The 288,358-nt window shown below is 40.1% G+C and overlaps 1 protein-coding gene across 1 annotated transcript; it reads left to right on the forward strand.

Annotated features, from left to right (window-relative positions):
- Window positions 1-9,873: 9,873 nt before the first annotated feature.
- LOC149174020 (uncharacterized) lies at window positions 9,874-188,781 on the forward strand. The gene is made up of 6 exons (XM_089419139.1): window positions 9,874-10,156; window positions 92,777-92,888; window positions 186,198-186,783; window positions 187,381-187,764; window positions 187,848-188,107; window positions 188,224-188,781. Exons 1-6 carry the CDS (start codon window positions 10,084-10,086, stop codon window positions 188,474-188,476), a joined length of 1,668 nt encoding a protein of 555 aa, XP_089275265.1. The 5' UTR covers window positions 9,874-10,083; the 3' UTR covers window positions 188,477-188,781.
- Window positions 188,782-288,358: the final 99,577 nt, after the last annotated feature.

Genomic DNA, 288,358 nt, shown 5'->3' on the forward strand with positions numbered 1-288,358 from the left:
TTTGTGTGTGCGTGAATAATCAGAGCAAGAGAAAGCCGAAGTTCAGGCAGAGGCAGGAGAACAGGAGTGAAGCATAAGCTCAGCAGGCTTGGGAGCAGAGAACTACAAAAATACATTTTATAACAGTTGATCATAAAGGGTTGGAGCCCGCGAGGTTGGAGCCTCAAATTGAAAGGATTGGAATCCTTGGGAGTTGGTGCTCCTAAGTCTAGGACTGTTGCCTTGGCAAAATAAAGTTGGTGCTCTGGAGGTTGGAGCCTCACAAAAGTCCAAGTTGGTGCTTGGCAACTGATTGCAACCATTTATATATTGTATCTATTTCATTGCACTGTTTGTGTTAATAAAAGCATTTATTCCAGCTATCTATTTCTGTGTTCCATATATAAATGTTTTGGTGATAAAAAGAACAATTAAAAAGAAACACTCATTCACCCCCCCCTCAGTATTTCCAACAGAAGGTTGTCCTATGGTGGCCAACATTATTTAAGGATGCTAAAGTGTATGCTAAGAATTGTGATATTTTTCAAATAGTTGGTTGACCATCTCAGTGGGACGAGGTCCCTTTACATCCAGTCAGAACACTTGAAGCATTTGAAAAGTGGGCAGTTGATTTTGTAGGACCTATTAACCCACCTGCGCGACACTCACATGCTAGGTACATCATCACCGCAACTGATTATCTAATGCGTTGGGTTGAAGTTGCTCCTGTTAAAGCTTTTAACAAAATCCTGAAAAATGGTCCTACTAACTTTTTCTTTGCGAATAGGGATGAGTGGATTCCAGCAACATTATAGGCCTATGTTATATATATATATATATATATATATATATATATATATATATATAATGATAATTGTAATGTTGATTAATTAATTTGTGATTAGTATAAAAGAGGCATGTCTCTATGGACATGACAGTTTGTGAAGAGGAACCTTCCTAGGTATATAAGCAAGGTTTCACCCTCATTTGTAATCATCTCATATCTTATATAATATATATTTTGTTCTATCATGGATATTTATATATTTCAAATCCTTTGAAGTAGTTTGTTGTGTTTTGAATAGTGTTTGTTACATTGGTATCAAAGATGTTCAATCCTCCCACCGCTCAACCGTTACACAAAGAACCAGTTTGATATGTCCTTTGACCGTCAACTTTCCATAAACCTTGTTATCATGTAACTAAAGCATTTCGCTCAAAAGTTTGGAGCTTCTCCATTTCACCAAATTTTTCATTTAAGCGCTTGGCCATTAAAAAAATTGCATTATATATATATATATATAGAAAAATATATATATAAAATGAGAGAATATATTTGAAGAAGAAATAAATTATTATAAAATTAAAAGATAAAAATCCAAAAAAACTAGGGAAAAAGGTAAAAATAAATAAATAAGGGAGAGTATATATATGAGAAAAAAAATTACAGAGAAAAAAAATGTATATATATAAATATATTTAAAAAAATAAAAAATAAAATAAAATATATATAAATATAATTTTTTTTTTTTTCCTTTGAGCCGTCCAACTGCGGACTTGCCGCTGGATAGACTCCACATACAGCAGTGTCCCCGCTGCACTTGCTTCATGCCACTGGCCTCTGCTTTTCGTTCAACCGCCTCAACCTCCATCGCTTCATTTTTCATGTTTGCCATTGCACCCTCTTCCAGCAGCGCCCTCACACACAGTCCTTACACAGCTGCCACCTCAGTACCACTCAATGCTCACTCCATAAACTTTCACATTGCAGATGTTTCTATCGCACAGTACAACCTTTAATTAGAAAACTCAGTTATTGCAAAACATCAGCCGCTTGAGTATCAAGGCATAGAGACGGACTTTTTTTTCGCAGAAACTAATAATCCATACATAGTAAGATTACCACTCCAGCAAATAATTATGACTGACAATCTGCAGGTCTTCAAATAAATCAACCACTTGATCAATAAATAGTGTTCTCGTGCAATCATAAACCGTGGTAATCCCAACGAATATTTACATTCGTGAAAACGTTGTGAAGAATCACACCCTTTTGTGGTAATATATTACGATGAAAATTAATGAAAACAAAGAGTAATGCACGAGAACTATCAACTATTCAAATTCAATTTGATACTAACAGTGAAAAAAAATCAATTTGATACTATATAAGAATATATAGTAATTAAATTATCCCATCTCACCTTCAACGTTATAAAAAAATTTATTTGAAGTAAGAAGAGGTATCACAAAGAATATATTTTGAAAGGCTCATATAAGAAAAAGGGGATAATATTTTATTTTAATTTAACCCAGTTTAAGAAAAACATTTTAAAAAATTCAAGTCCTAAAATTATTAAAAAAATGAGAGAATATATATAAGTACAAAGTGCTTATAGTTTTTATGGAAGTTAAAAAACAATAAACTTAAAAAAAATTAAAAGTATCTAATATTCGAGATCAAGAAGGGACTCTAATTCGAAAATAAATACAAAAATTATGGATTACATACATAATTTTGCATTTTGGATTAGATGTCCATTTTATTGAACATAATATGAGTATTTATCGATTTTTAAATATCACACAATATTTTGTCCAACATGTAGGAAATTGTTTGCTTTGGAAAAATATCAAGGTAATCCATATATACAAATTAAAATATTAAAAGAAGATTAGTGTTACAAAGCATCAATGGAAAATAACGAAGAACTTTTGCGTCTAAAGGAACATAGTAAAAAACTATTGACAAAGTCGAAAAATATCAAAAATGCAAAGAAAAAAAGTAGAAGAAGAAAAAGAATGTCTTGAGAAGAAATTCAACAAGAATTTATAAAAAAATGGAAGAAGAAAATTTGCGCTTAAAAACCCTTAATCAAAGGTTAAGAGAACAAATCAAATATTTAAACATGAAAAGCTTGAACATCAAAAAAATTGGGAATAAGGATGATGAGTCAAAAACTGAAGAACTCTTGCATCTCATAAATCACAATCAAAGTCTACTCACTCAAATTAAGAAACTTAAAAATGATAAGAAATCATTAAAGAACAATTTTGAAGAACTTAACGCATAAGAAGCATCAAAATCTTTAGATGTAACAGTGTGGGTTGAAGAAAAAGGAAAGAACTCCAATCTAGTCAATTTCTCAACTCAAGAAAAAGACAAGTCAGTTGAAGAAAATACACACTTAGATGTTGCAGTTCAGACGATGGAAATTCCAAGTGAAGATTTTGTAACCAACTCAACAACCTCATTATTCAAAGTAAATCATAAAATTGCCACACATTTGATAAGGGAAAGTCAAACCAAAAGAATTTCTTATCAACATCTGAATCACAGGAGTAGACAATTGAATCATATCTATATCACTAAGAACATAAACTACAAACTTATGTTCCAAATAATACTGAAATGTACACAATTCAGTTCAGTGATAACAATTTATCACAAGTTTATGGCAACCGAAAGATTCCACAAAACAATGATTTAGGCTGGTCAAGTCCCTTCTCAGTTCGACAATTTTATCTATCGCTCAAGGGATCCTATCATCTTCTATCATCACAGATGACAAATCGAAGAATTCCAAACTATGTGAATAGATTACAAAGACAAAGAACATATGATGCAGCTTATCCATAATAAGCTTTGAGGACAAAGCTTTTTGAAGAGGAATGCACTGTTATGAATATATATATATATATATATATATATATATATATATATATATATATATAAAATTGTAATAATGATTAATTAATCAATGAGTAGTATAGAAGAGATATGTCTTTAAGGACATGACCGTTTGTGAAGAGTTGCCTACCTAGGCATATAAGCAGACCCTCGCCCTCATTTGGAATAATCTCATTTCTTATATACATTTTATTATATAATATATTTTTGTCCTATCATGGATGTTTATATATTTAAAATCTCCTGAAGTAGTTTGTTGTGTATACAAACGTTATTCGTTACAGCTTGTCGCACTACAGCTAATCATTTTCACAGGTACACATTATTTCAACTTGTTGATAGACACGGAACAGTGGTTCCAACTGAGTTTATAGTCCCTATTACTACTCAAACTAGCAGGGCTCTTAAAGAGGGATCCTATAGGGCTACTACTAGGTCAAGGGAAATAATTGAGCCATGGCCCACTGTCACCTTAACTAAGGGTTCCTACTCTTTAGGGACTTTCACCGATGAGAGGAGACTCGGTATAAGAGGAATCAAAATAATGGATGTGTCAATGAGAGGATAAAGGGTGATTCCCAATGACTATTCGTAAGATAGACTTAATTGTGTGGCTTTCTTTCTTGGAAAGCAAGGTGATGGGCTCTTTATAAAGGGCTAAGAGGATTCTCGAGGCTAGGGTTTGGGAATGTATCTTGTAAAGATGATTCCTAGGCCTAGAAATCCTTATGGAGACTTGGTCTTTATGTGATCTTTCCGGATTTGGAGCTATAAAGTTGTAGGACCACACAGGACCAAGTGGACCCAAAATTAGGCCAAGAGTATGGAGTTGATCAACCAAGGAGGGGATTGACCTAATTAGGGAAGAGAAGAAGATCAAAAGACATATTTTCTTTTGATATTTGGATGCAACGATCCTGTTAGGCCCCTATACTACTAGTGTAACCCCTTATTGTTATTAGTACAACCCACTTATTATATTGATGTACCCATGTAGTGCCCATATTGTTACCATTGTTCCCCATAGAATCCCACTAGTAGTATAGGGGCCTAACATATCCTAATTAGGTCACTAACCCAAAATCAACATAGGGCAAGAAATGGTCTTCTGGCTAGGGCTTGTTATATCTCAGGATTCCACCGTTAGAATTGCTTGAAATTTGGAGAACCTCTTGAGAAAACTACAACGCAGTAGTGGACCAGTTTTCAAGGGTTTTGGATGGCTACAAATGATTTCACATGATGTTATAGGTGACCTTCTCAAGTTAAGCCTAGAAATTGGAAAAGTAGAGAAAAGAGAGGTAAATTTGACCACCAAAGGGATACGAGCATCTGTGCCTTATTGCATGGGCTTAATGGAGTCAAGATACACATAGATCATGAAATTCCGTGAGGTAAGGAGCCCTAATTAACCTTTTCTATATTGAAGAATGTAACTAGGTTCGGTCTTCGTAATTGTATTTCAGTCATAATGAAATGTATTTATCAAAAGAAAGAAAAATCTTTATTATTGTTATTATGACTTATTAAAGCATGGGTTTCATGCTTGGGTCATCATGTTTTATGTAAATTCCTCGTTGAAGACTTTTAGGCTTTATATTAAGTCATTAGAGTCATTGTCCATTTAATGGAACCCTTCTTGGGATTTTGAATCATGTAAAACGAATTATTATTGAGTCAAATATGTCATTTGTCACCTCCACACTAAGTCTGCCCGTACCTGATCATGTTGGCTTACATAAGGGTAATTTGACCCACATAAAAGGGTTTATATGTAGTTCAGTTCGATTCATTTGGTGCATACATCTCACAAGTTCGATATACATGCAGAAGAAGTAGAAAAAACGTGGAACCTTAAGAGAAGAAGGAGAATTGTTGGGAAGGATAAATTCGAAGTTTTGGGCTATCTCTCTCTCTCTCATTCGTACGAAGTTACTGGGTTACTACTGGGGTCAAATATCTGTTGTTGTAGAGATCGAAGTTCTGCTAGAAGGGTCGAAGTTTTTGTTGCTGCTACTAGGTCGAATTTTTTGTTGCTACTAGGTCAAAGTGTTGCTTCTAAGTCAAAGCGGTGCTTCAAGATCGAAGTTCAGTTGCTGCTGCCAGTTGTCGCTGTAAGGTTGAAGTTCTAGGTTAAGGTTGTTACTAGAAGGTTATCATCTGCAGAAGAAGGGAAGGGCTGACTTGGTGATTAGAGGAAGTCTGTGTCTAGTTCAAGAGTCTTATATTATCTCAGGAAATTATGGGAGGAAGAATTGTTGACTAGATTTTCCCCTAGATAGGGGTTTTTTGTTGGCTATCTGCCTACATCTGGTGTCTTTGATCTTTGTGTTATGGTTTTTGTAATTTCTTGATGAACTAAATTAAAATAAGAACATAAGAAAATTAATAAGAATATCACAAGTAATTATCAACATTAAGAAAAAGTGGCTTTCAGTTGGATACCAAGTACTACTTTATGATAGTAAATATCTCAAACATCTAGGTAAATTACAAATGCATTGGCTTGGACCATTTTATGTTGCGGAGACTAGAGATTCTAGAGCCGTCAAGCTTGCTCAATTAGATTGTATCCTTTTACCTGGTTGGGTTAATGGTGCACGCTTGAAACCTTACTATGGCTCATAAACTTATTTTAATTTTGATTTCTCTCTGAAAAGGGAGTACTAGTTAGGTTTAGAGTTAAGTTAGTTGCATCAGTTTTAATGAGAGTTTGTTTCTTTATTTGGTTTTGTGTCTAGTTACATTAATAATTTAGTCTAGTTTTAGGTACGACCCACCACAACTATTTATGGTTGGGAGGTGTCACTGTGTCCATCCTGTCAAATTGTCAGTCATAAGTATACATATTTTCCGTCATTATGTCTCTTGTTTCCCATAACAGTCGTTTAATTAATTTAGCAATATTTTCCATCATTTTGTATATACTTTAGTTATCATTTCAGCCCTGTTAGTCCACGATTTAAATTTTATGGTCAAGTTGAGAGATTTTATTGGTATTTGTGTGGATATTTGGATTTACACTGATTTGGTTAGTACTGCATTTATTGGGTAATGGTCGATCCTTTCTCAATTTTTTGTGTTCTATATAACCCTAGCCACTTGTCATTTGGTTATCACTGTGCTTGTGTATTCTTAGAGACTTCCACCCTGGCTCCTGCATCTTTTACGTCTGCATCTCTGCCTTGTTGTCAACCTCTAGTCCATCTTGTTTACGCCTGTCAATCATTTTCAATGGGTTGTCCTACTAAACTTGTAGTCCCTTTATTCCCTTTTGATTTTCGTATTCACACTATCAATGATATCTTAGGTAAATATGAGAAAGCCTCCCTAGTCGATAATGATTTTTTTTTGTTCTTTTCCCTACACTTAGGTCTGATGACTTAATGCATCTAAATTCGCGACCAATTCCCAGAGCTTCTCACAAGATCAAAATGGAATTTCATCCCCTGAACAAACGTCCCTATAGGACCTGCCTATATTTGGCACTATCGGTGAGGTTATGTGCTGCAAAAATATTTTAATCAACAAACTTCATGGGGTTTCATTATGGCTAGATAGGGAATACTCGATTCATATTGATGATATTTATAGCCTCACAGGGTTATCACCCTATGGATCTGATGTCTCTAAGGCCTTCTAGAGTGTTTCTAAGTGCAACAAGACGACATGAGACAATAATTATATCAAAAGTGTGGTATCCAACGCAAGGGGCATGTAGCAATGATTGATTTGATAAATAATGAGCAGATCAAATTTGTCTGCTATAACATTGCAGGTAAACTTATGCATCTTACACTAAAGGCGAATGCTCATTGGATGCCATTTCTATTGCAGAAGCTTGCATCAAGGGTGAACAACTAAATTGGTCCATTTTTTGTTGAACAAGCTCTTTAAGGGGTGAGAAGATGTTTACAAGTGTGCTACTATTTTATTTTTGGCTACTTGGTTATCCCATTAGCAATGAAGAAGTGGTGCACTCCAGAAGGTAGAGACCCTGCTGAAGTAGAAAATGGTGAACCCTTAGCTTATGCATACGCTCCTTGGATAATTGTCACAAACTTAGTTAATAAGGAAGTTAATAAACAAGCATTTAAGAAATGGTATAACAAGATGGTCCAGGTTACATGTGATGTTTCCAGGGTGCCAATCCCTTTGCTAGACAAATATGCTTTCCAGATGTGGTTCAGTATCAGACACACCAACTCATATTTCCAACCCCATATTGTGAATCTGGTAACCTTTTCTATGAGGAAATTGCCTTTTTACCTTAATGAAACTACATTCCAAATAGAAGTAATTTCATGGCAAGGGGTTCAAGCCATGCAAAAGGATGGAGAATGCATCTATTCTTTTGATGGTATGTGGTCGCACGATTCTGGGGATGACACTCCATCATCCTACAAGAAACACTCAGTGGATTTTGAACAAGAGCTTCAGCCACTGATGAAGAAGGTTCAAGAGCGCATCTCTTTCATCTACAATATCATGTCTGAGGTAGTTCCATCTTTCATTCCACTACCTTTTTTTATGTTGTTGTCCCTATTTTTATTTATTTCCCCACCATTTCAGAAATCCTCCCTATTTTCACTAACCAAACTAGATTTTTCAATTAATTGCACCATCAAAATCCAAAGCCTCAGTCTTCTGGCCTAATTAATATTATTAGCGAAGGTGCTCCCGATACTCATGAATCTGTTCAAATCACTGAGGAGCAACAACCCACATCAACCCCTCATTCTCATTATTCTTTGCCCAAAACTACTTCCTCAAAAGCAACTATTTCCGACCACCCTGATCCTAATACCACACTTGGAGATACTAGCAATATGGAGATTGAGTTTATTATTGTGAATCCTATTATTTCACCTTAAGCTTTCGGCCTAATACAAACTTGGGTGGCAGAAGTTATAACACCACCAACTTCGTCCTCTGTTGCCCCTCCACCAGAAACTACTTCAATGTTCTCTATAGGCCAAGTTGCTACATTTGTTAAGGATCATGAAACTTGTCGTGGAGTTATCTCTTTAGTTACCCAAAAATAAGGTATCATTCCCTTGCTACCTATGCCAGATCTTACCAAGCTTCGTATGGATATTTAGAAGGAATATAGCCAGAACAAGGAGTCCTCAACCCAAGGTCATTCAAAGAAGTCAACTGCTAGCAGACAACCTTTGCAGGCTCGCTTTCAACCATCAAACACTCTTTCCACTAATGATCTCCAAAACTGGTCATCATCACATTTATTTCAATTCATTAGAGCTTTGCCACTTTGTTAGAATATTGTCTCACTCTTGTCGACTCCAAATTTCATGAACTTTCCACCACCTTCCAACAACAACAACAACAACAACAACTTTCTTTGGTCACGACTGAGCGAGATCAATTATGGAATGCCAAAGAGTAGTTGGAGAAGCAAGTTACAGATTTAGGATCTAGATTTTAGAAAATGTGGCCCACAATCGCTAAATTTGTGCCAAAGCCTCTAGAGGATTTTTCTATGTGTTCCCCTGTTGAATGTTGTGAGCGCTCATTGGATGTGGAATTTAATTTTGCATCCAAGGAGTACCCATGTTGCATACTTTCGATGGACCCTACTACACGAAAAATGTGAAATATTTGGAAAAACGTGATTGCAATATGTTTTTTCATGTATTTCACATTTTTTGTGTAGTAGGGTCCATCGAAAGTATGCAAAAAATGTGAAATACATGAAAAAAAACATATTGCAAGCACGTTTTTTCATATATTTCACATTTTTCGTGTAGTAGGGTCCATCAAAAATATGCAAAATAAGTACTCCTTGAATACAAAATTAAATTTCACATCTTATTAAATCCCTAATTAATAAAATTACATTAATAAAAGATTTAAAAAATACCCTTTCATTAATAAATAAAAAGAATACCAAATCATTTCTCAAATCCCTAATTTGTGAGATTAGAGGACAATAAAATATTTTAAAAAGCCCCTCTTTTTTTTTTTTTTCGCCCAAACCACAAACAATTTCCCAAACCCTTGATTAGTGAGATTAAAAGATGACGGGGACTTTAAAAAGCCTCTTTTTTGGGATAGATAAAGAGAAAACCCAATCATTTTTCAAGCTAGGGTAGAGGAAGACAATGGAAGATTTTAGAAAGGCATTTTTACCACAATCAAAAGCTTTGAGAGCGACGAGTTAGTGTGGGAAGCGTAAACTCTCACAGGAAGGAAACGTTAAAAGCCTTAAAGCCTTTTAATTAACCACAACCAAAAGCTTTGAGAGCGATGAGTTATTGTGGGAAGCGTAAACTCAAACAGGAAGGAAACGTTAAACCCTTAAACCCTTTAATATCAAGGGAACGTTAAGCTCTGGCTAATGCTTCACATTGTTTGTAGTCGTGGAGCTGGGATTCAGCTCTGACCAAAACATTATGCACGCTCTCCGTCACAGTTCGTCCCAGTTTGCCAGTTCCTTTAATTTTCATTCATCATGTACACTGGTTGGTAAGCAACGCATTTTTTTCCTCCAATTATTGTGGTGACTAGATTTTGAATGGTACCAATGTATTTGATGGCGAGTTTTCTGACATTTTGATAAACCAATGATCAGTAAAGTCGAGAGATTATTGTGGCTATTGCATCCATTCCTGTTATTTTTCCTTTTTTGACAGTAGGGAACTAAATTTGTATCACTGACGATGAATTCAGGATGGGCCATCCTAACACGTAGGTATTAACTGCGTGCTGTGTTGCAAAAAAAAAACAAACAACAGCCTTCATCTTCCCTACTGTATATAACAAGTGACTGTTTGATCTGTAATCCATTACTGGGCAATTCCAATAGACGGATCTCCAGGACAGATATTATGAGAATTTGCTGGTGTGCTATGAAAATAATGCTGCTGTTACCCATTCACATAGCCAGAAATTCATATTTTTATATACTTGCCATTTTTACTGTTAAAAGTGTCTTCAGCAGTGGAAAACTGGACAAGCATGGACCATAAATAAAAACAGCAGAACACTGTGCCTCTGCTATTACCCCTTTTCTTACATTCAGTAGTCCAATATCCATGCTCTCACAGTATGGAACAGTCCTATTTCTTGAATCGACTCTATTTTCTCTCTACAACCCACATTTGTCGTTCTTAGAATCCCTCCGTGCTGGAATCCCCATTCCAAGAAACCTCCAACTGCCTTCAACGGTTACAGCTTCATGAAATATTCGGATTCCCCTGCTGCTGGTGGGTTGTTAAAATTGGCAACTAGGGCCAAATTCCACTTTGAGCAGGTCTTTTGAAGAAGATAATTATGGCATTAAATTCCTCTTTCGAGAGGACCAAAATCAACCTAAAGATCGTTGAATTTGGATAAGGAGAAATGGGTTTTTGAATTTATGACCACTCATATGTAAATTATCAAGGTCGGCGTCACCTCTATGTAGGCTCATAAAGCTCAAACGTCATGTCTTTTGACCCTCTCCAATTTGTATATATAGAGGTGCCTTCCCACCTCATTTGGTCACATCCAAAGTCTCCAATGTATGTCTGAGGTAGCCGTGCTCTAGGAGGACAAAGGATTGTCCTGTTTTTGGCTTCTACCTATGCAACTAGGCCGAGATGCTTCAGATAGGGTAGCCGCTGATCTTAAGGAGAAATCTGGTCTCTTTGTATGGGAAAATTCATCATTACAGGTCTCATTTCAAGAGCAGAAAGGAAGGCCGAATTTGTGGGTTGGCTTGTGGACAATGAGAGGCAGAATCTCCCTCCTAGTAAGGCCGCATTGCAGATCTGTTTCTTCAGAAAGGGCCGCAGGCATTCACCATCATAAAGAGGCTGAGATTCATATCAAGGGTTCTGTCAAACCAGTGAAGGGCACCATAATATTGGCCAAGGTAAGCCACAGTTGAGATGAGGGGTGTTGCAACAGTTAAGTGGGACAGCAGTTTCAAGAAGCCCTAACCAGACCTCGCTTCAGGAAGGTACCATATGATCACTGTGACAAAATGCCTAAATTACAACATAGTGATTAGGCCATCTACTTGTCTAGGGCAGTGACATTGGATCTCCTTGCTGGCAAGTCATTATGACTCTAAAGTATTGTACTCTCCCTCTGCTGAACATTTGATATTGGTAATAAGAAGAATTGTTGAAGGGTTTTCCCTGGCTTGAGCCATATTATCATGTCCTTGTCTTGGCTTGTCTTCTGCATTTGTTGTGTATGTTCTTTCTTCAGTTACTGTCAATATGATAATGATTCTAGTGATTGCTAATGAATTATGAATGGGCTAATATGGAATATTGAAGTAACTGTCATAAGCAAAGAACATGTTAATCTAAAATTAACATGGTAAGCCCAAGCAAAAAGAGATAAAAAGTCAGGTTTGTTTGCATAAAGACAGGAAGAAAATCAAGGGAAGTCAAGAAATCTGGACCGAGCTCCTAGATGAAGAAGCTTGCAAACCCTAATCACAGTGACTACTCTGCAGTTTTGTGGATCAAGAATGAAGATTTTTTAAAGATCAAATAATACCCTGTTTTAGAAGACTGAGGGGCTAGTTCTAGAGCCCAAAGATGACTGAATATCCTGGTAAGAAGAGCGCAGTTTTGTGCACCAAAAATAAATAAATAAATAAATAAATATATATATCTATATATATATATATATATATATATATATATGTTTTTTTTTTTCGAGGTTCGGATTGAGGTAGCTCAGAGGACTTGATTCACTTCAAGGGTAATGTCAGACTTCTTCATCAAGGGTTTTGAGCTGCAACTTTATCTTGTTCCCTTGGATGTTAGGTTTATCTGGGCATTTCGTAAGCAAGTCTGATCCTTAAATAAAACCTTGTGGGAGCTTTGTGCACAAATATATATATATATATATATATATATATATATAATTTTTTTTTCGAGGTTCGGATTGAGGTAGCTCAGAGGACTTGATTCACTTCAAGGGTAATCTCATACTTCTTCATCGAAGGTATTTCTTCATCAAGGGTTTTGAGTTGCAACTATATCTTGTTCTCCTGGATGTTAGGTTTATCTGGGCATTTTGTAAGCAATTCTGATCCTTAAATATAACCCTGTGGCAGTTTCGTGCACAATATATATATATATCTATATATATATATATATATATATATATATATATATAATCCTTTCACTTCGGTGGGAGAAGTATGCTCAGGGAAGAGGAAGCCCAAGTGGCTTCAAGATACCTTGCGCGAGGCCACATCATTTGTTGGGCCAAAGAGATAGGTTAGAGAGAGTAAACCACCTGAGCGATTCTGTAGTTACATGGCATTGGTAACAAGCATTGTTGACTCCGAGCCTTCTAGTTATGAGGAGGCAGCCAACCAGCAGATCTGGAGAGAGGCCATGATGGAGGAGTATTATTCTATTATGAAGAACGATGTTTTGAAGGTAGTGCCGAGGCCTGAAGGTAAATTAGTTCTTACTTCTCGATGGCTCTACAAGATAAAGCATGCTGCAAATGGCAGTATCGAGAAGTTCAAAGCTCGATTTTTTGGCAAGAGGGTTCTCACAGGTAGAGGGAGTTGACTATGAGGAGACCGTCGCTCTCGTAGCTCGATATACATATATTCGCTCCATTATATCGATTGCAACAGAGATGGGTTGGAAGATCTACCAGATGGATGTGAAGACCACATTTCTCAATGGCTTCATTCAGGAGGAGGTTTATATTGAGCAGCCGCAGGGATTTGAGGTGCATGGGAAGGAGTCCCATGTATGCAGATTGAAAAAGGCACTCTATGGCCTGAAGCAAGCTCCCAGAGCTTGGTACTCGAGGATTGATACATACTTGCAGCTGTTGGGTTTCACAAAGAGTGAGGCTAATCCGAACCTATACTTCATTGTGGTGGGTGAGGAGCCTCTCATTCTGGTGTTGTATGTTGATGACTTGATCATCACTGGTGCAAAGAGACTCATTGAGGGTTGCAAGAGAGATCTTGCTTCATAGTTTGAGATGAAGGATATCTGCTTGATGCATTATTTTCTGGGATTGGAGGTGTGGTAGGAGGGGCATTTCTTCCTGGGACAAGGGAAGTACGTTGTGGCTATTCTTAGCAGATTTTACATGGAGGACTGCAAACCCATGTCTACACCTATGATCACAAACTGGAAGAAGCTTCACGCTTCTGATTCTGAGTTGGTGGATCCTACTCTATACAAACATCTGATTGGTTGTTTGATGTATTTGGTCAACACTCAACCAAATATATGTTTTGCAGTTAACACTATGAGTCAGTTCATGTGTGAGCCCAGGAGAGTGCACTAGGTGGCTGCACAACACATTCTTTATTACTTGCAGGGACTATGGATTTTGGTCTGGATTATAGACAGGGTTATGGAGTGAGACTGGTAGGGTACACGGATTCAGATTGGGTAGGTTGTGCTTCAGATAGGAAGAGTACTTCCAGGTGCTGTTTTGGGTTGGGTTCGGCAGTTATGTCATGGATCAGCCGGAAACAACAGTCATTTGCATTGAGCTCAGCTGAGGTAGAGTATATGGCTGCCAATTTGGCTAGTTGTGAGGCCATATGGCTTCGCAAGATGTTGTTTGGTCTATTTGGTCAGGGATTGAGACCCTAAAACTCACGGAGAATCCAGTCTTTCATGACAAGTCAAAGCATATTGAGATCAAGTATTACTTCATTAGAGACTATGTCCAAAAGGGAGATGTCAAGCTTGAGTACATTTCCACAAATGAGCAGGTAGCAGACATTTTCACAAAAGCCTTACCACGAGGCAAGCATGTCTACTTCAGAGACAAGATGAGAGTGGTGAGGAACACTTTCCTTGGTAAGAGGGAGTGTTAGAATTTGGGTACCAGAGCAAAAGTGGTTCCCTGAGGCTTTGATCTTTGGCTTAGGGAAAAGTGTCCAAATTTATTCTTTTACTTTTCTCCTAAAGTGACTTTATAAGTGCTAAAGTTAATTTAATTTAAAAGTGACTTTATAAGTGGTAAAGTTACATTCTAATGTAAAGGTGACTTTGTTAAAAGCCAATGAAGAATTAGAAAGTGAAAAAGTGAGTATGGAAATAAAAGGCTAAGTGGGTCTTTATTTAAGTGGGTGAGTTAAAAAAATAGAAAGTGAGAATTAAATGCACATTTATTCTCATCTCTAGATCTAAATGAATCTTAGCCATTAGATCTTAGGGTAACCCAAAAGGTCATTTAGAGAATAAAAGGAGAAGAGAAGAGGAAAAGATTAATTCATTCTTTCATGAGCATTTGAGAGAAAGAGAAGAGGGAGCAAGGAGAAAATTTCTGAGCAGTGAGGAAGTGAAGGAGAGCAACAAGAAGACATTTCAACAACTCTGGGCAGCAACATTTACTGGCACGCATCCCAAGGAAAAATCATACAGTAGGAGACAGGCACAAAAATTGAGGAAGAGGGACAACAGAAAGGGCACGAATTTTGAGGCCATCGTATTGTTAAAATCCGTACGGTCTGTACAACAAGTTTTTGGCACATTTTTCGAGGCAGGCCGTAAAGCATTTAATGCTGTTTTATTGCTGTAAAAATTTCTGCTTTGGCTGTTTGTTGATTGGCACGATTTTCGAGGTGGAGTTCAACCACGGAAATCGAGATAAGTTGTAATTTGTGGTTGCTGGAATTTTTACTGTGTATTTCAGTTTCTCTGTAAAAGTATTTTCAGAAATAAAGAAGAGCTCTCAAGCTAGTTTTCCCCAAGAGTTGTAGGGGGTTTTTCCAGGGCCACATTGACCAAAAATCACTATGTTATTTCCTGTGTGTGGCTGTCATAATTTTGATATGTTTTATTTTTTGCAATTTCAGCAGTTGTGAAATCTCTAAATTTGTGTTTTCAGAAAATTATTGTCATTTCTAGATTTTTATCATGCTTGGATTTAAAACTAAATGCATGGAGTGATAAGGAAAACTGATAACCGAAGTGGGGGTTGAAATTTCTTCATTACGTTCATGTTATACATTGAGAAACAGTTTTTGGTGTGTCCTTATAAGGGAAAGATGATCACATTTCGAGACATGACAATGAAGGAAAAATCGATAATGTCCTCATTATAAGACTTTAAAGATATTACGAAATTAATACCTCAAAGGAATCAAAACTCAATATTGGAGAAGCAAAAAGAGCTTGAGGAGGCCATATCCAATAAAAACAACAAAAATTCTCGTTTAAAAGATCATATCCAGGAACTTCCTGCACATGTCAAAAAGTGTAAAAGTAAGAAGCACAAGTTAGAACATGAAAAAGAAAAGTTTGACAAGAAATTCAACGAAATTTTATCAGAGAAAGAAGAGAAAAAATTATGCTTAAAAGACCTTAACAAAAAATTATTAGAACAAATCAAATGTTTAAAAAACGAGAAACTTGAATGCCAAAATAAAGTTGACTCAGAAAATGAGGAATGCTTACGTCTCAAAAGTCATAACCAAAATCTGCTCAAATAGATTAAAAAACTTAAGGATGATAAGAAATCATTGACGAATAGGCTCGAAGAAATTGTCGCAAGGGAAGCATTAAAATCACTAGATCTAGTAGTTCAAGTTGGGAAAGAAGAAACAAACATCGATTCCACTAATCTCACAGTTCAAGGAAATCCAAATCCTATTGAAGTGAAGACGTATTCAGATGTTGCAGTAAATCAGAATCTAGCCACACACATGGTAAGCGAAACCAAAGGAACCCTTTATCTACATCCAAATCACAAGAATAAACATCTCAATCAACCTACGAATCCATAACACTCAGAACATAATGTCATAAACAACAAACTTATGTGTCGAAGAACACTAAAGTGTGCACTACTCAGTCCAGTGATAACAATTTATCACGAGTCTCCAGTAATCAAAAGATTTCACAAAAGGTTAATTTAGGATGGTCAGATCTTTCCTCCGTGCGACAATTTTATATGTCATTCTAAGGATCATATCAACTTATATTGAAAAAGATGACAGTCCCGAGATGAGAAGACATTTGTAGCAGAAAAAGAGATCAAGTCCTTTCATCAACAAGCTTTTTGAAGGGGAAGGCAATGTTGTGAATATAATTTATGTAAAAATAATAATAAAAATAGATAATAAATAATAATCATATTATTATGTAATTAAATAATAATTAGTTAAACAAAGAGGCATGTCTCTACAGACATGCCTATTTGTGAAAGGGTACTTACCTGACTATATATACAAGACCTTCATTCTCATTGTAATCATCCTACATCATTCTTCATACATTTTATATATAATAATATTTGTATCCTCAATGGATATTTTCATATTCTAAGTCTTCTGGAGTATTTAACTTGAAAGACAAACTTTGTTTGCTCCAAATTCACACTCCTTAAACCTAGCCCTTAAATCCTCATCCCCTTCTCCTAGAAAGCCTTGTATCTTGCTTAAGAAGCAAGCAAGTCCCATTCTTGAGACTCCCCTACGAAAGGATCCCCGAGATCACTTCACATCCATCTTAGTTGATCTATCCTTCATAAGTGATTCTCTGTATGTTGAGTCTCCTCCCACCGGTGAAAGTCCGTAAAGAGTAGGAAGCTTTAGCTGTGGTGACAATGGGCTTTAGTTTCGTTGTTGCTCTTGACCTAGCAAGTGCCCTTCTAGGACCCTCTGCTAGTTTGAGCAGTAACGGGCCTCATTACCATGGACTTCCAGGAGCTATATATGAGCTTCAAATAGAATGAACACACTCATACGCTCCAAGGGCTCCACGTAGGTGCTCCTACTATCATTAGCTTGCATAGAATGGGGAAGCTTTTAAAAAAGGGACACCATGGGGTAGTTGATCAATTCAATGCAATCCAGGCCATTGAATCAAGCCCTGCTAACATTCATCCAAACCGACCAAATCTGCAAAAGGTGTTGAGTCACCACCAACATGTGTTTGGAAAACCCAAGGAGCTACCCCCTTCCCGGGGTGAGCATGATCAATATTCGAATGCTTGTTATCCCACAATGACAAAGGAAATTTTCTATTCTTTAATATAGTAATGGGTTATCCCTTTGATTTCAGTTAGTCGACCACCAAATGTCCACCCCTATAGGTATCCATTCGCACAAAAGAAGGAGGCATTATTCATCCCAACACCAATCCTTATTCGTCCCCAGTGGTCGTGGCCTTAAAGAAAGATAGGAAGTGACACATGTGTCTGTGAAAATTCGAGAAGTCCCGAATCACTACTGCAGCAACTGATATTACTTCTCCTACTTGTTAATCCATGCAAGTTATTTATTGTGTTCTACTGTAAATATTGAAGTAAATACAACTGCAGCCTTCACAACTTTAAATAATATGCGGAAACAAGAATCTGAGCAAGAAAGAAATAACACACACAAGTGACACCGTTATTTTTGGACCAATGTCCCCGGAAAAACCTAATGTGGGAAAACCGGTGCAACAATTGAGGGTTTGTATTATTATGCAGTAGTTTTTGAATACAATCTTTGGATGCCTTACTGGCTATCCAATACAGAGAATCTGACTGATAGAGAGATGAGTGAGATATACTTCACACTATCACTGGTGATCCAGTACTGATCCAGCCACTGAATGGCTACCCCCTAGCTGCCTTTGTGCAGTTTCTGCGTAATCATTGTGCTGCTTTGCGCAATCCTTCTGGGGATTCGATTTGTTGCCTACGCAACACATCGATCACCCTCCTCCTCTTCAGCGCTAGGCTCTTTCGATCTGCTCTCTTGCTTCACCTGCCCTCTGATACCATGTGAAAATTCGAGAAGCCACTAATCACTACTGTAGCAACTGATATTACTTTTCTTACTTGTTAATCCATGCAAGTTATTTACTGTGTTCTACTGTAAATATCGAAGTAAATACAACTGCAGCCTTCACAACTTTAAATAATATGCGGAAACAAGTGAGCAAGAAAGAAATAACAAACACAAGTGACACCATTATTTTTGGACCAATGTCCTCGGAAAAACCCAATGTGGGAAAGCCGATGCAGCGACTGAGGGTTTGCATTATTATGTCGTAGTTTCCTAATACAATCTTTGGATGCCTTACTGGCTATCAAATAAAGAGAATCTGACTGACAGAGAGATAAGTGAGATAACTTCACACTATCACTGGCAATCCAGTACTGATCTAGCCACTGAATGGCTAGCCCCTAGCTACCTCTGCGCAATTTCTACACAATCACTGCGATGCTTTGCGTCACAACTTCTGGGAACTACGTCACTCCTTCAGGCTAATCGATTTGCCTCTGGAACTTCAACTTTTTGCCCTTCTGGTCTCACACCCCGACTTTTGGCTCTGGAACTCGATTCTCCAACAAATTTTGGATCTCCTCTCAGGCTCTGCGTTGCCTCAGCGTGGCCCTACGCTACCCAGTGTGGCTCTGTGCTACCTCTTCTGGATCTCTCTCTGCCTCCTCTGCAATGTATCCCCGAATCAGGAAATCTTCCTCCGGAAACTATCCCTGCCCCTCACTGCAAGAAATCACCTCTATCACTTCTCTGGTAACTGCTGCACTGCACTCTTAAGAAATCGATCTCTTCATCTCTTACTCGATGTGGTTTCCAAATGCCCATCAAGCCTCTTCTTATAATCTTCTCGTTGAGTAACCAACGGCCCAGATTAGATTCTAATCAATGGCTTAGATCCTTTTGGCTTGATCCTCGTCTTCTTCTAGAAGTTTCACTCTCAGTTCCCTCAACAAGCTCACCATGAAGGATATGTTTCCTATTCTATTAGTCGATGATCTCCTTGATGAACTCCATGGCGCCCAATTCTTTACTAAGTTGGCTCCATTCAGGCTTTCACCAATTTAGAATGAAAGTACTAGACATTCCCAAGACAACTTTCAAAACCCATGAAGGTCACTACGAATTTTTGGTTATGCCTTTTGGTCTTTGTAATGCCCCGTCCACCTTTTAAAGTCTCATGAATAACCTTCTCAAGTCATATCTCAAAAAATTTTGTTATGGTCTTTTTTGATGATATACTCATCTACAACAAAACATGGGAAATACATCTTCAACATGTTGACCAGGTATTGCAACTTTTGAAGGATAATAAATTATTTGTCAAATTGTCCAAGTGTTCTTTTGGAATGGAAGAGGTGGAGTACTTGGGACACATTGTGGGCCGTGAAGGAGTACGGGTGGATCCAAAAAAGATTCAGGCAATGCAAGATTGGTCACAACCTCGAAGCGTGAAAAGTTTGCGGGGATTTTTGGGCTTCACAGAATACTATCACAAATTTGTCAGAAATTATAGACGCATTGCCAGACCCTTGACGAATATTCTCTAGAAAATGAAGCAGCTGAACAAACCTTCCTGGATCTCAAACAAGCCATGTGTTCCACCCTGGTTTTGGCCCTCCCAGATTTTACAAAACCCTTTGTGATCGAATGTGATGCCTCAGGGACCGACATTGGAGCAGTCTTAATGCAAGAAGGTTGACCAATAACCTTCACAAGCCAACAATTAAGTGGCAAGAATTTGGGTCAATCTACTTATGAGAAAGAAATGATGGCCATCCTACATGCAATAGACACTTGGTGACCATACTTGCTTGGACGACGTTTCTAGATTCGAACTAACCATCATAGTTTGAAGTATTTTTTGGAGCAACGCTTATCCTCTTTGCAACAAAATAAATGGCTTACCAAAATGTTGGGCTATGACTATGAGATAATCTATAAGAAGGGTCGAGACAATGTTGTGGCTGATGCCTTGTCATGAAAATTTGAGGAGGACGACACCCTCTTATCCCTATCCTTGCCCATACCATCTTGGATTGAGGAAGCACACACCGAATGGTTTCATCCATCTCTTTCCTAGATTATCCAAATGTTACAAGCGGATCCTAACTCCCCAATGGGTTACACTTGGTAGGATCGTGCGGTTCTCTCCCCTAATTCCACTCTCAACATCATACACAACATTCTCTTGTTTGTTGGAGCCCTGAGCAGTAATACAAAGAAAAAATCAAGAAAAGGCAAAGGAAAAATAAAGAAGGGTGGAAAAACAAAGGTCGGGGTAACTCATGTATCCACGATTGCTCCCTCCTACATCTGTACACCCAATATGTGGACATCCCTCATCATTGCCACCCTTGAAACCATGGCATTTGGCCTTGAGACCATTCATCATCATTCACATGACATTGTTGGAAATACTGAGAGGGGGGTGAATCAATATTTCTTTTCAATTGTTACTAGTTAGATCTTTTATGAATAGAACTCAAAATGAAGAATGATAGAATAAATAATTTTATTAATCGGAGATATTGAGTACAACAATAATGTAAGGCTCCAACCCTAGATGAAGACACCAATCGTCAGTTTCCCAAGCTCCAACCTATATAATGCCCAACACCGACTTGGACTTCCCAAGGCTCCAACCTTGTCAATTTGAGGCACCAACCTCTTGGGCTCCAACCCTCAACTTCAATTCGTCAGGATAAGCTTGATGATTCTTCACAACTCCCAATATCTTCTTCAATGATCTTTGTCAACCTCTTCAACAATGTCTTCTCCAAATCACTTCATCAATGACAACCTTGTCTTCTTAGAAGGTGTCACCATTGCTCTTCATATCACCCAAACAAATATCTCCAAAGTCACCTCATCATTGCTTCAACGCATCATCGTCTCCAATAATATCTCCAAGACCTTCAAGATGTCTTCAATAGGCAGCCCAAGTTTTGCACCTGCTCTAAGCCTCTTCAAGGGCTTCTTCAAGAACTCTCCAAGGTGTTGATTTTGGGGTAGCATTGGATGTGCTCTAGCTCTGAAATTTTATGGAGGGGCTAGAACACATGAGATCTCCAAAAGCCAGAAATCGTTTGGAGAAATTCCACCTGGATTGTGTGTTATTAAAATAATTAATATTTTTAATGGTGTTCCTAAGTCTAAACTTAGGAAAATAAAAATATTAATGGGTATTAATAAAAATATGGGTGAGAAGCTTCTAAGAGGTGAGGATCAAGTCTGTTTTAATCTTAGTTGTTGATTAGGGACTTAATCTCGGCCATTGATTCATCAACAGGAAAAGTATAAGAGGAGGCTTGAGGGTCAGTTGGAGATACACCGAGTGATCAAATCAGTTTGATTTTTCTGGGGTGTGGTTTGCTGAGAAAATTGAACTAGTGATCTGAGTTGCAGTGAGAGGGGCAGAAGCAAAGATTTGGATTAGAAAGGAGTTCCGAGCCAAAGAGTACCAGGCAGAGAGGCAACAGTAGCATCAGAGAGGTAGCGCAGAGGCCTACGCAACCCAGGAAGGGGCTCACGCAGTGCTGACGTAGGCCAAGAGGGTCTCTTGTAGTGGCAGTGTAGGATATTCGTCAAAAGTTCGAGATTTTGCTGGAGAAGTGAGGTTCTGAGCTGGGAGGGCTGAACAACAGTCTTCCTCTAGCAAATCGATCCAACAGAAGGGGTGACACAGTCTCCTAGAGGCAAGACGCTGGCCCAAGCAGTGATTGCACTGGGATTTCACAGTGTTTGCTGGAGTCTGGCCACTTAGTGGATCAGTTGTGACTTGGAGAATGAGGTAAACCCTCGTATATATTTCTTGCTGCCATGATTTCTCTAAAAGGTTAGCCGGTGTGAGAGGCAACCTGTTGTACTTAGATTCTGCTTGCTTAATAATACAAACACTCTATCTGCTGCAACGGTTTTCCCGTGTTGGGTTTTTCCGGGGACGCATTGTCCAAAAATAACGGTGTCCCTTGTCTGTTTGTCTCATCTATTGTTTTAGTTTATGATCTGTATGTTAGTGTAGTCTGTAGTAGTGTTTCTCATCACTGTTTATAAATTAAATAACTTGTTGAATGAAATAACAAGCAGGAGATGATAAACCAGTAACTGGAGTAGGATTTCTGTGTCTAGGTTCAAATTTTTTCACACAAGGGAGTCTTCACAATGCTTCAACAACAAGATATTTTAAATGCTATTACTGTAATCTGAGTTTCTTCAAAGTAACAGGTTCGAGCCTTCTTTCAAGATGACTGTCTTGAGTTAACTCTAAAGGATGTCTATCTGAGCCCTCCACAATCGTCACTGTTAATCTGAGTTTCTCAAATTGTTTACTGGTCCGGGGTTTGCACAAGTCCGAGCTCTCTATTTGCTGTAGTATAGTACGAGCTCCCAACAAACACAGGTTAGTACAAGTGCGATTGTAGGTGTGTCTCTCCAAAATGAGATTGTTTTTCAAGCGTATTACAACACTGTGTAGCAATAGGTACGAGGTGAGCTCCAAAACTGTGCCTCCAAGAGACTTGATCATTGTCCAACCTTAAGTCTGATGTGTATAAGCAAGGTCTGAGCCAAAACAGTGCAACTGTCCACTCACCGAGCTGTAGGTGAGGACTGGTCCGAGGTTATACCCCTGAGGCTGATCACCGAGGCTTAATTCTTCATTGTTCCTTCACAAATCAAAGTACCGAGCTGTAATATGCAATCAGAGCTTTACAACAAGTGTATACTTCAGATCTGTCTGAGTTCTGCTGCCCGTAGCTTAAGCTTGCCGAGTATGCCTGTGGTTCTGTGCAAGAAATCCGACCCCTTAACACAAGATTGTCCTCAAAAGAATTTGCCCAAAATAATATTTTCCTGCTCCTCGGCGCTTCTAAGTTCACGAGTTGTGAACTGTGTATTTATCTCTGTGATGGATGACCGAGATGGATACAATAAATGGAGTATTTTACTTGTGTTTATATGAGTTTCGCCAATAAACGAAAAAACACGTTCATTAGAGGAGAGGCCGACTTGTGCATGAGGTGGCACATTGAAAATATATTAAATCACTGTCGGAAGGGGTCTTTGTTAATAATCAACCAAATATAACATAGTTTCATTGTTACGGAAACCATATTATAATAGCAAGATAGGAGGGGCCATAGCTTTTAATCAAACGAATACATTTAAACAATGCAAAACCATATTATAATGGATACCAGGAGGTCCCACATGCCACATCATCCCTTTACTCCCGTACATTGGGACCACATGGATATTGGGGATTTTTAGGTTGTGCACATGCCAAAGTTCCAATAAAGTGGCAGATGCAGTTTAATAATTAAATTGTTAACTTAAATCAAGTTGGGTCCGCATATCGGAAGTCCATATCGCATATCGGAGATTGAAGTTCGGAGTCGGAGATCGGAGTTAGAGATTGGAGATCGGAGATCGGGGTCGGAGATCGGAGATCGAAGTCGGAGATCGGGGTCGGAGATCGGAGATCGAAGTCGGAGATTTTGAGTGGTGACACACAATAAAACCCTGATATGATAAGGTTTCGATAGGGTTTTATTATATGTGTTGTGATATATTTTCATTTTAAAAGGTTTTCAAAGTTTATTACTCTGATAATATTCAAAGGCCCGATTTAACTTTGGTTTTCTTCCAAAATATCGTTTCTCTTTGCTCCTCCGATATCACTATTCTTCACTCCTTCGATACTTCTTTTCGTTCTTTTCTTGGGCTCCGAAACTCTAATATCACTACTTTTTCCTTTTGGCTCTTTCTCTTGGGCATATGCGGTCTTCTCTTGGATCTGCTCCTCCTTGGCTTGTCTTGGCTCCTGCTCTTGGCTTTCGATGGCTTTCCTTTGGCTCCCGATGGCTTCTCTTTGAAATGCTTCTCGCTCTTCTCTTTGGTACTGCTCCTCTTGCTCCTTGGGACTGCTCCTTGGGTCCAACACTTCTTGGGATTTTGTTTGTATATATATATATATATATTTGGTGCTTATGTTATATTCAATCCATATGGCCATCAATGACAACACTGACATCTCAACAGACACCTATCAAATGAAGAATGTACCAGGGAATTCTTTTCCCCATAGGGGCTGGGAACACCTAATAGGGTTGTTTAGTAGCCACTCCTACCTAGGGAGGTAACACTATTACGAGCTTGAAGCCCCAAATTTGGAAGGGAAGTCCATTATGAAGTCTCAATCATGCCCTTGCTAAGCAAACTTGGTTCACTTAGATGCACTAATGAATTATTGTACCTGGTGGTGAGGATGTGCATTGGACATTATACGTAACTGGTAGGTGGTTTCGTCATGGGCTGGGCAACTTAATTGGGGCCCATGTCCACCAGAGGATAGGGAGGTAACACTATTATGAGCTTGAAGCCCCAAATTTGGAAGGGAAGTCCATTATGAAGTCTCAATCATGCCCTTGCTAAGCAAACTTGGTTCACTTAGATGCACTAATGAATTATTGTACCTGGTGGTGAGGATGTGCATTGGACATTATACATAATTGGTAGGTGGTTTCGTCATGGGCTAGGCAACTTAATTGGGGCCCATGTCCACCAGAGGATCATATTGACACCTGAGGGGATGCGTTGAGAGCCGTGGGATTCCCCATCATGCATAGAATCATTTCACACCATGGGTAGCCTCAACACCTTCAACAATTTGTTTACTGCCCACATTATTCATGAGATGATGCACTTGGACCAATGTGCCCAGCTGGCATACCATATGGAGTGGTAGCTGATCCGAGGCCCAAAGGAGGTTTTTCTCTCCCTTGAGACATGGAAGGGCAAGCACTATCATTAGAGCCCTTATTTGGAGCATCATATAGACTATTCTATCATCAGGAGACCCATGGGATCAACATTTGTGCCCCAAACCCACTTTGGGACCTCATCATGGTTTGGGGCCCCACATGATGACTTGCATGGAGAATTAGGGGCAAACCCCTAGTTTGTGATTTATGGAGCCCTCTCTCACATCTTTGCACCAAAAGGACTCAACGTGGCCCTCCAACGACCCTGCACCAATATGATGTCATCAACTCAGCTACCATTTGGATGGCTAATTCTTAATTTGTAAAAGCTACTTGGTCAACTTGTGACCAAGGCATGTATCTTGTTCAATATTATAATATTTTGGTGGCCAGTAGGCTAAATTCAATTTAGGAGGACTCATATAAATATAACTTAGGTTCATTCGTGAGAGATCATCATCACTTGGATTGGATCTCTTGAGAAGAACTCACACTTGTTTCTTTGGCTGTTGGAGAATCTTTTGGAATGCATTTTGACATTTGGAGCTTATTCACATTTCTTCTTTGGAGCTAATTCACATTTCTTCTTTGGAGCTATTTCTTGGATCTTGGATGGATATATTGCATGTCATCTTGTAAGTGCTTAATGTTGATGGAATTTTCTCTTGAATTTGTCTAATGTATGGAATCGCTGCTTCTAGAATGTGCTAATTGTGCCCTAATTGTTGAAAATTAATTTTGAAAGGCTTTCTAGTTGAATATTGCATATGTTATTCAATGTATGGCATGTAATGAATGTTCCTAGTGGAGGAAATTCTTGAACTCTCCATGAAATTCCATTATCTTTGAAGTGGGTAAATGCTTAAACGTGGTACCTAGGGCATCATTTTTAAGCCTCCTTAGAGACGATTTAGCTCATCTTGAACATCCTAAGACTCCATATGCCCAAAGGACAAGGCACTAATCCAAGTCCTTGGTGGTCATCTCTACTTTTCATCCATAATTTTTCCTCTTAAAATTCAGTCCTTTAAGGCTAGGGCGAAAATCTAGGGCTTGCAGCGAAATTTTTAGGGAGGAGACTTTTTGGGAATTCGAGAGCCTAAACATCAAGCTTAGGGTCTAGGCTACCTATGCTCCAAGTTTGGTGGGCATCCACTCAAGTTTCATCCATAAAATCTCTTGCCCTAGGTGTTGCTCCAAGAGGGAAACCCTAGTTTCTTCTCCCTCAACTTGAGGACTTCCTTGAAGGTTGTATGAGCTTAGTACTTGTTGAAGTATATCATAAGAAGCCTTTTCTCTCGGGCCTTGACCTTGTGAATACCTATTACCATCGAAAAACCTCAAAACCCTAGGTCTTGTGCCTTCTTTTCTAGGGCTTTTCTTAGAGAGTGATTTGCTTCTTTGAAGCCTTGTACCTTTATTGAGCCTCTCTTTTGAATGAGCTCTAGCTCCATCACCTTGTACCTTCAACCCTAAAATATCTATTATAGGTGATCATAATCATACTGGGACTCCTCCCATTAGTGAAAATTTGTAAAAAGCAGGGGACCTTGGCTGTGGTGACAATGGGCCATTGTCCCATTGTTAGCACTTAGTCTAGCTTTTGTCCTATAGGCTTTCTTTCTCTAGGGCTTGCTAGATTTTGTGGTAACAATGATCTTTGCAAATAACTTCTTTCTTGCATATTCTATTAGGTCTCTATTCCCTTCAACTGTCATATCATGTAAATCAACCAACACAACTTCACTGGTCATAGATATTTGCATAAGTTACTGCTAGCGTACAAAGCTAAGAGTATATGAAGATCTTTGCAAAAATCTAGTCACAACCAAGGACTGATCTCTGCAATGAATTCTTAATGCATCCAAGTATAAACAATGCGTTCATCACAATCCTCTGCTCTACAATTAATGACGTGCCTTCATATTCATAAACACTAAACCATACTCTCCATGCTCTCCTGAGCCATAGACATAACAATATACATATCGCCAAAAACCTTCATAACTAGTAGCATACAAAACCATGGCATCAATCAATCATCATCCAATTAGATTCAGTCATATAGGAAAACAAGCTCAGTTAAAGACCCTTGCAAGATGGACACCTATCAACAGTCATTAGATTCACAAGGAAACTCTGTTACATAAGCTTCTCTTCATCAAGGTTCTGCATACACACTATTCTGCAATTCTATCTCATAAGGTTCTGCATGCATAACAAGGCATTGATCTGTCAAGACTCTGTCACTTTGCAAACACACTAATCTTTGCATAATATATTGATCTTTGCAATTAATCAATTAGCTTCTGCAGAAATAGACTGCAGAAGTATCTGTAGCAAATGCTGCCATAAGCCTCAGTCACAAAATCAAAGATATGTTCAACATTTACTAAAGAGAACACTGTTATGTATGGTGCACAAATACTAAAGATATCTCCAACAAATTTCAAATGGTGCTTATAGAATAAAAGGAACCTTTAGTAATTAATGTAAGAAGCCTTTACTAGTTTGAATATATGGTGTGTATCTGAGTTGAATAATCAAACTTACTTTGGACCGATGTAGATTTAGATTTGACCCCTGCGCATCATTAGACAGTGCACTTACCGTATCATCAAACCATTAGACAATAGACTTTGAGATCGCTTAATCTTTGCTCACTGGTGCAAATACCTGTTCCAGGACAGAGCACACCAAGCTCATCGAATGCATACTGAGCTGATCAAATTCGTTTCTCTTTTCCTTGTCAATACCACAGGCAAATCCATGGGATTTGTTGCTGGTATTATTGTCCACATCAATTGCAACCTTGCGTGCACAAATTCCATGGGAAAATCATTTGTTTGCCTGTGATTTTTAATTTTTTTCAGCTACAAGAATCTTCATGAGGAAGACACTGGCTCCTAGAGAAGATCTTTGTTAGGACAATATGGGCATCCCAACAAAGACAACAACATCTTCGCACTGTTCACAACTGCTTCCTAGAGAAGATACCATAACACTTGCAAAATCATATCCTCTCAGCCTAGAATTCTGCCACACTCTTCCTCATACTCTGCAACACCTGTACAAGCATCTGTATCCTTTGCAACACTTCAACAAACCTTTGCAGGCATCATCATCATCATAAGACATTATCTAACCAAACCTCTGCCTCTTTCTGCAACTGTACTGCAAGCCACCAAATGATCTAGGTTGAGATAGTGTGATGAGATCATAGTGCAAGTTGACATAAAGGTCAACACATTAGGCCATAATGCCTACGAATTCTGTTGAAATTCTGAAGTTCTATGCTGCAACAATTACTTATTCCAAACTTTCTTCTGCAATATTAGTTAAACAATTGTAGATAGAACATGCACCATATAAACCATATGAAAAATAGAAGACAACCAAGAACACAAGGAGACACAGGATTTAGGTCCAATGACTAGTGCAAAACCCACAAGGGGAAAACCCAACCAAATTCTTCTTCTATTAGAAATTAAATGCTCAGCAGAGATACATAATACAATGAGAAAAAAAATTTCACCTAAATCTGAAGAAGATCTTTGATAGCTATAGCTGATGCAGACACTGAATTATTTTGGCTGATCCTCTCTCTCTCTCTCACATATTTCTTCTCTAGTCCCTCTAACTCTCTCTTTCTCAAGTTCGTACTCTCCTTTCACAATGCACAAGTGAGTAATAGAGAGGATATGAGGCACAAATATATAGGAAGAGTAAGGAGGTCAAATTCATAAAGGAGTAACTCCCATGCCTTGAAGAGGAGTTATATATGCCAAAATAGGAGTGTAACTTATGCCATAAAGGAGGTATGCTTGCATTAGTAAGTCATGCCATCAAGAGGGAGTACGCATGCCCTAGTAACTTATGCCATCAAGAGGGAGTACACATGCCTTAGAAATTTGAGCAATTAAGCAGAAGTGTAACATATGCGTTAAAGAGGTGTAAGAGGAATCTTTTTATGAGGAGTCATTAAGTGTGTAAGAGAGAGTAAGAGGCGTGTAAGAGCATTAAAGAGAGAGAGGAAGAGAGAGCAACGTATCATTGAATGAGATAGTTCGATTTGCCATCAAGGAGAGGGAGATGTGAAGTGTCATGATTGAGTGCCAAGTAGGAGAGGGTGACATGGAATTAAATGGAAAATAATAATAATAATATTATAGTATCATACAGATAATAATAATATTAAATATATATATTGATGATTAAATACAAAATTAAACAATTGAGATTGATTAAGAATAAGTTAATGGATTTTCCATCATATATATATGATTACCAATTGAAACAAGGTGACTTACTAATTTTGGAAAGTCATAGTTGCAATGATAGACATGACTTTCTATTTTTAGAAAGTCACTCAAGAATAGTCAGAAATGAAATTTTATTCAAGGAAATTCATCCCTTAGCTGCGAATTTTCAACAACTTCTTCCTTTTTGTCTCTTGACATAAGCCTTGATTCCTCTTGAGCACAAGATGTCCATAGTTGTTCAAATGTTTTCTTCCAATTGCATAGCTTGCATTGTTCTAGAACACATTCTCTAATTGCTTGAATTTGGTCTCTTATTTGAGAAATCTTCACAAAGTATGAAGCCACGGTGTTGTCATTTGTCATCATTATATGGCGAATCTCATTCTTCAAACTCCTGGATTGACCAACATTCTTGATACTGTACAAATTAGTTAGGGCATTGTACATCTTGGAAGTATCATGCTTTGCAATTTATTGGAGTAGATGATCTCTAATGGAGTCTACTATAAGACTCATGGCAGTGATGTCATCCTCCTTAAACTTCTCTTTCCTTGCAACATCTGTTGGTTCTACAACCTTCCTTGTTACAATATCAAAACCTTGTTCTTGGCAAGAATAAGATCAATTCTAAGTTTCTAGGCTCCGAAGTTTGAGGCTCCTTCCAACTTGTTCTTTGATTTCATAGAAGAAGCCATGGATGCAAATCAACAAGAAGGACTGCAATAAAGTGATCTTCTAGGGTTTCTTCAAAGGTGATCTCAACATTCCTTTTTTCACCAAAGCTCTGATACCATGTTGATTTTCTTAGTGCAAGATAGACTAACACAATATTTCTGAGAAACTGATAATTACTTTTGATTTTGTTCTTTTTTTAGATTATTCCAATATATCATTCAACAATTATACTTCAGAAATTCAACCATAAACAATAGTAAAACAATAGAAATCACAATGCACAAAGAGAAGACAAGATTTACCCTGGGAAAACCCACCAAAGGGAAAAACTCAACAACCTTTTCAATAGAGAAATTATTCTGTCCAACAAGAGACACACTTAGACCTATGGTCAAACCTGGTCAACCCCTCCAAGTCAAGCCTCCCAATTTGATCCAAAATTTCGCACTACTTGACCTTGCCCAAAATTTCAGCCCTCCTACAATTGCTAGTTGCTCCAGAATTTCGGCCTCTACAATTGCCCATAATTTCCCCCCTTTGCAACAAAACTGCCCAGAAATTCTGTGAACCAGAAGAGAGAATCTATGCACACTTATGAGCTTAAGAGAGAGAGAGAGAAAGAGATGCAATTTGTCTTCTTCTTTGTCCTTCTTGTCCTTCGCTTGCTTGCCCAAAAATGCTTATGAGATGAGATGTGAATTAGAGGAAGAATGAGGTCGAGTTGCCTTTACATAGTGATCTGCCTTGGCGAAAGGTGTGTCTTTTCCTTGGGCCGACTTTACTTGGAGGGAGGCTGACTTGACAACATTTGGAGCCAAAAGTCACATTTCAAAAATTCAAATTTTCTTCTTTTAAATGTCGCAATGGGACTTTGACTCAAAATATTTTTTTTCTTTTGACTCTAATATGCTTTGCAATAATAAATACAAGTACATCAAGTGACCAAATATACATTATGAAGACCGACCATAGTTACAATTTCAACATCATTATTTGGGCCGACTTGTCTTCTTGGGCCAACTTGGTGCCCCAAAAAATAAATTTTATGTTAATTTCTTAGGCAGACTTGGAGACATCTTTTGTATGCGGGAATACCTCCCGATGCTACTGTTAAAATTGGCAACTATGGCCAAACTCCATGTGGGTCTACTTATTCATGGTAGCTGATATTTTTCTTGGATTCCTCTCGTCGAGAGGTGTAGGATTGATCTAAAGATCCTCTGATTCCGACATGTATTCATGGAGATATGAATGTATTTGTGTTATGGGACAATTCGTCAAGGTTGGCCAGCAACCAAATTGCCCCCACTTGTGCTCAACGTTTTAGTATAAAAGAGGTGGCTTGCTAGTCATTTGGACACACACTCTTCTTGTGATCTCTTCCTCTCCACTTGTATTTGGGTTTTGGTGGGAGGAGAGATCCTAAGAGAATACACTGCCCTAAGAGGAGCTGCCCTAGATGCTGCCATGGGAAAGAAGGATCTACGCAGCCCTAAGAAGAAGATGCCCTAGCTCTACGCTGTCATGGAGAAGACATGCCCTAGATCTAGATGCAGTCAAGGGAGAGAAGGCTCTACGTTGCCCTAATATGGTAGAAGCCTAATGCTGTCATGGAGGACAACCCTTATGGTGGAGTCTAAGAAAGGTTCTACGCTGTCCTAAATGAGACCTTTCTACACAGCAACAAGAAGCCCTATAACACTGTCAAGAAGGTGAAGGATGATTCCATTACACAGCAAGGAGAGGCCTATATGCTAAGAGACCTAACGCTGTCCTAAACACAGTCTCCTAGCCGCAACACTTAAGGTTGCCCTAGGCTGCAATCCATGAGGGTATATACGTAACAAGAAGGGACACTTATACACAGCAAAGGAAGCTACTTTAACGCAGGCAAGGAGGCACCCTTATCTAAGCCCTAAAGGAGATCTAACTACAGCTATACCTCAGCCCTAATACGCTGTCCTAGGCCACATTCATTAAGGGTTTGAATGCAGCAAGGGGAGGCCTTTTAGCAAGCCCTAACTGCAGTGCTAACAAGTGTTTTATGCTGCTGTTCTAAAGCCCTTATCACAGGTCCAACAATGATACTAATCCGTTGTCCTAAGAAGACTAGCCGCAGGTCTAAAAGGGAGTGTTAGACTCAGTTTAGTAGCCCTATACACAGCTGCAAGGAGGCCTAGAAGAGGCCCTAATCTCAGTCTTATAGAAGCCCTAATTCACTGTGCAAAGAAGCCTAGCAACAATAGTTAAAGACTGCTGTTCTAAGGCATGAATTAGGTATGTTTGAGAGCAACTATCTCTACATTAGAGGACTGAAGGAGAAGTTGTTTGTTTGGACCTGTTGAAGGAGTCTGCTACTATGGCCTAGTTGCTCTGCTAGGTTGCAAACCATAGCAAGTAGCTAAGGCTGTCCCATGACAGTATTGCAGTGTGCAACATATAGGTGACAGTGAGGATGGGTGCAACATGGTGCAGCAAAGTGATGATGGGCATGGATGTATAGCAGCAGCAGGATGTATTGCAGCAACGTGATGATGATGGGTGCTGCAACATGATGATGGTATATTGCAGTAAGCATAAGTGCAATGAGGGGTACAACACAGTGCAACATGAAGGATGAAGTATAATGATGATGAAGAGCAACGTGATGGGTTTAGCATACTGATGAGAGCAGCTAAGTGATTGGGTGCAGCACAATGACAGGTGTAGCATGATGATGAGGTGCAACACAATGATGGGTGCAACATGGTGATGGAGTCACCTTGTAGGATTAGTTGAAGCAGTATGTCTTCATCGGAGTTCAGATTAACTACCTCATGTGTTATCTTCATAAAGAAGATCTCTGTTCTTATTTTGATAAATCAAAATGTTGACTTCTGATGTATATGTACTATCTCTCTCTTCGCTAAACTATTGAAGTAAATTTGCTCTCAGCATAGAACATACCTAAAATTAACAACGGCACAAAATATCAACAATATCTACTACCTAAATCATGCAAATTAGGTGCCCAGTAGTGGTCTCTTTCTGACACACAAGCAACAAGCAACCTCCAAGAAGTCCAATGGGCTCCAAACGTGCATGTGCAACTGTAAAACCTTCAGAAGATGGGTTCATAACCCCAAAATTCTGTAGCATCATCCAAGGAGGGGCTTTTCAAGACACACACAACCTTCAAACTCTCTCTCCAAATCTAGCAATATGGATTCCAAAGATGCCTTCCAAGTTAATTCATGTCTACATTGCAAGTGAGAGTCCACCAGATATGCAAAATACCTAATGTCATAACGAAACTCTATAGCCATCCATTCAATGCTCCATGGAACCTTCATGTGCCCAGGAACTATAAAAGTAAATAGCCAACACACTAGAGTTGCCAATAGAAATCCAGGTAGGGGGTCGATTTACACCCAGCTTTAGACTGAAGTTGGTCCAATACTTAAAAGACCTATACCACAGGTCTACCTAGGTCATGATCTGTAAGCAAGTTTTTAATAAAAGTTTTACGTTGGCTCACATAAAATATTCATAAAGGCACCAATATATAGGAATATGTATAACAACCCACTCTCTTAAAATCACCATATGTGCTTTGAAATCGAACCCTGAGGCATCTGTGGACATTTCTTCTTAAAACAATCATTCAAACTAGTGTTGATAATAGCGGTATCGACAAAATATTAATGAGTCCTAAAAACATATTTTCGGCAATATCAACGAAAATATTGGCAAAATATCGGAAAATATCTGTAAACATAAAAACTGCATAATATATTATTTTTTTTCAAAATTTTAAAGATATAAAGCAACGACAACATGAAATAAACACATTGGCACATAAATATGAAGAAAACACTGATATATATATATATATATATATATATATATATATAGAAGTAGTGGATGTCAAATAAAATTGTTACATGAAAGGTGATACAAAATCCTATTGATCCCTGATAATTGTCCAATCAAGGACTCAAATGTGGAGAACCAATACAAAATAACATCACATATATAAAAGTATCTCATCATCATGAGTTATATGTAGCAAAACAAACAAAATTAGTAGCTAGCTATCTGAGATCAGTACCCTCTCCTGTTGAAGTTTCTATGTCTACTTTGTTAGAAACCCTCCATGCACTTTATCTAATTTATTCCTACCTACTTGTTATTTTACTTAACAAGTTATTTACAATGTAAATACTGAAAATAAACACTAATGCATGCTCAACATATTACAGATCAACAACTATAGGAAATAGAACCAGTCACACCATATGACACCATTATTTTTGGACCAATGTCCCCGGAAAAACCCAATGTGGGAAAACCGGTGCAGCTATTTGATGGTTTTCTTATTAAGCAATATAAGAGTACAATCTGGGTGCCGAAACTGGCCTACCCAATAGAGAATTTCCTTGGCAGTAATACCTCTCAGTTTGAGACAAATCTCCTGGCTGAAACCCCAGATAATCCTTCTAGCAGCTCCTCAACACCAATCTGCCCTAGAAACCCTAACGTCAACCTCTTCTGGACTGTGTCAGCCCCTCTCTGCTCAGCGCTGGCCCTACATCACCCCGGATGGTTCTGTGTCAGCCTTAGGAGACCCTGCGTCAGCCCTCTGGCCCTCTGCGTTAGCAACACTGGCCTCTCTGAGGCTCTGCGCAGCTCCTGGCTGCCTTTGCGGGGCCCTGCGTGAGCCCTGGCTAGCTTTGCGTCACACTCCCTGGCTACTGCGCTGCTCTCCCGACACTATCTCTGCCTCTCTGTCTCTCTATACTCAATGCCCCTCAGCTGCAACTCTCGATCACTAATTCTATCTCTCTTAGCAAACCCCGCTCTAGAGAATAGAATGACTGATCACTTTGGTGTATTCTCCAAGTGACCCTCAAGCCTCCTCTTATACTTTTTCTGTTGACATATCAACGACCGAGATTAAGTCTCTAATCAACGGCTAAGATTAGATCTGGCTTGGTCCATGTCTTTTGGACCATTTTGACACAGTTTCATATTAATACACATTAATATTTTATTTTCCCTACGTTTAGACTTAGGGATAACATTAAAAATATTAATTATTTTAATATCTCCTGAACTGTTTAAAATCTGCCCAAACCCTTTCTGGGTATTGGAGATCTCATGTGCCCTAACCTCTCCACCAAATTTCGTGGCTAGAGCACATCCGATGCTACCCCAAATTAACACTCCCTCTTAGTGAGGACTGTGCTCACTGAGTATTACTCTGATCATTTGGCATCGGTCCCTGTGCTGATGCTAGGCCTGCTGCCCACCATCCTCTACACTGTTGTATCCTTTACTGCTGCCCATGGTTTTGCCACTGCCACTACTGCATCTGTACGACAACTCCCACTACATCTGTGCTGCTGCTGGTCCTTTTTCCAGCACTGCATCCGTGTTGCTGTTGGTTCTTTTTCCCAGCATTGCATCCGCATTGCACCTCCTCTCTTCATGTTGCATCGTGCTGCCCACTGCTGCACTGCAACTCAGTGACTGAGAAGTAAGTAATTGATCTCCCCATCTGACCTCCCTGTTGGGCTAGAGACACCCACTGATGCTGAAGCTCCCTTTGCTGCTGAAAAGTGCTCCCTCTTTGACCTCTGCGCTGCTGCAACAACTCCCTGCATCTCGCACCATTGCACATCTCTCTGTGCCATCGTGCACTGGTGCAACACTCCTCTGCCACTCACACTGCTGTAGCCTGCTAGCCTCGCGCTGTCTTGGGACTCCTGCACTGTAGCTCTCTCTACCGCTCCATCCGCATCCATCTCTACCTGACTCAACCAGTCCTGCTACTCCTCTTCGGGCTCCCGTAGCAAGGTCTAATCCAAGAGGTTGGGTACCTCGAGGATCCTGCCCCTCATTGCCTATAGTCCCCTTAACTACAACTTGATGTCTCCCCACTTCCGCTCAAGTGGTGCGTGTGCACTCATGGCACATAGAACAGATAGGATCCTAGCCTTCCAGACCACAAAGTTGAACGCTTTGTCTAGCTTGTCCTGATCCCTCAGCCCATTCTCGACCATCTCTCTGCTCTTCTCTGTAGACTCCTTCGAGTCTCTCTACTTCCTGCCTGGAAGTTCTCTGTTCGACTCCTGCTGAGTCTCTCTACTTTCGTTTGGAAGTTCTCTGTTTGACTCCTGCTGAGTCTCTCTACTTCCCATCTGGAAGTTCTATGTTCAACTCCTGTTGAGTCTCTCTACTTCCCGCCTGGAAGTTCTCTGTTTGACTCCTGCTAAGTCTCTCTACTTCCTGTCTAGAAGTTCACTTCTGGACTCCCTTTGAGTCCCGATTTTCCTCCTGGAAATCCTTCTGCCGATGTTGAGATGCCCCCTACTCTGATCGTCTGTGCAACTGCACCACTGATCCGGATTTCTCGGCTAGAAACCCTCGGTAGCAACTCCCTCCTCCTTGGCCTTGCTCTGTCAATTACTGTTCTGACTACAGTACCTCACCAGCTCCACTCTACAATATTTCCACAACCTGAAGGTGAGAGCTCCTAGGCTTTGTGCAATCCTGACACTAGCAACCCAACCTCCTTAGCCAACTGCGTCAGCGCTCCTAGCTTCTGCGTGGCTTTGCGTGAGGCTCCCTTTGCCTTCCTTAGCCTTTGCGCTGCCTCTTCCTGGCTCACCCTTGATGACGCAGGCACTGCGTCACCCTTCCCTTGTTGCTGATCTGCTAGAAATAGCTTCCATCACCTCGGGACAACTATTTTCTGCTGCTATTGCTTTGTGCTGCTGATGTCCTTAGTCCTCCTGTGATTTGCAATCACTCTCTGATACTATGTTGAAGTTTCTAAGTCTACTTTGTTAGAAACCCTCCATGCACTTTCTCTGATTTATTCCTACCTACTCGTTATTTTACTTAACAAGTTATTTACAATGTAAACACTGAAAATAAACACTAGTGCATGCTCAACATATTACAAATCAACAATTACAGGAAACAGAAACAATCACACCATATGACACCATTATTTTTGGACCAATGTCCCCGGGAAAACCCAATGTGGGAAAACTAGTGCAGTGATCTGATGGTTTTCTTATTAAGCAATATCAGAGTACAATCTGGGTGTCGAAATTGGCCTACCCAATAGAGAATTTCCTTGGCAGTAATACCTCTCTGTTTGAGACAAATTTCCTCGCTGAAACCCCGGATAATCCTTTCAGCAGCTCCTCAACACCAATCTGCCCTAGAAACCCCAACGTCAGCATCTTCTGGATTGCGTCAGCCCCTCTCTGCCTAGTGCTGGCCCTACGTCACCCCGGATGGGTTTGCGTCAGCCCTCTGGCTCCCTGCGTCAGCAATGTTCTCTGACCTCTCTGCTTCTATGTCTCTGCTGTACTCATGTCTCTCTGTACTCAATGCCCCTCAGCTGCAACTCCTGATCACTAATTCTATCTCTCTTAGCAAACCCCGCTCTAGAGAATAGAATGACTAATCACTCTGGTGTATTCTCCAAGTGACCCTCAAGCCTCCTCCTATACTTTTCCTGTTGACATATCAACGGCTAAGATTAAGTCCCTAATCAACGACTAAGATTAGGTCTGGCTTGATCCATGTCTTTTGGACCATTCTGACACAGTTTCATATTAATACACATTAATATTTTATTTTCCCTACGTTTAGACTTAGGGACTCCATTAAAAATATTAATTATTTTAATATCTCCTGAACTGTTTAGAATCTTCCCAAACCCTTTCTGGGTATTGGAGATCTCATGCGCCCTAGCCTCTCCACCAAATTTCATGGCTACAACACATCTGATGCTACCCCAAATCAATATCTCCCCCTTTTGCAGGAAAACATGATGGGCTATTTTCTAAGCCTACCCCTAGCAATAGAAGGTCTTGGCCTTGCACCTAATGTCAAATGATGACTATTGGGTATGGAGCTATGCTCTCCTATATCTGTAGCAAGTGGTGCTATCACTGACACTCCCACATGCTCCTCCTCCTACTCCTCCTACTGCTGATGTTGCTCATCCCCTGAGTCCTCTCTTGCTGCCCTTGTACTAATGGTTCCTCCTCTAACCATGTAGTTGACTCCTCCATGATTGGAACCTCAGAGTCCACCCTTCACTTAGGCAATACATTGATATTGTCTAAGGAAATGGCATCCACATCCAATGGTTTCTCTATTTGCTTCACTCGTAGTCAGAGACTGTGATGCACATACACCAAGTCACTGAGTCGTGAGAACTCCAACTTGTAAGAGTGGCATAAAAAAATTAATGAGTCTTGACATTTGAGGGTCATAAATTAGTAAATGACAATAATTGTAATTGCTTGAAGGCTGAAGCTCAAAGTTATAACTTCTTGTGCTTCTTGGAGTATATTTTCTCAAATACACTCCAATTGCGCTCACACCCTAAAGAGCTACAGGTCTGACTCAGGATTCTGATGGCCAATTTCTGCAAATTTGGTGCCCTTGCACCATAGCTTCGCCACCAAACATCTACAACAAAATAAAGAAAACTCAAAAGTTAAAAACTTAAAACATAATTAAACTTTCAAATAAAACATAATTGAATTTAAAAAATCTAGAATTATAAATTAGTAAATTGAAAATTTTAATGAGTCACGACTTGTCAGTTAGGTGGCATGAAGAGGGGTTTCACGAATAACATTTTCAAAGCCCAATAGGCCATCACCATCTTGATACATTTGCATCTCGCAATTGATTTTGCTGTGAAGCTCAGGATTAGGTACCATCCTATGAATACAAGTATGGAGCCCTTCCATCAACTTGCCATCAAAATTAAAGCCGCATTTGTATGAAAATGCAGTGTTGAGGAACAATGCTGTTGCATGAATGGGTCGATGAAGCATCCCTGTCCACCGACTATTAATCGCATCCCATAACATCATTTGTCTATTAAACCCAACGAAACCCTTGTCTGCATAATCAACACGAATGGTCTCCTTGGCCTTATCCATGGCCTCATACAAATAAGCCATTGCAGGCTCATCCCCATCTGCCAATCTCAAAACTTTTACTAAAGGTTCACTAGCTGAGCACACTTCTTCTACTCGCCAAAATGTGTCAATGTACACCATTTTTGCAATGGCTCTCCCATCCTATCTCCTGCTGTATTTACTATCACGCCACTCATTAGAAAAAAACATTTGCTTCAACTCAAATTGGCATCGAAGCAAAGAATGAAGAGTAATAAAGTTGGTGGCAAAATGTGTGATTGCAGTGCTGAAGGAAGTGTAACTAGGTTTGGTCTTCATAAATATACTTTTGATATTTGTACTTATTCAACAAAAGAATATTATTTTTATAATATATGACAATGAGTTTCTTGCTCATTGAAGTAGGTCTAGCATATGTCAAAGTGCTATAAGTGAGTGAAATAGTCAAGAGAAAATATTGAAGGCCTTAAGGGCAGGTTACACCATGTATAAATATATATTAAAGTCAAAGGGAAAACCTCGAAGAAAAGTCACCCCTATGCAATGGCACCTTCAAGAAGCTCCTTCAAGCATGCTACACCACCATGGAAACTATCCGAAGTCTGCTCAACAAATCAGCCACCAAACTGCCCTCAAAGTCGGCCTACAATTAAGAGGACAAGTCAGCCTTCAAGCAGTGAATCAAGTCGGCCTAAATGGAGGGACAATCCTCTATTTATAGAGGCTGTCCACTCCAAATAGAACACACTACTCAAGCTCTGAAATCCGCAAGGGAAAGAAGACAAGGAGGAATGAAGGAAGCTGAGGTAAAGGGTCTACAAGGTGCAGCGAAGAAAGAAGAAGGGACAACGAAGGTAAAGGACTGTTTCTAGGGCTAGAAACAGTCACACGTGCGAGGAAGAGGAGGAGAAATCTGTGGGTATGACAGCAGGGACAAACAGTCCATAGTTTTGTGTTGTTTGGGTTTGACACTAGACTCACAAGGTCTCTCAAGACAAGCGAAGGAGCCCCTCTCTAGCGAAGGAAGAAAGACCCTAATACACTAAGGGTACTCTCCACACGTGCGAGAAACTAGGCCAACAGAATAGCAGAACAATGATACACTCAAGAAGGATCTCGGTTGAAGTTGAAGTATACTTGAACTAGGGATAGAAGAGGAACATCTGATCTAGAAGACTCAATCAAAGAAGGTCTATCTCTAGACAAGATTCATAGTAAGAGAACGAAGTGCCGGAAGAAGGATGTTAATTTTAGATAACAATGGTATGTTCTATGCTTATGCTTAAGAGCAATTTACTTCAATTTCTTTATTAGCCCAATATCAATATCTAGTTTAGCAATCACATCAGCATGATAGTAAAATGTAGATAGAACATAAATATAAATAGTAGAAGACAAGCCAAGACAAGAGGACACAAGATGTGGCACCAGCCAGGGACAAACCCCAATGTGGGGAAACCCTTGATCAATTCTTCTTATATTCTTCAATAGTTTAGCAGAGAGAGATAGTACAAATTTACAAATCTGATAATTTATGACAGCAGCAGAAAAGCCCTAACCAGAAAAGTCAACGCTGGTCAAACATGGCAGAATTCTTCCTCTAAGCAGCTCGGTCAAACCTAGTCAACTTCGACCTCCAACAGTGAACCCAAACAGTGCAAAATAGTCTGAAAAAGTCTAGTCAAATACTGGTCAACAAAAGTCAAACTGCGACAAGATCTAGTGATCTGAAAATCACCCTACGAGCGACCTCAGTTAAGATTTATTAAACAAAAGGTATTACAGACTCATGTGTTGGTGTGTGTTCTGTGTTATTGAAACAACGGATCGATCAGATTGCCAATACACAGACATTTTGAATGGAAAGACAACAGAGAAATATAGTAAGCAACACAAAGACACAAACAATTTTAATAAGGAGTTCACCCTATTCTCCAGGGCTATGTCTCCGGTCCAGCTTCAGTGGTGGCCTTATTTTATTATGTCTTTGAGCAGAGAAATTACAATACAGGGACTCAATATGAGTTCTCCTGAAGCAGATTTTGCTTGGTAGGGTGGTTCTTGGATTCCCCCAAGCCACTTGGAGTAAACAGACTCTTGTTCTTCCTACCAGCGCTGTGACCCTCGATCTACAATGGAAAGAACCAACTGTGATGCTCAATCCGGATGGATTCCTCTATGGGAAGGCTTGATACTTCAAGCTCTTTGGTGCTCGATGCTGCCTATGGTCAGCTTGGCGCTCTGTCTCCTCTGCTTGGCTTTACTGCTCTCTGTGTTCAATCCTCCTCTCAGGGTTCACTGTTCATTGTCTCTCTTGGTCGCTGGGACTCTTCGATCTGAATCTCTCTTTTGATCTCCCTGTTCACTGTCTCTGTTCATGGCTTTAGCCATTTGACCTCCGTGCCTGTTCGTTTCCTCTCCTGCCTGCGTCGATTCGCCTGTCGCCTGTGTGCTTGGAATTCCCGGTTTGGCTTCAGCATAACGCTCAGGAAGTAGCCACGTGTCTCTATTGGAACTGCGCTAGCCCACTCGTCGATTCGTTGCTTTCTCCACCATGGCAGTCAACGGATTCCAGATCCCCTTAAATCGCGGCTTAATCCCCTGTCAATTCCGCTCTGTCTATCGGGCGCAATCTCAGCCATCCGATCTGGGCTCCTCCAGATCCAACGTCATTCGCGTCGGGCGCGGTTGACTTGCTCGACCAATAACGCGCGATCGCGGCGGTTTTTTCTCTCACCTCCGCTGCCACACGTCGATCATTGAGGGTGCTCGCTTTGTTTTCTCCAAAACCTCTTATCGTTCAAGGGCACCCCGGGTAAAACTATCGGTTTCCAGGTCGTGGGTCCCACCTTCGTACGATGGCGCTTTTTTCGCTTTTCCGCCCACGGTCCTCTGGCTCCCAACGTGACCGAGTGCTTAAGCCCTACCATTTCAGCCCTGTTTGCCCAGCAACGCACTTCGAAAATCAACGCCTTTTCCCGATCCGGGGCTCCCAGGGGCTATTTTGACCTCTTACGCAATCTCCATGGGCCTCAGTCAGCGTGCTTTGACCGAGGTCCTCGTCGTTCCACGTCAGCTGCCATGGCCACTGGTTCAGGGTGTTTTTGATTGCTGTTTTGGATTCTTCAAGGATTTGTTCGACCTGTTTTAGTCACGGTTTTATGACAGTCGTTTATGGATCCGATTCGGATCATCTAGGGTAGTGAATGCTGGTCAAATTAAATCACCTCGATTTCAGTGCCCAGATCTGTGAACTGCCAAGGAGAAGGTCCTCACCCAAATCTGTAGCCAGGAGGAGGCCAACGCAACCCCTGAAATACGGTCAACGTTGGTCAACTCAGTCAAACAGAAACATCCTCCTTTCCTTCTCACGTATGAGAGACAACTGCCAGATTTGCGTACCCAATCAAGTGAGAAGAGAGAGATGAGTGAAGATGAGATGATGATAAAATGACTTAAGGCTCCTCTTTTTATATGCAATGTAGAGGATGAGTTGGGGTTTTGAATGCATGTTTTGTTCGCTAGCCGACCTTGACAATTTGTCAATAATACAAATAAATTCATATCTTCATTTTTACATATCGGAATGTTGAAATTTGGTACCGGAGGACAGGTGGTTCCCTTAGGCTTTGATCTTTGGCCTAGGGAAAAGTGTCCAAAAGAATTTAATTTTTCTCCTAAAGTGTCTTTATAATTCTATGAATTAAAAAATAAAAAGTGAGATTTAAATGAGCATTAATCTCAGCCTTAGATCTCAATTTATTTCAACCATTGGATTTAGGAACACCCAAAAGTCACTTGGATCACCCAAAAGTCACTTGGGGTTAGATTAAAGGAGGAAAAGGAGGAAAATGTCATTCATTCTTTCATGAGCAGATTGAGAGAAGGAGAGCAAGAGAGCAAGGGAGATTTCTGGAGTAGCTGCGGAGTTTCAGCAGAGCGGAGTTTCAGCAGCGGAGTTTCAGCAACGCGAGTTTCAGCAGAGTGGAGTTTCAATAACGGAGTTTCAGCAAGTCTGTGGGGTTTCAGCAAGGCAGAGTTTCAGCAAGGTGGAGTTTCAGCAAGGCTGAGTTTCAACAAGGCTGAGTTTCAGCAAGGCTGAGATAAGTTGTAAAAGTTTGCTTGCTGATTTTTGCTGAATATTTCTCTTACTGTAAAAAGGCATTTTCCAGAAATAAAGAAGAGCTCTCAAACTGGTTTTCCCCAAGAGTTGTAGGGGTTTTTCCAGGGTCACATTGACCAAAAATCTCAGTGTTTAAATGTGTTTTAATGGCTGTTTATTAATGCTGATTTTTATTTCTGCAATTTGCAGCATTCTGTAAAATTTCCAGAATTTGTGTTTTCAGCAAATTTATTTTTTCCAGCTTGTTAAATGTATGGTTATGGGAAAGGGCATTTAACTATATAGGAGAAATAAGGAGAAACTGAAAACCGGGGTGGGAAATGAGAAATTTCTACATGGTATCAGAGCTTGAGTGCTGAAGGACAGTTTGGGACAGCAAAAGGAAAAATTACAGTTGCTGATTTTTCACTCAGAAAATTCCAGCAAGTTGATTTTTTCATAAACAATAGTTTTATCTTTACTACAACAGTGCTATTTTTCAGTTTTAGGACAGCAGGATGTAATTGGGATTGAGGGTGGAGGATAGGCTGGATGGGCATACAAATTACAGCGTTTGGAAGGAGAGAAATGCAGAGTATCTTTGAGGAGGCAGAAGTCTGGGATATCATGGTGCATACCACACAGAACCCTGTTGTTGTGCCTATTGATGCTACTCAGTTGACAGCTTATAATAAAAAGAACAACAAGGGTAAGAGGCTGATTCTAGACGGAAACAAAGACCATTGCATTCCTCATGTGAGAGGAAAGAGCAATGCCCATGAGATGTGGACAACATTGTCCAATCTCTACCAGAGTACCAATGAGAACCGGAAGATGGTCCTAAAGGAGAAGCTGAAGAACATTAAGATGGGTAATGATAGTGCAGCTGGATATCTCACAAAGATTACTAATGTGAGAGATGAGTTGGCAGCGATTGGAGAGACCATTCCATCCACTGAGTTGGTGCGGATTGCAGTGAATGGCCTCCCCCGTTCATGGTTGAGCTTTGCTGATGGGGTTTGTGCACGTGAGATCCTTCCCACATGGGAGAGGTTTTGGGATGATTGCATTCAGACAGAGATCAGGAAAGGTCAGCTTGGGGCAACCAAGCCAGTTGAGCAGGATGAGGATGTAGCACTGGTGGCAGGAAGCAAGAAAGGCAAAGGGAAGAAGCAGGCTTCCACAAGCAGTGGTGGGGGCAAAGGCAAAGGTAAAGGTAAACAGGGGAACACACAAAAGGACTATTCCAAGGTGAAGTGTTGGAATTGTCAAAAGATGGGACACTATGCAGTTGTGTGTCCAGAGAAGAAGAAGAAGAAGGGGAAGAACCAGGACGTGGCAGATTTAGCAGAGATTGAGGACTTTGCAGGTCGTTTTGACTGGGAGTTTGCGTTCACTACGTGTGAGTCCTCTAGTGCAGGATCACCTGCCACGCAGGTTCAGAGGGAGCATGCTTTTCCCTCGATTAGCGGAGCATCTACAGGTATCTGGTATGTGGACAGTGGGGCTTCACGTCACATGACATGAGTCCGTGAGTACTTCTCAGAGCTTTCAGAGAGTGGCACTGATATAGAGGTAGTACTCTGTGATGACAAAGTTGTTAGAGCAGTCGGGGTGGGGACACTGACATTTCAGAGGGAGTCCAAACCTCCCTTGAAAGTGTCAGATGTTCTTTATGTGCCAGGGATGAGGAAGAACCTCATATCCGTCTCAGCTTTGGAGGACAGAGGATATGAGGTACTGTTCAGGGGAGGACAGGTGTTGATGTATCCCAGGGGCACTCCAACTGATTCAGCTAGAGTGATAGGTGTACGCCATGCAAAGGTGTACAAGTTTGCATTCCAGTCCCTTTTGGCATTGAGCAGTAGTACCGACAACAGAGCTAGCAGTTCTGAGCTGTGTAAGATTTGGCACCGCAGGATGGGACATATGTATCATGGAGCCTTGAGGACATTGCGGGAGATCACTACAGGTGTGCCAGATTTCAGTAATGATCACTTTGATACTTGCAGAGGTTGTGCGATGGGCAAGTTTGCCAAATCCCCTTTTCCCAGCAGTGACAGCAGAGCGACTGGGATACTTGATTTGATTCATTCTGATGTGAGCGGTCGGATGTCTCATGTTTCCTTGAGTGGATATGAGTACTATGTTTTATTCATTGATGATCACTCCAGGAGGACCTGGATTTATTTTTTGAAGACCAAGAGTGAGGTCTTCAAGCGGTTTCAGGAGTTTAGAGCTCTTGTGGAGACACAGACAGGTCGGAAGATCAAGTCCCTGAGGTTGGACAATGGAGGAGAGTACACCCTTGGAGAGTTTGTTGACTATTGTGCGGAGGCAGGCATTAGGAGGGAGTTCACTGTTCCTTACAACCCCCAGCATAACGGGGTTGCAGAGAGGAAGAACAGATCCATCATAGGGGCTGCCAAAGCCATGTTACATGATTAGGGGTTGCCATTGTTCTTGTGGGCAGAGGCCTGCAACACAGCTGTTTACTTGCAGAACAGGAGTCCGCATCGTGCCTTGGGGCACATGACTCCGGAGGAGGCTTTCTCTGGGAAGAAGCCTGATATTGGTCATCTTCATATCTTTGGATGCATTACATACTCCTATATATCCAAGGAGAAGAGAACCAAACTAGAGCCCACCGCAGAGAAGGGTATTTTTGTGGGCTACAGTGAGACCTCAAAGGCCTTTCCGATTTACATTCCTGCACAGAGGAGAGTTGTTGTCAGACAGGATGTGAAGTTCGAGGAGGACAGGGCCTTTAGGAGGTCACGGGAGTTAGAGTATCTGGATCAGCCAGACCCTCAGCAGCAGTTGAGTCAGTCGCAGGGATCCAGTGGGCAGGGATCAGGAGGATCAGGAGGTACATCTATGAGGATGTCAGGTCCGTCAGTGAGCAGTGGCTCACTGAGCCAGAGGGGTGGTGCTCCGGGCAGCATGCAGAGCAGTTCACTAGGGAGTCCACTGATGGACAGTTCACACGGTACCTCAGCTTCTACAGGTTCAGGTGCAGGCAGGAGGACAACAAACAGACAGTCAGGAGTTCAGGCTCCTGATGATGATGAGGAGGAGTTTCATTCTCCGGTGGGAGAAGTGCGCTCAGGGAAGAGGAAGCCCAAGTGGCTTCAGGACACCTTGAGAGATGCCTCATCTGTTGTTGAGCCGAAGAGGCCGCTCAGAGAGAGTAGACCACCTGAGAGGTTTTGTAGCTATATGGCGATGGTTACCAACATCCTTCACTCTGAGCCTTCTAGCTATGAGGAGGCAACTAGCCAGCAGGTCTGGAGAGAGGCCATGCAGGAGGAGTATTCTTCTATCATGAAGAATGATGTTTGGAAGGTGGTGCTGAGGCCTGAGGGCAAATCCGTGGTTACTTCCAGATGGCTTTACAAGGTAAAGCATGCTGCAGATGGCAACATTGAGAAATTCAAAGCAAGGTTTGTGGCTAGAGGGTTCTCCCAGGTAGAGGGAGTTGATTATGAGGAGACCTTCGCTCCCGTGGCTCGATATACTTCGATCCGCTCCATTATATCGATAGCAGCAGAGATGGGTTGGAAGATCCACCAGATGGATGTGAAGACTGCATTTCTCAATGGCTTCATACAGGAGGAGGTGTACATTGAGCAGCCACAGGGCTTTGAGGTGCATGGGAAGGAGTCCCATGTGTGCAGACTGAAGAAGGCCCTTTTGTGGCCTGAAGCAAGCTCCCAGAGCTTGGTACTCCAGGATAGATACATATTTGCAGGGGATGGGTTTCACAAAGAGTGAGGCAGATCCGAACCTTTACTTTATTGTGATTGGTGAGGAGCCTCTCATTCTGGTGCTGTATGTGGATGACTTGGTCATTACAGGTGCAGAGAGACTCATAGAGCACTGCAAGAGAGATCTTGCGACGGAGTTTGAGATGAAGGACATCGGCTTGATGCATTACTTTTTGGGCTTGGAGGTGTGGCAGGAGGAGGGGTATTTCTTCTTAGGGCAAGGAAGTATATTGTGGACATCCTTAGTAGATTCCACATGGAGGATTGTAGACCCATGTCAACACCGATGATCACCAACTGGAAGAAGCTTCATGCTTCGGATTCCGAGTTGGTGGATCCCACATTGTACAGGCAGCTGATTGGTTCCTTGATGTATTTGGTCAACACTAGACCAGATATTTGTTTTGCAGTCAACACGATGAGTCAGTTTATGTGTGAGCCTAGGAAGGTTCACTGGGTGGCTGCAAAACACATTTTGCGGTACTTGCAGGGGACAGTGGATTATGGTCTGGACTACAGGCAGGGAGATGGAGTGAGATTGGCAGGATACACTGATTGGGCAGGTTGTGCTTCTGATGCGAAGAGCACTTCAGGGCGCTGTTTTGGGTTGGGTTCAACAGTAGTGTCATGGTTCAGTCGGAAGCAGCAGTCAGTAGCACTGAGTTCAGCAGAAGCAGAGTATATGGCAGCCAGTCTAGCTAGTTGTGAGGCTATCTGGCTTCGCAAGATGTTGTTTGGCTTATTTGGTCAGCCGTTAAGACCTTCAGTGATTTACTGTGATAATCAGAGTTGCATTAAACTCACGGAGAATCCAGTATTTCATGACAGGTCAAAGCATATCGGGATCAGATATCATTTCATCAGAGACTATGTTCAGAAGGGAGCTGTGAAGCTTGAGTATATTTCCACTGATGAGCAGGTTGCAGATATTCTTACCAAAGCCTTACCACGGGGCAAGCATGTCTACTTCAGAGACAAGATGGGTGTGGTGAGGAACACCTTTCTCGGTAAGAGGGAGTGGTGAAATTTGGTACCGGAGGACAGGTGGTTCCCTTAGGCTTTGATCTTTGGCCTAGGGAAAAGTGTCCAAAAGAATTTAATTTTTCTCCTAAAGTGACTTTATAATTTTATAAAGTTAAATCTAATTTAAAAGTGACTTTAAGTGATAAAGTTACTAAGTCTAATTTTAAAGTGACTTTTATAAAGTCAATGAAAAATTAGAAAGGAAAAGTGACTTTGGAAATAAATGACTAAGTGGGTCTTTATTAAAGTGGGGTGAATTAAAAAATGAAAAGTGAGATTTGAATGAACATTTAATCTCAGCCTTAGATCTCAATCTATTTCAGCCATTGGATTTAGGGATCACCCAAAAGTCACTTGGGGTTAGATTAAAGGCGGAAAAGGAGGAAAAGGTCATTCATTCTTTCATGAGCAGATTGGGAGAAGGAGAGCAAGAGAGCAAGGGAGATTTCTGAACAGGGAGGAGAAGGAGACAACAGCTTGGCACACATTCCAAGACAGCAGTTGAGCAGATTTGTACAGCTGATTCAGCACACAGTGAAAGGCAGATTTTGGCACGATTTTCGAGAGTGGTTTGCACAAAAATCGAGGAGCAGTTTGCTGATTTTTCTGCACGCAAAACGAGGGTCATATAATGCATTTATTGCAGGCCGTACAATGCATTTATTGCAGTCCGTACAACGCATTTAATGCTGTACAACAGCATTTAATGCTGAAAGTGGGCACGAAAATCGAGGAGGTCGTACAACATTTATTGTTGTCCTGTTTGCTGTAATTTCCAGTTTGCTGTGAGGCATGGGAAAAGAGATAAGTTGTAAATTTGCTTGCTGATTTTTTGCTGAATATTTCTCACTGTGAAAAAGACATTTTTAGAAATAAAGAAGAGCTCTCGAACTGGTTTTCCCCAAGAGTTGTAGGGGGTTTTTCCAGGGTCAAGTTGACCAAAAATCTCAGTGTTTAAATGTGTTTTAATGGTTGTTTATTATTGCTGATTTTTATTTCTGCAATTTCCAGCATTCTGTAAAATTTCCAGAATTTGTGTTTTCAACAATATTTATTTTTTTCAGCTTGTTAAATGTATGGTTATGGGAAAGGGCATTTAACTACATGGGAGAAATAAGGTGAAACTGAAAACCGGGGTGGGAAAACAGAAATTTCTACACAGCAGAGCGGAGTTTCAGCAGGGCGGAGTTTCAGCAGGGCGGAGTTTCAGCAAGGCTGAGTTTCAGCAAGTCTGTACAGCGGAGTTTCAGCAGGGCAGAGTTTCAGCAAGGCTGAGTTTCAGCAAGGCTGAGATAAGTTGTAAAAGTTTGCTTGCGGATTTTTGCTGAATATTTCTCTTACTGTAAAAAGGCATTTTCCAGAAATAAAGAAGAGCTCTCAAACTGGTTTTCCCCAAGAGTTGTAGGGGGTTTTTCCAGGGTCACATTGACCAAAATTCTCATTGTTTAAATGGCTGTTTATTAATGCTGATTTTTATTTATGCAATTTCCAGCATTATGTAAAATTTCTTGAATTTGTGTTTTCAACAAATTTATTTTTTCCAGCTTGTTAAATGTATGTTTATGGGAAAGGGCATTTAACTATATGGGAGAAATAAGGAGAAACTGAAAACCGAGGTGGGAAATGAGAAATTTCTACACAGAATCGGATGATCTTTAGATCAATCCTACACCTCTCAAAGAGAGGAATCCAAGAAGAATATCAACTGCCATAAATAAGATGACCCATGTGGAGTTTGGCTCTAGTTGCCAATTTTAACAAAGGAGGACGCAGTGTCGAAGAACAAAGTGCCAGAAGAAGTGTCGGGGAATAGGGTGCAGAAAGAAGGAAGGACTTGACTTGTGCTTGGAGGATACTCTTGTCAGGGGTCTAGGGTTTGGCATTAATCAATAGAAGCTCCAATAAAAGAAATTCACTAAAGGGTTTTCCTCTCAAGAGAAGAGAGCTTTTGGCCCTGGCAGAGAGCCAAATCTTGTGTTCTTGTTCTTATGTTTTTGGTGGCAGTTTGAAGAAGTACACATACATGCATTAATAATAATAAGAAGAAGATTAAGCTAACAAGAAAAGTAAAAAGACTCCACAAATTGTTATCAAGTAATGAAGAATCATACTACACTACTTTGCCCTAGATTCTTCAACATGGTATCAGAGCGAAGGTGACACATCAAGGAAAGGGCAACTCAAAAACACTCATCAAGAAGAAGCATCAAGCCTAGAAGTCTCAATCACTTCAAGGACAAGAAGGGTATACAATCCATCATTCATCAAGGAGGTCTACAAAGCTAGAAGAAGAGCCTTACATAAAGGCACCTACAAAGAAGAGCAGATTGAAGCAGAACCTACATCAAGCTACAAGTCATCAAGCAAATCTCATCATCAAGCAAGTCCACTAGGAGAAGGCAACTTGAAGAACATCAAGATCCAGGGAAGACAAGCCATCAAGCCTTCAAGAAGGAAGCAAATCCGTTACGTCTCAAAATTTATCAAGTAAGTACATTTCCCCTTTTGAATATACATCAATGTCTTTTTGCAAGGAAAGCAATAAATTGGTAGGTGCCAATAACTTTCTTGCATGGAAGAAGAGGATTGATCTACTTCTCAAGGAGAATGAACTCCTAGAACATGTCAAAGGGAATATCACTATCCCTGTTAAGGAACAGATTCAAGCCTTAGCCAAGTACAATAAGGATGAGACAAGAGCTCAAAGGATTCTGATAGAATCAATGAAAGACTCTCTCATTCCCTATATCTCCAAATTTGAGACATCGAAAGAAATTTATGATAAGCTAGTAGAGCTATTCTCGATATCCACAACTAGAGAAGTAATATCTCTGAGGAATGAATTGTACAAGATGAAGATAACAAATGAAGGAATAGCTCCCTACTTGATGAAAATTTCTGAAATGAGAGATCAACTTCAAGAGCTTGGGGAAGTCATGTCTGACAGAGAGATGACCACTGTAGTACTCGATGCTCTACCTGAGGGGTGGGGAAACTTCACATCAAGCATATATGCCAAGAAGGAAGCAACCACTCTCAGTGAAATGTGGTCTCTATACAGAACAAAGGAAACCAGACTTGAGGCAAAAGAAGATGTGGGATCAAAGGAGTAAGCATTTGCTATCATGGTCAAGAGAAAGGGTAAATTTGGCAAATTTGGTCCACGAAGAACAAACAACAAAAACATGTCCAAGATCCAATGCTTTGGATGCTAAGAATATGGACATTACAAAAGGAATTGGCCTAAGCTTAAGAAAGACAACAACATCAAAAGAAAGAGGGAAGAAGCTCACATAACTCAAGAGGTGAAAGAAGAAGGAAAGAAGCAAAAGAAGGAAGATCCTCCGGATCTCTACTATGACTAGGTCAAACTATTTACTTCTAGACTTCTTTCAAAGTTTTGGGTAGTATAGGAGCATGTAAGAATAAGATTAATATTGCATGGCTAAAAAACATCCTCTAGAATATAGAAGCATGATGTACATAGAGTTCTAGATACTCATGAAGATGTAGCATTTATCATAATAACAAAAATACACGAGTAGAAATATCCTCTAAAATATATGAGCATGGTAGATATAGCTCCAAATATTCATGAAGAAGAAGCATACCTAGTATAGGACCTCATCTTAATGGCAGAAGTGTCCTCAGACACATAATTTTATTAATAAAAAAAACAATTACATATTTGATTTTGCAAGAGTTTACACCCGAACATCCAAACACTGTTGTAATGAGCTATTTATAAGCTCCATGTCCTAACTACCTCTATTATGGATCACTTATTAAATAACAAGTGTCCATTTACAATAAATGCTAGTCAAAACAACTAGCTAACAAATCTCCTAAAATAGAGCCTAAGATACGACACATTTGGAGAGTCATATCTTGTTACAACAATATACTAATTCTAAATGTCTCCATTAAATAATTAAACATTCTAGAATAATAATTATTAATTTAATATCTTAAATGAATAACTATTTTATTCCTACTTTATAATCTATGATAATATTTTATTTTTGGATCATCTAACATTCCCCCCAATGATCCAAAGATACATTACAACAGATATCAAGTTCATCCTTGAACTTAGTAAATTTTATTCTGCCAAGCGGTTTCGTGAAAATGTCGGAGATCTGATCTTTGGACGGACAATAAACTGGCTTGAGGACATCTTTGGCAATGAGAGATCTGATATGATGATACTTGGTGTCCACATGCTTTGTCTTTGAATGAAAAACTGGGTTCTTGGCAAGTTTGATGGCTGACTAGCTGTCAATGAATAATGATATAGCTTATGCCTGAGAAATGCCCAAGTCCTGCGAAATTCTACGCAACCAAACAATTTCACATGCTGCTTTCCATTCTGAAATGTACTCTGCTTCTGCTGAAGAAGTGGCCACTATAGCTTGTTTCTTACAACTCCAGGATACTGCTGCTGATCCCATGTTTATTAAATAACCTAATGTTGATGCTCGATCATCAATACTTCCATCAAAGTCGGCATCAGAATATCCACCAAGTACAAAGTTTTTAGTCTTTGTGTAAAGAAGACCAAAATCTTTTGTTCCTTGGATATATTGAAGAACTCTTTTGGCTGCATTCCAGTCGCTGTCTCGTGGTTCCTGCATAAAACGTGAAAGAGTACTGATTGCATAAGATAGATCAGGACGAGTATTTGTCAAATAAATCAAGCTGCCAATCAACTGTCTGTAAGTTGTACTGTCCACCTTTCCCCCTTTCAAATTTTGAAAGTTTCAAGTTTTGCTCCATGGGGGTGAGAACGGGGTTGCAATCCTGCATGCCAATCGCTGAAGAACCTCGGCTGCATCCTTACTCTGAGAAATGAAAATATGATGTGGATGTTGGAAGACTTCAACTCCAAGATAGTAGTGAAGTAATCCCAAATCTGTCATCTTAAAACCTGCATGTAACTCCTTTTTCCCCTATGCAATATGATCATCATGGTTGCTAGTAATGATCAAATCATCTACATACATAACAAGAATTACCAGATATTTTTCTTGTTGTCGCACATACAAAGTATCATCAGATTCACTTCGTTGAAAACCAACTTTCTTAAGGTATTCATCCATCTTTGCATACCAAGCTTGGGGAGCTTGTTTTAATCCATATAAAGCCTTGATCAATTTGCAGACTTTATGTTCTTGTCCTTCAATTTCAAAACCTGGCGGTTGTGTCATATCTCCTGTAAATCCCCGTTGAGAAAAGCACTTTTCACATCCATTTGATGAACTTTCCATCCTTTCTGAGCGGCCAATGCAAGTGTTAATTGGATGGTGTTCCATTTAGCTGTAGGAGCAAAAGTTTCCTCATAATCAATGCCTTCTTGCTGCGCAAAACCTTTTGCGACAAGTCGTGCTTTATACTTTTCAAGTTCTCCCTTTTGATTATACTTAATTCTGTAAACCCATTTGCATCCTATGGGTTTAACATTTGATGGACAATCAACAAGTTTCCAAGTGTTGTTATCAATTACTGCTTGATATTCTTCAACCATAGCCTGTTGCCATTCTTTATGTTTTATTGCTTCTTTGTATGTGGAAGGTTCAGTAAAATCATTTGCTATCAAGGCAAAATTGCCTTCACTTCTATGTGCCCTTCTGGTGCCTGTTTTATTCTGCTCATCAGGCTTTACATCTTTCAAAAGTTGAACTGCCCATTTCAGTAGTTGGTGCTCACTTGTTTGCGATTCTGAAAAGTGTCCATCATTATAAAGAGGATTAATATAAACTGATGTTCGTCGTTCGGGTGAAGAGTCTGGAGAATCACTGTTAGAAGAACTGCTGCTGCTTGGAGATGTGGATGAACTGCTAGAAGACCTAGATGATGTTGTTGATGTAGATGGATTGGATGACTCATCTTCAGAGGAAGGAAAATCAAGTTCATACCAATTTGGTGAAGTTGGTTGACTTTGCATTTTTCCTTTTCTTTTACTGCCCTTAGTTTCTAACTTGTGAAGAAGACTTTCGATTTCTTCAACACTCTTACTTTCTGTTTCATCAAAGATTACATCCTTGCTCACAATAAATTTTCCATTGGTCAAAAGACGGTACCCTTTCTTCTCATCAGAATAGCCAATCATTGTGCACTTTAAACTTCTTGAGTCAAGCTTAGTTTGTTTTTCTTTCAGAGCTAAGGCATAACATACTGATCCAAAAACTCTATAGATGTTTAACGCGAGGTTTGAAACCAAACCAAGCTTCATAAGGTGTGATTCCGTCTAAAGAAGCAGTTGGAGATCTATTTCTTAAGTAGACAACTGTATGTATTGCTTTCGCCCAATATGTTGGACTGAACCTCTTGAAAGTTAACATGGATCTCGCCATTCCTAACAAGGTGCGATTCATTCTTTCAACTACTCCATTTTGCTGTGGAGTGTAAACATTAGTAAGATGTCGTCTTATGCCATTTTCACTGCAATAAGTTTTGAATTCATTTGAAGTGAATTCTCCCCCATTATCTGTCCTGAGAGTACCTATCTTTTCTTTGACTTCATTTTCAACAAGTTGGCGAAAATTTTTAAACTTCTCAAATGCTTCTGACTTGTTCTTCAAGAAGTAAACCCAAGTCATTCTGCTGAAATCATCAATGAATAGTAAGAAATATTTGCAACCACCAAATGAAGTTTGTAGTGGTCCACAAACATCACTGTGAACTAGTTGTAGCTGCCTGTTTGCATGCCATGAACTTGTTGGAAAACTTTCTCGACTTTGTTTGCCATAAATGCAAGCTTCACATTTTGAATTTTCCTTTTTGAAAGTGGGAAGTCCTTTAACCATTCCCTGTTTCTGCAATTGAGAAAGACTCTCAAAATTTAAATGTCCATATCTTACATGCCATAGTCTCACAGGTGAAATACCTGTAGTCACTGCCCTTGCAAAATCAGAATGCCTTGGAATACCTGTCCCTTTCATCCTTAACAGTTTTCCATCTTCATAACCTATCATGACAGTTTTCAAGCTCTGTTTGACTGAATTAATCTTGACTAAACCATCTTCCATAATCACGTGATGCCCTACTTGTCGAATCGTGACTAAAGAGAGCAATTTTTTCTTAAAAGTTGGTACATACCATACATTGGAAATCATTTTTTCTCCAAATCCAGGGAGAAAAACTTTAACTTCTCCTTTTCCATAAGGAGTATGTTTTGTATCATCTGCATGAAAAATGGAATTAAGTTGGTAATCTTGAAAATTCCAAAAAAAATCACGTCGACAAGTCATGTGCTGAGTTGCTCTTGAATCCAAGATCCACGCATCTTCATAGTCACTTCTAAGATGAGATAAAAAATGTGATGCTGGCGAGGAAGTAAAAGCATATTCTGAGTTATCATCATCTTGATCATTTGCAAATTGCGTTGAGTGTTGCTGAAACTTGGGAATTTGATTAAGAGATGTTCGACAATCTTTAGCATAATGGCCAACTTTGTTACATCTTCGACACACAATTTGACTTAAGTCTCTTCCTCTTCCTGAAGATTGTCCTCTGCCTCTGCTTTGACTTCTATTTTGAGGTTGTCCTCTACCTTGATTATTATTTCCTTGTCCTTGAAAATTGCCTCTTCCTTGGTTGTTTCCTCTACCTTGAAAATTACTCCTTCCTGAACTGTTGCCTCTATTAAAGTTGTTTCCTCTGCTTTGGCTTCGACCTTGACTTTGTACATTATGTGCTGCTTGATTTTGATTGAAATTTTTTCTGCCTCTGCCTCGAGAACTGTCTGCTGATGATTTACTAGTGCTGGCCTTTGTGAAAAAAACATCTTCACCAACTTTCTTCTTCTTCCCAAAGGTTTTGTCATGTTGGGTCAACATTTCACAGAGCTCATCAAACTTTAGTTTCTCTAATTTCCCAGTTAATTGTAGAGCCTCCAAAAAATGCGTGTAGGAAGAAGGAAGTCCAACAATTACAATTGTTACCATAAAACTATCATCTATTGCTGGAAAACCAACATTAATGATTTCTTGCCTAATATTGTTAAGCTTGAGATATATTCAAGAACATCACCTCCTTCAGTTAATTTTTGTTGCAACAATTTTAATTGTAGATCAACTTTCTTTGATTCAGGCTGAGTATCAAAGAGGTCTTTAAAAGTTTTCAAAGCAGACCACGCATCTGTAGCATTTTCTATATGGACATACATTTCATCATTGACAGAAGATTTAATAACAGCTAAGGCTTTGGCATTCTTAACTTCCCATTTTGCTAGTGTAGTTGCATCTGAGGGTTTATTTGGCTTAATATCTCCATCACATATACCCTGCCATAATTCATTGTAAATGAGAGTGCTTTCGATGAGTCAGGGCCATGTTTTATAAGATTTTGTGCTTTCAAGTTTGTCTGAATCAGAAAACAAATTAATCAACTTCGACATTGTAGCGTTGAAGCTTCGCACCAAGAACAAAAAAAAATGTCAAGATGGGCAACACAACACGCAACACACTACGCAAAAAAAACGATCTATCGGGGCTTGGCCTTGACCCTCATATAGTCGTTGAAACAGGAGAAAAATGGTTGAGCTTTGCACTTGGCTCTAGTCAATTTCTAAAAAAATTACAAGGTAACTTTCAAAATTTGACTTTTACAATGATGCTCTTGCAAAACTTGGTAAAAAAAAAGTTACCCCCCCTCAAAGTAAAATTACTTTGAGTTAAACTTATCCCTTTCAAAAAATTACAATTGAAATCCCCTTATTACTCCAAAATACAATATTTCTTATTTCTCCACAAAATTCACAAAATTACAAACAACGAAAAAAATCCTTATCACTCCATTAACATTACAAAATTAAAAAATATTTCTTATTTCTTTGCTCCTTCAAGCTTCAATTCAGCTATAAATTTTCAAATAAAAAACTCTTTAAGAGGTTGAATTTTTTGTTTCAGGCTATCCCCCACGCTGGCTGCTAGCTAGCTCAGGCTAGCTTCTTGCTAGCTTAGGTTGGCTTCTACTGGCTTCTTGCTGGCAGGCTTCTTGCTAACATTTTGAATGACTCCGACAGCATCCTTCAATAAGGTTTCAGGTGAACTGGGTCCATGGCATGTAGGAGAAGGCCACCTTCCATCAAGTTCGTATAATTTTCATTGACACAAGTTAAGCAAACAAAACGCAGATCCACATTAACGCGCAGATCAGGAGCAATAGTATGACCTGCACTTACTGCAATCAAAGCTCAAATCGAAGTTAAAATCCAAGGTGAGGAAAAATTGATTGAAACAAATTGATTTAAGCACATTATAAGCTTGCAAATCCAACGACCAAGCTTGTCTCTATCTACTCCACGCTGTCCTAAAAAAAACACCCATAGAACTGGCCTAAGACTTCAAGTTTGGGGCACAACAGCTTGGAAAAGACGCGGTGCAATCTGTACTTGTTCAGAAAGTCAGCTGCATACAAAGCAACTTGTCCACATTTCCAATCCTTTGAAGAGAATAAAATACAGTTCTGAAAATGGTATCATTTTAACAATTCCGTGACAGCAAAATAAGGACTTTCTACATGTCGCAACTCCAAATACAAATATAATGGATAAATCTCCTAGTTTATTTATGAGAATACCGTAAGCATGAGAATACCGTAAGCAGAAGCTGTATGGTTCATGCATGGCGAGCTCCGACAAAACCTTTCTATTCAGCTGGATGTTCTTGGGGCGCTTTTAGAGATCCCCATAGCGGATCTGAAGCCCTTTCCGGGCGGTATAAAGGCCCTCCCCAGGTCCGTAGTGGGAGTCAGATTATCCACTAACGTCCCTCTGTCACCCAAAGCTCCGATGGCTCCCAGCAGAGTGAAGAGAATAAAGAGGAGCAGCAGAGGCTCTGCCTCGTATATAGGAATTCCCTTCCCTGTTATCGCTTCTCCCAGCAGCGACGCCTGTGAACTTCTAAACAAGTTTGTAGATAATACATAGTTCACTACGCGTTTTTCAAAGAAAATCCATATTTTTACAACTCAAAATACAACACAAAGTACGGGGTGTACTCTGAGAATTGTGGGAGACATAGTTAGCATTTGGAGAATATATTCAGAAGGGAAAAAGCAAGACAAATTGTCTTACTGTTGTTTTGCCGTATTGAAAGCCAATGCCACAATCATGGCAGAAGTTGGAGTGGAGAAAATAATAGAAATTAGAGACACAACATTTTGATAATAATACAAAAAAAATTGATTTACAGATTTAAAAATCTAAAATCGATAAAATAATAAACTTTCTTTTCTTTTGAACAAAAACTAGACAATTTCCATACCAATCATTCGCTGAACAATTCAATGGAGTTTTCCAAAAACTCGTAGAGTTGGAATCTCCTCGTCACATCCACTGCAAACATTACTGGAGCTCTGATACCACAATAATGGTAGAAGTGTCCTCAGACACGTAATTTTATTAATAAAAAAAAACAATTACATATTTGATTTTGCAAGAGTTTACACTCGAACATCCAAACACTCTTGCAATGAGCTATTTATAAGCTCCATGTCCTAACTACCTCTAATTATGGATCACTTATTAAATAACAAGTGTCCATTTACAATAAATGCTATTCAAAACAACTAGCTAACAAATCTCCTAAAATAGAGCCTAAGATACGACACATTTGGAGAGTCATATCTTGTTACAACAATATACTAATTCTAAATGTCTCCATTAAATAATTAAACATTCTAGAATAATAATTATTAATTTAATATCTTAAATTAATAATTATTTTATTCCTACTTTATAATCTATGATAATATTTTATTTTTGGATCATCTAACACATCCACGATGAAAGAAAAATTGATCATGATTAAGAATCTTAGAAGACCTCCATCATCAAAGAAAAAGAAACTTTTGCAAGGCAAGGATCTTTAAGCTCCTATGATGAAATCTTCAAAAGAAGGTTCATGACCAAGGCAAATGTCTCATTGGGAATCCCATTCATGGGATTCAAGAAAAGGATGATATGCAAGCAAGCTAAGATGAAGCAAGAAGGGCCACACCAAAGGATGATCAAAGGAGAATCAAGATGAGGTATGTATGCATCAAAGTTTAGTCATGTTGTCATTTGTATATTATTGAGTCATGGGAATAGTTCTATAACATGATCAAGTATGAAAGAATCTCTTTCACCAAGGACATGATCGAAGGCATGTACTACAATGCAATGAAGGTCAACAAAAGAATATGCTCACATAAGGAGCATAAGATTGCTGACTAAGAAGCAAGAAGAAATGCTGACAAGTTTAGGAAGCAAGCAATGAAGGAATGCTCTCACAGGAAGTATTAGATGGTTGACTTATCTATCTGAGAAGAAGCAAATGAAGAAAGAGATCAAACTTGTGGAAGAACACCATGATCACTGAGAATCACTGTATGACAAGATACTTTGAAGATATCTCCTGAAAGAAGGTAGGACAACTCTGATAAAGGAAGAAAGGACCCTTGACACCTATGAAGGCCTTGGAGATATAAAAGATTCAGATAACTAATTCTACTCTACGAAGATGTCGTGATGAAGAAACCATCCAACAAAAAGCAATGTTGAAGCAATATCAGGAGGAAGTCATGATGGGCTACTAGGTCGAAGCATGTAAACAAGCAAGTACAACAAAGCTTCCATGAGAAGAATATTCCGAAGCATGGAAAAGATGACAAAGGAGTAGCCAAGATGAAAAGAAAACCTGATGTATGACATGAAAGCCACTTTCCTCGAAGGATGCAATGACACGACAAACTAGGAAGGAAAGTGATCGATGGATGGTGCCCTACCTAAAAGAAGTTCGAACAAAGACTTCATGACATCAAGAAAGGAAGGAGATCAAGCAGCTGAAGGACCCACAAAGAAGAAGCTGATGATGAAAGAAAGAGTCCCCAGTTAAGAGGGAGCTCTGACAAGTCCCTGATCAAGAGGGAATTTTGGATCACCCCTGATTACAAAGGAGTGACATTTATGTTTTCCATTTCATGGGTCATGCACTAGACCAGGACTAATAGCCGTAAGTCTAGATGAAGGCCATGAATGGAAATGTAGACACAAGATAGACATTACATTCTTGTCTTCAATTGGGAAGAAAAATTGGGAGGATTGGGTAATCATCTGGCATCCGATGCTCTTTGAGGATGTGTAGGGCATCCAAGACAAGAGTAGGCAAGAGGACCAGGTGGGTATGTACCTTAAGAGACAATGATGAAGGTGTCTTTAAATCATTGTTCTCGCCAGCATTGTAGCTCATGGTCTCGTAAAGAGATGGAGCTGTTAGTCAAGGCCCTTCACTATGACAATGTTGATGGATATGATGTTGTAACAAATGGATTGCTAAACCGGTTTCTCTTATGTGAATTCTTCAAGATTGATAATAGCCAAACACCTTGTAATGTTGTATGAATGCCTCCCTAGTTAAGAGGGAGTGTTGAAGGAAGTGTAACTAGGTTGGGTCTTCATAAATGTACTTTTGATATTTTTACTTATTCAAGAAAAGGAATATTATTTTTATAATATATGACAATGAGTTTCTTGCTCATTGAAGTAGGTCTAGCACATGCCAAAGTGCTATAGGTGAGTCAAATAGTCAAGAGAAAACATTGAAGGCCTTAAGGGCAGGTTACACCATGTATAAATATATATTAAAGTCAAAGGGCAAACCTCCAAGCAAAGTGAAGTCTACTCCTATGCAATGTCACCTTCAAGGAGCTCCTTCAAGCATGCTACACCACCATGGAAACTATCTGAAGTTTTCTCAACAAATCAGCCACCAAACTGCCCTCAAAGTCGACCTACAATTAAGAGGACAAGTCAGCCTACAAGCAATCAAACAAGTTGGCCTAAATGGAGGGACAATCCTCTATTTATAGAGGTTGTCCACTCCAAATAGAACGCACTACTCAAGCTTTGAAATCCGCGAGGGAAATAAGACAAGGAGGAATGAAGGAAGCCGAGGTAAGGGGTCTACAAGGTGCAACTGGGAAAGAAGAAGGGATAGCGAAGGTAAAGGACTGTTTATAGGGCTAGAAACAGTCACACGTGCGAGGAAGAGGAGGAGAAATCTGCTGGTATGACAACATGGACTAACAATCTATAATTTTGTGTTGTTTGGGTTTGACACTAGACTCACAAGCTCTCTCAAGACAAGCGAAGGAACCCCTCTCTCTAGCGAAGGAAGAAAGACCCTAATACACTAAGGGTACTCTCCACACATGTGAGAAACTAGGGCAGCAGAATAGCAGAACAATCATACACTCAAGTAGGATCTCGGTTGAAGTTGAAGTATACTTGAACTAGGGATAGAAGAGGAACATCTCATCTAGAAGACTCAATCAGAGGTCTATCTCTAGACAAGATTCATAGTAAGAGAACGAAGTGCCGGAAGGAGGACAAAGTGCTAGAAGAAGTGTTGGGGAATAGGGTGCAGAAAGAAGGAAGGTCTTGACTTGTGCTTGGAGGATACTCTTGTCAAGGGTCTAGGGTTTGGCATTAATCAATAGAAGCTTCAATAAGAGAAATTCACTAAAGGGTTTTCCTCTTGAGAGAAGAGAGGATTTGGCCCTGTCAGAGAGCCAATATCTTGTGTTCTTGTTCTTATGTTTTTGGTAGCAGTTTGATGAAGTACACACACATGCATTAATATAAAGAAGAAGAAGATTAAGCTAACAAGAAAAGTAAAAAGACTACACAAATTGTTATCAAGTAACGAAGAATCACACTAAACTACTTTGCCCTAGATTTTTCAACATGCAGGATGTTGCAACTCCCTGTTTTTGGTGTATCTCCTCATGAGGCTAAGAACAAAAGCATGGCTATATATAAACTTGGGGATGCTCCTAGCCATATCAATCACCTTCTTAATGAAGTAGAGTTTCCTTATATCCTCAAGCAACAAATCGATTCAATGTGCTACACATGGAGTCTAGAACAATGTGAGGTGCCTGTCCATAAGCATCTTGCTGACAACCACATAATTAGCTGCATTATCTGTTATGACTTGCACCACATTTTTCGCACCAATCTCCTAGACGAACCCATCTAACAGCTAACATATCAATGCTGCATCTTTTATGTGTTGATGCATCCACTAATTTAATAAACATGGTACCTTTAGGACAATGTACCAAGAAATTTAGAAGGGTGCTACCCTTCCTATCTGTCCAACCATCAGACATCATTGTGCATCCAAACACCTCCCATGTCTACTTTAGCTCCGCCAATCTAGAGTTGATGTCCTACCTTTTAGCTTCAAGGATTGGCCCCTGCAACTCCTCATATGTTGCACTTTTGTACCCTAGGCTCACAATAACAATAGCATCACACATTTGCTGTTAAAATTGGTTGTTTTTGGTGGTGTTGAGAGGGTAAGTCACTCTAGAAAAGACATCTCCCCATAACTACTCTCTGCTTCTTGCTTCTTTTTTTTAACAACTGACTTTATGGAAGGTTGTGCTCCACGTCCAGTTCGTGGAACAAAAAATGATGACCTCCCACTTCTAGTAACATTCCCAGGTGACATTGTCCCTGTGGAGCCCCTCCTACTACCCTCGGGCTCAATCTCAGAAGTAGATATCCCTGAAGATTTGCTTGCACGTTCAACCTTGTTTCTTTCTGCCTCTACTTTCTTTCAATCTTTTTCATCAATTGCTTCAAGTGCAACTCTTATAAGCTCAGCACTAGAATTTTGACAAAGTGCAACATCATATCCACGAAGTCTAGCCAGATGGTATTTCAATCACATAACCCCTCTTGTCATCTTGTTCGCACACAATTTGCATGTGAGATATGCCCGATTTGTCCCACGATCAGGTTCCCCATACTGCCAAAATGGGTCCTGTTACCGTTCAAACTAGCAAGGGTCAAATGCTAGACTAAGGGCAACAAATGGATACTTAGCCCATTGTCACCTTAGCTAAGGCTCCCTACTATTGACGAACTTTCACCGATGGGAGGAGACTCGATATATATGGAATCACAAATGAAGGATAAATCAACAAGTGCATACACAGTGACCCAAATAATCCCTTTCCAGAAGAGGTTCAAGAATCGAGCTTGCTTTCTTTGTAAGCAAGGTACAATATCTTCTAGGAGTAGGATTTGGGGATTTGAGGGTTAGGTTTATGGGATATGACTTGTGAAAGAGTTTTCCAATCCCTAAATCCTTACTGAAATTGGTATCCCAGATGGTTCTTGAAGAATTATCTTTTCAAAGGAATGGGATCCCATGGGACCAAGTGGACTTAGCCTAGGTCAACAAGCAAGGATTTAGCAACCAATGATGTTCTTGACTCAGACAAGGAGGGGGAAAGGATCAAAGAAGGAATTTTCACTTAAAGATGTTGAATTTATACTATGGGGCACTAGCCTTGGGGATACTAGGGCAAAGTTTGATCTCAAAGCTAGGGCTTGGATTTTCTCACAACTCTATCGTCGAAATGGCTTCAAAATTGGAGGATGCCTTGAGGACCCACCATCATAGGAGAGGCTAGGAGAGTGAACTTTTTGGAGGGCTACTTTGCTGGTAAAATGATGCCCTATGTGAACCAACTTGGCTAGACCTAGGTAAAGGTGGAAAGGAGTTGGTTTTGGGGTGATCACCTCTTGGTAGATCAGTGCCTTAGTCTTGGGAGAATGGAGTATATGATAAATATGAATGAGGACCTTGTTTCTTAGTCAAGGAGGCCTTAACACTGCCTCGCTAACCTTCTAGGGCAAAGGGAAGCAACTTTAGAACTTTTATACTTCGACTTGCAAAAGGTGATGGCTTATCAAGATGAATTCATTGATAGAATTATCCCTAGGAAATTTCATTCAAATTACATGGTCCATACATAAAGAGATGCTATATAGAGACAAAATCCCACAATTTAAGTAGTAGATGCATGCAACAATTATCCCTAAAAAATAGCGAAAATCCCAATCCAATGTATATGACAAAGTAAAGCAAGAATAACATTAAAAGTGTGTACTAACATGTAATAGAATATATCCAACCTTCCACACAATTGGTTATTGAACCCCGACATCGATATCTATTCATATCGTAGGTGCCCAATTCCGTATGAATTGATACATTTCAAAAATGAAAGAGAAGGATAAGATATTTCATCGACCTAGCACTCACATAATCTATACGACCTATCTAGCATATATCATAGAATAAATATGATCCAATAGTAGGTGAACTGACTATATTGGGATTGTAGCTTAATTGGTTAGAGTACCACCCTGTCAAGACAGAAGTTGTGGGTTCGAGTCCCGTCAGTCCCGATCCAATAGTAAGTGAACTTTACTGTATTGGGATTGTAGTTCAATTTGACAATAGAGAAGCTCTAAGATAAAATAAACCAAATCCAAACATCAAAATTCATCCATAAAGCTCCAATTCATCCTCCAAGAAAAAGTGCGAAATTCTCAAGAGAGTGAAGAGATCCAATCCAAAGTGATGATGAGCAAATGAACTCATCTCACTTGTATTTATACACTAATGAGGAGTTCGAATTGGTCTCCTAGGCCTAGATAAGCCCCAAAATAAAATAATGTGGTAATAACTAACTTTTGGTGTCAAACCCACCAAAATAGCTCACAAATGAAATAATAAGCCTCTTATGAGGTCAAATGATAAATAATACATGTCGTAGGGCCCTCCAAGAGGCTTGATGAGGTCCATAGGTGCCATAATGAAGAATAGGACCCTCAAAAGTGATGGATAATGGGCTGGCCCCTTGTTCTCCAAACAATAAACTTGTGGTGCTCCAAGTGGGTGTGGGGGCACAATAATAACCTCATGGGTCTCCAAATGAGTCGAAGATGCCTATAGATCATCTGTAGGGGCTCCGATGATGGTGTGGGTGATGCCATATCATCCTACAGGTCCTGGGTCAACTGCCAAGTGCATGGTATATTTGTGGCGCTAGTTGGGCAAAGGTGAACTAGATGCATCTCCCCCATCCAATAGATGGATCTCGAGCCAATATCTGAACATCTCTGGGGATCCATGGAGTGCTTTCTACTGCTGTGGAGGCCCATGGCTATCAACACACACCCTACATGTGCCAATGTAGCCCTCTGGAGGGTTAGGACTGTGAAAATTTCTGAATCTAACAAATCAGAAATCCTACTGCAGCGAAAATGATTTGCATTACCTACTTGTGTTCATCATTTTAACAAATTATTTTTAGAATTATTCAGAAAATATTAATGCAAATACACTACAACCTACACCAATATACATATCAGATGAAGTACTGAAAAATAAATGAGATAACCACACAAAGGACACACTTATTTTTGGGCTAAACATCACCGAAAAGACCCAATGCGGGAAAACCAGTGCAATAGATATGAGGGTTTTATTATTAAGCAGATTTCTGAATACAACTAGGGTGCCAAATCCGGCTCACCCAACAGAGAATAAACCCGACAGAAGTACCTCTATCCGGAGACAGATAGTTTGTCGGATCCAACCACTGGATGAACAAGCCCCACAGGTGACTGCACTGTCCCTAGTGCTGTGCAGCGATGGCTGCTCCCAGCTCTGTGCTGAAACTGCGTCACCTCCTCTAGGAACTGCGTCACCCTCCCAGTGAGCCTTCCTAGCTCAGAAATTGATTTGCTGAACTGATACCTGATCTGCCTCACAGAAACTCCAGCGCTGCCTCTAAGTGACTGCGCTAGCCCTCCAACCTCTATGTCACCCTCCTGGAGCTGCGCTGTCTCTTCCTGGTGCTGTTATGCCTCTCTGTACTAGAAGCTTACTCTAAAATTCTCAGCAAACCATGTCCCAAAATTTCTATCTAGTTCAAGTGCTGCTCTCTCTGTGTGTGTTCTCCAACTGACCCCAAGCCTTCCTTTATACTTTTCCCGTTGAGAAATCAATGGTTGTGATCTAATCTCTAATCAACGACTAAGATTAAATTAGACTTGATCCTCGTCTCCTAGAAGCTTCTCACCCATATTTTCATTAATATCCATTAATATTTTAATTTTCCTAAGTTTAGACTTAGGAACCCCAATAAAAATATTAATTATTTTAATAAAATACAATTTGGATGGAATTTCACCAAACGATTTATGGGTCTTGGAGATCTCGTGTTCTAGCTCCTCCACAAAATTTTGGAGCTAGAGCACATCCGATGCTACCCAAAAATCAAAAAGGTGTTGGAAATGCTGAGGGGGGTGAATCAATATTCCTTTTCAATTGTTACTTTTACCAGTTAAATCAATTATATTTAGAACACAAAATGAGCAATAGGAATAAATGCTTTTATTAATATAATCTTTATAATGAATCAAGTACAATATATAGGGCTCCAACCCTTGATGAAGACACCGATCTTCAATTCCCCAGGCTCCAACCTGTTGCCAAGCACCAACTTGGTCTTTTGTGAGGCTCCAACCTCTAGGGCACCGACCCTATCTTCTCAAGGCACCGACCTTGCGTTTAGAGGCTCCAACCCCTAGGGCACCAACCCTTCTCTGGTACAGGCTCCGACTTGGTTTCTTGAGGACACCGATCCTCTAGGGCTCCAACCCTATCTTTCAAGGCACCTACCTTGTTTGTTCGAGGCTCCAACCTTCAGGGTACCAACCCTCTGGGCTCCAACCCATTGCTATTGTTAAACACATACATGGCAGAAACAGAATATTAAATATAAGCATGAGAGTATTTCTATTATTAACAAATGATATACATTTATAGTACATGCATATGACCTTTGGTTTCGTATTCCAAGGTCTCTTGGACTTCCTTAGACTATTTAGCTTCCATACCAACCCTTAGAGGATTAGGTGTCCAACATTCCCCCCCTTAATCCGAAGGGTTATGTATGAGTCCAAGAAGAGAGCTTTAATACAAAACGTGCAAAAATGCATGGCAGCACTAGGATAAATGTGCTCTCTGAAATGTTGGTATAAAGGGCGGTGGTTTAAGGATGACCACCAACACTGGAACACTTAGTGCAGTTCCTAGAACTCTTCCAACTCTGGCATGAAGCTGAGGTCTTCTGCTAGAGGAAGTGCTCCTGATGTTTTGAAGAGGGAAACCTTCAACCATGAAAGGGAGGTCTCACCCTGCATAAAAGGGAGAACCTCAACCTGAAAAGGGAGGTCTCAACCTGTGATGGTTTAAGGATTACCAACAACTCTGGAATGCTTAATGCAATTCCTGGAACTCTTCCAAAACTGGCAAGAAGCTGAAGTCTTCTGCTAGAGGAAGTGTCTCCAATTCTTTGAAGATGCATCACCAACTGAAGGCATGCTCAAGGGCATATTTGTCTCTGGCTACAACTCTGAATCTGGTATGGCAGGTTGTGGCTCAGGCTCACTTGATGTGGCTTTGAAGCTTGTAGATGACCATCATTTCCCCCCTGTTAGATACAAGGTGAGATGATGGAGAAAATTCAATTGCAAGACTGTTCAATACTCTAGAACAAGTTCTGACATATGACTAGAATATTTTCTTGGCTGTTGATGCCCATTGCCAAGAAGCGATCCATCCAAGATGAATCTTTGTTCTTGCGGGAGGTTTGTTTCTGAAGCATATGTTTGAAGAATGACTGGTTTTATGATAGTGTTTACATGGATGAAGATCCAAACAATGATCTTTCACATGGCCAACTCAGTCACAATGTTGGCATTTAACAACTTGTTGTTGCTGTGGAAGAGGAGCAGAATCTGAAACAACTGAAGGTGGACTGTCATGAAGGAATCCAACACTCTGACACTGAATGGGCTTTGAGTAATCTGGAATAAGAAATGAAACCTCCTTACCATATCCAAGACCTGTTCTGTGCTTGTTGTGGACAAGCTTTTCCCAAGGTTTGATGACCGACTTGGGAAGTGCACACTGAACTTCTGCATCTGCATGTACAATTGCTGCTTCATTGGGTACTAAATCTGAATGAACTTCAACAATATTGACTTGCTGTTTATGGGAATCTGTTTCAATCTTCTGAACAGAAGCAGGTTTAGAATGATGACTCCATTGCTGTAATTCTTCCTGCTGTAGTTGAGATTCAAGCTGCAAAAAATCAATTTTCTCTTGTGCATTTTGCAGATAAATTTTAATATCAGAAAGTGTATCAGATCTAATTTTTACCATTCCATCAACAGTGGAATGAATTAGGATATTTAACAACTATAATGTATCATCAATTCTAGCCATTGTCTCAGCGAAGAAATTGATCCGGATTTAAACAGGAATGCAACAAATTACAGAGATAACCATAACACAAAGATGTAGCGGAAATAATACTTCATTTCATTAATGTAAAATACTGAAATATGCTTACAAACATAAATGGAAATAAACCAGCTAGGGCGATGGTAGCTTATCTCTGAGAAGAGATGTGGCGGCTACATGCCTCTGAACTGCCTTACAATGAGGCTCAAGGGCCTTTTTATTATTGAACAATAAGAGCAAACCCGAAACAACCAAAGCCCTAACCCGAGGAGATGTAACACCAAGAGTTTATGGGCCCCGTTGGAGTGAGTTAGACAGCCAACTTCCCGGGGTTGTGACTTGGTCATATTATCTCCATTTGACGCGCATGATAACCTGTTGGAAAGATCTCTCCGAGGACTATGACGGAAAAGATGATTTTAAACAGAAAATTGCTAGCAGTAGATTTCCAAAAAAACATCGTTTAGGGCCTCAAAACGGCTCTGGAAGTTTAGGACCTGAAAAATTGCTAAAAATAGTAAACTATGCTACAATTAAGGAAACTGAAAAATTGAAAGAAGCAATGGTGGGGGTCCAAGTGGAATTGGCGGGTGGCCACCAATATCCACCTGGATCATTCCTCCCCCCTTGGGAAGCAATGGTCCCCATTGCGTTGAGTTCCTCCATGAGATGGGGAAACTTCTGCTGAACTTGGTCCCTGGTGAGCCACTTGCCCTAGTGAAGGAGTTGGCCTGCTTTGACAACTCGATACAGTTGGATATTCTGCTGGCGAGTGTGCTTGATATGTGTGTCCATGATCCAATCAATTGTAGCTTGTTCCATGCAATCTGGATTTAACTTTGTGGGTGTGCGCTATTTTGCAATGTCGGATGTGTCTAGTAATGGTGGAAAGTATGGCCGAAGGCGGTCCAAATTGAACACTGGGTGCAAGCCAAGGAATGGGGAAATGCTGAGCTCAAATGCATTGTCTCCCACAGCCTTGGTAATGGTGTAAGGACCATATCGGAGTGGTATGAGTTTCCGATAGGCTCCGGTAAGGCGTTCCTTTTGCAAATGCAACCAGACTTTGTTGCCTACTTGAAACTTGTGTGGCACCCGATATTGATCATGTTGCTGCGTGTACTTGGCATTTGATTTCTCCAGAATGTCATGGACCTGCTGGCGAATATGTTGGATGTGCTCAATGAAGCTGTTTGCCTTATTTGTTTCGGACTAGACATGAGCGGACTCTGCTTGAGTAGCTGCAAATGGCATGGCCACATCAATGGGACATAGTGGCTGGAATCCAAAGCCCAACTGAAAAGGGCTGTGGCCAGTCGAGCTGCGGAGAGCCCGGTTGTAGCTGTGCTGAACATAGGGGAGGCTCTCATCCCATGTGCGTGGATGCTTTGAGTTGTACATGTGCAGAATGTGTACGATCGTCCTGTTGACAACCTCCGTCTGGCCATCAGTTTGAGGATGGAAGGCTGTGGACTTAGTGAGTTTGGTGTCCAACATCGACCAGAGACTGGACCAAAATGTATTGAGAACCTGTTGTCTCGATCTGAGATGATAGACTGTGGGATCCCAAAGTGTACCCACATTCGTTCAAAGAAGAGTTTAGCAGTGGCTTCGACTGTGATATTCTTCTTGCAGGCAGCCATAATGGCCATCTTCGAGAACCTGTTGATGACCACAAAAACACAGTCGTTTCTATGCTTAGTGGAAGGAAGGCCTGACATGTAATCCATGGAGATGGATTCCCAAGGTTGACGAGGGGTAGGCAGCGGGGTATAGAGGCCTTGCTTCTTGATGGTCGGTTTGGCAATGGCGCATGCAGTGCATGATCTGATGTACTTCCCGACATCCTGTTGAAGATTCAGCCAACAGAAATACTTCTGCAATACTGCCACTGTTTTCTCGACCCTGAAATGCCCAGCAGCTCGACTGTAGTGTGCTTCCCAAATCATCTTGGCATGCTTGCTTGAAGGAAAACACAAAGGTGACCCAGGTGGCATAACAGGGCATCTTGGAGGTGAAAATCTGGAACACGCTGACCCTCCAAGAGTGTCTGGTATGTGTGGCCGAATTCAGGGTCGCTTTTGTAGAGAAGTGGCCAATCAGAAGTCTCGTGCCCACAAGAGTTGAGCACGGTGGTTAACGCCATGATCGGTGGTCGACTGAGGCAATCTACAACATTATTGGTGCTGCCCTTCTTATACTTGATATTCAAATGGCACTGTTGCAGGTATGTGGACCACTTCTGATGGCGATCATTTTGCAATTTCCCTTGGGTCTGTATGAACTGCAGGGGTCGGTAGTCTGTGTGGATGACCGTTTCCTTCCCCAAAATGTAATGCTTCCATTGTCGGCAGGCCTGCACAATGGAATACATCTCTTTGTCATAAGTGGGATACTTCCGGACTGTGTCTGAAAGTGTCCCACTGTGATATGCCACTAGATGCCCGTGTTGAGTAAGGACTGCCCCAATAGCATAGTCAGAGGCATTTGTCTCGACCTCAAATGGTTGTTGCAAGTCTGGTAATGCGAGCACTGGTGCCGAGCAGAGGCGATCTTTCAACTCTGTGAATGCCTTATATTGAGATTCAAACCAAAAGAATTTTGCTTTCGCTCCTTCCTTGGTGACTTGACTCAAAGGCTAAGTGATATGAGAACATCCCAACACAAACCTGCGGTAGAAGTTGGCAAGACCTAGAAAGCTGCAGAGCTCTGTCAGAGTGGTTGGAGATGGCCAATCCCGAATAACTTGGATCTTGGCTGGATCCACATGCACCCCCTGTTCATCAATAATGTATTCCAGATACTGAACTTGTGTCATGCGAAAAGTGCATTTGTCCAAATTGGCACATAACTTGTGTTGCCACAGTGTTTGGACTCTTGGAGAACCTATGGATGTGGTGGAGGTGCTCTTCCCAACTCTGGCTGAAGATCAGGATGTCATCCAAGTATACCACTACAAATGAGTTGGTGAATGGCCGCAAGATGTCATCCATTAGCCTCATTAAGGTTGCAGGAGAATTCGTCAATCCGAAAGGCATAACCAACCATTCGAAAAGCCCCTCCTTGGCTTTGAAGGTAGTCTTCCACACATCAGAGGGTTCGATTGGTACCTGGTGATATACTGACTTCAAATCAATCTTGCTGAAATATTTTGCCCCCTTCAGTTGGTCCAGGAGGTCATTAATCCGTGGGATCGGGTACCTATTACGGACAATGATCTTGTTCAGCGCCCGATAGTTAATACAGAGTCTCCAAGTCCCATCCTTCTTCTGTACCAACACGATCGGGCTCCCACAGGGCGATGAACTCAGACGGATGTGACCTTTCTGCAGCAGCTCCTGAATTTGCCTCTTGATTTCATCGTTCTCCAGAACGAAGCGCCGATAGATTGGTCCATTGGGCAGCGGCGCACCTGGGGTTAGATCAATGGAGTGCTTGACTTGACAGTGTAGAGGAACCCCTGCGGGGGAGGTGAAGATGTCCTCGTACTCCTCCATGACCTTGTCCATCTGTAGTTGTCATGCGGAGGGGCCCTGTCTGGAGGTTGTGGCCACCGTCTTCTTCTTTCCTTGAGGGTGTATCATCAGGAAAACAAATTTCCTGGTTTTGGAAATGAGCTTACTGCATTGTTTTGTAGTAACCAAAGAGATGGCGGTAGGCAGTGCTATCTCCGGTATCCTGTACAACTTATTTCCCAAAGTAACAATAATAGCACGGGGCCTTGATTCATACACAACATGTCGCTTCCACAAGTATGGTTGTCCTAATAATATATCACAAACTTCAAGGGGAGCAATGTCACACAATACCTCATCCGTGAAGGGCTTGATGTTGTATGGAAGGCGACATTGCTAGCTCACACGAAGATCCTGTCCTTGGTGAAGCCATCCGATGGTGTATGGTTGTGGATGTGTTGTTGTCAGTAAGCCCAACCGCTTCACGACCTCTGCCGAAATGAGGTTCTTTTGGCTCCCATTGTCGACAATGAACTATAGTGGGGAGCCCTTTACCCACATCTGGGAGTGGAAGAGACGCTCCTCCTCCTTTGGATCTTCGGGTTCCTCCTTCTGGATCTTCGTGGTGGCAACGGTGGCGTTGGGCTTTGCATCGATAATCTGCTTCCCTTTGTCATTCCCCTTGTCGGGTTCTGACTCAGAGTCGGAACATGCATCTGATTTTGAAACCTTTAGCTCGGCCACCAGTGATTGCTTGGCCCGACACTCACTTGTGTTGTGAGTGAAGCTCTTATGGAACTCACACCACTTTCTCGTGTCCTTTTTCGGCTTCGCAGCGCTGTTCTTTGCTTGCAGCTTTGGCGGGTTGTCTTGGGCCGCCCCGCCTTGGCTTTGTCCTTTGTTCTGCGGCTTGGGGGCACCCTCTCCTTTCTTTGGATTTGCAGATCCAAAGTCTCGCTTCTTCTGTTTAAACTTTTGCTCGACCTTGACGGCATATCGGTATGCCGTGCCGAGCGAGGAGATGTTCAGGAATTCTATTTCTTCCTGGATGTATTTGTGCAGGCAACCGTGGTATTTGAGTACCAAATGTTGCTCCGAATCCTTGATACCCAACTTTGTGCGAAGGGTATGGAAAATATTGGTAAACTTCGGCATGTCTTGGTCCCTTCCCTGCCGCAGCGTGGTCCACTTTATGTATTGATCCTAATAGCTTCCGACAGGGTAGTACTGCTCCTTGATGGTATCCCGGAATGAATTCCAAGTGGGTGTGGCTGAAAATAGTGAGTCCGTACTTTCATCCTCCTGCTCGTAGTAGGTTTCCCACCAGTCCTTGACGTGGGGGGCTGCTTTGAGAAGAGCGAAAATAATCTTTTCCTGACTGGAAAAGTCATGAACAAAAAAATAACCCTCTAGCAGATTTAACCATTTATCGACAAAATATGCGTCTATCTGACCCTCGAATATGGGGATTTCAAAATTAACTTGTACCTTAAACGGTGTGGCGTTTTCAGAGTAGCTGTTGGAAGCCGATTCGTCACCCTTGGGTAGCCGCTGAAGGCTCTGGGCAAAGCTGTCCATCATTGCGTTCCTTTGTCGCTCGAGGGCTTCTTCGAGCAAGATTTTGATAGGATCTCCTGCCCCCTTGTCTTTCTTTTCATCCGCCATGGGAGGCCATCGGGATTTGCGAGGCTGGTCTTGCAAAGGTTCGACCAGTTCAAGCCCTAACTCCTTGTATCCCGACCTCGTTGGGGACATGCAAAGAAAAACACAGGAAAAAAGCAGTCCGCTTTGATACCACTGATTCGGATTTAAATAGGAATGCAACAAATTACAGAGATAATCATAACACAAAGATGCAGCGGCAATAATACTTCATTTCATTAATGTAAAACACTGAAATATGCTTACAAACAAAAATGGAAATAAACCAGCTAGGGGGATGGTAGCTTATCTCTGAGATGAGATGTGGCGGCTACATGCTTTTGAACTGCCTTACAATGAGGCTCAAGGGCCTTTTTATTATTGAACAATAAGAACAAACCCTCAACAACCAAAACGCTAACCTGAGGAGATGTAACACGAAGAGTTTATGGGGCCCGTTGGGGTGAGATGGACAACCAAGTTCCCGGGGTTGTGACTTGGTCATATTATCTCTGTTTGACGCGCATTATAACCCGTTGGAAAGATCTCTCCGAGGACTACAACAAAAAGATGATTTTAGGCAAAAAATCGCTGGTGGTACATTTCTAAAAAAACGTCGTTTAGGGCCTCAAAACGGCTCCGGAAGTTTAGGACCCGAAAAACTGCTAAAAATAGTAAACTGTGCTACAATTAAGGAAACTGAAAAACTGAAAGAAGCAATGGTGGGGGTCCAAGCGGAATTGGCGGGTGGCCACCAATATCCACCTGGATCAGAAATGAAGGCTCAACAATCCTAGTGGAGACTGTAGCAAGGCTAGACAAACCACAGTGGGCTGCTTCTTAGGTACAAAGTCTAAGACTAGAATCAGAAAATTAGCAAAATCATTTGCATCTTGTTCAGGAGATTATATTTTTCTTCAAGGACTTTGTTCAATGGCCAAAACTGTAGCCGCCAAATATGTCTTAGATTACTATGCTTGTTGAAAAAGTCACGAGAATACCGTCCACCTGTTCAGGGAGTGCATGCCGTAGCCTTTATGGTGGAGTTGTAAAATAGATGATGGGAAAGGAAACCGATGGAAGTGACAGCGTTGCTATTCAGCTTGCAACTAAGAAATATTGGGAGGATCTTGTCATTTTGATTGCTGTGGTACGTCAGAGGGAAACAAGCAGCACAGCTGGCATGAGTCAACAGCACAATCGGGTCGTATCTTTGCACATTATCGTAGAGCTCAAACAGTGGAACAACGAGCAGGTTCAGAATGCAACCAATGTGGCGGTGAAATGTGGTTGTATGCAACTTTGCAAGGTAGATAGTTGAAAGAAGAAATTCGTTTGACTTGTATGACTGGAATTCAAATAAAATTTAATCCTCTTTGATAACATATCGGGTCATAACAGGTCCGTTAACCCACACACATGTTCATGTGCGATTATCGTCCGATCAATCAACCAATGAATGGTCTTGATGGCCGGAACTCAACGAGGTTTTAATCCTATTGTATAAAACCTTATCGCGTCCATTTCTAACGTTAACCTGCGCGCACTTTCGGAAGCGATATGCGTCCAATCACCCATTAAACAAACGGTCCGATCACTCTGACTGTTAAACTCTTTTTAATAACCACATCGCGTTCGTTTAAAATGTTAACCTGCTTGCATGTTCTGACGCGATATGCATCAATCTCCTCTGATCGGACGATCACCGCTTCCTCGTGATTTCCGTCAATTTTAGCAGTCTGCCAAATTTCTTTCTCATCCACCACTTTTACCTTGACTTCAGTCTGCACTCTGCGGCCACAATACTCCTCTAGGCAGGTGATATTGACGGGGCAAAGGCTGTCTTTGATGCTGCTGTAGAGTGGTGGAGCAGAACGCTATTGGGACTCAAATGCGTGGGCGTGAAGATATGTGGATTCAAACTCAATAGTTGTAAAACATTTTGTCATTACTATCCGCCATGATTATAATACCCATATCCAAAATGACACTCAGATGCTTTCCACAACAGAGAATGCTTTCAGCGGGAGACAAATCAACATACAAAGCAACTTTTGACAATGATACAGCGTAAGCTGCACATACCCACAGTATACATATAAAATGCATATCATATACATGTCCCAGGAATTTTGAAATTCCACACTTAGTAAAACCTTCACAACTCAAGGTTTAATGCTCCTTCAATAAACTCTATGCCGAAACGTTTGATTTAACTATCCAAAGTCTGGACCTTTATAAACCTTTGAGCGGAACCTTATATATCTTTCATAATCTTTGGTTAATTCTTATTACCTGCGCATATTAACCATACCATGGATTTTAGACTTTGGTTAAAACTCAACTTAAACCATAATACATTAATCCTGCTTATTTCCCATATAATAGAAATATTTCATAAACCACACTTAAACCTTACCTTTCTTCCATTCCACAAACCTTTGCACATATATCGATGCTTTCCTTAGCGCATTAAATCTTCGCCGTCGATCTCATTCCTCAATCTGATGGTTATCGTGCAATAACTCGCGCCAACTAGCCTAAGCCAATCTCCACTGTTTATTTCTCCTACCTCAATCCAATGGTGATCGCGTAATCTTGCGTGAAATCTTGCATGATGCATAACAAGTCGAGAGCGCGCGAGAAAAGTGGTTTTCTCTTTCCATCGTGTGCTACGTGTCAACCTCTCAGGTTAATCGCGTGAAATTGTAGAATACCATTTACAACTTTTAGGGCGCGCAAGATACTGCTTATTGCCTACGAAGACCGCTCCATTATTCTGCACGTTTTCCACCCTTCTGTCGACACGTGCCTTGATGTGATCCGTCCATTTCTTAACTTAATCTCCTGTGATAAGATCTTCGTCGCTCATCTTCCATTAACCCTGTCCATTGATCTGACTGATCCAACGGTTACTGTGCACTGTCGCCTGATTCGCTGGACCTCGAGCTGGAAGGATTTCCAGCCTCCAGCAAAGTATCAATTCCGCCTGTTCAGCTTCCTGGCCCGCTTAAGGGTTTCGGTCTTGGCTTCGAGCTTCTTGGGAAGTCACCTGTGGACGAGAAAGTCGCAGTCCATAGATCCTCTAATGTGGTAGCAGGGGCAACGTTCATATAACTGGACGGTGTATATACTAATATGATTCAAGGCAACCACAGTCACTGTGTACAGTCGTGGTGTACATGCCAACACAATTTCACTGACAAGGAGGAGGTATTATGGTGCGGAGTTAGGAGTGTTAACTGTGCGGAAGGAGAGGCGTAACCAAGAAACATTCATGGTAATGCAGTATTTTGAACATAGTAATACCGCATGACAATCACTCCATGTCAAGTAACACAGTGCTCATCCAAAACGCAGTCAACACATTACCATTCAACGCAGAATACCATTCAATGCAGAATATGTATCGAATATGTATGGCTGCAATACATACTTACTTCACTCATGGCACTCACCACGGTCATCTTAGTCTTCCATGCAACACAAACTTTAAAGGTCATTCGATTTTCTATCAAACGCTGAGCATTTAGGTGCAGAGTCTAGGCGGGTGCGTTTTTGCTATTTGAGGCAGTGGATAGAGAACCCAACACAAATCTAGCTAAGAGAGGTTAGTCGGACAGTGTAAAGAATGAAATAGGCATGCACACAATAATAGCAATTCTATCCGCAGGAATGCAGAACTAACATGCACAGAGAGGCCACAACGCAAGTGGCTCAAATTGGAGTAGGGCAGGAGTACGCCCGCTCTGATACCATGTTAAACACATACATGGAAAAAACAAAATATTAAAGATAAGCATGAGAGTATTTCTATTATTAACAAATGATATACATTTATAGTACATTCATATGACCTTTGGTTTTGTATTCCAAGGTCTCTTGGACTTCCTTAGACTATTCAGCTTCCACACCAACTCTTAGAGGATTAGGTGTCCAACAACTATACTTTGTCTAGATATGTTTTATAGTAATTCATGGCTCCCAAAATCTTCTTCACTGAGTTCTATCAATCTACAGCTGCACTGTAGTCTCCATGCTACATCATTAATGACAACCTTGTCTCATAGAAGGTATCACCATTGCTCTTCATTATACCCAAGCAAAATCTCCAAGTCACATAATGTTGACTAATACATCATGGTCTTCAATAGTCTCCACACAACTTCAATGTGTCTTCAATGAACAACACTAAGCTCTGCACAAAGATAACTCTCTGTTTCAACCCTCTGTCCTAACTGTTGCAGTAACTGCTTTGGGAGTGAGGCTTGAGGATTAACTGCTTCAGAGGAGTGACTGTTGCGGCTACAGGTTGTGTATTCAATTAAAACGACCTTGTCTATGTAGTCTTTTTAACAGATCGCGGGCTACACTTCTACGAATTCATTCTAGGTCCGATCCTTTCAATGAATAACCCAGTCAACAGAATGCTCGACCTTTGGCTTCCTTCTTCTTCCGCTAGACCTTCGGCTTCCTTCTATGCTCGCTCGATCTTCGACTTCCTCTTTCGCTCGCTCAACCTTCGACTTTTCTTTCTTCTGTTCCTTCACGTTCACGAGTTGTGAACTGTCCTTCGTCTCAGTGATAGATGCCCAAGCTCAATTCACTTCTCGAGGTGGAGCATTTAACTTATATATTTAGAATATCATCAATACCCAAAAGACATGTTCATTGGAGGAGAGGCCGACTTGTGTATGGGGTCGCACATTACAAATATATCATAAACCTGTTTATTTATGAACATTCATATTATAATAGATGTATAGTGGTCCCACATGCCACGTCACTGCTTAAATCGCAATCGCAACTTCATAAAACTTTCGCAATCACAACCCTTTGGCTTCACAATATAACATTGCCGATGCCCCTATTTCCGACGGAGCGGATGCGATGTGATATTAAACGGTTGTTAATAAATCTGTTGGGTCCACAATTCTATCACAATCGATGGTTTATGAATCTCATCAATACCCAAAATACATGTTCATTGGAGGAGCAGCCGACTTGTGTATGGGGTCGCACATTACAAATATATCATAAACCTGTTTATTTACGAACATTCATATTATAATAGATGTCTGGCGGTCCCACATGCCACGTCACTGCTTAAATCGCAATTGCAGCTTCATAAAACTCCCGCAATCACAACCCTTTGGCTTCACGATATACATTGCTGATGCCCCTATTTCTGACAGAGCGGATGCGATGTGATATTAAATAGTTGTTATAAATCCATCGGGTCCACAATTCTATAGCAATCGGCGGTTTGCCATTGTGACATCTCTTCAAGACTTGCAATATGCGACGGATGCGATATTTATTTAGGATGTATTATAATGGTGTAGTGGGTCCGCAATACTATCGCAATCGGGGTTTCGACGTGATAAGGCTTTAAAGCTTGCAATGCAGTGGATGCGATATTTCAATAGAGATGTTACCATAAAATGATCGGGTCCGCAATACATATCGCAATCGGGGGTTTTGAGCAGTGGCATATAATAGAACCGCTAATAAAGCCGTCGATATGTTTTCTCCGATGCGTTGTGGACTTTAAAGAGTTTCCATGGCTTATTACTCGGATGTTCCTTAGCTCTTTCAATATCTTAACTCCTCTGATACTCCGCAATACTCCTCTGATATGTTAGCTCCTTCGATATGTTAACTCCTCCGATATTTCATGCAATATCTCCGATATGGCTCTTACTCTTGAGCATATGCGATATTTCAATAAAAACAGATTATAACAGACTCTTACTCTTGGCTTGGCTTTCCTATGGCTTCTCTGTGATTTCCGATGGCTACTCTTTGATGGCTTTCCTCCTTGGCTTCTTGCTCCTGTTACTTCACGGATCTGCTTCTCCTTGGCTTTCCTCCTTGGGTCTACTGCTTCTATTCTGTCTGTATATATATATATTTTAATCCATATGTTGTATTCTGTCCTTGGGTCCTCCTTGGGGAACATTATGATCACAAGAATTTGCCATCTCAAACACTGCCATATTGACATTAATGGCAACCTTGATTAACACAAGGACCCCGTGTAGGGAAACCAAACCCAAGATGGAGACCACCTGCAATCCTGCATAAGATCCAATGCGTCCCCTAGCCTTCCAGTACAATGAAGCATCAAAATTGATAGCTTGTTGACTTAATGTAAAAATACACAAGAGGTATTTTGTAATAATAATTTATTATATATAAAAATGTATGAGTGATGATTGTTACAATGAGGACCCACATATATATACCTAAGCAGGTGTCCTTTCGTGACTGGGCATGTCTTTTTAGACATGCCTTTTCACTTAACTTAATGACTATTTAACCTAATCAATATTTGATTATTTAATATTTACATTCATTTTATTTATTTACTTGTTATGAATTATATTCATAACATAACCCCTTTCTTCAGAAGCTTTGCCCTCAAAGCTTTAATGTTGTCGATTTTCTTCAGTTAGTGTTTGTCACTCGATATTTTCTTCACTTAGTGTCTCGTCATGTACAATCTGTAATATTCCCTTGGATTTTTTATTTTATTTTATTTTTCAATATATATATATATATATATTTATTTTATTTTTTAATATTTTTTTCTTTCAATTTTTTTTTAATAATTACTTAAATTAAATTAATTTAATCATATAAATTGTCTATTATATATATAGTTAAACCATAGTATGAACCATTTGTATATAGTCTCGATTCTATTGACATTTGACTCTAGGAACACGTCGCTTGACCGTAGCCCAGAAGAAACGGTGTTATAACGCAGGTCCGTAACACCGATATGAACCGACACCGGCAACGAACGACTCCCGGAACCTTCATAGCGGTTGACCAAAGCCATAAGCGATAAGCACAGAGCTGACGAGGTGGACGACGACTTGTTGGGACAGGCGAGTACAATGCGTGGATTTAGCCAGTAATTCAAAGTATTTCTGAATAACGGAATGTGCGGTTCAGGGGGATGAATAGCATAGTGCTCCCACCCGCGAGACTGGAAAACCCTAATTGCTCGCCACTAATTCTCAGTCAAAATGCCATCCTTGGTGATCTGATATGACCATATACTAAAAACTGATGTAGAATTGATAAGCCATCTAAGAATTGAATGTTAACTGAAAGTGCGAAAATAGAGGAAAATCGCTGGAGCAGAACACTTTATGACTGCTGATAAACCATAAGAAAGATGCAAAACAAAGGTATAAACAGCGAAAACACAGTTATACCAGACAACAATATTGATTACGGAGTTCGTCCCTGATGGACTACGTCTCCGGGTCCGCTTTCAAGATGGGCGACCGTTTTTATTAGGAATGAGAAGAAGAAGTCGATTACACAGTGATTTGGATAGACTGAACTTGCACACAGGCAATTCTGACCTCTGTCATCAGATAGCTCTTTGAACCAGCTTTCCAATGCCGCTTACGGTTTCCAAATCCGACTCTGGATGCTCCCGAAACACTAAAAACAAAATCGCCTCTATCCCTCCAGAACTTGCATACAAAAGCTGAAAACCACTCTCTTGTTCTTCATGGACAAAAATCTGCCTTTTAAAGGCCTCTGGATACATAAAAACCTCCTCTGACTGCATTCGAGGTGAATTGGCTGACTTTTGGGGTTGAATTGGTTGATTTAAGCCACCTTAGGGCTTAGTCATGGTCATGGAATTAATTGAAAACCAATTTACAACAAAAAAACCCAAAAATACTTTGGTGAACCCCCAAAACCGCAAGTGGTTAGCCTAACTGAGCGGAGGTGCTAACGGTCCATGTGACTAGCGCTGTTTTCCGTGGTTTAAGTGCCGGCGCTTCCGCTGTCAGCTTAGAACTGGCGGTTTAACTGCAACTGTTCACATGTTGATGTTGCGGTTTGTAAACATTCCGCGGTCAGCGGTAAGTTCTGTGGTTATGAAGACCCCGACAGCCAACAACACAGCATTCACATGGCACAATTATCTGATGCGGTTATGAGCTGGTGGTTAGGCGTTGCTTAAGTTTTATTTGCAATGTATTTTGTAAACTCCGACAGTTTATAATACCGTGGTCACATTTCCTTCGCCGCGGTCAACAGGTCCGGTGGTTAGGATTGTGATTTTAATTGTATTTGCATTGTTTTTACATTAAACATAGGCTGAGAGCATAGGTTAGGTTTGAGCATTAGGTTTAGGACTTAGGTAATGTGGTTGTCAACGTATTTTAATACATAGATGTAATGTATTAAGGTTGACACTTAGGTTAGGATTATGGTTTGTAGATCTAGGCTTAGATCATAGGTTTTGACATATGGTTTAGCATAGATTAGGGTTTAGTGCTTAGGCAAGAATGCATTAGGATTCTTAGGGTAAACAAATGATGAATAGATAGCTTAGGAGTTAGGGTTTAGGTCTAGGCTTAGGTAAATAGTTTCTTTTAACTTTTCAAGACCCATGTCGGCTCTGCAAAGCGACATCGGTGAAACTGAAGCCTTTACCAGACGATCGACCCTTGTACATCCTTGTGGTCTCGTGCGACATTCGTCAACATTGCATGACGACGACCATCACATCTTTGTAACTGACACTGGTGGCGATGATGATAAGACTATGTCGTCGACCAGGTACTTTAACTTTGAATCCTTTTACACAATCAACTATATCAATCATAAATCCTACAAAGTCGAACGACAAAACACATGTTGTCAACCAAACCCTAGCAGAACTGTCGATGACATAAGTCAACAACCAAGTACAACACCACATCCACTGAATGCCATGAAACCATAACATTACCTGAACAACCTGATCATAACCAACACTGTCAATCTATCGAAGCTGAATTGAAGCGACGACGACACTGAACAACACTTGAACACCTGTGCAATTGAATTGACGGATCCTCCTGGATCATTCCTCTCCACTTGAAAGCTTTTGGACCACAAAAGTTTGACTAATTAAATAGTCGATGAGGGTAGAACTCCCTTTCTTTCCATCTTGACCTGACGATGTACCAATACATTCGATCAATCACCTGCAAGTGATGACCCTAATGATGCTGACCATGATACCTTTTGATTTGGTGACCTGTTTCTTCCATCTGCAGTATGAACAACTTGCGACGATGGGCAAACAACTTATTATCAACATGGCAATTGAATTCTTTCCACGAAGAATCATGAGTTAGTGATTCAAAAACATCTTTGAAAACAATATTTGTAGAACTTTATTCAATACATCTGATGGGTATTAACAATCTACTTTCTGGAATAACTGAAATATTCAAAGACTCCTTTGATTTTGACTTCATATCAATTACTTGACTTGATTTACTTTCCTGTTGACTGATTACTAAGTGAACTTGCTGCCCATAACTCATCCAGCTGTGATGTAAAGACTGCTGCAACTTAGTTTGACTTTGAAAGTATCTAAGTAATTGTTGATTTACTTGAATCACTATTTCTTCGTCTATTAACTGATATTTCCACTGACTTACACTTTCACTTAATGCATTAGTTTTCAAACCATGATAAGGAAACTTTAGATCTGCTTTTGAAAATGCTTTGTCATGAAAACTTATAAACTTCCTCTCCACTTGAAAAGAGGCTTCATTACTTTTTAAAGCATGAAATGATGATGCAATACCAAAGAAATGCAACACTGACTTTCCCCAATACTGACTTGCACCCCTGAAACTGAAAATAAACATACCATCTGAAACAAGTCTCTGATTAGACTCACATGTACCATTCCTTGCAATAAACCGCTGATGGTGATAGCTTCTAGAATTCAATTGAATGAATGAATTGAGATTCATTCCGTCTTTAAGAAGATGTTCATAGGACATTAAATGTATCTCATGTTGCTTATCCTGTTTATGAATAAGATTTCTTGGAAAAGAATTAACCATCTTGACCAATTGATTTATAAACTGAATATCGCATCTCGAACAATCATCTTTATGTTGTTTCTTAATAAACATGAGTACATATTTACTTGAACTTATTAACTGCTTAACTTGATTTGTAACAATTAAATCCAAGTTTGATTTGACTTAATGTGCCCTAACAATAAATTGAACTCCTTCTTTCTTTAGGTGATATTTATGTTCTCTTCTGTAAAACACTGCATCTCTATCATAAAGATGAGGACTTCCTAAGACAACTCTACATATGTCTACTGGGACCACATCTAACTCCACTTTATCAATGTACTTAGATGTAATTGCAAATTTTAACAGACACTGCTTTGCGACATGTATCCGAGTTGATTTATTAATCCAACCTAATGGGTGTAGTCTTGGATGATTCTGTGTCTCCAATCCCAATTGATTAACTATATGTTCAGATATTAAATTTGCCTCCGATCCAGTGTCAATCTTTGTATGCTTAGAAGTTATCCTTATGTGGAAGAGTTTAACTCGTTTATCCTCATGTGGAGAATTTATGTTTGAAGAAGATACAATAGTTTTTGAACTTGAACCATTATCAGAAGTTTTACCTGTCGTAACCATGGCGGTTATCCTCCTTTCATCACCTGAATCTGAACCTAGATCTTGCTGGACCGCTGCAATGGCCTTCTTTTCATCCTTCACCTTAAGGAACTTTTTGGGCTTAAGTTCTGGATGAAGTTTTCAGCGCTTCGATTCATCATGACCGATTCTCTGGCAATGAGAACAAGTCGGTCTTTCCTTCTGAACGATCGCTGATTTCTTTCTCTTTGAAATGTTCTTCACCTTACTGTCACTGGAATCTCTGGTCTCCAACTCTTTGGATGACTGAGATGAAGACTTGAATGGTCTGCCAACTGATTCAATATGTATGGCCTGAACACACACCTCGTCAAAATCATCAGGATTAAACATCAATAAAGTATGCTGCAAATATGAATGTAAATTGCCGATGTATTTTAACGAAGTTTCACGTGTATCCAATGAAATACCAAGCGCCAATGCTTTCTTTTTGAACTCCTGAGTAAACTCCTGAACACTCTGCCCTTTACCTTGCCTCAGATGCTGCCAATCAATAACAGCTTGTTGCATGTATCCTAAAGGATAGAATTGTTTCGTAAGAGCTTTCAAAAACTTAGACCATGAAGAGATGACTTTTCCTTTACGCTTTACATCTAACTGAGTTTTGCTTTCCCACCAGATTAAAGCTGTTCCCCCCATTCTAAGTGTAGCTAACTGAATTTTAGTTTTATCTCTAGAAATGTTCTGAATGCGACAATACACTTCTAACTGCTTTATCCAATTATCTAGCTTTTCAAGATTCATTTCGCCATCATAAACAGGTAACTCAAATTTAACATCAAGTTTCAAAAGAGATGATTTCTTAGGTTTCTTTTCCATTTCAGATTCTGCACTGGAAGAAGAAGAAGAAGAAGAGGATGATGGAGATGATGGAGGTGAAGGAGGTTTATCAGCCTTGCCTTTACCTTTGTCCTTCTTCGATGCCTTTGAAGAAGAAGCATCTCTCGCCTTCTTGTCTTCGTACAATTCTCCCAACATCTGCTGCATGGTTAAGAATGCCTGCTGAAACTGTTCCTCACTCATCTTAGTCTTAGTGTTTTCACTTGCATCAGGTCCTGACATGGTCGATTTCTGAACAACTCGTCGCTTTCCAATCTCTGGATCGATCTGCTCAAGGATTCCTTCTCCTCGTTGCGACTTAGACCTGGTTAACATTCAATGGCACATTCTACAAATGAAACCTGCTCTGATACCAAATTATATGATCTGATATGACCATATACTAAAAACTGATGTAGAATTGATTAGCCATCTAAGAATTGAATGTTAACTGAAAGTGCGAAAATCGAGGAAAACAGCTAGAGCAAAACACTTTACCACAACTAATAAACCATAAGAAAGATGCAAAACAGAGGTATAAACAACGAAAACACAGTTATAACAGACAACAATATTGATTATAGAGTTCGTCCCTGATGGACTACGTCTCCGGGTTCGCTTTCAAAATGGGCGATTGTTTTTATTAGGAATGAGAAGAAGAAGTCAACTACACAGTGATTTGGACAGACTGAACTTGCACATAGGCAATTTTGACCTCTGTCATCAGATAACTCTCTGAATCAACTTTCCAACACCGCTTATGGTTTCCAAATCCGACTTCGGATGCTCCCAAAACACTAAAAACAAAATCACCTCTATCCCTCCACAACCTGCATACAAAAGCTGAAAACCACTCTCTTGTTCTTCATGGACAAAAATCTGCCTTTTAAAGGCCTTTGGATACATAAAAACCTTCTCTAATTGCATTCGAGGTGAATTGGCTGACTTCTGGGGTTGAATTGGTTGATTTAAGCCACCTCAAGGCTTAGTCATGGTCATGGAATTAATTGAAAACCAATTTACAACAAAAAAACCCAAAAATACTTTGGTGAACCCCCGAAACTGCAAGTGGTTAGCCTAACCGAGCGGAGGTGCTAACGGTCCATGTGAGTGGCGCTGTTTTCCGCGGTTTAAGTGCCGGCGGTTCCGCTGTCGGTTTAGAACTGGCGGTTTAATTGCAACTGTTCACATGTTGATGTTGCGGTTTGTAAACACTGCGCGGTAAGCGATAAGTTCTGTGGTTATGAAGACCCCGATAGCCAACAACATAGCGTTCACATGGCACAGTTATCCTATGCGGTTATGAGCTGGCGGTTAGGTGTTGTTTAAGTTTTATTTGCAATGTATTTTGTAAACTTCGACGGTTTATAATACTGTGGTCACATGTCCTCTGCCGCTGTCAACAGGCCCAACGGTTAGGACTGTGATTTTAATTGTATTTGCATTGTTTTTACATTAAACATAGGCTAAGAGCATAGGTTAGGTTTGAGCATTAGGTTCAGGACTTAGGTAATGTGGTTGCCAATGTATTTTAATGCATAGATGTAATGTATTAGGGTTGACACTTAGGTTAGGATTATGGTTTGTAGATCTAGGCTTAGATCATAGGTTTTGACATATGGTTTAGCATAGATTAGGGTTTAGTGCTTAGGCAAGAATGCATTAGGATTCTTAGGGTAAACAAATGATGAATAGATAGCTTAGGAGTTAGGGTTTAGGTCTAGGCTTAGGTAAATAGTTTCTTTTAATTTTCAAAGACCCATGTCGGCTCTGCAAAGCGACATCGGTGAAACTGAAGCCTTTACCAGACGATCGACCCTTGTACATCCTTGTGGTCTCGTGCGACATTTGTCAACATTGCACAACGACGACCATCACATCTTTGTAACTGATACTGGTGGCAATGACGATAAGACTATGTCATCGACCAGGTACTTTAACTTTGAATCCTTTTACACAATCAATTATATCAATCATAAATCCTGCAAAGTCGAACGACAAAACACATTTCGTCGACCAAACCTTGGCGGAACTGTCAATGACATAAGTCGACAGCCAGGTACAACACCACATCCACTGAACGACATGAAACCATAACATTACTTTAACACCCTGATCATAACCAACACTGTCGATCTGTCGAAGCTAAACTGAAGCGACGACGACACTGAATGACACTTGAACACCTGTGCAATTGAATTGGCGGATCCTCCTGGATCACCTGGGAATAAGTAACGCAACATGAAGGGGAAGTGTCACATGCCTGTACTCATAGATATCGTCGTAGTATTTCTTAGAATACTCAATTTCAGGCAATTTTCCGGACTTTTCAGGCATTTTTTCGGCTTTCTCAGAGTCCTCAATTTCAGGCATTATTTTGGCCTTCTCAGAATGCTCAATTTCAGGGATTTTTTTGGCATTCAACACATCTCGTAAATCAATATATGCATCATTCAAGAGGTATTTGTATCGAACTTCATAAAAGATATTTGGCCGATTAATTAGTGTTTGAAGTATTGATGGTTGATGCAAACACAATGACGTTATTATATCCTCTTGCACCTTTCTAGCAGCTGTGGCTGTTAGTGCTAATATTGGCACACCCGGAAGGCAACTTCTCAGGATTGACAATTTGCGGTCACTGGATCTGAAATCATGGCCCCATGATGAAATACAGTGTGCTTTATCTATCGCAATGAGATTTAACAAGCCCCGTGAGTGAACTTTTTTTAATTTTGTCATAAACCCATTACTAAATGTAATGTTTTGTGGATCCTCTTGACTATAACCTTCAAAGCAGGGTTTTAAAACGCCAAATGTCTGTTTAAATGTATCTGGTGCAAGGTTTAATCCATGACTCCATGCTTTCCTCAATAGCCCACCAAATGATGTTGCTAACTCGCCTTTATATCCAAGAGGATTATCATGATTTATATGTTCTTGATAATCTCCAAAAAAAACATGACTAGCTCAGGTGTGTGGAGCACACATTGAAGATAACTGTTCATATAACAAGTATTACCAAGGTTTTGAAGTCCTTTTAATCCCACAAAACTACCCAATTCCATGGGTGAACAACTTGGTTTAGCCCGGTGTGCATAAATGCGTGCCCTTTGAGGTGTTGCTGGCAATATGGCAGTGTCATTTTCTTGCACTACAGATGCATATGACCTGCAACGTTTTCAACTGTTATAAGAAGACATTCCACCAACTTCCAGCATAATTTTTTTACCCATCTCTATTTAACCATTTTCCTGCTGAAGCCTATCAAGACTTTCGTCTCCAATTCTATCCATATCTTCATCTTCATTCCCTGCCATTTTCTGAAATGGAACTCCTAAGCAAAACACGTTGAGACATAACATAGCTAAAATCACAACATTTTTCCCTTTTAAAAACCTCAACAATATGAATCTTAACACTGCCCTAGATGATCAAACTCTTAGGATCTGCTTTGTTTTTGGAAATAAGCTTAGAAAAACCCATTGATCCAGCAATTGGTTTGCAGGTGCTTGAGTCTTCAATCAAATCCAATTTATCTACAATGCAATGCGGCTTACAAATTCTACCCTTAACAGATCTCCCATCAATACCTTCAATATCCACATCTCGCGTTTGAATTGCATGTGGGCCAAGTTTAGAATCAGACTTTTGTTGTTGTTGTATGACAACCAACATTTTTCCATTGGAGGTCCATGGGATTTCAAGGGACTTTGTAAGCTCATTCTGATTCGAATGAGAAACAAGATAAGCTACTTCTTTTTTTCATATTCCCAATTGGATTCGGATTTTGAGTGGTCTTCTTCTCTATTTTTCATATACCCACTTTGACTATCCTTCTCAGCACAATCGTTGTTGAGATTATTTTTGTTTTCATAGTTATCTCTGTTTTTAGGATCATCTTCATTCTCATCATACTCTGTATTTGACATAACGTATTCTTCAAAATTTTCCATATTCATATCATCACCTTCATTTGGATCCTTATCTTGATCTATATTAGCTTCATCGGAATCATCCTCTTGATCATTTCCTGCAACATCTTCCTCGTTGTTATGATATTGTTCGTCTTCTTGTTTCTCTAGATATTCCTCATCCACATCATCAATGTGCTCATTATCATTAGAATCATCATCTTGATCTGTATCATTTTCATATTCATCATTATCAACATTTTGATCAAATTCTTCTTCTTTTTCTTCTTCCACATTTTCCTCTTCCTCATCTTCCTTATTATCGATTTCCTTTCGACATGTTTTAACTTCTGCAAATGATTTTTCTAAATGCTGAAATGCTTCTTGAATTTTACTAAACAGCTCAACGCATTTAGGACGTGAACGTAATGGCACATTGTGCGATGAACAACATTCAAAGACCCGCATGATTATATTGTGCGCCATGGCTGGCTCTGATACCACTGAAGCATCAAAACTGATAGCTTGTTGACTTAATGTAAAAATACACAAGAGGTATTTTGTAATAATAATTTATTATATATAAAAATGTATGAGTGATGATTGTTACAATGAGGACCCACATATATATACCTAAGCAGGTGTCCTTTTGTGACTAGGCATGTCTTTTTAGACCTGCCTTTTCACTTAACTTAATGACCATTTAACCTAATCAATATTTGATTATTTAATATTTACATTCATTTTATTTATTTACTTGTTATGAATTATCTACTGCTTCTATTCTGTCTGTATTTATATGTATTTTAATCCATATGTTGTATTCAGTCCTTGGTCCTCCTTGGGGAACATTATGATCACAAGAATTTTCCATCACAAACACTGCCATATTGACATTAATGACAACCTTGATTAACACAAGGACCCCGTGTAGGGAAACCAAACCAAGATGGAGACCACCTGCAATCCTGCATAAGATCCAATGCGTCCCCTAGCCTTCCAGTACAACTAGTCATCAAAGAAATAGAGTAAAAGAGCTTACAAACCATGGACCACAGGTGGGGACTTCATAATGGCCTGCCTTTCCATAATGGGCTTTGGCATGTGCTAATGTCTCCAAACTCCAAATGGGGTTAACCAAGTATTCTATTAGGTGGTTTCTACTTCTAAAGGGGATAATATGTCCAAGGTACATCCTTTAAAAGGTGGTGGTATGTGATAAAGAGGTGAATGGAGTAGGGGATGAGAAGGGGCAACCCTGGGCCACATGATGGGGTGTAAGGGTAGCTAATAAAGCGAAGCCCACACTTGGGTATATAATGTATAGGAGGGAGCAATCGTGGTGCATGAGGTGCCCCGACCTTGATTTTTCCACCCTTCTTTATATGCCTTTTGCATTTTCATGATTTTCTTTAATTAACTGCTCAGGGCTCAAGGGGTAAGAGCATGATGGGTGAGATGTAGCAGTGGATACCCCTTTTAAGGTAGGGCGGTTCATTGACCACCAGGGGTTGGGATAATCATGGGTTCCTATATGATGAAGGAGGCTCATAAACCTGTAGGAACTAGGGTGATCATGATGATGGGGTAGAGCTCATGTATTGACTTTTGCTCACGTGGTAAATGTGTTTGTCTCAACCATCTTTTGCATTTTGTGGTATATTTTCCTGTTGAATGTGGCCAATTATGCTTTTACTTTTCTTTTTCGCTACATCAACCTCTGGGGCATCATTCCAGGCCTGACCTAAGGTGTGGGCAAGGGGAAGGGGAGAACTAGCCCTATGTGGACCCAGTGGAGGAATGTGGACCCAGGTGGGAGAAATGATGAATGGGGTAATATGAGTGTAAAGGGGGTAATATATGCAGATGAGGGAGCGGTACCACGCAACCAAAATCAGGGTTTCCCGTAAAATACCATCCTTAATGCCAAATGGTCAGTAAAAGAGATCCCACGAGACTAGAATCCATGGTTAATATCCAAAAGGGGTCTAGGGGACAAGAGCACAGACCTAACCCATTCTTTCCGCCAAATCCCCCCAATAATCCATGCCAATAAGTGTCCATGACAAGCAAACTACAATACTCAATTACCAAATGACAAGGCATACCTTTAGGTTTGGGGGGCCCACCTTCAAACATACGATCATGGCAGATGGGTGAGAGATCACATGGCTGGCTGAGGTGGCGGAGAAATGGCACAATGAGCTAGTTGGTGGCTGCAAGGGGCTGCCCGCTGAGGACCATGTTGGAAATTTTTTTTCTCCTAAGGATATCACCCACAAAATGGTGGGTAATAGATCCAAGGGCTTTGGCATATTTGTAGTGGATTACTGGACAACGTCAAAATTCAAACCTGGGGCACCAAAAAGACAAAAGAATGACATTAAACCCCCATATACAAAAAATAACAGCCACCTCATTTAAAAAAATCAATTTTTTGCTACATTACTTGCAATGAAAAATTGCAATAAGAGGGTGCATAAGAAAGTTGGAAAAAAAATGAAGCTTGCTGTCTAAATATGGAGAAAACCCTTGCATTGGTTCTTGGGCATGAAAATCATAGCAAATGACAAAAAACAAAGAAGCAAAAATGTTGGTAGGGAAAGAGGCAAGCAAGCCTAAGCTTAAATCTATGAAAAAGATCATTAACATAGTGGTTTTTAAAAACCTGTTAATGGAAGAAACAAAGTTTGTCTCACTGATCTTGAATCTTTGATCCACAAAAAAAATTTGGTTGGTGATGATAATGGCTGTTTGATCCTCAATCCCTCCTTGAAAATCACCACAAAGCTCTTCCTCTTCCTTCACCAAGACCAACAAAGCAAAATGACCAATTAAAACTCAAAAAATTGCTTTTGTGGCCGTGGCCCGCGCGCCCGGCGATATTTTCCATCGTTGTGCAATATTTTTCCGAAATTTCGGTGATATATCGGAAATATCGCGATATTTTCAAAGTTGAAAATATTCCGATATTTACATGGCGATATATCATTTTAAGGAAAATCATACGATATTCACGATATTTCGTGAAATATCGGCGATATTATCAACGCTGATTCAAACTGCAACCACTGCCAATACATCTCAGGTAGCAATCATGACAAAGCTTCGGATAGCTGGAGAATGTGCCCATGATACTGCTCAGACTTTAGCTGATGATCCATACATGATTATGGGCTGAATAGCACACCATGAAATGATACCTGATACTCACTGGAAATGACCTTTATAGGTCTGAAATTTGGGTTGCGCAAAATCCTCCTATAGTAATGAATACAATGGAATTCCTTACTGCAGCATTAGCATACCTCTGATTTACTTGTGCTTGAATTGTCAACTAAGGTCTCCTGAGATGCATATGCATGGTAACAATTTCAGACATTCATTCTCACTACTGTAAAGCAATCTTGTCATCCACAAGGTTCAGAATAGGACGTCCCTGATTATTGATCACTTGATTAGATCCCTTCGATGCTTAAATGAGGAATCTGATTGGTATGGCAATACAGTAGCCTAACTAAGAAATATGTCATATATCAGATTTCTCTTGCTGCGTGATGGATTACAGATGGCTATGGTTGCCAACTCTTGAATTACTGAAGACCACTTTTGAAGAGAACCATGGGCTGATAAATCAGAAGGTCGACCAATCTTTCCCACAGAGAGTGCTCTCAATGTGCTCTTTCCACCAGCTTGCATCCCTACACAAGCTGGTCGATAGCAATACTACACTGAGTTACCCTGGTTCATGCTTTGCTTCTCTAGTTATGGTGACAAATATTCCCTTTAAAGATGCCAGTTTCAACGTTGTCAGTAGCACTGTTGTCATACATGCTGATATGGTATCATTTTCTGAGTTGTCCACTTAAACTCCAAACTTATTACATATTACAGCAAATCATATTTATGACTGAATATGGCTGCAAAATTTCCCTCGACAGAAACCAATGACATGGCTTCATACACTGAGAGCAATCTTCTACTCTCAGATGTTATACCTTGACCACCATTCTCTTGCAAACAACAGCTTCAAGACCCCTTCATGGTTACCCTACAGGCTACACCTGGGTGGGTAAGAGGTCCAAAATAGAGATATGAAATGTGTTTTATTTCTTGCATTACTCTACATTGTTATAGAGGAAGCATTTGCCTATGCCATTCTACATGATATTTCTTAACTAGTTTTGATTAACATGTCTTGTTATCTAATGTATGTGATTGTAGTTGAACTTATTTTTTGTTGTTGATGAGCATCGGTAATGGCCCTTGAAATCTGTGGGTAATGCTGTACTTTATAAAATCTTGTTTTGACAATTTCACACAAACCTCATGCTTCTTCAGATTTAGTCCGGAAAGGGAGCAAAGGAGCTTATAATAGAAAGTTCATTACAGGAGTTGCAACTGCAAATGTACATGTAGATTCCAGCGAGCTTAAAGAATCATCCGACCCCAAGTAATATGAGCTTTTTCCTGGTTTAATATTTTCTTTCATTCCTATATATATCCTTTTGTCTTCTTGCAGCATCAACATCATTCTTCAACTATATTTCTTGAAATTTCAGTTTTTGAAATATTAGATTATTCGGAATAATTCACGTCTAACATGCTTTTCTAAATGGAAATTGTTAATTATAATCCTTGCTTGAAATTGAAAGCGTGTATACTTGTGAAATTTAACTTGTACATTATTAACATAACATGATATGAAGGTAAAAGTTAAAACAACCTAATTGGCCTCATCTGCTATTGACAATAGAGACCATTTTGAATTGACGTTTACAAAATATTGAAATTCATTTCCATTTGAATTGTGCTTTACAAATATGTTTGGGCATGGGAGCTGACTTTGAGGGCAATCAGAGACCCTGAAATTTTTGCCTTGTTATAAACTCAGGATTTTTGGCATTTTGGTGCTATTTTTGGAGACCCCATATCGTGTATAGCATAAGAGTCAAATTTCAAACCATTTTGTGAAGTTTGGTTTTGTGCTTAATTTTACAAGGTTTTGACCATATATTCTAGAAGGTTCTTGGTTGGGCATGTTATTGCAAAATCTAACAGGCTTAGTGCAAAGCCTCACTAGGCAACCTAGGTCTTATGGCAACAAGAGATCGGCCACCATTGTCACCCCAGTGGCTTCTCTCCAGATGTTTAATGGTGAATTTAATCCTACGAGGGAGGATTCCCTATAATGATTATTAGAAAAATATTCAACTAAGGAGGGCTCAATGGTGGTATAAGGTCTAATCAGGGAAAGGTACTGGCAGAGTCTAGAAAGGCTAAGATAAGAGTTGCCCAAAGTTCAAGTACACTTTCTTAAGACCTATGTAATTTAGAAGAGAGACGCTATAAGTTATTCGGGGTACATGGTAACATATAGCAGCTTTAGAAGATAGCTTATCAAGCATGGACTGACAAAGGAACAATGCTATCCAGGAGGTAGACTAGGTTTATGTTGAGAAATGTAACTATGCTCGGTCTTCATAATTGTTATTGTATTTATATCATTATATATTTATTGTAAAAGTGAAAAAGAGAAAAAGAAAATTATTTTTGAAGCATGGGTTTCATGCTCCTTTTATTTGTCAATTAGGTCAAGCATGTTCTTCATGCTCCTAGGGTTTATTGAGTCAATAAAGTCCTTGTCATATGTTTACGAACCTTATGGGCATATTGTATCAGGAAAGAAGTATTAAATTTGATTTTAAAGTATTCTTTTTAGACTCCCAAGACCAAGTCGGCCCTACCAGTGAAGTTGGCATAGAAGAGGCCCATTCGACCCTTGAAGAAGGTATAAATAGGAAGAGACTTTGACCTATTTGGTCACCAATGAGAAGCAAGTTTGATCTGCACCAAAATTAGAAGAAAAATACAAGCGAAGGCAAGAAGGAAGGAAGAGAACTCAGGCGAAGGAGAGAAAGATTGTTTTTTGACCTAATTCAGTGCACATGTGAGATTTTCTAGGGGTTTTGTTGTTGCTATAGACCAAAATTGTAGGCCGAGGGTTGCAAGAATGAAGTCATAAGCCGAGACCTTGAAAGTTGCAGAAGAAAGACACTTTGACTTTCGTTGACTTGGATAGACTTTGACTCTTTTGGAGGAGATACTTTGGAGGGTTGACTTGGTGCTTGGTGGAAGTTCTTGGTCTTGTTTTGGGGTCTTGGATGTCTCATTTTTGACTTGGTTCTATATAGAGAAGAGTTTGATTGGGTTTTCCCCTAGGAGAGAGGGGTTTTGCCTTGGCTGAGAGCCTATATCTTGTGTCTTTTGTTCTTGTGATCTTCATACATTTTTGAATTGGTAATTGCTTGATGAAAGAAGAAATAATAAAGAATTAAAGGCCAACACATAATCACAAGTAATTATCAAGAAAAGAGGAATCAAAACCCTAATTTCCATCCACATTGATTTCTCAACATGGTATCAGAGCTAAGGTTAAGGAAGGACGCTTTGAAGATCACCTCGTTGGCCATCTCTTTGAAGACTCCCTTGAAGCATTCCTTGAAACAATTATCTACAATGGCTAGCTATATGAAGCAAGGCATCAAGACTATTGGAAGCTTCTTGATATCTACCAAAGATTGTGTGATCAAGTTCATCTCAAGACTATCAAAGGGTATCATGGATAAAGTATTATTTTCCACTCTCACAGGTATTGTCTCACAGGCACTTTTGATGCTGAGGACATATGGATAATTGACAGTGGAGGCTCATGTTAATTTTTCCACAGTTCTATGCTATGCCAATTACTTTAGCCCAATTCAATTATTTGATAAGCAATCTTTTCAACAACAATCAATTCTTCCAATAATCAACAGTAATTGAAGATAGAACAGTAAATGCAATGACAATAAGAGACAATCAAGAGCATTAACAAGAGACACCAATTTGATCAAAGACCGGGGAAAAACCCCACAAGGGGGAAAACCCTTTCAAAATTCTTCTTGTATTAGATTGCCTTCAAATGTTCAACAGAGAGTACAAAGAATCAAATCCATAAACAAGAGTCAAAGTCAAGGCTTTGACTTATCCAAAAAATCAATCACCTAAGATCCAATATGTCAATGATGAAAAGGTCAAATCTGGTGAACTGTCTAAAGTCTGCAAATTTGAGAAGTCAACAATAGTCAATGTGCCCTAACCAGTAAATAATTCTGTGGTCAAAGTGCTCTAATCAGACTCCGTCAAAGGTCAAACAGTGTGGTCTCAAGTGTTGGTCTAACAGAAGCAAAAACAATCCAAAGTCATTCAGTCAAACCTAGTCAATGAAGAGATAAATCTTGTAGTCAAATCTGCGGTCAAAGCCTGTGGTCAACGTAGGTCAAACAACTCCAATCACCTCAGTTTCTATGTCAAATAATGCGGCTTAGTGAGACAGAGATACCCAAAAAAATTGAACCAAAAAGATGCCAAATGACCCTTGGTCAACGCTGGTCAAAGTGTAGATGAACTTTAGATTTTCGACCCCCTAAAATTGACCATCTTCCTACTTGCACGAGTGAAGAAAAGAGTTGCCTCAAACCTGTGCAAACCAATCAGATTGAGAGAGAGAAGATGAGATGATGTTGTGATGTCCAAATGAGCTTGAGGTCACTTGTATTTATATGCGTTGGAGGAGGGGTCATTTAGCTTCTAGGTTGACTTGAACAAATGTGTCATTGTGGGTTTGACTTAAAAAATACACTTTTCCTTATCCAAAGTCAGTGCTTCAAAGGTCAATTTTTGTCCTCTCGGTAAGAGGAATCTAGTCCAACCAACTGCATCATGTGATCATCACAAATATCTCATCATCAAATCATGTCCCATCTCTGATCATCTTGACTCAACTCTATCTGCTGAATCATTCTTGAATCTAAAGAAGAAAAATCATAGGGAGGCTATAGCTACCACCCTCTATCAAGCAATAGGCGAGATACAACTTACTGAGCAAGGATCACAACCATCCCGTTTTGCAACCAATGGGCGAGATACCACTTGCTATAAGAAGTAAGGATCACATCCATCCTATTGCCTTTTGATCTTCCTAGCAATGACCCTTAAGAGTCATGTGGTAGAACACCTACATCATAATCCGAGCTTGGGTTAGATACCTGACTTACCAAAGGTAAGGATCACACAGACCAAGCCTCCTTAACCCATTGGCCAGATGGGGAGGGACAATCCCAACAAGCCTAGCTTGTGGGTATGATGCCAAATGGGGTATACTCTGCTAGATGTAACGAACAAAGTTCGTATATGCAGCGGAATAATTCAGAAGAACTGAAATATGTAAGTGTCCATCGTAGGACAAGTAGAAATTGTATATAAGAATTGTTGAATGTACAAAAGATGTATCAAATGATTACAATGAGGGCCCACTTGTATACTTAGGCAAGTGCCCTTTCATGAATGGTCACATCTCTAAGACACGCCTCTTCATTACTAACGAACTATTAGCTAATTAATTACTATTTATTATTATTATATTTATACATTTATTTGTTTTATATGAATTATATTCATAACATTGCCTTCCTCTTCAAAAAGCTTTGTTCTCAAAGCTTATCGACGAAAGGGCTTGGTCTCTTTTGCCGTTTCGAATATCTTCTCGTCCTAGAACTTTCATCTTCGTTGATACAAGACAATATGATCCTCTGAGTGATAAACAAAATTATCGGCCTGAGAATGGATCTGACCATCCAAGATTAATTTTTTGTGGAATCTTCCGATCCTTGAAATTTGTAATGAATTATTATCATAGGATTGGATTCTGCAAACTTCAGTGTTCCTTGGAACATAAATCTGTTGCTTTCATTCTGAATGGTCCAAATATGTCGATTGACTTAGTTGTCTTCTCTTGTGATTTAGATGTCGATAAGGAGCTCTTGCAGTTTGATCTTGCCCTAATCTGTTTGTGGTGATTTCCCGTTTTACTTCAGGGACTGTTGTTGTTGAGTTGGTTACTGAATCATCGCTTGGAATTTCCATGTTTGAACTGCAACATCTGAATATGTTTTAACTTCTGTTGGTTTCTCATCTTCTTGAGTTATGATATTGACTGGATCGATATTTGTTCCTTTATCTTCAACTTGGACTGTTACAACTGGAGACTTCAATAGTTCTTCTTGAGTAAGTTGTTCTAACTTTTCATTTAGCAACTTCTTCTCATTTTTAAGCTTCTTTATTTGCGTAAGAAGGTTTTGATTATGATTCCTTAGACATGAAAGTTCGTCATTTTTTGAATTGTTGACTTTATTCTTAGTATCCTCCTCATCTTTTAAACTTTTGATTTGTTCTACTAATGTTTGAGTAAGGTTCTTCAAACGTAAATTTTCCTCTTTTTCTAATAAGGACTTCTTGAGTTCGTTCTTTGTGGCCTTAGCTTTCTTGACTTGTTCAAGTAGTTTTTCACTGTGATCTTTGAGGCACAAAATTTCTTTGTCTTTATTGGAGATGACTTCTTCAAACTCTTTCTACTTCTTTGGTATAATTTTTTATTATCTTGAAACATTAATTTTGAAATATCCTTAAAGTCTTCTTATGAAGGCATTATTGGTTCTGACTTCATTGTCATGTCCTGGAAGGTGATCATCTTCTTCTTATAAGGAAACATCAAAATCTTTTTCTCTAAATTTAACATGAACGTACCCAATTCTTTTAACCAAGGTTGACCAAAAATGATGTCAATTTTTGGGTTAAACATAGTTACAACACGGAATTGAGAGATGTATTCATAATGGTCAATTATTACTTGTAAATCATTATTTTCATATTCTTTGTCGCTTTTTTTTAATTACAAATTTTTGTCTCCTATTATTGACTTTGGAATTAATAATTGATTCGCCAAATTAACATTGACGTAATTTTCCTCGACACTTGTGCTGATAGCGATATGAATCTCCTTCCCTTGGGTATTCCCTCTTAATATAATTAATCTACAATCTGCAATTGAAAGACCTTTATAGGAGAATTTTCCTTCTTTTACTTCTGAATTAGAGTCCATTTTTTGTAGGTCAATTGCTTTTGTAGAATGATATGTCAACGATAAGTGAACTTAGGGTTAAAAACAACCCTTTTCCTTCACAACTTTATTATTCCTCCTTTTTTTTAAAAATAATTTCTTGAACTTGTATATATGATAAACTTTTATTTATTTATTTATTAAGTAACCTTATCACTTAGATTTTTTTTTTTCAAATTTAAATTAAAAATTTGGAGAATCTTCAATGACTTGAACTTTATAAATAGCCTTATATATATATATTTATTCTTTTTATTTATTTTTATTGAAACTTAAATAGCCTCTTTCTTTAATTCAAATGGAAATGGCCTTTTATAAAGCTTCATAATCCTTTCAATGTAGCTTCCTTTATAATTACCCAAACTCGTGCTTCGTAAATAGTCTTTTTATTTTTAGTTTTGAACTTAATTCTTCTCCCACGATCTTCTCCGTAACTTCACTTATGAATAATATAATTATGTGTTAGCTAATTGTGTACGAAGGGATGTGATAATTGGAAATATATGTAACCTCAATGTTTAATGAATTAAATGGGTTGGTTGGAGGGTCGCGATTTTTGACTTGTCGCTGTACAATTTGCTATGGAATTGAGCAGGTAACGTCAGCTAGGGGGCAGACTTACAACGAGTCTTGATTGAATTGGGAAGAGTTGTAACCGTGGCGGGGGAGATAAAGTGTCGGTCTGCGGTGGAGTTACACAACGACAGAGTGGATGATTGACATAATTGCTGTCAAGCGGTGGTGGCTCGGATGGTTGGAAGACGGGACAGATGAACTGGTGTGAAACAAAGGTGGCAGTAGAAATCAGAGGCTTGATCAAGGACAATGGGCGGTTGGGCATGAAATAGCAATGGAGCAGGGTTACAGTGGAGGCAGAGGCATGGCCAACGAATGAGGGAATTGAAGATCGTGTCTGTTGGTGGAAACAAGGCAACGATCCACTGTGATATGTGGATGCAGTGAGCGGCTGAACGATGGTGCATGCAGGACTAATATTAGTGGCGGCTGGCCGGCTGTGGCTTTGGTTGTGTGCTGTGGAATGTCGGTGTGGTTGTAGCTGCGTCGCTCGACGGATAAAGAAATTTCATATTGCAGAGAACGATTGGGCACAGTGATGTTGTCTTGTCGTCAGTGGCTTTGTGGGCGGGTGCTGACAACGGATGTAGTGGCAACGACTGGGTTTATAGGCCCGACGACACCAATTGTGATGTGGCTGTTGTCGTTTCGAGTGATTTCGACTGTTGTTATGTTGCTTTGTTGTTTTTTTAATCTTAAAATTTTTCTGTTAATATATATCCCCTTTTTTTAACTTGTTATTTTTTCTTTTAATATATTTCCCTTATTTATATCTTTTTATTTCATTTTTTTATATCTATTTGATTCTTGTTTTTCTTTTTTAATATATATTTTTTTCTTTGTTCTTTTCTTTCTTTTATGAAGTCCTTTTTATTAGTAATGGCCAAAGATCTTTTTATTTTTTATTTTCATTTATTTTTATTTATTTTTTATTTTATTTTATATGGCCAAGGGCCAATTAGCAAAAATGGAGAAACTCCAACTTGTGTAGCGAATGCTTTAGTTTCGATGACAACAATGTTGACGAAGGATTGATGGCCAAAGGCTGGGATCAACCAACGTGGCTCTGATACCAATGTAACAAACAAAGTTTGTATACACAGTAGAATAATTCAGAAGAACTGAAATATGTAAGTATCCATCATAGGATGAGTAGTAATTGTATATAAGAATTGTTGAATGTACAAAAGATGTGTCAAATGATTACAATGAGGGCCTGCTTATACCTAGGTAGGTGCCCTTTTATGAATGGTCACGTCTCTAAGACATGCCTCTTCATTACTAACTAACTATTAGTTAATTAATTATTAGTTTTTATTATTATATTTATATTTACATTTATCAGTTTTATATGAATTATATTCATAACACTAGACCAAGATAGGGGGAGATACCTGACTTGTCATAAAGGACAAGGACCAAGCACACCCTGTGGGTGACAATAGGGGAGATACCTATCCTATTACAAGTGTAGGGATCACACACACCTATTGTCCAGAGATCCCTCAACCTCAGGAGCCCTCAATGCTCCATTTCCACCTTGGGAGCTCTACCAAGGGGGAAGAGCTATTCTCAGTGTTCTCGATTAGCGAAGCCCCTTTTCCAGAGGGGTCACTTCCATTAGTCTAAGCTGCTTTCTGAAGACCAAGAACTTTCCTTTCGGCAAAGCCTTGGTGAGAATATTCACAATCTGCTCGTCTATCAATATGTGATGGAGTCTTACGGCTCCTTTCTGCACCATGTCTCGAATGTAATGATACTTGATCTCTATATGCTTGGACTTGTCATGAAATACATTATTCTTTGCCAATCAGATCCTACTTTTGTTGTCGCAATATATCATGATAGTGTCAAGGACCATCTCAAACAACTCTCCAATGAGCTTCCTCAACCAAACTGCCTCATAGCTAGCCATGCTAGCGACAATATACTCTGCCTCGGCTGTACTCAAAGCTACGAACTTTTGTTTCCTGCTCATCCAAGATATCACGACGGATCCAAGGCTAAAACAACATCCTGAAGTGCTTTTCCCATAAACAACATATCTTGCCCAGTCAACATCAGTATATTCATGAAGTCTCACATTGTTGGCAGTATATCTCAAACCAAGGGTAACTATCCCATGCAAATATCACAGAATATGTTTGGCAGCAACCCAATGTGCATGGAGGGGCTCAGTCATGAATTAACTCAAAGTGTTCATTGCAAAGCATATATCCAGATGGGTGTTTACCAAGAATGTCAAAGCCCCAATCAACTCTTTATACTCAAATCGGGTCCTGCAGTTTCTCCACATAGCTTCTTGAAATTCATTTCCATCGGTGTGGCTAGGGACTTGCATTCTTCCATTCCAAATCTCTCCAACAACTTCACGACATATTTTCTTTGCGAAAGGAAAATCTCTCCAGGTTTCTGCCAGACTTCTAGTCCCAAGAAATAGTGCATCATGCCAAGATTCTTCATCTTGAACTCAGAGGCGAACTCCTTGAACTCAGAGGCGAACTCCTTGTTACACTCGATCATCAGGGGCTCAGTACCTGTCAAGAATAGATCATCAACATATAGAACCAAAATCAAAGGCATACATTGGACCAACTTGAAGTATAGGTTGGGATCAACGCTGCTTCTCGTGAATCCAAGCTTCACTAGGTAACTATATATATATGGGCGTACCATGCTCTGGGGGCTTGCTTCAAGCCATATAATGCCTTCTTCTTCTTGTAACATGCCATGAAGAAATGTCTTATTTACATCCATATGGTGAAGGGACCATCTTTGACTTGCAGCAAGGTCAACTATTGAACGAATGGTGGTATATCAAGCCACAGGAGAAAATATATCATCATAATCTTCTCCCTCTTTCTGGGAGAATCCTCGGGCCACGAACCTTGCCTTATACTTCTCGATGCGTCCATCAACTCCATGCTTGATCTTGAATAGCCATTTTGAAGTCACCACTGATTTCCCTTTCGATCTTGGAACAACATCCCATACATCATTCTTCATAATTGATTCGTATTCTTTGACCATGGCATCCTTCCAGACTTGTTCCTTCATGACTTCTTCAAAGGTGGGAGGCTCAACTTGAATCATATTGCTCATTGTTACAACATATCCCTGGTACATGCACGACTTCTTTCTTTCCCTAAAGGTTCCACGAGCAACAACATGTCTTTCAACATCTTGTAATGTGTCACGAAGCCAAAGTGGCCTCTTCCTGGCAGGGGGATCACATGGAGGAGGATCCAAGGGGTCCATGGGCTCCATGGGATCATCAACAATATCTCTCTCAAATTCCGACATGGAAGGACCTTCTAGAATATCCATATCATCATTTTTCTTCTCAAGAGGAGGAGGCGGAGGAAGGTCCCTTGCTTTTCCAAGGGCAACATCTTCATTGAATGTTACATCCCTACTAATCTCAACCTTCCTTTGACTAAGAATATATATTCTAAATGCTTAAGAATTTTCATAATACCCAACAAATGTACCTTTTCTTTCGGTGGCTTCCAGTTTGTTCTTGTTGTCCTTCGACACATGGAAATATACGGGGCAACCAAATATCCTAAGATGGCTAATGTCAGGCTTGACACCTATGAATACTTCTTCAAGAGTCTTGTTGTCCAATGCTTGATAAGGAACCCTGTTTTGAACATATATCGCTGTATTTGTTGCTTCACCCCAAAGGAACTTCGACAACTTTGATTATGGAGCATAGCTCAGGCAACTTCCACAACAAATTTGTTCTTTCTCTCTACCACTCCATTTTATTTGGGATTATAGGGCCCAAGATACCTTCCTTATTGCAAAAGTCAATGAACTCATTCGAAATGTACTTTCCACCATTGTCAGACGTGAAGACCTTAATTTTCTTCCTTGTTTGATTTTCGATCAAAGCCTTGAAGTCCTTGAACACATCGAAGGCCTCATCGTTATGCTTCAAGTAATATAACCATGTCTTCTTGGAGAAATCATCGACGCAATTTATGTAGTAGAGATGGCCACCAAGAGAATGTATGCGCAGTGGTCCACGTAAGTCAGAATGAATGAGTTGGAGGATGTCATTAGTCTTATTCTTACTAGATGGCAATGGTTCCCTTGTTTTCTTCCCATTGGCACATCTTGGACATACTCCGTCATGTTGAGCTTAAACATTGGAGATCCCAGAGACTAACTTCTTCAATTTCAGAAGAGCTTCATAATGTAGATGTGCCAATCTTTGGTGCCATATCTCGCTTTGATGATTAGTGTCATGGAACATTTCTAGAAGGGGTCTTCCATTGACTCTATAGAGTCCTTCTGCTCTAGATCCCAATGTAAAGGCATCATTCATTCGGGATTCCTTTGGCCAGATGAGAACCTTTCCTTTGATGAAGGCTGCTCTCATTCCTTTGTCTTCCAAAGCGGAAATAAATACAAAGTTTTTCTCTAGTTCTAGAACATACATCACTTCATTTGACAGATCCAAAGCCCTTGATAGGATATTGTCTCTAAGAATAATCTTCAAACTTGTCTCCTTCTCAACCAGATTTGAGAGGACCTCCTTATACCCGGAGAAGCATCGAGAGGCCCCACTATCTACTAGCCAAATATCATATGAATCTGGAGGAGAAGAACTAGAGAGGGCAGAAATAAGAATATACTCAAATCGACTAGCAACAACATTATTTTCATACCTGGAATTTCTTGACTTCTTTTGAGGATGGTGGTCTTCTTCACGATCATCCGGAGAATTTCTTCTTCTTCCATCTCTTCCATTTTGATCATTCCTTTGATCATCTCTTCCTCTTTGATTATTGAACCTGCTATTGTTGCTTCAAGTGTTGTATCTTGGAGCATTGTTCTTCTTCGGGCAATCTCGAGCATAGTGACCTTTCTTGTGACAATGGTAGCATTTAATGTGCAACAATTCCTTTTCCCTTCCATTCCTTCTATTAGAGGTTTGAGGAGTAGGCTTCATTGAACTTGATGGACCTCCCTTTCCTTTCTTTTTTGTGTCATGAGCAACAAAAACAGATGCCTCTCCTTCATGCTTTTGAATCCTTCCCCTTGAGATCATCTTGGATTCTTCTTGAGTGCATTTTCTAAGTAGCCAATAAAATGACGCGAAATTGTTGTTATTGCTTATGGTGGTAATGAAGGTTTCCCAAGTAGGAGGGAGACCTCTAAGGGTTACCAACACCAACTCCCTGTCAGGTACTATTTCCCCAATTCTCTGCAATTGATCTCTAAGATGAGATATCCTCATGATATAGGATTGCACAAATTTTCCTTTAGCTGATTTTCATATCTTTAAGTTGATCTTTCAAGGAGATGATTTCATTCAATTTGTTGACCTCATACATGTCGTGTAGCTTATCATACATATCCTTAGATTTCTTCAAATTTCCAACATAGACAAGTAAATGATCTTGCAAACCATCAACAATAATTTTCTTTGATTTTAACTCACCTTTCTTGTACTTGTTCTCGGTAGCAGCGGGGCATTCTAGGGGCTTAGGAACTTTTCCTTGTATGTACTCCAAGACATCATTGTCATTAGATATGATTTCCAACCTAATCTTGCAAGCAACAAAATTTGATGACTCTCCCAGCTTTTCAGCTTCCTTGAAGTATGAGGTAGTCATCTTGACTTGTTTAGATAGATTCCTTCAACGTTTCCAAAAATGATTGCTCTAGCTTTTGTCTCCTTTGGGATTGTCCTTCACCTTAGCTTTGATAACATGTTAATTTTTCCACAGTTCTATGCTATGTCAATTACATTAGCCCAATTCAATTCATCAATAAGCAAGCTTTTCAACAACAATTAATTCTTCCAATAATCAACAATAATTGAAGATAGAAGAGTAAATGCAATGGCAATAAGAGACAATCAAGAGCATTAACAAGAGACACCGATTTGGTCAAAGACCAGGGAAAAACGCCACAAGGGGGACAATCCTTTGAAAATTCTTCTTCTATTAGATTGTCTTCAAATGTTCAATAGAGTACAATGAGTTAAATCCATAAACAAGAGTCAAATTCAAGGGTTTGACTTATGTTAAAGATGGCAACTAGGGATCAATTCCCTCATTTGGAAGGCTCCTCTTGATGGCACACTTCACCCTTGAGGAGTTCTTGATGGCATAATTCATCATTGGGAATTTTTGAATTTTTGTCTTTCTCCCAATGCTTCATTTTTAGGTCAGCTCAAGTCCGCTCATGGATGAAAAGACAAGTCTCTTCACCCCACCTCCAACAACTATAAATAAGGCTATTCGTTCACCTCATTTGGTGTGAAAATTCTATCACTGCAACAACTGATTTATTTTACCTACTTATTTCCCAATAAGTTATTTACGAAAACCCTTCAGTAAACATCAAAATATATTCTGTTGCAGATATCATACCATAATACAAAAACAAATACATGCACACGAATCAGACACATCAACACAGATATTTTGGACAATTGTCCCCGGAAAAACCCAATGCGGGAAAACCAGTGCAGCAGAGGATGATTTTATTATTCAACAATTCTTTAGTACAATTGGGTGCCAAACTGGCTTACCCAACAGAGAAAAATTCTCTCACACTTCTCCCAGTCTCAGCTTCAGGCTTGCTGGCCTCTATGTAGCTCCGAGACCCTCTGCGTCAGCTCATGCCTCTATGTGTCAGCATTGGGCCTCTTTGCATCACCGACGCAGACCCTCCAGTGACTGCGAGTTCTGCTGCCTCTGCGTCTACCTCTCCAACCTCTGCGTTGATCCTTTGGTGTTGTTCCTGACTCTCTGTTCCGTACTTGCTGCCTCTTGCTGCTCTCCAGACCAATGTTGTTAAAAGCGCGAGCGGGATTAAATCGGCGCCGGGAATAAAGCGGAAAAAATCGGCAAAAGCGGGAAAAAAGCGGGAAAAAAGCGTTTGGCACAAAAATATTCATTTTTTTTCATTTTTTTTCAATTTTTTTAATATCTAAACCATCCACAACATAAAATAAATACATTGACACATAAATATGATAAAAAAACTAATATATAAGATGTTTAATATCATTTCTAGCGCTAAAATCACACATAACATTGAATCATGTCCTGAATAGTAAGTCCTGAGTCCCAACTCAGCCTCAAAATATCAACAAAAAATATGATAATGTATCTCATCATGTCATAATGTCATATACAATAAAATGAAAGTCTAATCCTATTGATTTCCTCTGCCTCTCTTGCGAGAAAATGTCACAGCTTTCTCTTTCCCTCTAGATGTAGAAGCTGGTGCCTGTGCTGGTGGAAATGGCAGTGGAGTTTGACGTGCTCTAGAAGCTGAAGAACTAGTAGTAGCAGCTACAAGAGGTAGACGGAGACCACGTCCTCTACTGGTGGTAGTGGTAGCCCGGGTAGGCGGTGTCACCTCCTCCTCCTGCTCCTCCTCCTCCACCTGCTCCTGCTCCTCCTCCTCCTCCTCCTCCCCCTCCTCCTCCCCCTCATCCTGCACTAACCAATCATCAGTGGGATCCATGAGAGGCCTCTCGGTCTCAACCCTCCATTCAACAGTGGTGTCAATCCCATCCAATGAGATGGCATCCATATCAGGTGTCCTCTCTAGTTGCCTCACCCACAATCGAAGATTGTAGTAGACATAGACCATGTCATTAAGTCTATGGGACTCCAACCTGTACAAAGTTCATGAAATAATAATTAATAATTAATATTATAAAAAAAATATTGTTTAATGAATTCAAAAATTTATTTGGAAATTTGCAATATTTTAAATGTTTAAGTGTTAACCTATTGCGCTTCTTGTTGTGTATTTTTTCAAATACACTCCAATTGCGCTCACATCCTGAGGAGCTGCATGTTTGGCTGAGGATGCGTACGGCAAGCTTTTGCAAAAGGGGTACTCTGCCACCATACATCTTCCACCATGCGTCTACAACAAAATTACAAATAAAATTTTAAATAAACATAAGAAAAAAATGGAATTTGAAGAGACAATGAAATTTGAAACAAAGTTACAAAGTACAAACTAAAAATTTTAAAATACCTGGCATTTTAATCGTCCTATCAGTGACAGCCATCTCAAAGCCAAATGTGCCACCTGACATCTTATATGTCTCAATTTGTTTAGAGATCTCTATACGTTGTTCTGGAGATCTCACCATCTTCTGGACACAGGATAATAATCCATCCATGATCTCAGCATCAAAATTAAACCCACATGCATAAGAAAATGCAGGGTTCAGGAAAAGCCCAGCAACATGAATGGGACGATGGAGTGTGTTGTTCCATCGCTCATCAATCACTTCCCATAGAAGGAGTTGTTTCTGAAACCCATCATCTCCCTTATCATCATAGTAGGACCGAATGGCTTCTTTGGCCCTGTCCATGGCTTCATACAAATAGCCCATTGCGGGCTTCTCACCATCAACCAACCGAAGAACCTTTACCAAAGGTTCAGTAACGGCGCACACTTCCTGCACTCCCGCCCAGAAGTCTTCCTGGTATGAAACTAGTCTGCAGACGGCTTCTCCTTCTGGTTTGCGGCTCATTGACGAAGCACGCCACTCCTCTGAAAGAAACATTCTCTTCAAATCCCACATAGAATTCAAGAGGGATTGAAGAGATATGAAACTCGTCGCAAACCGTGTAATGGCGGGGCGCACCAACTCTTTGTTGTTGGTGCATTTTCTCATCAAGCTAAGCACAGATGTATGATTGTAAATAAATTTTGTGATGCTTTTTGATGAGTCAACAATATCTTTGACAAAGGGAATTTTCCCTATGTCCTCTAACATCAAATCAATACAATGGGCAGCACAAGGTGTCCAAAATAAAGTAGGATGCCTGTCCATAAGCATTCTACCAGCAGCAACATAATTTGCAGCATTGTCCGTTATGACTTGGACAACATTTTCTGCACCCACCTCCAAAATAAACACATCCAGCAAATCACATAAAGTTCTTGCATCTTTGATTTGATGAGTTGCATCAATAGATTTGATAAACATAGTCCCCTTGGGACAACTAACCAAGAAGTTTATAAGGGTTCTCCCCTTTTGGTCAGTCCAACCGTCTGACATAACAGTGCATCCTGTTTGTGCCCATGATGCCCTAAAATCCTCCAATCTTTGGGTGCAGTCACGCTTTTCATCTTGAAGAATCCGGTCTCTGAAATCATGATAAGAAGGGATTTTGTACCCCGGGCCAACACTGGCAATAGCATCAACAGCAGGTTGGAAAAATGGATTATTCCTTACAATGCTGAAAGGAATATCACTCCAGAGGAGAAAATTTGCCATCAACCTATCAGCTTGTTCTTTTTCAGTTCTTTTTAGCATTGAACTGATAGTTGGTTGTGAACCAGGTGTGGTTCGAGAAACAAAAAATGATGATGCAGCTACCGGATTGACTGACGCTGCAGTAGAACCAGTGCCACTTGGCCCACTTCCTTCAGCTGACCTTTTTAGTTGCCTTTTGAGTTCTTCTTTGGCCTCTCTAGCGTGCTCTAATTCTCCCAATGCTCTCATGGCTCTTTGGATAAGTTCAGCATTTGTATTTATACAGGGCCCCACATCATGTCCAGGGATTTGTGCAAGGTGATACTTCAACCTGTACACCCCCCCGCGTATCTCCTTTCCACACAACTTGCAATACAAGTTTTGTCTATCATTCGGAGCTTTAGGTTCACCATATTCCCAGAAAGGATCCAATTTCCTTGGCATGTTTGTTTTTGAATTTTGAATTTGCAAACCTATGGAAAAATAAGGATTAGGAAATAGGAATTTAGGATTACAAATTACAATTTAGCATTTACAAAATTACAAAATACAAATTTCCAAAATCCAAAGTTCCAAACCCAAGTTACCCAACCAAATGGCAAATGCCAAAAAACAATGAAAAAACATAAACAATGTTTAAAAAAAATGAAAAAAAAATAAAAATTGGTTCCCATACTCATACCAAGTTACCCATCCCAAATCAATGAAAAAATACAAAAAATTCTTTAAAAACAAAAGGAAAATGGTGCCCATATGAAATTTGCCAACCAAAAACAATGAAAAACAAAGTTTTTAAACAAGGAAAACAAAAAAAAATTAATCTACATACCGTTTTTATGGAGAAATTTGTGATCTCCTCTTGAAATTCTCCAACAAGCACTTGGATTTGCTTCCAAACCCTTCAGCTCCTCTCTCCCAACACTTCTCCTCCTCCAACGCGCGCCCACAGTCAGAAATGACATAAAAAAAATCGCATTTCGTTATTATAACCCGCTGCCCCGCGCCTCGCTGCTTTTTTACATAAAAATCGCGCTTTTTTTCGGAAAAAAGCGGTATAAAAAAAGGCCGCTTTTTACCGATAAAACGCGGGTTTAAATCGGCGTTTGGAAAAAATCGCGCTTTTTTGAAAAAAGCGCGATTTAAACACGCTTTTAACAACACTGCTCCAGACCACTAGTTCGAATTTCTCAGCTAACCTCGATCCAAAAATCAAACTGACTCGTCTCCCTCAATGTGTTCTCCAACTGACCCTCAAGCCTCTTCTTATACTTTTCCTGTTGGTCTTTTAACGACCGAGATTAAATCTCTAATCAATGACTAAGATTAGACTTGGCTTGATCCATGACTTTTGGAACCTTCTAACCCAGTTTTATATTAATACCCATTAATATTTTATTTTTCCTAAGTTTAGACTTAGGAACTCCATTAAAAATATTAATTATTTTAATATCTCCCAAACCGGGTAGAATCCGCCCAAACCATTTATGGGTCTTGGAGATCTCATGCGCTTAAGCCTCTCCACCAATTTTCATGGCTAGAGAACATCCGATGCTAACCCCAAATTAACACTCCCTCTTAGCGAGGATTGTGCTCTAGTAATACTCCATATTGAGCATCACTCTGACTATACGGCACCGGTACCTGTGTTGATGCTAGGCCTCCCCGCCCAACATCCTCTGCACTGCTGGATCCTCTACTGCTGCCCATGGCTCTGGCTCTGCCACTGTAACTCCCTCTGTATCCATGCTACTGCTGTTCCTTTCTCCCAACACTGCATTTGCACTGCAACCTCTTCTCATCATGCTGCATTGTGCTACTGCTGAATTGCTACTGCATTGCAACATCACCCCCATTTCTGCTACTGAAATGGATTCTTTGTCATCCCCATCTTTTCCCTAAAATAATCAAACTTTGTTCTTCCAAGGGCCTTGGTGAGGATGTCTGCCACTTGCTCTCCTGTAGGAGTGTAGCTCAACTGTACAGCTCCTCGGTAGACAGTCTCTAACAAAGTGACACCGGATATCAATATGTTTTGACTGATCGTGAAACAATGGATTCTCAGAGAGCTTGATGCAACTTTGATTATCACACATGATCCTGGTCGCCTCCATCTTCCTTCTGAATAGGTTCACAAGCAATTTTCTAAGCCATATGGCCTCGCACGAAGCTGTGCTTGCAGCCATATATTCTGCCTCAGCTGAGCTCAGAGCTACGAATTTCTGTTTCCTACTGCACTAGGAGGTCATTCCCGATCCAATGTTGAAACAATATCCAGAGGTACTTTTCTGATCCACTGAACTTCCAGCCCAATCTGCATCAGTAAATCCACTCAATCTGATATCCTTACTCATGGTGTACAAGAGTCCATAATCGATTGTTCCCTATATATATCTGAGAACATGTTTGGCTGCTGCCCAGTGCGCCCTCTTCGGTTCCACCATGAACTGACTGAGGTGTTGACAATGTAACAAATGTTTGGCATGGTATTGACCAGATACATCGGGGACCCTTTAATAATTATTTATTTCTTTAAATTTTTTTAATTTTTTAATTCTTATATTTTATAGGTTAACTTTGTTTTCTTTTTTTACATTTTTATGATTGAATTTTTTTTTTTTTTTTTTTTAAATATATATTTTTATTTACGTTTTGATATTTTTTTTTTAACTTTTTTTTTGTGTTTTTTTTCATTGTTTTTATTTTTGTTTTTATGTTTCCATTATCTTTTTGAAATTTTAATGTTTTTTGGAGTCATAACAAAATCTTTTACACCATTATTTCAAAATGTTGAAAATTTACCAAAAAAAAGTGTTATTCGAGCATGAACACTTTTCGTTTTGAGGGTGTCTTTTGCACAATTTTTGCACACAAAAATTCGGTTTTACTGGCATTTTTTTAAAATGTTGAAAATTAACCCCAAAAAAAATCCATCATTCCATTATTAGCACTTTTCATTTTCAGGCTCGTTTTTGCACAAAAAATTCGTTCTCACTGCCATTTTTAAAACATGTTCAAAATTGACCCTAAAAAAAAAACCATCGTTCTAGTATACACACTTTACGTTTTTAGCACTGTTTTTCATGTTTTTTCAGGGTTTTTTGGGCAGAGTTGTCGTTTTGAGTTTATAGTTCCTGTTTCAAAGTTTACATTGTTTGCATCAATTTTCTTCCAGTTGGTGATCATTGGAGTAGCCATGGGTCTACAATCCTCCATCTTAAATCTCTTCATAATTTCTGTAGCATATCTCCCTTGTCCAAGGAAGATCTCCCCCTTTTGCTGCCAAACTTCCAACCCCATGATCTGAAAATGAGATCTTAGACAATTATTAAGGTATTATAGACTCATGTGCATGGATTTGCCTATATTACTTAGTGCAATGGATCGATAAGATTGCGAATAACATAGACAATGAAGCAGTTAAAGAAACATAATAGACAACACACATAACACATCAAGTTTAATCTGGAGTTCACCCAAAACTCTTGGGCTACGTCTCCTGGTCCAGCCTTCAGTGGTGGCCTCTCTATTATGTCTTCAAGAGCAGAGTTTTACAAAGTGTGAGCTCAAATTGAGTCTCAACACAATAGATACAACAACAGGAGTTTTACTTGAATCCCTCAAGCCTCTCTGAGTACACAGACTCTTTCTATCACTCTCTGTCTCTATCTTCTCTTTGTCTCGGCACTGCCTGTCTTTGTCTCTATCAGTTTGTGGCTTTAAAGCCAATTGGCGCTGTCTGTTCGTTTCCCCTTCTCGGGCTCTCTGGCTCCCGGCCTCTGTTCGCTCGAATCCCCTTCTGAGCGTTAGCAATCATGGCATAACATCTTCAGGGAAGGTGGCCACTTGTTCTGCAACGGAAGGGACCATCGGGCCTTTGAAATCCCCAAAAATAGCGTTCTCTGTTTACACAGAGAAATACACTAAAAACATAGGAAAATTCGCCAAACTGCCGTTTATTAGACTTCAAATATCCTTAAATCCGCTCTATGCTCCTATCGGGTCTACCTTTACATCGCTTATCGCATCTCCACCATTGATTTGAGTGATCTTGATCCAATGGTTGAGATCCATTTTGGGCGGCTCATGCGTACGGGGGTTAATCACCCGAAAAGGGTGGTTTTCTCTCTCCGGTGCTTGGCCACGTGGCAACCAGTGTATGGGCTCGGGCGGAGCCCAGCCAAAACCACTTACCACCTACAGCCCGCTCGAAATCCCGCTCGTTCTGTGGTTTCCCTTTGTATTTGAAAAATACATTAAAACATTGAAAATCCCGCAAAATGGCTCATATCGGACTTGAAATAATATACAATTGCATTAATAAACCCTTTCGGGTCCGTTTTATCACTTTATTCACATTTCTTTTGTTTTTCGTTCATTTAACGAAAATGCGATTTACATTGAAAAAACCCTTTTACCGGACTTGAAATATTATCAACTATCATCCATAATCCTGTCGGGTCCGTTTTCATTGCATCGGTGCTTTGTTCTTTGCATTTCGTTTAGTTAACAAAAATGCGAAATACAAAGGAAAACCCTGTTTTCCGAAACTCAAAATATATGTGTTTTCATTTATAATCCCGTTGGGTTCGGCTATCGCAGTCGCATGTATCGGCCCCGCTCCTTTGTGTTGCTCCGATGCGATATTGCGATGCGATATATATCGCAATCGCACATCGCATAGTCCCCGGGCCGTTGTAAGCGCTCCCTTGTAATCTGCCGATGCGATATGGCGGGTTAACTTGGGCCGTCAATCTGCGCGCTTGATCGACGATCCTCGTTGACCCCGCTGATCGCTATCGCAACATTTATATGGTCGCCTCCGATAGCCTCCGCCTGCCTTTGCTGATTGCGATATGTCGATTGGATCTGGACCGTTGATCGGCCAGATCCGACGGCTCCTGTGCAAAGTTGTTTAAACCGCCGATACTCTGTTTTTCCACTATCTCTTCATGTTTTTTCACTCCCGATAGTGTTATCCACTATTTCTAAGAGTTCTTCTTTTGCGATAGTTTTGATCTTTAGAAGACTTTGAAGACTTAGAGGGTTTTCTAGGATCCATTTGGATCACCCCAAGAAATAATGCATCTGTCCCAAATCCTTCATGTCAAATTCTGTGGCTAGATTCTTCTTGCAGTCCCCGATGAGCCTGGATGATCGTGTCAAGAAGAGATCATCCACATACAATATGTTATGCTCTTGACCTGCGAGAAATTCCAGAATACCAAATATGCCAAGAAATACAACCCAGAACACAAAACAAAATGAGAAAAATAGCAAGTATATTATTATTCAGAGATGAAAGTAATGTTCACTTGCCTCTTCGAGGGGGCAACCTCCAGTAGAACAGAGCTCGATTACAAAATAAGACTCGACATTCCTCAATGGGGAGTCTCTATCCTTTATATAAGATTCATACATACAGTACCATGGGTCATTACCATGGTTCTCTCAATACCATCTATCTAATACCATGGCCCGCTTGCAACTAACTATGGTCCCTTTCTTAAATGCGGGTCAACCACTTACAATTATTAATACAGGCTTTATTGACTTTTTAACTAACTATAACTATGGCTCGACCCTATTGCTAGGGTTGGACCCTAACATGCCTTCCCCCATAAAAAGCAGCCTTGTCTTCGAGGCTGAAGCTGCGGAAACTGTGGAAGAATAGTGGTTGGTTCCCAGGTCGCATCTTTTGGAGAGGTGTCTTTCCACTTGACGAGGACTTCCTTGATCGTGCGGCCGCACAAATGTCGTTCTCGCGTATCGAGGACCTGTTCAAGTTGGAGCTAGAGTGAACCTTCTTCATCCAATTCAGGTAGACTGGTTTGAATTCTGTAATTGTTCCCCACCACTTTCTTGAGGCATGATACATGGAAGACTGGATGGATTTTTGAAGTTGGTGGCAAGGCTAGCTTGTAGGCTACTGCTCCAATGCGCTGAAGTATTTGATAAGGTCCGTAGAATTTTGGAGCTAATTTTTGGCAACCCTTTTCTTTGAGCGATGTTTGCTTATATGGTTGCAGTCGCAGGAATACCTAATCCCCTTCTTGAAATGTGCGCTCTGAATGATGTTGGTTTGCCTGTTGCTTCATGTGATTCTGAGCTTGATGGAGATTATCTTTGAGACGGGCTAGCATGGCTGCACGGTTCTGTAGGAGTTGATCCACTGCTTGCACCTTAGAGCATCCAGGGATATAAGAAGTAGGTGAAGGTGGGAGTTGGCCATACACTGCTTCATATGGAGTCATCTTGGTGGCTGCATGATAGTTAGTATTATACCACCATTCAGCGAGAGGTAGCCACTGTACCCATTGATGTTGCTTTTCTGAAGTGAAGCACCTTAGGTATGTCTCCAAACATTTGTTGACTGCTTCAGTTTGACCATCAGTTTGGGGATGATAGGAAGTACTTAGTTGGAGTTGGGTGCCTTGTAGCTTGAAAAGTTCTTGCCAAAAGTTATTGGTGAAAGTTGGGTCACGATCAGACACAATGGAAGTGGGCATGCCATGTAGTTTAAAGATCTGGTCCATGAAAGCTTGAACCACTGAAGTGGGGGTAAGTGGGTGGGGTAGAGCACAAAAATGAGCATATTTAGAAAGTCTGTCCACAACCACCATGATGAATGATTTGTTGCCTGACTTCGGAAGACCAATAATGAAATCCATAGAAACATTCGTCCAGATTGAGGCAGGGATGGGCAATGGTTGTAAGGTGCCTGGTGACTTGACTGTTTCTCCTTTGTGGCGTTGACACACATCACATTCAGCTACAAAAGTAAGAATGTCAGTTTTCATGCCTGTCCAAAAGAAAGAACGACGAGTGCGAGCATAAGTCTTCTGAAAGCCTGCATGGCCTGCAGTGGGAGATGAGTGCAACTCTGCCAAAATGTGCATTTTGAGGGTGGATGTCGGCGATATAACTACTCTATCCTTGTAGCGAAGAATCTCATCCTTCCAAGAGTAGCCAACTGAGGAATTAGGATCTGCTCTCAAGTTATTAATGAGTTGGGAGAGAGAGGGGTGTGAAAACCATTCCTTGCGGGCTTCTTCAATCCAATCTGGTATGGGAAGAGAGATTGATAGCAAGGTGCTTTCATCCTCAAATTGGCGTGATAAAGCATCCGCTACTACATTGTCACACCCTTTCTTGTAAATTATCTCATAATCATATCCCAACATTTTGGCCAGCCATTTATTTTGCTGGGGCGAGGATAGACGTTGCTCCAAAAAATATTTGAGGCTTTGATGGTCTGTGCGGATTTGGAAATGCTGCCCCAATAAGTATGGTCGCCAGGTATCTATTGCATGTAAGATGGCCATCATCTCCTTCTCATAGGTAGATTGTCCCAGATGTTTCCCACTCAGTTTTTGGCTGGTGAAAGCCAAGGGTTGACCTTCCTACATTAAGACAACACCAATACCGGTACTTGAAGCATCACATTCAATCACAAAAGATTTGGTGAAGTCGGGTAGTGTCAATACGAGAGTGGAACACATGGCCTGCTTGAGAGCCATAAACGCCTGTTGTACTACATCAGTGCAGAGGAATGAATTTTTCTTGAGAAGGTTAGTAAGGGTCTAGCAATGAGACCATAATTGCGGACAAATTTGCGATAGTAGCCAGTGAGACCCAAGAATCCCCTCAAACTCTTCAAGGTTTTTGGTTGGGGCCAATCTTGCATTGCCTGTATCTTTTTGGGATCCACCCGGACACCTTCACGACCCACAATGTGGCCCAAATACTCGACTTCTTCCATGCCAAAAGAGCACTTGGACAATTTGACAAATAATTTGTGATTCCGGAGCAGTTGCAAGAGCAAGTCTACATGCTGAAGATGTTTTTCCCAGGTTAGGCTGTAGATGAGAATGTCATCAAAGAAAATAAGGACAAATTTTTGGAGATATGGTTTCAGCAGGTGATTCATGAGGCTTTGAAAAGTGGATGGGGCATTACAGAGACCAAATGGCATGACCAAGAATTCATAATGGCCTTCATGAGTTCAGAAAGCAGTCTTGGGAATGTCTACTTCTTTCATGCATATTTGGTGATAGCCAGAGCAAAGATCTAGCTTAGTAAAGAATTGAGCACCATGTAGTTCATCTAGCAGATCATCAACAACTGGGATAGGGAATTTGTCTTTGACCGTGAGCTTGTTGAGGGCCCTGAAGTTTGGACACATGCGCCATTCCCCATCTTTCTTGAGCACCATGACCACTGGTGATGAATAAGGATTGATGCTAGGACGAATGACACCGACTTCAAGGAGTTCCTTGATGATTTTTTCAATTTCATTCTTTTGGGCGAAAGGATATCGATATGGGCGCACATTCGGCGGTTGTGCCCCTGGGACCAAAGTGATGCTATGATCATGTTCCCCTCTAGAGGGTGGAAGCTCTTTAGGTTTGTCAAATACCTGCTGGTGTCGATTCAAGACCTGTTGCATGTTAGGATGAATATGAAGAGTAGCGGGCTAACTGGGCAACAACTCCATGATGGCCCTTTTTCAACAACTTTTCCATGCGATGCGAGCTGATGATAGAAGGAGCACCTGCTTGGAGTCCACGGAGGGTATGCATGTGGTCATTTTGCTTAAAGCTCATATATAACTCTTGGAAATCCATGGTGATTGGGCCTAGTGTGCGAAGCCATTCAGCACCCAAGACAATGTCACAACCACCCATGTTAATTGCAAACATGTGGGTCTTTAGGTGGTAGTCTCCCATCTGAAGTTTGATATTTTCGCAGCGGCCTTCACATTTCATTGTCCCCCCATCAACAATCTGGACCTGGAAATTAGAGACTGCCCTGACAAAACAATGAACAGCTTCGGCGACTTGCTGATGGATAAAGTTATGAGTGTTGCCACTATCAATCAATACTACTACAGGGCGATGTTTAATAAAGCCTCTAATTTTGAGAGTTTGGGGTGTAGAAATGCCTGCCAAAGCATGTAGCGAGATAACTGGTTCCTCTGGCGTAGCTGGGAGTTCATTGTCCTGTTGGGTTTCCTCAACTTCGTCCTTTGGTCCCTCAAGGGGTGGGGCTTCCTCAGATGAGCTGTGATCAGTAACATCAATTTGAAAGAATTTGGGTTCCTTGCATTTATGCCCGGGGGAGTATTTGTCATCACAGTAGTAGCACAATCCTTGTTTTCTTCTTTCAGCCATTTCTGCTGGAGACACCTTTTGAACCTTAAGTGTTTGGGTAGGGCCCTGAGCCTGGGTGGGGCGTCCCTTGGCTATGAAATTTGGATGAGGTGACTGGGCAACTAAAGCATGTTCCACTTCGATAGCCTTTGTGTAAGCGTCCATCCATGTAGGTGGGTGGTGCATCTGGACATGGGCTTGGATGGCTTCTTTGAGACCACTTATAAAACATTCCAAGTAGAATTCATCTCCCAGACCTTCTGTGCGGATGGCCAATGTCTCAAAGGCTGCAATGTAGTCTTTTACTGTGCCTGTCTGTCGGAGCTTAGTAAGACGACCCAAAAAATTAGATTCTCTGTCAAAGCGGTCACAAAGAGATTTTGAGAACACCTGCCAAGTTATGTTCCTAGGATAACATTTCTGATGCCACTGCCACCATTGCCATCTCTCTTGGTCCAAGTAAAGGGCTCCCACACGTAGTTTAGTTTGATCATCTTGGATATCATTCAGAATGAAATATTGTTCCATTTGTGCTACCCATATTGCCAGATTAGAGCCATCAAATTTATACATGTCCAGCTTGGGTGGGCGAGGGTGGGAATGTTGGTGATTTCCATGGAAGTGAAGATGATGGCTAGATTCTCCTTCAAGGTCTTCATTAATACCATGTGCCTCCGAATGCAACCCCGACGTGCTCACTTTGAATTGTGCCAAGAATTCCTTCATCTGGTCTGCTAGGCTCTGGAAAGAATCCAACTTTTGTTCAAGGCGCTCGATCTTCTTGTTGGCCATGACTTGAGCTTTGGTTGCTACCATACACAGATCTTGGTCACTTTGTCACTTTGAAAAAATTTGGGACCACCCGAAAATTGAAGCTGACAAGTGAATGGTACCAATGCGATCAGCTCGTTGTCCTGATTCTTATGGGCTAAGTCTCTTGTCAGTGTCTCGGGAAGGCCTCAGACCTTTTTTTTTTTTTAATTTACTCTGAATGGAGTTTTACCCCCTGCTGATCAATATTGCAGTGGCCAAATTCCAGAAAACTTGATCCTGCCCAATGTCCTGCGAGAATTGACCCAGGCTATAGGAGCCACAAGCCTCACTGCGCAAATGGTCATATCTGCGTGCGAAACCCCCAATAGCTGAATGTGAGTTGGACTACAACGGCGACAGAACCCCAACTACTAGATCTGAATGGTATTATGGCAGTAGAACCTCAACTGGTGGATCTGATTGTTGCGCCGGCGACAGAACCCAATTGCTAGAATTGATCTGGCAAATAAGATAATGGGCGATCTTCAGAGAGTCGAGGGAACTATGGTCTCAAAGGAGTGTCAGGTGCTATAGATTGCAATATACATAAGGGTCCAACAATAGTACTCGACCCAATCTTTTAGGGCACTAACTAAGGAGGATCAATCGTACCCTTAGTCGTACTACCCGACTACCCTATCGTACGCGCGAGTAATCTCCCCGAGTGCTGTTCTCAGTGTACTGTAGCAGCAAGATGGCTGACGGTTTATCTAAGGCGAGGTTTCAGGCGAGCCTACGGGGCTTCTGATATACCTAGAGGGTATGTGGAAGGTAGTTCGTGCGCGATTTTGTCTAATGCACTACTACTCGAAGGGGTACCCACAGGGGTTACAAGGGAGTCCAACAAGCGTGATCACCTCTTGTATTTCTTGCGTGCATGCCTCCCCAAATTCGCAGGTTTATGCGCTCAATGACAGACCCGTGGTTTAAAGACTTCGGAACACGTCTCTAGCCTAAATTTTTTTTTGCCAAAAATGGAGGTACCACCTGCCCTGGAAAGTGCTTTGATACCACTTGTTATGCTCTTGACCTGTGAGAAATTCCAGAATACCAAATATGCGAAGAAATATAACCCAGAACACAGAACAAAATGAGAAAAATTGCAAGTATTTTATTATTCGGAGATGAAAGCAATGTTCACTTGCCTCTTCGAGGGGGCAACCTCCAGCAGAGCAGAGCTCGATTATAAAATAAGACTCGATATTCCTCAATGGGGAGTCTCTATCCTTTATATAGGATTCATACAAACAATAGCATTCTCAATACCATCTATCTAATACCATGGCCCATTTGCAACTAATTGTGGTCCCTTTCTTAAATGCGAGTCAACCACTTACAATTATTAATACGGGCTTTGTTGACTCTTTAACTAACTATAACTATGACTCGAACCTATTACATAAATAAAGGGGTTAGGGTTGGACCCTAACATAATACTAGGATCAGAGGCTCATTCTCTACAACTAGATAATAGAGATTTGGATCCGCGTCACTCTTGAAAAATCCCATCTTCTGCAAGTAGCCATCAATTCGACCATACCATGCTTTAGGTGCCTGTTTCAGTCGATACAAAGCTTTCTTCAATCTACATACATGAGACTTCTTCTCATGTGTCTCAAAGCCTTCTGGCTGTTCAATGTATACCTCTTCTTCTATCCCCCCGTTTAGAAATGTCGTTTTGACATCGATCTGATGAATCTCCCATCCCATATGTGTTGCAAGAGATATCACAGTTCTAATAGATGTATACCTGGCTACTGGGGCGAAGGTCTCTTCGTAGTCAATTCCTTCCTTCTGAGCATACCCCTTAGCCACAAACATGGCTTTGTATTTTTCCACACTGCTGTCTGCAGCGTATTTAATCTTGTAGATCCATCTTGAACCTACCACTGATCTGTCTTGAGGCCTTGGCACTACCTCCTAGACATTGTTCACCATTATGGAGCTGTATTCCTCTACCATTGCATCCAACCAAACCTGATGTTGAGCAGCCTCTTGAAAACTGGCAGGCTCCCCATCTTGAGCTACTAATGCCTGATATCTATCTGGCTGTTTTGCTCCCTCTTATTGTTCCTTGGTGCACTGATGAAATCCTCTGCATCTCGCAGAATTTGACGAAGTTCCCTGCTCGTTCTTCTTCTGCCAGCAGGTGCTTCTGTGAGCTCCTCCTCCCCCTGTGATTCTTCCTGATTTGAGGAAGAATTCTTTACTTCCATTGGTTGAAGAGGTTTGACCAATGGTTCCTCTTTTGACTGCTCCTCGGAAGGCATTTCTCGAGATTTTCTGAAATTCCTGTCCTCCATGAACTTTACATCTCGTCGAACTATTACCTTCCTGCTTCCTGGAAGATAGATTCTGTATGCCTTAGCGTTCTCGCTATATCCCACTAGATATCCTTTCTCTGCAGTTTGATCCAGCTTCTTCCTCTTTTCCTTGGGTATGAGGCAATATGCTAAGCTCCCAAATATCCTAAAATGATTGACTTCAGGTGTCTTCCCTGTGAGGACTTTCTTTGGAGTAATCTTGCCCAATAGACTGCTGTGTTGCATGCTTCTGCCCACAGGAATTTTGGCATATCTTGATCATACATCATGGCCCTAACTGCTTCTACGATAGTTCTGTTCTTCCTTTCTGCTACTCCATTCTGCTCCGGATTGTAAGGAGCTGCCCACTCTCTTCTGATGCCCTCCTTATCGCAAAAATCAGTGAAGTCCTTATCGACATACTCTCCACCATTATCTGAGAGCAAAACTTTTTTTTCTTGTTAGTCAGATTCTCCACCAGAGCCTTGAACTCTTTGAATCGATAGAAAACCTCGTCCTTGGTTTTCAGAAAATAAATCCAAGTTTTCCTTGAGTGGTCATCAATGAAGGTGACGAAGTACTCGACACCACTAAGAGCTTTAGTGGACATAGGTCGCAGATATCTGAGTGTATCAATCCTAGTACACTCTTGGCCCTGTTTTTACTTCTAGGAAATGCTACTTTGGCATACTTTCCCAGAGCACATCCTCTGCATACATCATCTCGTTCTGTACTAAGATCTGGAACTCTTGTTACAGTGTTCCTGAGAATTCTCAGAGCCCCATGGTGCAAATGTCCCATTCTTCTGTGCCATAGTTCGTTCAAATCCTTGTCTCCATGACTGCCTATTAGTGCCATTGGTGATTCTAGTTGTAATTTGTACAACCTGTTACTTCTGATCCCGATCTGCACTTTCTTTTTCCAGCTCGAGTGTCTGACGTATACTTTCTCCTTGATGAAGAAAACGTCATACCCTTCACCTTGAAGTTGCGACACAGAAAATAAGTTTATCCCCAATCTTGGTACAAGCAACACATTGGTGGCACGGAAGCGCTCTCCTGTTTCTGTTTGAAACACTGTGGTACCCTTCCCTACTGGAGTATACTTTGCCTTATTCCCCATGGTGATTTGAAAATTCATCCTTTCCTCCTGATAATCTGAGACACATTCTCGGATTCCCATCATATGCCAAGAGGCTCCGCTGTCTATATACCATACCTTTGATGATGCAAAACTAGTCACACAAGCCACTTCTTCTTCCAGCCTGGAAGCTAACATAGAGAAATCAAAATTACTATCTGTTGTGCCATTTTCTTAAAATCTGTGCGAGTCTCCTGACGTAGATGCCTCTGCATCATGGTCTCGACCCATGATTGATTTTCCCTTCCTGTCTCTGATTACTTCCTCTGATACCATGTGAAAATTCTATCACTGCAACAACTGATTTATTTTACCTACTTATTTCCCAATAAGTTATTTACGAAAACCCTTCAGTAAACATTAAAATAAATTCTGCTGTAGATATCACACCATAATACAGAAACAAATACATGCACAAGAATCAGACACATCAACACAAATATTTTGGACAATTGTCCCTGGAAAAACCCAATGCGGGAAAACCGGTGCAGCAGAGGAGGATTTTATTATTCAGCAATTCTTTAGTACAACTGGGTGCCAAACTGGCTTACCCAACAGAGAAAAAAATTTCCTGCACTTCTCCCAGTCTCAGTGTCAGGCTTGCTAGCCTCTGCGTAGCTCCCAAACCCTCTGCGTCAGCTCCTGCCTCTCTGCGTTAGCACTGGGCCTCTCTATGTCACCCACACAGGCCCTCCAGTGACTGCGCAGTTCTGCTGCCTCTACGTTTGCTTGAGAGGCTCTGCGTCTACCTCTCTAACCTCTGCGCTGATCCTCTGGTGTTGTTCCTGACTCTCTGTTCCGTACCTGCTGCCTCTTGCTGCTCTCCAGACCACTAGTTCGAATTTCTCAGCTAACCCCGCTCCAGAAATCGAACTGACTGGTCTCCCTCAGTGTGTTCTCCAACTGACCCTCAAGCCTCTTCTTATACTTTTCCTGTTGGTCCTTCAACGACCGAGATTAAATCTCTAATCAACAGCTAAGATTAGATTTGGCTTGATCCATGACTTTTGGAACTTTCTAACCTAGTTTTATATTAATACCCATTAATATTTTATTTTTCTTAAGTTTAAACTTAGGAACTCCATTAAAAATATTAATTATTTTAATATCTCCCTAACCAGGTAGAATCTGCCCAAACCATTTCTGATTCTTGGAGATCTCATGTGCTTTAGCCTCTCCACCAATTCTCATGGTTAGAGCACATCCGATGCTACCCCAAATCAACATTTGGCACAATTTTCACAACATCATCTCATCACAAGAAGCTCGGATCTGAGGCAGAAGAAGACAAATTTTTTGAGGTAGAAGTAGACAATTTTTTGAGGCATGTGTGAAGGGTTTCTCTCTCTGTTGATCGAGCTCTTTCTCTCACTGTTTCACGAAGTTCATGAATGTTGTTTTGAAAGACCTCTTTGACCAAGCTCCTGGGCATAATCACCGAGATTTTGGGCATCTTTTCACAGGTTCAGACCACCCTTTTTGACCTGCGTTGACTGCAGATCAACTCTGCAACATTGGACCGAATTTCAGATACTTGTAATAGGCCGAAATTCAAATTTCCCGAGGCATTTCAGAGGTGCCACTTGGCAGCTTTTGGTTGGTTTTTTACTCATCTTTTGGACAACTGTTGGTTGGGTTTTTGTGCACTGTTTGACAGTCAAAGACTTGACTTTGGCTTCATCATCATTGTACTGTATTGGATTTTCTCTGTGTTGAATATTTGATATTTGATAATAAGAAGGATTGATCAAGGGTTTTCCCCATCTTGGGGTTTTTCCCTAGCTTTAGCCAAATATTGGTGTTCTCTTGTCTTGACTTGTCTTTTGCATTTATTGTTTATGTTGTATCTACAATTACCGTCAATGTGAATTCATGGTTTATGTGATTTCTATTGGAAATTAAAGTGGAATCAACATTGGGCTAATAAAAAGACATTGGAGTAGTTGTTGCAAGCATAGAACATACCTTCGTTATCTAAAATTATCATGGTATCAGAGCTAAGGTGAGGACAAGCCCAAGCAAGAGATCAAGCAATTATCAAGATATTTGTTGACAAGGACTAGTCTCCATGGCTACTACTTCATATTTGAAGATTGAGGATAAGCTCAATGACAAATCAATCTATCCTTCATGGAAGATGACTTTGGACTTGACCTTGGAGGAGCATGAAGTATTGGACTATGTGCAAGGGAAAATAGTGGAGCATCCTTCAAATGCACCTGCTGCTGCCCTTGGATACCGGAAACGGCTGCCTGAAGGGCCAAAACGCCGTTTTACGTTTTGAATACGTATTCACCTCAGAAACGACAAAAAAAACAGCTTAAAAACGTTTTGGGTGATTTGGATACATTTTGTTTTTTTTCTAGCCGTTTTCCTGAAAAAACCCTCCCGTTTAAAAAAAAACCAATACATTTCAGCAAATCGTGATACATATTTTAAAAATTTCAAAACGTTTGGTCGCTGATACCTTGCCCGCCGGGAACAGATTTTCAGAATTTAGCATTTTAAGTTTTGAAGTTGTAACTTTTAACTTTACGGGCACGGTTTATGATTCATTCTACCCTAACCTAATTCCTAAACGACAAGAGCGCTGACTGCTGAGTGCTGAGTTCACTGCCGCCGCTGAGAGTTTCGCTGCCCGTTGAAAGTTACTGAACCTGCCGGCATCGTTGGACTTGGTACACAACTGATAATCTTTGTCTCTTTTTATCTTTCGATTCATCTCTAGAGTCTAAACGCAATGATTTCTTGCTTTCTGCGGCATTAGCAGCCTGTTTCGTTTTCTCTACACTGTACAGTGAGTGAGTATGTAGGACAACAAACGTTAACCTCTTCTCCTCCATCGTTCTGTCTGGATGGTAAATCCTAGGTGTGTTTTATATGACGCAGGGACAGTTAGATCCAAAGATAGGCTTTGGAAGAGATTGACTTTACCTACTAAGTGTTTGAGGCTCATACCATAGTTACTGCTTCTTTGCACATCCCGTGATCTTCTGTTAACATTTTTTTGACTTGATAGAAAGAAAGCTTTTTGTTGTAACTTGGAAGTTCTTCCAGTGATATAAATTGTTGCTTTTACCAACACCTCATATTGTGTATATTTGGACTTTCACCGTCACGTTGATATAGGAGGAGTGTTTTGTAACTTTGAGCATAACGTGAAGTCCCTTTCTCCACAATTCTTCAGTGGTGGCCCGTGGGAAGTTAAGCACAATGGAACTGGAAGTTGTCACTTGAATCAATTCAGCTGCTAGGAACTTTTGATTGCATTTATTTCCATCCTTGTACATCAGTGTTATGGTTGATACTGTCAACACTTCCGGCTATGTTAATTAGATGTCCCATTGATGTTTGTGCTCAATTTTCTGAAAATATGCAACTAACACTGCCATGTTATACTAGTCTTTGAAAGGGAGGGTTTGGCGTATCTTTCACCGTTCACGTCTTGTTCAGACTCCAGAGGTGTACTAAGCATGACATTACTAACTAATCCAAATAGTATCAGCATTGACTGTTTGACACAATACCCAATTATGATTTATTATTAGAGTCTATGTTGGAGAGCTGAGAAACAGTTGCTGGATCAAAGGATTCCATGGCTTCATTCCATTATATCATAAAAGGACAAAGAATCAGAGGTTTTGCCATTTGGCATTATCTTCATCTTGGAACATAGTTGACATGATACAGGTAGACACAAGCAAGACTGCCTCCCTTGGCTTTTTACTGGAGAGAGACCCCTCCAACTTCACTCTACATCTGCTCAAAATTCAAATGTGTTTCTATTTTGCTTGAACGTTGCACACCCCCAAACAGGGATCATACCTGCCTACTTACATAGTAGAATTTTCAGGCTATCTCATTACCTAGACAGCTTCATGCGGTTGTGTATGTAGGGCCTACTGAAACAGGGATACATATCCACAACATTCCCACATTTTCACTAATGCAACATCAATGCCCTGCAATCTCTGGTGTGATGTTAGGTCACACTTTGGTGGCAGGACTAACTTTGAAAGGTGGCTGGAGTAAATTAAGTGCAATCGGTCATTCAGATGCAGGGATTTTAAAAGTCACTTGTATGTAATATTATACATATAAGTTTATAACTTTATGGATACAAGCGTCTTTTAGCAGGCACCGGAATTTTGTTTAGCAATTCTAACTAATAAAAGTCAGGACCTTGAGATTTTTGTCTGCTGGTTCCTCCTAGGGAAAGTGACTGTTGCTGTGTTGCATTGCCTCCAGACTCCAGAGTCATCACGATTTATAACTTTTAACTTTTTAAGTTTTCGGTTGTTAGAATGGCATAAAAAAGATTCAATCACAGTCACAGTTCACTGTGTTCAAGACTTAGAAATTGCAAACTGTTTATCACAGATTTCACTCATTTTTTTATTTTTGTAGTTATTGGAATAATAACTAATCATTATGGAACAGAGTAAAGAGAAAGGCATATAAATAAATGATGAGATAATTTTATTAACATCCAGAAATGACCAAATAAATTTTTTTAAATACATATCTGATAATTTTATGGCCAGTGTTATTCTGCCAAGGAGGATGATAATCTAGATTCTGAAATAAGAATGGTAATATGAATTTTTTATTTTTAATATATATATATATATATATATATATTTTTATATATTTATTATGTGTTGTTTCCTGCCGTATCGTATCCAGATTTTTTGCAAATTTGCCGTATCCGTTTCAAACCCCGTACCCGTATCCGTTTTTTGGTAACTTAGCTGCTGCCAGGACGAAGTATAGAAAAGGTGAGGTCAAATCTAAGAAAATTTTGATTGACTCCATTCAAAAGCATTGGTTATCTATATTTCTGATTTGGGAACTTCTAAGGAAATGTAGGATAAGTTGGTTGGGATGTTTAAAGTGAACAATGCAAATAAAATCCTCTTTCTCAAGAACAAGTTGAAGGATATCAAGATGGATAAAGGGGAGTCTATCCGATCCTATTTTATGAGAATAACACAAATCGAGAATGACTTGCTATCTATTGGAGAAGTTACTATTGACAAAGAACTCACTCTCATTACACTTGGAGGTCTTTCAAGATCATGGGAAACATTTGTCACCACGATTCTCAATAATGATAGGATACATGGTTTTCATGAGCTATTGGCTAGATGCACTCAAGAGGAAACAAGAATGATGGAGAGAGATAAGTCCTCCTGTTGTCGCCGCCTTGCACATACACCTAAGTTAGTGTGAAAAAGCCCTTAACCCCACAAGGTATGGTTTGGGGGCAAAACTAAGAGATGGGGTTGTCACCTATTCCCTACTCTCTCCATTAAAGCTCTCACCTAGGTAAGCTAAGGGGGGTGGTCCCGAATGAGAAGTTATATGATATGAGTTTCTAGGAGGTTCTAAAGTCAATTGGACTACTTCAAGATTATGAGCAAGTTCAACAAGTATGATGAGCAATACAAGATATAAAATGCAAGATATTCTCAATAATCATCAACACATAATTCAAAGATAAACATGTAAGACCGGTGCCTTAATAATTGCCTTAAAATAATAAACACTTGCTCAAAAGAAATAAACTAGTAATCTTGCAAAACAAATAAATGTTAGATAAAAATGATATCAATTTGCAAGATATACAATTTCTCTTAAAGAAATGCTTTAAGCAAAGCTACTATCATTCAAAGTTCAAAGCATGTAAAATAGCAATTCAAGTGACTTGCAAATTGAAATAAACCAAAGCTTTACTTGCAAGATGGGAAAGATATTTCACTTGCTCAATGAAATTACTTCAACAATAATAAGAGTGATAAATTCAATGGGTGTTTATCATTTCAAGCACATAAGATCAAGTAGCAAGTAAGATGCTCTAAAAAATAAAGTGAGTTAGAATGAGATGCACCTAACTAAAGTGAAATGCAATTATTTTGGTAAGTTTTAGAGTAAATGCCTATTCTAGGTGAGAGACTCAGTTTTCAAACTCTTGCTAAAAGGTAAAAATTAGGGTGACCGCAAGGAAGAGGGGTTGAAGACGCACTAGTCGTCATTAACGATACCCTTCCCCTAATTCTTACAAGCCATGTGTGCCTTCATTCCTACAAGGGGACAAGCCACCTTCATAACTACAGGGTCACACAACTTTACTTTACTTCGTGCTAGTTGGAAGAACTTTTCAAGAAAATCTTTGCCCTATGTTGTTTATCAACCAAACTTATGCTTGGAGGTAAATTGAATTAGAAATGCAAGTTGTGCTAATATGCCTAAATGGAATGCATGTAAGTTTTTCCCCAAAAGAAATATTGGTTTGCATTGTTTCAAAATAAGGAAAATGAGATAGTGCTCAACATAAATTGCAAATATAACTTCAATTAGAGAAATAAAATAGAAATTAGCTCACAAGTGTTACATGTGCTTCATCAATTGATTGCAAGTAGACTATATATTCACGAGGAGCATGTCACGTATGTCTAGTTTATAAAGCACAAGCAGTGACATGACAGACTTCTAGAGCCTCATCAAGAAGATATTAGCCCTTGAAGAGAAGTCTATAGAGCAAAATGCACATCAACAACCAGACCCTCTGTCATTAATAACTAGTGATTGCATGGGGGAGAAAAAACAGCTTGTATCCCTTTTCCATTGATGGAAACACCTCATCACATCACTTTGATGGCCAATCCTCATGCTGCTTCCAGACTTCTCTTGCATGAGCCACCAATGGCTTTCTCTCCTCTGCATGGGCCTTCACAACTTCTCCGATAATTCTCTCCCCTTTGACATCAATGGCAAAGGGCTACAAGCTACTCTGCAGACTTCTCTTCAAGGGCTGATATCTTGTTGATGATGCTCTACAAGTCTGTCATGTCACTGCTGGTGCTTTATTGTTAAAATTGGCAACTAGGGCCAAACTCCATGTGGGTTATCTTATTAATCGCAGCTGATATTTTTCTTGAATCCTTCTCATTGGGAGGTGTAGGATTGATCTAAAGATCATCCAATTCCGATAAGTATTCATGGAGATATGAATTTATTTGTGTTATGGGACAATTTGTCAAGGTCGGCCATCAACCAAATAAACCCCACATGTGCTCAACGTTTTAGTATAAATAGAGGTGCCTTGAAAGTCATTTGGACACACACACTTGAGATCTCTTCCTCTCTACTTGTCTTTGGGTTTTGGTAGGAGGAGAGATCCTAAGGGATAACGCTGCCCTAATAGAGAAAGGTTCTACGCTGCCCTAATGAAGAAGCCCTAACGCAGTTAATCAAAGAAGGCTCTATGCAGTCCTAGGAGGAGACACCTCTACGCAGTCAAGAAAGGTTCTATACGCTGTCTTAATGGAGATAAGATGCCCTAGCCACAGTCCAATCTAGGAGCTCAAGTTGTTGTTCAAGTGTGCCCTAATTAGCTGTCAAGGAAGGGCTAATGCTGCCCTATACACAATCCTAATGGGAGGTAGATCTTGTCTTACCTTAGCCGCAGTAAGGAAGAGTCTTAGCTGCAGGCAAGGGAGAGATTTGGCCGCAGTTAAAGGAGAGCTCTAGCAACATTAAGGAGGAGATATATCCACAGTCTTAAAGGTGCCCTAGCCGCAGTCTAAGGAGGCCTAACGAGCAGCAAGTAAAGGCCCTAATCCACAGTCCAATCAAGGATACCTAGCCGCTGTTTTATCTACAATACGCAGCCCTTATCAACAACACAAGGCCTATGTGCTGTAGGTGACAACATGGAAATATATGTGCTGTAGGTGACAACATGTTAAATAAAACAGTTACAAGGCATGAGTTAAGGACTGGGAATTCGTTGTCATAAAGAAGAAGCAGTGCATTGTAGAAGTCTGCTCTCTAGGCCAAGTTTGCTGGGCAGTAGGCCTAGTCTAGGAGTGCAAGATCAGAACCTTAATCTGAGTTCTGGATGGATAGTTTATGTGGGCAACTATCTTCAGTATGACTGTGTTGTATGTTATCTAGTGAACACATGACAGTGACATCTTCAGTCTGATGTATGGCATGTCAGATATATATACATGCTGTAGTAAATGGAGGACAGTCTTGTGGAAGGCAGAGACAACCTTCCCTTAGAGGACAATTGCAGACAAATCTGGGCAGACATTGTGACTGTTAGTTGACTGCACTTTGGGTTTGTTGAAGGAGTCTAGCTGCTCTGCTAGGCTGTAAGCCATAGCAAGCAGCTAAGACTGGTGAGTGTAAATGATTGCAGAATATTGGATGCAGCATTGGGTGCAGATCAGTGATGGGAGCAGCTCAGTGATTGGGAGCAACACAATGACAGATGTAGCAGTATGAAGTGTACAACATGGTCATTAGGTCCAACACTGTGATGATGGGTGTAGCATGGTGCAACACGGTGAGGTGCAACATGATGACGAGATGCAACATGATGATAGGTGAAGGAGTCACCTTGGAGAATCAGTTGAAGCAGCTTGTCTTCAACTGATCTCATGTATCATCTTCTTAGAGATGATCTATGCTCTTATCTAGATAAGTCAAAGTGTTGACGTTTATTGTAAATGTACTATCTTTCTCTTTGCTAAACTATTGAAGAACATATAAGAAGAATTGATCAAGGGTTTCCCCACATTGGGGTTTGTCCTTGGCTAGCGCCACATCTTGTGTCCTCTTGTCTTGGCTTGTCTTCTGCGATTTATGTTTATGTTCTATCTGCAGTTTACTTTAACGCTGATGTGATTGCTAATCTGGAAAAGACATTGAGCTAACTGTGAAAATTAAAATAAATTGCTCTAAGCATAGAACATACCTAAACTTAACATGGTATCAGAGCTGAGGTGAAGAGAAAGCCCAAGCAAGAGTGAAAGAGCAATCACTGAAGACAGTTGGGAAAGGACAAAAGGATCAGTGGATTCCTCATCCCTCTTAAAATTCACCAAGGGTGAAGTCGAAGCAAAGTATATTATCAGAATGGCACAACGGAAGCTTCTGATGGCCTACCTATGGATCACTTCAATGGAAGTCTGGATCTTAGGGTGAAAGGAAAGGCAGATGCCTTGCTTACAAGTTCGACCATTATACGAAGGAGTGTCCAAATGGCAGGGACACATCTCTTGATGAAGATAACAATCATTCCAGGGACATCTTCAATGATCGGAGGAATCACAGATAATGCAGGTCATCAAGGAAACGATCGACTCTTCAAGGAAAGCAAGGAACCCCAAGTATGAAGAATCAAATGTTGCTTTTGATAAGATAAAGAAGTGTTATCTTGTATTGGCCCTCTCCTTCAGATTCTGTAGGAATTTGGCTCTGATTATAGTGCTTCAAGGCACTTCATCAGATAGAAGGGTGCTCTCTCGAATTTGGTAAGAAACAATCGTGGGATTATACTTGGAGCCGATGCCACCTATCTCGGAAAGGGTGTAGGAAATGTTACCCCTCAATTGAATGAGGGTAACTTGATTCATTTACAAAATCTCTTTTATGTACTTGATTGCAAGAAGAACCTGGTGTCCATTTCGGTAATGGAAGTCAAAGGTTTCAGGGTGGCATTCATCGATAGAAAGGTACGTGTTTGAGAATAAAATTTTCAAAGATGCTTTTACTCATGGGTTCATGGTTGGCAATTTGTACCAAGTTGCAGAATGATCCATTGGGGACCATGTCAGTTGACACATCTCATCTATAGCACCGGAGGTCTACTTATTGTGGGGCCCTACCTGATGTGAGTCAGATGGTGACTGGGATACCTGAATTCAAAAAGACCATGAAGGTACATGTCTGAGATGTACCGAAGGAAAATTCTACAAGGGGATCATTCCCCTCATGTAGCAGGTCCATAGGCTTGGAACAACCCGAGGGGTTTGAGATTCATCGGGAATCTCCTGTATGTAGGTGGAAGAAAGCCCTCTATGGCTTGAAGCAAAACATCCTGTGCTTAGTATGAGAGGAAGCTGAGATTCACTAGGAGTGAAACCGATCCAAACCATTGCTCAAAGGTTGTGGATGATAGACCTCTCATACCGGCACCTTTTGAGGACGACCAATTTCTGACAGGTGCAGACCCTCTCATTTGTAGAAGTAAGAGGGATTTGGATTCTAGATGTGGAACGGTAAACTGCAAGCTCGTGACTACCTCGAGGATCTTAACTTTCAGAAGTTATATGGTAGTGATGCTAGACCAGATTTGGGAAAATACCTCTGAGTTTCATAAACTCATTCGCATTGATGTTCTTGGTGAACTTCCGTCCGGACATATTTGCAGTTAGCATGGTGAGCTCATATATGGTTGAGCCACACTGGATTGGTGCCTAGAATCTTCTGAGATATCTTCGGGGCACAATCTCTCATGGATTGAGATACATTGCCGAAAATATGAAGCTGCATAATTATTTGAATGCTGACTGGTCAGGCAATGTGGAGGATCACTGGAGAACTTCTCAGTGCTGGTTCTCTTTGGGTTCTGCTTCGATATCATGGATGAGAAGGAAGCAAAAGTCAGTTGCTATAAGCACTGCCGAGACTGAATACATAGCTACGAGTATGATCTCGTTTGAAGCTGCCTGGTTGTGGAAGCTCTTCATTGAGCTGTTTGTACACATGATGAATACCACCGCGATCCTCTGTGATAACCAAGGGGGGTTCGATTGTTGAGGAATCCCGTATTCGATGATTGCTCCAGCAGATAGACATCAGATACTACCTTATCTGGGATATGGTACGTCAATGAGCGAGGAGGCTCCATCACATTGAGACTGATGTATAGGTCGCAGACATTTTGTCAAAGCCCCGGGGAAAGGTCAAATCTGTGACTTTCCCGAGAGAGCTTCTTATAAGGGTCCTGCATGTTGCATGCATTGAGCTCTGGGAGCTCTAGGGGGCTTGGGGTACTTACTAGAGCAACACACGACCATAGGGCGACTCACCCTCCCCTAATGGTGCGTTGTGTATAGGGTGAATGGCTCAGCCTTCCCTTGTGATAGCCCGAGGTGACTTAGGGACAAGATGATTAGTTCTCCTGTCGAGGCATCCTACCCATGCAGTTTGGGACTCATGGGAAGTACCTCTCATCTGATCAATGAGCAGGGAAATGGGGTTAGGGATCATAGTAGTACTATCGATGGACGTATCATTGTATCTACCGTACTCCCTATGTTAGGATGACCTCCATTGATTTGGGATCAGAATGAGTGGTTTGAGACACTCTCTTGTGATATTGATCTGGGATCAATGAAACTTGCTTCGGGTCAGTAAGAGTGGTATGACACACTCCCTTTATATGGAACAAACTTCAGGTCAGTAGAGAATGGTATGAGACATTCTCGATTAATTCCTCTTCTTCATGGTTCAGCAGAGTCAGCAGAGCAGAGCAAAGCTCAACAGAGCAAAGCAGAGCAGTGCAGGGCACTGATGGTAGAGATAGTACAATCAGACATATGGATCAGCGGATGGAGTTCTCCCTATGATCAGAAAATGATCCAGGACTTCAACCGCAGTCAAGAACCAAGGTTAAAGACCAAAGGTAAAGAACAAAGGGTTAAAGGGTTAAAAAGGTTCATATTAGCCTTAAGCGCTAAAACCTTTGTTAAGCGCTAAATTCTTTGTTAATGCGCAAAACCTTTGTTAAAGTGCTAAACCTTTATAAAGTGTTTTTTCATTAAAATCAAAATAAAGCACGTGGGCAGTATTGGCCGAGCAATAAACGGTATATCGCGTGGGTGAAGGGCTGGAAGTGGTAATCAACCAAGAGCACGCGATTCCATTCAGCAGGTGACACGTAGTAGAGAAAAATTGCTTTTCTCGCGTGCCCTTGGTCAAATATCGTTCGTGCATGAAATCTGCGCGATATGAGCGATGTCTGTTGGATCGAGCGGGGTCACATCAATGACGGAGATTGTCCGGGCAAGTTGGCCATCAGACGATGCGACAGCCGTTGGATGACGGGATAGATCGACGGTCTAGGATTAACCCGACCGCAAAAGCTCTATGGCTGAATGTCCCTAACTGCCGGGGTTATATCGCACATATGTGCGCCCAACAGTTGTGGTAAAGCTAATCGACTACCTCTGACGGTCAGCCTGGCGGAATGGCTAAAGTTTAGCGAATGTGCTAATTTTAGTGGAAGTTAGGTGTAGTCGCTAAATTTGGTTAAAGATATGAAATAAAAGAAGAGACAGAGTAGTTTACAGGGGATGCTAGAGAGGGATTCCAGGGGAGTTTTGCAGAGAGTCCAGAGAGACAGAAGCAGAGCCCAAGAGCAAGACAAGAGGCTCGCTAGACTAAATAGAGCATTCTAAAGCTAATGGAATGATCCATAGAAGCTGAAGAAGTCATCTTCATGGAGAATTCCATCCAAGAAGATTGATTCTGGAGTTCAGAAGCCACCAGAGGTTGGAGGCAATTGCAGGAGCTACCAGAGCTCATTCTCAGTGATCCAATAGTCAATTCTGACTATAAAGGACCTTTTGAATCCATTGAAGGGATTTTTAGAAGCATCTGAAGACTTCTAAGGGCCAAGAAGCTACAAGGAAGTTTCAGACAACAAATGATCAAATGATCAAGTCTGTTGTTGGTGTCTAATGTGTGCTGAAGACAGAAGGAGTTCTAGAGATAGTTGAAGAATTCTGAGGGAGTTAGTGCCATCCAGAAGCTCAAGTCAGCTCAGTGTACTAATTGAAGGAATCAAGTCCAAGGAAACTCAGATCTATTTGCAGAGTAAGGACAGCGAGGGATAAGATGGTATTCTAAACCCATTGGTTCAGTTGTTAACCTTTGGAGTTGAGTGTGGAACTTGTAAAAGAAGCTTTTACCATAATCCCAAAGAGCCAAGTCAAGTTGACATGAGCTCAAGGAGACGTAGCCCAAGATATCAGGGTGAACTCCCATATTATATTACTGTTTTGTGTGATTGCCTATTTGCTGCATTTACTGTTATTTGTCTTTAATATCAGCATGAACAAATAAGCACTTTAACAGTATAAACAAAGACATACACCTATTTCAAGTACTTAATTCTGCAGTAGTCAACCTAAGCTAGATCATATTTTAATTAAGCTTTGGAGTGGGAGGTGCTTGTAAGTATGACAAGATGTTAAACCCCCATTTCAGATCAGGTGGTATCAGAGATAGTTGCTTAATTGGCAGAGCATAGTTGCTTGTTTGACTTGAAATGTGTTTAAACAGTACAAGGGATTTGGCTATTTGATTGCTTGTAAACTGACTATTGTTTGAGTTTGCAAAGGTGAAGGGAAAGCTATTGATAGCTAAGTCCAGGAGAGGACAAGAAGGAAGAAGCGCTGAAGGCATTCTCCTTACCCCAAGGACCTCAAGGCAATCTTTGAAGCACAAGAGGTTTGATTGCTAAAGGTTGCTTGAATAAGCTCTTTGTGAATTTTGTTGAAGTTCTTTTGTTCATTTCGATAATGACAACTTCTACAAGTGAGTTCTCAAAATCTTCCTCCTTCACAAGATTCTTTGATGAAGACTTGAAGCAAGACATGTTCATCATGATGAATATGGTGAGAGAAATGTATGAGGATGGAAGGAAGAGCACCAAGCTTTGAGAGCAGTTGAATTCCATGAAGGAAGAGAAGCAGTTGCTTTCTGACAAATTGCAGGAAGTGGAAAGCCAACTTCATATTGCAAATATGAACTTGGAAAGGATGCATGAGTTGGAGACACAGCTCCTTATTGCCAAAGAAGCCTTAGTCAAGTATTAGCTTGAAGAAGAGGTAAACAATTCTAGTTTTTCTTCAATTTCCTCTAAGAATGATTATGTTGGTTCTTTTGAAAAACATACAAGAGGCATAGGGTCCAAGTTGATGTCACAAATGGGCTATGAAGGAAAAGGATTGGGCAAACATGCACAGGGCATTGTTGAGCCAATAATGGTTGAGGAAAGGCCTAAGTATTTGGGTCTTGGCTATGGACAAGCTGATGGAGAAAGTTCCAAAGCAGCCATGAAGGCAATTGAAACAGTTCCTAGAAGGAGTTTCATGTCAAGTCTTCTACCTCAAGAGTGTAAAGATTGTATTCTTGGGAAATGCAATAGTTTGAAACATACTTTGCAGGAAGAAGGTGTTCATAAGCAGGCACTTGAACCAGAGAGTTGTGAAAGCTCTAAAAGCATTGAAGAGATTGATGGTGTTCCAAAGGGAGCCACTTCTTCATTCGATTCACCTCCTCATGAAGGTAATAAAGGTGAAAAAGAAAGGTATAAATCTGATTTTAATCATATTCCTTTTGATTATGTAAAGCATGATAAATTTCCACATAAACATGGGAAAAGAATTGCATGTTCCTTTTGTGGTTTGGATAACCATAGTGTTTCTAGATGTTGGAAGAGAATGGCCACATACAGGAAACTATTGAAGGAAAGGAGGCAAGAAGCCAAAGGTCCACTGGACAAGGAAAATCATGCTGTCAAGAAGATGCACATGCATTGCACTTACTGCCATAAGCAAGGACACATTGCTGAAAGGTGTTGGACTCTGAATCCAACAATGCTTCCACAAAATCTGAAGAAGGTGGAAAGAGAGATTGGAAAGAATGGAAAGGAAGTTTCCATAATTGATGTGCTGTAGGATGATTCACATGTTGATGTCAATGTGCAGACAAAGGAAGCACCTTTGAAATGGATTGGTAAGAAATGGTTAGAGTTCTTATCTAATTAAGGTTGCATGTCTTTTGATTTGATGCATTTCTTTGCTAATGAGATGCAAGTTGCAGGGTTTTACCAATAAGGTGACTGGAAAGGTTGAGTATGTAGACTCACTTTATTGCTGCAAACATTATATTCATTTCAGCTTTGAAAGTACAGTGTGCTTAAGAGAAAGTTGAAGGATGGAGGCATGCATGAGAAAGATATGCATGAACACAGGGATGTTGATGATTTCCTTGTACCTGAACATGTATGTGTAATTAACTTGAAGGGTTGATTGCTTTGTTTTTAAACATGCATGTAATGTAATATTGACTTGGGAAAAGTTGATTTGGTCTCTAAGCTTGTAAAAGGGAGATAACGATGAAGTGTTTCATCTTTGAAAAAGAATCCTTAAATTATTTTTGTACATGCTTGACTTGAAGGGTCAATTGTTTGTAAAGGCATGTTTTGTTGGCTTGTTATCTAGTCAATCATTTGTATACAAGATGTGAAAACATGATGGTGATTCATAGAATGTGAAATCTGTTTTGTTGATGAAGCAAGAGTTTAGGCCATCCAACTGTTTTCTTGTATTTTGTTGTTTTTGATAATATGTTAGAAAAACATACTGTAATTGGTACAAATGTAAATTTCTGTTAAGAAGATGTAAATTCACATTTGTTTGAAACACCTTGGATCAATGATCAAGGCAGAGAGGTTCAAACTACCTTTTGTAACCTTCTCAGCAGAAGTTTTGCATGAATTCTGAAGGAAAACCATTTTTAACAGGAGGACAGTTCTTAACAGGAGAACAAGCGCATCCAGGAAGGAAAGCTTCAAAAGTTTTGGTTCAGAGGCACTAGCCATGCAGGGCAAGTGTATGGAAGCTGAAAGAAGAGGGTGTCGTACTCTCATCTACTGTTCAGATCAGTATATCAATGGTTTGGGGTCCAAAAGATTCTCAATGGGGAGGAGTGATCAGAAAATGATCTAGGACTTCAACCGCAGTCAAGAACCAAGGTTAAAGACCAAAGGTAAAGAAAAAAGGGTTAAAGGGTTAAAAAGGTTCATATTAGCCTTAAGCGCTAAAACCTTTGTTAAGCACTAAATTCTTTGTTAACGCGTAAAACCATTGTTAAAGCGCTAAACCTTTATAAAGTGCTTTTTCATTAAATTTGGAATAAAGCACGTGGGCAGTATTGGCTGAGCAGTAAATGGTATATCGCGCGGGTGAAGGACTGGAAGCGGTAATCGGACAAGAGCACGCGATTCCATTCAGCAGGCGACACGTAGCAGAGCAAAACTGCTTTTCTCGCGCACCCTCGGTCAGATATCGTTCGTGCATGAAATCTGCGAGATATGAGCGATGTCCGTTGGATTGAATGGGGTCACATCAATGGCAGAGATTGTCCGGGAAAGTTGGCCATCGGATGACGCGACAGCCGTTGGATGACGGGATAGATCGACAGTCCAGGATTAACCCGACTGCAAAAGCTCTATGGTTGAATGTCCCTAACCGTCGGGGTTATATCGCACATATGTGTGCCCAACAGTTGTGGTAAAGCTAAACGACTACCTCTGACGGTCAGCCTGGCGGAATGGCTAAAGTTTAGCGAATGTGCTAAGTTTAGTGGAAGTCAGGTGCAGTAGCTAAATTTGGTTAAAGATATCAAATAAAAGCAGAGACAGAGTAGTTTACAGGGGATGCTAGAGAGGGATTCCAGAGGAGTTTTGCAGAGAGTCCAGAGAGACAGAAGCAGAGCCGAAGAGCGAGACAAGAGGTTCGCTTGAATGAAATGATCCATAGAAGCTGAAGAAGTCATCTTCATGGAGAATTCCATCCAAGAAGATTGATTCTGGAGTTCAGAAGCCACCAAAGGTTGGAGGCAGTTGCAGGGGCTACTAGAGCTCATTCTCAGTGATCCAACAGTCAATTCTGATTGTAAAGGACTTTCTGAATCCATTGAGGGGATTTTCAGAAGCATCTGAAGACTTCTAAGGGCCAAGAAGCTACAAGGAAGTTGCAGACAACAAATGATCAAATGATCAAGTCTGTTGTTGGTGTCTGATGTGTGTTGAAGACAGAAGGAGGAGTTCCAGAGACAGTTGAAGAATTCTGAGGGAGTTAGTGCCATCTAGAAGCTCAAGTCAGTTCAGTGTTGTCAGGCCAGGGTAACTCCAGACTTGGCAGAAAAGACTGATTGATTATTTCATTAGATAACTATTGTTTATATACATAAATGAGACGGATCAGTTCATCTTCTTGATGACTGTTCACATTCCAGTTTACCCAACCGCTGAGGATTAGGTGTGAACATTTCCCCCCTTAATCTGAAGGGATGTTGGTGAGTCCAAGCATCGTTCTGAATCTTTCAAGCCTTTCTCTTCCAAGCGCTTTGGTGAAGATGTCTGCAATTTGCTCATTTGTGGAACAATGACGGAGATGGATTGTTTTGGCCTCAACATGATGTCGGATCAGATGATATTTAGTATTGATGTGCTTAGTACGATCATGGAGCTTTGGGTTCTTGGCCAACTTTATTGCAGAGGTGTTATCAATCATGAGTGGAGTTGATTGTACTTGTTTTACCTGCAAATCTTCAAGAATTTTCCTGAGCCACACAATTTCTTTCGTTGCTTCAGCTGCTGCCACGTATTCTGCTTCTGTTTTGGAATCTGCTGGAACTGATTGTTTGCGTGATCTCCAGGAGACAGCTTCTGATCCAAGACTCATAACATATCCTGAAGTAGATACCCTAGTTTCTTTGTCTCCATCGAAGTCTGAATCAGAGTATCCAATCAAGCTGAAGTCGTCCACCTGTGTATACTTGATTCCAAGGTCTTGAGTTCCCTTCAAGTACCTTAGAACTCTTTTTGCAGCAGACCAATGTCCCTCACAAGGCTTTTGCATAAACCTGGAGAGGATTCCAACAACAAATGAAATGTCTGGTCTGGTAGTAGTGAGGTAGATGAGACTTCCTACAAGCTGTCTATACTTTGTTGCATTCTCAAATTCCTTTCCTTCAATAGATGTGAGCTTCAAGTTTTGTTCCATTGGAGTAGAAAGAGGATTGCACTCTGTCATGCCAAATTTGTTTAACAAATCTCCAATGTATTTCTTTTGAGAAAGAAATATGGATTTTGGATGTTGGGTTACTTCAATGCCAAGATAGTAATGAACATAGCCCAAATCAGTCATTTCAAAACTTTTTCCTAATTCTTTCTTTATGGATGCAATATAGCTTTCATTGTTCTCTGTCATTAAAAGATCATCTACATATACCACAAGATATACAACTGTTTTGCCAACTTTCTTGACAAATAAAGTTGCATCATCAAGATCAAAATGATTGAAGTTGAGTTTCAGAAGATGCTCAGTTAGTTTTTCATACCAGGCTCGTGGTGCTTGTTTGAGGCCATACAAGGACTTCACAAGTTTGCATACTTTATGTTCATGTCCTTTCACAGCAAATCCTTCAGGCTGGGACATAAAAACATTCTCTTTTAGATCTCCATTCAAGAATGCAGTTTTTACATCCATTTGATGGACTTTCCAACCGTTCTGAGCAGCTAGTGCAAAGAGTGTCCGGATGGTGGCCCATTTTGCTGTGGGGGCAAAAGTTTCCTCATAATCGACCCCTTCCTTCTGTGCAAAACCTTTTGCCACAAGCCTAGCTTTGTGCTTGTCAAGTGAGCCATCAGCTTTGTATTTGTTCTTGTAGACCCACTTGCAGCCAATTGGTTTGGTTCCAAATGGAGGATCAACCAGCTTCCAAGTGCCATTCTTTATGAGGGCATCATACTCCTTCTGCATCGCTTCTTTCCATTCATCATGAGAAGTAGCTTCTTTGAAGGAAGTTGGTTCAAAATCTGTAGACAAGTTCAATTCACAATCATAAGTAACATCCATATCAACAGGTGAATTAGAGTTATCTACATCACCTCCATCTTGTCGGTTTGTATTTCTGGTTTCTGTTTTTCCAATTTCATCAGGATGAACACTTTCAAGTGTCTTTGTCAGCCACTTTGGGGGACCTTTCTGAGATGGTCCAGGCTGCTCTGTTGATTGAGTTGGGACTGAATCAAGATTGAGTCTCCCAATTCTATCAATTACATCACTTAAAGGATCATCCGGTGTTGGAGTTTCATGCAAGGGAGATTGTTCTTCAGAAGAAGATTCCACATGTTGATCTAGTATAGGAATCCCCCCTTCAAGATGTGGAATCTGATTATCAAACTCTTGAAATGATTTCGTTTTTGTGAATCTATCCAAGCGATCAAGTTGCCGCTCAACAACACTGTCAGATTTGGATGATTCAAGAAAAATGACATCTCTAGATACAACAAACTTTTTATTTACTTCATCATAGAGACGGTATGCTTTAGAGGTGTTTGAATACCCCAGGAAGATACACTTACGACTTCTAGCACCAAGTTTGTTTCTATGTACCTTTGGTATTAAAGCATAACAGGTGGAACCAAAAATCCTGAGATGTTTTACCGAAGGAACATGTCCATACCACAATTCATAAGGAGTCTTGTTTCTTATAGCACTAGATGGACATCTATTCTTTATATGTGCAGCACATAGAACATCATCGACCCAAAACATTATCTTTACATTTTTGAAGAAAAGCATGGATTGTAACATATTCAAAATTGTTCTATTCATTCTTTCAACTACACCATTCTGTTGGGGATTATAAGGCACAGTTGTTTGATGTTTGATCCCATGTTGGCGAAGATAGTTTTCAAATTCATTTGATGTATATTCTTTTCCATTATCAGTGCGAATAGACCCAATATGAGATTGTGCATCATTTTCAATCCACTTATGAAAATTCTTGAATGTTTGAAAAGCATCAGATTTGTTCTTCAATAAATAAACCCAACACATTCTGGTGTAGTCATCAATAAATGTCATGATATATTTATTTCCATTTGCAGAAGGAACAGGCATTGGACCACATAAATCTGAATGAATGAGTTCAAGCTTCCTATGTGCTCTTGAATGTGAATCATGAAAAGACTGTTTGCTATGCTTTCCTAGAATGCAAGCATCAGATTGCTTATGTTTTCTAGGAATTGTAGGCAAACCAGCAACACCATTTTTCTTCAACAAGCGAAGACTGTCATAGTTCAAATGTCCAAATCTAGCATGCCATAATAAACTTGATGGAAGTGTACCTTCTTCATGATGAGAAATATATGAGAAATGTTGTGCATGAGCAGAGGTTCCTTGCAGTTTAAGAAGTCTTTCTTCTTCTATTCCCCTCATGACAAGTGAGTGGTCAGATGCCTTTCTTACCTCAAGCTTTCCATCAAACATATGAATGGAGTGACCTTGCTGGCGGATGTGGACCAAGGACAACAAGTTTCTCTTTAGCTGTGGGAGATATAGAACATGATCTAGAAGAAAGTCTGGAAGACTAGGCAGTTTAAGCCTGATTGTGCCAAGCCCTGATGGCTTGATTTTTGACTGATCTGCAAAGTATACTGCTCCATCAACATTGTCAGTGAAATATTCAAAAAAATCTTTCCTATGAGTCATATGACAGGTTGCTCCTGAATCAAGCAACCAATCATTTTTCGAAGAAGCAAGTGAAGCATTAAACAAATCTTCATTTACTCCAATGTTACATTGTGCCTCAATATAGTGAGCGGATTCAGGTGCTTTACCTTTGTCTGTGTCATCAGTTTTACCTTTCTGCTGGTTTCTTCTCTGCTCAATTTTGTCCCATGGTAGCTTGCATGTAGAAGCATCATGTGATCCATTTCGTTTGCAGCGAATGCAATGCAGATCTGCCTTTTCTCCTTGAGAATGTCTGCCCCCTGCCTCTGAAGTATCTTCCTCTTCCTCTTCGTCCACCTCTTCCTTTTGTAGAATCTTGAGCAGGATGCTTTTCTTTATGAGCAAGGCAAATAGTCTCTTCAGAAGATTCAGGGACTGTCTTCTTTCCAAAGGCTTTCTCTCTTTCAGCAAACTTTTTCACAAGAGAGTCAAAGGTTATATCTTTAAGATTTCCATTTGCTTGTAATGACTCAAGATAATTGGAGTAGGTAGGATAGAGTGCTTTGAGAAAGGCAATAAGAGGGATATCCAGCTCAACCTTAGTGGATTTAATATCATGCATTATAGACTTTACTTCAGATGCAAGAGCAAGAGGATCATTATTTTTCAGTTCAAGAGTGAAGAGTTTAATCATGAGCTGAACAACTTCAAGTGCAGAATGTGAATCATAGAGTTCTTTCAGCTTTTGTAAAGCTTCAAAGGCAGTGGAATAAGATGAAATATGACGACTTACTTCTTCATTTACAGATGCTGCGATCAATGCATAGGCTTTGCTGTTCTTGTTTTCCCAAATGACAAGTTCTTTATCTGATGTAGGCTGCACAGGGTCTTTGTCTTCTTCTCCGACACACACTCCTTTCCACAACTCATTGTAGATGAGGGTGTGTTTTACCATCCGAGACCATTCAGAATAGTTCTCCTTGCCAGTGAGAACTATTCCTACCATAGAGATGATTAAATGCATTCTATAAAAAATTACTTCTGCTAAAAAAAAATCCTTACGTTACAGCCTTCAAATCCCTCTAATATTTGCTAAAAGCATCAGCATTTCATTGTACATATCACTGCAATACTACTATGTTTTGAAAAAAATGCGCAAGGGATCACTTCAATCACTTCAATATATCAATATATCATGCAATACTACAGATGCTTTGATATATAAAATACTCTGAAAACACCGCAATACTTGAATGATATATAAACGCTTTGAATCACATAAACTGCGTAATACCATGAATTCAACAAACGTTTATACTTTGACTCAACTGCTCAACACTATACCAAAACTGCTATCATAAATATACACTGAAGAACTGCTCAACACTATACCAGAACCGCCATACTGAAGTTAAAATCATCTCTCTTGTCATATATCGGCATTCTCAAACTTAAGGGACACGTTATACCTCCTCGCAGAAGACAAATGCAAAGCCTTTTCATGCGGAGTCTCTGCCTTGTCGAGTGCTAAAGTCCAGGCGAAATTGGTATGGCATCGGTCTCACATCTCAGTCTTGGGATACCACAGTTCAGCTGCGCACCACGGTCTCACATCTCAGTCGTATGCGGAGTCGCCAGCGTTCTTGGGATACCACAGTTCAGCTGCGCACCAATGCTTCACACAGCGTATGTGGAGTGGCCAGCACACAGCGTATGCGGAGTGACGCAGAATTTTTCAGTGAATAAAATGGATAATTCTGAAGTTAGATTGTTTCCCTTAGTACTCTAGAAAGGATGCTTGGCAAATATATCATAATTGAGAACTTTGAACTGAAACAGTATTCTAATAGCAGATTCTCAGGTTTTCAAATGTGCATTCGAGAATATAGATTTCTATTGCATCATGAGCAAGTGAGATGCATTCACAATGCTGGTAGGAGTCAGCGTGGATTCCTATACAGACAAGCACAAAAAAAAACGAAGGATGAGCAATGGCTCTCGGGCTCAGAAAATGAGTAATGGCTCTCGGGCTAGGGCGCGAATACTGTGATGGTTTAATGCATGTACAGTGAACGGTAAAAACAAAGAGATCAATGCTAAAGCATTGATATTCAATGGGTATGCAAAGCGTTATCACGCAGAGGGCATTGAAGCCGTTGAGACAGAAGAAATCGGCCTGCGCAGGAGCTAATTCAAAATGTGAATGAACCTCTCACCGTCTCTGTCGATTCTGACAACGGAATCCTTATCATCTTTGGGCAAATGGCGGAGCACCTAGGGCAGCGAGCATGGAGTCTTTATGCGCGCACAGAGTCAAACGTTCAGGCCAGACAAACGTTCAGGCAGATGCGTTATGGCAAAATATGGAACAGAGGAGTTACAAGGAATCTGGGACCTGCGCTCTGATACCATGTCAGGCCAGGGTAACTCCAGACTTGGCAGAAAAGACTGATTGATTATTTCATTAGATAACTATTGTTTATATACATAAATGAGACGGATCAGTTCATCTTCTTGATGACTGTTCACGTTCCAGTTTACCCAACCGCTGAGGATTAGGTGTGAACATACTAATTGAAGGAATCAAGTCCAAGGAAACTCAAATCTATTTGCAGAGTAAGGACAGCGAGGGATAAGATGGTATTCTAAACCCATTGGTTCAGTTGTTAACCTTTGGAGTTGAGTGTGGAACTTGTAAAAGAAGCTTTTACCATAATCCCAAAGAGCCAAGTCAAGTTGACATGAGCTCAAGGAGACGTAGCCCAAGATATCAGGGTGGAGTCCTAGATTATATCGCTATTTTGTGTGATTGTCTATTTGCTGCATTTACTGTTATTTGTCTTTAATATCAGCATGAACAAATAAGCACTTTAACAGTATAAACAAAGACATACACCTATTTCAAGTACTTAATTCCACATTAGTCAACCTAAGCTAGATCATATTTTTATTAAGCTTTGGAGTGGGAGGTGCTTGTAAGTATGACAAAATGTTAAACCCCCATTTCAGATCACCCTAGTTGAGAGGGAGTGTTTAAATTGGCAACTAGGGCCAAACTCCATGTGGGTCATCTTATTAATGGCAACTGATATTTTTCTTGGATCCCTCTCATCGAGAGGTGTGGGATTGATCTAAAGATCATCCGATTCCGATAAGTATTCATGGAGATATGAATTTATTTGTGTTATGGGACAATTCGTCAAGGTCGGCGAGCAACCAAATAAACCCCATGTGCTCAATGTTTTAGTATAAATAGAGGTGCCTTGAAAGTCATTTGGACCCACACACTTGGGATCTCTTCCTCTCTAATTGTCTTTGGGTTTTGGTAGGAGGAGAGATCCTAAGGGATAACGGCCCTAATGGAGAAAGGCTCTACGCTGCCCTAATGAAGAAGCCCTAACGCAGTTAATCAAAGAAGGCTCTACGCAATCCTAGGAGGAGACACCTCTATGTAGTCAAGAAGGGTTCTATACGCTGTCTTAATGGAGATAAGATGCCCTAGCCGCAGTCCAATCTAGGAGCTCAAGTTGTTGTTCAAGTGTGCCCTAATCAGCTGTCAAGGAAGGGCTAATGCTGCCCTATACATAGTCCTAATGGGAGGTAGATCTTGCCTTACCTTAGCCGCAGTAAGGAAGAGTCTTAGCCGCAGGCAAGGGAGAGATTTGGCCGCAGTTAAAGGAGAGCTCTAGCAGCGTTAAGGAGGAGATATATCCACAGTCTTAAAGGTGCCCTAGCCACAGTCTAAGGAGGCCTAACGAGCAACAAGTAAAGGCCCTAATCCGCAGTCCAATCAAGGATACCTAGCCACTGTTTTATCTACAATACGCAACCCTTATCAACAACACAAGGCCTATGTGTGCTATAGGTGACAGCATGGAAATATATGTGCTGTAGCTGACAACATGTTAAATAAAACGGTTACAAGGCATGAGTTAAGGACTAGAAATTTGCTATCATAAAGAAGAAGCAGTGCATTGTAGAAGTCTACTCTCTAGGTCAAGTTTGCTGGGCAGTAGGCCTAGTCTAGGAGTGCAAGATCAAAACATTAATCTGAGTTCTGGATGGATAGTTTATGTGGGCAACTATCGACAGTGTGACTGTGTTGTATGTTATCTAGTGAACACATGATAGTGACATCTTCAGTTTGATGTATGGCATGTCATATACATGCTGTAGTAAATGGAGGACAGTCTTGTGGAAGGCAGAGACAGCCTTCCTTGAGAGGACAATTGCAGACAAATTTGGGCAGACATTGTGACTGTTAGTTGACTGCACTTTGGGTTTGTTGAAGGAGTCTAGCTGCTTTGCTAGGCTATAAGCCATAACAAGTAGCTAAGACTGGTGAGTGTAAATGATTGCAGCATATTGGATGCAACATGATGAGTGCATCATTGGGTGCAGATCAGTGATGAGAGCAGCTCAGTGATTGGGAGCAACATAGTGACAGGTGCAGCAATATGAAGTGTACAACATGGTCATTAGGTCTAGCACTGTGATGATGGGTGCAGCATGGTGCAGAACAGTGAGGTGCAGCATGATGACGTGATGCAGCACGATGATAGGTGAAGGAGTCACCTTGGAGAATTAGTTGAAGCAGCTTGTCTTCAACTGATCTCATGTATCATCTTCTTAGTGATGATCTATGCTCTTATCTAGATAAGTCAAATTGTTGACTTCTGTTGTAAATGTACTATCTCTCTCAGCTGAACTTTTGAAGAACATATAAGAAGAATTGATCAAGGGTTTCCCCACATTGGGGTTTGCCCCTGGCTAGCGCCACATCTTGTGTCCTCTTGTCTTGGCTTGTCTTCTGCGATTTATGTTTATGTTCTATCTGCAGTTTACTTTAATGCTGATGTGATTGCTAATCTAGAAAAGATATTGAGCTAACTGTGAAATTGAAATAAATTGATCTAAGCATAGAACATACCTAAACTTAACATTTATAAACTAGACATATGTGATATGCTCCCCCTGAATAGATATTGCCTCCCTTTTTATTAATCCTCCAGTTCTAAATGCCTTAGTCTTTGTTGACGCGACGAATTTTCGCTATGCCAACAAAGGGAACCAACCCGATCGCAGACCCCGATTAGATCTGCTTTCGTTTGGAATGGCTAGTTTTGACAGGTTTTAAAGGACCCCGTAAACTATTATAGGTGTTGAAAGATTGCTCCCCGCAGGAAGACTTCCATTAGATCAACAAAAGAAACAACTAACCTATATGTATCAAATCCTATCTATACTGATTCTAACTACTTATGCTAGTCCTAACTATTCTAATCTATCCTGCAGGAGCATAACAAAAGAGATTAAACATCATATATAGATTCCAAGTCCAAATGAATCAATCACTGGTTCACAGATGAACAAGGCTGCATTAAATCTTAATTGCAATCTAATTACTCATATAGGAATACACATTCCTTTCCATACAAATAAAACTTGCAACCGATGTTTCACAAGGTTTCGAATCAGCAACCTTTCATGAATTAACCATGGTAACAAATTATATTTGAATAACCAAGACTAGTCACGAACTGTTTGTTATCAATATACACAAAAACAAAACATATTTATATTTATGCCAGCAACAACACCTTGATTCTAAACACATGAAAGAAAAGGACGACAAATCGGGAAAAGGCTCCTTCTTGATCCTAACAGTCTTGTTTATTAGCACAATAAATCCAAAAGCTGTTCTACCCAAAAAAAAGTCGTCCTCCCATCTTTGGAGGTAATATTTATGCAGAACAAGACTTACCCTCCGTCTCCCCCCCAACTTTCCACCTTCCTCCCCTTTCAATATACAAATCAAAATATACAGACGTAGAACGGTTGGTGAAATCGCTGACACGTCGAGGTCACATTTGCTAGAGCGTTCTATTTCTTGGGGGAAATGAGTGGATGCCGATCGAAAGGAGAATGACTGCGTGTCATATCCTTATGATGAAACCCGGGACAACATCACTTTCGGAATACACAGGTAACGCATGGAAACCTGACTGTGAACGCCTAAGGCCAGATCTTAAATGGAGTACACCTGCATATATATATTCTTCGGATCTGCTCATGCATCTTTTACCCGGAGCCATTCTTGATGCTTACGCATCCGCTCTTCGACCTCACTTGCCTTCTCTTGGTCCTCGCCTGCAGAAATAATCAACATCAGCTATGCTTATGAAAATATGATAGAAATGCCTAAAAACACAAATCTTGCCCTCAATAAAACTTTTATAAAATCAAAAGGAACAAGTGTGAAAGAATCGGCCCCTGGTTCAGCCAAGGTTGCGATGCGATCAAGTCGCAATCGCACATCGCAGCGGGCAGTCACATGCAACATCACCCCTGGTCCCACCGATTGCGATTTGCGATTGGCTGGACCCGAAAATATATGTGTTGCGTTTAATAATCCTGGCGGGTCCACCATATCGCATCGCGCTTTATGTATAAACATTGGGTTTCGCCGATTGCGATTTGCGATTGGGGGTGGACTTGAAGTCATATGTGTTATGCTTAATAGTCCCGTCGGGTCTGTTGTATCGCATCACGCCTTATGTATACACTTTGAATTCCGCCGATTGCGATTTGTGATGGGCTTTGGCCCCGAAATCATATGTGCCGCGCTTAATAATCCTGGTGGGTCCGCCATGTTGCGGAATGCCTTATGTATGGGCCTTGTGTTCCACCGATTGCGATAAGCGATGTAACGACGGACCCGAAAGGATTTGGATGTGGTTAATTGCATTTGAAGTCCGAAAGGTCCTCGCTTATCGGATGCAAAAGAGAATGCATAGTGTAACCGCGGAAATTGAGAGATTGCGATAGCGATAAAGGCAGGCATCAAGAAATGTATAAGGACCGAAAAAGTGCGAAAAAGGTAAGTTAAATACGCTTGCAAAGTATTTCTATTACAAAAGTGTTATAATAGAAATAAAGGCGCGATAGAAGGTTTTGTGGGTTGAGTCCATATACGACCATAGTAAAGAGTGGGGGTTGGTTATATGTGTGGGCATAGAGCACCATGAAGGTTTATGAGGATTGAAAAAGTCCCGATGAAAGATATGAATGAAGGGCTAGACTGGGTTATAAATGAATCATGCCGCAGAGATTTATTCAAGGGGGGTCTTAACCATTAAGAGTTGAAGATTTGACTCGGCAGAGAGTTAAAATCCCTGGGATAAAAACAGATCATTCGGAGAAATGAAAGATCAAACTTCTAGGGGACCCATTCAAATTTTCCACCAGAGCAGGTTTTAATAGGGTGGTGGTTGTGGCCATAACAAATGGCAAACTGTTGGGCGAACCAGTTATCTCTGTTACCAAATAAACTTTGATCCGTAGAACATCAGGGTGTTAAGATAAACTTGAAATGTAAACTGTATAGACGGACAGGCATGGGTTCCACTTCAGCATTAATTGCTTTGGGCGGGATAAAGACAAATAGCTTCTACTTACTTATAGGGTTTTGACAGGCATTCTCCAATGGTCGTATTATGGGATTTATTGACCCTCCTTTACCTGTTTTCTACTTTCAAAATCCTTTCGGGGCCATCACTGGTTTGTCAATACCTGTTTAGGTGTGTACCTCAGCTCTTTATCGCGCATCAAGCTTGATGAATATATGTAGATATGCTTATCTGCACTTTATGTAAGAAATTTTAGTGCTATACTTTCGTATGATCGAATGGGGCGCAGTCATGGATCATGCCATATTTTTAAACCGCTTAAGCAAGGTTGGGCTTGTTGTGTCAACCAGTACTCTGAGCCCAACAATAGTCCCTACTCCAACCGGCTTCCCAAACAACCTATCCTTCCAGATTGGCACAAGGACTCGAAATTTCATTTTCTTTTAAATAAGTCCTTCCAGTTTCAGGCACAAGGACTAGAGCACAATTGGATTTGCCACAGGATAAATGACAGTGAGCTTAGCCCATGAAAGGAGGTTGGCTTGTAGATGACAGATATTGGAAATTTTAGTGTGGTGGATGGAACCCATGGAGAATAATTGCAAACCTCACAGGCAAGTATAGGCTAGGTCTAGGTGGGATTTTGAAAATGCAGTGTTCCGCCATGCCAATCCAATCTGTAGTTACACATTTTTCGTTTTATAAAGATGTCCCTACATGCTTCGGGTATCCAGGTTATGAATAGAGCCTTCCTAGTTCCCAACATGTGCCAATGAGTGGCTTTGACTCGAATTTCATCGCTGATTTTGCAAGTTCTCATAGGCTCGTTTGATTTGCAAGGTAATAATGAATTTAGGATCTGTTAACTCATCAACAAGTTAATGAGGGAAGCAAAAAGCTGAAGGTAGTGAATGAGGGCAATCGGAAGAGGGTTATAAAAGGTGAAAACGAGACTTGAAAGACCAAAATAAATTGATGAAAAGGACTGAAATTCAAAACAGAAGGAAGATAAACTTTGCGCAAGACAAGAACGAACAGGATGAAAATGTAACTAAGCTAACAACAAACTAAAATGAATCCTAACCTACTCAGAAGGTAACCACCATGTGGTGGCTACTGGAAGTATCTCTTAAGATGTTGGCCATTAACAAAGAGTTTTTCGGTTTCTCCCTGTGAAGTTTTCAATCTGTAGGTTCCTTGACAAATTTTTTCCTCAACTTGGAACGGGCCCAGGCTTGGATGCATCTTACGAAGCTTTTGATGGTAGGGCTTGACATCCTTTTCCAAAGGAACTACATACTGCATAATGCCGGTATCGAAGGTTTTTAAGTCACCATATGTCCATGCAAAGACATCCTTGTACTCTTTAAACAGCTTAACAAATGCAGCCTTTTCTTGTGGAGAGCATCCCAAGCCCAAATTAACATTTTTTGGGTCTTCTTCAGTTCCAAGGTTGACCGACTCATACTTCATGGATGAGCTATGCGTTTTGCAGTTAGTCGGCTTCTTAAATTTATCATGCAGGTCATAAAAGTGCTCCATCTTGACAATTGACTTGGGGATTATATTGGGCTGATCATTTTCCTCATCTTCACTCCCGTTCATAAGTTTGTCATGCTCTTTTTCATCAATGACTGCATTTTTGAATGTTTTTTTGCAATGCAGGAACTCAAGGATTTGCTCATCACCTTCGAACACCTGCCAATTTGAGATGTTATCAGGTACGGATGGTTTGAAAATCAATTCAACATAATATTTATTCTTGTTTAATCTAAGATCAGGCAAAAGTTTTGCAGCCATACCAGCCATCAGATCGACATCTTGGTTTTTCCCTCGAGGTATGTATGTGATATTGAAAGAATCAAAACTGTCAATTAAGCTCCATACCTCATGTTGGTATCTTACCAGGTGTGGCGAATTGCAATGTGTATCCTTTTCCTTACTTGGTCCACAGTTATCTGAGTCACCAAAAACTTTAAGATTTTTTCCCTTCATATCAATAGCTTTTTTCAGGCCCTGCAACAAGCCTTCGTATTCTACCGTGTCGTTGGTGCACGCGAACTCCAACCGTTTGGCCATCAGATGTTGGTTCCCTTGCGGGTCAATGAGAATGCTCCCAGCACCTGCACCTTCAAGGCAGGTAGAGCCATCAAAGTAGAGTGTCCAAAATATAGAATCGAATGTTACATCAAATGACCTGCTTCCTACGAAATTAGTTCTATCATCTACTATATTACAGGGTGGCTCATCAGTCGGACTACAGGGGAGAGCTTCCAACTGTGTGTTTATTGCGGTTTCTTCAATTGTCTCTGCATGGAATTCTCCAAAACAAGTTTCCGTGGCACAAACGTCGAAACTATAATTCCCAAGGATAGAGTTGGTAAACATTACAGGTTCATTGGAGTCGTTTAGTTCTGTCACTACATACTTCATGTATCTTTCTCGATCAACTCTCAGCATATCACCTTTTCCCTTTCGAGGCCCCAAGAGATGGGACCAATCAGTTGAGAAATACCCATTCAGATTTGCTGACCAGTCCCTACTAAGCAGCATTCCATATGCCTTGGGTATGTCGACTACCACTATGTCAATGACTTGTGTGTACTGTGGTTTGGCAGCCATCCGAATCAGCACATCTTTCAATTCTCCAATTACTTTCACATTTAATCTGTTTAGTTGCATAATTCGAGTTCGAGTTTTCTCGGGCATTGCTTGAAGTCTTTTAGCAACAGCGTAAGGCATAACAGTGGACGAGGCATCGAAATCTACCAGGCAATTGTATACATTCATGTTGAAGATTTCAAATGTGATAAGGAAAGGTGGAGTCATGGATTTTGATTTCCTTCCTATCATGGCTGCACTGACATCTTGAGGCGTTCGATTCATTTTTGACAGAGTGGCTTCCATGGCTGATGGCGTTTGGGCTATACTGGGGGTTCTAACAGGTCTAGATGCCGACTTCTTGGTTTGGCTACTCGAATTGGTGGGAGATTTGCAATTCCGTTCATTCATAGCTTTCAAAAGTAGATCTCTTTGCTGCGTTAACTTTAACAAATCGAAGTATGTGATATTAGCTCGAGATTTCTTAAGATCATCCACAATGTTGTAATCAATGTTATAAACAGGGTAGGGCAGAGTAAACATACCTGTTTTGCCATTCTTAGGTGGGAGTTTACCATTTTGAGTCGCCTTCGTTGCATTTGGAGATGTATTATCTTTCTGTGGACAGTTCACAACTGGAGTACTCTTGGAATCACCACTAGGTCTACCCTTCTCAACAGGAACTTTGGGAGCGGATGCCTTCAAAGGGTGAACATCTTTCTTTGCCTAGTCTACAGGCTTCATCACGCCCGCAAGTGGCCCTTTACTTCGTGTGTGGATTTCATTAGTGTGGATTTCTGTTGTACTATCTCCTTTGTCGTCATCGTTCTCATTTGTATAGAAATCCCACAGTACATTGATTTGAGATTCCTCGTCCAAAGGCTCTTCTACTTGGTATTCTTCCTCATTTTCTTGTTCTGGCTCCAGCTCCACTATAGGTTCTTCTTGGGTAAGGAGCGAACCAATAAGAGCCAGCTCTTCCATATTTAAATTCCCTTCGTTGGATGGAGCAGGCAATGCAAGTTGGCCTTGACCACCTTCTATCTTCTTACAATAGAAAGGTTTGAAGGATTTTCTGTTGTTATTATCTCCTCCATTCCCATTTGTACTCTCTCCAGAATTCCTTTTCATATCGATGACTGTGTTCGTCAATTTCTTAATGATCCGATGCAAACCTTCCACATTTGTGGTATCCTTTTCTTTGATCTCAGCCCCTTTGTTATCACTCCCATTATTCTTCTTGGATGACTAAGAGGCTTTCTTTTCTTCGGTTGTATGATGACATGCTGTGAGACTGATCATTTCATTCTCGACTTTTACTGCTTCATCGATAGCACCTTGTAAGGTTTGTGTGTTACTCCTCTTGACCTACATCGCAGTAGGGACAGGGAGAGCAGTGATGTAGAATTCCATGAGCACCTCATCAGTGGGTTTAGCGTTAGCCGGGATTCTGTTGAGCAAAGTGTTGAACCAGATGTTAAAATCCTTGACCTTTTCTTTGGCTTGCATTTTTAAACGGGATAGTTCTAAAACTAAGGCCGCAGGCGTCTTATCATCGCTAAACTTGTCTAAGAAGGCCTGCTGAAAGGCACCCCATGAGGTGATCGATCCTATTCTCAAGCTAAAGTACCATGTGGAGGCCGCACCAATTAGAGTAAAAGGGAATAAGCGACATACTACATCTTCATCGGCTACCCCCAACATGCGCATGGCTAGGAAGAAAGAGTGAATATGGTTATCAGCAGTGTCTCCCCGCTTAGGGTCGAATTTAGGCAATACTCTTTCTGCGTTCTTGGGTAAGGCATGCTGCTGCCCAGGTACTGCTACGACATCCTGTGCAAGCCAGGGAGGGAGTGCTCCCGGAGGAGGTGGGGGTTGATTCCCACCCGGAGGAGGCAGTAGAGGCAGATTCCCACCCGGAGGGGGCGGATTCCCACCCGGAGGGGGAACGTTAGCCATATTATGGATAGGGAGGTTCTGGTTGAAGGTTTCTTTGTTAGGATTTTCCAAATCAGGCCAGGGATTACCTTTAGAGGGGGAATCCTCAGGAATTTCCTCCCAAGGAGTGTCGATACTTTGCAAAGACTCTAGCACAATATCTTCAAGAGAAGGGGCTGCAGATGTCTCTTCGCTTATGGGAAAGACCCTTGGATTTCTTTTAGTTGTCAGAGGTAAAGAGTGAAAGATGGGGAGTTGAGAGAGGGAACAAGCGTAAGCTCGAGTAAGTACTCTGACTGGTTGTTCCTGAGTGACAGGATACTCCCACAGTCTCTCTTCTTTGGGTGACCCAAACACGAGACTTAGAGGGATCTCTGCTTCTTCGAAATGAGGCTCTTCCAAATGGGCGGAATGATCTTTTCGACCTTTACGATCCATACATTAATCTTTTCGAATCCATGCGCAACATTTATAGATGAAATCATGAAAAGCTGTGGACGACGGTTCAGGCCCTCCTTCTAGCGCCAATTTGTTGACGCGGCGAATTTTCGCTATGCCAACAAAGGGAACCAACCTGATCGCAGACCCCGATTAGATCTGCTTTCGTTTGGAATGGCTAGTTTCGACGGGTTTTAAAGGACCCCGTAAACTGTTATAGGTGTTGAAAGATTGCTCCCCGGAGGAAGACTTCCATTAAATCAACAAAAGAAACAGCTAACCTATATGTATCAAATCCTATCTATACTGATTCTAACTACTTATGCTAGTCCTAACTATTCTAATCTATCCTGCAGGAGCATAACAAAAGAGATTAAACATCATATATAGATTCCAAGTCCAAATGAATCAATCACTGGTTCACATATGAACAAGGTTGCGTTAAATCTTAATTGCAATCTAATTACTCATACAGGAATACACATTCCTTTCCATACAAATAAAACTTGCAACTAATGTTTAACAAGGTTTCGAATCAACAACCGCTCATGAATTAACCATGGTAACAAATTATATTTGAATAACCAAGACTAGTCACAAACTGTCTATTATCAATATACACAAAAACAAAACATATTTATATTTATGCCAGCAACAATACCCTGATTCTAAACACATGAAAGAAAAGGACGACAAATTGCAAAAAGGCTCCTTGACCCAAACAGTCTTGTTTATTAGCACAATAAATCCAAAAGCTGTTCTGCCCAAAACAAAGTCCTCCTCCCATCTTTGGAGGTAATATTTATGTAGAACAAGACTGACCCTCCATTTCCCCCCCGACTTTCCATCTTCCTCTCCTTTTTAATATACAAATCAAAATATACAGACGTAGAATGGTCGGTGAAACTGTTGACACGTCGAGGTCACATTTACTGGAGCGTTCTATTTCCTGGGGGGAATGAATGGATACCGATGGAAAGGAGAATGATTGCGTGTCATCTCCTCATGATGAAACCCGGGACGACATCACTTTTGGAATACACAGGTAACGCATGGAAACCCGATCGTGAACGCCTAAGGTTGGATCTTAAATGGAGTACACCTGCATATATATATTCTTCGGATTCGTTCATGCATCTTTTACCCGGAGCCATTCTTGATGCTTACGCATCTGCTCTTCGACCTCGCTTGCCTTCTCTTGGTCCTTGCCTACAGAAATAATCAACATCAGCGATGCTTATGAAAATATGATAGAAATGCCTAAAAACACAAATCTTGCCGTCAATAAAACTTTTATAAAATCAAAAGGAACAAGTGTGAAAGGATCGGCCCCTGGTTTAGCCAAGGTTGCGATGCGATCAAGTCGCAATCGCACATCGCAGCGGGCAGACCCGAAGTCATATGTGTTATGCTTAATAGTCCCGTCGGCTCCGTTGTATCGCATCGCGCCTTATGTATACGCTTTGAATTCCGCTGATTGCGATTTGCGATGGGCTTCGGACCCGAAATCATATGTGCTGCGCATAATAATCCCGGCGGGTCCGCCTTATGTATGGGCCTTGGGTTCCGCTGATTGCGATTTGCGATTGGGGAGTGCACAAGTCATTGCGATAAGCAATGTAACGACGGACCCGAAAGGATATGGATGTGGTTAATTGCATTTGAAGTCCGGAAGGTCCTCGCTTATCAGATGCAAAAGAGGAATGCGCAGTGTAACCGCGGAAATTGAGAGATTGCGATAGCGATAAAGGCAGGCATCGAGAAATGTATAAAGACTGAAAAAGCACGGAAAAGGTAAGTTAAATATGCTTGCAAAGTATTTCTATTACAAAAGTGTTATAATAGAAATAAAGGCGCAATAGAAGGTTTTGTGGGTTGAGTCCACATACGACCATAGTAAAGAGTGGGGGTTGGTTATATGTGTGGGCATAGAGCACCATGAAGGTTTATGAGGATTGAAAAAGTCCTGATGAAAGATATGAATGAAGGGCTAGACTGGGTTATAAATGAATCATGCCGCAGAGATTTATTCAAGGGGGGTCTTAACCATTAAGAGTTGAAGATTTGACTTGGTAGAGAGTTAAAATCCCTAGGATAAAAACAGATCATTCAGAGAGTTATAATTCGGAGAAATGAAAGATCAAACTTCTAGGGGACCCTTTCAAATTTGCCACCAGAGCAGGTTTTATAGGGTGGTGGTTGTGGCCACAATAGGCTCCTGGATGAATATTCTCTCTGCCAATGCATCTTTTGTATCAATTAAACAGAAACTGATATTAAATAAAATTGTTCATGGTATTGCTGCTGTATGCAAATACCAGCCATTAGTTATGCATTGAGCTTGCTCTTCACTGTTGCTGCTGTTGCTGAGACTGCGCTCACTTCTCTTGAGCATCCCAATCAACCAACTCTTCTCCCCCTGAGATCATACTCCTACAAATAGGGAGTGCTGCGTAACAAATACCCATTGTGTTTCATGAACACAAGACTGCTAGGCAAAATCAAATTCACAACTAAAATAAAATAAGGGTATTTCACCCAAGATGCAAACTTTTCATTTCCTATGCAATCTTTCTTTCTGAGGTTGACAATTGTTGCCTACTACTGCTTAATAAAGTAGCCCCCCCTTAGCCAATGCTCTCTGAACTCCTTTCGCTGCTTCCTTGCATCTGCGTGGGGACTAATCTTGTGGACCTTACTTACTTGTGGACCTCTTGTCGGAAATAATGTTAATACTGAGAGGGGGGGTGAATCAATATTAACACTAATTTAAACTTTTGTGCCAATTTATATTTAACATTTAAACTTGGCATCCATTCATGTGAGCACTCAACAATATATGATGTGCAACAACATAAATCATCACATGAACACAAGCACCATGAGTAGCATACACATTGGACACAAAGGTTTAATGTGGAAACCCTTCCAGGAGAAAAACCACCAAAGCTTGTTTTGTTATTGATGTAAAAATAAGAGCACCTATTCTATTACATCAATCTGTTTGTGAGCCACCACTCACTGGAAGCACCAACTCCCTTTGATTGTTTGGTAGCACCCACTAGTAGGAAGCACCAACTCCCTCCTTTTGTAGACATCTGATCAACTTACCAAAAGCACCATGTGAAACACCAACTTCATGGATTTGTTGCAAGCACCAACTTGCAGCTCCTTGGATTTATGCAAGCACCAACTTGCAGGAGGCACCAACCTCCAAGCCTTCCTCAGACACCCACTAGAGATGGAAGCACCAACTTCCTGTATGCAGGCTCCAACCCATACTCAATAAAGAACCAATGTGCTCTGTAGATGGTAGCCACTTGGCCTGATATCAACTTTGTTCACCTCCGCCTTTGTCCCACGCAACATTCTTTGTCTTGCTCAACAACCTTCACTCACACTCAACAACATACCTTCATACTCAATTCTTGCAGCACTTTGCCTTATGCTCATTGTGCTCATTCTATAGCAACAAACACTCATCTCTCGACCCTCTTCTCTTAGTAGCATACACTCAACTCTCAACCCTCTTCTTCAACGCAGTCATTCTTGCTCCTCCTCTGCATAGGCACTGTCGGCCTCTCTCTACAACTCAGGCGCACTTGGCCTCTCCTCAGCAGTGCACTCACACACAAAGCTCTCCACACAACTCTCTTTCAATAATGTTTCTATCCACCCAATTGCTTAATTGCAATCCTCAGTTTTGTTACTCTTCTGCACTCTGGTTGTTGTTGTCTCTGCTGTCCTCCATACTGCCCAAGTGCGTACTCCATGCATGGCTTCCCATACTGCACAGGACAGGCCTGCCTGACCAATCTCATCTGCTATTACATCAAGATTACTTGGCCATTGCAGCTGCATTAAACATAAGAATGAGCACCAGTGTGATCTCCCATACTAAGATTTAAATTTCAGTCAAACTGCAGACATAACATGGCTCTCTATTCCTTCTTAATTTCCCACAAAGTTCAGATTGTACTTCAGGAATGGCTTCTCTAATCTTGGTTTGATCTTCATTCAATTCCATGAAGCGTGAAAGGAAGACCAAGTATAGTTGTTTTGAAGTCAACTGCCACCTCTGTAAATCATGGTCCTCTCTGTCTTAGTTTCCTACCTTCGACAGTGACCATTGAATCCATTGCAACATCTGTGCAATTGTGGTCCTTGCTACCTTCACTCAGTGCTCTCTACAATTGCCGTTACTCTAGCTGCCGACTCATCCATGCCTGCATAATTACCTATAGAGGTCCTCCAAATATGGCACAAGTGCCAAGCTTGGCCCAAGGTGTCAAAATGCTGCCAAATGTAACTCCACAACCTTTTTGATTATAGTTGCAAATGCTGCCGATTCCACCGATTCCGATCTTAGCTCCTTTTACTGGCACCTTTACCTGTTTTCTGCCATAGGACCAGGTGCTGTGACCATTGGCTCAAGCCATCAGACGCGTAGCTTGTTTAAGCCCTTCGCGGGCCAAACTTCTTTGTTAATGGCTCCGCGCCATTGGTCTTGTTTCTACGTGAAACGACCAAAGGGCGGGCGCTAAGGCTTATTATTCCACCGCACCCTTGGTCTATTTCTATGTGAAATGACTAAGGGTTAGGGCCTAGCCCGTAGCCCTTTTATCTCGATGCATTACCTCGCACCCTCTTTATAAACCACCGGGTTCTATCTTCCTAGTCGACATGTCCCATGGTGTTCGCCTGCCTGTGCTCTGATGGGTGTCGCTTTCCAGCTTGTCTGTCTTCTAGTTCTCGACACTCGCTACCCAATGCTTTCGCTTGCGCACCACTAACAACTTGTTGGTCTCTTCCTTATGGGATGAGCTGTCCTGGTGGGTTCCTCTCTGCGCTTCCATTGGCCAATCAAAGGCCTCATCGGGATGAGCTGTCTGATCGACGTGTACCAGTGTCCACTGCTCGATGCTTCCACTTTTTGCACCTAAAAACATTACCAAGCTCCAACTAGTGGGATGACATCATGTTAATGTCATCAACCCCACGTGGCACCTCCTGAGTGGTGACACGTGTCACCTGGATTTGACTGGTTAAGGCCACCCAAAAACGCCGAATCTGATTGCCACGTGTCCCCGTACAACCATGTCATGCTGACATCATCTGCCATCATCAACTCTTGAGAGCCAATCAAATGCTGCCACGTGTCTTGTCGGAGGAGAGAGTAAGGGTCCCTCGATCCTTGGTTTTGCAAGCGATTTCCTTTGTAAATCCGTGCTTCCTGCAACCCCGACACTTTTAAGGAATTCAATTAATAAGAGGTTACGGGGTTTTGACCTTCCTAGATTTTTGGTTTCTGGGCCTTCCAGGGTTCCAGGATTTCCGCTTCCTCATGTTGAAGAATCTAGGGCAGTTAGCACTAGTAAGATTCTTCTAGACTTGATAACAATTTGTGAAGTGCTTTTACAATTTATCTTAGCTTGATCTTCTTCTTATTATTAGTGTCTGTGTTTACTTAATCAAACTGCTACCAAAAACAAAGAGACGAGAACTCAAGAAGTTGGCATTCTGCAAGGGTCAAAACCTCTCCCTATTGGAGAGGAAAAACCTCACGTAATTCTTCTTATAGAGATTCCAATTGACGAACACCAAGACCATGACCCTTGACCTACTAGGCCACTCCAAGACCAAGACACCAATCCTCTTCCTTGTCACTGTTGAGATCATCATCATTGTTGTACCATTGAGGTAATCACTACTGCATCATCGAGATCTCCATCCCTGCTGCAACATCGAGATTATCACTGCTGTACCACCGAGATCCTTACTGCTATATACTCATCGAGATCTTCATTTCAACAAAGAGATCTGAAGTATATATATATATATAGGAGAGCTGCACTTAGTTTTACTGAGTTACTGATCTTCTCCATTGAGGTCATGACTGTAGTTATACTAAGATCATACTTATGTCGAGACAGTGATCAGTGTCTTATAGAGTGTATCATCTTCATCTTTAACATGCCTAGACAGTGATCAACACTAAGGTCTTCATCATCATATCTATACTGAGATTGTGACTGTCTTCCTTGCACCCTAGATTGTCACCACCGAGAAGGAGAAAACGGTAACTTTCCTCCTGAAATTATACACGAGATTGCAGGGGTATTCGGGAGGTGTCTTCTTGTAATGCAAGTTTCAGACTTCTGTACTTATCCGAGAGAATCCGAGGTCCTGTAATTTATCCGAAGTTTCAGAGATCTGAGATTCCTGTTTCTACTTTTCTGCGCAGACCCTGACTGGGTATATATAGTGGTTTGCCCCTGTATTTGAGCCGACAAGTCCACCGAAAAGATGTGTCTCCATATGTGAGCCGACTTGATGTTAATATTCATTTTGAGGCTGAATTAACTGTTCTCTTCATTGTTTTGCTGAGAGTCTTCTTCTTTGGAGGATGGTGCTTGTCTTGGAGGGATACTTGACACTAGGTTGACCCATGTATATTACATAAATGCTCAAGAAGAGATTTTCAATATAATTTTGACTCTTTGTCTTTCCTAGACCTATGGAATGAGCAAGAAACTCATTCATATAATTTATAAAAATAATATTTCTTTTTCTTGACAAGTACAAAGATCAAAATTACATTGATGAATACCGAACCTTGTTACACTTTTCTTCAACTCCCCGATTCATTGTATTCATGTGGCCCCTTTAAATAAACCTTCAGGCTCCGACCTTTTGGGATTCCGAGTTTCTGGGGTCCTGGGCTTTTCGCTTCCCCGACTCATCGTATTCTTGTGGCACTTTTAAATAAACCTCTAGGCTTTGACCTTCCGGGATTTCGGGTTTCTGGGCCTTCCTGGGTTTCGGGCTTTCCACTTCCCCAGCTCACTGTAATCCCATAGCCTTTTTAATTAAACCTTCGGGATTTGACTAATTCATCCTTAGAAAAAGTGCGAAAATCTTAAGAGAGATAAGAGATCCAAACCAAAGTGATGATGAGAAATGAACTCATCTCACTCCTATTTATACACAACTTAGGAGTTCGAATTAGCCTCCTTGGCCTACATAAGCCCCAAAAATAAAATAATGTGCTAATAATCCAACTTTTGGTGACAAGCCCACCAAACTAGCTCATAAATGAAAAAGTAAGCCTCTCAAGAGGTCAAATAATAATCTATGCATGTCGTAGGGCCCTCTAAGAGGCCTAATGAGGTCCATGGGTGCCACAATGAAGAATAGGACCCTCAAAAGCAGTGGGAAAGGGGTTGGCCCCTTGTAATAACTTGTGGTGCTCCAAATGACATGTGGGGGCACACAAGTGTCCTCATGGGTCTCCAAACAAATCGAAGATGCTTGTAGATCGCCTGCAAGGGCTAGGATGATGGTGTAGGTGATGCCACATCATCATGCAAGTCCTGGATCATCTGCCAAGTGTATGGTGTAGATTTGGGGCTAGCTGGGCATGATGGATCAGGTGCATCCTCCTCGTCCAATAAGTGAACCACGAGCAATCTCTGAATGGCTGTGGGGATCCATGGAGTGCAATCTGCTACTATGGAGGCCCATGGCTCTCAACGCTCACCCTACATGTGCCAATGTAGCCCTCTGGAAGATTAGGACCCCGTATAGGGAGACCAAACCCAAATGGAAACCATCTGCGATCTTGCATAAGATCCAATGCGCCCCCTAACTTTCTAGTACAACAAGTCATTAGAGAAATTGAGTAAATGAGCTTACCTAACCATGGACCACAGGTGGGGACTTCATAATGGCTTGCCTTTCGATAATGGGCTTCGAGATGTGCCAATGTCTCCTAAACTCCAAATGCGGTTAAGCAAGTGCCCTATTAGGTGGTTGCTACTTCTAAAGGGGATAATATGGTCAAGGTACATCCTTCAAAAGGTGGTGGCATGTGGCAGATAGGTGAATGAAGTAGGGAATGAGAAGGGGCAACCCTGGGTCACATGCTGGGGTACAAGGGTAGTTGATAAGAGGGAATCCCACACTTGGGTTTATAATGTATAGGAGGGAGCAATCGTGGTACATGAGGTGCCCCGACCTTGATTTTTCCACCCTTCTTTTATGCCTTTTGCCTTTTTTTGTATGATTTTCTTTGATTGACTGCTCAGGGCTCAAGGGGTTAGAGCATGATGTGTAAGATATAGCAGTGGAATCCCCTTTTTAAGGTGGGGCAGTTCATCGCCCACCAGGGGTTGGGACAATCATGGGTTCCTATATGATGAAGAAGGCTCATAGAACCTATAGGAACCAGGGTGATGGCCATGATGATGGGGTAGAGCTCATGTATTGGCTTTTGCCCACGTGCTAAATGTTTTTGTCCCGACCATCTTTTGCATTTTGTGGTACTTTTCCTGTTAAATGTGGCCATATATGCTTTTAACTTTCTTTTCAGCTGCATCAACCTCCGAGCTTCATTCCAGGCCATGACCCAAGGTGTGGACAAGGGGAAGGGGCAAGTTAACCCTATGTGGACCCAAACGGGAAAAACGATGAATGGGGCAATAATGGATGGAAGGAGGGTAATATAAGCGGATAAGGAAGCGGGACCACGCAAGCAAAATCATGGTTTCCCATGAAATACCATCCCTGGAACCAAATGGTCAATAAAAGAGATCCCACGGGACTAGAATCCAAGGTTCATTCGTAGAAGGGGTCTAGGGGACAGAAGCACAGAACTAGCCCATTCTTTTCGACGAATCCCCCCATTAGTCTATGCCCATAAGTGTTCATGGTAAGAAAACTACAGTACTCAATTTCAAAATGACAAGGCATACCTTTACATTTGGGAGGCCCACCTTCAAACATACGATCAACGCAGATGGGTGAGGGACCACGTGGCTGGCTCAAGTGGCAGAGAAGATGGCACAATGGGCTAGCTGGTGGCTGCAAGGGGCTATTGGTTGCCAGTTGAGGACCATCTTGGAGAAGTTTTTTCTGCTAGGGATATTACCCACAAAGTGGTGGGTAACACAACCAACAAGCCTCATGGGTTTCTTATTCATGCTATCATTAGAGTCTCTCCGTGATTATCAACCAGCAAGCCTTATGGGTTTCTCAATTGGGCCATCATTAGAGTTATGCTCTGTATTTATCTGCCAACAAGCCTCATGGGTTTATCAACCATGCTCTCATCAGAGCTTCTCTATTGGCATCAACACAACGCTTAGTGGAGTACATGCCAATCTTGCAATCAAGGATTTCGGTCATTAGTTAATATACCATCATCATTTCCTTGTCATCCGCATGATACAACATGAGCATATAAAAGTCATATTCGTATGACATTAAAATCATCAATCAGCCAAGGCTTCCCTGCTCCATCGATTCCTCTTTCAACCAGGAATCTCGCATGCCATCCATATTTGCATTAAATAAATATAAGCCATCATTCTTCCACAAGAATGACTCCTAAGAAAACTTGTCAGACACAATGGCATTTATGCATACATATCAGCATGATCGTGAACATACATTTGCATATGTAATTAGAGGCAAGGTCAAAAGAACCTCCTTTTGAGCCATTTTCATGGCTGCCATATTGTTGTTCATTATCCCCATGGACCAAACCAGCCTACTTGGCTGTCATACTATCATTCACTTAGTCATGGACAATCATATGTCAATTAAAATCAGAGTTTAGAGAACTCCATGTATTGTTGTTATTGTTTACACAAACAGTTTTCAACTTGTACATAATTTCATTTCCTGCTTGCTATCATATTTAGGAGCTATGCTCCAATATACACCAACAATGGTCTTTCTTGACCCACCGCCTGGTATGTTTGTATTGAATGCTCAGGCTTAAATTTACAGATACAATAAAATGTAACATGAAACATATTTTTATTAATTGAATGATGATTTACATGGTAGTGGCGGTGCTCCTTTAATAAGAGTTGATTGGCCACGGACCCCATAAGACACGTCCCTTGGAACTGGTGTCCATTCATAACTAAGTATATCAATCATTAATTAAATTTTAATTCATAACATTGCCTCTCCCTTAAAATGCTTTGTCCTCAAAGCATAGGTAGGGTGGGGTGTTGCTGAAGAAAACGTTCTGACTCCCAAGATGAGTCTTCCTCCGGTAGTTTCTTCCATTTGATGAGGAACTCCTTAATTGTCTTGGACCGTAATACTTTCTCTCGGGTAGCGAGTATACCTTCCGGTTCTAAGATGATTCTTCCTTCTTCATTAGTTTCTGGTATTTCTGTTTGAGCTATTTGGTTTTGCCCTAGTACTTTCTTGAGACTTGATACATGAAAGGTGTTATGGATTCGACAATTGTCTGGCAACTTTAGTTTATAAGCCACACTACTTATTTTTTTTGATTATTTGATACGGCCCATAACATTTAGGTGATAGTTTATTTTTCCCTTATTGTTTTAATTGTTGTTTTAATGATAATTGCTTATAAGGTTGGAGCCTAACAAAGACTCAATCTCCTTCCTCAAATTCTTTTTTAGTGTGATGTTGGTCGACTTGTTGTTTCATTCTATTACGTGCCATAGTTAGATTTTCTTTTAATAAATTAATGACTCTTTGGCTTTCTTCTAAGTGGTCTTTTACTGTTGGAACCTTAGGATCGAGTAGTGCAAAATCCTTCCACCTGGGTGGGTCATAACCATATAAGGCCTGGAAAGGCGTCATCTTAGTTGACGTGTGGTAGGTGGTATTATACCACCATTCTGCTAGGTGAAGCCATTGGGTCCATCTATTTTGATTGCCGGTGACAAAGCAACAAAGATATGTTTCCAAGCATTTATTTATGACTTCAGTTTGGTCATCTGTCTGGGGGTGATAGGCCGAACTCATGTTGAGGGATATCCCCGCTTGTTGGCAGAAATCCTTCCAAAAATTACCTTTAAACCTTGCATCTCTATCACTTACTATGACCTTGGGGAACCCATGTAGTTTGTATACGTTTTTACAAAACATATCCGCAATGTGCTTAGTTGTGTCGGTTTTTTTGATAGCCATAAAATGGGCATATTTTGGTGAGTTTGTCGACTAATACAAATATCTTGTCCTTTCCGTTAGATGTAGGAAGTCCTTCAATGAAGTCCATCAAAATCTCCTCCCATTTTTGATTTGGAATGTGTAGTGGGTGTAGTAAACTGGAGGTGGGATATTTTCGCTCTTATTCCTTGGACAAATATCACATTCTGCAACATATTTTTGAATTTCCTTGCTCATACCCTTCCAATAGAATGATTGTCAAATGTTGTAGTAAGTCTTGAAGAATCCGACATGTTCGGCTGCAGGCGAATTGTGCGATTCTTTTAAAATTTTCATCTTAAATTTGGATGTTGGTGTTAGTAAATTCTCCCTTTGTGCCATATTATTTCATTTACTTGAAATTGGTATATTGATTGGTATTTTTAATCATGGAATCACAATCCTCATCCTTGGCATATTTGGCTCGTATTTCGTCCAACCATTCTGGAACAACTATCATGGCGGCACATGTTGTGTTGTTGTCATCCTTATGTGAGAGCGCATCAACGACGACATTCTCCTTCCCTTTTTTATGCAATATTTCTAGGTCGAAAGATGGCAGCTTCTCCATCCACTTTTGTTGTTCTGTTGATAATGTCTTTTGTTGAAGTAAGAATTATAGACTATTGTGGTCGGTTCGAATTGAAAATTTACTTCCAAGCAAGTATTGGCGCCATTTTGTTAAAGCATGTATGATGGCAAGCATCTCTTTTTGGTATGTTGATTTCAAGCCTTCTTGTTTATTAAGTTTCCTGCTCTCAAATGCTATAGGCTGGTTGTTCAACATTAATACGACTCCAATTCCAAATCCTGAAGCATCACAGTCGACTACAAACGTTTTGGAGAAGTTAGGAGTCGCTAGCACTGGTGTGGTTGACATTACTTCCTTTAGATTCTCGAAACACTTGTCTGCTTGGTCATTCCACTGAAAAGCATTCTTCTTTAACAAATTGGTCAGGGATGTTGTCAAATGTGCGTAGTTTTTTATAAATCTTCTGTAATACCCGGTTAGTCCTAGAAATCTTCTTAGCTTGGATATGTTCTTGGGTTTGGGCCATTCTCTGATTGCTTTAACTTTGTTGGGGTCCACTTTGACTCCCTCTCTGAATATAACGTGTCCTAGGTATTCAACTTATTTTTGCCCAAGGTACATTTCGATAACTTGGCACAGGATCGATTCTTCTCTAATATAGATAGTATTGCTTCCAGATGCTGGAGGTGTTCCTTCCATGTCTTACTATAAACGAGGATATTGTAAAAAAAGAATAACACGAACTTCCGCAAGTATGGGTGGAAGAGTTCATTCATGGTAGCTTGGAAAGTGGCTGGGGCGTTTGTTAATCCAAAAGGCATAACCTTGAACTCATAGTGCCTTTCATGAGTTCTGAAAACTGTCTTTTTGACGTCTTCTAGTCTTACCCGTATTAGTAACCTGATCTTAGATCTAACTTTGAGAAATATTTTGCACCGTGTAGTTCATCTAGCATTTCATCAATGAACGGAATCATAAACTTATGTTCAATAGTGATTTTGTTTAACCCTCTGTAATCTATACATAATCGGAAGGACCCATCCCTCTTCTTGACCAATACTACGGGTGCAACGTATGGACTTCTACTTTTCGTAATGATTCCATGCTTCAACAGATCTTGTATCAGTCGTTCTATTTTTGTTTTGTGATGATGGGGATAATGATACGATTTAATGTTTATTGGTGTCGAGTCTGGTTTGACTTCAATGATGTGTTCAATTTGCCTTACAGGGGGTAATTTCATTGGTAGATCTTGAAAAACCTTCTTATATTTTTGGATCAAGGATGAAATTTCTGATGGCGGGTGAATCCCTTCTATCGATAATAACTCCAACTGCTGATGTTGTGCAACAAATGCTGGGGTTCCCTTGCGAATAAGTTTTTTCATCTATTGCGCAGAGATGACTTGAGTGGGTGGAGCTTGGAACCCAAATAGCTTATACTTCCTTCCTGTTAATCTAGGTTGTCATTGATGTCAATATAGCAGTGTTTGTGATGGCAAATTCTTTAATACATGATGTTGCCCATTGATGCCCATTGATCATAATACTGCTCATGGGGGATCCAAGGATTGAATACAGACATAATAGAAACAGTGGAACCGAGGAGGAAAGATATCAGAAGCCATCAGAAGAGAAAGAGAAAGAGTAAAGAGGAGAAGCCATCGTGAAGCCAAAAAGTGAGAGGAAGAGTTCATCGGAAGCCATCGAAGAAGCAAGTTACGGAGCAATAGAAGGAGGTTTTCGGAAGAAAAAAAGAGGAACATTGCATTGGATGAATTATATTGGCGAGTTATCGGTGGCTTTACCATTTTATTATGTGTCACGTTGAATCCCCCGACTGTGATATGTATTGCGGACCCGAAAACAGGTTATGGTAACCGCCCTATTGTAATATCGCATCCGCACATATCGGAACCTTCGTGTTGCGAGTTATGAATGCTTGTCACATTAAAACCCCCGATTGCAATATAATGGAGTCAAGAAATGAACGACGAAGATCAAACCCAAGTGCTTGCGGAAGGTGAATCGTGGAAATTGATCTGGATCGTCAGATCCACAGATCCGTTAGATCGACGGATATTAATGGCGGAAGAAGAATGGTGGAGGAATAGATCTGGATCGTCAGATCGATGGTGATTAGCAACTGTGGGGGTAGGAAAGTACGGATTTCCTTGATCGTGGCTGAAGTCCTGCACTCAATCCGAGCTGTCGATCTCATATTCAACTCTTAGATCACAGTCAACCGCGGGGGTTAAGGCCATTTTAATCCATGTGCCAGTCGAAGTCCCGCAAACCATAGATAGTGATATATATGCGGACCTGACCGCTCTATTAGAATACACCGTTATGTTATATCGCGTTCGCCGCGTCGGAAGTTATGTACTGCAAGTCTTAAAGGATGTCACGTTTAAAAACACCGATTGCGATATTATTGCGGACCTGACTGCACCACTATAATATGACTCAATATGATATCATGTCCATTGAATCGCATGTTTCAAAGAAATGTCAAAACACTGATTGCGATAGGGGTGTGGACACAACGAACTGTCGATTGCGATAGAGTTGTGTACCCAACGAGCTTATCAAAAACAGTTTATTGTATACCGCATCCGCTCCGTCGGCCGTAGGGGATCGACTATGTTATGAGAAGACCTCCGGAAGTTGCGATTGTGATTAAGGTGATGATGTGGCAGGTGGGACCACCCATTATATGGTTTTAACTATGTTGATATGTGAATATCGATGATGTTGATATCAGAGGACAGAGCATGTGCACACTTGTAAAACCTTCGATTTTCATGAAAGTTGTGATTGCGATTAAAAATATGACATGGCGTGTGGGGACCTCTATTAATGTGGATTTTCATGAAGGTTGTGATTGCAGGGGTAAGGTGATGATGTGGCAGGCCCTCCGATATATTTTAATATACCACCTCATGCACAAGTCGGCCCCTCCACCTTTGAACGAGTCGTTTCGATTCATTGGCAAAACTCATACATATATATATACAAGTTGAAACGCTTCACTTGAGTAAGGCGTATCAGGCATCTATCACAGAGAACAAGAGAAGTTCACAACTCGTGAACTGGAAGAAACAGAGGAAGCCGAAGGTCTGGCAGACGCAGAAGGTGCAGTAGAAGCCGAAGGCTGAGCGAAGAAGGAAGCTGAAGATAGAGTGGGAGGACAATCTTTTGACCTGATTCATCTTGAAAGATAAGGTCAGAGCCCTTGGGGTTGCTGCCTTAGAATTGGAAGGATCAGTGTCCTTGGAGTTGGTGCTCCTAAATCCAAGGTTGGTGCCTTGACAAGATAGGGTCAAAGCCTCATCAAAACCAAGTTGGAGCTTGGAACACATTTATATTGTATTTATTATTTTACTCAATAAAATTATACTTATACATTTTTCTATTTAAATTGTGAAGAATTAAACTGGTAATAATAACAATTGAAAGAAAATACCGATTCACCCTCCCCCCCTAGTATTTCCAACAATTGGTATCAGAGCCAGCGTCTTCATATCAGCCTAACAGCTAGAAGAAGGATTCTTAGTCACAATGGAAAATCAAGAAGTGTCAGGAAGACCTTCTCTGTTTAATGGCACAAATTTTGGTTTTTGGAAAAAAAGAATGTCCTACTACTTAATGTCCCTTGGACTTGAAGTTTGGCATTCGGTTTTAAATGGGTACACAGTTCCTTCCACTCTTCCAACAGATCAAGACGAAAGGAAAGCTTACATTGCAAATGCAAAAGCCTTAAATTCCATCACTAGTGGAATCACTGATTCTAAATTTACAAAAGTCATGAATTGTGACTCGGCCAAAGAAGTATGGGATAAGCTAGTTAGCTTATACGATGGGGACTCCAAAGTTAAGAAGGCAAAGCTTCAAACTCATAGAAGACAATTTGAAGTTTAAAAATGGATGATGAAGAAGAAATTGCATCATACTTTCTCCGAGTAGCTGAAGTGGTCAACTCTCTTAAAGGATTGGGAGAAAACATTGAAGAAAGCACTATTGTTCAAAAGGTCTTAAGATCTCTCCTAGACAGATTTGACTCCAAAGTAAGTGCTATAGAAGAAATGAAGGACCTAGATACTCTCACGATGGATGAACTTCATGGAATCCTCATTGCCTACGAGATGAGAAAAGGAAGCCCAAGTTCCAAATATGCAGCATTCAAGGCCTCAAAATCAAAAAAGGGGAAAGAATGGAATACCAGTAGTGATGACTCCGATGTTGAATCCGAATTGGCGCAATTTGTACGAATACTAAAGAAAGGATCTAAGTTAAAAGGTAAGTACCCTCTTATTTGTTTCAAATGTGGAAGAATAGGTCATTATGCTGCAAAATGTCCTCTTAAGCATGATAGTGATGGTGAGGAAAATTCTAAAAGGATGGTATACAAAAAAAAAGGGTTCAATAAGAAGAATTTCTTCTCTAAGCAAGATGAGTTTGATGAAGATGAATTTGTAGTCATAAAAAAGAAATCAACTAATCATTTCCCTCATCGCAAAGGAGGTAATGATGAATCAGATGAAGAAAATGACTATGCTGGAAGCCAAGAAGTATTATTCATGGCATTCACAAATGATGATGATTCAGGTCTAGAAGGAAATGTAGATGAATTGTTAATGAGTGCCATTGAAGAAAATGAGAAATTACGAAATAAAATCATTTCTCTCAAGGTAGAAAAGGAGGAAGCAAAAAGAAGGGAAGACCTCTTGAAAAATAAGCTAAAAGAAAAAGAAGAAATCTCTGAGGAAGGAATTGGATCAAGTCAAAAGGGGTAGGGAAAGCTCTCAAATACTTGACATTATCCTAAATGATCAAAAACCTCAACATGACAAATCTGGGATAGGTTTTAAAGGAGAATCATCAAGTACTAAGAATAATGCGAAAAGCTATGCTGACATACTTTCCAACAACCCAAAAGAAGAAAGATTATTTCATCAAAGGCTCACCTCAAATCCAAAGAATGAAGAGAGTAACTCCAAGGAAGAATGTTGATTCAAATCATGGCTATTACAACAGGTACAAAACTATCTTTTTGGGCATTGTTTTTATTGTAAAAATTTCGGTCATCAAGCTAAACATTGCATGGCTCGTAAGAATGAAACACCAAAATTGAAGGATCAAACAAACAAACCATATGGTCTCAAAGGGCAAGGACAAATCAAGACCTACAACTCTTTTGATCCCTTGGCCAAATTTGATCCAATTTGCTCATTATGTAATGATAATGGACATAATGAACAAAATTGCCCCCTCAAAAGAAGAGAAGCAAAAAATGAGAATCCCAACACAGATAAATATGGCCTAGCTCTATGTGCTCACAGTGATGAAAACCATTGGTTTGTGGATAGTGGGTGCTCCAGACATATGATAGGTGACAAAGGAAGTTTGTCTCATTGAACAAAAAGGAAGGAAATGTATCCTTTGGAAGTGGATCTACCAAAATTGCTGGAAAAGGAACTGTTACCCTTATTAATGGAAAAGGAAAGGCTCAAAATGCTTTGCTAGTAGACGGGCTCAAACACAATCTCTTGAGTGTTAGCCAAATCTGCGATCAAGGACATAATGTTGTCTTTAGCACTAAAGATTGCGAAATAAGGAACTCTTCCTCAGGGGAACTTGTGGCGAAAGGAGTTAGAACATCAGATAATGTCTACATTCTAAACAAAATTCAAGAAGATAAATGTTACTTAAGTCAAACAGATGAAAGTTGGTTGTGGCACAAGCGACTTGGACATACAAGTTTCGATAACTTGATCAATATCAACAAGATTAATGCAGTACGAGACATCCCAAAGTTATTCAAGCCAAATCAAGGAGTATGTGGTCCATGTCAACATGGAAAGAAAACTAGAACCAACCACAAGACCAAGGAGTTTTCTACATCAAAACCTTTGGAGATCATCCATGCTAATTTATGTGGACCAACTAGAACTCCGACACTCCAAGGAGAAAGGTACTTTGCTTTATTTGTTGATGACTATACTAGAATGATGTGGGTATATTTCATAAAATATAAATCCGAAGCATTTGAATGTTTTAAGAATCTTAAAGCTCTTGTAGAAAATGAAAAGGATTCTAAGATTAAATGTCTTAGAACGGATAGAGGGGGAGAATTCACATCAAAAGAATTTGATGAATTTTGTAAAGTACATGGAATCGAAAGAGAACTCTCTGCTGCTAGAACACCCAAGCAAAATGGGGTAGTTGAAAGAAGAAACCGAACTGTTCAAGAAATGGCAAGAACAATGTTAATAGTAGCTGACTTGCAGCGAAAATTCTGGAGAGAAGCAGTTGGGACAACTGTTTATACCTTGAATCGAACTCAACTAAGACCAAATAATGAGAAGACTCTTTATGAATTATGGAAAGGAAGACTTGCTTTAATAAAATACTTAAAGATTTTTGGAAGCAATTGCTTCATAAAAATCCATGATGACTCACCAGGAAAATTTGATTCTCGGGTTGACGAAGGAATATTCCTTGGATATTCTACAAGGAGCAAAGCCTGCAAGTGCTACAATAATCGACTATGGAAAATAGTGGAAAGCATTGATGTGAAGATTGATGAAGACCTTCTAGAAAAAGAAATTGAAGATCATGAAGTTGACTCTTTCATTGAAGAAAACGAAGAAGAACCTGAAAAAGAGGAAAAAGATCAAGAAAAACACAAAGAAAAAGAACCATCACAAACCCCTTCAAAGGTGAAGTTTTTCCAAAAACATCACCCAGAAGAGCAGATTATTGGCAATATAGATGAAGGGATGCAAACCCGAAGAAGGATGACACGTACACCAAAGAAAAATGATGTTGCCCTCTTATTTATGATAGAACCAGAAACATTTATTCAAGCAAGGATCCTCATTGGGTAAAAGCCATGGAAGAAGAAATGTCTCAAATCGAGAAGAATGAGACATGGGAGCTAGTACCTCGTCCAAAGGTTAAAAATATAATTGGAACCAAGTGGGTGTTCAAAAACAAAATGAATGAAGATGGACAAATTTTTAGAAATAAGGCAAGGCTTGTTTGTAAAAGTTATTCACAAATTGAAGGAATCGACTTTGAAGAAACCTTTGCACCAGTAGCTCGTATGGAAGCTATAAGGATGTTCTTGGCATTTTCTTGCTCAAAAGGATTCAAAATCTATCAAATGGACGTAAAATCAGCATTTCTGAATGGGGAACTCAAGGAAGAAGTCTACATGGAGCAACCAGAAGGTTTAATCTAGCAGAAGGAAAAGACTTTGTTTGTAAGTTAAAAAAGGCATTATATGGGTTGAAACAAGCTCCTAGAGCTTGGTACGCAAGATTGGATCACTATCTACAACAACAAGGCTTCAAGAAGGGGGTGGCAGGAAGTAATCTCTACATAAAGATGGATGAGGATAAGTTACTAGTCACTCTTGTCTATGTTGATGATATGATTTTTGCTAGTAATAATGATGAGATGAGCCATGAGTTTGCTCAAAATATGTCAAAAGAGTTTGAAATGTCGACGATAGGAAAGTTATCTTACTTCCTTGGACTACAAGTATCTCAAACCACAATAGACTTGTTCATATCTCAAGCAAAATATCTTAAAGACATGCTTAAAAGATATGGAATGGAAGACTGTGCACCCATGAGCACACCTATGACCACAGATTGCAAATTAAGCAAAGATGATGACTCTCCTCCGGTAGATGCAACTCATTACAAGTCAATAATTGGAGCCCTCCTATACTTAACTGCTACGAGACCTGACATCATGCAAGCAGTAGGAATGGTGGGAAGATTTCAATTAGCTCCTAAACAATCCCATTTGTTGGCTGTAAAAAGAATTCTCAGATACTTGAAAGGAACTCCTGATTTTGGTCTTTGGTACCCTAAGAGCTCAACTCTTACTGTGACTGCATACACCGATGTTGATTGGGTTGGAAGTGTCGATGATCGAAAAAGTACTAGTGGAAATGCATTCTTCTTGGGAGATTGTCTAGTATCTTGGCTTAGCAAAAAACAAACATCCATATCACTATCTACAGCTGAAGTCGACTATATAGTTGCTGCAGATTGTTGTACTCAAATATTATGGATGAAGGAAGCTTTGAAAGATGTCAACATAGGTACCAATCAACCAATCACCATTTATTGTGATAACACAAGTGTTATTAGTCTCAACAAAAATCCAGTGATGCACTCAAAGACCAAACATATACCAATCAAGTATCATTTCCTTCGTGAACAAGTAGCTGAACAAAACATCAACTTGGAATATATCAATACTAAGGAGCAGATAGCTAATATTTTCACAAAACCTCTTCCTCGAGAAGCACTTGAACATCTTCGCCAAAATATGGGAGTTATTTCTCTAGCATCACATTAAGTTGATTCATAAAGATGTTGCATGACAAGGGGAGCAGTTTGATAGGGGGAGTTCTTGTGCACCTTTTTTCCATTGATGTCAAAGGGGGAGAGAAGAAGAATATTGCCATCAATGACAAAGGGGGAGATTGTTAATCTAGGTTGTCATTGATGTCAATACAACGCTGTTTGTGATGGCAAATTTTTTAATACATGATGTTGCCCATTGATGCCCATTGATCATAACACTGCTCATGGAGGATCCAAGGATTGAATACAGACATAATAGAAATAGTGGAACCGAGGAGGAAAGATATCAGAAGCCATCAGAAGAGAAAGAGAAAGAGTAAAGAGGAGAAGCCATCGTGAAGCCAAAAAGTGACAGGAAGAGTTCATCGGAAGCCATCAAAGAAGCAGGTTATGGAGCAACAGAAGCAGGTTTTGACATATGCCTAAGAGTAAGTGCTATCGGAAGAAAAAAAGAGGAACATTGCATCAGAGGAATTATATCGGCAAGTTATCGGCGGCTTTACCATTTTATTATGTGTCACATTGAATCCCCCGACTGCGATATGTATTGCAGACCCGAAAACAGGTTATGGTAACCGCCCTATTGTAATATTGCATCCGCACGTATCGAAACCTTCGCGTCGCAAGTCATGAAGGCTTGTCACATTAAAACCCCCGAGTGCAATATAATGGAGTTAAGAAATGAACGACCGAGATCAAACCCAAGTGCTTGCGGAAGGTGAATCGCGGAAATTGATCTGGATCATCAGATCAACAGATCCGTTAGATCGATGGATATTAATGGCAGAAGAAGAATGGCGGAGGAATAGATCTGGATCGTCAGATCGACGATGATTAGCAACTGCGGGGGTTAAGGCCATTTTAATCCATGTGCCAGTTGAAGTCCTGCAAACCATAGATTGCGATATATATGTGGACCCGACTGCTTTATTAGAATACACCATTATGTTATATCGCGTTCGCCGCGTCGGAAGTTATGTACGGCAAGTTTTAAAGGATGTCACGTTAAAAACACCGATTGCGATATTATTGCGGACTTGACTGCACCATTATAATATTACTCAATATAATATTGCGTCCATTGAATCGCACGTTTCAAAGAAATGTCAAAACACCGATTGCGATAAGGGTGTGGACACAACGGACCACCGATTGTGATAGAGTTGTGTACCTAATGAACTTATCAAAAACAGTTTATTGTATACCACATCCGCTCCATCGGCCGTAGGGGATCGACTATGTTATGGGAAGACCTCCGGAAGTTGCGATTGCAATTAAGGTGATGATGTGGTAGGTGGGACCACCCATTATATGGTTTTAACTATGTTGATATGTGAATATTGATGATGTTGATATCGGAGGACAGAGCATGTGCACACTTGTAAAACCTCCGATTTTCATGAAAGTTGTGATTGCGATTAAAAATATGACGTGGCGTGTGGGGACCTCTATTAATGTGGATTTTCATGAAGGTTGCGATTGCGGGGGTAAGGTGATGACATGGCAGGCCCTCCGATATATTTTAATATACCACCTCATGCACAAGTCGGCCCCTCCACCTTTGAACGAGTCGTTTCGATTCATTGGCAAAACTCATACATATATATATATATATATATATATATATATATATATATATATATATATATATCTATACATATACATATATATATATATATATATATATATACAAGTTGAAACGCTTCACTTGAGTAAGGCATATCAGGCATCTATCACAGAGAACAAGAAAAGTTCACAACTCGTGAACTGGAAGAAACAGAGGAAGCCGAAGGTCTGGCAGACGCAGAAGGTGCAGTAGAAGTCGAAGGCTGAGCGAAGAAGGAAGCTGAAGACAGAGCGGGAGGACAATCTTTTGACCTGATTCATCTTGAAAGATAGGGTCGAAGCCCTTGGGGTTGGTGCCTCAGAATTGGAAGGATTGGTGTCCTTGGAGTTGGTGCTCCTAAATCCAAGGTTGGTGCCTTGACAAGATAGGGTCGAAGCCCTAGAGGTCGGAGCCTCATCAAAACCAAGTTGGAGCTTGGAACACATTTATATTGTATTTATTATTTTACTCAATAAAATTATACTTATACATTTCTCTATTTAAATTGTGAAGAATTAAACTGGTAATAATAACAATTGAAAGAAAATACTGATTCAGCCCCCCTCAATATTTCCAACACTTCCATCCCATTTGAATTTAATGAACTGCTTTTGGTGATTAGCTGAATACGTGCCTAGTGTTTGTAACCATTGTATCCCTAAAATGACGTCTACTCCTCCTAGGGGGACTGTATAAAAACTGGACTCCATTTCGTATTCGCTTAGTTGTAATTTAACTTTATGGCACTTACCTACTCCATCTATTCGTTTCCCATCTGCTACCATAACTTTTAAATCTGCTATAGGGTAAGCAAAAATGTTCAGTCTTTTTGCAACATTGACATCTACGAAGTTGTGCGTACTCCCTGAGTCTATTAGAACGATAACATTTTGCTTCTTGATGTGACCTTTAAGCTTTAGTGTCTGTGGCTGAGCTATCCCTGTGATGGCTGCCAGAGAAATTTGTGGCATATCCTCTTCTGATTCTGGATTAGGGTTTTCATTTTCTTCATTGTTCTCTTCGTCAGAGCTGTCTTCTGAAGATTCTTCTTCTTGTTCTGCTTCGCAGTTGTAAAGTTTTTGCGTTGTGCATTTGTGTCTTGCATAATACTTGTCTCCGCATTTCCAACATTTTCCATCCTTTTTCCTTTCAACACTAGATTGTTGTTTTCCTTCATTGCACATTGGTGGTGGAACATACTTGCTAGTGTTCTCTGACGATGGTTTACCTGACTTCCCTTTGGAGTAGCTGTTTGTTTTCTCGTTACTGGCATATGGTGCCTTATGGAGTTTATATTTCCGTTCGATAATTATAGCTTCGTGTCTGGCATCCTCAATGGTTTTGGGTTTATGTAATTTTAATTCTTCCCGAATATAATCTTTAAGGCCACAATGATACATTTTTAATAACTCTTCATCTGAAAAACCTCTCTGCCTCATTGCTAACCCTTCCCATTCATGAGTGTATTCACTCACTGATCCTTTATGTTTGAGGTGAACGAATCTCTCATATACATCATCCTCTTCCTCATCATGAAACTTTTTCAGCAAGGCATTTTTAAAACTTTGCCAGTTGAACGAACAACCTGTACATTTAGAAGACCACCACAGGAACCAATCATATGCTTCTGCCTCTAGGTAGTTGGATGTAGTCATGAACTTTTCTTGGTCGCCGAGTCGTGGGTTTGCTAAAAAAATGGTGTCCATCTTATTTACCCATATGAGGACGCCTTTATGATTCTTACCATCATATATAGGTAATTCATTTTTAATTTTAAGATGGTTCCTTTCAGAGGATTTGGTATAATACTGGCTTCCTTCAAAGTGTATTTGCGGTTTTTCGTGCATCAGTAACTCATGGTCTGGAGAATTTTCGCCTTCCAGAGCCTTGGGACTCTGTGTGGTTGAGGGTGGATTAGTCTTCCCAAAATGTTGACTTATTACTTCTTTTAAATATGAAATATCCTCAACCATTTGATCTTGTCTACTAACTGACTTCTCTACGTTATTTAATTCATTGAGGTCCTCTTGAATTCTTTTAAATTCGTCATTGTTATTGCTGCTCCCCATTTTGGACTTCTTCTTCTTGGTAGACCCAATTTATATATATATATATATATATATATATTTTAAATAAAATAATAATTTTTTTAACTAATTATATAATTATAAATTATATATATATATATATATATATATATATATATATCTAATTATAAATTATATAAAATATATATATTGTATAATTTTTAACTATGTTTAACGTATATCCACTGTCCCCCATCCAACATATTACGTATAGCCGTATAGCCTCTCCGACGTATTACGGATAACCATATACTCTGTCTGACATATTACATATAACCGTATAGCCTGTCCACCGTTTAACCATTACGACGTATCGAAATGAACCCATCGTTTTCGCTGTGTCAACTTATCACCTGCATCGTCAACCTCCCGTATCACTTGTGTTGACAACCTCCCTTATCCCCTGTGTTGACAACCACGCTGGCTGTGTATGTTGCGACACAGGGTTTTGACCGGATTATTACAGTGGGAGGGTTTGTACCATACATCGATTTGGTCAGTGGTTTGATTATCTCATAGCTAGACCACTGACTCCAAGCACGAGGGTTGAAGGGCAGCGAAACAATAATTGCAGTCAAGCACACAACCGAAACTTGGATTGAGTCTTTGATAGACGGGCTGCTTGCTGGCTTTGATACCACTAGCACGTTTGTACTGAATGCTCAAGCTTTAATTTACAGATACAATAAAATGTAACATGTAACATATTTTTATTAATTGAATGATGATTTACATGGTTGTGGCGATGCTCCTTTAATAAGAGTTGACTAGCCACGAAACCCATAAGACACGTCCCTTGGAATTGGTGTCCATTCATAACTAAGTATTTCAATCATTAATTAAATTTATTTAATGATTGGTTAATTAATTATACCAGTGTTGATAATATCGGTATCGGGAAAATATCGGCGAGGGTCCGGAAAATATCTTATCAGCAATATCGGCGAAAATATCGGCAAATATCGGCAAGCATAAAAAATGCATAATATATTCATTTTTTTCAGATTTCTAAACATATAAAGCAATAACAACATGAACTAAACACATTGGCACATAAATATGAAGAAGGCATTGATATATATGATGTCAAATAGAAATGATACATCAAACTTCAAAGGCGATACCAAATCCTGCTGATCCCTGATAATTGTCCAATCAAGGACTCAAACAAAATAACATCACATATCCTACTGATCCCTGATAGTGATAAATTGATAATTGTCCAATCAAGGACTCAAACAAAATAACATCACATATCTTGCTGATCCCTGATAGTGATAATTGTCCAATCAAGGACTCAAACAAAACAACATCACATATATAAAATTTTAAAAGTATTTCATCATCATGAGTTATAAACTTATATGTAGCAAAAGTTGCAAAACAAATAAAACTAGCAGCTATCTATCTGAGACCATTGGCCTCTCCCTAGCAGCTTTCTTTCTGTCTTGTTCAACAATTGCTTCACGAGCTTTTTGTATAACCTCTGCACTAGAAACCATACAAGGCATCACATCTGCATCATATGCAGAGAGTTTAGCCAGATGGTATTTCAATCGTGTAATCCCTCCTGATATCTTGGTCCCACACAAGTTGCATGATATATATGCCTGATTTTCCCCACCAACAGCCTCCCCATACTCCCAAAATGGGTCCAAGGCTTTTGGCATATTTGACATTTGTAGTGAACTAATTTAAACTTAGGGCACAAAAAAAACAAAAAATTGGCATTAAACCCCCCAACACAAAATGAAAAAATAATAAGTAATAACAACCTCATTCAAAAAAAATTACTACATTATTTGCATTTTGCAATGTGAATGAAAAATGGCAATAAGAGGGTGCATAAGAAAGTTGAAAAAAAAAATGAAGCTTGCTGTCCAAATATGGAGAAAACCCTTGCATTGGTTCATGGGCATGAAAATCATAGCAAATGGAAAAAAACAAAGAAACAAATGTTGGTAGGCAAAGAGGCAAGCAAGCATAACCCTAAATCTATGAAAAAATCATTAACATAGGGGTTTTTAAGAACATACCTGCTAATGGAAGAAATGAAGTTTGTCTCACTATTCTTCAATCTTTGATCCACAAAAAAATCTTAATTGGTGGTGATAATCGTTGTTTGATCTTCAAACCCTCCTTGACAAGCACCACAAAATTCTTTCCCTTTCTTCTCCAACACTCAGAAACAGAAATGAAGAAAAAAAAACCAATTTTCGTTTTTTATAGCCGCGGAAAAACACGCACGGCGATATTTTAGATCGTCGCGCGATATTTTCGAAAATATCGCCGATATTTCGGAAATCGCACGATATTTTCGGGTCCGCCGATATATCGCGATATTTCCGATATTCAGCGATATATCGCCGATATTATCAACAGTGAATTATACATACATATATTTATTATTATTTTATTTATATAAATTTTAATTCATAACACCGCCCAAGCCCAAACTTTCTCATTTTGTTCATGTTCTTTAATTATGCGTAGGGCCTCCTTGGCTCTCTTACTAGATCCCCATGGCTTTCCTGCCACTCCCGACCAATGTTTCCAAGGCCCCCTCAATGCATGAAAACGGAAGGCAAATTTCAAAATGAACAAAGGGCAATCAACAAAAGAAAGAAGTCACAACAACAGTTATAAAAATTTCAACACTGCAGCATGGCCATGCGCAATTCAGCAATAAAAAGTCAAGCAACCCATCCATGAAGCCAACGTTTTAAGGCCACAACAATTAAGCATAAAACAAGGCAGTCCCAAAAATTGACTCAATTCCCATGAGTCCAGCGTTTCTAATCTGTCATGAATTAAGACTCAGCCCAAGCCTTCTTCAAGCCTTTGTGGCAGCCTTTTAATATTGTGGTGCCCCCTCCATTTCTCGCAGAAGGAATTCTTTCAATGCTTATCAGAGGGTCTCGAGGGAATGCCCTCTCCTCTTTCTTTTCTTCTAGCATTTTACCTTGTTTCAAGTGTCAGAGAGCTCTTACCAGCTACTCTATTCTACCAATCTCTTTATGCGCTGCCACTTACATTCAGCTGTTAGTTTTTTTATTAATGCCAAATACATATTGGCTGCTGCCCTGCAATGCTATACCAAGCATGTTGTCCTGCAGCTGCATACATATCTCAGTTTATTAACTAGTCACATGTCTCAACCAGGACAAAGTTAGGCATATACATATTGGCTGCTGCCCTGCAATGCTATACCAAGCATGTTGTCCTGCAGCTGCATACATATCTCAGTTTATTAATTAGTCACATGTCTCAAGCAGGAAAAAATTAGGCATACTTATATCTCAGCAAAATTTTCAAAATTAAATTTTTGGTGCACATGACCATATCAGTCCATTTATAATCATGCCTACACAAGTTTAAAAATTGGTCTTTTACCAAAACTATCAGCATTCATTATAGTCAGCATCTTTGCCAAGGCCAACAATTCATGGTATCTGCAATCTCAAGGGGGTTAATTAAAAAACCACATGTAGCATCAACCATCTTATATATATAGGCTCATAAGGATGTTTTGTGCCCGCATACCCACTTGGGAACACCACAAGTTATTTGCTTGGATATTAAGGGGCCAACCCCTAAATTACTATGTTTGGAGCTCATTCATTCATCTTGGCACACATTAGACTCCACTAGGTCTCCTCAATGGCCCTTTGACCTATTGTATTTACTATTTTGCCCTCTTGGGAGGCTTATTTTTGTATTATGGAGCTATCTTGGTGGGCTTGTCACCAAGGAATGTTATTTTGGCACATTCTTTTATTAGGTGGGGCATTATTAGGCCTTATTAGGCTAATCAAATCCTCAGGGAGGATATATATTGATGAGATGATCATTTTGTTTGATCATCACTGGGATTGTGACTTCTATCTCTTCTTGAGAATTTAGCTAGCCTTGTTGATGGACGAATTTGTTTCTTAATGCATTTCGATGTTTGGAAGAGCTTATTTCTTGTCTTGGAGCTTCAATTTTCTTGCACATTGATGATTGGAAGAATTTCACTATACTTGTGAGTATCTTTTCATGTTTTATCTTGCATTTTTGTCTCATGTATGATCTATGAAATATTTTCGCTCATGAAGTTGGTGAAGTTGTCCTAATTGTAATGCGAAGTTGCTAATCTTGTCTTTGTGAGGGATTTTTCATATGATTCATGTGAAGTATAGTGAATGATTGTCCTTGGGGTATATGATTGTTCATAATTGCCTTGATAAGTCATCAATTGCAGCATCAAAGAAGTATAAATTCTCCTAGTGACCTAGTTGCTGCTTCTAGGGCCATGCAAAGTTGCTAGGAGACTCCTTGGTTGGGAATAAGCATCTCTAAACATTGATTTCATTGGACTCCATTCTCCCAATAGGCTAGGCATTGGTCTAGCCCTAGGTAATCACTAAAATGAAGATTTCTTTCACCTTCATCTTCTCTTTTCTAAGCCCTAACCTAGAAGGCCATCTAGGGCATCACACGAATTCTATTTTAACCATAAAAAATCGATGAAAATTGGTCTAGAGCTGCGCTGGTGAATTCTCTAGAGGTTAGTATCTTCCCTAGTTTGCCTGCGGTTAGTAACTTCATTAAGGATCATTGCGTTGAACATTAAAGTTAAATCTTACCTCTTTGATCCTTTTCCCCTCCCTCACTTGGTCAACTCCACCTGTGTGAAGTTTACCCCACACCCTTGACCTTGTTTGGGGCCACTAGGGTTTCTTTGTGGTCCCACAACCTTGTCACTCCAATTTCACAAGGATTGCTTAGAAACCCTATTCTTCTAGGAATTCTTTCGTCTAGGACTTCTTATCAAGAAATACCCCTCAACCCTAGGTCTAGAATTTCTTCTAGCCCTTCTTGGAGAGCCATTCGTCTTGCTTCTAAAGCAAACAATCCCTATCATTAGAGACTCTCCTTGGAATAGGCTCTTGGAGTCACTACCTTCACACCATTGATATACTTCTCGTAGTGATTTCCTTAATATCGGGACTCCTCCCATCGGTGAAAGTCTATAAAGAGCAAGGAGCTTTAGCTAAGGTGATAGTGGACTATTGCTCCATTTTTGCCACTTGACCTAGTAGTTGCTCTATAGGAGAACCCCTCCTAGGACCCTTGCTACTTTGAGTGGTAACGGGGCCAACAAGAAACCTTAGATCAACCATGTGCCAATCCTGTTTATACATTTAAACCCCAATTTCATGTTCACTTTTGCTTTTTCAGTTTGCTTATGTAAGCATGGAAGAGATTGTTAGACAAGGGGAGAGGAAATAGGGCATTGGTTGTTTTTTGTTGCTGGAAATTCATGTTCAGGGCAATAGTTTGTTGGGTATGTGTTATATTCTTTGCATGACTATGTCAATTGGATGAGCAAGAGACATTTTGTAGAGGCATTCTCAACTATCGAAGCTGAAAACATGGCAACCACTCATGCAAGCAACGACGCAGTATGGTTGCAGAGATTGTGTTAAGGTACAGGGTTGGTACAACGAGCTATGAGGATAGATTGTGATAGTTAGAGTGCAATCTTCCTAGCGAAAAACCCAGTGTGTCATTCTAAGACAAAGTTTATTGATGTTTAATATCACTTTGTGAGAGATATGGTTGAAGAAAGGGTGTTTCTGGTGAAGGTGGACACTTTGAAGAATGTTGTAAATTCATTAACAAAATCGGTGAGCACTCAGAAGTTCTCTTGGTGTAGAGAAACAATAAACATTATTGCCTTGGATAAAATGTGTGTTAATGTATGTGTTTTCCATTGCATTCTCTTTGTCTTATTAATAATCTGTTTGCAACAATTAATTGTATAGGGTTAAAATCTACATAGTTCACCATTAAGCATTCTTCATTATTATTGGCATTCTCCTCTTCCCAAGTCCCCATATTATAGATTAATCAAGTTTCAAGTTTCAGATTTTTTTGTTTCATCATTTCCACACCATGTTTGGAAAGAGAAGGAACATCAATGTTCATGTTAAATCATGAATGCCAATTAATGAATGGTGGAAACTGGAATGATTTGATTTTTCAATTATTTGAATTTAAAAGTGAATTTGAACCATTGTTGATTTACATTTATTTCAGTTCTCTTTTATTTCCCCTATATAATTTTACATATAAAATTCGATATATGTACACCCTTGTCTCCTATTTCAGAGAGTGCCTTACCTGTACCTTCCCCGGAATCCAATCCCAAGTATCTGTACCTTGGCAACTTAGGAGCCAATGATCTCTGGTCTACAAAGAAGAAATAAAATTATATTAAAGTCCAAAACAATAGCCAATGAAACAAGTGGAGGTCAACCTCCAGTAGCTGAGAGTACACTAGGGTAACTTAAATAGTTACCAATTTCTCTTTGGTTGTTATAGAGAAAAACAAAAAAAACAAAGCAAAGCAACAGTGGCAGCAAAGTCTGTGGGGCATATAGAACTTTTAAATCTGGCAATGAGAGTTTGAACTAACTAGCAGTAGAGTACTAAGCTAGAGCTCATGATAAGATCCTGAATACTATTGACTGCCATGGTAGAGGAGTGTGTAGTCATGCAATCTCCTTCATGTCCATTGGAATTTGATCCTAAGCATAGTTTTAAAAACCGATCGATCTTAACCAGAAAATGGTCAGATCGGCTAGTCAAATAGGCTTAGATAACAAACCAGTAGAAAAACCTAGTTAAAGGGCTGGTTTGTACCGGCTAGGTGCTAGACTGGTTGGTTTGGTACCTAACTGGTGCAAACTGGCCCTAACTGACCGATTCCAACCCTAGCTGCCCTGGTTAGATCTCACATGCGTGGGGGAGTCCTGGACCTCTGGTGGTAGTTTTTAAGGTGGTTTTGGAGGAAACCAAGGGTTGTTTTCCTCCTAAAATGGTCCCCATTGGTCATAAAACAAACACTCCCCCTCCAAAACCTTGAACCTAATCAGTAAACCTAACTCGGTCCTAGCAATGCTGGCAGTCAATGGTAATGTTAAATTCTTAAAGTAAAAGGATGAAAATGATCCTTTTACTTAAATTTTTAACATTACCATAATTGTTTCATGATGTTTGAGAGTGGTTCCAACTTCGTTGGATTTCATATGGAGAAACTAGAATTTTAGATCTCACTCAAAATCCAGCAGACTTAATAGTTTTCGTGGTTTCATGATTTGGGGTATTGCAATGTGTCCATTTGATTTTGTCATGTGTTAGGAGTATGGGAATGACATTTGATGAAGAGCATGAAGTCCTTTATGTACCTTAATGTCGGTGGTATTTATTGTTGAACTCCATTGATGTTGCTGGTATTAATTGTTGAACTCCTCTACCATGGCCTTAACATAAATGTACCCTTAACTCAAAGCAAAATAATTAGTTACCCTACACTCAAAGCAAAATAATTAGTTAGGCATGCTAAGTTTTTTCTACCATTTTATAAGGTTGAGGAGATGAAGTTTGAACCCTTCACTCAAACCAAAATCATTGGTCAGGCATGTTAAGATTTTTCAATTTCTACCATATTATAAGGTTGAGGAATCCAAGTTTGAAGACTTTGAGCTAGATGATGTTTATGTAGCTCTTGTTGATGATCCCATTTCTAGTAGTGGTGAATCAATGATGAGTTTGATGAGTGATCATGTTGATCAATGATTTGTAGTAGGCCAGTGGCCCAATAACTTGTAGCATTGTTTTTGGACTCTAGAGGCCACTTAGAGCCTCATTGATTATGTATTTTGTTGTTGATATGTATTGCACTCTGTGCCATTTTGATATATTCACCCTTACATGGTATATAGATGAGCAAACTTTGCATATTTTTTCTCTAATGGTTTGGAATCATGGTTTGAAATCTTAAAAGTAATTTTTCATTATAATTTAATTATTTTATGTATATTTTTTAAATCCAGTTTGATCTGGATTGATACGATTCCAGTTGAATCCCAGTTAGATAGGTGGCTGGTTCAAAATCCGGTTCGGGTTTTTAAAACTATGATCTAAAGCCCTGTTAAACAAAAGTCAAAATTGGAAAACCAAAGTTCTTTCTTTGCATAGAAAAACCCTTCATCTCCTATAGTTTTCATGCCAATAGTAGATTTGGTAATGAGGTTTAGTGGAACCTCAAGTCACCATCTCAAACCTGCTTCAACACGGATGTTTCAACTTTCGTCCAAGACTCATATCTGAAGGTTCAGTGGTCGTTATGAAGAATCTAGTAAGGAGGCCTTGTTACATTGCTCATGGTGGCTATTTGTTCATTGTTTTAGCTCTTGACATCTCCTTTTCACGCAGATGGTAAATGTTTACATGTTTTATACAAGTCAGTTTTTCTGTAAGTTAGAAGCATTCAAGACATCCAAGCATATATTTTAATTTTTATCTAAAACCTGGCAGAATATTTTGTAATGTCGTTTGTCTGATTGTAATATGAGAATGTTGCCTAACTAAGTAGGGTTTTGTAATGTAGGTACAATAAAGTTGAGAACCATTCAACTGGGAAGCAAACAGGATCCAGTGCAAGCAACACTAGCATAACGAGCTTCAAGAAGAAACGTGAATCCAAAAAGGATCGATTCACTAAGGAAAGGATTACTAGGAGGGAAAATTTGTCTGAAACCTTTGGTGACAAAAGCAAAGCACACCAAAGAAATAACAATTCTAGTGGTTCTTTGAAAAATTTTCTCATAGCATGTGCTCCTAACGAAGATGATGATAATTCAAACAACCTGAAAACTCGCGCTACACAGGATGTTCAGGTTCCTGTCCCTAATGACAGTAGTGAGGACAATGATGACTTTGCTGAACTGGATTATCCAAGCACAGACTTACAAAGTACAGAGCTAGCATTTAAACCTTTGAACAACCTTTTGACTAATGCCACACAACATGCCCAGATGCTTCTCCCTAATGGCTGGAGTGAGGAGAATGATGACTTTACTGAACTGTATTCTTCAAGCACAGGCTCACAAAGTGTAAAGTTAGCAACTGCAATTGAGAAGGGCTCATCCTCAAGAAAGGAACGGAGGCCTTCTGCAAATTCTGAGGCAACATTGGTATTCCTCTTTTTTGTAGAAAATCCTTTTCATACCATAACTATCCGTATGTACTAGTTTTAACGTATAGACCAATTATGTTCTTTATTATCTTATCTGAAATCTGAGTCGAAGAGCAATATAGCATGAAATAGAGGAGTTGAGGGTAGTTAAAAAATAAAAATAAAAAAGTAAAACAAGTTTTTGATCTCGATACGCTTTTGCATGTTTGAAGCTGTTTATCTCTTCTGAATTGACTGACTGGGAATCGTAAGGCTGCTTGGCTGTAGTTTTGATGGGTCTGCTGTCAGTGCCTTTCAGTGGTGCTGGCTGTAGCTTGTCTTCAGACCGATCATGTGTTGTTAGTAATGATTTGCACAGTTTATTACCTCTGAATTATGTTTCGATGACTCCCTTCTGTTTCTGTTATATCTGAAGAGTCTGAACATTCTCTTGTCATTTACCATTTTCTAATATTCCATTGCATTAAAGGAACTAGTGCCTTTCAGGAGTATATATTGCAATTTCAAAATATACAAGGAATTGAATCATGCGTTGTCCTAGTCTTCTCCAGGTCCAAATAACCACTTAATGGAATTTTGACTTGTGGTCTTGCAGCCTGAAGAGTCCTTTTGTAAGATGTTGGGCAGTGTTCCCACTTCTTCCAGAAGTATTCCAGCAAGGAAACCATCTATAAATTTTGAAAAAAATGGAGAGAGGGTAGATAGTGCCCAGTTTTCGGAGTTAAGGTTTATTTTAGGAGACCATCAGAAAGTTGGGAAGGAAAAGAAAGATGAACTAGCCGGGAAGCAGATGTTATTAAATCAAGTTAAAGAATCGAATACAATTCTTGGAGGAGAAAGGTCAGTTCGCATTGAGTATGTTCCACGTGGCATCACTCTTTTCCATTTAAGAGAAGCGCTTTCAATACATGGGGAGATTGTGGGCTCTTTCTCTCAAAATGGGGACAATGCAATGCCTACTTGTTACATTGAATTCAAGGTATCTTGATAATGTGCAATAATTTTTGTTAATCTGTAAGAGTTGTTTCTTTTCCTTAAAACTGATGTTTTGAAACTCTGCAGACAAAAGAAGCAAAGGAGAGAGCTTTATCTGCTCGTTGGCTTTTTGTCAATGGAAAACAATTGTCAATATCGCGGTCTGATTGTCCAGCTACAACAATTGTACGGATTAGCAATTTGAGTCCACAAACTACTGCAACTACTGTACACTCTGTATGCATGTCATATGGTAATGTGGAGAGCCTTCAAACAAGGAAAGATGGTTCTATGGATGTTCACTACAGTATCCATGAGCTTCTTAACATGCCAAAGATTTTGGAAATGTAAGCTAGATTAAAATAGAATTCAATTCAATCAGTTTTTCTACGGTATAAGTTTCTAATGAATGGCAACTATAGATTTGTTTCTGACATTCCAGAGACTTTCTTTGCACTTGTAGGTTGAATGAAGTAGCAATTAATGATAGTCGTTGGATAGCTCAACCAGCACCAAGGTTGCCCCAGGGTTTGGCTAAGACACCAGAGGGCCAGAAGTGGGTGGGCAAACAATTGAGCAATTACATTGGCAACATTAAAAAACATTTACAACTTATAAGAATATACTCGGAGGATATGGAGGAGCTACATAATGCTGTAAGGCATATTGAGGAGTGTCGTAAGCTTGTCAATGATGATTCATTTTCCAAAACATGATTCAGATGCACTGATACCTTTGCATAAACTTGTTTTTTCTGGATTATAAGGCCAGCTACAGTCGGTTTGATATGAATGCAGTGATGGAATGTTGAGGGTATAGACATGGCACGTGTGGTTTTAGAGTTTATAGTTTTCAACATTTCATTCAGTTCATAAATATGTTAATTTATTGTTTGGAATGCATTGAGGTTGCCTTGTGGCCTGGTTAGCAAAGGTAAAATCCTGTTATCTGATAGACTAAGAGAAACCTTTAATGTGAGTTTCAAGCAATAGTATAAATGAGTGTTTATTTTTGTTTTTTATTTTTTATATTTTAAACTTAAAATAACAAATAAATTTAAAATCATCTGCAAAGCAAGAGAGAAAGCATAATTACCATGGGCAGTTCCATTGTTGCTAGGAAAAACAGGAGAATACATGTGCGGTTACTGAAGGTTGTAGTGGGTACTGGATCAACTCCGAGTCATCTTGTTGGAATTCTGGTTTAAATGTAAAATGTAATTGTAAAGTTCAAGCAATAGAGTTGTAACTTTTGGTGGCAATATATATTTGTTTTTGATAAAATGCTTCATATCTTTACTAAAATAGAGGATGTACATTTTGCGAAAAACACAAGCTATTGCCAAAATGTATAAATTATTACCAATCACAAATGGCTATGCCGGCCACCCAATATTAAGCTAAATGTGCCATATTGCTCAACGTGGAAAGCAATAAAAACATAAACATAAGGTAATATGAAGGCAATAATAGCTATAAATAACAATAATTTGATGAATTGATGAAAAGTCAAGGGGTTCGAACCATTTCACCTTGTGAACAGTCAATGCTACACGTATACTGTCACAAGGGTGTTGTATCGTTCTTATTCATTTTATCAATTATTTATATGTCAATACATTTATAAAATTACAAATATATTTTCCACACATACAACCAATAACTGTTTGCTACATTGGTATTGTTACCCACCGAAATGGGTAACCCCCTAGGAGAAAAAAATTCTCCTATTTTTGAAAGCCAACCAGTGAATATCCCTACACATTAGTTTGATGATGGTGATATGCCCCTCAACCATCTGCACCTGTCACCACACCTCACCTTTTAACATTCATTTTGAATACAGGGGAGTTGCCACTCAGTAGGTACTTTAATCATTTTGCAATCAAGTGCTTTTACTTGATGTCCCTTGCTTGTGGCCATTATATGCTTTTTCTTTTTCTTTTAGCTGCATCAACTTCTTGGGGCAACATGTCAAGGCCCGACCCAGATATGTGGAAAAGGGGAAGGGGGTGTGTTAGATCCCAACAAACCAATGGACAAGTGGACCCATAGAAGGAAGGTGGAATAAGGGTTCGTAATGTACAAAGGGGAGTGATAAGTATGGAAAATGGATAAATGGAACCCGCTATCTCAATTATGGATTTTCAAGTAGTGCCCCTTCCTAAAGCAATAAGCCATTAGAGGCGGTCCCGCTAGATAATAATTATATTTATGTCCAACTAATGACCACAAAGTAGGTCAAGGCACTGTTGAGTACAATGATGTCCATAAAATGCGGGAGAACCAAACGGTCTCCTATAGAAAATTTAACCCCCTACTTAAGATGAGGGAACAAGACTACGACCAATACTCTTCTTTCTTCCAAGTCACCCCACAATCCATGCCAAATGCCCAAAATAAAAATAAGCATAAGCACCCGAATGCAAAATGAATAGATTAACTTTTGACTAAGTGCCCACCTTCCAACATGTGATGCTGACAAATCGCTGAGAGGAAATATCACTGATGCAGGTGGCGAAGATATCAATGGCATGTCACATCAAATACTAGGTGACTGGATGAGATGTGTTATCATAGTCTAGTTTTAGAGTAAAGAGGTCAGTGGTTTTAATTTTTATTAAAAAATTTCAACCGTGCTGACAGTTAAATTTTCAGCGCTATTTCAAAAAATTGTAACAGGGGCATTGACAATTGGATGGTCAGTGCGGTGGGGAAAAATATACAATTTTGGGCAAAAGTCAATTTTTTTCAAAGGAAAAAAGGGGTTTTTAGAACTAATGTGTTGTCGGGTTATTTACAGGGTTTAGTTAATTTTTATTAAAAATTTTGTGGTCGAAGGCGAAATCCAAAAGTCCCCAAACCAATGATTTACGAGTTACGAAGCAAACATCAACTATGAACACAAGTCACACAAATCACTTGAACAAGGCGTAATACGTTTTCACACTATGCGTCAATATGCATGGCAAGTCTTTCCTATATAAATTTCTCGTGTTATTCACACCATGTATGTGGTACTAATGCTTGCGATAAATAAATAAAAAATATACAACTGCAACGTGGAAAAAGGATATTCCACCTGTCACAAGGGTTTCAAGGAGGTCAACGCAGGAGTATCATCACGTGCTAAACACGCAGATGGGACACAAAGCAATGAAAGGGATAGCATGCCCATTTTTTGGAAACCACAAGCGCGCAGAGTAAAATCAAACGCTCCAGGTGTAAACAGTCAAACTCCAAGTGCCATTTTTGAGACCCCATTTGTGGGAATCCTTGAGGATATAGCATCAATGTTTTTACTGCAGGTGTACAAGGGCACTATGTACGTGTTCTGTTGCTAAGTTTCACCATTCAAAGGGTAAGTCATGTTCAAGATTATATCCAGTATGTTCTTGCGTCAAGATTCAATCGCCCAACAAATTAAAATTGCTCCTTGCCAAATTCAAAACGTCATCTAGTTGTCACGATATCTGTGCAAACCCTAATGCAAAGAAAGTATTGTCGCAAGTATGCTGTGTCTTTCAAGATTCAATCACCGGTGAATTGATAATGTCAATGAGCAGTCATGAAAAACGTTTAAGGCTGGACCAAAGATTTTGAGTATATTGGATATTGTCATTTTTGTAAGCTGTTTCAAGAGCGCTCATCTGTTTGTCACTACATTTGGAGAAGTTTTTCATGTTTTCCCTATATCTCTACTTGGTATTACTCTGACAACTATTATTGTTGGGAAGGAAATCATACACCAATTTGTATTTTTGTTTTTGATCTTTCTTGGTGCCAACCTAATTAAAATCTTGTTTTTGTGCATGGTCAGAGTTTTGAAATGCTTTTAGTATGTTAGAAAGAGTTTGATGGAAGAATTATGAAGTCGAAATTCAATTCCAAACAAATGAAACTACAACAAATGAGATTGAGGATTCTCGTTCATGGCTAAACTACAACAAATGAGATCGAGGATTCTCGTCCATGGCTTTACAAAGGATCAAGCTAACAAGTTTATCTTTTTAGTTGATAATATCAATACTTGGAGGTAGAGTTTGGGCACTCAAGTTCAAGGAATTAAGCTTTTGACAATTGAGGATTAGATTCCATTTGGTCACTAAATCCATAAAAATAGACAACTTGCAGCAAATCATCAACCAAGATGATTTGGTTGAGTGTTTTTATCAAGAGACAAATGCCAAATACATTTCTTGGTAGTTAACGAGAGGAGTAGATTCCATTTGGTCACTAAATCCATAAAAATAGACAACTTGCAGCAAATCATCAACCAAGATGATTTGGTTGAGTGTTTTTCTCAAGAGACAAATGACAAATACATTTCTTGGTAGTTAACGAGAGGACAAATAGATCTTATGAGTGTTTCTAGGCTCAAAATCAGCAATTCCATATGTATAGGGCACGCTTGACAAATGGAAGACGTGGATTCTCAAGCTCGAATACAACAGGGTTTAGATGAGATGGTAATCTACTCCCAAGATTTTAAGCATAAAATTAGTAAACGATCAAATCTAGATTTTAAAGGAGTGAGTTATGAATTAAATCTTCCATGCGGATACAGTTAGCAGCAAGTGGCATCATATGACAATTCATGATCTTGAAGAATCCTTTTCAAAGGGTTTTTGCCCAGTTACTCCAGCATTGGATAATTTTTTGCAACTAATTCTAGATTTAGTTTGATTTTAATTTATTATTTGATTTTGTTTCAAGAAAGATAAAAACAGTTTGGGATATTTTTATTATTATTTAAGCAAGGTTATGTAATGTAATAGGGGCTGGAATTTTTTGCAGAACCCTTGCGTAATGTGTATACCTTTGACACAGAAGTTGTTGTGATCAATATTATTTTTCTAGATTTACAGAGATTCATGTGTGATAAGTTTTCTGTCAGTTTTTTTAGTGCATTATTTTTCCTCGAAGTCACAATCTGATTCATAAGTCTTTTGCGTCTGGAATCAAGTGATTAAATTTGAACTGTCGCTGCAAGCTCAAATTTATAGTTTCCAAATGCCTTATATGTTTTCAACTTAAATATCATTCACAGAATCACCAAGTTGCTCCTTTTCTTGATGTTTATTCCTACTACTTTCTATCATAGTTGAATAATTAATTGTCTAAGAGACCTACTGCTATCTTGCCTCTGTTTTTGATGTTCATATAGCATGTAGCTAGCAATTTTATTGTCAAGGGACTCCATTGCCCAATGGTCTCTGTCTATTTTCCTTCCAAACAAAGTTCATTTGTACCAACTAAATTTGGCCAACGAGCTAAATTGCCTTTTGCTTAGTGACAGTGAGTGGTCAAGTTTAAAGGAGATCCCTCTCCAGATTGAAGGGCCAAATTTCAATCCAAAGAGGTTAGAGGTTACCTTTGGTTTTTTCCCTCTACAAATGGAGTTTTTTTCTAAGTGATAACATTTTGGTGTCATTGCTGGAGAAGCGAAATTTCATGTCAAATCATCCCTGGGTGGAACGACAAATAATCAAATTTGTTTGCTGATAGTGAACAATGATCAAACACAAAGAAGTTGTACATCTTTCACTTTGCGACTCCATTGTCAAACAATCCAGAGTTCATGGCGATTCCACTGCCCAAAGAATTCAAAGCTTGAACTGTAGATCCAATTGCCTAGTCAATCGAGATGATAGGGTATGTTGAAGATCCTTTGTCTATTGGAGGTTTTAGAGAGTATTTTGATATGTTTGACGATGATCAAGTGGGAGCCGCTTTCTCAAATTTTTTTACCTAGGTATTTAAGATGATGAAAATGTTTTGAGGAGATCTATTTTTTAGAATCATTTGTTGAAAAATTTGGGAAAGATATTGAAGCCTTAGAGATTCAAATTAAGTCCCACAATTTACAATGTTAAAATCAATCCTTTGAGAACACTTTCCAATCGAAACGATACAAGGTAGTGCTGCCCTATGATTTTCAAATTAATGTGTTAGGTCCCTATAATACTAGTGTATTCCCTTATTATTATTGTCATTGTACCCTTTATTGTTATTGTTGTGCCCTTGCATTATTATTGTTATGTCGGCTTTGATTATATTGTGACTCCTTAGACTCCTGTATATAGAAAGGAGGTCTTGTCATCTTTTATCATCCAAGAATTGTTCATTTGTGTAATGTAAAGGAGGTTGCCCTCTCGAAGAGGCTACATTTTAAGTCGTTGATCTATCTCTTTCTTCTATTTTTTGAGCTGGTTGCATAACAATTGGTATCAGAGCTTTGGATTCTAGGGTTTCGCTGCTTCAAACAGGTCATTGTGGCATTTTCACTATAACTTTTTTTCTACGAAGCTGAAATTAAAACCCATTTGAGACGAAATCGTGATGAACCGGGTGATCGAATTTCAGATCTTGTCTTGCTATATTTTCGAAGATATGAATTGAGGAAGTTAGGGTTTTTGCAGGCTCTCGAATTAGATCTCAAACAGGTCACCTTGGAAAAATTGTCATAAATTTCTCTCTGAGCATCTGATTCAAATTTCGTAAAAAGTGACAAAAAAACAGACGGACTGTAGTTTGTTGGGTATCGTTTTAAGAACCTAAGGTTGAAACAGTGACACGTGGCATGTTGTACGAGTTCTCTCTACTGAACCAGTCTATAATTAGGTCATCGCGGGAGATTGGGCATTACTCATTCTTTGGGAATCCAATTGTGATCAAACTTGCGGAGTTGGAAAGAAGACTCAAAGGGCTATCATAGGCCAAAATTTTAGAACTTGGAGATCCGAAATTACAGAGTTACATGCATTTCAATATTGAGCTCATACAAAGCAAAAAAAAGGTGTGTAGTTTTTTTTTTTTTTTTAAATTTGCATAAGCCTTGTTTGAGAAAGTAGTTTGAAGTGATTCAAATGGCACTACGAAACATAATTATTATTCATTGATGACCCGAAGAAAGAAAATGGAAACACCTAATAAGAAACCTGAAATCTCTATTATGACACATGAAGAAGATGAAGAAATGCAACATGATATATCAAAATTACGAGACCAAGTGCAACAAATTTCACTCTCACAAAAAGTAACTGAAGCTAAGATGGATGGTTTAAAGAATGGAATGGAAGCTAAGATGGATGGCATGGAAGTTAATATGGATGGTTTAAAGAATGGAATGGAAGCTAATATGGATGGCATGGAAGCTAAGATGGATGGTATAGAAGCAAAACTTAAAGGCAACGTGAAAGATTTGAAGATAGATTCGAAAAAGTTGCTACAAGAAATGCTTACTAATGGCAAAAGGGTAGTAAAGGAAATTCGTGATGAGAACAAAAGAAATGTTAGTCATGATTTCATAGACTCTAATGTTGGATTGAAGACCCACCATGTTCCAAAAATCGATATGAAGAAGTTTGATGACAAAGATCCTGTAACATGGATACTACAGATGGAGCAATATTTCAATCTCCATAATGTGCAAAGCACACAAAAGGTACGCATTGCAACTTTATATTTGGAACCCAATCAGTTTGTATGGTATCAATGGCTTTGCTCTCGTAAACAAATTGTCATTTGGGAAATTTTTATGGATGAAATGATAGCACATTATGATGATACAAAAAGAAACACCTTTTTAGCCAACTGATATATCTCAAATAAAAGGGTTCAATGGTGGAGCACATTTAGGACTTCCAAAAGTTGAATGTGAGAGTAAAATATATTTTAGAGGAGCATAGGATTGATGTGTTCATAGGGACTTTAAGGGATAACATCCAACATGAGGTTCGCTTTTGGGAACTTGATTCATTGGAGAAGACATTCAGGTTGGCAAGAAAAATTGAAAGCAAAATTATGGCAACAAGGAAGCTTACCACAACCTACAAGGTTGACACTACAACAACGGGAAGAAAAAAGAGAAAAAGGGCTTTTTGTTACAGTTGTGATAACAAATACACTAAAGGTCATAAGTGTGCCAAGAAGAAATTATTTTACATAGATTGTGAAGAGGAGGAAGAAAATGAACAAGAAACATCAAAAGAAGAGGATACACACCAGGAACAAACCCTAGAGAAAGAAGAAATGAATTTGACCATATCTTGTAATGCATTGGCTGGAATTACCACTCCCCAAAATATCAAGAAGGAAAAGGTAATAGTGTTGATTGATTCGAGTAGTACCCATAATTTTAGTCATTGTAAGATAGCCAAGGAATTGAATTTCTTCCTATATCCAACACCAGAGTGTTGAGTGATGGTTGCAAATGGAGGAACCATAAATTGCTTTGGAAAGTGGCATAATATCAAGCTCTCCATGGGAGAATATGTGTTGAATAGTCCAATGCTTTCCATTCCAATGAGTGGTGCTGATGTTGTATTAGGAGTCTAATGGCTACAATCTTTGGGTACGATAGATTTTAATTTTCAAGAACTTTTCTTGAAATTTGTTTCAGAAGGAAAGGAAGTTGAATTAAGGGGTATCACAGGGAAACCTAGAAAGATAATCAGCGCTAACGGCATGACAAAGCTTCTAAAGAAAGAACAACAAGGCGTAATTGCACAATTATGTTCGCTAGAGGTTCCCACATTGGAATCATCTATTTTCTCCAGATCTCCAAAAAGTCTTTGACAATCATTCCATGGTATTTGAGACTCCCAATGGCCTCCCACCTATTCGTGATCATGATCATACTATTCATTTGATTCCAGGAAGTGTTCATTTAAACATCAGGCTTTACAGATATCCCTATGCTCAAAAGAGTGAAATTGAACGTATGGTTGTAGAAATGCTAGAGGTTGGTATAATTCAATCTAGTTAAAGTTCTTTCTCTGCTCTAGTAGTATTGGTGCACATGAAGGATGGATCATGCTGCATGTGTCCGGATTATAGGGAAATCAACAAGCTCACTATCAAAGATAAATTCCCCATTCCTGTCATCGATGAATTATTGGATGAATTGCATGGAGCAATTTACTTCACCAAGTTAGACCTTCGTTCAGGATATCATCAAATCAGATTGAAGATTGAAGACATTCCGAAAACAACATTTAGAACGCATGAGGGTCATTATGAATTTTTGGTCATGCATTTTGGCATTACTAATGCACTTTCTACATTTCAAGGTTTGATGAATTCCATTTTCAAACCCTTAGAAAATTTGTGTTAGTATTTTTTGATGATATACTAATCTACAACAAGTCTTGGAAGGATCATGTTCAACATGTTGACAAAGTGCTCAAACTATTGGAGGAGAAACAATTATATGCAAAACCTCCAAATGTTTCTTTGGAGTACAAGAGGTGGAATATTTGGGTCATATTGTATCTCATGAAGGTGTTAAGGTAGACCTCAGCAAAATTAAATCCATTAAGGAATGGAAAATTCCCACATCCATAAAGCACTTGCGAGGATTTCTCGGGTTGACTGGGTATTATTGCAAGTTTGTTAAGAATTATGGGAGAATAATGAAACCTCTAACAACATTACTGAAGAAAGATGCATTTTCTTGGACTCCAGAAGCAACGGAGGCCTTTGAACATCTTAAAGAGGCAATGTGCCAAGCACCGGTCTTAAATACACCAGACTTCACAAAAACCTTTATTGTGGAATGTGATGCATTAGGAAATGGAATTGGTGTTGTTTTAATGCAAGAAGAAAGACCCATTGCTTTCGAAAGTCATCCAATCAAAGGAAAATATTTACACAAAGCTATTTATGAGAATGAAATGTTGGTAATACTACATGCACTTAAGAAATGACGACCTTACCTAATGGGAAGAAAATTCAAGGTAAAAACAGATCATGATAGTCTTAGATACTTTTCAGGATAGATTATCTTCAGAAGAGCGGCAAATATGGGTCACAAAGATATTGGGTTATGACTTTGAAATCATCTACAAAAAAGGGAAGCAAAATGTTGTTGCAGATGCACTCTCAAGAAAGGATGAGGATGCGGAAGCATTGCTTTGTGCCATTTCTATTATCCAAATAGATTGGATAAACGAAGCAAGAGATGAATGGAAGAATGACGAAGAAGTGTGCGCACTCATTTGAAAGTTGCAGCAAGATCCCAGTACATCTGACACATTTAGCTGGAAAAATGATTTGTTATGGTACAAAGATCACTTATACCTCTATAAGAATTCCCAACTCAAACAAAAGATTCTTAGGGAATTGCACACATCTCCCTTAGGAGGGCATTCAGGATTTTTTAAAACTTGCCACATGGTTAAGAAGGAATTTTTTTGGGATGGCCTTAAATCTGATATTCAAAAGTTTGTGGTGGAATGTTTGGTTTTTCAACAAAATAAAGTTGAGACAATTAAGACCCTAGGTCTATTACAACCTTTATTCATTCCAAGTCAACGTTGGAAGGAGGTTTCAATGGATTTTATAACAGGTTTACTCAAGTCTAAAGGAAAAAGTGTCATCATGGTGGTAGTTGATAAACTTACCAAATATGCATACTTTTGTGCATTATCTTATCCACTTAAACCCAATACAATTGCTACTGCATTTATGGAAACAATTCAAAAGCTACATGGAAACCTAAAGATTATTGTAAGTGACAGAGATCCTATTCACACTGGAAATTTTTGGACAAAATTATTTTCTTGTCTGGGTACTCAATTAGCTCATAGCTCATCTTATCATCCTCAATCTGATGGGAAATCTGAGACAATGAAAAAAAGTTTGGAAGGATATCTCTGTTGCTTTGCATATGATAAACAAACACAATGGGTCAAATGGTTTCCTCTCGCTGAATGGTGGTATAACACTTCCTTCCATACTGCAGCAAAAATGACCCCATTTATGGCACTTTATGGATATCATCAATTGTCCATCACATCATATTTAAGAGAAAATTCTAAGGCTCAAGTAGTGGAAGATCACATCAAGCATCAACAAAAAGTTCTCTAACTCTTAAAGGATAACCTCACTTTAGTGTAGAATAGAATGAAACAACAGGCAGATCAACATCACAACGAAAGAAGTTTTGATGTAGGTGGCTGAGTATTTCTACGACTACAACCATACAAACAAACATCCCTCAAGCAAGTTAATAAGGATAATAAATTATCACCAAAGTATTATGGTACGTACAAGGTGTTGCACAAGATTGGTACTATGGCATACAAATTGGAACTTCCTGCGTCTTCCCGAGTGCACCCAGTTTTCCATGTTTCTGTTGGAATTTCTAAGTATAATTGTTAGAAACCCTTCATGTACTTTTCTGATTTATTTCTGCCTACTTGTTCTGATTAATTAACAAGTTATTTACCGTCCACATGGGGTAGTTCAAGCGGTAAGGGCCGTGGAAATGAAGTCTCACCGAACCAGAAGTCTTGGGTTCAAATCTTGGGCTACCCGCCCTCGTAGAGGGGTACATAATGGACATGTAAATCGGAGAGTCCCACCCCAGCCTTACAAAAAAAAATAAAAATTAACAAGTTATTTACCATGTAAATACTGAAAATAAATACAAGTACATGCTCAACACTTACAGATCATCAATTGAATGAAACAAAAAAAGCACACAAGTGACACCGTTGTTTTTGGACGAATGTCCCCGGAAATACCCAATGCGAGAAAATCGGTGCAGCTATTTGAGGGTTTTATTATTATGTAGTTTCTAAATACAATTCGGGTGCCAAAACCGGCTCACCCAACAGAGAATAATCTCGGCAGTAGTAGCTCTCTACTCGGAAGCAAATATTCCGGATGAAACCCCAGATAAACACTCTAACATCTCCTAGCTCCAATCTACCCCACGAAAATCCCAACGTTAGCCTTTAGGGATTTCATCATCCCTTTCTGGTCCAGCATTTGCCCAACGTCACCCTGGCTTGCCCTGCGTCAGCCTCTGGAGGCCTTGCGTAAGCCCTTATAGCCTCTGTGTCACTCATGCTGGTTCTTTGAGGCATTGCACAACTCCTGGCTGCCTCTGCATGAGCCCTGGTTGGCTTTGCATGAACCTCTCGCTGGCTCTGCGTCCCTCTCTCTCGGCTTCTGCGCTGATCCTCCTGGTACTATCTCTGTGTCTTTGCTTTTGTATTCATTGCCCCTCAGCTGCAATCTCTGATCACTCTTTTGACTTCCTCAGCAAACCCTGCCCTAGAAAATCGAAATCTTGATCAACTTGGTGTGTTCTCTAAGTGACCCTCAAGCATCCTTTTATAATTTTCTCGTTGAAAATTCAACGGCCGAGATTAAGTCCTTGATTAATGGCTAAGATTAATTCTGACTTGATCCATGACTTTTGGACCATTCTAACACAGTTTTATGTTAATACACATTAGTATTTTATTTTCCCTAAGTTTAGACTTAGGGATTCCATTAAAAATATTAATTATTTTAATATCTCTCAAACAGTTTAGAATCTGCCCAAACCATTTCTGAGTATTGGAGATCTCATGTGTCTTAGCCTCTCCACCAAGTTTCAAGGCTAGAGCACATCTGATGCTGCCCAAAATCAATAGTTTCATGCTTAAAGAAGATTATAGGTGACAAGCTCCCAGTTCAAACAATATTGCCAGAACTTGACGAGGAAGGAAAAATCAGATTGGAACCTAAAACAGTCACAGAAACAAGAACTTGACAGCTACGACATCGATCAATTTCAGATTATCTCATCAGGTGGAAGAAGTTACCTGCTGAAGATTCTACATGGGAGGATGAGAATTTTATACAGAAGCATCCATAACTACTCAAGCATTGAGGACAACACTTTTTTGAAGGAGAGGGGCATGTTAAGTCCCTATAATACTAGTGTATTCCCTTATTATTATTGTCATTGTAACCCTTATTGTTATTGTTGTGCCCATGTTGTCCCCATATTGTTATTGTTGTGCCCCATAGAAGCTCACTATTGTTATTCTTGTGCCCTTACATTATTATTGTTATGTTGGCTCTAATTATATTGTGACTCCTTAGACTCCTATATAAAAAAAGGGGGTATTGTCATTTTTATCATCCAAGAATTGTTCATTTGTGTAATGTAAAGGAGGTTTCCCCCTCGAATAGGAGTCTGAGGGGTCACAATATAATCAGAGCCGACACAATATAATCAGAGCCGACATAACAATAATAATGTAAGGGCACAAAAATAACAATAATGGGCTTCTATGGGGCACAATAATAACAATATGGGGACAACATGAACACAACAATAACAATAAGGGGTACAATGACAATAATAATATGGGAATACACTAGTATTATAGGGACCTAACATAATGAATGTTTTGATTTTGAACACAAGTTTGACAATGCACAATTGAATTCATGGTTTGACATAGTGAATACATTTGAAAAATTCAGCCATGACAAGCGAGTCATTGAATGCCTTGAGGATCAACAAATAGAACATCACTTGTTTGATCCTGTAACAGACTATATGGAGGTATTTTTTAACTTATGTCTTAAGTCATGTTTTCACTGTGGAGACAAGATCCATTATGAGTTGCCACTGCCATGGTATGTTTTGGTTTGTGTTTTGTTGACACATAGTCAAGCAACAACACTATTTCAGTAGCTACTTGATTGGCTTTACTGGTACTTTTGTATTACCTATTTTTTTTTTTTTTTTTGTTTAGCAGATTAGAGTAGGTAGGTGTGTGCAATAAACTTGTTGGGGGAAACATTTATTTCAACAGTTTTAGTTTGGCATGCAGTTCAGATTGTAGAGTTCAGTTTGGGTTTAGTTCAAGAAAAGGTATTGGTTGCAGAAAGGTTGGGAGCATCCCAATGGATCAGACACTGCAATTGCGAGTTCGTTGCTACCTCACAGGGAGGACAACATCCCCGTTGGAGCCAATTGTTATCATAGTCTAGTTTCAGAGTAAAATGGCCAGTTGTTTTAATTTTGATTGAAAAATTCCAGGTGCATTGATAGTTAAATTGTCAGTGATATTGCAAAAAATTGTAACAGGGGCGGTGACAGTTGGACGGTCAGTGCGGTGGGGGAAAAATATACAATCTTGGGCGAAAATTACAAATTTTTTCAAAGGAAAAAAGGATTTTTAGGACTAATGTGTTCTCAGGTTATTTACAAGGTTTAATTATTTTTATTAAAAAATTGGGGGTCCAAGGCCAAATCCTAAGTCCCTAAGCTACTAATCTACGAGCTACGATGCAAACATTAGCTATCAACACAAGTCACACAAATCACCAAGGAGAGCCCAAAAAGGGAAATACGCTTTTGTACTACGCGTCTATATGCATGGAATGGCATTGCCTATTTAAATATCTCTTGTGTTATTCACACTGTATGTGGTACTAATGCTTGCAATAAATAAATAAAAAATATACATCTGTAGCGTGGAAAAAGGGATATTCCACCTGTCACAAGTGTTTCAAGGAGGTCAACGCAGGAGTATCATCACATGCTAAACATGCAGATGGGACACAAAGCAATGGAAGGGATAACATGCTGATTTTCAAGAAACCACAATTGCGCAGAGTAAAATCAAACGCTCTAGGTGTAAACATTAAAACTCCAAGTGCCATTTCAAGAGTCCATTTGTGGGAATCCTTGACGACATAACATTAGGGATTTTACTACTGGTGTACAAGGGCATTGTGTACATGTTCTGTTTCTAAGTTTCACCATTCAAATGCCAAGTTGTGTTCAAGATTATATCTGGTATGTTCTTGCGCCAAGTTTTAATGATCCATAAATTGCTGTGGATATTCCATTGGACAACTTGTCACAACAGATATGATAATATTATATAATATGAAATTCTAAACTATTACAATTTTATTAAACTTTAAAATCTATAGATTTAACTGTAATTAATGAATGCATGCGAATGGAAATTATGCAGAAAAGTAGAGAATGACAAAATACGCCCACAAACACACATAAGACACAATATATGCTCTCTGGGAAACCCTTTTGGGAGAAAACCCAGCTGGAAGGTGAGGTTGCTTCACTTTTTTTCTTTGTCTAGAAATATGGTTGCAGGTACAAAGAAGTAATTCCTGTGTGCTGTGGGCTACTATAGTGCACACATCCTCTTTGTGTGGTGCTCTACCTCTTATCTCTCCTGACTATATTTTCTCAACTATGTAATAAAATGCTCTCGAAAGAATGGAATGTCTCTTCCTCCTAGTGGCCCAGTTATAACACAACCTAATAGCCTACTAGTGGTTAATTTTGACTGCATCAACTCTTAACTAGAGTTATAATATAGACTCTTCTAGAGTCTTTTACATTATAATCATGTGGCTAGCCCCTTTTCCATGAATAATGGGGGCTGACGCGACGTCCTCCCAAACTATAGGTGTGAAAACATGAAGGTCAGCTTATGTGTGGCATAACTTATGCATACGTACTTCAATTGACACATTTCTTGTGTTGTTGAAAAATATGTATGTGTATAATAGCATGAAATCTAAAGTGCGAAAGCGTCCAAGTTTTACCCCAAAAAATGTCGTTTGATTCCTCAAAATGCTCCCGGAAGGTTTTAGACCTTGTTTTGCCAAATTGTGTCCCGCCGATACAAAAGGTCCCGTGAGCTGATTCATCCACTTTTTCCACTCCAAATGCATCGAGATGGATGGAAAACAATATAATGATCCAACTTGGATCACACCTCCCCATTTTGGGGGGATTTTGGTCCCCAACAACTTCTATTGAATGAGATGAGGAAATTTTTCCTCCACCTTCTCTTTGGTGTACCATTTAGCTTTGCCTGGAAGTTGTCCCTTCAATCCAATCTACCAAAGGTCATGCTACCCCTGTCTTGTAGTTCTAGACCTCTTCTGCAAAATTATATCTTCTATCAACTCTGCCTGAGCATCTGTGCCAAATCTTCCCCATAAGGTAGGACCTGTTCCTCTTCTTGATCTAGCATGGAAGGCTCATAGGGTTTCAAATTCTGTACATTCACAACTGAGTAAATGTGAACATATGGTGGTAAAATGACTTGATAGGAATTATCACCCACCTTTTATAGTATCTCAAAGGGACCATACATCAGAGCCTTGATTTTATTACCAGGCCCCTGCAACCTCTCCTTGTTCAACTGTAACCAAACTGTGTCTCCCACCTTGAATGATTTTATGTTCTATGCTGATCATGCCTGGCCTTGTACTTCTTCTATGACTTCTGTAGTGTTTCTTTTACCTATAGATGGAGTTTCCTGATCTCATCTATAATTTTTTCAGCCCTCAAAGCATCTCCTCTAAGATCTTCCCTCACTTCTTGCTGCCCATATGCAATATCCAAAGGTAAAGGTGGAAAGTATCCAAAACAAGTTTCAAATGGGGACTTTCCTATAGAAGTGTGGACTGCTCTGTTGTAAGAATGTTGTATATATACCAGATTTTCATCCCAGGTCTTCAGATGCTTCTGGTTGTATCCCCTCAGAAGCCACACCAAATTACTATTAACTACTTCTGTCTACCCATCTATCTGTGGATGGAATATTGTAGATCTCTTCAACTTCATTTCCATCTTCTCCCACAATGTAATCCAAAATGCATTGAGAAATCATGTATACCTGTTGAAATGATGCTCCTTGGTATCCCAAAGTGCACCTAGACCTGTCCAAAGAACAAGTTTGCAATTTCTTGCCTGTTGATGGTATTTTTACAAGGCATTAGAACACACATCTTAATGAACCTGTAAACTACCACAAACAGGTAGTCATGTCCCTTCTTGGTCATTGGTAAACCTCCCACAAAGTGCATGGAAATGCTTTCCCAAGGATGAGTAGGTATAAGTAAGGGATGATATAGATCCTGTTTCTTGTTGCTAGGCTTGCTGGTACAACAAAGCATGCATCCTATTATGAACCTTACTACCTGCTCTTTCATCCTAGGCCAATACATATACCTATGCAACTTAGCCACGACCTTACCTACACCAAAGTGCCATGCAACCTTGGAGGTGTGAGTCTCTCTGATCAGATGCAATTACTCACCTTTAGGAAAACATAGCTTATCGATCCTATAGAGTAACCCATCCTGGAGATGGTAGTCAACGATGTTGTTTCCATCGTGCACATGACTCTGACTTTGCAATTGCTGATACACCTCCTTTGAATTCCTCATCATCTAAATATGCCTCTCTGTATGCATCATGGGTGAATGGCTCCATGTGCATAAGAGTCCCCAAAGTTGTAATATTTGATGTGGTGGCCTTGAAAGCATGTCGTCCAACTTGTTGGTGCTTCCCTTCTTATACTTGATCACCAAATGAAATTACTATAAAAACCCCATCCACTTGTAATGCTTACTCTGGTGTAGCTTACTTTTGGCCTGCAAGTATTGTAGTGGCTGGTGATCCATGTGGATTACTGTCTCCTTTTCCATCAGATAATGCTTCCACTTCTTCACAAATTACACCATGGCACAAAGCTCCTTGTCATAGGTAGGGTAGTTAAGAACTGCCCCATGAAAATTTTTAGAATGGTAGCATACATGTCTTCCTTCCTACATCAAGATAACTCCCATAACATACCCACTCGCATCCATCTCCACTTCAAAGGGTCGTTGCAAGTTTGGTAATGCTAGAATTGGTGCTTGACTAATCTTCTTATTTAGCTCTTCAAAAGCCTTTTGCTAACCTTTTCCCCACTGGAAACACTTGCCACTTTCTGTTATAGCATGGAGCGGTATTGCTACTGCTAAAAACGAGGCTATGAATTTCCTCAGGTATTGTGCTTCCCCAATGAAACTCCTAACCTCATAAACATTAGTAGGCACCAACCATTTCATGATGGTCTCCATCTTGGAAGGATCTATCTTCAAATATCCTCCACCAATCATATACCACAGATACACCAAAGACTGTTGCACAAACTCACACTTCTTGAGATTTGCTAGTAGTTGGTGCTTCTTCAATGTTTCCAGCACCCGCGTCAAATGTGGCATATGCTCCTCCAGGTAGCACTATATACCAATATATCATCCAAATAGACAATAACATTGAATCTATAAAATGGCGTAATGCACCATTTATTAATCTCGTAAATGTCGCTGGTGAATTACATATGCCAAATGACATGACTAACCACTCATACCAACCTTGCCTGGTTTTGAAGATGATTTTACATGTATCTTCTTATTTAACTTGAACCTGGTGATATCCAGACTTCAAGTCTAGCTTGGTGAAGTATTTTTCTTGCTGCAACTGATCCAACATATCATCTATCCTGGGTAGGGGGTATTTGTTCTTAAGCGTGGTTTTGTTCAATTCCCTGTAATCTATGCACATCTGCCAAGTCCCATCCTTCTTTGGCACAATAATGATGGTTGACCCACATGGTTATGTACTCGAGCGAATGACACCCTATTCCAGCAGTTGTTGTAGCTATTTCTTCACTTCACTTACTTCTATAACAGACTACCCGTAAAACCTAATATTTGGCAATGAGGAGTCTGAAAATAGTTGGATCTTGTGCTCCACTTCTCTCTTAGGTGGTAACATTTTAGGCTTTCGAAGCACATCCCCTTATTCCTATAACAACTCCTCCAATTGTTGTTTTTATTTCTTAGTACACCCCTCCATGGATTTCTTGCCTCTTATTGACTCCTCTTCAGGCCGAATTTCTCTTAAAAACAATAAAACGTACTTTTGGTTGGAAATGATCAATTTCTTCGCTTGGTTGACACTTACTAGTGATATTTTCGACTTGCCTTTGTGCGTGTTGGTGATGAACGATTGTCCACCCAGGCAAGACTATATTGGTTGGATCTCTTGATGAATATTACATCACACATGTACATGTATGAACTCCCAAACATGACTTCACATACATCAAGAGGAACCACATCTAGATCTACTTCATCAATAAAATCAACACTGATAGCTAATCTAAATTTTCACTATTTTTTTACCTTCAACTCTGCATCCTTATTTACCCATCCCAATGGATATGGGTTTGGATGATCACAAACTTTCAACTCCAACATCTTGAAAAACTCTGCTGCAATGAGATTCACCTACAATCCTAAGTCAAACAGAGCATCAATCTTTGTCTTCATGACTTGTATCTTTATATGGAAGAGTTTCGTCATTTCTCTTCCTGTTGCTGAAGGCTATTCAGATTCACTTGCTTCTGCACTGATGTGCAGACGATCTTCTCATCCATGTACGAAATGCTTTCAATTTGGTTGCTCGAATCCGTAGCCATGATATTCTTCTTCTTATTATATTTCTTCTTGTTCTTCAAGTTTAGCTCAGGATGCAACTTCTAGCACTTCTCCTCTGTATGACCATCAATGTTGTAGTGGTTGATATGATATTTGCATTGGTGTGTTGTGGCTGCCGTCTTTTTAACTTTTCCCCCCTTTTATCTTCTTCTTCCCTTCCTTAGAAGATTCCTGTTTCTCCTTTTTCTTCGATCCACTTGATTGCGCTCTTTTCAGGTATATGTTTTCCAAGTATTGTGCCTGTACACATGCCTCGTCCACCGATTTGGTCTTGAACCACATCACTTTCTAGTGAAAATGGCGGTGTAAACCCCACAAATACATAAGGAGTACATTTTGGTTCTTTAGAGAGATACCCAATATAATATCCATCTTTCTGAATTCCATGGTGTACTCTTGCACGATTTGGCTTGGCTTTTGCTTGAAGTAATGCCACCAGATCCACTGGTCCTCCATGTACCCAATGGAAAAAATTATGAATTAATGAGCATTTTGAAATCCTCCCACTTAGTCACTAGAGGTTCTCCCTCCAACCTCAGGGTTTCCGTGTGGCTTTCCCACCAAGTCAGTGCATGGCCCTCTAATATTAGCTGCACGAATATGATCTTTTTCCCTTCCTTGATCTGATGGACACTGAAATAAACTTCCAGTTGTTGCAACCAGTGGTTCAGCTTCAAAGCGATGATCTCTTGGCGATATGACTTGATATCAACTTTTGCTTCCATTTTAAACAAGGACTGTGATTGGTTCACGACACTCGAACTGGGTTGATCTTTTTTCGGGTCCTTTCTTCCACTGGTTCTCTGTTTCTCCCTGATATTTTGATCCTCGTTCTGACTTTTCCTCTACATCCTAACCCCTTGAGGAGGCTTACATTGTGGTTGATATCTGCGACTTGTTGCTCCAACCGCATAAACCTCACCTCTGTAGGATCATGAGGTTCGTTTACAAATTCATTAACCATGATTAGAGTTTTATGATTTTCAGCCCCACCGATCTAGATCCCTGCAATCTCCACAAAATACCCAAAGAAACCTACTCTGATACCAAATGATTCGTAAATTGCCATGGATATTCCAGTGGACAGTTCATCACAACATATCTGATAATATTATATTAAAAATACAATATTCTACACTGTTATATCTTTATTAAACTTTAAGATTTGTAGATTTAACTGTAATTAGTTCATGCATGCGAATGAAAATTATGAAAAAAAAGTAGAGAATGAAAAATAAGCTCACACACACACATAAGACACAAGATATGCTCTTCAGGAAACCTCGTCTGGAGAAAACCCAGCTGGAAGGTGAGGTCGCTTCACTTTCTTTCTCTGTCTGCAAATATGGCTGCAGGTAAAAATAAGTAATGCTTGTGGCCTCTGGGATGCTACAGTGCACACATCCTCTCTGTGTGCTCTACCTCGTATCTCTCCTATCTATCTTTGCTCAACTATGGAACAAAATTCTCTCGAAAGAATGGAATGCCTCTTCCTCCTAGTAGCCTGGTTATAACACATCCTGATAGCCTACTTGTGGTTAATTTTGACTACATCAACTCTTAAATAGAGCTACAATATAGACTATTATAGAGTCTTTTACATCATAATCACATGGCTAGCCCCTTTTCCATGAATAATGGGGGCTGCCATGACATCCTCCTGAACTATAGGTGTGAAAACATGAAGGTCAACTTCTAAGTGGCATAACTTTTGCACATAGACTCCGATTGACGTGCTTCTTGTGCCGTTGGAAATATCTCTGTGTAGAATAACATGAAATGTTTTCGAATCAAAGCATCAAAGTTTTACCCCCAAAAAATTTCATTTGATGCGTCAAAACACTCCCGAAAGGTTTCAGACCCAGTTTTGCCAAATTGCGTCCTGCTAGTAAAAACAGACCTATGAGCTGATTCCTCCACTTTTTCCACTCCAAATGCATCGAGATGGATGAAAAACAATATAATGATCCATCCAGATAATTCAAATGCCTAAAAAATTAAAATTTCTCCTTTCCAAATTCAAAACGCCATCTAGTTGTCACAATATTTGTCCAAACCCTGACGCAAAGAAGGTATCATCGCAAGTCATGAAATCGTTTAAGGTTGGACTAGAGGTTTTGAGTATATTGAATATTGTCATTTTTGTAATATGTTTCATGGGCGCTCATCTGTTTGTTACTACATTTGGAGAAATTTGTCATGTTTTCCCTATATCTCTACGTGGTATTACTGTGGAAGCTATTATTGTTGGGAAAGAAACAATACACCAATTTGTATTTTTGTTTTTGATATTTCTTAGTGCCATCTAGATTAAAATCTTATTTTTGTGCATGGTCATAGTTTTGAAATAAATTTCAGTATGTTAGAAAGAGTTTGATGGAAGACTTGTGAACTCAAAATTCAATTCCAAACAAATGAAACTACAACAAATGAGATTGAGGATTCTTGTTCATGGCTTTACAAAGGATCAATCTAACAAGTTTATCCTTTTAATTGATAATATCAATACTTGGAGGTAGAGTTTGGGAACTCAAGTTCGAGGACTTAAGCCTTTGAAAACAGGGGATTAGATTCCATTTGGTTACTAAGTCCATAAAAAGAGACACCTTGCAACAAATCATCAACCAAGAGGTGCAGGTAGAGTGTTTTTCTCAAGAGACAGATGTTAGATACATTTATTGGTAGTTAACGAGAGGACAAATAGATCTTATTAGTGTTTCTAGGCTCAAAACCAACAATTTCATATGTGTAGGGCACACTTGGCAAATGGAAGACATGTGGGTTCTCAAGCTCGAATACAATAGGGTTTAGATGAGGTGATAATCTACTCCCAAGATTTTAAGCATAAAATCAATAAACGATCTAATCTATATTTTAAAGGAGTCAGTTATGAATAAAATCTTACATTCTAATACAGTTAGCAGCATGTGGCATTATATGACAACTCATGATCTCGAAGAATCCTTTTCAAAGGATATTTGCCTAGTTAATCTAGCATTCGAGACTTTTTTGCAACTCATTCTAGATTTAGTTTGATTTTCATTTATTATTTGATTTTGTTTCCATAAAGATAGAAACAATTTGGGATATTATTTTTATTATTTAAGCAATGCTATATAATGTAATAGGGGTTGGATTTTTTTGCAGAAGACTTGCATAGAGTGTATACGTTTGACATTAATAGAAGTTGCTGTGATCAATATTATTTTTCCAGATTTACAAATATTCATGTGTGATAAGTTTCCTGTCAGTTTTTCTAGCACATTCTTTTTCCTCTACGTCACAATCTGATTCATAATTCTTCTGGATATGGAATTAAGTGATTAAATTTGAACTCTGGATGCAAACTCTAATTTATAGTTTCCAAATCGCTTATATGTTTTCAACTTAAATATCATTCATGGAAATCACCAAGTTCCTTTGGTTTTTGATGTTTATTCATACTACCTTCTACTATAATTGAATGATGAATTTTCTAAGAGGCCTACTACTATCTTTCCTTTGTTTTTGATGTTCATATAACTTGTAGCTAGCAATTTTATTGTCAAGAGACTCCATTTCCCTGTGGTCCCTGCCTATCTTCCTTCCAAACAAAGTTCATGTGTTGCCAACTAAATTTGGCCAACCAACTAAATTTCCTGGTGCTTAGCAATAGTGAGTGGTAGAGTTTAAAGGAGAGATCCCTCTCAAAATTGAAGGGCCAACTTTTAATCTAAAGAGGTTAGATGTTACCTTAGTTTTTTACCTCTATATCCTGGGTTTTTTCTAAGTGATAACGTTTTGGCACCGTTGTCGGGGAATTGAAATTTCATGTCAAATCATCCCTGGGTGGAATGATAAAGAATCATATTTCATCGCTGATGGTGAACAACGATCATACACAAAGAAGTTGTACATCTTTCACCTGGCGACTCCGTTGTCAAACAATCTAGAGTTTATAGTGACTCCACTGTCCAAAGAATTCAGATCTTGAACTGTAGATCCAATTGCCTAGTCAATTAAGATGATATGGTATGTTGAAGATCCTTTGTCTATTGAAGGTTTTAGAGAGTGTTTTGATATGTTTGATGACGATCAAGTGGAAGAAGCTTTCTCTAATTATTTACCTAGGCATTTAAGATTATGAAAATGTTCTGAGGAGAAGAGCTATTTTTCATAATCAATTGTTGAAAATTTTGAGAAAGACATTGAAGCTTTAGAGATTCAAATTCAACCCCACAATTTCCAATGTCAAAATTGGTCCTTTGAGAACATCTTCCAGCCAAAACGATATGAGATAGTGCTGCCCTATGATTTTTCGATCGATGAATGTTTTGATTTTGAACATAAGTTTGACAATGCACAATTCAATTCATGGTTTGACATAGTGAATACATTTGAAAAATTCAACCATGACAAGCCAATCATTGAATGCCTTCAGGATCAACAAATAGAACATCACTTATTTGATCCTGTAGCAGGCTATATGGAGGTATTTTTTAGCTAATGTCTTAAGTCATGTTTTCATTGTGGAGACAAGATACATTATGAGTTGTGTTAATTTTTCTTAGGGCTATATTGTTGTTTTCTTTGATAATTGCATTTCTTCATTAACACATTATATTTAACCCATAACGTAATAATGCTATTCAGATTTGCATAATTATTCAACAACATATGAAACTATATATAAATAACAATATCATCATCATCAATGCAATAGAGCATAAAGGAACAATAGAAGAAAAGCATTCACACATAGAAACACTAGTATTGGTCGGAGACCAAGGCAAAACCCACTATGGGGAAAACCATTTCAAATTATTCTTCTTATTAGATTTTCATCAAACGATTCAACAAAGGAGAGTACAATGATCCATATCTTCATCAATACAACTATCTAGCTAAAACAACTACACAATATTCATGAAATGAACGCAACAATGCTTATACTCAAAACTATGACGCTAAGGCTTGTAATGAACTGTGCTTGTCTTCGATCAACTGCTGAATTTTGTGGTCACTGGGTGAAATATTTGGACAACTTAAATTTCATCATTTAGGTCTTGGTCACATAAATGAGGATTCATGTGTGCGACCGAGAAGCTTCAAGTTTCTCTCTGGAGCCTACAAGCGAGCGACTGCAGTCTACGACTGAGATTCTGAAACCCTAGATGTCGGTTGCATGGGGGAAGAGTTGTGCATGTGAATAGGATGCTTCAGTCACATGAATGAGGTTGGTAACAAGCAACTGCATTCAATATATCTCTATCTCGTGCCTGTGATTGTGGCCCAAAACCCTAAAACATAAATTCGAGCTTCAGACCCTGTGATTTCATCTTCGAGTGAACCTGTTCCTCCACGGACTAGCCTCAGACCCATGAAAGCCAAAAACCAAGATAGAAGAGTGTCTCATGATGATGTCCAAATGAGGTTGAGGTCATTTGTATTTGTAGCCTTCCAAGGGTGTCCAATTTTCTTTAGGGCCGACCTTTTCAAATATGCACATGTGGGATTGTCTCCATAAATACACTTTCCCTTATCCGATTGGAGTGATATTTAGGTTGATTTTTGTCCTCTCGAAAATATGAATTCAATGAAATAATTATCTCCATCAAATGAGCTATAAAAAGTGGAATTTGATGATAATTTCGTATTTTAACACTCCCTCTCAACTAGGGTGAATTCCACTTGCATCATGTCATGAGTATCCTGTCAACAAATCATATCCAATCTCAAGTATCTCATCATCACGTATCGTCACTGATCATATCCATTCATCTCTTGATTGTCCTTGCTCATATGTTGAATATTCTCGAATCTAAAAGAAGAAGAATTTTTCATCGGAGGGGAGCTCAATTTACAACCCTCTATCCATGAGGGAGCCACTACTACCACTCGGAATCTATGCCAGTGGGGAGCCCAATGTTACCACCCAGGAAACATTATCAGGGAGCTAAATCTACAACCCATATCATCATTGAAGATAATATCATTAGGGAGCAGATATCAACCTAGAACCACATCGGGGAGTGCATCTCAACCCAAAATCTCATGGGGGAGATAGACATCTATGACCCCATATCGAGAAATAGGTGATATAGGGGAGATACTACTCAACCCATTCTATTGCCTGCCTATCTTCCCAAGAATGACCCTTAATAGTCATGTGCTCAAACACTTGCATCGTAATTAGCTTGGGTTGTACATCCCAAGTACACTCTCAACTCATTGGCCAGACGGGGAGTGGTAATCCCAACAAGCCCAACTTGTGGGTATGATTCTAACTGGGGTATACTTTGCAAAGGCCAATATAGGGGAGAAACATCTCCAACCCTATGGGTAATGGATAGGGGAGAAACATCTAAAACCCTATTGTCCAGAGATCCCTCAACCCTAGGAGCCCTCCATGTCAATTCCTCACCCTAGGAGCTCAGATAGGGGGGAAGAGCTGGCTCACTGTTCTCGATCAATGATGCTCTCTGTATATCAACAATAGAGTCATCTTGCTCATATCTTGTAATAATCATGTCTCAATAGCAATTGTCTCTTGTTCATACATGACATCAAATCAAATATCATATTATAATAAAAATATACATATATTTCACAAAAAGGATACCATAGTCATCCTCCCTCTCAAGGAGGTGCCAACCACAAGCCTAAGCTTGTCTCGTACATCAATACTGTGTCAATCCATGAAGGTATTTCAGTCCCATATATATATGGGATTCTCTGCCAACTAGATCCCACTCTTTGTCATCGAAATGTATCCATGTTATATCCAGAACTTTCTCAAACGTCTCTCCAAAAAACTTCTTCATCCTGCCTCATAGCTAGCCATGCTAGCAACCTTGTACTCGACCTTGGTCGTGCTTAAAGCTACATTCCTTTCATACAAATACATCATGGTATATCTCATACTAAGGTAACAATCAAATTTTCTCATCTTGTAAATAACGACCCAATCATCATCAATACATCCAAGTAGTCACATATCATAGGAAGGATGTCTCAGACCAAAAATAGACTATCCTATGCAAATATATCGAAGGGTGATTTGCGGGAACTCAATGTGTATGAAGCGGCTCAATCATGAATTCACTCAGGTTCTACGTACAACATATATATATACGAACGGGTGTTCAAAATGGAACATCAATGCTTCAATCAATTGTCATGTGCCAAGTCAAGTTCAACAATATCTCTTCACAACTTCTTGAAATTCAATTGGAGTGTCCAAGGATTTGCATTTCCAATTTTCAACACTTTTTCTATAACTTTGCAGTGTATATTTTCTTTTACCAACTTTAGAAATTGATTCATCATGCCATGATTCATTAATTGGAGCTTCAGAAACCATCTCCCTCTTACTTAGATCATCAGAGGCTCATTACATGTCAATAGTAGACTGTCAACATATAAAACCAAAATCATACCTTGGAACACTTCTGAAGTGGAGTTTTGGATCAACACATCATCCTGGCTTCACCAGATAATTGTCAATGCAAACACATCAAGATAGAGGAGATTTATTCATATAATTCTCTTTGCAATCATAACACTTTACCAAACTAATATTCTTAGCCTTACACAAATCAATACTATGCAATCAAATCAACTAAGTCAACTTATCAAAGTTTAGATGCCAAATCAGAATTAATATCAAAATCATCAATATCACAATATCAAATTCTTTATACCATGTGACAGGTAGAGCTCTCATCAAGTCATGACTTCATCTATTATCATGCCAACAAGTTGCCATTTAATTATCAAACCAAGCTTCATAAAGTCATCCTCATGATCATAATATAAGTTACTAGATCCAAATGCATATACTAAGAATAGGTTCCATCCATTTATTGTGAGATTACTTCACACTAAATCACAACTTTAAATACTTCAACCATTTTGCTAAGGAAAAGGATGCCAATACAAAACCATTATCGAATACCAATATTTGTCACTGAAAGTCACTATGCCCATATAACATTTTTATCAAGGAAAATCATCGGTTTCCAAATCAAATCATTAGTCATCAGTTTAAGTCCCAAATTTGCTATCATAGTGAGATCTATAGTCCAAAACATATTTCAATAATCAAGTCAAATTTCTATGTAATTATCATATCAAAACTCCAAACAATGCTCATCTATATCAATTAGCCAAATCTAGTCAAAATCTTGCAACACAAACTTCAATGGTTAAATCATAATTACATATCTATATGCATATCCCAGTCATCTGAAAACACAAGTTTAGTATACATATTCATATTATAGTAAACATTCAAACTTCTATGTGACTAAGGCTTAGAGTAAGGGAAAAAATTCTCTTCTCAGATCAGAACTTTGCTGCAAATCAACAATTTCAGATATTGTTCTATTCATGTCCATAAATCTTATTTCAATAGTAAAGAATATACATATAATTCCAATGGTAATAGGAGTATGTATCTTATGGAGAGATTATCCCTCTGAATTGGATTCAACTTCAATTATATTTATTCAAGTCATCGACTTGTCTATAATACTCTCATGCATCAACAGATCTGTTAGATCATAAAGTCAGACTATATCACATATTCATAATGGTTATATCATGTTAACATTAACTATTGCATCATGACATCAATCTTTCATCAAGGGTTAGTGTAAAATAGATAATAGGAGTAAAATTCAAGAATCATGATCACAACATTACTTCTTTGTCACATAACTCAATCCATTAGGGTGGTACACTCAATTTTACCATATGCCATAATTACTAAACACATCAAAACATAACCATGGTCAACAAAAGATCCTGAATATCAATCTCATTGTTATACTTCTTGTTGGAGAGGTAAATCCCCTCTGTGGACAGAGGCGAACCCACTAGCCCAAAATGGGTCTAGCAACAATCAATCAACGCTACCATGCAAGTTCCTAGTTGCAAATTGAAAGTGGATTATGAGAACCAACCTGGAGTCCAACGCTAGTGTCGAAGAAGAGTTGATACTCCCGTTCCCTTGCTTCGGCAGGTCACGATCCTCACGATCTCCGCGAATGGATACCTGCACATGCAAAGAACGAAGCAAATACAAGCATAAAATCCACTAAATACAACTATATATCAGTCAGAAAAGATATAGATCAAACATTATCATAACGAACAATAAGATCGGAACCATAATGATAGTCATTTATTAATGAATAATCAACAGAGAAAAATACAACCAAAGTTCTGACGTTGAATCTCTCCTCTGGCTGGGCGAGCAGCTACATATGTCTTGCAATAGACCTTTCTCTCTCTTTGATTATGAATACACAGCTCAGACTTCTGGCAGCATAACCTCCCTATGCTCCAAGACTCTTACTATCACTCAAGACAAGCGTTATCACTACTAGCACTATCACCACTACTAAAAAAACTAGCTTGTCAAATGCATGAGGACAGACTTTTATAGATGGAGAAGGGGAAGAAAATACAATGAATCAAGACACCCATTATGGATTGGCATTATCTCCAAAAAGCCACTGTGGATAGATGTAAGGGATAAATGATGAATCTCGACATCTAGAAGATTAGCTTTATCCTCAAAAGACTTCATGACTTGAAGGGAAAAAACATCCGGGCGCGCGCTTGTTAAAATTCTTTTCCAAACTTGGTTGGCGCGGGTGTTACTCTAAGACAGAGCGCCAATGGACGCGCCTTCTTTTGAGGATCTCGTTCATTGGCGCGGGTAGTACATTGTGGACCCGCGCTAATGGAAAAGGGCACTTTTCAGGGATATTTTGCAGGAGGTGTCTTCAGGGCACATGAAGTCCATACTTAGGGGAACATAATGCAAGTGTTTTTAAGTTATGTCACTACTCACAGGTCCCGGAATGAGTCCTCCAAAGTACGGGAAAGGGGTAACAGGGACGGTGACCAATGGTGACAAATTACTGTGTAACAGATGCCCCCTAAAGCATGAGGCCCGAGAGAGAGAGAGGGGTGAAATGCTTTACAAGAACACATGTAGCTGCCGCCGAGAATCTGCATCGAGAGATACAACTGATAGCTCAAGTACATGATATATGTGGTATGGTCGCAGCCATCCATAAGAGAGTACATAATAATCTAGATCCATAGTATGGGCGCAGCCATCTGGTTAGGATCAATGAATCGACTCAGGTATGGTCGCAGCCATCCAGTGAATGAGTCATGTAACAAGAATCACGCCTGGATTACAACAGACAAAATCCAGGGTCTTGCGCTCCATCTCGACCCGAACAAAAGTACAAGTTCAAGCATGCGAATATATGAGCTGAAGTCGAACATGCATGAACATCGTCTGATTACCAGTCAATAATGAAAACTGTTAACAGACGCGAGAGGTACCACCAATAATGACAATGGCCCTCAAGGTACTATAGGTACAATCTACGGCGTGCGAATTAGTGATCTGGCGTCGAACACCCGTAGAATCATTCGATCGGAGGCCAATGATGAAAACCTCACGTCGAACACGAAGAACCTGCCATTGAGGCATGCAGGCTCCAAGGCACCGGAAGGGAGTCTCTAGATCAGCTTCGTGGATAATGAGCTGAAGTCGACAGGAAATGACCTTGACCGAAGGTGGGCCATGATGTTTCCCACATCATCGACACGAGACAGAGAGATAATGTTGTGAATCAGGATTATGTGAGCTATCAGAGGGAGGTTGTTTTTCTACAGAGGTCAACTTCTCTTGAACATATCGGCGGCACGATAGTGGAATTGGCAGTATTTGACATCAATGGATCAGAGGTCATGGTGACGAGGCAATGAGCAGATGAGAGGTCAAACAGGATTATCCAAATCCATGGAGGCAAGTGAAAAATGAGATGAGACATCCCCACCCAGACACGAAAGCAGACAAGTGCCATGTTCAAGAGCGACATACTGCCGACACGGCAATAATTATGGTTCCATTTTTCCCCCGCCATTTCTGGTGAGTACCCCAATTATTTTTAACAAGCTTGATGGGGATAGCATATGCTTGTGGTGCGTCATTTCGACAAAATCCGATGTCATCAGGTTTTAACGAGTCTGACAAAGGAAGAACTCGGCGTCTTTTCATGTTTAGAGAGTTTGAAAAGACAGCAGAAAAGGAAACTCCAGGGGTGTCCTTTTTCGTAAAGTTGTGTCTTGCGAGCCCGAAAAAGTATAAAACAATGCTCGAAAGAACCGCCCGACCATTACAATCGAGGAGTACTTTTCATAAGTAGTGATTTTGACCTGAAAAAGTAAAAAAGTGATCAAAACCACGTCGTTTCGTACCATTAACGAGTCTGAAACGACAAAAACCCGGTAATCTTTTTATGTTTTAACGGTCGACAAAAAGAACTTAAAACGACCGCCCCTTATTAACGTTTAACGAGTCAAGAGGAGTAACTCGGCAATCTTTTCGTCTTTAAACGGTCAGAAAAGAGCTGAAGGCGGACCTCAAAGTAACCTTTTCACATGTTTTACTGAGCTTGAAAAAGTAGAAAAAGGAGTTCGTTTCGTCGCTTGAGTTGCACCAACACCTGTCATTATACCAAAAACAGCGTAAAACCCATTTTGATATAAATATATTCAAAAATACCCAAAAAATAATATTTTAAATGCATTTTAGGTCAAAAAATGCTATAAAATAGCGAAATGGTAAAAAACAAATTCACTTTTTACTTTTCACCTTGTGAGTTTACCATTGGAGGGTTTTGGGTGCAAACTTCAACCGTCGATTGTGATCAATCCAGGAAAGCAATCGAGCCACCGTCTGGAGCAGGTAAGAGGTCTTGTCCTTAGCTTCATTTTCGTTCTGTTTTTTCAGTTTTCCATCCACAGACGGATCCCCTGCAAGGGGATTTGCAAAATTTAGGGTTGCGCCATTGGCGCGGGTTTCCCACTCGGGACCGCGCTAATGGGATTATTTTCCAAAAGGGGGCGCGCCATTGGCGCGACTGTTTTGAAAACAGTCGCGCCACCCGCGCGACCTAATTTTCCCGTGGATTTTACCGTTAATTTTGCAAATTTCCTTGAATTATGGTTTCACCAGTGATCTAATGATGGTATTTTCGACTTTATGGTTGCAGGGATTCGTCAAAATGGTTGTAGAATGGAGAGAAAGAGAGCATGATGCTATAGATGCTCTGGCACTAGAGGATGAAGCCTGCATGGATGCTTTGAGGGATTGCGGCTTAAAGAAGTTTTTCCTCACCTCCTATTTGCGTGCACAACCGGAGCTACTACGATTTATCGTGGATGCTTGGGACATAGAGGATCAGGTATTCCGCTTGCGAGATCAGACATTGGAGCTGGATGTTTCCGATGTCTATTTTATCACTGGGTTATCGCGGAGAGGTGCACGACCCATTTTGACTGGAAGTAGGCCTTCTGGAGAAAAGATGGGGGAGGTGATGGACCGGGTTTGTCCGGGGGCACAATTTGGATCGAACAGTGCCAAGGTAGATATCGTCACAGTTCCAGACCTAGTGCTACGGGTGATACTATTCACTATTACACGGACGGCGGGGGTACAGGTGCCCCATGAGGCCAACAAGAATCATTTACTGCTGGCAACCGAGTGTCTCAACCCTACTCTGTTTGACTGGGCCACAACTGTGACCCTTAACATCAAGAGACAACTTACGAAGTGTAAGCGTGGGGGCAACAAACAGTTCGGGTATGGATCCATTGTGGTATCCTTCTTCTTGGAGCGACTGCCGATTTTCCGGATTCAGGGAGGTATAGTGGCAGATCCAGTGCCACGGGAACCGAGGATGACTCGATGGGCAGCACTCATGCCCAGAGGAGGAGGGGGCCAGCAGATGGCCTGGAGGCCCGAGTTCTTCATATGGCTTCGTCACCAGATGATCGTTATAGAGGATTGGCCCTATGCGGGCACCGATTTTACTGGAGACCCAGATCTCCCATTGCCTGCGGGAGAAGACTGGGATGAGGAGCTTGGTAAGAACTCTTTGTGTTTTTGATGTATTTAATAATTTTTTTTGTAATACATGCATGTCTCTGACAACAGCTATATATATGTATGCAGATGTTGGTGCAGAGCGACCAGTTGGTCTGTCTCACATAGCACGGAGGGTACAACCCGCAGCCGACCCTCAGGTAGAGGGTGGTGTGGGTGAAGAGCTAGTACAGAACCTTGAGGGACTCACTCGAGGGATTCCAGACTATGCCAGATTGGCGGATGTGCCCTTCGCGTACCAGAGGCACACAGTGGGAGTACCGACTCGCGTCCACCGTCTGCTGAGACGTTTGGTGCGAGCGGTGACATGCTATCATGAGCATCACCGTGATTAGACACCTAGGTTTCATTTTTGCATATTTTTGAGAGACATGTTGTCTCCGGCCATATGAGATTCGAACATGTATTAATTTTTTGGACTATGTAACGTGCACGGTGCAAACATTATGACACACACGTATATATATATACATATGCCTATGGTTTATATGGATCTTTCACATGTGATGATGTGTTATATGCTATGCGAATATTTGACACAAAATGTAATCTAATGTATCAGTTGCGTAACAAACGACCCATTGTGAAATGTATTTACACACACGTATATTTTATTTTTACACAAGCTTGAAAACACACATGATAATCACATATGCAAACTATGCTTGGAGATGATTTTATTTTTTATGCAAGCTTAAAAGCACTCACACGCGTGCAAACTATGCTTGAGAATAAAGGAACGGGCATGCGCCCCAGCATGGTGTCTCAATTCGAGGTACATGCCCCCCAAGCTTCAGTCCATTGAAAATGGAGTGAAGGTTGGCATTAGTGTTATTGCGCTCGAATTGCACGAGCTCTTGTTTCATTGTTTGAGTGAGGTTGACACAAGTAAAAGAACTTTCCTCGGCCAGATCCAGGTTCATTTTTTAAGGAGCTTGAGACAGGAAAGGAACTACGCTCCGACTAGTACCAGTTTCATTTTTTTTTTTTTAAGGAGCTTGACACAGGAAAGGAACTATGCTCCGCCCAAACTTCATCATAATGAATAGGAAGTCGGGGCTTCCAAGAGTGCCACTCTGGGTGGAAGGGTAACATCTCGGAAGTCAGGACCCAATGCCCCCAGGACACTGTGCACGACGGTGGCATCGCTGGATACAGGCACGGGATAGGTGGCCACATAGTTGATCTATGGTGGGGCAGATGCAACTGGTGGATGAAAACCAGGAGGGGATGACGACTGCGCAGGAGGGACCCATGGACGAACGAACGATAATTGATCGATAGTCACAATTCTTCCATCGTGTGGAAAGCAAACCACACGGAAAAGTGAAGAGACAAGGGCCCCCATGGCATAAACATAGTCACGGCCAAGGAGAAGACTGAAATCTAAAGCACCTTGGGTAACCGATACGTCTATATAGACGGTTTTGCCTCCCAAAGTAATAGGGAACTTTGGAAGGATCCCTAATGGTTGACTAGTTCCTCCATCAAAAGCCGTCAGATTCGGCGCGACTGGCACAAGCTGTGGGGAACCCAAAGCTTGCCAAGTAGTGGCAGGCATAAGACTGACAGATGCACCCTCATCCAAAACAGTGCCAGGTATCGCCTTATTATAGGCGTGTACCGTAACCCAGAAAGGCACATAGGACGGAAGGCGGGAGGTGGTCAAACGACTCCAGTCGAAGGAAACGACTGAGCAACTTGGTGGGGGACTCGTATGATTGCCCCCCTGCTCTAAAGGGACCGAAGCAGGACTCTCGGGAACAGCTGGGATAGGAGAGTCATTTCCGTACTCAGGAGAATCTGAGGAGACGAGAAGAACATGGGAATTATGCTCTTTCGAAACAGAGTGGTCGAGTGGTGAACTCGAGTCAACACTCTTCCCGACCAATGGTTGGTCTGGAACAGGCTTGGCAGAGCCAGGTTCAGGAAGAGGAGGTTGGACAAGAGAGGAATCTTGGTCGATCTCTTTGTCAGTAGGGGAACGATCTGCGGCTGCAGAGAGACGTTGATAACCAACGGGAAGTTGAGGTGAGGGAGCTGTAAGACTTTCCAAGACAACAGAGGCTTTATCCATGAGCGGACAAAGGTGAAGGGGACGATTGCCTTCACAAAGTCTACAGGGGATTCGAATCTTCCCTTTTCCCTTAACATTTCCAGCTGATAGTGTAGCATCGCCGTGAGCTTCAGAGGACGATGAGGGGTGGGCCAAATCGCGAGACCATACTTCTAAGACCTTGGGAATGCCAGGACAATCGCGAAGAAGATGGTCCTCCTTGCACAACCTACAAGGAAATTTGACCTTCCGCGAAGGAGCAGAAGGTGGCCCGACTTGAGTTGTACTTTTAACCTCTCGCTTAGGAGTCTTCTTCTTCTTCGTCTTCTTCTTCTTCTTCTTAGCCACCTGGTTACTTGAATCCAGACTTTCGCCAGGCGAAGTAGAAAATGATGACGCAGAAATAGGCGAAGAAGGGGAGAGGTCCACCTTGGAATCAACATGATGTTGTTCGGGTGGAGGAGACGATGGAACAGGAGTCATCACACTCGGGACCACCGAGGTTGAAAACAACCATACGGGCAAACCGATGGTTAACCTAGGCAAAGACAAAGTTTCCATATACGGAGCACCGGCATTTCCAAAAGAAGGAAATGAACTAGGGTTTCCATCTGGGGGAATACCTTGGCCAGTAGACTCGGGGAAGGTTGCCATTGAAAACGAGAAAGAACCCTACTCAAGCTAACGCAAACAAGATCTAACTGGGTAAATGTGAATCGTTGCCGAATAAATTTTAAGACAAAGGAACTGAACTTGACCTTTTCATGTTTTAAGAGTCGAGAAAAGGACAAAAAGATGACTCTAGTCTCCTTCGAATGTTTAATGAGCAGGAAGTGACAAGACGCTCACTGGCACCTTTTCTTTTAAGGAGTCCGAAAAGGATCAAAAGTGACTACTCTGGATACTCTAGGCAAAGGGTTTACCAAACAATCCGTAAAACTGCTTATACACCTTGGCAATCAGATGAAAACCAAGGACTTCCCGTACGACAGTCAATCTTCCCGAATGCTGTGTTCAGTGCATTACGGCTTGTAAGGCGGCAGACACGGCTTCCTGTGGATAAAGGATGATAACCTAGTGGGGTCTCCACATATACTCGATGGTACGTGGGAGCACAAATCTGTGCTAGACCACTATCAAGTCACAAAAGGAGGAATCACCCAACCATAATGTGAAACAACAGTGACTAGGTTTAACGACGCCAGAACACGTCTCTAGCCTAGACCTCTAGAATGTATGCGTTAAGTTCCAATGCGTTGTTAGATTCATTCAGTTCATTTTACAGTTGATCTTCAATTAGGTTTCAGTTTTTAGGTCCTACCATATGTGATCTCTCAGAATTCCTAAATGCAAGCTATATGCCAAAATATATCATTTCATTCAATGAATGCTAACTACAGAAGAGTTGAGATCTTTCAAACAAACAAAATGATCATCAAACAATCAACAAAGATCCTAATGCAGCTAATAGCAATAAATGAAACTTTTCCTTTTTTTTTTTTTTTTTAAAAGTGACTAATTGCCAATAACAATGAAGAATGCTAACTAATATAATGCAAAAAGATCGTTTTTTTTTTTTTTTTAAATGGCATAATGCACTTAAACAAATCTCAAGAGATGTTAACAAGCGTAAACAGGCAAATTTCACTCAATGCAAATAGAACCAAGTCTGAAACACCAAGACAAACTGTCAAAACAAGGAGAATCACAAAGACCTCAAACGAAGCCAAGCGAAATCCAAACGAGCTAGAGGTGAATCGCTCGAAGCACAGAATAATAAGTTTTGAAAACCACTAGACAAGTGCAGAAAACAACCAAAAAGTCGACTGGACAATCAAAGAACCAAAAACTCCCACGTAAGGCTCGATATACAAAGCCACTAGATGCTCTAGGGTTGGGATATAAGATCGATGGAAATAGGCAAACACCCGAAGGATAAAGGTAAAAAAACCAGTCAAACAGAGTTCTGACACACTCCAGTAGCTGAAAAGGATGTAAAAAGACAAAAATCTGAGTTTAAAAAGCTTCCAACAAACAAACTGGCAAAGTTCACAGGACTGGCGCGACTGTCAGCCTGTAACTCGCGCTATTAAGGAATTAGCGCGAGTTGCTTTTGTGCAACCTGCGCCAACTGGCGCGACTGTCAGGTAGAAAAACGCGCTAATAAAGTTTGCTGGCCTAAAAAATAAATCAAGCAGTCCAGGGTCTGGTCGACAGTATTCAGACAGATCAAACAGCAAGAAACAACTTAAAAACTAACCCAGAAAGCTTATTTACGCAAGCAAGCAAGAGAAAACCAAAATGCAAGACAAACTCCAAGCTGTTTGGTTCGTAAACCAAACCGGAGATTGACTGAAGTGGCGTTGATCTACTTCGCTAATGCAAAGCAATAGCGTTTCGAAGGCTGCCTGGCCGTACTTCAGGCTCCGTCCAAGGTTTATGAATCAAACAACAAATAGCTCTTCCCCAGCGGAGTCACCAAATTGTTGGAGAGGTAAATCCCCTCTGCGGACAGAGGCGATCCCACTAGCCCAAAATGGGTCTAGCAACAATCAATCAACGCTACCATGCAAGTTCCTAGTTGCAAATTGAAAGTGGATTATGAGAACCAACCTGGAGTCCAACGCTAGTGTCGTAGAAGAGTTGATACTCTCGTTCCCTTGCTTCGGCAGGTCACGATCCTCACGATCTCCGCGAATGGATACCTGCACATGCAAAGAACGAAGCGAATACAAGCATAAAATCCACTAAATACAACTATATATCAGTCAGAAAAGATATAGACCAAACATTATCATAACGAACAATAAGATCGGAACCATAATGATAGTCGTTTATTAATGAATAATCAACAGAGAAAAATACAACCAAAGTTCTGACGTTGAATCTCTCCTCTGGCTGGGCGAGCAACTACATATGTCTTGCAATAGACCTTTCTCTCTCTTTGATTATGAATACACAGCTCAGACTTCTGGCAGTGTAACCTCCCTATGCTCCAAGACTCTTACTATCACTCAAGACAAGCGATATCACTACTAGCACTATCACCACTACTAAAAAAACTAGCTTGTCAAATGCATGAGGACAGAATTTTATAGATGGAGAAGGGGAAGAAAATACAATGAATCAAGACACCCATTATGGATTGGCATTATCTCCAAAAAGCCACTGTGGATAGATGTAAGGGATAAATGATGAATCTCGACATCTAGAAGATTAGCTTTATCCTCAAAAGACTTCATGACTTGAAGGGAAAAAACATCCGGGCGCGCGCTTGTTAAAAATCTTTTCCAAACTTGGTTGGCACGGGTGTTACTCTAAGACAGAGCGCCAATGGGCGCGCCTTCTTTTGAGGATCTCGTTCATTGGTGCAGGTAGTACATTGTGGAACCGCGCTAATGGAAAAGGGCACTTTTCAGGGATATTTTGCAGGAGGTGTCTTCAGGGCACATGAAGTCCATACTTAGGGGAACATAATGCAAGTGTTTTTAAGTTATGTCACTGCTCACAGGTCCCGGAATGAGTCCTCCAAAGTACGGGAAAGGGGTAACAGGGACGGTGACCAATGGTGGCAAATTACTGTGTAACACTTCTATCATCATGGATACCATGCTTTTCATAAACAATATCAATAGTGTCAAGCTACCATCTATTAGAATCAAGGTGCTAGCCTTCTTCATGGGATCAAGATATTCAAAATGATAGATGTTAGCCAAACATCAAGCATACTGTTATATCAAAGATCAATATTAAGTAGCTTCATAGAATCAAGAAGTTCATCATGTCTAAAGGATAAAATACTTGCTTACTACTAAGTGCATAATTTCACCATAAGAACCATGAATCCAAATCACTTTCATATGCATGCATGAGCCAATTGAGAAGGAGACATTCTCATCATACCTTAGGACTTACCTTTCCATCAATATTGCAACTAAGACATAATATTGAAATAATATACCATGCATACCTTGTAGTATTCAAATACCCATGTACCTTCTTATTTTACATAAGCAACTTATAACGCTTTGTCACCTTTTCATTAGATGCCTCTTCCTGCATTAGCCATTATCCTCAAGAAGGATCCACTTATCATATCTCATCAAGAAGTTAGAAGCATCCAGATACTCAAATATACATATAGGAAGTATAAGTAATACAATAATAAAATCAATAAGTCTAAACAAAAGTTAAGACATAACAAAGCATCATAAATTAAAAATTACTTATCTTCAATGAGAGGCGATCATCTCCCTCTTGAACTAGCCTTCAATAGCCATCACTATCCATAGTCCACTTGATGACTTCAATATATATTCATCATCTTCACCAACAACCAAGCCTAATAGAGACTATCCCATCTAAGGCTTTATCAAATTTGACACAAGTGCTTGAACATCTTCACTTTGACCATGTAGGAATTTACAGGGTAAGTTCCTCAGAAAGAATACCAAAAGGACACCGCTCACAACCAGATCACAGATCAATACACCAGTATTTTTGACGTGGTTAAAACCCTCAAAGAGGGAAACAGTCCACGGCCTGTCCCAACGTGGGTACTACAGGCAATTTATTAATCAAAGAATGAAAATTTACATAAGCTTCTCTCATGCACGGATTACCCGAACAATGACCCTCCATGCGCTTTAAATAGAACTCATGGACCAATCGGGTGTCAAGCCACGGATCAAGTGTCGGTAATACCGAGGTGAGAGTGAACCGTCGGATCACTACATATCGTGACCGTCGGATTGTAAGTTACAAAATGTACAACGGTAAAGAAAGACACTTTACCTAACTCTATACCTAACTCTATACTAGACCAAGTTGAACTTAACTATATCCTATGTGTCGGAATATCCTAACATCCCCCCTTAAGAACAACTTGGGATAGGATTGAAGGATTTACAAATATGACACAATAGGAGAAGGAAGGAGGCACTAGAGCCTATCCCCCCTTAGTGACAACTTCCTGAACTCCAAGCATATATCGAAGTTTAGTGAACTTCGCCTCTGTGAGAGCCTTTGTGAAGATGTCTGCAACCTGATCATCTGTTGAACAATATTGCACTTCAAGAACATGGTCATGAATGAGCTTTCTGATGAAGTGCATGTGTAGTTCAATGTGTTTGCTGCGCTGATGCTGGACTGGATCTTTGCATAGCTGAATGGCACTTTGATTATCACACCAAAGTGTGGTTGGATGCTGCTGCTCAAAGCCAAACTCTGATAGGATCTGACGAAGCCACAAGGCTTCCTTACTAGCTTCCACGGCACCACGATACTCTGCTTCTGCTGACGAAAGAGAAATGGCAGCCTGTTTCTTACAAGCCCATGTAATAGGTCCTGAACCAAGAGTGAAGACATAACCGGCAGTAGACTTCCGATCATCAGGGTCACCAGCCCAATCAGAATCAGTGAAACCAACTAACAGAGGAGCTGCTTTGGCACTGTAATGAATCCCAAACTGTACTGTACCTCGAACATAACGAAGTATTCTTTTAGCTGCTTTCCAATGACTTTCACGGGGGTTTTGCATAAAACGAGCAACAAGGCCAACAACAAAGGAAAGATCAGGACGAGTATGGGTTAAATACAAGAGTTTTCCTACAAGTTGACGGTATAAGGTAGCATCAACTTCAGGAGAAGTACAAGAGACTGAAAGTTTGACTCCAGACTGAAAGGGAGAAGGGGCTGGCTTACAGTCTTCCATGTGAAAATGACGAAGAATATCACAAGCATACTTGGACTGGGAAAGGAAAATACCCTCCTTGGATTGCAAGACTTGAAGACCGAGAAAATAGTGTAAGTGTCCTAAGTCTGTCATTTCAAATTTCTTTTTAAGGCTGGACTTCACATGGTTTATAAGGTTGGGATCACTACCAGTAAGAATAAGATCATCAACATAAAGAACAAGGATGATAAGAGAGTTGCCCACTTTCTTGGTGTAGACAGTATTGTCAGAATGACACCTAGAAAAGCCAGATTCTAAAAGAAAGCTATCCATTTTGGCATACCAAGCCCGAGGAGCTTGCTTGAGGCCATAAAGGGATTTCTTAAGTCGACAAACAAGGCTGGAGTCTGTTTGTATGAAGCCAATGGGTTGTTCCATATAGATTTCTTCCTGCAAGTCCCCATGCAAGAAGGCAGATTTAACATCCATCTGATGGACTTCCCATTTTAAAGAGGCAGCAAGGGAAAGAACAAGGCGGATAGAGTTCATTTTGGCAACAGGGGAGAAGGTTTCAGTGTAGTCAATGCCTTCAACCTGTGAAAAGCCCTTAGCAACGAGACGAGCTTTATGTTTATCAACTTTCCCATCTGGTCCATACTTGGTTCTGTAAACCCATTTACATCTAACAAGTTTGCGTCCCTTTGGTAGAGGAACAAGATCCCATGTATCATTTGTCATCAATGAATGATATTCTTCATTCATAGCTGCTTCCCAATGTGGATGGCCTGAAGCTTCTGCAAAAGTGTCAGGATCATGATTTACTGGAGCTTGAGCCAGTAAAGAAGAGGCTCTTTCAAACTGAGAACGTGTACGTCGCTGATCTGTAGGATCACCGGCAAGATCACCTGCTGCATCCCGAGTAGCACGGACCCATCTTGGAAGTTGAGGATCCTGAGAAGGTGGGGGAGGATTATCATCCTCGCTTTCATCATCTGAAGAAGAAATGTTTTCAAAAGTAGAAGAGATAGGAAGAGGTGGCACATCCGCCGGACTAGGCTCGCAGGCCGATTTATTTTCATCAAATTTTACATCTCTTCTAATGATAACATTTTTGGACTTAAATGGAATAAGTCTATAACCTTTTACATCTTCAGAATATCCAACAAAAGTACATTTCTCACTCTTAGGTTCTAAAGCTTTATGCTTTTCATCTGGAATATGGGCCCATGCTTCACTTCCAAACACACGAAAGTGACTTACATCTGGTTTAATGGAACTCCAAGCTTCTTCTGGAGTGATATTCTCTAGAACCTTAGTAGGAGTGCGATTGATTATATAATTTGCACAATTAATTGCTTCGGCCCAAAAACTAAGACTGAGTCCTTTAGATTGCAGCATACAATTAGCCATTTCCTTTAAGGTGCGATTTTTCCTTTCAGCTACACCATTTTGTTGTGGAGTGTATGGAACAGTATGTTGCATTTGAATTCCATTTTCGGTGCAAAAGTTGATGAATGTGTTTTTAACATATTCTCCACCATTATCAGTTCTTAGCTTAAGAATTTGATGTCCAGATTGTTTTTCAACAAAGGCTTTGAAGGCCAAAAATGTGTTAAATACTTCGCTCTTGAGTTTTAAGAAGTATACCCAAGTGCGTCTGGAGAAATCATCAATGAAAGTTAAGAAGTACTTGCAGCCAGAGAATGAAGCAACAGGAAGAGGACCACATAAATCACTGTGCACAAGCTGTAAAGGGGCTGAGGCGTGCCAAGAGGCACGTTTGTCAAAACTGTCCCGATGATGTTTTCCGAGTACACATCCGGAACAAACACCATCTCTGCAAGATACCATAGGAAGACCTGTCACCATATTTTCTTTACATAGATGCTGAAGGGAGCGATAGTTTAAGTGACCAAATCGCTCATGCCAAAGTTTGCTCACTTCATCATTATGAGCAACAAATACTGAGGGAAGATTGGATGACCCAAAGTTGTGAAACTTATACAACCTTGTGGAATCATCAGCAAGACCAGTAGCTAGAATCTGTTTAGGATCTTTTAGATCCTTGATTACAACATCATGAGGTGAAAATTCAACAATTTTACCTTCACCTGAATGAGTTATCTGATAGACAGATAGAAGGTTGCAGGATAAGGTTGGAACACATAATACATCATTAAACTGACCATTGTCTAGATGAACAGTTCCAGTCCCTACAACATTAAGAGATCTATCATCACCAACATATATATTTTTGGTGTTACAATCATTTAAAGAAGAAAACATGGCTTGGTTTTTGGCCATGTGATAAGAGGCTCCAGAATCAATGAGCCACTCATGAGAATGAGAAGAAGAAGAAGATACATTTAATGCATAACCAGACTGAGATGATTGACAACGACATGCAGAAAGTGCCATTCCGGAAGTTGAAGTTGAAGTAGGCTCCACATGGATGTTATGTTTCTTCATTGCGGCTTCCAAGGCTTCCATCTTCTTAAAGCATTTAGATTCTAAGTGGCCATCTCGATTACAAAAGTTACAATGTCTATCAGTCTTCTTCCATTTGTTTTTATTGGTCTTATCATTTTGCTGAAATGATCTTTCATTTTGAGGCTGAGTTGGTTTAGGACCATTCTTTTGAGGATATGACTTCTTAGGATTCTTTGAATTTGGTTGCTGCTGGGCGGCTAACGCTTTCGTGGAAGAGTTTCCAAGATTAAGAAGACCAAGGTGTAAGAGTTTTTCTTGTTCTCTTATTAAGGAATCACAAAAGGAGTCAAAGGAAGGGGCCTTGTAGTCTTTTCCTTGACAAATGAAAGCTTCCCTTGTAGAATGGAAAGTGGAAACAAATACAGAGTAGGCTGGTCCCAACTTAGTAAGGATGGAATAAATAAGGTTACCATCTTCTTTCTTAACTTTAACACCTTCCAAGAGATATCTAAGGGTCTTGAATTTGGACAAGAAATCTTCAATGCAAGAAAAATTATTAGGATCCAAAGTAAGCAACTCATTTTCAAGTTGATGGGCTCTAATTTCATTTTTAATCCCAAAAACTTTAGCGAGTTTTTCTAATGCTTCATGAGGAGTCTCAAGTTCTGCAATGTGGAATCTAAGATCAGGAGAAATAGACATCCCTATCAAACCACGTGCTTGATCTTGTCTATTTTCCCATTTTGCAGCCTTGTCTTCATCTTTTGGTTTCTTCTCTTGGTCTGTGGCTATTCTGAAGAGACCTTTACTTCTAAGTAAATCTTCCATGTAGGCTACCCATTGGAAGTAGTTAGTGCTGTCAAGAATGACTTGGCATGGACTTTCCATTTTTTTTAAAAAAACTGAAGCTGAAGATGCTGAAAGTAAGTGTTCCAATGGATAGATCTCGAAAAAATAGGCGGTTTTAAAAAAAACGGCTCTGAAAAAGGCTTCCGGATGAAGAAGTTATGGCTTTTTGAAAAAAAATTGTTGACGTTGCCGGCAAAGTGCGCGAATGTGCGGGAATGAAAAAATCCGCCCCCACAAAATGGAGACTTGAACCCAAGACCTCTACTCTCTTAAAATAGCTTTGAACCAATTGATCTATACAAAAAATTTGAGAGAGAGAGAGAGAGAGAGAGAGAGAGAGAGAGGGGGGGGGCCTTGGTTTGCGTGCTTGCCTTGAGAAAGCTCTTTTTCCCTACAAAACACAAAACACAAAACCCAACACGAATATGCAAAGAAAAACGAACCTTGCGGCTCGAAGTTAGCTTTAGCCAAAAAACTAGAAATTTTAAAAAAAAATCTCAAAGTTAGCTTTAGCCGAAAAACTAAATATTTTTCTCAATGTTTCTGATTTTCCGAGATCACACTAAGGTGCAGGGAAAAGAGCATACGCATGAGAAAAATCCTTCCTTTCTGTTTCTGATTTGCCCAGATCGCACAGAGTCGCAGGGCAAAGAGCATACGCAGAAATGAAAGGTATAGATCCGATTAAAAAAAAGGCTAAATAAACCGAAACCGAAATAAGCAGAGAGAAAATAACAGTAAACTGCAAAAAACACTGTATACCTCCCGATCTGAAAAATGACGCAGCTAGGGCTACCGGAAACCTTTTCGCGTGAAACGAAAGGGGTTCCTCACTGGAACAGATGCTCCGAACGCAACAGAGCAGTCCTCTCGGCCCGAAAGCAGTCAGAAACAGCAGATCTAGGAAACGACAGCCGCATGCAGTTCTACCGGCTTCAGATTTGGATCACCAACGGACGCGGCCCTCAAATAGCTCTGATACCATGTAGGAATTTACAGGGTAAGTTCCTCAGAAAGAATACCAAAAGGACACCGCTCACAACCAGATCACAGATCAATACACCAGTATTTTTGACGTGGTTAAAACCCTCAAAGAGGGAAACAGTCCACGGCCTGTCCCAACGTGGGTACTACAGGCAATTTATTAATCAAAGAATGAAAATTTACATAAGCTTCTCTCATGCACGGATTACCCGAACAATGACCCTCCATGCGCTTTAAATAGAACTCATGGACCAATCGGGTGTCAAGCCACGGATCAAGTGTCGGTAATACCGAGGTGAGAGTGAACCGTCGGATCACTACATATCGTGACCGTCGGATTGTAAGTTACAAAATGTACAACGGTAAAGAAAGACACTTTACCTAACTCTATACCTAACTCTATACTAGACCAAGTTGAACTTAACTATATCCTATGTGTCGGAATATCCTAACAGACCATGCTAGGATTTCCAGATTGCATATCTCAAATATTTGCCATAAACCAGGGTTTATCCCAAACCATAACCTCATAATATCCATTAAACCCTAATACACAAATTGTGTAATGTTTTCTTCAAACCCTAGAATTATTTTAGGTCTCCACCATCCTCTCTTGCATCGATCAATGGTGTCATCATAGGGGTGATCTCCATGACTTTCCTTTAGCCCAACTTAGATACCATGTTAATTTTTCTTAGGGCTATATTGTTCTTTGGTTTGATAATTGCATTTCTTAATTAATACATTACATTCACCCCATAACATCATAACATTATTCAGATTTACATCATTATTTAGCAACATACAAAATTATATAGAAATAACAATATCATCATCATTAATGCAGTGGAACATAAAGGAACAATAGAAGAAAAACATTCACACATTGAACACCAAGATTGGTCGGAGACCAGGGTAAAACCGATTATGGGGAAAACCCTTTCAAGTTCTTCTTCTTAGATTGTCATCAAATGATTCAACAAAATGATCCATATATTCATCCATACAACTATCCAGCTAAAACTATTGATCTAGATTGTCATTGATGTCAATATGGCAATATTCTGGGATACTAAATGATGATGTGAAGCCAAGCAGAGCAGATCCATGAAGCAACAAGAGCAGTAGACCCAAGAAGGAAAGTCGAGGAGGAAAGATATCAAAAGCCATCAAAAGAGAAAGCCAAAGAGTAAGAGGAAGAAGTTCATCGGAAGGAGAAAAGAGGAACACACAATGGAGAAAGAACTAAAGGGAAGAACTAAGAAGCAAAGAGGAACACGCTGTGGAGAAAGAGCTAAAGTGAACCATGGAAACCCTTTAAAAACTCACATCGCATCAGAGAAATCAATTTTAGCGGCTTTATCGCTTTATAATGTGTCACGTTGAATCCCCCGATTGCTATATGTATTACAAACCCAATGGTTCCATAAGAATATGCTATATTATTATATCGCATCCACCATACTGTAACTGCCGCATAGGAGTTATGTATCAAAAGTATTAAAATGGTCAAGCTAAAAACACCAATTGCGATATGTACTGTGGACCCAACCGCTTCATTAGAATACACTTTTATATAACATCGCGTTTGGCTATCAGGAGTTACGCAAATCATAAAGGGTTGTCACTGTCAGATCGCTGATTACGATAGATCCGACAAACCTCCGATTGTGATAGTTTCGTGGATTGCTGATTGCGATAAAGTGGTGGACCCGATAAGCTTATAAAAAACTACTTGATAGAATATCGTATCTGCAGTATCACGAGCTTCAAAGGGATGATGCGTAAAGCCTCCAATTGCGATAAGGTTGTCGAATCGACGATTTATCAAAATGGGTTTAATACAATATCATATCTGCAATATCGCTAATTTCAAAGGGATGTTAAAACCTCCAACTGTGATAATATTGTGGACCTGATGGATTCATTAAAAACAGTGTATTGAATATGACATCCGCTCCATCAAAAGACAGAGAATGTGCACACTTGTAAAACCTCTGATTGTCATGAAGTTGCGATTATGGGATTAAAGGTGATGACATGGCATGTAGGACCTCAAATATGGGTACAGCCTCTCTTATGATGTGATTTCTGTAAATAACAAGGCTATGTTATAATTGATTGAATATTAACAGAAGGCCATCCAATATATTTTTAATGTGACACCTCATGCACAAGTCGACCTCCCTCCAATAGACGTGTCTTTTTGGTGGAACATATATAAATAAAGGTTAAACGTTTCACCTTAAGCATTGATCTAGGGTATTGAACATAGAAAAGAAGTAACAGTTCACAACTCGTGAACTTGAAGAAATAGAAGAAGCTAAAGGTCGAGTAGGAAGGAAGGAAGCCGAAGGTCCAACAGGAAAGAAGGAAGCCGAAGGTTGAGAAATTCTGGGTCAATCTTTGAAAGGTTCGTACTTATGATGAATTATAAGAAGTATAGACCACAACGTGAAGAACATTTTTGTGAAGATCTGTATGACCTCAAACCAATGAAGTAAGATTTCATCAGTCATCATTTGAAGGGAACAATAGACAACACTAGCATTGAAGTATTTGTGAGTTTGTTCCTTGGAAGTGAGATACCGCAACAGTCACTCTTGAAGTAGTTACTCCTGAAGCGATTACCGCAACCATAAGAATAGAGGCTTGAAACCGACAATTGTTTTTGTGCAGACATTCAGGCTGAGCGCATATATATTATTGAAAAGCTTCAACAAATCTTGGAGATGTTATTGGAGATCATGATGCCTATTTTAAATCATCATGAGGTAACTCTGCAAACTATTTTTGGGAAATATGAAGAGTTGTGAAGACTCCTTCATATGAAGACAGGTTGTCATTGATGTAGCAGTGAAGCTGTAGATTGACATAATTCAGTGAAGAAGATTTTGGGAGCAGAGAATTACTATTAAACATATCTAGACAAAATATAGTAGTGGGTTGGAGCCCAGAGGGTTGGTGCCTTGAAGGTTGGAGCCTTGAACAAACAAGGTTGGTGCCTTAACAAGATAGGGTCAGAGCCCTAGAGGTTGGAGCCTCAAAAGATACCAAGTTGGTGCTTGGAAATAGGTTGGAGCCTGGGGAATTGAAGATCAATTTCTTCATCAAGGGTTGGAGCCCTATATATTGTACTTGATTCATTATAAATATTATATTAATAAAATAATTTATTCCTATTGCTTATTTTGTGTTCTAAATATAATTTATTTAACTGGTATAAGTAACAATTGAAAAGGAATACTGATTCACCCCCCCATAGTATTTCCAACAATTGGTATCAGAGCCAGTACCTTCACTCAAAGCCTAACAACTCGAAGGTTGATCAATTAGAACACAAATGGAAAACCCAAGGAAGAAAGTCTCCAATCCTCCTAAAGATGTGTCTCCCTCAACCACCGAAGTTGAAATAAATCAATTTGTGAAGGCTCCATTGTTCAATGGAAAATTTGATACATGGGAAGCAAGAATGAGGAATTTCTTAAAGACTCAAGGCATTGAAATATGGAAATCAATGATTGCTGATAACATGATGGATGAAGAATCCAAGGAGTACAATGAAAAAGCGAGGAAGGAAATCTTGAATGGGCTACCAGATTCTATAAAGGACAATTTAAAAAAGTGTTCATCAGCAAAGGGTATATAAGACAAAATTCATGACCTTCACTCAAAAGGAGCATTGACCATGACCACTAATCAAGAAGATGATGGAAAGCAAGAAAGAAATCCAGAACCCATCATGGAAGCTGAAAATAAGAATGATGACATCAAGGACAAAGAAGATTTAGAAGATCAAGAGAATGAAAAAGATTTCGAAGAAGATCTCCTCACTAAAATTATGGTTGCCATGGAAGAAATTATTAGTTTGAAAAAGGAAAATGAAGAACTTAAGAAGAAAGCACTAGCTGGTGACCAAGACCAAACAAGGAAGGAAGTTGACCTTGTCAAGCTTCAAGTGCAAGAAAGAGATGAAGAGCTTGCCAAGCTTAAGGAGGAATTTCATCAAAACAAAAGAAAGCATCATGAAGAAGTCATATCCATGAAAAATTAATTGGATAAGGCAAATAAAAATGAAGATACATTGTCAAGCCACCTTGAACAAAGGCATAAAAGCTTGAACAAACTTGAAGCAGAGATTGGTCAATACAAGGAAGAGGTCTCCTCTCTTAAATCTCAACTAGAAGAAGCAAGAAAGCTAGGACAAGGAGCAGAGAAGAAAATGGAAGCATTGATAAACATAGAAGGACAAGTTGATGAAGCAAAAAAGGAGAGAAACACCATGATAAGCCAACTAAAAGCAAAGGATTAAGAGATATGCAAACTAAAATCCTACCTCAACCTTCTCAAGGCCGAAACATGTAAATGTACAAGGATCATGGAAGAAATGGAGAACAATCTAGCTAAGGAAAATGAAGAAATTTTCAAAATTCAGTGAGATATCATCTCCCTTAAAATAGAAGAAAATGAAAAGGAAGAGATTGAGAAACAACTTGCTAAGAATAATAATGATTGCGAAAGATTGGAAGAAGAGATTGTCTCCCTCAGAAAAAAGGTTGAAGGGATGGACAAATTTTTGAAGAGCTCCCAAGCCTTGGATGACATTCTCAATCATCAAAGATCCTCATTTGATAAGTCAGGTCTTGGCTATGAAGGGAATCCTCAATCAAGAATGATAATGCTTCAAACAACAAGGATGTGAGGAAGCCAAAATGGAATATTGATTCTCCCATTTCGATCGAAGGCAAGGATAAGAGTCAAGGAAACAATGAAGGAAGTCCCGTTCCAATAAGAAATGTAGACGATGTCAAGGATGCAAGAAGCAATGGTTATAATCAAAGGATCTCAAGACAGAAAGACTTCAGAAGTACATCAAGGAAACATTCTTCTCCCAGGTACCAAAGTATATTTATTTGTTATTGCTATTCTTTTACAAACTTTGGACACATGGCAAAATATTGTAGGGAATGTCACAAAGATATACATTATGGTCCCTAACAATCTTCGAGAAGCAATTTTGCAGTAAGAAATAATGAATTTTTATTCATGAACAACATAGAATTCTCCAAGTTTCATAACAGTAGTCATATGGAACGTGATTGTAACTTAAATTGGGATCCTACACAAGATAGAACCATGCTAGAGAAGAAAGTTACACAAGTATGGAGAAGAAAGCAAATACAATCTGAAAATATCCCGATCTCTCCAGCCAACAAAAAATGTTGTTGACTTGATGAAGATATCCTTGATATTCCGAGTGCTTGATGATGGGATTCTGTCAAAAAGAGACCATGCATACAGTTAGGGGGAGTTTTTTATTCTTGATCATTATTGTAGAAGCTATCCGTGAAAGGGTCCTTCTGAAATCCTTGATGAGCTATATTAAAAATCATTTGATGGATCATTTCTCAGGAAAACTCCATTGAGAGAACATGATCTCTTATCTATCCAATGGACTGTTGTTAAAGATGTTTTCCACTTGATCTCTAAGAAGAAATTGGAGCAACAAAAAATGCCATCTAATGCGAATAACTATGTTGCTGTTATTATAGAAGTTGAATGTTTTGACTCAGGGTTTTGACGAGAAAACATGTAAATTATGGACACAAATAGAGGCAACCTTCAAACAAATAGATACATCTGGGAATGGACCTTGAAGCAAGAGTAGTTGACAACAACTAACAAAATTGAAGCATTGCAAAAAACTACCAATTAGTAAAAAGAATTCAAAATACAGTCACATAGTGGATATCAAAATATGCTAAGTAGAAATAACTTGCAATTTTTTTTTACTAGAACACTAGGAAAAATGGCTCATCAAAAGGACTATAGAAAGAAGAATGTTGCATAGTCAAATATAAGCTTAGTTAGATGCTGGTCACTTTGGAAAATAACAACAGTGAGGCACAACCTCTCACCATTTCATTCGAATGCAATGATGTTAAAATCTTGGATGGCAGTGACTTAAGGAGAATCACAAAAATATAGAGGAACTTGGATTTGAAATAAAGATAGTTAGAAAGACAATTTCAGTGGCATTTTATCTTGTTTTAGACTATGAAGACCTCTTAAATCTGAATATAGAGACAACAGAATATGGGCAACAATCCATCTTGAGCAAAAAGAGGAGCACTTTGACAAGGGGCGCAGTTCAATAGGGGGAGTACTTGTGCACTCCTTTGCCATTGATGTCAAAGGGGGAGAGAAGAAGAGTATTTCCATAAATGAAAAAGGGGGAGATTGTTGATCTAGATTTTCATTGATGTCAGTATGGAAATACTCTGGGATACTAAATGACGATGTGAAGCCAAGAAAAGTAGATCCATGAAGCAACAAGAGTAGTAGATCCAATAAGGAAAGCTGAGGAGAAAAGATATCGGAAGCCATCAAAAGAGAAATCCAAAGAGTAAGAGGAAGAAGTTCATTGGAAGGAGAAAAGATGAACGCACTGTTGAAAATGGCAACAAGAAATGCTAAAAATAAAAGTGCTAAAAATAACACTGCTATAAATAACAGTTTGGGTACCAGTGCTCGATTGAGCAACAGGGAATGAAAAATGGAAGCGCTAAAAATAGAATTGCTATTTTTAGCAGTTCGGGATGGATTCTAATTTTAGCCAGTCCCTGGACTAAAATAGGAAGTAAAATTTGAATTTGAACTTAACAACTATTTGAAAATAAATTAATTAATTCACCATGAGTTAATTAGTTGTGAAAAATCAAACATGAAATCTGTTTGAGGACATGCAACAGTTTCTCTATTAATTGAGGAATTTATCCATTAGTTAAAGAGATAAGGATGAGTTCTAATTTGAGTTGTAATTAGTTGGCTCAGTTAACTGAGTCAAGTCCAGTTAAATTGATTTAAACAGTTTGTTTAAATTAATGTGAGTTCATTTGGTTAATGCATGCTTTCATATAACTGCTGCACTTCAGATAACTGAATATTCTCTCATGAATAACTCATGCATGTCAGTTCAGACAGAGACCCAGTTGAGATCAGAGGAGGGACAATGTACTATCAGTTGGATGAATTTTTCCATAAAAAAAACTCATCCATGGAGAAGGATTTATCTCCTTCAGGATTGCGCAGTTGGATAAGAGGTTAGTGAGTGTGTGAAGGGGCCAATTCACACAAGTGGCTGCACTGGACCCCAAGGAAAATTGCACAAAGAAATAGGAGGCTTGGAGGGCAGAGGAGAAGGTTTGAGAGGGGCCTTTGACTATCTATGAGCAGAAGAGGGATTGCAGAGAGAACATGATAGCTTCTGAGCTGATTCTTTTTGTAATCCAGACTATATTTCCACTTGTATGATAATACAGGGTTGGGGTTTTAGGCTGAGGCTTTCCCCGGGTTATTTCTTCTGTGTTATGTGTGATTGCTTCTCATTCTCAGTTATATGTGTTTTCATTGATTGTGCTCAAATTGATTAAGCTTCTGCAAAGTGTTGTAGAAGTAGATCTTGTATTGTGTTTTAGTATATTGCATAATTTGTTGATCTACAGTGGGAATTTCTACATGGTATCAGAGCAAAGGTGATCAAGGAAGAACAATATACAAGAAGGGAGAAGTTCAAAGTTTGTGATTCCTGAATATAGAAATTGAGTTCTTATCACATCTCTATTTCACCTATGGCGTTCAGTGGTTTAAGACTCGAGTATGCCCTTGATGGTAGCTCGAATTATATATCCTGGAAGAATCGCGTGGAAGCAGTATTAGAGGATAACGGTCTAAAGGACTTCATTGATCAAGAAGTCCCCAAGCCGATTGATTCTACTCAATTGGCGGAATGGAAGAAATGTGTGGCTAGAGCAAGGAGAATCCTTCTGGAGGGAGTTCGAGACCACATAGTCTCGAGTCTCCATGGGAAGGAGACACTGTTTTCAATGTGGAAAACATTGAAAGATCTATATCAGAATAGCAGTGATTAGAGGAAGCTGACGCTGAAAGACAAGCTTCGGAAGATCAAGTGTGAAAAGGGAAACACGATCTATACATATTTGAACAAGCTCACCACATGCAGGGATGAGCTTGGAAGTGTAGGGATCGCGATAGCTGATGATGACATGGTGAGTCTTGCACTCCTCATTCTTCCTAAGAGCTGGCATAGCTACCAGGACTTGGTTAATGGAAGAGAGAAACTGCCAGATTGGGAATGACTTTGGTCGAATATGATGCAGGAGGAGATAAGAAGAAGCACCAAAGATGGTTCTTCATCCATGGAGGATGAAGAAAATTGTGCCTTAGTGAGTAAGGTGAAGAAGGGGAAGGAGAAGGATTCTCTTTCCCAATCTAGTTCTTCCCAAGGTGGGAAGAAGTTTGAAAAATCGAAAGTGCGATGCTTTCATTGTCATGAGGTGGGCCATTTTGCTACAAATTGTCCACTGAGGAAATCCAACAAGGGATCCGTGGAAGGATCAGAAGGTGAGGCACTGGCCTCACAGTTTGAGTTGTATTTCACACTGTTCACATGCATGGTTTCATCCATGGTGGGAATTGGTTGGTTTCTTGACAGTGGAGCTTCTTTCCACATGACTGGCGGCAAGAGTTTGTTCAGTACTTTGGAGGAGAAAGATCTCCAGATACTCATAGCAATGGGTAATGATGAAAAGTATAGTGTCTCAGGTGTAGGCACGATTATTTTTTAGAGGAAGCAAGGAGCTCACATTACCTTGACCGATGTCAAGTATGTACCAGGACTGAAGAGAAATTTGGTGTCAATCGCGATGCTAGAAGACAGAGGCTATGATGTAGTCTTCAATAGGGGAAAGGTTTTCCTTAGACACATCATCACTAGACAGGTGAAGCAGATCGGTTCACGGGTCAGGAACTTGTATGCTCTTAAGGTTCAAGATGCATGAAAAGCCTTGAGGAGCAAGGCAACTGATGGAGACCTGGTGGTTGAGAGGGAGAGTACATTACCTCTCAACATGCAGCACTAGAAAAAGTCTCAGATAATTGTGGAGGAGCCACAATTGGTGAAGCAACTTCAGGAAGTTGTGGAGCAGCCACAATTGGGAAAGCCGAGAGGAGACAGAGTGGAGGCATCCAATCATGCAGAGACCTCCAATAGGGGGAAATTTCGAGCTAGGTGGGCAAAGGGATCACATGCATCCATACCTCCAGGTAGGAGGTGGGGCGATGTGGAGTGATCATCCCAAGAAGGCTGGAATAGGGGCATGATCCTTGAGGTACCAAACCTCTTTGATTTGACTTTGCTACAGGAGCCCCGACGAGGAGTAGCAAGACTGGCTGATTGGGTAGAGACAGATGTGGATGGAGCGGCAAAGAGAGCTACAGTGCAGGAGTCCCAAGACAATGTAGAGCTAGCAGGCTGCAACAATGCGAGAGGCACAGGAGTGTTGCACCAGTGCAGGATGGCACAAAGAGGTGTGCAATGGTGCGAGATGCATGGAGTGTTGCAGCAGCTCAGAGGTCAGAAAGGCATCAATTTTTAGCAGCAGGTAGAGCTTCAGCATCAGAGTATGTTTCTAGCCCAACAGAGAGGTCAGTTGGGAGTTTTTCTTGTTTCTAGAGTTGCTGGAGCAACCACACTTGGTAGAAGTGTTGCATGCAGAACATTCCAAAGGTACAAGATCGGGTTCAAGTTGAATGCCTTTCTTGTTGAGAGGGAGTGTTGAAAATGGCAACAAGAAATGCTAAAAATAGAAGTGCTAAAAATAGCACTGCTATAAATAGCAGTTTGGGTACCAGTGCTGGATTGAGCAACAGGGAATGAAAAATGGAAGTGCTAAAAATAATATTTCTATTTTTAGCAATTTGGGATGGATTCCAATTTTAGTTAGTCCCTAGACTAAAATAGGAAGTAAAATTCGAATTTGAACTTAACAGTTGTTTGAAAATAAATAAATTAATTCACCATGAGTTAATTAGTTGTGAAAAATCGAACATGAACTCTATGTGAGGACATGCAACAGTTTCTCTATTAATTGAGGAATTTATCCATCAGTTAAAGAGATAATGATGAGTTCTAATTTGATTTGTAATTAGTTGGCTTAGTTAACTGAGTCAAGTCCAGTTAAATTGATTTAAACAGTTTGTTTAAATTAATGTGAGATTAGTTAGTTAATGCATGCTTGCATATAACTGCTGCACTTTAGATAACTGAATATTCTCTCATGAATAACTCATGCATGTCAGTTCAGACAGAGACCCAGTTGAGATCAGAGGAGGGACAATGTACTATCAGTTGGATGGATTTTTACTATAAAGGAAACTCATCCATGGAGAAGGATTTATCTCCTTCAGGATTGCGCAGTTGGATTAGAGGTTAGTGAGTGTGTGAAGAGGCCAGTTCACACAAGTGTCTACACTGGACCCCAAGGAAAATTGCGCAAAGAAATAGGAGGCTTGGAGGGCAGAGGAGAAGGTTTGAGAGAGGCCTTTGACTATCTATGAGCAGCAGAGGGATTGCAGAGAGAATAGGATAGCTTGTGAGCTGATTCTTTTTGTAATCCGGACTATATTTCCACTTGTATGATAATACAGAGTTGGGGTTTTAGGCTGAGACTTTCCCTGGGTTATTTCTTTTGTGTTATGTGTGATTGCTTCTCATTCTCAGTTATAGGCATTCTCATTGATCATGCTCAAATTGATTAAGCTTCCGCAAAGTGTCGTAGAAGTAGATCTTGTATTGTGTTTTAATATATTGCATAATATGTTGATCTACAGTGGGAATTTATACACGCACAATGGAGAAATAACTAAAGGGAAGAACTAAGAAGCAAATAGGAACACGCTGCGGAGAAAGATCTAAAGTGAACCATGGAAACCCTTTAAAAATTCATAGCGCATTGGAGAAATCAATGTCAGTGGCTTTATCACTTTATTATATGTCACATTGAATCCCCCAATTGTGATATGTATTACAGGCCTAATGGTTCTGTTGTAGTTGCTGCAACAACCCCTTCAAAAATCAGGGAACCCTAAAATTTTCAGAGCCTCTGTATCGGGTGGAGCCGCCGGCACCACTAGGATATGCTCAAAGAGTTAAACAATCTCAATGAACCTTGGAAAAAGTCTAAGTTTTCTCCAAAGTAAAGCTAAGTCGCTAGTTCCTGCCTGAGTCGGTCGGTAGCTGTGTCAGAACGTGACTAAAGCTAAAACTAGCGACCATTGCGAATTATACGACTATTGTGACTCACAGGTCGCACAGGTTGCGGGGTTGCATCTTCCTTCTCGTACCTCCATGCGACCCTTGCGACCCTATGACCATCTGAGTCGCAAAAGTCGCATAGGTCACGAGGTCGCGCCATCCCCATGCATACATGGATGTGACTATGTGACCCTTGCGACTTCACGACCTACTGGGTTGCAAGGTCGCACTGTCCTCCCATATATGTGGATGCGATTATGTGACCCTTGCGACTTCACGAATTTTTGGGTCACAAGGTCGTATAGTTCGCAAGGTCCCACCATTCTCACGTATGCATGGATGCAACTATGCGACCCTTGTGACTACGCGACTTGCCAGGTTGGAAGGTCACATAGGTCGCAAAGTCGCATGTCAGACCCATGCGACCTCACACGTGCGACCAAAGTTATATAAGGAAGGTCTCCCAACCTCATTTGTAACTGCTCCTTTGGTTGCACAGAGAGCTAGGAAAGTCTGCGACTTGGGTGCACAAATTTCTTTCTCCAGTTAAGTAACCATTCACCTTCCTAGCAATCATGATTTTCTCCCAGGTGTCTGTGTTTGCATCCCCCAACATTTGGCATCCCCTCATCCTGGGGTCTTAGCTTATTTTACTTATCTTTTCCACATCATTTTCCTAAAACGGTTGCCCTGGCTACTTTCACTCTTCCTGGACCCAAACATTGACCTTTTCTTGACTTTGACCTTCCCATTTTTCACCAGTAAGCCTAAATTTACTTGTCTGGATGAGACCCCGGCCTCCTAAAGCTACTCAGTGTCTTCCTTGATCCTTTCAAAGCCCAAATCGTGCATCTTGAGGCTGTGATATCCATTTTCCCACGACCTTACGACCTTGCGACCCCCATCATCTTGCAACTTGCGACTTGCGACTTGCGACCATGCAGCCCATCTTCTTGACTTGCGACTTTGTGAACCCTAGAAATCTGCGACCTACACAACATGTCACTTAGTCGCAATTCTATACCCACGACCTTGCGACCTGCCTTCCTTGCGATTATCCTACCACCTACTGAAACCATTTTGTTTTTTAGTTTTAATTCATTTTCATGTCGTCTCTCTCATCGTGGGACTATATTTTTGACATTCCAGGTGACATAGATCTAGAGTGCACATCCATCTCTTCCTTCGAAGACGAAATGGATCCCCCTACCATTAAGGCTGCTCACAAGGGCTCACGAAGCGGGTTGTGGGAGGCCGACCAAGACGAGGAGCCACCCATCTTTGGGGACACTGCTTGTAACATCATTAAAACCACAAGGCTCTCCCGGTACAACATCTATGAGGATTTTGAAAAATTAGACATTCCAGAATCCTAGGAGGACTTTCAAGTATACATAAATGTCAAAAGGTCAAGGTTACAAGGTAACGGCGCACCCCTGGGTCCTCCCATTATCAGAAACTATTGAATGGATCTTGCAATGTACAGAAAAAAAGTCTTGGACGATTAGGGATCATGATGGGACACCCATAACTGATATCTCCCTGGCAGATATCAGTGCCTACTACAGAATCTGAGAAATAGGAGGTTTTTAATACTAGGTGGCTCACCGAGTTCATGACCCCAGTGAAGGACATCCTAAGGAAATGGTGGCAAGAACTGTTGAAGTTCCGGGTCAAAACAAATTGGGCTTACTAGACTGAGGGATTGCGAAAGGTATATTAGTTAATTGCTGCAATGATGTGCCGGTTATATGGCAAGGCAGACTGCGAAATTTTTTACGACACTTGGGTCCCCCTCATGTATTGTGCTGCCACCCAAGGAATCATTTTTAATTGGGAAAACATCCTCTCCTCATCCTCAAAAACAAACATAGCTGCTGCCAAGCTCCCATAACCGGAACATTCTCCAAAAGTCTATATGTATTCATACCTCCTTGATGCTATCTGCTCGAGATGCTACTTCAAGAATTGGAGCTGCAACTCGAAACCATCAGCAGCTAGCCCCGTGCACAACCATTACAAAGTTTTTTGGGACATGGGTTACAAAGGTATGCTAGATATAATCTCTGAAACTTTCATCAACCCTTTGTACCAACTACTATTTGGAGACGAACCACCATGCATGTCCAAGAGGGCTATGAAGATAGTGGTCAAGGTAGAACATTGGTTTCTGACTGAAGAAGGAACATTGATTAAAGTGTTTGGAACCCATAATCCTCTGCATGCCCTACCCAATTTTTTCATGGACAAGACGCTCTTGCGAGAGGTCTGCTACCAAATGACGCATGGTTTTTCAAGGATATTGAACAAAGGCAAAAAGAAACCCTGGCATGCCTTCCCTCTCACCTTTGGAGCATATGTGGTGGAAAATTTCAAATAGGTAGAGGGAGAGGTCAAGCCATTGAAGGGAAGCCACGTTTTGACCCTCAACTACCGAACATATGATCCTAAGAAAGTCGTGGCCACCCATTGCAAAATGGAAAAATTCAGTTGGTCTTATTCCCATACCAAAAAGGATCTCGAAGATGGGATTACAAATTGGTATAACACTACAAGGGAACTCAGCCCAAGCGAGCAACAGGCCACAGAAGATGAGCTCCAGGACGATTCCCAGGAAGACATGAGCCTCAGAGAAAGAGTTTCCACCATAAATAAAAAGTAGCACGAGGCACCAAAAGGCACAGGGGAATCTGAGAAGCGAAAAGGAAAAGAGGTAGAAGACACAGTGAGCGACCACGAGGAGGAAGATGCTACGCTGGAACAAAGGAATGCCAAATTGGAAAGGAGGAAGCAAGAGATTAAAAGGAAAAGGGAGCTAGAGAGAAAACGACCTCAAGATTCTAGCAACCAAATCCAGAGTGAGAAAAAGAGAAGGCAGTAAGAGCAAGAAAAGGAGAAACAACCGTGGGAAAAGCAACAAGAAGAAGAAAGGAGAGTGCAAGAAGAGGCATAGAAGAGAAAGAAGGAAGAAGAAAGAAGAGCACAGGAAGAGGAAGAAAAGAAAAAATAGGAGGAAGAAGCTGAGAAGAAAAGGTAGAAGGAGAACAAGAGGTTAGAGAAAGAACTTAAAAATATGGAAGATGATCTAGAGAGGCAATGAGCACTTGTAGGGGAAGAAAAAAGACAACAGGAAGAAGAGCTTAGGAGGAACAAGGAGAAGGAAGCCAGGGAAAGTAAACAAGGGGAGACTAGCAAAACAACTGACCTAGCCACAGGAAAAAGTGAGCTTCCCCCATTAGACGTGCCTCCTACCATTCCCCTCACTGGTGGACACCTTTCCCTTCAAGAAATTTGTATCTCGGAGGAACAAGACGAGGAAGTTCCAGATCTCACTAGACTCACTTTTGATGAAATAAACCTCAATATTGTATAGGAAAGGAAAAAATATTACAGTGGGAATACAACCGAGTCTTTATCAGTAACCATGACCAAGGATATTGTGCCTAACATTACAACAAATCCTCAAATGATTGCCTCGATCAGGACATACTTTGTTGCTTCCACTAAACACAATGTTGCCTGGATGAGAAAACAGATTATTGATTTGCAGAACATGCTTTATGCATACGAATAGAGGGCCACGGTGGTGGAACAGGAGAAAAGGAAGATGGAGGAAGAGAATGCGACACTTTGTTTAGTACATAAGCGCAACAAAATTCCAGGTAGAAATTGAAGCAGAAATGGAGACTTTGGGGAGGCCATGGCAGTATTCTATGAAGATATGTCTAAATTGCACCACACGGTAGCTCCAATCGTGGCCATCCAAGCCCACACAAAATAAAGAGTCGCGATGCATAAGGAGGCTATGACTTCTTTGGATAAGTTACACAAATGGTCCATTAAGTACGCAGGAGCACCGACAGTGGTCCCTAAGAAGGATTGGATCACCATGCAGAATACTAAGGTCCAAATTTGCATCAAAATTTAGTCTAAAGACAAATTGACCAAAGATGTGGAAAGGGTATTGGCATCCTACAAGCATCTGTTCAGCAACTTGGAATCAGTGATCCAACTACATGGGGTTCCCTCGATAGGGGAAGTCGGACAGGTAAGGAAGCAGGATGAGATCTCCAAGGAAGTATAGGCATTCGTAGAGACATATAAACAAGCAGCCTGTACAAAAGACATGCCAATCACCAGAGAAAATATCACGTGTTGTGTGGTAGAACCATTGAGGCTCTACACCAAAATGGTATCCTTGAACAATCAGGTGCATGCCAAATAGACCACGCTCACCCAGAACTACTAGAGTGCCTGCACCGACATGATGAAGACCAGCCGCAGATCACTCCCATTGCAGCAAAATACAACCTATGGTGCACATATTTAATGGAACAACTTGGGCTTGACATTCCAGAACTTTCCATTATTAAATTAGTGAAGTAGATTGATAGCTATTTTTTGTGACGTATTTTCTAAAATAGAATAGAACACTTTGTGAATATGAAAGGTCATTTAGAATACCAAAAGTCATTTTTGTGAATATGAAAGGTCATGTGGAATACCAAAAATCATTAGGTAGATGAAAGGTCATGAGGAAGTTTAAGAGTCAAGGGTAGGCCAAGAGTCGCTCTCACCCTATAAATATACCCTCATGCCCCATTTGAAAAGACCCTTTGTAGAAGACTCTTTTGGAGATATATACATTGCTTAAGAGAGTTTATGTTCTTCTAATTTATGCAAGGAGTGATTGTACGTTTCCACTATTAGATTCTTGAGATATTTTATGTTATAATGCCATGAGTATTTTCTTCACTTGATGGATCGAATGTTCCTGAAATCTCTTTGATGTGCAGTTTCCTCATATGTTGTCTCATACTCCAAACTTTGTGTTGCATCGTATGAATGGTATTTGATTCGCTAACTCTATTCTCATGCTAATGAGCTATTTCTTTGGTATTCGTATAATCTATTTTGACTGCACCTTTGTTTATGCTTATAAATGTTTGATGATTGTGAAATGATTTACGATTATTAAGAATTTTATCTTGGAAAACATGAGTCTGATTTGAAGCCTGCTATCAGTAAATTTACGTAAGATTTATGTTGTTTACAGTCTAGTTATTCATGGTTTATGTGGCATAAGATATTTGTTAATTATTTCCTTATATTTATTGAGGTACATGCTTTCAATTGAGTTCATATTTCACCTTCGTCCGAAGCAGGCTCAAAAAAACTGAACGACAGCCAGGCTTACATACTAGAAGGGACCCCTATCACAAATGGTGTAGGCTCTAGTTCGGAACCTACACCGGGGAGGCCCCCTTTGCTGTTGGTGGAAGATGCCAGCCCGTCAACAGATATGGCGCTAGGAGGGCCATGGAAACTACTAATCCACACCCTCACACTGAAACTTACCATCAAGGAAGCAACCAACCTCAGCCTCCCACGCCTCCTGTAATACCATACAATCCCTTTTATGGGCCAACCTTCGCGAGGTCGCTTCAAGAAGAATCCCAACTTCCTGAGGATGCTCCTAGAGGAGAGGAATTTCCCATGCTCAAAGTCACTAGCAAACAACTTAGGGCTTTGCACACTATTACTCAACATTTCACGAGGGGTCTGAAATGCATTCCCACCACTAACTCCCTATCCAATATGCACACCTCCGCTCTTCACCACACGCGTCAAGGTGTCCTTCTTAAATCTATATCGCAGTTAAATGACCTAGTGCTAGATGACTATGCAGATGCGTTGAGACACTATCTATCGAAGGGTTGGAGAGACAACGTGAAGATGAGGGAGGTGACCCTAGGAATACCTTCAACGGTGAAATTAACTGGTCACACTAGGAGGAGACGCAGGGGAACGATTGACGTATCACCGAAGAGACCAATGTTAACAATCAACCTCTCACTAGAGGCACTAAAGGGATCCTGGGATAGGAAACTGGGGATTACCTTAGAGACTGTATAAACTTCTACAACAATCAACATATCCTGAGAAACATGAGGAATACCAGGAATGTAAGAAACAATAGAGATCTAGAACACCTCAGAGTGCCTTCAGGAGAAGGCAGGCGACCCCCTTGTACCAGCAGGGGATCAGGCACAGATAGTGAACTAGAAGGCAATGACCGCCGCCTCCTTTTCAACCCTAGAGGAATTCGCTGCCCACCACTGCTGGCCTGGATGGCTCAATCCCCATTGAATCTTAGAGGCCTACTCCATGACATGCCTCACCATTTTGAGAAACACCTCATGAAGTTCGACCCTGAGAAAGGGACCTCAGCTGACCACCACATTAGAAATTTCTACCTAGCTTTGCAGACGATGAAGGTCCAATACGACGATGTAGCATGCTATTATTCCAACATACCCTTGAAAATAAAGTGGCCACTGTTGGAAATAATACTGAGAGGGGGGGGTGTGAATCAGTATTATCAGATCAATAAAACTTTTTCAATGCTCAGAAACATATACGCTACTTCAGTTAAGTGAACCAGCGTGTACACGCTACTGTGTCTAAAGAAAACAACGTATAACCAGAAAACTTATAATTCATTTAGTTTATCTTCAGTTAAGTGCATCAGGTCATTATTCACCATATTAAGAGTAAACAGATGCAGTATAACAGAACAGATCATCACACAAAATCCACACACATGAACACCATGATATAAGGTGGAAACCCAATGTGGGTGAAAACCACCTGCTGCAAGTCGTCTCTATCTTTCTTTAATATGAAACTTCAGTTTACAATCTTTTGTACTGGTGCAGCCTTATACCAGTACGCAGGCTACAACCTGCTGAAGGCTTCAACCTTCTCTCGTTCTCCAAACTTTCTTGGAAGGGAGCTCCAACCCCCTTTGCTCTTGTACTAGCTAAGATACTAGTACGTAGGTGCTGGCCTACAATCTTCTTTCCTTCAGGTACCACCTTTCATACATTTTCAGACTGGATATTCCTGAAGCACAACATTACAATCTGAAGACCACAATTCATTCAACTTTCATAGCAGATTACAAAACAACCAATACTCGCATCAACAATCTTTGAATCACTGAACCACTGAAAACCTGTCAAACCCAGTCACCAGAACACAGTGAAGACTACAGAACTCTGCAATAACAGTCAGACCCAGCTGCAACCCAAAAATCAAGCTCCAAATGATACACGCTACTTTAATGAAGGCAACCCGCGTATACACGTGGTTTTACTGAAGACAACCTGCGTACAGATGTAAAATAATTTTTCATAACTTGCAGCTGTACCAGATATCAGTTATACCCAGAACATAACATTGCGTCAGTATGCAGATCTAGAAATACGCATAATCAACCATATAAAGATAGTTCATTTCAAACCATTTGATCCCGATCTCTCCTTAGATCTTGTTCTCCATCAACCGATGAGATCTCTCCTTAGCTCAGATCAAGCAATACATCATCAACCAATAACCTGCATACTGGATCTAATACTTCATCAGATATTCAAGCCTTTTCAGATGCACTTGCCTAATGATTTCCTTCTCCTTATATAGCCTTAGGCCTTGTTCAATACCAAGGGCCAAAACCATAGAAATCCAATACCATCATCTTCAAAACTAGGGATCAACACGTCCGTCGAGACACCAAGGTCCAAAACCATAGGCACAACTTCCAAGGAATAACCACCGTGGACCAAAGATAAGTTTTCCACATACACGTGCTTTTACTGAAGCCAACCAGCGTGTACACGCGACTTGGGCTTAATGAACCTGCGTGTATGAACTTTCTCTTCTTCTTATAGTCTGATCATCAATTCCTTGCTGCTGTCCTTCTGCACTATGATTTCTCATCAGTGTGGTTTGCCATCAAGGACAACACTTGTCTCATAATGCCAACAATCTCCCCCTTTGGACTTGATGGCAACAACACCAAATCAAATCACTCTCCCCCTTTGTCATCAAGGGAAAAGGGCTGTGCTCCCCCTGAGTACATGCTGATATCTTTGCTTGGCTGTGCTGAAACATGCTCCCTCTGACTGTAGGCAAGACCTGCAAAAGATGTTCTTCAAAAGAACCAAGACTTGTACATCATAAAGGACCTTCCTATCACCAAAAGACTCAATACATACATCCATACTCCCAACCAAGAGGGGATACATCAGAAACAACCAATTATATTACGTCATTCATCCCAGGCATAGTGGGGAAACCAACATAGGCCGTTACATGACCTTGACACCAAAGAGATATCACAGAAGAGATACATGACATAGAGACAACAAATCTAGACCAAGACTTATGAAAGTCACAAGCAGCATCTGATACACATCTTTTAGACCAGCAACCAAGATTTCCTTCTGAGCTCCTTCTCCTGAAACCAACAACAGTTGTGTACTAGAACCAAAAGCATCTAAATGCCAACAATGCTTTATGAGACTTTAAGCTGCTCCCCCTGAACCTGTGCCTGCTGCTCCCCCTGAACCTATGCCTGCTGCACCCCCTGAAACTGTGCCTGAAGAATTCTGGCATACCCATCTCAGACCTTCTCCAACCGGAGTCTGCCCTAGCTGTTCAGAACTCCATATACGCGACTTCTCTGCAGAAAACAGCGTATGCACGCGGATATGCTTTCTGCAACACGCGTACACCATACACGCGACTTTCCCAGCATAAATCGGCGTATATACGCGGATATCCCTTACGTAACTTGCGCATACCAAATTTTCTGTAGAACAGACAAGCTTCAACAGCAGGATGAAGAATCAACAACTCCCAGCTTTTGTCTGAGATATTCAAAAGTTTCCCTAGGCAGTGGTTTTGTGAGAATATCAGCAACTTGTTCCTTAGAAGGAACATACTCCAACTTGACCTTCTGCTCAAGCACTTGTTCCCGAAGAAAATTGTACTTGATTGGTATGTGCTTGGTCTTTGAGTGCATGACTGGATTCTTTGAAATGCTGATTGCACTTGTATTATCACATAAGATAGAGACTGGTGAAGTGCAAGTGATTTGAAAATCCTGCAAGGTCTGCATCATCCAAAGAAGTTGTGTGCAACAAGATGCCGCAGCCACATATTCTGCTTCAGCTGTAGATAAGGCAATCAAACTCTGTTTCTTGCTGAACCAAGATACTAATCTGGAGCCCATAAAGAATGCACCACCACTTGTGCTCTTCCTGTCATCCACGCTTCTGGCCCAATCTGCATCTGTATAAGCATGAAGTGTGAGATCTGTATCTCTAGGATACCATAATCCATAATTTTGTGTCCCTTGAAGATATTTGAAAATTCTCTTCACTGCCTGAAGATGAGTCTCCTTTGGATTTGCCTGAAATCTCCCAACTATTCCGACTGCATGCATGATGTCTGGTCGGGTACCTGTCAAATAAAGCAAACTCCCAATCATGGATCTATAAGTTGGTTGATGAACTGCTGCTGATTCATCATTTGCATTGAGGCTGCATCCTGTAACCATGGGTGTACATACTGGCTTTGAATCTTCCATGCCATACTTCTTCAAGATCTACTTGAGGTACTTGGTTTGAGACAAGAAGATGCCTCCTTCATTTTGTTGGATTTGCAATCCAAGAAAGTATGTCAATTCTCCAAGTAGTGACATTTCGAATTCTTTCTGCATAACCAAGGCAAAGTTTTGACTCATAGTCTCTTCATTGTTGCCAAAGATAATATCATCTACATAAACAACAAGTATTAGCAATTTGTTATTTTCAACTTTTATATAGAGATTGCTATCTGCTGATCCTTTTGAAAATCCTTGTTGGTGAAGATATTTGTCCAATCGATAGTACCAAGCCCTTGGAGCTTGTTTGAGACCATAGAGAGCCTTTTTTAATCTGCATACAAGGTTTGGATCATTCCCAAGAATGAAACCATCTGGCTGCTCAATATATACTTCTTCTTCTAAGTCTCCATTCAGAAAGGCTGATTTCACGTCCATTTGAAATACCTTGAAGTTTTGAAAGCTTGAGAGAGCAAGGAACATTCGGATGGCCTCAAGTCTTGCAACAGGAGCAAAGGTCTCTTCAAAATCTATTCCTTCTTGCTGTGCATACCCTTTACAAACAAGTCTGGCCTTGTTTCTAATTACTTCTCCATTTTCATTCAATTTATTTTTGAAGACCCATTTTGTCCCTATGACATTCTTATCTTTTGGTCTAGGAACCAATTCCCAAGTGTTGTTCTTTTCGATCTGCTCAAGTTCTTCATCCATTGCTTTGACCCAACATTCATCTTTGCATGCCTCCTTCACATTTTGTTGTTCAGTGGAAGAGAGTAATGCCAAATAGCTTGAAGCTTCTGCAATTCTTCTTCTTGTTTGTATTCCTGCTTCTTTCTGCCCCACAATCTGAGATTCTGGATGATTCTTTTGAACATATCTGGATGGAGTCTTTTCTTCTATTCTTGTCTGCTCCTCTGGTTCTTCTTGAGGTTCTTCTTCTTCATCATTCTACCTTTGAGAATAGCCTTCATCTTCTTCAATGTCTTCATGATGAACTTGCCTAGGAATATATCCCTTCTCATCAACCACTACATCAATGCTGTCAACAATTCTGCCAAGTCTTTTATTGTAGCACTTGTATGCTTTGCTATGTGGAGAATAACCAAGAAGAATGCCTTCATCTGCTCTTGGTTCAAGTTTGCCAAGTTGCTCATCAGTATTCTTAATATAACATTTGCTCCCAAAGATTTTGAAGTGGTTCACCGAAGGAGTCTTACCACACCAGAGCTCGTGAGGAGTTTGAGTGCTATTTACTCGGACATTTGTTTTGTTGAGAATAATAACCGCAGCATGTGCAGCTTCACCCCAGAAAGTTGCGGGAGTACCTGACTCATCAAGCATAGCACGAGCCATTTGTTGGATTGTTCTGTTCATTCTTTCCACAACTCCATTTTGCTGAGGAGTTCTAGCTGTAGAGAATTCTCTTCTTATCCCATGTTCTTCACAGAAATCGAAGAATTCATTTGAAGTAAACTCCCCACCTCTGTCAGATCTGAGGCACTTAATTTTGTGTCCTGATTCATTTTCTGCCAAGGCTTTGAAGGATTTGAATTTTTCGAATGCTTCATCTTTGTGCTTCATAAGTCCTAACCAGACAAACCTGGAGAAATCGTCAATGAATAATATCAAATATTCTTCTCCTCGAGGTGTCCTTTTCCTAAATGGACCACATACATCTGTATGGACTAGCTCAAGAGGTATGCTGGCTGATCCTTCCTTCTCTGGAAAGTTAGTTCTGGTTTGCTTTCCAAACTGACAAGATTTGCATATAGTGTTGTCTGGAATTTTGATATCTGGAAGACCGCGAACTGCCTGATATTTGCATGCTTTCCTTATTTGTGAAAAACTTAGATGCCCCAACCTCTTATGCCATAGCCAGTGTTCATCATCCTTGCTCAAATAACATTGTTGTGGTCTTTCTTCAAATATGTATAGATTATTTGGAGTCATTCTTCCTTTGATCACTGTTTTGCCTGTATCAAGATCACGAACACAACATCCATTTGATCTAAATATTACCTCTGTTCCTTGATCGCACATCTGACTGACACTCAGAAGATTATGCTTTAATCCATCAACATACAAAACATTTCCAGCTTTGACCTTCTCTTTCAATGGAGCAACACCTTTTCCTTTTATGGCTGCAGAGATATCGTTTCCAAAAGAAACTTTCTTCCCTTTTTCTAATGTGGTATATGACTCAAGCTTTTCTTTGTCCCCTGTCATATGCTTCGAACATCCACTGTCAATGTACCATAGACTTTCTTGACCTTCTGCATAAAAGGCTATCCCACATCTTTCTGGTTGTGGTTCCTTTATTCTCCATGTTCTGACATTTGAGTTTTGCTCCTTCTGAATTGTCTTCCGGAACCTGCTCCTGCATTCAGAGTCTTCATGACCAAAGTTATTACAAATAGAGCATTCAACTTCATTTTCAAGAACCGAAAAGTTGTTATAAGTCCTTTTCATGGTTTTAGTCATTCTCCCTTGCTTTTGAGCTTCTCTAGTCATGATTGTCTTGTAGGCAACACATTGAGCTGCTTTGTGACCGAAGTTATGGCAAGAAAAGCATTGGCCATTAAAGAAACTTCTGCGATAATCAGATCTATCATCCAACCGATTGTAGCTTCTATTTATTCTTGGAGCAAATTGGGAAGATTTTACCTGTGGCTGATTGTAGCTTCTGTTTGTCCTTAAGGCAGTTTGTCCCCAAATTTCTTGATGGTCTTTATTTTTTCTTGAGGTAAACTGTCCCTGATTCACCTGATTACTTTTATTTGGCCTTTGCTCGCTTCTCCTTGCTGCATCAAGATAACTTTTAGAGGTAGAGGCTTGAGATGTTTCTCCATTATATCCAAGACCTGTCTTGATCAGAGGAGATCGCTGCACATTGATAATCTCATCCAAGGTTTCAGATCCTTTAACAAATTTAAGATTAATAGCTTTTGTTTTCTCAATCTCTTTTCTAAGACCAACAATTTCACCTTCTAGTTTTTCAAGATGTTTTTCCTTTTCATCAATTTGAAATTGTAGAGTATCAATGATCATATTCTTTTCTTCTATACATCTCTTGAGTCTAGTAATTTCATCATAAAGGTTATCCACATCTATAGCATCCATATAATCATCATCTTCAAATGCCATTAACAACTTATATTCATTACCTCATTCATCTTCATCACTATTCGATAGACCATCACTATCTTCATGAGTGTAGTAGATTTTCTTATTTGCACTCTGTTTCTTGTTCCATCTAGCAGGTTCCTTTCCTTTATCCTTATAAGGACATTTTGCAGCATAATGACCTACTCTTCCACAAGAAAAGCATTTAAAAGGTAACTTACCTCTGAACCTTCCAGAACCCCTTTGAAGATTTCTGACAAAATTTGATTCTTCTTCCTCTTCTTCTGGGACGTGGCTTGCTTCATAATAATCTTCTTTGCCTGATGCCTTGAAAGCAGCTTCTCTTCTGTCTGATGGACCTCCCTTTCTCATTTCATAAGCAGTTAGAATTCCATGTAGCTGAGACATAGTAAGAATTCGTAGATTTTCCTTTTCTTCTATTGCAGATACTTTAGATTCAAACTTGGGGGACAATGATCTTAGAACCTTTTCAACCACTATAGCCTCTTTTATTTCTTCACCCAAATTTTTCATACAATTAACAATCTCATCTACCCGAAGAAAATAGTTAGCCACACTTTCATCATTATACATCTTGAGAGTCTCATACTGAATCCTGAGAGTTTGAAGTTTAGCACGCTTTACCTGTTCATCTCCTTCATAGCTCGTGACAATTTTGTCCCATATCTCTTTTGCGGATTTGTAGTGCATTACCTTCATGAATTCCGTTTGGGATATACATCCTAATAGGGTACTGACAGCTTTCGCATTTGTTTCATACTTCTTTTTCTCAGCTGCATCTGTAGGAGTAGCTGAAGGAAAAGCATAGCCTGTTTCTACGATGTCCCAAACTTCTGTACCAAGAGATTGAAGATAGGCAGTAACTCTTACCTTCCAATAATTGAAGTTTGTCCCATCAAAAATCGGTGGCCTGATTGATGCTTCTCTCTCGTAGTTGCTCATGATGAACGATCTACCTTCAAGCGATCAAGCTACTCTGAAGGACCTGCTCTGATACCAATTGTTGGAAATAATACTGAGAGGGGGGGGGGGGGGGGGGGTGAATCAGTATTATCAGATCAATAAAACTTTTTCAATGCTCAGAAACATATACGCTACTTCAGTTAAGTGAACCAGCGTGTACACGCTACTGTGTCTAAAGAAAACAGCGTATAACCAGAAAACTTATAATTCAGTTAGTTTATCTTCAGTTAAGTGCATCAGGTCATTATTCACCATATTAAGAGTAAACAGATGCAGTATAATAGAACATATCATCACACAAAAGCCACACACATGAACACCATGATATAAGGTGGAAACCCAATGTGGGTGAAAACCACCTGCTGCAAGTCGTCTCTATCTTTCTTTAATATGAAACTTCAGTTTACAATCTTTTGCACTGGTGCAGCCTTATACCAGTGCGCAGGCTACAGCCTGCTGAAGGCTTCAACCTTCTCTCGTTCTCCAAACTTTCTTGGAAGGGAGCTCCAATCCCCTTTGCTCTTGTACTAGCTAAGATACTAGTACGTAGGTGCTGGCCTACAATCTTCTTTCCTTCAGGTACCACCTTTCATTCATTTTCAGACTGGATATTCCTGAAGCACAACATTACAATCTGAAGACCACAATTCATTCAACTTTCATAGCAGATTACAAAACAACCAATACTCGCATCAACAATCTTTGAATCACTGAACCACTGAAAACCTGTCAAACCCAGTCACCAGAACACATGAAGACTACAGAACTCTGCAATAACAGTCAGACCCAGCTGCAACCCAAAAATCAAGCTCCAAATGATACACGCTACTTTAATGAAGGCAACCTGCGTATACACGCGGTTTTACTGAAGACAACCTGCGTACAGATCTAAAAATAATTTTTCATAACTTGCAGCTGTACCAGATATCAGTTATACCCAGAACATAACATTGCGTCAGTATGCAGATCTAGAAATACGCATAATCAACCATATAAAGATAGTTCATTTCAAACCATTTGATCCCGATCTCTCCTTAGATCTTGTTCTCCATCAACCGATGAGATCTCTCCTTAGCTCAGATCAAGCAATACATCATCAACCAATAACCTGCATACTGGATCTAATACTTCATCAGATATTCAAGCCTTTTCAGATGCACTTGCCTAATGATTTCCTTCTCCGTATATAGCCTTAGGCCTTGTTCAATACCAAGGGCCAAAACCATAGAAATCCAATACCATCATCTTCAAAACTAGGGATCAACACGTCCGTCGAGACACCAAGGTCCAAAACCATAGGCACAACTTCCAAGGAATAACCGCCGTGGACCAAAGATAAGTTTTCCACATACACGTGCTTTTACTGAAGCCAACCAGCATGTACACGCGACTTGGGCTTAATGAACCTGCGTGTATGAACTTTCTCTTCTTCTTATAGTCTGATCATCAATTCCTTGCTGCTGTCCTTCTGCACTATGATTTCTCATCAGTGTGGTTTGCCATCAAGGACAACACTTGTCTCATAATGCCAACAATCTCCCCCTTTGGACTTGATGGCAACAACACCAAATCAAATCACTCTCCCCCTTTGTCATCAAGGGCAAAGGACTGTGCTCCCCCTGAGTACATGCTGATATCTTTGCTTGGCTGTGCTGAAACATGCTCCCTCTGACTGTAGGCAAGACCTGCAAAAGATGTTCTTCAAAAGAACCAAGACTTGTACATCATAAAGGACCTTCCTATCACCAAAAGACTCAATACATACATCCATACTCCCAACCAAGAGGGGATACATCAGAAACAACCAATTATATTACATCATTCATCCCAGGCATAGTGGGGAAACCAACATAGGCCGTTACATGACCTTGACACCAAAGAGATATCACAGAAGAGATACATGACATAGAGACAACAAATCTAGACCAAGACTTATGAAAGTCACAAGCAGCATCTGATACACATCTTTTAGATCAACAACCAAGATTTCCTTCTGAGCTCCTTCTCCTGAAACCAACAACAGTTGTGTACTAGAACCAAAAGCATCTAAATGCCAACAATGCTTTATGAGACTTTAAGCTGCTCCCCCTGAACCTGTGCCTGCTGTTCCCCCTGAACCTGTGCCTGCTGCACCCCCTGAAACTGTGCCTGAAGAATTCTGGCATACCCATCTCAGACCTTCTCCAACCGGAGTCTGCCCTTGCTGTTCAGAACTCCATTTACGTGACTTCTCTGCAGAAAACAGCGTATGCACGCGGATATGCTTTCTGCAACACGCGTACACCATACATGCGACTTTCCCAGCATAAATCGGCGTATATACGCGGATATCCCTTACGTAACTTGCGTATACCAAATTTTCTGTAGAACAGACAAGCTTCAACAGCAGGATGAAGCATCAACAACTCCCAGCTTTTGTCTGAGATATTCAAAAGTTTCCCTGGGCAGTGGTTTTGTGAGAATATCAGCAACTTGTTCCTTAGAAGGAACATACTCCAACTTGACCTTCTGCTCAAGCACTTGTTCCCGAAGAAAATTGTACTTGATTAGTATGTGCTTGGTCTTTGAGTGCATGACTGGATTCTTTGAAATGCTGATTGCACTTGTATTATCACATAAGATAGAGACTGGTGAAGTGCAAGTGATTTGAAAATCCTGCAAGGTCTGCATCATCCAAAGAAGTTGTGTGCAACAAGATGCCGCAGCCACATATTCTGCTTCAGCTGTAGATAAGGCAATCGAACTCTGTTTCTTGCTGAACCAAGATACTAATCTGGAGCCCATAAAGAATGCACCACCACTTGTGCTCTTCCTGTCATCCACGCTTCCGGCCCAATCTGCATCTGTATAAGCATGAAGTGTGAGATCTGTATCTCTAGGATACCATAATCCATAATTTTGTGTCCCTTGAAGATATTTTAAAATTCTCTTCACTGCCTGAAGATGAGTCTCCTTTGGATTTGCCTGAAATCTCCCAACTATTCCGACTGCATGCATGATGTCTGGTCGGGTACCTGTCAAATAAAGCAAACTCCCAATCATGGATCTATAAGTTGGTTGATGAACTGCTGCTGATTCATCATTTGCACTGAGGCTGCATCCTGTAACCATGGGTGTACATACTGGCTTTGAATCTTCCATGCCATACTTCTTCAAGATCTGCTTGAGGTACTTGGTTTGAGACAAGAAGATGCCTCCTTCATTTTGTTGGATTTGCAATCCAAGAAAGTATGTCAATTCTCCAAGTAGTGACATTTCGAATTCTTTCTGCATAACCAAGGCAAAGTTTTGACTCATAGTCTCTTCATTGCTGCCAAAGATAATATCATCTACATAAACAACAAGTATTAGCAATTTGTTATTTTCAACTTTTATATAGAGATTGCTATTTGCTGATCCTTTTGAAAAGCCTTGTTGGTGAAGATATTTGTCCAATCGATAGTACCAAGCCCTTGGAGCTTGTTTGAGACCATAGAGAGCCTTTTTTAATCTGCATACAAGGTTTGGATCATTCCCAAGAATGAAACCATCTGGCTGCTCAATATATACTTCTTCTTCTAAGTCTCCATTCAGAAAGGCTGATTTCACGTCCATTTGAAATACCTTGAAGTTTTGAAAGCTTGAGAGAGCAAGGAACATTCGGATGGCCTCAAGTCTTGCAACAGGAGCAAAGGTCTCTTCAAAATCTATTCCTTCTTGCTGTGCATACCCTTTACAAACAAGTCTGGCCTTGTTTCTAATTACTTCTCCATTTTCATTCAATTTATTTTTGAAGACCCATTTTGTCCCTATGACATTCTTATCTTTTGGTCTAGGAACCAATTCCCAAGTGTTGTTCTTTTCGATCTGCTCAAGTTCTTCATCCATTGCTTTGACCCAACATTCATCTTTGCATGCCTCCTTCACATTTTGTGGTTCAGTGGAAGAGAGTAATGCCAAATAGCTTGAAGCTTCTGCAGTTCTTCTTCTTGTTTGTATTCCTGCTTCTTTCTGCCCCACAATCTGAGATTCTGGATGATTCTTTTGAACATATCTGGATGGAGTCTTTTCTTCTATTCTTGTCTGCTCCTCTGGTTCTTCTTGAGGTTCTTCTTCTTCATCATTCTGCCTTTGAGAATAGCCTTCATCTTCTTCAATGTCTTCATGATGAACTTGCCTAGGAATATATCCCTTCTCATCAACCACTACATCAATGCTGTCAACAATTCTGCCAAGTCTTTTATTGTAGCACTTGTATGCTTTGCTATGTGGAGAATAACCAAGAAGAATGCCTTCATATGCTCTTGGTTCAAGTTTGCCAAGTTGCTCATCAGTATTCTTAATATAACATTTGCTCCCAAAGATTTTGAAGTGGTTCACCGAAGGAGTCTTACCACACCAGAGCTCGTGAGGAGTTTGAGTGCTATTTACTCGGACATTTGTTTTGTTGAGAATAATAACCGCAACATGTGCAGCTTCACCCCAGAAAGTTGCGGGAGTACCTGACTCATCAAGCATAGCACGAGCCATTTGTTGGATTGTTCTGTTCATTCTTTCCACAACTCCATTTTGCTGAGGAGTTCCAGCTGTAGAGAATTCTCTTCTTATCCCATGTTCTTCACAGAAATCGAAGAATTCATTTGAAGTAAACTCCCCACCTCTGTCAGATCTGAGACACTTAATTTTGTGTCCTGATTCATTTTCTGCCAAGGCTTTGAAGGATTTGAATTTTTCGAATGCTTCATCTTTGTGCTTCATAAGTCCTAACCAGACAAACCTGGAGAAATCGTCAATGAATAATATCAAATATTCTTCTCCTCGAGGTGTCCTTTTCCTAAATGGACCACATACCTCTGTATGGACTAGCTCAAGAGGTATGCTGGCTGATCCTTCCTTCTCTAGAAAGTTAGTTCTGGTTTGCTTTCCAAACTGACAAGATTTGCATATAGTGTTGTCTGGAATTTTGATATCTGGAAGACCGCAAGCTGCCTGATATTTGCATGCTTTCCTTATTTGTGAAAAATTTAGATGCCCCAACCTCCTATGCCATAGCCAGTGTTCATCATCCTTGCTCAAATAGCATTGTTGTGGTCTTTCTTCAAATATGTATAGATTATTTGGAGTCCTTCTTCCTTTGATCACTGTTTTGCCTGTATCAAGATCACGAACACAACATCCATTTGATCTAAATATTACCTCTGTTCCTTGATCGCACATCTGACTAACACTCAGAAGATTATGCTTTAATCCATCAACATACAAAAAATTTCCAGCTTTGACCTTCTCTTTCAATGGAGCAACACCTTTTCCTTTTATGGCTGCAGAGATATTGTTTCCAAAAGAAACTTTCTTCCCTTTTTCTAATGCGGTATATGACTCAAGCTTTTCTTTGTCCCCTGTCATATGCTTTGAACATCCGCTGTCAATGTACCATAGACTTTCTTGACCTTCTGCATAAAAGGCTATCCCACATCTTTCTGGTTGTGGTTCCTTTATTCTCCATGTTCTGACATTTGAGTTTTGCTCCTTCTGAATTGTCTTCCAGACCCTGCTCCTGCATTCAGAGTCTTCATGACCAAAGTTATTACAAATAGAGCATTCAACTTCATTTTCAAGAACCGAAAAGTTGTTATAAGTCCTTTTCATGGTTTTAGTCATTCTCCCTTGCTTTTGAGCTTCTCTAGTCATGATTGTCTTGTAGGCAACACATTGAGCTGCTTTGTGACCGAAGTTATGGCAAGAAAAGCATTGGCCATTAAAGAAACTTCTGCGATAATCAGATCTATCATCCAACTGATTGTAGCTTCTATTTATTCTTGGAGAAAATTGGGAAGATTTTACCTGTGGCTGATTGTAGCTTCTGTTTGTCCTTAAGGCAGTTTGTCCCCAAATTTCTTGATGGTCTTTATTTGTTCTTGAGGTAAACTGTCCCTGATTCACCTGATTACTTTTATTTGGCCTTTGCTCGCTTCTCCTTACTGCATCAAGATAACTTTTAGAGGTAGAGGCTTGAGATGTTTCTCCATTATATCCAAGACCTGTCTTGATCAGAGGAGATCGCTGCACATTGATAATCTCATCCAAGGTTTCAGATCCTTTAACAAATTTAAGATTAATAGCTTTTGTTTTCTCAATCTCTTTTCTAAGACCAACAATTTCACCTTCTAGTTTTTCAAGATGTTTTTCCTTTTCATCAATTTGAAATTGTAGAGTATCAATGATCATATTCTTTTCTTCTATACATCTCTTGAGTCTAGTAATTTCATCATAAAGGTTATCCACATCTATAGCATCCATATAATCATCATCTTCAAATGCCATTAACAACTTATATTCATTACCTCGTTCATCTTCATCACTATTCGATAGACCATCACTATCTTCATGAGTGTAGTAGCTTTTCTTATTTGCACTCTGTTTCTTGTTCCATCTAGCAGGTTCCTTTCCTTTATCCTTATAAGGACATTTTGCAGCATAATGACCTACTCTTCCACAAGCAAAGCATTTAAAAGGTAACTTACCTCTGAACCTTCCAGAACCCCTTTGAAGATTTCTGACAAAATTTGATTCTTCTTCCTCTTCTTCTGGGACGTGGCTTGCTTCATAATAATCTTCTTTGCCTGATGCCTTGAAAGCAGCTTCTCTTCTGTCTGATGGACCTCCCTTTCTCATTTCATAAGCAGTTAGAATTCCATGTAGCTGAGACATAGTAAGAATTCGTAGATTTTCCTTTTCTTCTATTGCAGATACTTTAGATTCAAACTTGGGGGACAATGATCTTAGAACCTTTTCAACCACTATAGCCTCTTTTATTTCTTCACCCAAATTTTTCATACAATTAACAATCTCATCTACCCGAAGAAAATAGTTAGCCACACTTTCATCATTATACATCTTGAGAGTCTCATACTGAATCCTGAGAGTTTGAAGTTTAGCACGCTTTACCTGTTCATCTCCTTCATAGCTCGTGACAATTTTGTCCCATATCTCTTTTGCGGATTTGTAGTGCATTACCTTCATGAATTCCGTTTGGGATATACATCCTAATAGGGTACTGACAGCTTTCGCATTTGTTTCATACTTCTTTTTCTCAGCTGCATCTGTAGGAGTAGCTGAAGGAAAAGCGTAGCCTGTTTCTACGATGTCCCAAACTTCTGTACCAAGAGATTGAAGATAGGCAGTAACTCTTACCTTCCAATAATTGAAGTTTGTCCCATCAAAAACCGGTGGCCTGATTGATGCTTCTCTCTCGTAGTTGCTCATGATGAACGATCTACCTTCAAGCGATCAAGCTACTCTGATACCAATTGTTGGAAATAATACTGAGAGGAGGGGGGGGGGTGAATCAGTATTATCAGATCAATAAAACTTTTTCAATGCTCAGAAACATATACGCTACTTCAGTTAAGTGAACCAGCGTGTACACGCTACTGTGTCTAAAGAAAACAGCGTATAACCAGAAAACTTATAATTCAGTTAGTTTATCTTCAGTTAAGTGCATCAGGTCATTATTCACCATATTAAGAGTAAACAGATGCAGTATAACAGAACATATCATCACACAAAAGCCACACACATGAACACCATGATATAAGGTGGAAACCCAATGTGGGTGAAAACCACCTGCTGCAAGTCGTCTCTATCTTTCTTTAATATGAAACTTCAGTTTACAATCTTTTGCACTGGTGCAGCCTTATACCAGTACGCAGGCTACAACCTGCTGAAGGCTTCAACCTTCTCTCGTTCTCCAAACTTTCTTGGAAGGGAGCTCCAACCCCCTTTGCTCTTGTACTAGCTAAGATACTAGTACGTAGGTGCTGGCCTACAATCTTCTTTCCTTCAGGTACCACCTTTCATACATTTTCAGACTGGATATTCCTGAAGCAAAACATTACAATCTGAAGACCACAATTCATTCAACTTTCATAGCATATTACAAAACAACCAATACTCGCATCAACAATCTTTGAATCACTGAACCACTGAAAACCTGTCAAACCCAGTCACCAGAACACAGTGAAGACTACAGAACTCTGCAATAACAGTCAGACCCAGCTGCAACCCAAAAATCAAGCTCCAAATGATACACGCTACTTTAATGAAGGCAACCCGCGTTACACGCGGTTTTACTGAAGACAACCTGCGTACAGATCTAAAAATAATTTTTCATAATTTGCAGCTGTACCAGATATCAGTTATACCCAGAACATAACATTGCGTCAGTATGCAGATCTAGAAATATGCATAATCAACCATATAAAGATAGTTCATTTCAAACCATTTGATCCCGATCTCTCCTTAGATCTTGTTCTCCATCAACCGATGAGATCTCTCCTTAGCTCAGATCAAGCAATACATCATCAACCAATAACCTGCATACTGGATCTAATACTTCATCAGATATTCAAGCCTTTTCAGATGCACTTGCCTAATGATTTCCTTCTCCTTATATAGCCTTAGGCCTTGTTCAATACCAAGGGCCAAAACCATAGAAATCCAATACCATCATCTTCAAAACTAGGGATCAACACGTCCGTCGAGACACCAAGGTCCAAAACCATAGGCACAACTTCCAAGGAATAACCGCCGTGGACCAAAGATAAGTTTTCCACATACACGCGCTTTTACTGAAGCCAACCAGCGTGTACACGCGACTTGGGCTTAATGAACCTGCGTGTATGAACTTTCTCTTCTTCTTATAGTCTGATCATCAATTCCTTGCTGCTGTCCTTCTGCACTATGATTTCTCATCAGTGTGGTTTGCCATCAAGGACAACACTTGTCTCATAATGCCAACAGCCACTTGGTATCGGTCGCTACCCGTTGCCTCCATCCGCACTTGGGAAGAGTTTCAGAAAACATTCTTGGACAAATTCTGAGAAGACAAGACACCTTCTATGCTCCTCACCGAGCTCAACACACTGAAATGTCATAAGAAAGAGAAGGTGAAAGATTTCAATCAACGTTTCACCACCATTTTGAATAAGTTCCCTATCGACATAGCCCTTGATGATTCCATCACAATTGATTATTACACCAGGGCCCTACCAAGGGATATTTCCGTGTTCGTTAAACGCGAAGCAAAACTCACCTTGGTAGAGAAATTTGCTACTACACTCAAAGTAAAAAAGGACCTTCTTTGTATCGATGCCTTAGAGCATGAGTCCTGGGAGGAGGCAAAGCCCTTCGGGAAGAAGAATCAGGCCTCATCAATTAAAACTGTAGATAAAGACAAAGATTCCTTCAATTTTGAGTGACTGACCAAATCCCTAAAACAATTGACTAACGAAGTGTCTAAGCTAATGAGAAGAAGCAGTGACGCTTCGAGAGGAGCAAAACCCACTAAGCCCTTTTTCCGGAAAAATAACAACCTCTCACCCTTAGTGTCACAAACATCCAGCTCAACCTTCAACATGGAGGAGCTAGGAAAATATAACTTCTGCACTTTCCATCAGGCCTCCCACTCTGAGAAGACTTGCCCATAGTGCCTCCATAAAATGACTACCGTAGTCACCCAGTTGTTAGAAGATCAACCCATCGGGGAGGGGGAAGAGGAAACTAACAATTCTGAAGAGGACGACTCCCCTCCCGGTGATGATGCTCCATAATCTATGTTAACCTTCGAAGTGGTCCATGGGGGGGAAGTGTTCACTGCTCAAGAGGCCATCGTTGGAGATGCTCCCCCAAGACCCCCAAAAGTTACAACCTCGGGAGTAAAGGTACTATGCCAGACGCTACTCTGGAAGATAAGAAAAGATAATTTTTACAAAGGATCCTGCCCCCCACCAGTACCAGCCAACCATCCACTTCTTCACCTAGAGAGATGAATGATTTCAGCCCTAACGAGTCACCAATCAGTACAAAAGGAGACTCATCCACACATAGAAATTTGTCCAAAGGGGTTACAGATAAAAATTCCTTGGCAACGAAACGCTCGGCACAAGAATCTTCATCTTTAGATTTATATTACAATATCATCGAAGATTTGAAGAAAACTCGAGCTAATATCTCTTTGTATGAGTTATGCAAGTTGACTAGTCAGCGTGAGTTAATTGCCAAAGCCTTCGCCTTTCGTCCTACTCCATCAAAATCCTCCACATTAAATAAGGGAAACTCTATAGGCCGATCCCTAGTTGTGGTCGACCCAATCCATAGTGAATGCTGCAAACACTAACTCGAGAGGCTCGACCCCTCCTTTCCTCTTAACCTTTGAGATGTTCAATTTTAATGTTCACAACTGCCTTGTCCATTTTGGTGTGTCGACCAACGTATGCAAGAAGCTAAATATTCAACTAGAAAAAACCGATGCCAAAATCATCCAACTCGACAGGTCTCAAGTTCCGGCTGTGGGAGAATTAAATAATGTCATCATTCGGTTATCTTCTGATTCTTGAGTTCACCAGTGTATTGACATAATCGTTGTAGACATTCTAGAAGCCTACGACCTTCTTCTCAGCAGAGATTGGTCTTGTAAGCTTCAGGGCTACTTCGCCACAGACTGGTCCCACTTATGGCTACCTTACAAGGGAAGGAATAACCAGATCAGGGTCAATAGTGAGCCTTGTATGAAGCACACTGTCACTGACCTGGAGGGCTCTAACGAGCCAATTAGCTATGCCCAACAAGAGCTACGAGTGTGCCTCCTAGAGTCCCTATTCGGGTGCTATCAGCCTCAGACATCAACCGTTCCCCAGATACCCAGGTTGAAATTCCCATGCAAACCCCAAGCCTTGATAGCGAAGTTTGCGCCTTAAATTTACATACGTCAGGTTTACCTTCCCTCAGTACAAAGACGTGGACGTTGTACTTCGATGGATCTAAAACTCACAATGGAGCGGGGGCAGCGTGCATCGTGCTAGACCCCAAGGGGAACAGATTCTTGATCTCCTTTAGGTTAGCATTCCAATGCACCAACAACACTGTAGAATATGAGGCATTGGTCCTCGGCCTAAAAAAGGCCATCGACCTAAAAGTAGATTGTTTGAAGGTAATCGAGGATTATGAAATTATTACAAGACAGGTACACAATACCATTCACTATTTGTCCCCGCACCTCAAGAATTACCAGCAAGAGGTATGGCGTCTCATAAATTCATTTAAAGCTTTCAATATTATTTCCATTCCTAGATTTAATAATGCTACTGTTGATACTTTAGCTAATGCTGCAGCTAGATTCACACCCCTTAGAGATGAGTTTTCTATTGAAATTATGTATAAACCAGCAGTGCCCGACAACATAACTAACTTATGTGTTTTCAATGATGACCAACAGATTCTGGAGTTCATGACAAATGCGAAAGTGTTCAAAGATGCAACTATTGATGAAGAGGAACATGAGAGATCACTACAAGAAGAAGTGGATTTACGGAAAGGAAACCCCTTACCTAAGGGGGTGGTGACGTTAGAGAAATTGTTCGACCTCCAGAATTGTTTCAGAGGCCCCCCAAATACCAAAACTCATAGTTCCACTCTCTCGCACAAGTAGATCAACCTCAAGACTGAATTTGACCCCAAGTATGTCAACTTGGGGTGGGGTGCACCCTAGAGGAAAGACATGCATTCATCATCCTTTTTATAAAATACCACGATGTTTTTGCTTGGACATATGATGACCTGAAAATGTACGATACTCGAATTATTCAACATGTCATCCCTACAAAAGAAGGGGCCAAACCGTTTCAGAAAAAATTGAGGAAGGTGCATCCCGCATTAGAACCCCTCATCCAAAAGGAACTCAAGAAATTGTTGGATGCTCGCATCATCTTCAAGGTCAGGCACTCTACATGGGTATCTAATCTGGTGCTAGTTCAAAAGAAATCTAGGGAGATACGTCTATGTGTCGATTTCCGGAACCTTAACCGAGCATTAGATAAAGATAACTACCCGATCCCCTCCATGGAGCAGATCCTCCAAACTATCTCAGGGTCTGAAGTCTTCTCCCTATTAGATGGCTTCTCTAGTTACAATTAGGTCCTGGTAGCTGAACCAGATCGGATCAAAACAACATTCTGAACAAAGTGGGGGACATTCGCATTCCACTGAATGCCGTTTGGGCAGATAAATTTTGGGGCAACCTTCAAGAGAGTGATGGATATCGCCTTTCGAGGTCTTATGGGTCAGATCGAGGTGGTCTACCTGGGTGATTTCACTGTTTTTCAAAGAAACGGGGGGACCACCTTCACCATTTGAAGCAAATTTTCGAAAGATGTCGGAAATATGGAATCTCCCTCAACCCAAAGAAGAACATATTCATAGTTTTGGAAGGCAACTTTCTTGATCACATCATCACCAAGAACAAAATCACCGTATATTCCGACCGCATTAAAGCTATAACACAGATCCCTCAGCTGAGCACCAAAAAAGGTATTCAATATTTCCTCGGAAAAATTAATTTTCTTCGCAAATTTATTTCAGATTTCGTGCAGTTTTTCAAACCTTTATAAAACATTATAACGAAAGATGTAGTATTCAAAAGGAATCAAGAAGAAAAGGAATATTTTGATCGTACTAAGACAATGATTGCAGAAGCTCCCTCACTCTCCAACCCAAACTTCAGTAAAGACTTTATCTTATACACTTTCGCCTCAGATTCATCATTGGTCGCGGTCCTCACACAAAAGGACTGTGATCATGACAAATTCCCTATATCCTTCATGAGCATAGGGCTCCAAGGCACAAATCTAAACTACCCAGACATCGATAAGTAGGCATACGTAGTCTACAAAGTAGTGAAAAAATTCAGAGCATACATCTTGAAAAATTGTGTCACAGTGATGGTTCCACACCCAGCCGTCAGATCCCTCTTCGTAGAACAGGAGTTGGGGGAGAGGAGAGTGAACTGGATGACCTCCCTCCAAGCAAATGATTTGGAGTTTAAATCCTCCCACACCGTGAAAGGACATAGACTTTGTAAACTAACCGCTGAGGCGCTGATCAACAAAAAACAGAGTCTGATCGAACAAACCCAAAAATAGAAGGCTGGGAACATGAAATCGAAATGTACCAGAATGAACTCCTCGGCTCACATGACTCCTCATCATGGTACTCTGATTTAAAGAAGTACCTAGTGCAGGGATCTCTACCCGAGACTATGTCCGCCAAACAAAAGAGAGTTGTTAGGCTTAAAGCTGCCTCATATCAAATGGTTCAAGGAAACCTTTTCAGGAAGCACCACCTCGACATATTACTAAGATGTTTAGAATACGATGAGGCTCAACGAGTACCGAAATATCTACATGATGGACCTGCAGGAGGCCACTATGCAGTTGACACCACAACTCACAAGATCATGCAGATAGGTTTCTACTGGCCTACACTTTTCAAAGATGCTCATGCCTATGCTCGGAAGTGTCCCATCTGCCAGAAACACGTAGGTAGGCAAGCGAGATCATCTACCCCACTCCAACCCATAGCAGTTGAGGAACCTTTTCAGTAATGGGGGTTGGATGTCATAGGTGAGATCGTGCCAAACTCGTCAAAACAACACAGGTATATACTCACAGCTACCGACTATTTCACCTGGTGGGTAGAGGCCATCCCATTGTGGAAGGTGAACGACGATGAGGTAATATCCTTCATTAAGCAGTACATCATAGCCAAGTTCGATGTTCCAACATCTCTTGTCTTTGATAACGCAACATATTTTTCGTCTTTAAGATTATATGATTTTTCTTTAGAAAATAGTATCGTGTTGAAACATTCGGCCAACTATTACCCTCAAGGAAATGGCCTAGCAGAATCATCCAACAAAAACCTCATCCGTATCATCAAGAAAACCCTGCTTTTGCAGCAAAGGAATTGGCACAATGCCCTTAGTGATGCCCTATGGGCTGACCGGGTCACTCCCAAAACCTCCATCGGCACATCTCCCTACTTCCTAGTTTACAGGAAAGAAGCCATCTTACCACCCAACCTATACCTCCTTGCCCTTATATTGGCTCAATAGTTGCAAGGCTCCTTGTGTCCTACCAATGAAATCTGAATGGATACCTTGGTAAGATTGGAAGAAGGAAGACTGAAAACTAAGGAAAAATTTTCCATCCATCAAGCCTGGATGAAGAGATGGTTTAATAAAAAAATCCACAAGGTCCCGTGAGTTTGATGTGGGTGATCTAGTGCTTAAATGGGATTGGGCCCATGAGGACAAGGGAAAGCACACAAAGTTCCAAGCTTTGTGGATAGGCCCTTTCCAAATCATAGAAAAAATTGGCCATCACACCTTCAAGTTGCAAACCCTGGGAGGGCAAGTGGAACCCCTCCCTGTGAACGGCCATGACCTTAAATTCTACTTCACCTAGAAACCCCAGAGTTGTTGGCCCCACCTTGTACCATAGTTTCCTTTTGTTTTCTTAGATAGTCATCATTTTGTTGTCAGTATAGTTTGTTGTTTCTTTTGTTGTCATCTTTCAGAATAAATTTGAGGTGGCAGGTAGAGGTTAGAACAACCATGCACATTGGCTCCTGCGGATGCTCTCTGGAACCATTTACTGACCAAGACTTAAGTTGCGAAAAAAATCTAGTGTGCCAGATTGGTGATAGTGGGGAACTCGATGGTACACACAACCTCCTTTCCTGCTCACGTCGGTCTGACCCACCTACTTACATGGATGATAAGTTTTGAATTGTTCTAGCTCACCTGTGGTTCTGGGAATGAAGGGGAAACTGAAGGAACCATTTTTTGAGCATACATATATCTTGGGGAAATAATAAGGTCTCTGAAAAACTAGAAACAACCTCTTTGCAAGTCAAATAAGTCGGGATCCCTCGTATGCCCAGGCTTTAAGTTGCCATCAAATAAGTGCATATAAGCATAGAGAAATAAGTGCCAATGAGCACCTCCATCCATTCATAATAAGGGCTAAAGGACCAAGAAAGGATTCCTGCATAAAGAGGTGAGGCAACGATTCCGTCAGGGTACTGACCAAGCTCACTGGCAACAGGACAACATTCGCAATTTCTAGGTAGTGACTCCACCGAGGCACTGTTTAGGATCATTGGCAGTGGAACAACACCAGAGTACCATGACCATTATACCGAGAAAAATTCAAAGCTGATAGTGTAACTTCTGCTTCCCTTTTCTTTCCCAGGAAAACAGGAGGTAGCACCCTATCTCGTGCATTAAACACCATGTTATGCAAGATGGGACAATTGACCAAGTTCAAAGGGGAGGCCTGAATACCATCAGTGGGACCCACAGCTCCATGAAGAAATAATTATTCAAGTCCCCTTAAGCTAGGCCAGAAGGTGTCAAAGATCCTGGAGTTTCCCAGTGAATCACCAATTGTTGTAGTTGTTGGAACAACCCCCCCAAAAATCTGGGAACGCTAAAATTTTCAGAGCCCCTATATCGAGTGAAGTCGTCGGCACCGCTACGATCTACTCAAAGAATTCAACAATCTCAAACAACCTTGGAAAAGTCTAAGTTTTCTGCTAAGTAAAGCTAAGTCGCTAGTTCCTGCCTGAGTCGGTCGGTCCTTGTGTCAGAACATGACTAAAGCTAAACCTAGCAACCATTGTGACTCATAGGTCACACAGGTGACGGGGTCGCATCATACTTCTCGTACCTCGATGCGACCCTTGCCACCTTGTGACCATCTGAGTCGCAAAATTCACATAGGTCGCGAGGTTGCGCCGTCGTCATGCATATAGTTATGTGACTATGCAACCCTTACGACTTCGCAACCTACTGGGTTGCAAGGTCGCATAGGTCGCAAGGTCGCACCATCCTCCCACATACATGGATGTGAATATGCGACCCTTGCGACTTCATGACTTGTCGGGTCGCAAGGTCGCACTGTCCTCACGTATGCATGGATGCGACTATGCGACCCTTGTGACTACGCGACTTGCTAGGTCGCAACGTCACATAGGTTGAAAAGCCGCATGTCACACCCATGTGACCTCACACGTGCGACCAAAGTTATATAAGGAAGGTCACTCAATCTCATTTGTAACTGCTCCTTTGGTCGCACAGAGACCTAGGAAAGTCTGTGACTTGGGTGCACGCACGTCTTTCTCTGGGTAAGTAACCGTTCACCTTCCTAGCAATCATGATTTTCTCCCAGGTGTCTTTGTCTGCATCCCTTGACATTTGGCATCCCCTCTCCCTGGGTTCTTAGCTTATTTTACTTAGTTTTTCCACATCATTTCTTAAAATGGTTTCCCTTGCTGCTTTCACTCTTCCCGGACCTAGACATTGGCCTTTTCTCGACTTTGACCTTCCCATTTTTCACTAGTAAGCCTAAATTTACTTGTTTGGATGAGACCCTGGCCTCCTAAAGCTACTCAGTGTCTTCCCTGATCCTTTCAAAGCCAAATTTGCACGTCTTGAGGTTGCGATATCCCTTTTCCCACTACGTTGCGACCCCCATCATCTTGCGAATTGTGACTTGCGACCATGCAAATCGTCTTCTTGACTTGCGACTTTGTGACCCCTAACAATATGTGACTTACATAGCAAGTCGCTTAGTCGCAATTTTATACCTACGACCTTGTGACCTGCCTTCCCTGCGATTGTCCTACCACTTACTGAAACCCTTTTGTTTTGTAGTTTTAATTCATTTTCATGCTGTCTCTCTCATTGTGGGACTGTATTTTTGACATGCCAGGTGACATAGATCTAGAGTGCATATCCATCTCTTCCTTCGAAGATGAAATGGCTCCCTCTACCACTAAGGCTGCTCACAAGGGCTCAGGAAGTGGGTTGTGGGAGGCCGACCAAGACGAGGAGCCACCCATCTTTGGGGTGCTTGTAACATCAGTAAAACCATAAGGCTCTCCTAGTACAACATCTACGAGGAGTTAGCGAAATAAGACATTCCATAATCCTAGGATTATTTTCAAGTATACATAAATGTCAAAAGGTCAAGGTTACACAAGGTAGTGGCACACCCCCTGGTCTTCCCATGCTCAGAAACTATTGAATGGATCTTTCAATGTACAAACACAGAGTCCTGGATGATTAGGGACCATGATGGGGCACCCATAGTTGCTATCTCCCCGATAGATATCAATGCATACTATAGAATCCCTAAGAAACAAGAGTTTTTTAATACCAGGAGCTCGCCAAGTTCAAGACCCCAGTGAAGAAATTCCTAAGGGAATGGTGGCAAGACCCGTCGAAGTTCTAAGTCAAAAAAAATCAGGCTTATAAGATAGAGGGATTGTGCAAGGTATATCAGTTAATTGCTGCAATGATGTGCTGGTTATATGCCAAGGCAGACTGCAACGTTTTTTACAGCACCTGGGTCCCTGTCATGTATGTTGTTGCCACCCGAGGAACCATTTTTAATTGGGCAAGTGTACTCTCCTCATCCTTGAAAACGAACATAGCTGCTACCAAGCTCCCACAATCGGAACAGCCTCTGGAATTCTATATGTCTTCATACCTCCTCGACGATGTCTGCTCGAGATGCTACTTCGAGAACTGGAGCTGTAATTGGGACCCATCGACAGCTAGCCCCGTGCACAACCATTACAAAGTTTTTTGTGACACGGGTTACAAAGGTATGCTAGATATAATCTCTAAAAGTTTCATCAACCCATTGTACCAGCTACTATTTGGGGACGAACCGCCATGCATGTCCAAGAGGGCTATGAAGACAGTGGTCAAGGTAGCGCATTGGTTTCCCATTGAAGAAGGAACATTCATTAGAGTGTTCGGTACCCATAAGCCTCCGCATTCCCTACCCAAGTTTGTCACGGACAAGACGCTCCTACGAGAGGTGTGATACCAAATGATGGAGGGTTTTTCAAGGATATTGAACAAAGGCAAAAAGAAACCTTGACCTCCCTTCCCTCTCACCATTGGAGCATATGTGGTAGAAAATTTCAAACAGGTAGAGACAGAGGCCGAGGCATTGAAGGGAAGCCACTTTCTAACCCTCAACTATCGAACATATGATCTTGAGAAAGTCATGGCCTCCCATTTCAAAAAGGAAAAATTCAGTTGGTCTTATTCTCATACCAAAAAGGATATCAAAGATGGGATTAAAAACTGGTATTACGCTACAAGGGAACTCAACCCAAGTGAGGAGCGGGCCATAGAAGATGAGCTCCAAGACGATTCTCAGGAAGACATGACCCTCAAATAAAGAGCTTCCACCATAAAGAAAAAGCAACACGAGGCACCAAAAGGCACCGGGGAATCTGAGAAGCGAAAAGGAAAAGAGGTAGAAGACACCATGAGCAACCACGAGGAGGAAGATGCTACATTGGAACAAAGGAACGCCAACTTGGCAAGGAGGAAGCGAGAGCTTAAAAGGCAAAGGGAGCTAGAGAGAAAACAACCTCAAGATTCCAACAACCAAAGCCAGAGTGAGAAAAAGAGAAGGCAGGAAGAGCAAGAAAAGGAGAAACAACTGTGGTAAAAGAAACAAGAAGAAGAAAGGAGAGTGCAAGAAGAGGCAGATAAGAGAAAGCAGGAAGAAGAAAGAAGAGCGCAAGAAGAGGAAGAAAAGAAAAAACAGGAGGAAGAAGTTGAGAAGAGAAGGTAGGAGGAGAACAAGAGGTTAGAGCAAGAAATTAAAAATATGGAAGATGAGCTAGAGAGGCAGCGAGCACTTGTAGAGGAAGAAAAAAGACAACAAGAAGAAGAGCTTAGGAGGAATAAAGAGAAGAAGGCCAGGGAAAGTGAACAAGGAGAGACTAGAAAAACAACTGACCTGGGCACATGACAAAGTGAGCTTCCCCCATTAGACGTGCCTCCTACCACTCCCCTCACTGGTGGACACCTTCCCCTTCAAGAACTGGGTATCTTAGAGGAACAGGACGAGGAAGTCCTAGATCTCACTAGACTCACTTTCAATGAAATAAACCTTAAGATTGTATAGGAAAGGAAAAAATATTGCAACATGAATCTATCTAAGCCTTTATCAGTAACCACGGCCAAGGATATTGTGCCTAACATTACAACAAATCCTCAAATGATTTCCTTGGCTAGGAAAACCTTCATTGCCACCACAGAACACAATGTGGCCCGAATGAGCAAACAAATTGCTGATCTTCAGAACATGCTTTATGCATCCGAACAGAGGGCCACCATGGTGGAACATGAGAAAAGGAAGATGGAGGAAGAGAATGTGGCACTCCGTTTAGTACACACAAGCACAACAAAATTCTAGACAACAATTGAAGCAGAAACGAAAACTCTGGGGGAGGCCATGGCAGTAGTCTATGAAGAGATGTCTAAACTGCACCACACAGTAGCTCCAATCGTGGCCAACCCAAACCCACACAAAAGAAAGAGTTGTGATGGTTAAGGAGGCTATGACTACTTTGGATAAGATACACGAATGGTCTGTCAAGTACCCAGGAGCACCGATGGTGGCCCCTAAGAAGGATTGGATCACCATGTAGAATACTAAGGTCCAACTCCGCATCAAAATTTAGTCTAAAGACAAATTGACCAAAGATGTGGAAAGGGTATTGGCATCCTACAAGCATCTGTTCAACAGCTTGGAATCAGTGATCCAACTACATGGGGTTCCCTAGAGAGGGGAAGTTGGACAGGTAAGGAAGCAGGATGAGATCTCCAAGGAAGTACAGGCATTCGTAGAGACATATAAACAAGTAGCCCGTACGAAAGACATGCCAATCACCAGAGAAAATATCACGCGTTATGTGGTAGAACCAGTGAGGCTCTACACCAAAATGGTATCCTTGAACAATCAGGTGCATGCCAAACAGACCACCCTCATCCCAGATGCACTAGAGTGCCTGCACTGAGATGATGAAGACCAGCTGCAGATCACTCCCATTGCAACAAAATACAAACTATGGTGCATATATTTAATGGAACAACTCGGGCTTGACATTCCAGAACTTTCCATTATTAAATTAGTGAAGTAGATTGATAACTATTTTTTGTGACGTATTTTCTACAATAGCATAGAACACTTTGTGAATATGAAAGGTCATGTAGAATACCAAAAGTCATTTTTGTGAATATGAAAGGTCATGTGGAATACCAAAATTCATCAGGTAGATGAAAGGTCATGAGGAAGTTCAAGAGTCAAGGGTAGGCCAAGAGTCACTCTCACCCTATAAATATACCCTCATGCCTCATTTGTAAAGACCTTTTGCTAAGGACTCTTTTGGAGATATATACATTGCTTAAGAGAATTTATGTTCTTCTAATTTATGCAAGGAGTGATTGTACGTTTCCACTATTGGATTCTTCAGATATTTTATGTTCTAAAGCCTTGAGTATTTTCTTCACTTGATGGGTCAGATGTTCCTGAAATCTCTTTGATTTGTGATTTCCTCATATGCTGTCTCATACTCCAAAATTTGTGTATCTTTGTATGAATGGTATTTGATTCACTAACTCTATGCTCATGCTAGTGAACTATTTCTTTGGTATTGGTATAATCTGTTTTGACTGCACCTTTGTTTATGCTTATAAATGTTTGATCATTGTGAACTGATTTACAATTATTAAGCATTTTATCTTGGCAAACATGAGTCTTATTTGAAGCCTGGTATCAATATCTTTATGTAAGATTTATGTTTTTTATAGTCTTTCTATTCATGGTTTATGTGGAATAAGATATTTGTCAATTATTTCCTTGTATTGAGTGAGTTACATGCTTTCAATTGAGTTTATATTTCACCTTCGTCTGAAGCAGGCTCAACAAAACTGAACAGCAGCTGGGCCTACATACCGGAAGGGACCTATATCACAAACGGTGCAGGCTCTAGTTGGGAACCTACACCAGGGAGGTCCTCCCTGTTGTTGGTGGAAGATTCCAGCCAACAGGTTCCATAACAATATGATCTATTGTTATATCACATCCACCATACTGGAACTGCTGCATCAGAGTTACATATCAAAAGTATTAAAAAGGTCACGTTAAAAACACCGATTGCGATATGTACTACGGACCCGAACGCTCCATTAGAATACAATTTTATATAACATTTCGTTCGGCTATTGGGAGTTACATAAATCATAAGGGCTTGTCACCATTGGACCACCGATTGTGATAGACCCGACGAAGCGCTGATTGCGATAGTTTCGCGGACTGCCGATTGTGATGATGTGGTGGACCCGACAGGGTTATTCAAAACTTCTTGATAGAATATCGCATCCATAGTAGCACGAGCTTCAAAGGGATGACGCGTAAAACCTCCCATTGCGATAAGGTTGTGGACCCGACGATTTGTCAAAACGGGTTTAATACAATATCGTATCCGCAGTATCACTAGTTTCAAAGGGATGTTAAAACCTCCGATTGCGATAATATTGCGGACCCGATGGATTCATTAAAAAAACTTATTGAATATCACATTCACTCCATCAGAAGACAGAGCATGTGCACACTTGTAAAACCTCTGATTGTCATGAATTTGCGATTGCAGGATTAAAGGAATGACTCCGATTCTCATGAAGTTGCGATTGTGGGATTAAAGGTGATGACGTGGCATGTGGGACCCATTCTATTAAAAAAAGGCCCTTCGATATATTTTTAATGTGCCACCTCATGCATAAGTCGACCTTCCTCCAATAGATGTGTATTTTTGGTGGAACATATATAAATACAGGTTAAACATTTCACCTTAAGCATTGATCTAGGGTATTGAACATAGGGAAGAAGTAACATTTCACAACTCGTGAACTTGAAGAAATAGAGGAAGCCGAAGGTTGTGTTATCACTTAGAATTTTCCTTAGAAGTTATAAGAAGAAGGAAGCATCCGAGGTAACCACAAACCAATCTTTTAGGCTTAGGCTCTAGCCAACCTAAGTCAAGAGAGGGCTCTCTCTTTATAATTTAGCTTTGTTTTTATGGGATTTTAGGCTAGTTCTTAGTGTTCATGGGGTTTTGGTTTTGATTTTAAGGTTGGGTGGTGGAATTCTTGGAGCGGATGGATAGAGCTAGGTCTTCAAGCCATTGGGCTATGGAGTCAATGAATGGATAGCATAACTGGACCAGATCATTAAAGGGAATGTTCACAGGGCAGGCTAGCAAAACAAAATGCAAATATTCAAACCGAATGGGTGAAGTAATTATAACCAGGGAGAAAGGGCACTTAAGAATCCTTGGACCGGGATCAGAATGAAGAACAGAGGATAATCGTGAACATAGGGCAATTAAGAATCCTTTGCTGTAGACCAGAGGAGAAACTACGGAAGCTAAGGAGCAGTTAAGAATTCCCTAGCTAATATAGTTTAGGAGAAAACATTCATAATGTAAAACAATCAAGACAGAGTGCATTCAAGAAATTTTTGAAATATCATTCCTTGTTATACATTTAGATTTTAGAGAAACAAATAAGATTATGGAAAAGGCATAAGGAAAAACAACATTGAACATGGAAGAATACTTATTTGTATTTCGCTTTACACAAGAATCCTGTAAAATATCTGATCTTTATTCCTTGATCCAACAAGCCAATCTAGTCATTGATACAATAAAACTTTGATTTGAGAGAAAAGGTCTATAGGAATTTCTTGGAATCCACCCTACATACTTCGAATGTGAAGTATTTATACAAAAAAAATAATTGCAAAATATCTCATAGCAATTTGAGATTTAATCTAGGGAATAAAATATCTTCATGCATGAAGATAGAGACAGATGTAGAACTGCTTCTTGTTGTCCCTTTTATTGTGGTGTTGTTGGCTATTTCTGTGGAGTTTTGAGCCCTTTAAGCTAGCTGATGGTTGTGGTATTCCTACGCTGGAATCTTCTTTACTTTGATCTTTCACTGATACTCTTTGACCCTGCTGATCTGTCTTTTACCTGTTTCACTTGGAAGCCTTCAGATTTACTGTGGTAACTTTCTGATGTAAAACTTTATCATAGTAAATTTACCATTTTCTCCCACCATTCTACCTCAGGCAATCTCACTTTCAACATTCTTCTGTAAATTTCGTCTGCTCTGTGTATTTTGCAAAATTGGTCTTGGTGAGAAACAAATGTTTCACCTCATGTTCTAGGAGAAACAGGTTCTCCATTGTATCATATAATACTTTGCCTATTGGCAAGGCTTTAATGGCCGAAGAGCTGGCTTGTTCCTTGGCTAATCTCCTAATACTATCACTATAGTCCAATTGGGTCATGAGTTTGTCATTGATGACCATAGGAATGGGAAGATCTTTGTCCCTCAAAATTTGAAATTTAGCCACAAACCTGTCAATGGCTACTTGCATGTTGTGGTACTTCTCTTCTAAGTTGAGCATGAGGTTTCTTTTGGAAAGAACCTTTCTAATCTCTAGGATGGCTTTAGTACTATCTTCTATGTTAAGCTCTTGGAGCTCATATTTGTTCTTGCTGTTTAGGAAGTGGATGAGTCAATTTGCATCCTCTGGTTTATCTCCCAATTCTTCCTTCACTTTTTGGATGGCTTCAATGGCTATCTTCACCAATTCTGTTTGCTCAAATATAACTTTGATTGATGGCCAAATATCATTGACAGAGTCAATGATATTGGCATAGAGCATCTCTTTAGTCTGTCCTAGTGGCTTCTGCAGTGTCAAATCTTTCTCCAGAACTTTGATTTTCTCATCCATTCTTTGGGATTTTTGTGTTTCTTCTCTTTGCTGAATTTGGGCAAGTTTTCAATCAGTTTCTAAACTTACCACTTTCTCCTTTAATCTTTTGAGCTCTATAGCCTAGATGGACATCTTCTCCATGGCTTTTACCAGTTCTGCTACTTTCTCAGTTGATGTAGTTGCTGTTGTAGTGGACTCAATTGTAATAGGCAGTGCTATGGCAAGTGGAGCTATAGGTGCCAATGATGCTGCCATCATGGAAGGAACTTCTATTAACACTGTGGGGATGACAGTTCTGGAAGTTGTGGCCAATTCACTTTGTTTTGATTGAATTAAAGTGTCCAACTCCTTCTCTATCTCCTTGAGTTGATCATTTAACTTCAGGACCAAGTCCATGAGCTCTTCATGTCCTTGCTGTGCTTCTAGGACTTCCTGTGTCTGTGGGTGATGCAGCTGGGGTATATTTAGCTGCTTCTTGAGTGCAGAAATGTCATCATTTTTCTTCTTAATCAACTACTCTGCAACCTTTACATCTTTGGGATCATGTCCCAAGTCAATTACTAAGTCCTCTAAGGACTTGATTCTAGTATCTTTCGCTTGTGAGCAGGCCTTCTCCAAATGGAACTGTGTTGATATATTGTTAAGAGAGTTTTGCAGTTGGTGGGAAGCAATGGCTTTCCCTGTTAAGGTGGATTATATCATCTCCCCTGTTTTCTTGTGTGGCTCAATTTGGTCAATGGGATGAATATCCCTTGCTAGTACTTGAAAATCCACCCTTTTAAAATCTGTTGTTGTCCTTGGCTGCTGAGTGGTTGGCTTGATGAAGGTCATCTGCATTTTTCCCTCTTTGACATCAAAGGCTGACATAAGCCTTGTTTTATTGGTAGGGGTCATCTTCAGATACTTTGCATAGGTTTGGGCTTTTAGCTTCTCATTTCTAGCCTTTATTTCTTTATATCTCTCCTTAATATCTTGGTCTTTATTTACTCGCATTCTGAAAGAGGATACCTCAACACTTTGCTACCTTTCCAACATCTGAGTGTGTGATGTGGAAGGTTCTAGGATGCCTCCAGATGGAGTGGCAAGCCTGCTCCTATCTCTTTCTGTGCTTGTAACCTCAGCTGTCTCCTCTGTATATTCCTGTTCAAAGACATGATTCACTCTTTGTCTCTTAGCCTGGCTTGTATCTGCATGGGCTTGTGATGTTGTTCTTTTTGAAGTAGTGGCCACTTCCCTGTTTCTCTTGAGGCTTTTCTCCTTATTTAGAGGAGTTTGTAGAATTGGAGGGGTGCTCATGGTGGTTTCTGGTTTATCTGATTTCTCTGGTATGTTTGTTTGATCTGGCACCTCTAATAGGTCTGGTACTTCTGATCCCCCTGGCACCTGTGATTCTTATGGTACCTGCAAAAAAGAACCCTCATCAAGCTATTTCTCTAGGTCAATGAGCGCATTCTAAATGTCTACTTTGGTGCTGTCCTGATCTACTAAGGTCCCTTCTACCCATTCTGATTGGTTTGCAAAGGCTTCAATTTCAGGAATGGGGTGATGAATGAAAGGCCCTAGCTTGAACTTTTGTCTCTTTTTGGTGATGAATTCTAAAGGGTCATATCTCCAAACAAAACTTCTTTGGAATTTCATGCTCTCCAATATTAAATCTGCTTCTCGGCCTACTTCCCTAGAGTTACATATGAAGGGGCCTAGTTGGTCCTTTATTTTTAAGTTAGCCTTCTTCTTGGCATTGACAAAGTTTGGTTCATCTGCACTGATAATTTTCCTGTAGTACTCTAAAGCGAATAACCTCATTGGGAGGTATTTGGGGAGTTTGTATGGTGCCAACATGCAACCATAGATTCTGATCTTGGTATGGTTTTGGTACAAGTACCAATCACCTACCTTGGACTGTTTTGACAATTTCAGGACCATTTTTATGTCTGAACTGATTCTTGGAGGAGGGCTTCCTATCAACATTGTCACAATTGGATGCATAAACAGGCCAATAAAGTCAGCATATGAACATGGGGAGTGATATTTATGGACCAATGGAGTCTAGAAAATGATTGATATGCGGTGACCTTTTGTATCAAGCTTCTATAGGGTGAATGGAAACTTCTCTGACTGGAAATATAGAAAAAGGTGGTACAAAATAGAGGAGTATTTGAAGACTCTCTCATTGCTCATTCTGAGAAACTGGTCATGCATCCTATTAGCTATAAATTTGGCATAGTCATAGATAACAGCAGGAGGCTGCCCTGGAGTGTAGATGGACATGAAAGCTAGGATAATTTCATCAATATATTCACTAGTGGTATAACCTAGGACACTATATGTCATGGCTACAATGTCCTAACCAAATGGGGAAAAAATGGTAGTTACATATGGAGGAGGATCCTTTGGGATATGTCTTTCTTCTCTGATGAAGGTTTGGAACATCTCAGCCAATTTTGCAGTGGTAAGTTTGGGGAACTGGTCTAATAAGCTTCCAATTGAAAGAGGAGTCAGGTTTTTCCCTAGTTGAAGTTGCAGCATCTCATTGATAGATTCAGCAGTGATGGTGAAAAGTATGGTCTGGTTAGGGGACATCACTGCTCTTTGACTAGGAATATAATTGGCATGATAGTAGTGGACAATTTCTGGGAAAATGTGGACTTCTGGGAACTGGTACTTGGGTAAATTGGACTCCCAAAGACCAATTTCATCAGCATGGTTCAAGTATCTATCCCTGCTTTGACAGTGTACTTTCAGCGGGGATTCTAGGACAAAGGTGTCCTTTGTATGGAAATACTTATCATCTAGGGGAAGGTGGTCCAGGTCTAGATGGGGAGTGGTGACAGGCCTTACATCCATGGCAATTGGGGCAACCATTCTCAGTTCTTGTGGATTTGAGAGTGGGGGAGGTAATTTGCAGTTTTTAGGGAAATGGTGGTTCAACACAGAGTAGGTTTGAGTTCTTTGAGCTTCTACAATTTATTTTTATCTTAACTAAGAATACTCAGTAATTGGTTTTGAAATCGACGGGGTTTTTCAGTGAGTTATGGCTTAAATACCTAGAATTTAAGGAAAACCAGCTCTGAACAGGGTGGCTGGCAACTGCGAATGGTCGAAAAGGCTCTGTGTAGGCTGGAAAGTGAACTGGGTGCTCTGTGGCATCTATAGGTTGCAATTGGATGTAGGTTGATAGCTTTGACGTTTGCAGGTGCATGCATGGAGGTTTACAGTTGAAAACATGATAAAAACAAATGATTTTTGGCTTTTTGGTTTTATGTGCGAAAGTCAATTTTGGTGGGTGTGGGTGAACGTGGTCATTTTGTCGCATAGCAGGGTGAACAGTAACCACTTTGTCATGTAGCAGGCGGGTGGTAAATGGTTTCCATCGCACCGCTTTTGGGCGCTCGGTGGTATTGGGGGGAGGCCGCCCGATTCCATACGTTGAATGACACGTAGCATCAGGGACTCGACGGAAAACAACTTTATCGAGTGGGTATTGTTCGGACGTCGGGTCCGCCTGATATGGATAAGGGCCGTCGGATGTGAAGGAAGATGATCGCATGGTGATCGGGTGGGGAAGCTACACGGAGGCTAACGGGGGGCGGCGAGTGATTAAGTGTGGCGGTATCTGGGTTAATGACAGATTAAAGCGGGGTTAAGGTGTCAGTGTCATTAGTAGAGGGATTAATTGGGTTTTTTCCTAACTTAATCGTAGATCGATTAGTTGGTGGGTTTTCAGGGTTTGGGTGAAATTATAGTTTATATTTAAACTAAGGGTAGGGTTAATTTGTATGTAGGAGTTAGATATATACGGGGAAATGGGTTTTTATCGGGATTTTATAAATAAAATTAGTAATTAGAAAATTAGCAGAAAGGGGACACCACACACTAAGTAAATGATTTTTCTCGTTTTAATGCTTTTTCAATATTAACATAAATACTTAGGATAAGGTGTTTTGGTGGGTTTTTTGGGAAAAAGGGTTTTTACATGGGGGTGATTGCTTTTCCTAGGTAAATAGTGTTTAACCTTAGAAAAAGGGGTTTTATTAGGGAAATGAGGGGAAATGAAGGGGGATGAATGAACTGAAGGGGGGGATGAATTTTTATGAGGGGGTTTTAGTACTTATTGCTTATAAGTCATTGAGCTGAGGGTCCGGTCCCTCCAAAAGTTAGAGAAATACTCTGAGCCTCTTTGACTTAAAGGTTTTGGTACTTTGAACTTTATTTGTGGGAAATTAGTAAAGTGAAAGGATGAAATGGATGGGGGAAGTTAATTAATTGACTTTGTAAACCTTATGCATGCTTAATTTCCCACTCACATTTGGAACTTTTATGATGAGAATGATAAATATGCTTTTTGTCTAACCAATCATCATAACTTCTACAACCTTTCTTCTACTTACCCATCTACTCATCCTACCATTTTTACTTCTCTTTATTAGGGTGCATTTGAGCTAGCAAACCCTTATCAAACATCTTTATTTTCTTTACAATAGAGATCTAACTAAATCTAACCTTATTACATCCAAGGGCTCAGATTAAACAGTCGAGCTCCTTTTATTAACTCTACCTATCTAATTATCTGCCAAGGTTACACTATTTGGCCAGATTTTATTCTCTATCTATAGACATGAAATTGAAAACATGACATAGCCAAGTTTAAACATTTTGATTGTCATGGATTGTGGCATGGATCACAAGCTGCACACAATCATTTTATTTTGCATAAAAGTAAAATATGAGTGGCATTTTGGCTTTCTTACTTTCATGGTATTTTTCTTTTCTCGGGGTTCATATTTTTTCATTTTTTTGACCTTTTTGTTGTTTTTGTCCTTTTATTATTCTTTTAGGACATACCCTATTTACATTTTTTGATTTTCTGAATATGGAAAACATTTGCAGAAAGGTATGTACATATGACAAGGTTTAATCTCAGTCATTCAAAAATTATGACTCCTATTGGTATAGGAACCTAACAGTGGCTCCACTTGGGGATGGCATTTCCTGGTGAAATGTCAAGAACTTTGTAGACCAATGGCCTTCTGAATTGCTGTGATGTTAGCCTACAACTTTCCCTTTTATGCTTCTACATTATTACCATTTATGACAGAGAAACTTTTAAAGCTCAGGGCCTTCTCTCTGGGCTTCAACTTCAAAAATCACCATCCAATCAAATCTAGACTTTTGAAAGTAAAGTATGTACAAATGATCAGTGAAGTCAGTAACTAGGTTCAATATAGTGTTTAAGCAATCGTCCATTCACTGGTCCTCCCTCTACTTTTGTGCCATCCATTTCTCTGAGGAAGAAAGCATTATTACCTTTGAAAGCATAAATGATAATGGGCCTTTCCATAGGAAATCAAATTTCCCATGTTTATGTTAGCCTCTCTCATAAAACAATAATAAATCCAAAATTAATTAATTAATTAAAAATTCCAAGTTAGGAATTTGTGCCTAACTCTTGGGTTGTTCCTCTAAGATAGGAGTTAGTTTAGGCAACTCCTATATTGGTGTGTCTGGTGAGAAATTATCTCAACCAAAGGAGAAATTATCTCAACCAAAGGTGTCTAAGATAGCACGCACTATCTTGAGAACACTATCTCTCATCTATTTATTTGTAACACTATATTCAATTATTTGGATGTAATAATGAGAGTGAGAGAGAATACATGAGGCTTCAGCCTTTTTCCGTCAATATTGTGTCTCTGGTTTTTATATGTGTTTTTCTGTAATGTGTCTGTGTTAATCTCATTCTTTATCATGTGGTATCGGAGCCTATCGAGTGAATTTAAACGTGCACTGGCTTTAAAAACGGAGTAGGGCATTTTGCAGCGAATGAAATTCCTCGCGGGTTACAACCTTCAAACACAGTGCCGAGGACGAACCCGATAAAAGAGGAGTTAGTGGCGAAAGGCTTCTAACACAAAGTCCGTGTCAAGACAAACCTCCAGAACAGTAAATAATAGTAATGGATCCAGCTGTGTCTGTTGCAGTTCGTACCGGCATTCTCAAATGCCCCGTCAAGGTCAAAACGGAAACTGCCTGGTATTGTCGCGTGTAAAGCTATCCCGTATCGATAAATATTTAAAGAGAAGGACACAATCTGCAGAAGCCACAGTTGACAGGTTTTGAAATAATTTCTATGTGATTCTCTTTTTTGCTTCCTTTCTCTGGCATATCTTCTGCTTCTTCTGTCACTGCAGTATTTTCAATATTCATAGTACCGGCAAAACTACTACCATTTTTTGTCACCTCAGCTTCATTTTTGTACGCATCATAGACACTGTTCACTAATGCTTTGGGTACGCACTTCCGACTTTTGCTCTTCCATGTCAATGCCTGAAATGTATTGATGCTTTTGACACAATTTCTGCGGTTGATCTTAGACAATGAATCTAAGAACACTACTTTTTTGTTCCTCAAATAGAGCTGGGAATTAATGTGAAGTCCTGACCGATACACAATGGGAACTTGCTCAAGTTTTGTACTCCAAGCATGTTCCATTCTTCCCTTTTTCTCTACCTTATATCCCAATGAGCTAAAAATCAGTCTGAGATCTTACGCTAAAACAGTGCCATACAGAGAGCATGGAATGATCTAGGATATATCATCCCAAACACCATCAATAGAAAACGTTTCCATGCTGAAATGCATCCACTCGAGTTTCCATTTGGAAGTTTCAAGTACTTGTAATATCCCCAATTTTAGAGAGAAGTATTCAAATGGTCTCACTACTGTAGAACATGCTGATCCGTTGTATTACTGCGGCTGTTTTTATAAAGGAATGGACTTCGTAGCTTCATGAAATTGGATCGGCCTTTTTGTTTTAAAATTGAAATAGTTTGAGCTCTTTCTGCCCTGAGAATCTCCGTATTTGCTCATTCAAAGGACGGAACATGCAGACATTTCAGAAATCCAAAAACATAGTCTCGATTCGAGAAATATCTGAAACTTAATCGCTGAAATCCCTGCGCCAACCTAAACTGATGTATCCAAGGCTTCGATCATTTCCATTCAATGTACCAGGAGGTTTTTGGCTTTTCTTATGTGTATAGCCTGTAACATTTTCCAGGCCGTACTCTACCAGCTCTTCCAGCCCTCTGCTGTGCAAAAGCTTTTGATATAGGTGCCACAACCAAGCTTTCAATATCTGTCATTGGATTGTAAAACCGTTGTTTTGAAAAGCCACTATCTACAACATATACTACACCCTCAAGAGTAACAGATGTCTCTGCAATGTTTGTAGGGACAATCACCTTCCTCTTTCCTCTGAGTGCAGGCCCAAATACAAGCTCTTGATCTGAACGTGGCAGTCCAGCATATAGAGGTAGATTGTGGAATGCGAAAGGGAGCGGAGAAATTTTTTATATTCATAATCAAATTCAAAGAGGGTAGCATTTCTAATAGTGATAAGGAGGAGTTTTCTCCAGTGATAAGGTGCAATTATTTTTTATATTTTTGAGTGATAAGTGTTTTGTAATTTTGGAGAGATAAGGAGTATATTTTGTTTTTTTTTTTTTGAAGTAAGAAGTGATTTTGTATTTGGAGTGATAAGGGAAAGTTGTTGTAATTCAAAGTATTGTTTTACTTTGAGAGGGACCGTGTCACTATCCATTCAGATTTTGAAGGCGAGTTGTTTCAAAGGGTTGTCAGCTTGGCATTATCATTGCTTCAGATGTACTCAGTGATTAATAAAGATATCATTTTTTAGTGTTGATGTGTCCTAGATCCGCCCGAAATTGAATAAGGGGATCTAAGGTACACTGTGTGTGTTTGATGGCGCATGTGTTTTATGGATTCATGTTTTTGCTTTTTGATCTGTGTCTAGTTGTGACACATAAATGATTGCATTTACCACACACATAAAGTTCAATGCAAGCAAGCACAACACTTGTAAAAGAATAGCGTCAAGGAAGGACAATTGAACTCGACACTTGCATCTGTGCAAATACAACTCATAATCATAGATTGTCAACATCAACATTCTACATCAACAAGCAACTTCACTTAATCAAGTTAAAGCATTTCAAAGCAAAGTCTACATCAACATTCTTGCAAACAAATTTAAGAACTTGTGAATCAAATTCCAATTACATTGCATTGTACGGGTGCATTCTCGGTTGAAACCGACACCCACGTTTTGATTTGATCAGAAGTCAAGCACTTAGTCAAATTAAGACAAGTGAATTCCTTGTTTTATGTGAGTCATTGTAGTGAATCATTGAAATCATTGTAAGCTTTTTGGGTGCATTTTCGACAGTGTTCGACACCCTTCCTTTAAGCAGACTCTATTGAATGCACGAATTTTCATTCTCAAACAAATAAGACACAAGTTCACATCTCCTGCAAGCAAGCGTGAATTCCAGAAAGTTCTAGCAAGTGTTCTCAGCAGGTACAATAAG

This window comes from Pinus tabuliformis, chromosome 4_1 (assembly GCF_031772625.1).
Source record: "Pinus tabuliformis cultivar Carrire ecotype Pingquan chromosome 4_1, CPIR1, whole genome shotgun sequence".
NCBI classification, from domain to species: Eukaryota; Viridiplantae; Streptophyta; class Pinopsida; order Pinales; family Pinaceae; genus Pinus; species Pinus tabuliformis.

Coding starts and splice junctions, on each gene's coding strand:
- LOC149174020 (XM_089419139.1), top strand. CDS start 10,084: ATGCACGCTCTCCGTCACAGTTCGTCCCAGTTTGCCAGTTCCTTTAAT. Junction 92,889..186,197: donor AAAGAATCATCCGACCCCAA/GTAATATGAGCT, acceptor TTTGTAATGTAG/GTACAATAAAGTTGAGAACC. Junction 188,108..188,223: donor ATGCCAAAGATTTTGGAAAT/GTAAGCTAGATT, acceptor TTGCACTTGTAG/GTTGAATGAAGTAGCAATTA.